The sequence below is a fragment of the Micrasema longulum genome, unplaced genomic scaffold, assembly GCF_059751315.1.
Source record: "Micrasema longulum isolate JH-2025_06_02 unplaced genomic scaffold, ASM5975131v1 h1tg000127l, whole genome shotgun sequence".
In the NCBI taxonomy this organism is placed as follows: domain Eukaryota; kingdom Metazoa; phylum Arthropoda; class Insecta; order Trichoptera; family Brachycentridae; genus Micrasema; species Micrasema longulum.
Window position 1 is genome coordinate 18663 of NW_028277333.1, and position 288358 is coordinate 307020.

Genomic DNA, 288358 nt, shown 5'->3' on the forward strand with positions numbered 1-288358 from the left:
TTAACATTGAGGGGGATCTGTAGGTCAACCATTCACCCGCAGCTGTTAAAGAGTCCCGGGGGACTCCCCGTCAGCTACACATTAGATAATATAAATATTCCTCAGGAATACAAACTCTATGCAGATTAAGAAGGGGGGGAGGAGGATGTAATGGCAGAGGCCAACACGTCGTCCCCACCCCTTAGGATACTCTCAAACTTGACAAAAGTCAACAGATGGAATATTTGGGAAAATGTGGATGTTTAAACAAAGGTAGAATTGTGAATGTTTCATAGTGTGTTTCACTTAAACCAGCTGATTTAAGTAACCAATGATTTCTTGATTTACATTTATCTATATTCAAATATTTGAGTTGTTCTTCTATCCTCCTTCTTTCCTCACCAACCCCTCTCCGCCCTTCAGAGAATAGGGTGTATTTTATTTAATTTTTGTTTTAAATTTTGTATAAAATTGTGTATGGAATATATCCATGTACAAGTAATTTTCTCAAACTGAATGGTTTGGGTAGGTAGGATAAAATTGCCTTTAGGCAATATTCTCGCTCTTAAATGTATACAAATTGTAAATATAAATATATAAAAATGTAAGGTCATTAACCCTTCAAATGCCCTCCATACTCCCTTCTCAAAATGTTTTCCCTCTCGGTTGGAACAAATTTAGATCTAAATAACTCCCTAGGGAGAAAATCAAACAAACAAACATTTGGACACGCTCAAAAAATTGTTTACGTTATTTGTATTAACTTGAAACAATGACAATAATAACTTATGAAATAGCTGGACTTTCATTTTTCCTTCCAGAAGATTTTCTCCGTCATAGTACTCCTTAGTAGTAATGCTTATGTTTTTTTACATACCTCATATTCGATTATATGTATGCCCGTAACTCAAACTTCACGTATTTTTTCTTAAAGATTTTCATTTTTCCAGGAAGACGAATAGTAATTATTATAAAAGAAAAGGCCAGTCCCCAAGTACCCTTAGAGAAAATCCATGATATATTGTTACATATTCTATAAAAACCAAACGCCTTCTAATACCAAAGCCGTGTATGGGTGATTTCATTTCAGATTTAGAGAATGGAAAACTCTTTGACGTATTTTTTCTAGTTCAAAGTAAAGAGTCGAAGGAAATTTAAGGAGATGGAAAACACGATTTGGGCATAAAATATAAGACCTTCATCCTACGATTCGAAAGAAAATAGGATATTATAAAATATTGTTTATTTCACCAGAAGAGACGGAAAGCTTTTTTGATTTGGATGGCAGTTGTTAATATTTGAAATTAACCAAGTGCCATGAAGTTGTTGCAGAAGCAAAATTAGCAGCTCAGAATTGTATGATTTTTACAAAATCATCAATAATGTTCCTTAGTTAAGTTTTACTTTATTAGTAGGCAACATCAGGACAAGTGAATTGCTTACAACATATTTAATTTTTATGTAAACAATTTACCAGTCCTGCAGATCCCTACTTGGGTGAAAGCGCTTGTTGGTCAAATTTTTTTATTTTATTTTATCGGAAATATGTAACCATAAATATATAAATAAATAACTGAGCAAGTGATATGGAATTTTACTGTGTAAAACTGCTCTTCAAATTAATATTAATGACCAACTTATCCCCACTCAATTTTCTTTTTTGGAATTTCTGCCTGAGAGTAGCCATTGAGTCGAAAACTTTTGTTTTGACTTTATTTTACACGCAAACAAAACGAAAAAAATATAGTTTCATCAAAACACATACTCAAACATTGTTGAATTAACTACCTGGTAAAAGAAGAAGTATAAAAAATGGAAAATTGTTTTCAAGCGTTGCCTAGTAGGTGAATTTTTCAGCCGGATGAATCTTACCCACGTGATAAAGGTTTCAGCTCTTTTACTTCACAAAAGTCAACAGATGGAAGAGTTGAGGAAATGTGAATGTTCAAACATAGGCAGAATGGTGAATGTTACACAGTGTGTGAAGTTACCACTTAAACCAGCCAATGACAGATCATAAGCCCTGTAAATGCCTAGACTTTCATATTCCCTTCTCGAAAATGTTTTCCCTCTCTGTTGAAATAAATTTAAAAAAAAAAATTTAATTGTATAAGATGACAATATCTAGGTAGGTAGGCAAATGTTACACGGTGTGTAAAGCAATCACTCAAATCAACCAATGACTGGTACTACAACTTATATACCTAGACTTCTATGTTCCCCTCTTGAAAACATTCTCCAACTCCATTGATATATCTAAATATTTAAAAAAATATTTTCTGAAACAATATCGTCCTTAATTATTATGAACCTATTTTATTAGTTTGACTCATGATAGGATATTGATAACTGACAGCGGAGTATTTATTTGCGAAGTCACTGACGTTATAAAGCTGAAAGGTTTCAAAAGCCATTTTTATAAGGGTTATTGTTTGGTGCTAAACGCTCAATTTCTGAAGATTATTGATGGTAGCGAAGGCTGTCATTTTAAACATTTTTACACAAATGAAAACCCGACGACTTTAGGGAACAATGATTCTGTCTATTTTTTCAGTCGATAATAAAAAAGGAGATTTCGTACATCCTACGAAGAATTTTTTTGTGCTAGTCGTTACGCATGAATGTTTACTGCCAAGTGTATATTTGAGTTGTCAGCTTTACCTTGAGAAGTAGGAACCTAAGCAGCCTAAAAGTACCCACCGCATTGTAATAATTTACAAATTCCATATTCAAAAATAAAACTGACAGCCAAAATTGGAATATACTCGTACCTAGCCAAATAGGTTCAATTCTTGGCACACAACTATTCCCATATATTTAATTGTATGGTCGTATAAATGCACCATATACCACTCCACCGTTGTAAGAGACAATTTTTTTTAAACCAACCAACAGGTTTATGAGAGCCTTAATAGATTGGCATTGATGGTATGGATTAACTAAACCTTAACAATCTGGAGCAATGATTGGAGCGTAGAATCATATTTGAATACATCGAATTTTGACCAAAAATCCCCCACTTTGCCCCACTTTCTGTTTCAAAAATGCTGCCAGATGGCGAAGAATTAAATTATAACACAAATGTAACATAATTATATTAAAAAAACAATGTGTTAATTTATCTAGAATATTATTGTACACGCGTAAACATTGATTGATACAACAGCGTAGATAAGTAAAGGGCCATTTAATAAGAATAATTGAATTAATGTAGTATGAACTTTGACACATTGTATTTGACACAAAACGGATATTTTTATGTCACGATAAATAATAATTGATGTTTTAAAGATAATGTCGGTCAAATGTACAACAGGGCGTTGTTTGATCCGAGAGGTCAAATTTTCGTTAGTTCTCTCATTAGATGAGCAAAGTGCTAGTCCATGATTGGAAAGTTAAGCTTAATTCACAGATAAATAACAAGGTGCCGGGTTTCGAAAAATGTTGTAAATGAGCAAGAAATTGAAAGTTTATGCCCTGTCCAAAAGAAAATATTTTAAGAAAGACATCAACGATTTTTTTCGAATAAAGAGTTTAGTAAAACTTTTTACCAATTTCCTCATTCCTAGAAATAATGCCTTTTTAATAAGAACATATAAATAGTCTACCCGATGGTTTCAGTTTCCTCTTTGTTGAATGAGCTTTTTGTAATATTGCCTTTTAGAAACTGAACTAATCATTAGAGTTTTACATTTAGATAAATGACCTTTTGTGTCGTAAAAACATTAGAGCATTGAGCGAATTATGCTTCGCTTTGTTGGTTTCCAAAACTCATCTCGTCGTTTTCTTTCTTTTATTAGCAGGGAAACTGAAATTCCACTAAATCAATTAAAACCGATGTTCTTATTAATAAAATGAAGCGTATATAAATTGACTACCCTGGCAATAATAACAAAATGTTCATTTTGTTTTTATTGACAATGTGACAGGTGGAAAAATAATACAATTTTTAAGTAATACATTTGCTAATTACATGTGTAATTAGCAAATTAGCATTTCATATGTAAATAGCAAATGCATGTGCATTTGCTATTTACATATGAAATGTGATCCCATCCTGTTTTTTATTGATCCCAGTAGCATTTCTACACTTTAAAACGACACAACACGGCTTAGTTGAATTCAAATCGGGATTTGTGTACTGACAGACGTCTACAAAGAAACTAATGGGTCAAACCGTAAAACTACTCGTTTAAGAGTAGTTTAGTCGCCTTCTGTTTGATGCGCGTATGCGGTTTCCGGACAATTCTAAATTATATGCCTCTATGATAGTCATGGCATGATTTAGGCAGACATGGAAAGTATGTCATCTCTAGTCAGGAGTGACAAAACCGCTTGCTTCTTGAATCGTCGCCTTTGATGTAGGAACATATCGACAGTTGTGTTCAGTGAGATTTTATTTATTGTTCTGAGGATCCTTGGCAGAGGGGAAAATATTTTTTTGTTGGTTCTATAATTTCCCACAGCGAAGAAAGCATTCGTTGAGGTACATTCAAGTTAATCTGAGCGAGGATATCCTCGGCAACTATTTAGTTAGATATTATCGTGGGTATGCTAGCAAAAAACGTTAACTCGAAAATATGCAGGTTTGACTTAATGATTCAGTTTTGTCAAGTTTTTAACGTTCTACAAACTGGAAAAATACACTAAGTTGTAATAAATTTTGTTTATCTGTCAATTTAAGGTTAAGTTCTATACCGGGTCTTATATTCAGGCAAAGTTTTAAAAACTTAACATGAAACTATATTTTAATAAGATATAAAAGAGTAAAATTGAAACAAAACTCAATAGTTAAATTCTCAAAACAGGGTATAACTCTAAACTAATAACGTAAAAGTATTCCAGACAACCATAATAGTTAATTGTAAGAGTATCCATTTTTAAATATGAACTATTGTAAAATATAACGTGGAACCGATTACTTCCGCATTATATGAATCTTATAATTAAGATACCATATTATATAATTAAATTCATTAAATGTTTTTTTTAAAACTTTTTTTTATTTTTTTTTTAAATTTATTTTTATTTATTGGGGATATCAACAGTAGTACATGTAACAGAAATATAACAAATAAAATATACAGAAAATAAAACCAATGACAGATATCCACAGAAATACATTAAATACACGTACAATACATACTTGTGTGTTTGTGTGAGTGTAAGTGAGTGAGAGGGTGGGTGAGTGGGTGTTATTTGGGAATGAGGGTGGACATGTGTGTAAATATTGCACAAGTGTCAAGTGTCAAAAATATAAATATATATAAAATATTAAGAATTAGAGATAAAACATAATAAAATAAAATAAAATAAGATACTATAAGACTTTATTATTCAAACTAAGTATAAGACAAAAAAGTACGTTTTAAGACACGAATTTTAAATGTTATTTTTTTACAATCAAATGGATCAATAAGGGGAAAGTTCAAATTATATTCACTAGAAAAACGTATAAATGAAAAGTTCTGGGAATAGTTCGTACGAACTGCTGGCACACGAAATAGAGAGCTCGATGTGTGACGGGTGCTGTAGCCGGGGACATTCAATGATAACTCCGACAAAAGGGCCGGACTATCAAGGCGTCCACTAAGTATGTCATAAAGCACCCCCATGTCCAACAGTAGACGGCGATATATTCAGTGTATTTGTAATTTTTGGGGAATTCAATGGTTTAAATATTCGCAAAATAAGTCCATAGATTTTGGATGCAGTTTTGGAGATGTAATCAATGAAATGGTTGAATTTAAGTTTGATATAAAAAGTTATCCCAAGATATTTGACTATCTCGACGTTCAACAATTAAACTAATGCATTAATTACAATAACATTTCATTTAGTCAAGGTTGTTGAAGTTGTTTGCTCAGTTAATTAAATTTATGTCTGAGTTTCTTTTATCATTATCTGCTTTAAAAAAGTTAGCTCATGTTATTTTGGTGTGAGAAATATTATAACTTAATTCAAAATTGATAATAACTTCCTTGAAAGGGTGATAATTATCGTCCTGTGTTAAAGGTTCAGAGCATTCAATAACATTTACATTAGAATCATCGTCATGTCCGCTACCTAGTTGGAGCGTTGGTATCCACAAAGAACTTTTGTGCATCTCTATCAGCTGCCAGCTCCTGTGCATTCTCCCAAGTAAGGTTCGCGTCCCGTAGTTCTGACATAAACTGCCGACGAACAGTCAGCAGTGGACGTACAGGATGTCGAGAACCTGATGCCTTAAAACGTAGGCAAGCATAGTTAAAGTTCTGAGGAGGCATTCGCAGTATATGGCCCAGCCAACCGTATCGCCTCCGTTTGATGACATTTGATGACATTTTTGTCACTGGAATTTGCTGCGTCGTTCTCTTATTACTTGATTCCTCACAAAATCAAACCACCGCACACCCAAAATTCTTATGAGACACCTATTTACAAAACTCAGTATTTTGCTATTTTCGCATCCGTATGGGAGAATTGGTATTATGCAGGCGTTATATATGCGGCATTTGGTTTTCACTGAGTAAATATTTCATCTCCTGATAGTCTTCATACTGTTAAATGTGGTGACTGATACTCTTAGCCGCACTTCCAGCTCTTTTTAAAAGCTGCCATTTTCTATAACATTTATTCCCAGGTATTTAAAATTCTTGACCCTTTCGATGATTTGGTTTAACAGTCTGAGCAACAGCATCAAGGCACACACAGTACATTGGTTTGGGAAATATTTATTTTTAAACCCATGCATGGGGAATACCTATTTAGTTTTTCTCCAATAACCTGAAGAATATAACCGCATCACCGGCTCATTCAAGATCTCAAAGTTTTTGGGAGGGGGGGATTAATATTCCACGCACTGGCGGAATTGTCTTTTTTTAGAATGAAGTCCAGAAGGATTATAAAAAGGAACGATTCAAGGACGCAACCTTGACGCACTCCGGTTGTGACTTTTGGTGGTTTGCGTAGAGGAATTGCGCCTTTGGAGCGTTTGTCATCATACTTGGAAAAATCACCGGGCGATTTTAACAGAGCGAACTTTTTTATTGAGCCTGCGCGAGATGGAAAAGATGTTGCCAGATGCTTCAGGGGACCGATCTTGCTATGGTCTTCACAAATCATCATGCGCTCTACAATTCGGCATAAAATAGCACACTTTTCGAATTTTTAATTTTCCATACATTTCGAACGAGCCGTATCAAAATGCACCTAACTCAGATATCTCGACTTTGAACGGCCGTAAATTCTGCGTTAATCCAGTGCCTCAAGCCAGCCCTTTAAGAAAAAAATTCTCTCCGATAGTTGGCTGGAGACAGGATCTTATGGACGTTTTAAAAAAATTATTATGTTTTCAAATATTTAGATTTTTAAACTTGCATGGAAAGAAGCGTCCCAAAAACTAAAAGACTTCTAAAACATTTTTTTTATTTGCGCCCTGACCGACTGCGGCCAGGTTTAAATTCAGTTCTTCTGTACTGTTTCATTTAATAGGTAAAACTGTCGTGACCTTCACTTCGCCCCGTTCACGCTCCTCTTTAGGCTCCGAAAACCGTCGAGTGGACCGCTTTGCAGGCGTATTTAACCACGTCCAGAGCCTGACCGAAGGTTCCGCCTGCTTGCAAACCACTGTGTATTTAACGTACTAACCACTAGGTTCTACGCTGCCAGCCTCCGAGCTGAAACAGGACACGGACGATCGACTTTCAACAGGGACGGCAGCGCCTGCGCGCCTGTGCGACAGCCCCTGACACCGCGACCTTTCTCTGACAACGCTGGTACCCCTTTTGCGGGGCAAAGGCCGCGGAAGGGTAGGTCGTAGCCAGGTGTACGGTCTGTGTATTCATCTTACGATGGTTTACAGGGTTCAGCTGTCGCTAGCGGCGCGCGGTCTTGGTTCGGATGTACAACCCGGAACCAGGAACTGGAGCAGTAGTCGGAACGGCAGTTTTTCTGTTTGCCAAGTGGCCGCCCGTCACCACTCTGTAGCCGGCGCACACGCTTGTCGGTAACATGCACAGTGTTTAACTTGTATGTGCAGTTAATTTTCCACCTTCTCATCTTGTTCCCGTCAAAGAATTAACCGGAAAAGGACCGCATCAATATATTTTTTGATCAAATCTCCTACAAGAGGATAGGATTAGACCGTACCCATCTTGTCAACCATGTTATTAACACCGGAGAATATACGCCAGTTAAATAGAAAACTTTTCCGCAATACCGCGTTTACCGCCAACAACTAATTGAAGAACTAGATCGAATGAACTCCTTTGGACGTAGTTGAACCGCGTAGGAGCCCATGGCCGAACAACGTATTTATTGTTAATAAAAGGACGGCTCACCACGTTTTGTTTTAGTCAGCATTATCTAATAACCCTAATACCACAAAAATATTAAAAGTTATAACATTCATAATGAGTTGTAAAAATTAGTGCTTAATGTATTTTCTTCTTTCTTTATAATTTTACTTAATTAAAAATTAGTTATATGACCACACTTTACTCAAACTAAACATTGAACTTAAAATACTTATGCTATGAATAATATTCTCTCATATAGTAAATTGAATTTCGTTATGAAACATGTATTCGTCTAGCCATATAACATTTGGTATATCCGTTTGTAACTATCCCTTTGCATGCCATAGTGGACCTGTAAATAGCCAGTCATACTATTTTCTGCATTGATTTAACATTGTACGTTTTACGCTTCTTATTTATAACTGAATTAAAATGTCTCTTTCTAATGTGTACAAGTATGTGTTATCAACAACGTAGGATAAATAAACCTGTATACCCAAAGTCTTCTTGTCATTTGTACCTGTGGAAGTGATTCTTGATTATTTTGATAATTAACACTCTAAGAGGACAAAGTTGGATACACGCATTACAACCAAATAGGGAGCATATAGCGCTTGCTCCATATTATCCAACTGAAACCGAGGATTGGTGTGCATACGGAGGTAGATCCTATTCAATGTAGAGGTTCCGTATGAACATACAACAACTAATATATCTCTCCTTACACATTAAAAACACTCTTTTTACACCAAAATAATATTATAGTTAAATTACGTTTATTTATGTTTAAATATATTTAAAAGTAGACATGTATAATATATATATATATATCTGATTAACACTTCAAACTAAAAAGTTTAATTTTCGTAATTCGAAATTCTAAAAAAATCAGCGGCTTTGAGAATTGTTTTTGCTTCATTTGAAAACTTCCTTTTATTCATTAACAAAGTTTGAGCATAATTTTAGCAGTCAGGGTCTCCAAAGATTTGGTAAACTTTAAAGATGAACCGTATAATAAATAATTTTGGTCGGTAATAATAATTTATTTTTAAGTTTATTCACTGATTTATAGAACAAGATTCATTGTGAACCGAAAACAATTACTAAGTAATTTCAAATACCTACACTACACATCTACTCCTGAAAACTATTTATTCTATTAGGTTCGAATAGAAAGACATAAAGCATTTTTTTTTGTATTGAAGGTGGTGATACCCATCCACATGCACACCTTACAAACGTTGCGTACGGGTATTTATTATTAGAGTAATTAACATACTTAGATCCTTGTGACTTTTATTAAAATAAAAATGAAAAACATTTAATAGATCGAATTTAAAGTAACATTTTTATGAATATAAAATATTTTTAACGTTAAAAATACTACTTGTCTTAAAACATTTGGAATGACTGAAAATATTGTTTGCACGATCGGTGGTCCCGTGGTAGTGTCCCGAACTTATATATGTATTAAATGAATACTACGACATTTTCATAATACTGTTGTGTAGAGATGCAGTTTGTGGTTGATGTAAAAATATGATAAAATGAATTTAACCTCAAGGAATAAATAAATAAGTGATTTGATATTATTGACAATTCAGGTGTATTGGACACACGGAAATGTAACGGTTTTACGAATCAAACAATGAATACCATGTAGTAGATCTGTGAAGGCAGATAAGGGCGAGTGACGTGCTGCGCGCCCTTAAATAGGTCTATTAGGCACTGCGCGCATAGACAACAACACATTCTCGTTCTTCACTCTCTGGTCCCCTCAATACTATTAAGTTTTTTTAAATCTCAATAATACTCATAGTTCAAATCAAAACTCATAGTTCCTACTGTATTATCACCCCGTGTCAGCAAACACCATTAAAATATTGCGGTTCGTTTGTAATCATTAATTTGTTAATTTCAATACAAATGAGTTAGTAATTAAAATTTGCAAATATTACGATATTTATACGAACACTTTTCGCTCTATGACATTTTCACTTGACACAAATATTGGTTCAGCAATATGAATACAGTGGTTTAAAACGACTTAGGCTAACGACTGATACATTGAAAGTGTACTCCTCCTAGGTAAATTTGTTCAGATGTTGAATGAGGTTCTTAAGAAGATTTATAAATAGGGTAGATCAAGTAGGTTCAATTCGTGAGTAATCATAATGGCCCGAAGAATTAATGCGTCGTCACTAATAAACCCATCGGCAGCCGTTCGGCGTTCGTTTTGATCAATGTTTTAGAGATAATAAATATCATATTTAATAGAATTGGAGACAGTATTTATCAAAGATCTAACGTATGAATATTATGCTTCTGAATAATTTAATTTTCTAATGCCAAAAATAAAATTTTCTCAAATGTCTTTATCAAAATTTTTACTAAGTTAGTAAAAAAATGCCATGAACCGTGTCGCCAGAAATCAAATTTTACTATTTATTAAATGTTCTAATAATAAGTTGTATTTTTATATCCCAATGTCCAGAATGTGTAGATTAGTCGATTCGTGACACAACTTGGAATTCTTTGGGATCGATCTTTCGAATTTTCTTATATATCTTCGCCACTTAAACAGTGTGCTAAATCGGTATGGGTTAGCTCGAAGTCTTATATGTTGATCGTGATTTCAAATATGCCATTATTTTATTGCCCTTGTTTGTCTCTGCTACAATGTTTTACGTTTTTTTGTTCTGTTTCTTGTACATTTGTTTTTTAATATAACTATTATAACTAATGTAATCATTTATATGATAAATTAATCAAATTAACGAACTAATTATGTTATCGTCGCTATCCTCCTATCCTTAAAGTTAAGTGCAGTGGTTTCAATCACTCGTTACACGAAAGTGAGATGATCAGTCTTGAAAAATTCAAATGCCAGTCCAGGTACTGTTATATTGCTGTGTACAACAAACCTTAGCCATGAACCTGAAAAAGAAGAAAAAAATGATTTGACACAATTTTAATTGAAACACGAAAGTTGAGCATCGAGAAATACAGGAAAAAGTTAATACATGAATTTGGATTGTTAGTGGCTCCAGTATATTTCCTACATACATTAAACGATGGCAACCTTTTTTATGTTTTCTTTTTTCTAGGTCTAATAGCTGACAATATGGAGATACATTTGATTTGATGTTAAATAAAAGTTCCTAGGATTGATTTCATTGACCCATGTCACATTAGGCAGGTCCTACATCTTTCTTTTAGAAATTTCTCCCAACGGAATGTGATACAGGCGATTGTCCCTTTGTAAGAATTTGGCCTTTGTGTGATTTTCATTCAGAATGTGACATACGGGAATCTGTCGCAAGAAATTTATTGTGATGCGTTAATATACAATCTGTTGAAAGTGACACGAACCGATTTAATATATTCGCGAAAGAAAATGCTTAAGTTTAAAAAGGGCTTTTGAATATCTAAAATAAACCAAATCTTAATAAATTCAGCCATTCAGGTGGTGTTGCAGTTGTTGTGTTGATGCAGTCTTCAAAGTTATAAAAATATGTAAAATAGAGCAGCTGTTGAAAATAATTCCACATATATGTTTGTATGTACGAATGAACAAACAAACCATCACGCCGCTTCCCCGTAGGGATAGACAGTGAGAATAGAACGCCACATCGCTCTATCTTTGCATGCAGATCTCGATTCCTCTAAATTCATACATCTTTTCATACACGCGCGCCGATTATTCCGACCTTCAACATGCCATGTCTTTTTCGGTCTTTTTCTATTTTTGCATCCATCAACATTAAATACATTAAAAAATTTAATTAATTTAGCCGTTCTTTCGTATGCATAGGTTTAAATAAGATAGTAAATTTTGTTATTCAATTGGCATATATTGGTGGAGCCATATTTTATTTATGGTATAACAGGTTTTTAATTTTTGCCGCAATTCATTTAGAGTTTTTCACCAGTAACCGTGGGACCAGTCACGACAAAACCCAGCCGCTGTTAAAATTTTTAAAATCAAACGTGGTCCTAACTAAAAGTACGTTATTTACTCATTATAAGTATAAAATATTGGAAATTAAAACATTAAACGATATTTACGCTGAAAACCAAATGCACAATTTTAATAATTTAATTTAGGTATTCATACAATTATTAAAAATTTTCTCGAAAAATACATTTTAATTTTAACTTATTTGAATATTTTAAAATATTCAAAAACATTGATAATATTAAGTTCTTTATATTACATAAAAAAAAATAAAAAAAATGGCGTCTCTCTATAATAAGGTAACATGATTTCATTTTTACTTTATTAATGGCAGAGTCAGAAGATTTATGCTACTTAAAACTGTTTTAAGAACGTATTATAGATTTTATTCCATTAGTGAGTACAGAAGATGGCCCCATAAATTGCCTGGTATAGAGGCCTCGAGGGTGATAATCCAACACCGAATAGCATCTACATAAAACGAACAACCCTTAGTTTGTTAAAGAATATGCAAAAAAGCTTGAGTGCCATTTATTTGCATCTTTTTAAAACTTGACGCTTTGTCAATATACTGTATTAGTATTTTCATTTACAGTTTAAATTTAAAATAAAAGTTTTGAAAATATTTGTACGAGTAATAAAATTATTATAAAATTAAGATTTTTATAACAAGAAAATTTATAAGATGTTCAACTTACTTGACATATCAGAAAAAAAAGCATATTTTAATCTTAGTAGACAAGTATTGGATTGAACAATCTGGATAAAATACAAAATAATAATTGTTATAATCATGACCTGTCATGTCAACTGGTCACCTGTCAACTGGTTTAAGTTATCACATTATGCCTTGTGTTATATTTCCCATTTAGTTTATGTTAAAAAAAATCGTTTGATCTGAAAAATATGTAATAGAAAAAAAAATTACGTCGCATTTCAAGATTGTAAACCATTACGCATTGATATTTTATGTCAGCCTCAGAGTAATAGTATTTGCCTACGATGCAAGGGGTCTCAGGTTTTACTCTCGACATGGTTTATATGAAATATTTATTTAACAGGGTGTTTTCACACTAGAATATTTGAAAAAAAGATCAAGATACGCCGTGGTTCTGTGTTCCAATGCAGTGCCCTATGCACCATTAGGGTTGGAAAGGGAATGACGATGATAAAATGTGTTCGAATTTGATATTAGCAAAAGTCATGTAGATCATAAATAAAACAAAAAGTTTTGAATTATTTTAATTAATGAAAAATAGTATGATGTTTTCTTGAAAATCACATATTAATAGGTGCCAGGTGGATAAAAATACAGTTTTGTTTGTGAAATAGAACTAGAACCCTTGATGAGTGTTTTCGACCGAATAATTCAGAATAAAGAAATCGAGTGGAGATAACCCGTCTCGTTTTGTAGTGATTGATGCGCTCGCTTACTAGTCTTGAAGTCTTGGATTCAATTCCTGGCAGAGAGAAAGTGAAGAATTTATGTTTTGAAGTTTTTTGAACTTTAATATTTCATCGTTCCTCGACTGGCATCTGAAGGATAAGACTGATCACCTTACCTTCATGTAACATGTGATAAAACTGCCTTCCATTTAGTTTACCAATGCAATGCCCTAAGCACCATTGGGTGCGAAAATATGGATGAAGATCATTTGAAATAATAAAAGTAGTAATGGCAATTTTAAGAAATCATTTTTTCAACAGTTTATTTAATCCTCGTTGATTGTTATTATTCAATTGATTAATTAATTCAAAAAGTTAATTTCGAATAAATATTTGAGATAAAGCTGAGATTAAAATAAGGTACAGGGGAGGTATATAGCAAGAACCTTAAATATGTCCCTTCATTGTTTTGTTCTGAAACAATGACATTAATTATAAATTTAAATATTTTGATGTCTATTCATTCCAGGTTTGCTATATTAAAACGAATGAAGATTAAAGATTACGAACATTATTTGATACCAATGACTTTCTGCAGATAATTTCGTATTATATTCTGTAAAATTGGCCTTTGAAGAACGTCGATTAAAGAGAAATGAATGAACATAAAAATGTGTTTAAGATTATCCCTCTTAGAAAATAATGATAACGTAGTAGGTATTGTTAAAGATGGAAAATTTGATATGTCTTAAACTCTTTCTTGGGAGAACAAAAAAAGTTTTCTTTACACATTTAATGTTAAATGATCCCAAACAACAATATTTTTTTGTTTAAATCAAAGTTCATGATAATGCAGTTATGAATAAAAAATACGGTAAAGCGGTTTTAACTTAATGCTGTTTTACTAGTGTTTTTGTTCATTGACTCATTGTGAAGAAAATTGTTAACAATACAATTGTTTCTGGTTGTATTTTATATTTCTGATTAAGATATGCACTAGAAAAAATATTTTATATTCAATATCAAAAGTAAAATTCAAATGATCAATTAAAACACATCTCGTTATTTATAACAAAAAATAACTCTCTGACACTTTTGCAATATTGTTTATTTTAACCAAATAACTTTTTTTTTTAGTGTTCACATGATAAAATATGAATAAAACTTTAAACAGTCAATAACAGGCCATGAGTCCTGTAAACGCTTAGACTTCCAAATTTCCTCTTCTGAAATGTTTTATAATATCAATCTGTATCACGTGAACTTTTTAATTTTGATGTCAAGTTCCTTCATTGAAATTCGTTAGTACTGTTGATGATGATTTATGGAAAAAAATCCACGCTTTCAATGTTTTAATTAAGAGTACTAAAAATGAATTTTATAACGCTATCAATCACAAACAATGGAAGGTACGTAATTATAGGAGAGAAACTCAACCATAATTCCGGAAATCCCTATTAATCCACCCCTACACTCCATACAAATCGGTTTTATCGGGTTTAACCCGTTAAGGCAGTAATTGAAGGGGAATCTTTCACAGATTAACCCTTCAGACCTTATTTATGTTTACTGGCAGATTTTTAGTCATGTCGCTAAATAAGTACTTTTGTGGTTGGCTACTAATTTTCGAACACATTAAAACGTTATTAAATTACAACAGAAAACTACTACGCGCAAAAATCAAGTGTTTTAATATGATACAGTTTTATCCTTAATCTCGGTTTTTACAAGATAACAAGATCAGTGAAACATCACAAAAGTTTCGACGATCAACACAAATGTATACGCAAATAGTAGTAGCATGGGAAATGAACATTGGACGGTTGTTTGATTTCAATTTCCCGTTCCCATGAGACGACCATCCGCTTTGAAATTAAATATCAAACTAACAACGAAGAACTCTTTTTTTTTATGCTTTGTAATTTTGCATTATGGGTAAACTTAAATTTACGCGTTGGCTATAAAAACCATTCATCTTTAAAACGTAATTTTTTTACGATTAAAAACGATTACCTTACCTCGAATAAGGCCAAAGTATTTATGAAACAGGGTCTTTGTGACATAAAGTCATAGTGCTTCATCGATATAAACTGAATATTTATACGCCTTTTGTACTAAAATATGATCGATAAATAATATTTTATGACATTTGGAAGATGAAAACACATAACACGTTTAACTGCTTGCAAGGGCCGGGTGAGCTTCAATAACGCTCCACTTTACAACATCCTCTTTTACAATATTTGTACAGGACACTCTTAAGAAAGTCATTTTCTTTTAGTATCTTGCAATTTCAATGCGTTCTAATGGGGAACATAAAAATTTTCTACTCACGTGCTCGTTCCAGAAACAGAGAGTAGGAACAATCACCTTTCTAGAGAGCTTAAAGGATTATATTCGTTACGTGGTATTACTCCTCTTCCATTCCCCAAAAGGGCAGAATCACGGTGGTATGTTTTTTAAACGTAGTGTTAATACTTTTTCCCTGTAGTAAGAGCACCGAATGTCACCTTTTCGCAAAAATTTGTGATAAAATAGAGATCCCAACATACTAAGGAACTCCGTCTACCAGTGGCGAACGGTGATTATTTATAGGTAAGCTATAAAAAAATATCATTTATTTATACCTACATAGAAGGTACATTATTCAATGCAAATATATTTTTAATTTAAATTTTTTGTGTAGTTCTGTGTGATACAACTCTCATCTATTAAAGCAACTCAAACGACGGAACTACGTGATATAGTATATTATGTGCTATATTATCCATTAATTTAACACATAACTTCACAATTAGGTATTGTCATCACGATTGAAATGTCACCTGGGCAATTTGTTCTAGAAAAGATTAATGCTAAAAACGGCCACGTCGAGCGCCACATGTGTCGTATGTCAAAAGTATCATCTAAAAGAAAAATAGTCCTTGAGAAATAATGTTTGAAATACCGTTTTTCAAATCGAGAATCTTCAAATAATTTGTGTAATCTGCAAGTTAATTCTAGGAGAAAAATCCCGTCACTGCCACTGGGTTTATAGTACAATTATTTGTATAAAAAAATAAGCTGGAGTAATCGGCTAGTTTTTTGGCTCGTTGCTGGCGCTAGGCGCGCTTTATTAATATTTTTATTTATATTTGGTGAAGCATACAAATGGTGGCAATGATTTATTAGAAATAGTAATGATTTGTTTGTTTTTTTGTAAATAAAGTCACCATAAAACATTATTATGGATTATCAAATATAATGGTAAGCTGCGCATAATAGCTTCAATACACTTAAAAAATTTATATCTCTTAATAATATGCTCACGAGTTTTTATTGATCAATTCAGTTACTAAAACAATGTGTGAGAGCTTATAAAGTATTCTCTAAAAGTTTAACATGTGGTGTTAGTGAAACATAACATGCTGCTGAAGGCTGATACTGACAATTTTACCAGGAATCTCAGTTGGAGCCTAAATAACAGAAAGCAACGTGTTATGGACATTGTACTCGTTCGTACCTACTATGGGAGTTTACGCCGCGGCGGCGGCGGCGGCGCGGCGGTTGCTTAATTTTTTGAAATTTAAATATTTATTTTTTTAAATATTAAGTTAAATAAAAACAATTCAGGTTGAACTTGCCATAAAAAAGTATTATAACTTTCCGAAAATATTCTCCACATTTAAACATTAAACTCCCCGAAAAGTTGGGTAGTTAAGAAGAAGTATGGTTTATATTATTTTATTTAAATTTATTGCAACTGAGAGGAAAAACATTTTTGAGAAGGGAATATGGAAATCTAGGCATTTACAGAGCTTATGACCTGTAATTGGTTGGTTTAAGTGGCTCCGTTACACACAGTGTAACACTCACCATTCTGCCTATGTTTGAAAATCCATATTTCCACAACTCTTCCATTTGTTGACTTTTGTGAAGTAAAAGAGTTGAAACCTTTATTATGTGGGTGAGATTCATCCGGCAGGACCAATCCACCTACTAGGTAACGCCTGAAAACAATTTTCCAATGTTTATACTTCTTCTTTTACCAGGTTTCAACAATGTTCTGAGTATGGTGAATGTTACGCAGTATGTAAAGTGGCCACTTAAACCAGCCAATGACAGGTCATAAGCCCGGTAAATGTCTAGACTCCCATATTCCCTTCTCCAATAGGTTTTTCCTCTCCGTTACGACAAATTTAAATATGTTTAACTTCCTAAGAAGGAAATCCAGCCAGTCAGGACTGGAAGCATTTGGACATACTCAAAACACTGTTATTTTATTCATTACTCTTTTTATTAAACATTAAGCGGTCTAAGATGAGCGTTGAAAGTCAAGCAACTATTGCATATTGAATAATTGACTAATAAAGCATAGTAAACTGTCATCTATTGATCCGTCAATAAGATACCTCCAAGCTTTAAAAACATCTGGAATAATTTCATTAGTCTTTTGCACATTTAATCAATTTGTTTCCTTCATTTAATATTTTGACCAATTACAATCACAAGATATTTCATCTTAAATTTTTCCTTAGAATATGTTTCAAATAAAATATTATCTAGAACATTTATGTTTGTGAGTGAAAAGTCTTGATGGAAGTTCATTGTAATGTATTATATAAATAAAAGACGAGTCATATTTTAATCCATAAATTTGGAATATCCAGTGACCGGTTTCATCGCTTTTACGATGTCCTTGAGACTGGTATCTTTATTAAGGAGTTCAATGTATTTATACAAAACAGAGATAAGGATAGATAATTTAAAATCACATGAAAGTAAATTAAATAAAGTTATTTTTATCTTAAGGATCATTATCAACATTTTTTTTTTTTTGTGTTTACTAATGAGTTGATATAATGCTATTTTAATGAGTAAAAGTATTTTATATTTATTGTCCCATCCTTTGTAAGTTCGATTTTTGTCAATTATGATTTCTGAAAAACAAAAGGTAAAAGGTCATTAGTAATAACATATTACAATGGGTAAAGTAATGGAAAATGTACGAGTGTCATCTGTTCATTAAGTAATTCTACTTAGGGTTTATTTTTTAATCTATTAATTTCGAGAATTTCTAGTTTGTCAAGTTTATGGCCTTTAGGTGCAATATGAATTATTTTTACATTATTTTTTAATTCAAAAGAATGTTTATTTTCTATTAAATGATTGTAAAAATTTAAACTATCTTTATTATTAGACCATGATTGAATGTGCTCTTTTATGCGTGTTTTAAAGGCTCTACCCATTGGCCTACATAGCATGCATTTTTACAGTAGTTACAATTAAGAAGGTAAGTACTTGAGTTTAAAAAATCATCATTTTTGCCTTTATTATTCACCAACAAATTAGCTAAGGAATTATTATTGTAAAAGGCTGCTGTGCTTTTATTTTTATTCCCTAGTTCACTAGATATTCCAAATTTTTGGATTAAAGTATAACTCGTCTTTTATTTATATAATAAATAAAAATATTATCATTAACAAATTACAACAGGGATGGAGAATACCTTAAATAAGGGAATATGGAAGTCAAGGCATTTACATTGCTTATGACCTGTCATTGGCTGGTTTAAGTGGCCACTTTACACACTGTGTAACATTCACCATTTTGCCTATGTTTGAACATCCATATTTCTTCAATATTTCCATTTGTTGATTTAAGTGAAGTCAAAGAGCTGAAACCTTTATTGTTGTGAAGAGATTCATCTGACTGAATTATTTCACATACCAGGCAACGCCTGAAAACAATTTTTCTATTTTTAAACTTCTTCTTGGACCTTTTACATTTGGACAAACTTGGAACATTTGGACAAACTCAAATATTGTAAAAATATTATCCTTAAGTTTTCAAATATTAATACAGTGTTAATCCTTAATTCTTGAAATATTAACACAATACTTGAATTACAGTATTTTAGGGTAAGAATTTAAGAAGAAGAATGTTAGAATTTTTACTTATATCTCTTATCTCCTATTCTATAATAACTTACATCTTCTAGAGTAATCTAATCGCAATTACACAAAAATTTCTATAAAACCTTTTGATTGGTGGATCACAAAGGGCTGAAGGGATCTCATTCACTCATTCACTCGATTGTCCGAGGCTTGTAGGCACTTATCGACACTCCATACGCCACCATTGTTATTGAATTTCGCTTTCACGGATTCGTATTTTGTCCAATATCGTTTTCTGTTCGGAAGCTATCGTAGAATGGATCCCAATCTCGTTGCAGACCGAGGCGAGTGTAGATTGGAGATTGCCCATCGTCTACACGTATTACTTTATCACAATAACAAAGCAGATCTAGACGGAAAATATTGAAGAACCACAAAATGCGAAGGGATTCCAAGAATTTGTCCGCATTATCGATTAATCCATCGAAGTGAAGAACGGGTGCTCACTTTAGCGCAGCGCCAGCGTAACCATCCAAAAAATAAATGTTAATCAAAATATATTTAACATGTTATTTTTAATAGTTTTAAATGTAAACCATAAGGACATCACCGTTTTCGTTCCCTTTTTGCACCTAATGGCGCATAGAGCACTGCATTGGTACACCAATCGGAGCGTATCTCAATCATTTTTGTTTCATGAAGATGAGATGATCTGACTTTGAAATATTTTAGTGTGAAAACAACCTTTTAAATTCAAATTTCATATCAACCATGTCAGGAATCCAAAGATGCATAAGCATAAGGATATAATAAAAGAAAAAAAATCTTATTCTAAATATCATTCAATATTTTTTTATTATAAATACATATATAATATATATTAACATATAATTTCCCTCCTCACAAATTGATTATTTTTATTCATTTTGTTCGTGTACTTCAGTTAATTTTTTTCAGGAAGTATAATACGTTTGTAAATTTTATAAAAATGTTTCAATAATATTATGTAAGCTATCTCTAAATTTATATTCTACATTCAAATTCAATGTGTTTTGTTTAATATGGAAGAATTGACTCTTCACTATAAAGTCATTTTACTGGAATTAAATTTATTATTATGCATATTCAAAAATGCGTTTCAAATCAAATTAGTTTCGAAGCGAGAGTTCATATAGTTTATGTCACAATATTTAAGTAATTCAAATTATGAAAACACAAGTCTCAACTCCATAGAATAAAATTTCTATGTTGAGTTTGGACGAAAAAACATAGTTGATATTAGTATAACAATAGAGTAATAATGCGCTCCACTCCTACTTAAAGAGAAGCCCTTTAGCTCTATTGCATAGAAAAGCGTTTAAAATTATGTATTTTGTTTTTCGTTTAACAACAAACGTGAAACGGACGGTTTTGTCCCGCGCTTGCTAATCTCGATCTGAGTACACACGACCCGTTGTATTGCTGCAAACTGTAGATAATTTCGTAATTGAGTTGATAAATATCAAACGCCGGTATGTCCACCCAATATAAAAAAATATTTGTTTCACAAAATATAGAGAAAAAAAATATGATCATTTCAGTACTGTTTAAATTAAAACATGTCCTCATTATAACAATAAAACACCGACAAAAAACTTTATTCAGAAGAAATTTCATGTATTATATTTTAATTCAGAAGCTAGTAGGTCCACATCGACACTGCGGTGGATCGTTGTAGACATACCCGTGTATAATATTTATCAACTGCAATGATAATGATATAATGGTTTTTGTTCTTATAGGCGAATGTTAGCCGGTGGCGTATTATTACTCTAAGAGTACAACAAAACCTAATAAATAAGTATAAGTGAGTTGTACTCGTATGTTAGCTTGTAACAATTTGATTATTGTAAAAAATAAAATAACGTTGAAAAAAATATTATAACGAACGATATCTGTACCTTAAAAGATAATCACGGGATTGACATTGACATAATTGTTCAGGAAATAAGATTTTGTGATTGTGCGATTCCAAAACAGCAATATTTAAACAAACGAGATAATTTCAATCTATAAAGAACTTTCAATGTAAAAAATATTGTTTTTATAATATTAGTAAATATTTAAAAAAAACACATCGAAAATTAGCGATGTTTTTCGCTTTAAAACACAGTGAAATTATTATTTGAACGTAAAAAAAGCACTTTTATGACGGAAATGGACTTATGTCTATTTTTCACGTATGAAGTAGCTTATTGAGAAAATTTCATCATTTTTAACTTCAAAACGTCAAAAAGTGTACTTCCGCGTTTTATCCTCTAAGGAACAAATACTGTATATGTAAAAATGAATGTGACAGAAGACATAATTATTTTGATGTTGGACCTGTCAAAGTCCCGAATGTTCAAAATAGCAAAATATTGGTACGTATTAGGTCGGTATTTGTTATTAATTTCTATAAGTCGGCCACGTGGCGCAAAGGTCAGCGCGTTTGCCTATTATGCAAGAGGACTCGGGTTCGATTCCTTACATTATTGAAATGAAATGTTTATTTAAAAAGGTGTTTTCACACACGAATATTTCATATTTCCTTGAACTTGCGTTCTTATTTCCAATACTTAAAGCGAATGACTGATCATCTTACCCTATTTGGAACAAAAAAAATTAAGATGCGCTGCGATTGGTGTACTAATGCAGTATCCTATGCATCATAAGGTGCGGAGAGGAAATGATGATGATGATGATGATGATGACGTAATAGGTACCTACCTACGAGTATTATTATGTAGGTATATAAAATTATTTTCATTTTCCTTGCTATTTATGTTTTGCAATAGTGTATGTTTTCTAGTTATAAAGAGACAAAAAACTTCTTGACAGAAAACATTATTTTGAAGAAATGAAAATGTAGAAAATAAAGGATTTTTATTTAAATAATTTACTGTTGGCGCATACGGAACGCGGAGTTAGTGAAAGAAATTAACCAACTAGATGAACAAATTACATTTGCATACCAGTAATGTATCTTTGTCCACATTTTACGTTTCCCGGGATATTTATTTTTTCTGGGGAAAGACATTTTATATTTAAAATTACAAATGCAGTTTTTTTGAAATTACAAAAACGAAATACTCGCTCGGTTTGATGCTGTTTTAAATTATAATTATCTTAACCCATTCACATTCTTTCACTTCCTCACGATGTTTTAAATATTCCCACTTCGCCTGTTTGTCTGATAGAGCTCTTCCAACACACGGAATATCTCTTCATTCTAGTAACGAGAGAACCCTTTTAATACCAATTCACCGCTCTAATTTTACCTCCTGTTCCACAGCAAAAACTGCTTGATTGTGGAATAATCTATCCACTAATCTCAGAGAAGCTCTAAAGATTAAATTGTCGCTATTTGGATATTTGAGTTTTTCCTTTCTCCTCTTTTTTCCTTTTCCACCTCATTTCTTCATAAAATAGTGTGGATTCCATGTCAAGTATTGTTTCTGAAAAAAAGGGTATGTATTTATTATTTTTATTCATTTATTTTTTTGATATTATGTGTACGTTTATGTATAAATTAATATATTGTGTAAATTCATATGTTTTAAAGATTCTATATTAACATACCTAGAATACGTCCATACACCTCATCATTATTATCATCACCCCCTTTCTGCCCCTAATGGTGCATAGGACACTGCATTGGTAAACCAATCGCAGCGAATCTTGATCATTTTTTGTAATATGAAAGAAAAAATTTTAATGATCAGTTTTACGCTTAAGGTTCTATTTTTGTTTGAAAACACCTATTTTAAATAAATATTTCATATCAGTCTTGTCGAGAATTGAGCCCGAGACCTCTTGCATGGTAGGCAAATGCGCTGACCGTTACATCACGAGGCCGACATATCCATATACCTTTTTTGGTTTATTTTCTCAAACTGAACAGTTTGGGTAGGTAGAAAGAAATTGATTTTAGGCAATAAAGTGTATTATAAATAAATAAATAATTTGAATATCTATAACTATCATCCATATAAAAAACCAAAATTGTGATTCGGTCAAATAAGTTTTCAATGGTAAAAAAACGTAACTTAAGATAGATAGGTTAAATAAAAATGTGTACAAATTTTGAAATCCGTTTTTTATTGTGCGCCTTATAGCGAGTGAAATATTTTTTTCCATCTAAACTCAACTTTGGATAATGTGTTTCTCTTCGTTTTCTAGGAATAAAACAAAGAGATCTTTTGCAAACATTTTTAATTTTAGATTATTTAAATGGTTATATTGTATTAAAAATTAAAAATGTTAATTCCGGAATCCTTGAATGCTGAATAAACACGCAAATTTCATTAAGGCATTTATAACAGATTAATGGCAAAATAACAGATTGTTCAAAAGAATTTCAAAACATGGTTAGCAAATATATTCTGGCTAAACAAAATAATGTATCAAAGGAACAAATTTGTAAACAAAATTTAATATCTGTTAAATTCAGTAAAAAATTAAAGTTTTTGCTCGTTATTAGAATGAAATGTTATTCTTGAGGGCCATAAAAAAGTAAAAGTAATTTTGGTCCATCCAAATATATATATTGTACATCTATTCTTAATCCAGCATAAGATCGACCTGCGTCTGCGCATTATTATTAGAATATAAACATTGCATTTTATGCGGCATCAGATTTATCAAATCGGTTAAGGAATTGATCCATAGTTAAAAATATCACCATAACCAATAAAAAAAACTAATCCTTCTCAAATGACCCACTTGAAACATCAAAAGCCAATGAATTATCATTATTGTCTTCGATTTCATCAACAATATGATCGACATTTCAATTTTTTTGCTCAATACCAATAGTATATCTAACGAAACTATCCCAAGGGTCTAGTGTAACTCTTTCAATACCTTCTTCCATTAGTGTTCTCACATAACTCATATTGAAAAGGTATTGTTAACTTTAACACGGTGTTTTACTATTGAGTACACCAATGCCATCAGTATGATTCGCAGTAATAGGGGGGGTTTTCGAAGCACAGTTTTATTTGCTTCGCTTGCAGTGACATCTACTACATACTTGTCATATGTCCCCCTGTACGAGCTGAAAACCCGCAACAACTCCGTTTTGGTCATTTTGGTTGACGAACAGCATGGATTAAGGTCTGGAAGATCAACTTAATTTAATCTTGTAGTATTCACTGAATACGTTTTTAGAGCCTTGAATAGAGGTCATCAAGTGAACTGCTCATATAATGATTTGGCCAAGGCTTTTGACAAAGTGAGTTACGATGTGTTGCTTAGCAAATTATTTTAAAATAGGAGTCAATTTGTCACTTATGGACTTTTGACCTCAAAACCATTTCTAACATTTTCAAAAGTCCCCCACAAGGCTTTTATTTAGACCATTTTAATAAATGACATTACTAGCGTGGTATCGCATTCACGAGTTTTGTTGTTTGCTGATGATCTAAAATTGTTCTTGGGGTTTTGAAATGTTATTAGATATTTGTATATAACCAATTACTGATTTTTATATGTCTACCGGTTTCGAGACGGACCCGTCTCTTTGTCAGGACACTAAATAAACCAACACGCAAATCAACATGCAAAACCCACTATATATAATATAGGGAACTCAGAAACAACTAAATTTTAAGGTTTCTAAATGTTAAGTTTTGTCATAAACAAGGGTATTTCTGATCTGGGCGCCCTACGAATTGAAGTACTCTGTTATGCTGGAGATGGTTCAGAAGACATTTCTAAGGTATCTTTACTTAAGGGAGTGCGGATACTATCCGTGGTTGTATCCGTCTAATTTCATACTGGGAATGCTTGGATACAATATTTAAAAAAAAAGAAGAAATGCATATTTGATTATGTTTTTTTACCGACTAATCAGTGGTATTACGATCAAATAACGAGTAATGGAGGGTATTTTTCTTTATGTTTCTAATGACTACCTTAGACACAGGCAGCTAAAGCTGTGTTATCTTCCGGCTTGCAAAACCAACCTGCTGATGATAATGCCGGTAGGAAGAGCAATGTCTTTACTCAACTATATTTCTTCGGATATTGACAACATTCATATTAGTGATAAAAAGTTCAAAAAGGATAGCATCCTTTTTCTATAACTGCTGGGTATTTTTATTTTACCATCTTTGTCTATTTAAATTTTAGTATTAATTTTTACATGTTATGTATGCCTTGAAGTTTTTGTGTAATTTTTTTATTTATTAAACATTCGGCCTAAGCCAATTACAACAGTAACATGAAGAAACATAAGTGCAAGAAACTGAACAAAAATAACATAAAACCATGTAGCAAAGACAAACAAAGGCAAAACAATAATGGTATACAATATATTCATAAAAACGAAAGACAAGACTTCGAGCTAAACCATGCCAATCCAACTTCATCCCACACTATTTAGTCGCGAAGAAATCTACGAAAAGCCGGATGATCTATCCCAAAGAATTCCAAGTCGTGTGATGAATTGACTAATCTACACATTCTGGACATTGGGGCATAAAAACAAAAGTTGCTCTTAGAAGATTTTATAAATAGCAGATTTTGACTTCTGGTGACACGGTTGGGAACATGAAAAGAAATTGATTGCAACGGAGATGGGACATCACTTAAAGCATTAAGTATTTTGAAAATGCATATAAGGTGCATCTCAGTTCTACGTCTCTCCAATGAAGACAGATTAAGAGATTGCTTCATTTTAAAATATGAATAATTACCTCTTTGTAATACGATGTGTAATGTACATAAACAGAAATAAAATAAATAAATGTAAATACTTTTTCACTTAAGTCTTATCATTTGAACACATCTTTAGTACCTTAGAGTATTTTGTAGTTTTTTTTTTAAGACCGAATTTGTGAGAATATTGGTGACGAACTGGAAATATGTTCTGAAATTTAAACCGCCAATACCAATGCTGCAAAACGTATTGTAGTTTAGCTCATAGCTGTGAACGATTCCTTATTTCTAACCGTCCATGCGCTCCGTAGCAGCAAGAGGTATAAAAATATAAACTGTAGATTTACGACTTAACAAATTATACAAATACGTATACTTTTAACGTGTTTACGAATAGTTAAATGTAGATGCTGAGGGTATACATTTATCCAAATGCAAAACATATGTGCGATATAAAAAAAATCACACCTGCTTGTAAAAGAATTTTTTCTGCTTTCTGACACACACGAGACCGTGAAACATATACACTAGAAAAACAGCGATCCAAGTCCATAGTATAATAAAAATATTAAAAAAAAAAAACAATAATATTATCATTAATCAATAAATTATATTATCCGGTAAAATAAAATTTTTAATTGTTTTTTGACAAATAAATTAAAATCGTCAACTTAAATAAAAAACTTACAATAATCATGATACGGGAAGAAGAATCAATATAATTTTTATTAGAGGTACAAATGATAGCATGTTTTTATATGTGTCTGGTGTATTGTAAGCTGCAGTTCTAAAAAATACACAATTATGGGTAAATAAATTTATATTAAGATATTATTACCTTGTTTGCGACAGTGTATATATCTCAAAAGGCTTAACAACGTTTCAAACGAAAACATTTAAAAAATCATCGATTGAATGGAAAATGAATAAATCTTTACATTAAAAGATAAAAGAAGAATTTTACAAAAAAGATAAAGATTATTTTTATAAGGGGATTATATTTATAGTCAAGGCGTTTACATGACTCATAACCATATTATTGGTTAGTTTGAGTAAATATGATTTATTTATTTATTTATCATTTACAAGTGCCCTTACCCGGATTTTTTAGCAGGTCGGAGCAAGTTCATAGGCATGGTTCGTTTCCGCGGTGTCACTTTAAATGTACGTACAATGTTGTTAAAAAAAAAAAAACATTCTCCAGACATTTAACATACTCACTTCATGAATTCTTTTATTTGTAGTTTTTTTTGTTTAGTAAAAGAGCTGAAATTTTAATTGATTCATCCAAATTATTTCACTTACAAGACAACGCCTTCCATTTTCAATTCTAAATAAAAAAAATCTCATCCCTGTTGAATTTCAATAAGCGTAAAAGTCAAAATTTGGAGCTAAGAATAGCTGAGTCACATACTGCGAATGTTGCCTTATATCAACCGTGCTTACCTCGTTTACCAGGCTCTCTTGGGAAAACCACTTGGATTTTTTAGGACAAAGCAAAGGAGCTGGCGTAGAACAGGTTGAATTGAGACAATTGGTGGTGGCTATATGCTCTCCGCGCCGCAGTGAAAACAAAAAGAATAAGGGGCGTCATTTTAATTTACTCTCCAGAGTCTAATATTACTAGTGCACAAACGTTATATCATTATGATAAAGGCATTACAAATCGGTGAACGTAAATTTTTAAACGAAACAAAGAATATTTGAAAAAAAAGGTTATAATCCGTTCACTTAAGCTAAAAAGTAGTTTTTGTAATGAATGGATCTGAAAATTGACCACGAGACCTCTAGAACGAATCCAGGTGGGTAGGTATATTTTTAAATATATTGTGGTAAAACATTTTATTAAGTGTTTGAAAAGAATTGTACATAACCACTTATCGACTTTTCTCTTACTGCCGGTTTCGAGATGTACCCATCTCTTTGTCAGGACACTAATGACACTGACATGCAAAACCTACTACACGTTAATAATTTTTAAAAATATGGTATAAACGTGCTAATAGAACACGTGCGTTTAGTAACTAAAACTTAAGACATGTCCATAGTAACTAGCCTGATGCGACAACGGGTGTTTGCGCGACTGTTGGCGCGATTATATGGCAATGTTGCGCAGCGAGCCTATCTATAGCAAAAAGGCGTTTACGCGTAGGGGTTGTATACCATAGAAGAGTATTTATTATTGCATTAGACAGTCAGCTACTGCAATGGCAGAAGTTAAAAAAACGAGATGGCTTTCTTGAAATTAACGCAAATATAGAATAAGTGGTAAATTCTTGACGTTGGCGTTGTTTGAGACACAGCGAGTGTACCTTGAGGAAATTTTCAAGTAAACATTATCTAGTATCAAACATTTAAATTTCCATTCGACGGGCTAACTGTCTGAATCCCCCTTTTTGTATTTGGCGCGGTATGATGGATCGTTTGTTTGTTATGTAAAATAGTATGTATGTGTAGGTATCTTCATTTATACCTAATATCAACAAACGCGTACTGTCACACGTACCGCGATTATTGCATCTTGTAATAAAATTTGATTTTTAGAATTAGTTTTTGGTATTCGAAATATTTTTTAATTAGTAAAATCAAAGCACCGTATCTCCATTTCATTAAATGTTGGTAAACAAATATTATTGAATAGATAAATGAAATAATCCTGTCATTAATAATAATCATAATATTTATTTATTGTCATAAACACACCCTTTTGTTTCAAAACGCAATTTAATAATATGTATGATTCTTATTTATAAAATTCGCTGGTCTGTCTTTAAACCGTATTTTTTTTAATGTTATAATATTACTGTCGACTGTTTGTTTCTTTGAAATAAATAAATAAATATCATAACCATTAAATTATACATTTATACAAAGTTTCATTGACTCTCTAACTAGGGTTGTTAACCTCTTTTAAGACAATAAAAATATGAAAACAGTAATTAATTCATGGAAAAAACAAATTAAAAACAACATTTTTAGAAAAAAGTGGATTAAACGAAAAAAAAAACTTAGCGAAAACAACAAAGTAAGAAACCTAGTGAAAAACGTAGTAAAAAACAAAGTTAAAACATAGTAAAAATGAAGCAAAAATAAAAAAACAGCAAAAAAACATAATCGAATACGCGGTAAAAAAAAACATAGTAAAAAACAGTGTAAAAGGCAGTAAAAAAATGTAGCAAAAACTTATTTGTAAAAAATGTATTTATGAACATGATAAAAAACAATGTAAAAAGTTGAGTTATAACTATTATTCAATATAACAATTACTGTTGGTATAAAACCCCATACCTTCTTTTAAATGTTTACTGGTTTAGAGGTGTACTTATTTCTTCGTCAGGATACTATTTTAAACCAATATGCAAACCTTTCTAAACATTTTCACTGTAGTAGTAGTTGCAGAAAAATATATAACCAACGCGCTGACACGACACATGCTATTAACAGCCAACACCAATGTGGACTAAACATATTTTTATAAAGGGGTGAAGGAATTTATGTTTTCAACTATTTCTCACGAACAATCTAACATTTTTAGTGTCCTGATAAAGGAACGGAAAAAAATCTAAAGTTAATGCTTTAACATTATTCAACGACTTTTTTTTATATTTGGATGTTTCATTGTTTTTAAACAAACAAACTCTAAATTTAAACTTAACCCTATAAATATATTTTTCAATGCGCCACAATTTTCTCACTTACTTTTTATTAAAAATTTTAAAATGTCTATTTGTATTTTTATTAAACTGTACAATCACATCATCATTATTCGTTTTAAGTGCTGGAGATTTTCGCTTTTCCATATCGATTTTTTTTTATTCTTTAGTGATGGTAGATTGCATTTTATTGGTAGACAATTTTGTAAGAGTCGCGCAATAGACTAGGCGGTAAGACCAAACTGGTTGCCTGGCGTTCGGACGACCATACAAAGGTAGCTTATTTTTGACTCGCTAGCTAGGCGTGTGTGCGTGGCTGCAACAAGCTGATATAAATGTTTGGCAACATTGCTTGCTTAAGCCTCGGACAATCGCTTGTCAAGCCCGCCACGGGCCTGGCACTATGGCCACCAGCGGTATTTTCAGACGCTTGGAATTTCGAGCCCGCTGTCGCATGTCGCTCCTGCGCTAGGCCCGCACCCTGGACGAGCCCTTGCGATTATTAATCAGTGCCCTTACGTGCACTGATTTTTTTATATTTTTTTTATTGTACGGCGAGTTTGCTTGTTAGTGTAATTAGAATCCAGACGAAGAGGCTAGTACGTCTCAAAACCAATAGACATAGAAAAGTCGGCAAGTGGTTATATGCTACAATTATTTAGCAACATTCAACAAAATATTATTGTTGAAAATAGTAAGGTCTTTATACTTTTTATACAATTTCAACAAAGTTATTTTACATACATACCCGGCGTGGCGTCACCGTTGGCGTTACGACGATTTTAAAAAATATATTGAAGAAAATCATATTCTTCTTCTTCTTTCTTCTGGCTGTATGTCCCATTTATTTATTTTCAAATAAAAAAAAGGAAAAACATAAATATACACAAACATATTTTAAGGGATTCAAAGAAACGATGATACGAACCTTTAAAGAATCTTTAAATAAGAAAATAAATTTAAGTCAATTTAAAAACATCTTCAAAATTAATGACACATAGTAAGATCAGTAAACTATTGATTTTATATACATATACAATTTAAGTAATTAAAAGTAGTTTAAAAGTATAAAAACATGTCAATGCAACAGAGAAAAAGAAAGAATAACAGGTATGGCAAGTATGGCAAGTAATATTTAAAATTTGAAAAAGCAATATAAGGAGAAGATTTTTAACCAAAGGTAGTTGATGAAATTTCAGTCAAGCAATTTTCACAGTTATACAAATTTCAGTAGAAAGAATTGATTAAAATTAACAATATTAATGTATGTAATGTGAAATGATGTAAGAGAAAAAGGGATCATACTTGCGGTATTCTTTAAAAAGCTCAAGCCTTCCTATTAATTTAAAAAAATATAAATATTGAACTTGACAGTGTATTCCTCTACATACCTGAAACCATTTTAAAGCACGTGGGTCTTCCTATCTGTTTCACTCATACAAAATGCAAGGTTTTTTTTGTCAATAAAGGAGATACTCTTTTAACATTTTCCATTTCATATATCTTGCCTTAGTCAGATATTGTCATTAAACCTCATAACCAAATTGCAAACGCGAATGAAAGCAAAAACTGGTTTTACTTGTATCACAGTAAATACAATTACTGGCTATGTCCATTATTGTTATTTTATACATTTAATAACATCGGATTGGATTTTTAGAATTTGGAGTTGGACCCGTGCTGTTTTACGCGACCAAATAAATCCTACCATCCCAATATTAACTATCCTTTTCCACGTCCTCTCCCTCTCGCCAAGTAGGGTTTGGTAATTTTGTCGACATATGCGTCCCATCCTCGCCGGGTTCATTTACATAGAGGCGCCGCAAACAGGCCCCCCCAGAGATGTGTGGCCTAGCACAGGACACGGGGTGATGAGGCTCTGACCGAGATATAAATGGGATAGAGCTCCAGCAGTATCTGTTTCAACTTTCACCCGTATTCATATATCGCCAAATTTGTCGTACACACTTAGTGCGACTCTCATTAAATAAACCACTGTACATACATATATTTTGCAGCGAAAATACGTCATTAACTCTTAAAAACTGTGCTACAAAATTCGTTTACACGTGGTGATGTAATATCGTGTTACCACAAGCAAAAGACAAAATATTCTGAAGTTCAGACATTTAAAAAAAACAGAGACACAATAGACTAAATTAAAAAAACGTAAATACGCTAGTCATATAACTAGCGTGCACTTTTATCTTCTGCCAATAACCTACTGATTGAACGTTTTTTTTTTTTTTTTTTTTTTGTTTCTTTCACACAAACACTGGCCACAGTACAGCGTACCAGTCTTTTTTGTTTTAAGTTCCATTCTCGTGCTCTTTCTTATACACTTAAACAGATTTATTATGGTATTGGCATTACTTTCATTCGTATAATTATTTTTTTGCGTAGCAAGGATAAAAAGGTTTGGTTTTAAAATACAGCATATTTATACAAATTTAACTTTCTAAATTCGATGAAAAAATGTCAATTTGAAGATAACAAAAAATACAACTTCATAATTTAAATAAATAAGATATATATATAAAGTTTTGTATCTATGTAGACTCGTGTTATATCATAGCCACACAAGAGTTTGGGATTAAATTTTGATTTTGAAACTGGTACATATTGACAAATGAAAACGTAAAATATTCGTGTTTCTGGGCAGAACTATGACTAACGGTTACACAGTGTGTAAGGTAGCCACTTAAAAGTGCTAATGATTGAACATAGGCCTTTTTAATGCCTGAACTTATTTCACATATTTATATTTTAAAATTGTTTTCTATTTTTGTCGTAATAAATTTCATAAATATAATATTATATATTGCACTAATTAGCAATACACAATAAACTTAATATACAAAATTCCTGTTTATGTAAACTTTATTAGGATAAACAGTAAATATAAGGTTATATAGGTCAATGCTTGTGATACAAAAAAAAAGTGACGGATTTTTACTAATTAAAATATCGTATTTTCGTACAAAAATGAGTTACATTAAAAACCAGGGCTGACACAAATTGTTGGCTATCTAAATTTTGTGTGTTTAAAAAAAATTAAGGCTCCTACCATCGTGAATCAGGAGATTTACAATTAAATTTGCGAAGAGAAAGACGCATGCTAAATATAAGAAAAAATATGCATCCAATATATTAAAAGTTTTTGAAGAAAAGTGAGGATGAATTTTTTTTGTAGAATAACAATTTTTTTTGTGAATGTAGAATAACGTGAGTGACGATGTTGTATAAAAATTTAAATGGTTAGGAACACAGTTCAAAATTAACATGAATTGTGACGTATTAGGGTGTCACTAATGCAATGACCGTTTTTGCTGGAATTCAAAATTACAAGATAAAAAATATTTTTTGTTCTATTGATAAGTGGCAAAATTTTTTTTTTACTCGACAATAGTTTATAGACCCTTATTACCTTAAAAACGAATAAAAAGTAATATTTCTCTATAGCACATGCTACAGATGACATTTAAAAAAATATAATTAAAAATATTTGGGCCATGTTAATATCCTCTGAGATTTAATTTACCATTTCACTGAGCATGTAAAATACAAACCTTTAACATTTATTTGAGCAGACAGTTTTTGAATAAATAATTTTTAATATGCAGGTATATTTTTTTCTCAATTCTGCCACATTTGTAGCTTTTTTCTACACGTGAAATTATTTTCCGAGTTTAATTATGTTTTTATTTAAGTCAATCAAACTACTGTGACGACGTGTTTTGGTGCTCGGCGATTAACTTAATTAAAATGAAGCGTGCATGTTTTAAACTCCACTTAATTTACTAAAAAATCTCAATATTTATTGGATTAAATATAGTTTATTGCGTTATTGTTTTATACTGAAATTTTATTTAGACAGTAGAACTCCAACTATCCGAATCAGTTGGGACCGGACACTATTCCAAAAATAGAACATTCGGATAATTGTATTTTTTCAGGAAAATGGGTATATTTTAATTCATTACTGTTTGTATGTTAAAAATGAAAATAAATTATTGAAAATGTAAAACCAGCTTTTAATTAAATAAATTAAAAGACAATTTTTTTACTGTAAATGAAAGTCATTGATGGCTGAACATCTCGGTCAAAATAAGCTGTTTGACTCATCATACGTTTTGGAGTTCTACTGTACTCTAATGTGGATACATATTAACAAGATAGCTAAGCAGTATTTTTAAATATATTTATAATTAATAACTGCCAATAAACAATGTTTTATAGCACCGTTTAAATGATCCATCATCTTAAGAGCAATATAATCATCAGTTTTTGAATAACGATAATCTATAATATCGGGTTTACTATATTATATAGCGCTAAGTCAGGGTATATTATTTCCTAATTTCTTAATACCAAGGAAAAGAAGAATGTAATAGAAAAATAAATTGGCTTTACGAGCATAATCGGTTGAATGGGGATCACTTGTAGGAAATTGTTTGTTAAAGTGCTATTATTGTGGGTCACCAGTATTTTTGGCTTATGTAGGCACAATCCAAGATACATTGATTCAGCCATTTTTTTAATGGTCCATTTTCTAGAACATTAGATGTACCTATCTGAATTTTGTTAAGAAATAACAATAACAGAATCAATTCCATTATCTTGATACAACCTTACTCAAGGAATCCATTATCCGGATGAAAATGTTTAAAAAAAACTCAAATTGATTCATTCTAATGGTTCGTCGACATTTTGTACTTCACAAAAGCGGTTCAAAATATATCTCATGAATTTAAAAAATGATAGTGATGTGAGTTATTATTATTTTTAAAATAAATAATTAAAGTTAAAGAAAACGCCAACCTTGAGACTTAATGTAAAAAAATATCAAAACACTGGTGGTATAATTTATGACAATAAATATAATTGACATGATTTTTTATTTTTCTACCATTTACTTGCCGTTTAGAATAAAACTAAATCATTACGACTATAAAGTACCTACTGATGATTCTATTCAAATTTATAATATCTTAATGTCATGAAATAAATGTCATCACTAACATAAGGATATTATAAATATGAAAGGAATCATCAGTAGGTACTTTATACTCGTAATGATATTTGTTTCATTCGAAACGGCAAATAAATGGTGGAAAAAAATAAAAATAAGTATAAGTATCTGGACTGGTAGATGTATGTGGACATCTCTTGATGGTACGAACAATAATGTAGTCAGAAACCAAATGGACTATTTGGTGATAAACGAGATATTCAATAACTGTCTGAAGGCAGTAAACACATATCCTGGTACAGATGTGACTTCAAATCGTAATCCTGTAGCCGCAAAAAATATTTTTAGGTTTAAGAATGCCAAAAAGAGGAATAATAAACTAAATGCTGGCAATTAGAAAATCCTTAAGTATACAACAAAGTAAAATGAAAACTGCTGAAAGGTTTAAAAAACGTAAAATTTAATTTTGATGAAATAGAGGAAACTAATACAAAAGTATGTAAAATACTAACCAACATTATTAGGACAAAATTTAAAAGAGAAAAAGAAACAAAAACACAAGTGTAGATGATTGATGTCATTCATTAGCTGATGGAAGAACGAAAAATCTGGAAACACAGAGATAAAAATGCGAATAAACAAAAACCAGATGTAGAAAAATGTCTGAGAAGCTAAAGAAAACTGAAAGATAAAAAGGTGCAAAGATATCGAAAATGTACAGCAAAAACACGACTAATTGAATTTTTACAAAATTTCAAAGAATCAGTTAGTATTCACGAAAATTAAAATATTTCTATATTTATTGAAATGACATTAGATATCCAATATATATTCACTATAGTGAATACATGAAAAACACTCTTTGATGATCGAAGACCACAACAATCAAACATACCTTACGGAGAAAATAGATCTAAAATATTCAAATCGGATGTGATAAATGCAATTAACCAAATGATAAATGGCAGAGCACCTGGACCTGATGAAGTGTTCACAAAGTTAGTAACAATGATATTATTTTATTTGTAAAGTTATTTAATCAAGTATATGCTACCGGGGTAATACCAAAAAATGCTTTAAATCGACGTTTATTACCTTACCAAAAAAAGTTAATGAAAAAAGACGCGGTAAATAAAGAACAATAAGCTTTATAAGCCACATTTTAAAATCTAAAAATCACACACATAAAATATACTAAAAGTGCAAAGAAAATTTGAGCCAAACAAAATTCGGATTTAAGAATGGATATTGGACAAAAGCAGTTGTAATCAATGGCTTGATGAAAAAGGCTGCAACATGAATGTGGATGTGTATGCATATTTTAAAGACAATGCTAATGCATTTGATAAATTACAGCACTAAGAACTTCTTGAAATTTTAAAAAGAAACAATCTGAATCCTAGAGATAGAATAAGAATAACTGGTAACCTCTACTGGCATCAAAAAGCTGCAGCAAAAATGGAAGACGAATTGACATCGAATATAGACATAGGTCGTGGAGTCCGGTAAAGATGCGTTTTGTCTCCTGTCCTTTTAAATATGTACTTTACTCAAAAGCCATTTTTAGAGATGCACTAAGTGAACTAACCAACGGCATTAGCATAAATTGACAAACTATAAACAATATCCGATACGTGGATGATACTGTCCATCTAGCAGATAGTATGAAAGGCCTGCAGCTATTATTGGACAAAGTACACATGACTAGTTTGAATAAAGGGCTGGAAATTAATATTTCCAAGACCAAATGTATAATTAATCGGAAAAGCCACACACTTTCCCGCTGACTTGAAAATTGAAACGCAGGTTATTGACCAAGTCTATTAGTATAAATATAAAGGATGCTGACTGAGTGATAAATGGGATCACCCACAACATATCAATGTCAGAATAAAGATGGCACAAGACTGCTTTTTTAGGATGCGTGATCTCTTTTGCAGTAGATACTTTAATTTAGACCTCCAAATGTGCATTCTACGATGTTACGTTTTCTTAGTACTTTTTTACGGCGTGCTCACCCAAGCCACTTTAAAACTGATCAAATTCTTTAAAATGTGCTGTTGCAGGATGATATTTAAAATCCCCTAGGTAGACATATTCCGAAACAGCGACGTTCTCCGACGGATGAAAAAAGATTAAAAGGTACTGAAGACCATAAAGAAAAGGAAATTTGCGTACATTGGGCATGTGATAAGAGGCAAAAATATAACATTTTACTAGTCATTTTACAGTGAAGGATTGAAGAAAATCGCAGTACAGGTAGAAGGCGCATCTTTTAGCTGAAGAACTTGCGTGACTAATTCCATTGCAACTCTGTCCTTGTTCAGGACAGTTGCCAACAAAGTAAGAATGGCTGCAATGATTTGCAACCTCCATTGAGGAGAGAAAATATAAGAATAAAAAGATACGTGTTACTCAACAACCGGTATTTAATGTAAATGAAAGCCTGCATAAAAATATTTAACTAAGAAGTGACGAGCAAAAAATATCAAAAATATACGTTTTTTAGACAATAATTATTAAATTGAATAGTGAAGATAAGGTTGAAGGACAGACCAGCGAAGTTTCTAAATGAAAATCATACATATTTATAACATTATGGTACAGTTTTAAACGTGTGCGTGCGTATTTATAAATAAGTAAAATGGTGTGTATTTGTATGAGAGTAAGTGTACAGATGTGTTTGTAAGTATTTGCGTGAGAGAGGGTGTTCAAGTGGATGTAAGCGTTTGCATAACTAAAAAGCAAGTAGGAGTGTATCGCAGCCGGATAGAATAAGTCTAAATTTATTTTAAAATAAATTAAGGGGCACGTTAAATGTACCAATAGATGAAAAAATAATAATAATTTGTACAAAAACGACTGAAAAAAGAGTGATGTGCATAGTTAGTGCTACAGACAGGCAGAAGTAATAAATATTAATTTATTTTCACTTGAGAGGGGACATTAATTTTGGAAAATAGGTTTGAAGAGTCTATTTTATTACTTAATAAATTATATAAATAGCATAATTCAGATATAGGGCGCCTGTTTTCAAGGGTATTTTTAAAATTTATTTAGTAGATTGGATATAAGTGCAAAACGTTTAATTTTTTTTATAATCTAGATATTTAATAATTTCTATTTAACATTTTCAATCTTTTCAAAACAATAAATGTATTGTGCGCTTCACACACCTGATGCTAACTCCAAGTTATTGGGTACAAACGTATTGTTATAAAGTTTTCAATGAACAGTAGAGCTCCAATTATCTGGACTAATTAAGACTGGACCTAATTCGGATAATCAAACATTCGGATAACTGGTTTTTTTCCGAAAAAAAGTATTAACTGATTAATTACTGTATTGACCGTATGTATGTTGAAAATGAAAATGAATGATTGAAAATGAAAAATGAGCTTTTAATTCATTAAATTAAATGCCAACACTATTATATAGTAAGGGCACATCACCCGCGCGAGGGAAAAAAAATTCGTCAAAATGGTTCCAGACTACTAACTCATACAATTGCATTTTTTGAACAAACACTGTTTCACGTTGCACCAAGGGTCAAATAGATTCTTACTTGGCAAATTAATTATTTTCAGCTCAGAATGAAATTGGATTACCCTAATCATTTAAATACTTATACCTTTGAAATTTAAATTATGTGCTCGTTCCTTATCGAATTTTCACATTTAATTACAAAATACGTATATATTTTTTAAAATAAAATTTTACAATGATTCAGTTAAAAATGGACTCGTTTTCAATTTTCCTATTACAAAATCCTTTAAGCACATAGACATTTTTAAGTAAGAACGCATTTTTCATTTTATTGCATAATTAATTAACATTATTCATTTTACGATTACACAGGTATATGTAGATAATTACGGTCACCGATTCCAAGAAAACACACAACAATAGATATGGATGTATTTATGTATTCAATTGACACTTTTGCGGAAACGAAACAAAAATAAGAAAACATCGCTTCATTTAGAATTATTTATCACAATAATGTTAAAAAAATATTATTGTTTACAGGGGATTTTTTTAAAACAATGAAATAATAAAAAAAACACATATTTGATGTTATCATTCATGCAAAAATAACAGAAGGATCATTCTGTCACAATTTCGTTTCGTAAGTTCGTTCGTTCGTCATACATCCATCTCACTCTAACGCAATAAAAATAGTATTTCGCTCTCGTCCTCTCAAATGATACTCAAATTCCCCATTGTGCGATTTGTTGTATCTGTATATAAAAAAACCGTATTTTTCTGTTTGAAAAAAGTTCCGTGGACTCAGCGTCAGAGACGTCCACCGTCCTCGGCGAGTGGTACGTGAATAAATCGACATTTGTAATCTGGCTTTTTTGTACAAGATTTGTATAATATTTTTACACCCTTAAAACGGCGACAGTTTATACGATATAATGACCGAAAAAAACTTATTATAAAGAAATACGAGATATTGAGACTTAGAAGAAGATTTGAGCATTACGATAAACTAAAAAATAAGGTCGTACCATATTTACAACTATGTTAAATACCTATTCGAAAAATTACTGTTTTTAGTTATTTTATAATCTTTGAGATTTTTTTTACTAATTTACAAGATAAAAATAAAAAAAACAAAAGGTATTGAGCCCTAGAAAAAATGTCAAATTTTTACAAAGTATTTTTAAAATTTGGCTAAGACTACTACAAGAACTTTAAATATCCCATCAAAATATCACATTTTAGCATTTTTCAGGCCACTCTCCTTTAAGCGTCGTTACAAGTGCTGCACATTAGTAAAGTTTATACATACCGTACTGTAAATGAAAGTCATTGCTTGCTCAACGTTTCGGTAAAAGTAAGCTGTTTGAATGTCATCATCCGTTTTCGGGCAGCCAAGTTGTTATTTTGCGAACAACAGTACGTTTCCGTCTAAATTTTTATTTTCTGAAATTCTGAAAATGATTCGGATAATCAGAGTTTCGGATAATCGGAGTTTGGATATTTGGGGTTCTACTGTATAAAGTTTTTTTATTGGGTTTGGAAATTCTTAAAATGAAGCCCAGCATTTGGTTAGCTTTATGAATGATAAAATTTATGTGAGATATTACATGTGTATTATATATAAAATATGTTGCATGATAATATAATATAGTACCCACTTTTACATCATACAGCTATAGAGTGATTACATCGTTTTCGACAGGGATAAAAAAACATACACATTAAGAAACAAATATTTAAAAAAATCACAACAAACACAAAATTTCTCTAGAAAGAGAAGTACAGGAACTAATTTCCTCTGTAATGAGCCACTCAAATATATGTCCGATGATGTAACTTAGGTATATTATATTACGAAGTGTATATTTCTATGTCTAGTGCCTTTCATTGGTTACAAACCTTTCGTAAGAATATTTCCGCTAGTTTAATCTGTAGTTTTTGGGCCTGTACGTTTCAGTAAAGCAAAGATAATCAATGGAGGAAAGACTCTCGGTTGGTAGAAAGTACCCGCCTGAGAAATATGTGTCCATGCTCGAAATAAAGGTGAGTCCAGTGTGATGAGTAACTGATGGAGCCTGGCATGAGAGCCTTTTAGATACCTTTTACAGTCAGTCCGAAAGGTGCCTTACCTGGAGCATGTGCATAGAGTAGAGAAATGCGAAACACTTTTTATTGTCAGTCAGCCAGGAATAAAATATATTTAAGAAATAAGTGAAAAATGACATATTTAATTCTTCTTTATGTAACACTGATTGAAAACATTGTTAATATCTTTTTTGTAATATATTTATATTTTCCTAAAAATATTATTAATTAAAATAAAATAATCTATTGTAAGACGTCACTCCATATTATGTACACAAGAATTGTTTATTTCTTTTACGTAATGGGAAACGTTAATGTAAATATATGTATTTGATTAATGTAAACAATTGAATTGAGTTGTAATATTGTATTTTTCTTTGTTATTAATAAATAAAAATAATTTAAAAAAATATTGTAATTTTTTATATGGGAATTGCATTATTTACCTCGCATATTATGTACAAAATTTATAATGAATAAAAGTGCATTTTTTTCTCATAATTAGCTTCTATTTTTTTTGACATATTGAGATCAGGAGGAATATTTAATAGTGAGCAAATCTGGAACTGCTCTATCATTTGTTCTAGTGAAGAGGAAACCACTTAAACTCTTCAGGAGAAGTCGACCTGGTGACTCATTGACAGGCTTTCCGTTCTAAAAGAGTGTTCGGCATTTTAAATCCTTGTTTAGTTTATTACCAATGTCCTGCGCTAACTTGACAATGTAAGAAGCAACATCTTGTGTGAGTTCTTTATGAAGTAGGTAACACCGATCCGATGTCGCATAAGTCCTCTCGCAAACTTCTGCATCGTGCCACCAGCTGTTGTCTCTGAAAGCTAAAAAGGGGGATTTCCCCCAGACAGATGAAGAATAAACCACTGCACTTTAATATAAAAGGCAAAATAGAGGGTTGACGAGGTGTGGGCAGATGGCAGACCTCCTGGCTCCAGAACATACGAGACTGCTTGGGGATTAGAACAGTCGAGGCGCTGCACGGTTTAGGACTGATGGTCGATCATACTCAAAGAAGAAGAAGAATAGCACTAATAACAATGTTTAAAAAATATGAAAAAATATTTTAAAATATTTTCTCAAATCCTTTTATTTTCATAAAATAGCATAAAGATAAAGCTTATTTTCCTTTTTGAGGATCACTTATTTTATTTTCGTACACATAATACCATGTTGTACTGGATAAATAAAACATACAATAATAAACGCAAAATGTCAACAATTTAAAACTTCTAGATTTCGTAACTCCATCCACGTATGTTTTTTATTATCTATAACGAGGTTCAACCCATTATGAAAATACTATCAGTAGTTGTTGTTTGTATTATGAAACTCGTTTCTGGTTTTATATTTCCCTGTTTACTTAAATATTATTCTCGCATTTCTTTCTTCTAGGGTTCTAACGTACGATATTAAATGTGTTGATTTCTAAAAATAAAATAAAATATCAAACTCTAGCGACATTCTCCTGAATGTTAAATATACAAACATATCTCGACAACGATGGATTTTGACTTATATTAGAGAATATGGATTCTAGGTAGTTACAGGACTTATAACTGGTCGTAGGTCGGTTTCTTTTCTTTATTGTATCGTCCTGTTACTGGCAAAAAGCTTGAAGGCAATAATCCTCGTTCATTATAACTGTGTCATTTGGGTACCTACCATTACTTTTGGCTTGATTTGGTATGACAACCACATTTACAGACAGAAATAAAATTTTGAATCAAGTTTAAAACATGTTTGTATTTTTAGGAATATGACATGTCATTGGATTGTTTAAAATGTAATCCTTTTACACATTATTTAAAAATACCCGTTCAAAGTTAATGATTCATTAAATAATAAACGACATTTATTTCACACTAAAAAATATTTGTGCAGATAACGCAAGATTAAAATGTAAATATTTTTTCCTAAATTCCAATTAGTATCACTTGTCATTTATTTTCAATAATAAATTAAAATGAACTTCCATCAAGAATGTTCACTTCCAAACTTAAACGTTTATTAGTTATAATGAAATAATATGATTAATAATAATGATCGCGCCACTTGCTTGTTAGCAGATGAACGCTCAAAACTCTGGTTCGCGGAATGCGTTATCGTTTATTTGCTTTGCTACGGAACCCAAATACAATGAAAGCAATTACCTACCTTATTCTGAGTTCCAACACCTTTATAGTCTGAAAATTCTGTCATGGCAGTCAGGATTAGATCAGATCTTGTGGTGAAGAAGAAGGGGCATTTAACGATTACACGTCACAGTGGATTTAATGAGTAATTGATTGCCAAATAACTTATTTGCGATCTCGGTGAGAATATAAAAAGCAAATGCACACATGATGAGGCTGGAACAATAATTGGTATCCATGGTAGGCAATTGCAACATCTTAACCAGAGCCCAGTAGGTAGCAAATAAATTTGAAAGCCTCATTCTAGTAAATATGCAATGTATATATGTGTGTACATATAGAGTAAATGTGGCGTACCCAAATAATGTTTGAAAATATGTTTTTCAAAATTTTAATTCCAGTTTAAATGGGTGGGTAGTGCAATACCCAACCAGTTATGATAAGAAGATACAAAGTACTGTAGTATTCATGAGAAAAATAAAAACATAATTATGAATGTACTCATTTATTTTATTGACAGAGCAATAAAAATTCAATTAGTCAAACTAATAATTATCGTAAAATAAAAAAAGTATTAATGAAATTCCTACAAAAAATCATTCCAAAGGTATCGAAAACTTTTAGAAGGAAGTATAAGGGTGTGTTTCTAACGGAACCCGCATTTCACGGTCCAATGAACAAATTTTACGCAAATTCATAAATAGGTTTTACGCAACATTATGAAATGTAGAAAACATTGTGGAAATAGAAACAAAGTATATCTTTATTTGCGTTTGCAATCTCCGCCAGGAGTAAATTCCATCCTGACGACTTCACTTTAGATCACACGCCCGAATGGATTCTGACGCGTTTATACAAAATAAATATCTGTTTTTTCGTGCCTCATGCTCTCCTCACGATTTCTACAAATACGGATTGAAAATTTTTCCTTCTCGGTCCATTATTTATTCAAGAAACGATATTTCACTCTCAAATAATGGTCCTTCTGTGCCGTGTTATTTATAATATACCGATGTGAAACGAAATAGAAAAAATAAATCGTTACTCAACCTGTTGGTGATAGTTGAATTTGTTGATTTACCGCGATATTTGCTTTCGCAGAATCAATACTACACTTTATCCTCATTTCTTTATTTCTTTCAAGGCAGTAATAACTGTTGAAATGTAATTTTTTGAACGTTTTAATTTTTAGTTTTTATAAATAATCTTAACTCTTTCTTAAAATAAAATTTTTTGCTTTATGTTGACGATCTAAATATATACTGTAAAATTGAAACATTAACTGACTAACCAATGCTCCAAAAACATCTCGATACTTTAAGTATTTGGTGTAATCTGAATGATATGCATCTAAATGTACAAAAATATTACAAGATTACATTTACAAGGAAAATAACAACAAAATATATCTGTTGCAGTATTAATAATATGAGAATTCATTCAGTTAACACGATTCGAGATCTAGGAATAACTTTTGACTTACGTTTTACATTTTCCAATCATTTTGATTATATCGAAGAAAAAACCCTAAAGATGTTAGGATTTATACTCAGAATATGTAAATCTTTTAAATCTTTTTCATCGATAATTTGTTTATACAATTCATTAGTTCGTATTAATTTGGAATTTGGATCTGTAGTCTGGTCACTGCACGACATAACTCGAATTCATTTAATTAAATCTGTGCAAAAAAAATTCTTCGTATTCTAACATTTAAATGTAATCTGGGCAGAACTCTTCAGTCTTATGATGAGCGCCTAGAAAATTTTGGTCTAGATAAGTAGAAATTGACACAGATTTAAGACTTAATATATCTTTATAAAATAATTAATCGTAATGTTGATTCTACATTTTGTTTAGAGAATGTACCCCTGAATGTCCCCGTCGGCGATTGTGATCGCACACAACATTTTATCTTCCAACCTTCAATAATAATATGGCGCACTTTAATGCATTATCACGTTTGTTAAAATTCTATAATAATATAGAAAGCAATGCTGATATTGATATCTTTAACGATACATGAAATAATTATAGGAAAACTGTAACGCAATTTATAAAATCAAATACCTAGTCACTTATGTTAGTTAGGTAAAATAATTTGTAATAATCTGTTAGAAATAATTTATGGTAACAACTTTTATAATAATTATAGAATTCAATTGAACTAGCCAATTAAAAAAAACAATTACAAACCTCTCTTTTTTTTTTTGTGCATGCTGTGTTTACATATAATTGTTGAAAATGTCTAAAATAACAATTTTTGATTATTATACCAATGTCATATGTATTGTTTATTGTTTGTGAACCATATATCACACACTTGCCAAGTCCTAATAGTTAATTGTTGAGAAATATTCTCAAACAGGACGTTTATTTTTTAAATAAAATAATAAGAGGAAAAATTAAATAAACATAAATAAAAGGTCATCGTCCGCAAGTCACCTAGAGATGCGATTGTCTGGAATGATAAATGTATTTAAATATATAAATCTTAATTATGATATTTTCTTTACTAAAACTGTCATGTACTAGGTGTGCGGTGGTGGGGTGTGTATGTACAAATAACCAATCTCACGATGTTGCGAGAGCGATAAAACCGACTAATTGTCTTTAAATATAAAATTGAGAGTTGAAAATACTCACATATTTAACCTTATTTCAGTATTTATATATCAATGTGTAGGTGTTATCAAGTATCGGACCCGATGTTGTCGGTATGGGACACTGCATGGGCCCAAAAAATGCAGCGTTTATTTATTATTTTTTACATAAAGAAATGGCGATCAGCTTTACGCTCTAGTGCCAGTCCAAAGACAATGAAATTTTGCAGTGCAAAACGTTACTCCTCATATTAGGGTTTGAAAATGCTTCAGTTGTGACCAGAAAGTCTCAGGGAAGATGGAAGCGTCTTAATTTTTAGATGAAAATACTTTGTGTACACATCATCATCATCATTTCCTTTCCGCACCTAATGGCGCATAGCGCCCTGCATTGGTACACCAAACGCAGTATATCCTGATCATTTTTGTTACATTAAGGTAAGATGATCAGTCTTACACTTTAGGTACCAGTCCGGGGACTATGGAATGTTTTAATGTGAAAACTCATTTTTAAATAAATATTTCATGTCAACCATGTCGGAAATCGAACTCAAGACCTCAAGCATACTAGGCAAACGCGCTGACCACTGCGCCACGAGGCCGACTGCGTTGTGTACACACGGGATTAGTAAAACGTATTTTATGTGGAATTATAAATACAATTTAGTTAGGTATATAAATATGTTAAAGTGCCATACTAGGAAGCAAATTTATGTAACTTTGTAAATTATAAATAAATAAAAACAGGTATATAATAATATATATATCTGCTGCACAAGACACGCATGGTAATGATTCATTTGTGTCAGCTAAGAAATTTTTATATAAATTATTAAGGTTGTATGTTATGTAGGCATCTTTTAATTAGCAAACTTCCGGGATAAAATAATAAAAGGGTTCTTAAGTTTGGTTATAATTATCTGTAAACGGGGGTTGTGGCGTTGGAGTTTAAACAGAAGCTGAATATTAATGGTGAAAATTTCTGACAAAAGTTATTGCACTAACTTTACAAAGCTCCATAGATAATTGCTTTATATCATATCTGTGAGCTTTTTCAAAGAAACGTGAAAACCATTAATATATTTATGAACTTTAATAGAGTTTGACTGATGAATGTATCAGTAGAATAAGTTATGTGTTTCATCACGTATTATTCGCGAAAATTTCACTTTATATCGCTTAACTTAAGTAGCTCTTCGTATTCTTTGATGTTTGAAGGTAATTAGAAATATGAACAAGTCTAATTTTGTTTACTGTATTGACTAAGTTTTTCAAAAGCAAGTTAAGAAAACTTAAATAATATATGAGATATCAAATAAGGAGATTGAATTAAAAAATACACATAAATTCTTCAAAATTTTCAATTAAATATTATCGAATAATTTATTTTTTTTCTCTTCATTGAATTGACTTTTTGTTGCTATTTTTCGAATAAATAAAATATCCGACATATCTTTGTCTTAGGAGTAAAATTTAATAAAAAAATAACGAATTAGAAAATTTCGGCTATTACGAGTGTATTTAATTAATCTGATTACATGACTTGAGTCTAATATCACTTTGACATGTCTTGTAAAAAGAATCACTTGATCCGATAAAAATAGAACAAATACAAATAATTGTTCTGTAAACGATCTTTTTTTACTCAGGCCACTTCAAAAAATCACTCTTTAACTAGTAATTAACAACACTGTTCTGGCATCGAGACAACACTATTATGTAGGCAAAAAGGTCCATAACCTTTTGCCAGAATCGTGGAAAGACGGGGGTGTTGTCAAGTTGCGGAAGGTGTTGACCTCGCTCTTTCATGACATTGGTCGTAGGGAGTCAGAAAAGTTGATGCATGCCACGGATTGGAGATTCTTACTGGATGTCGAAAATAAAATATGAAAATAAGGAATAATTAAAAAAAATATATTTATAGATGGCAACCATGAAGTTTCACATAAATAAATTGACTATGTTTTTATGAATGTATGTATGTGTATGCGCATGAGTGTATGTATGTGTGTGTGTATATATGTGAATTTATATATATATATATATATATATATATATATATATATGTGTATATATGTGTATGTGTGTATGTACATGTATCAAAATGTGTATACGAATAAGTTTATATTTTATTCATTTGTTAACTATTATTATATATTAGAATGTAATTGCCTAGCTTGGAACGGGGTATGTACCCTTGTTAGCTGGGCAAAGTGAACGTAAAATTGTATTTTGATAAAAGGTGTAAATAAATAAATAAATTATATCGTCACAATTGGTCTAAAATATTATATTTCAAGAATGTTTAAATTTGAAAAATGTATTTTGTATTGCGTTTTGTGTTAAAAATGTATCATATAAGCACTAAACATTGTTATTATAGGGAGCTAGGTAATGATAAGTGAAAAAAAAGGGTTTTCTACGTAGTCGTAATAGTTAATTACTAATAGTTAATTACTAATAGTTAATTACTAATATGTTCGTTTTTTCGTAAACTAACTACAACACTTCACAAATCTTACTCGTAACTTTATTTGAGTTCCGATTTTCAATTTGACGTTTCCGTGCATATACTATGTAGGTAAGTAAATGTGTATTGTAGTCGCCTTCAGCAATAGTTAGCCAATTTGTACTGAGTTTCACGATGCCGCGCCCCCGGCTTTAATTTCATCGTAGTTAACAAAATAGTCAGCATGTACAACATTTATCATAACGATAACAAGATATAGCATCGGTGAACAATTAAACTAACCGTTTTACAAGATTGATTTATATTTCAATAGAGCTTAAAATGAATATACTTCAGGTAAAACAACGGTTTAAATATTAACCAGGCTTGTTTTAACCAGACTTTACACAACGGATAACATTTGCCATATATTATTATATTTTCCTTTAAATTTATTTCAACAGAGAGGGTAAACATTTTTGAGAAGGGAATATGGAAGTCAAGGCATTTACAGGGCTTATGACCTGTCATTGGCTGGTTTAAGTGGCCACTTTACACACAGTGTAACATTCACCATTCTGCCCATGAATCTCAACCACGTGATAAAGGTTTAAGCTCTTTTACTTCAAAAAAGTCAACAAATGGAATTGTTGAGGAAATGTGGATGTTCAAATATGGGTAGGATGGTGAATGTTACACAGTCTGTAAAGTGGCCACTTAACCTAGCCAATGACAAGTCATAAGCCCTGTAAATGCCTAGACTTTCATATTCCCTTTTCAATTTTTTTTCCATCTCTGTTGAAATAAATTTAATTATAAATAACTCCCTATGGAGGAAATCCAGCCAGTCTGCAAGCATTTGGACATACTGAAACATTGTTGTATTATATTTTCTGCCTATTTCCAGATATGTACATATATGTATTAGTTTGATTCTTCTGTTTCGTGAAAAAAAAGAGTGGACACATTTACTTCGTGACGTGGGTAAGAACACTTTAATTGTTTCACATATTTAGTAGACAATATTTGAGTTTGTCCAAATGTTCGTAGACAAAAGACTGGGTTTCACCCCCTCGGGAGTCATTAAGGTTAACAAATTCAGTCAGATGAATCTATTCACAACAATAAAGGTTTCAGCTCTTTAACTTCACTAAAATCAACAAATGGAAGAATTGAAGAAATATGGATGTTCAAATATAGGCAAAATGGTGAATGTTACACAGTGTGTAAAGTGACCACTTAAACCAGCCAATAACAGGTCATAAGCCCTGTTAATGCCTAGACTTCCATATCCCCTTATTGAAGGTTTTCTCCATCCCTGTTGTAATTTGTTATTTAGTAGACACCTAAAAATATATTTTATCGATGTGTCCACCAGGTGGATGAAAAATAAAGCTCTGTGTGTGCAATACAACCAGAATTCTGGACGAATGCTTAAATCGGGCTGTGGTCCCGTGATTAGTGTCACGGGCTCACGGATCAGAAGTCCGAGTTCAAATTTTACTCTATCCCAACTTGATTTCCATGTTCTATTAATAAAAAAATGAAAATAAAAAACTCAACGTATATTTTCAGTAAAATATTCTGAAAAAATAAATCGACTGTAAAAAAGTCCGCCACGTGGTGTAGTGGTTGTCGTGTTCGTCTGTCTTGCTTGAGTTGAGATCCTGAGTTTGATTCCCGGGAAGATTGATATATACATTCATTTTTTAATGGTAAAACTTACACCCGATTGTAAATACTGCATTGTTAAATAAAGTGTAGCGTATCTCAATTATCTGTTACAGGAAGATAAGGTGATCGTATTTGCGCGCAAGGTGCTGGTTCAGGGAAAATGAAATACTTCAGTGTAAAACCGCATTTAAAAATAGATACTTCATTTCAACCCTCTTAGGAATCGAACCCAGGACCTCAAAATTGGTAAACAAATGATTTGACCACTATACTACAATTCCTCACTCTATTTCCATTTATAGAATTTTTACCTGAGAGCAAAAAAACGAGTAAAAAACACTCGTCTAGGATTTTGATTATATTTCAGACACAATTTTCTTCATTCGCCCATACACACAAAATTAAAAATTAAAATCTTTTAATCAAAATTTAAAATACAAAAAGAAAACGCTGTTTCGGCAAACAATATTTATTTCATGAAAACAAGCCATAAATATTTTATTTGATAAAATGCATATTAAATGTTACGTGAAATTGTCAGGTAAATTTAAGCTTGTATGATTGATTTATCCTAATTGAGTGGCTTAAATAAACTAATTAGTTTTATTGTGTTTTGTAATAAAACAGTGATTAATTATTTTATTGATTTAATCATACGAGGTTATCCGTACAAATGAATTCCAGTTATGAAAACAAAACGACTTTGTTAAAACAGATTTTTTTAAATTTGGAAACTTTATTTTGAAAACGCGCGCTTTGTTCACTATAAATATAATTATTCACTTTCTTGTAGAAATAGAAGTAATATAAATATATCACAGTAGAGATGAAGAAGATCAAGAAAATATGATAGTCTAGGCATTTACAGGGCTAATGGGCTAATCTTTGGATGGTTTATGTGGCCATTTTGCGCACTGTGTAACGGGATAACAGTTATGTATCTCCAATTCATCAGCAATGCTCAGTCAAAAGACAAGATATTTAAATAATGTATTAAATAAAGGCTAGTTTCTTTTGTAAAATAATTATTCCAAATAAAATGGAAGCGGTTACTATGAATTTGCTTGGGAACTGGGAATAGTTAAATTAAATAGACTGAACGCTGAATACAAATTTACATAAATCCTTAAACATTAACATATTATTATGTTTCTTTTGGGGTGCAGTAAGAGCACTCTTTTCATCGACGCGGCGGTTGATATAAAACTTCCGTCGATGGGAGGACTGCTCTCCCGAAACTATAGTTGTGTTCTTCTAAGAGAACAAAACGCGTAACACCATAAATACCAACGTTTGTTTTATATATAAATTTATAATGAAGTGTTACAAAGTTAATGCGATTCAATTGTGTTGTGGTCTCGTGGCTAGTGTTGCGGACTTACGGATGAGAGGTTTGAAATTCGAACCCCACTCTGCTTCAACTTGATTTTCATTTTCTAATAGTGACTTATTTACAAGTCGTTGAAAATTGTAACAAAAAATTGAAATATTTGGGTAATTTATAAGAACGCTAATCTTTCCGTTTAAAAAATATGTGTTTGAACAACTTATATAAATTGTGTTGGAGAAATTTAGGGGCAAAACATCCACCCGAGTTTTTCTTTATACACCGACTAGATATGTCAGGTAAAGCAAGAAACAAAACCAACCTTCGACAAAACATACTCTCTCACCACATACGAAATTGCAAACATGACCAAATTTCAAATAAAATAAGATTTTTTCGAGTAACGTTTATTTCATAGAAAATCATTTATCATCTAACATGAACTTGTATGAATATTTCAACCTTCTCAGAAAACATAAAAAAATAATGCACAATATTTTAATTAAAAAAATCAAATAAAAGTAAGTGTAAACTGGCGTCTTATCCAAATAATTTAAGATACAAAATAATCCACGTGGCGTCAAAACAAATAAAAACAATATGGTTGAGGTAAAAAAGAGCCCTGAATAAACAGCTTTGAAACTGGTCGATGGAAAAAAAAATGTGGTTAAAAATAAAGTTGTTTAATTTATTTTATTACAGTGAATAACCACCGAGTTCAATATAAAATATAAAATTTATAAAAAAAGAACACTTTATAAACACAAATCCAATAAGCAATATGTCGCAATATGACCTTCAATAGCCGATATTTGGATTCAAACAAACTCACCCTTAATCGGGTTCCATGGAACTACAAGTTTCTGGGCAGATATCCGATGACTGTCCCCGTTTTCAACCAGTTTCCTGCACCGAGCCAAGCGTCGACCGCCCGCTGCGTTATCAAAAGCCGCAGACCAAAAAGATGATTCGCTATGACTAATCCCTCACACCCCGTATCATAGAGAAATGGCGGATGCTGCCAGTGCGAAAACCATGTGACGAAGCACCCATTTAAATTTATTCGTCACAACACAAAAGTTCGGGTCGCTGCCAAAAGTGAAAAAATATATAAATAACGTATGTAAAACATATAACTGTTTAAATGGTTTCTAGATGCTAATCAATATGGGATGTAAATTAAGAAGTGCAAATACATGTATTTTGAATATCTGTAGTGGTTTGCCCGTTTGTTTTCCATTATTCGCTCCCATGTGTCAGGTTTTGAGTTCGATTTCTTTTAAAAATAATTAGTTTAAAATACCCCTTTACTAGATAGTTTCATGTTCTTTTTGTTCAGTTTCTTATACATATTTATAATAACAAAAATACTCTATAGTTTTATTGCACTTTTATTTTTTATTTTTTAAATAATATTTTTTTCCAGTGACCTGGTTTCGTCGTGACATCGTCAGACGGGTCGGTCAATGTTGGTCACGACGAAACCCGGTCACTGGTAAAAAAATATAAAAAAATTATAAATAAAAGTGGAATAAAACTATAAAGTATTTTTATTATTATAATTGAAATGCAGTTCCACCAAGAAATGTCAGTAGAAAAACTCTTATACATATGTTTTTTCATATAACTGTTGAAATTGGCTTAAATCGTATATACTATAGTTAATAAAATAATCTGAAATTAAAGTTTTTTTTCGGTACAATGTTTTCAAGTTTAATTAGTGGAATGAAAAAAGTAACATTCTCCATTACGTGTTCATATAATTAAGCGTATGCACTAATTAGGTGAACTCATCTCAACTTAATTTAAGTTCAAACCCGAGAGGAAGTCGTTAGGTTATAAACCAGGTGAATCTAGGCAGTGAGGCATAAATTCTTTGTTTATTTATTTAGATGTAATTTTTTTTTAAGAAAGGCATATAAATTCGTAAGACCTGTAAATGATTGCATTTACATATCATCTCTTTAAAAATAGATGCTGGAAATTTTCAAGAAAAGTTCTCCTTTATAACGGTAAGTATTCTATAAAAAAGTAAACATACAACAAAGTAGGAATAAATTAATAGTGTTTGAATATTTTTTTGTGTACGAGTATTTTTATTTTGTACCCAAACTAACATTTTGATATTAGGTACGACCGAATACCGTGCAAAGGAAGCAATCTTGTATGAATGATTCATATAAAGTGTCTCAATTTGTAAAGGATACACTGCAAAATCTTCCACTTGAATGCACATCTGCAACGTTATATGCACATAATAAATATTTTCTTTGGTAATGCATGAATGAATGAATTTACTTTTTTCAAAAATAGCACCTGTTTCTTGTTTTGCTTATTTCAAGGTTTTTTTTGTTGAAATGTTTATATTCTTACGATTTACAGTGTTCTTATTTAAGAACGTCTTCCTTTTCGTCGTAAATAACCGTGTTTGGAAATGGAAAATAATTGTAGCAGAGCGGGGTTTGAACACCGAACCTCCTGATTCGGAGTTCACGATATTACCCACGTGCCCATAAACCAACTCTTAATTTACTAAAGGTACATTAACAAGGTTTCAGTTGCTTAGTGCATACTTTGAAATAAAATAAATAATCACTTGTTAAATTATTCAACCCCTATCTTGGCAGAACGAAAAATACTTTTTACACATTTGATGGTTGAAAAAATTTCTGAATTCAAAAGGTTTTTTTTTTTTTTAATCAAATTTGGTTATAAATTTTGATAAAACCGTTCAAATTAAAAAAATATGGTGAAGCAGTTTTAAATTAATACTGTGTTAATCGCGTTTTAGTTCATGATAAAAATGAGATCATATATGTATCCTATAGGATATATTGTCAAGAAAAGGGTTTACTTTGTATTTATTTTGTATAAAATCACTAAGTAAACACGGGTAGGATTGAGCTATGAGAAAGAGTGAATCATTGACCATATGACTGAAATACAATCCTAAACGTGTGAAATATGATTCGTAACGTGCCGTGTTTATCCAGTACATTCAGTTTTCTCCAAAATCTTGACATAGGTGCATGTGGTGACAATGTCGTCCGCGTTTATCGATGCTGTACAATGCAAGAAGAACCTCAAATAAAATTATAAATGCACCAAATTAAATGAAGACAGTGTAAAGTATTAAAGAAACAGAAAATATATCTTATATTCTAAATTTGTTGTTACTGACAAAAGATAATTTAGTGATAATAACATACTTGGTTCTGGATAACATACACATTACTTAGTTTAATCCTAATGTACAAAGGTAGGAGTGAGCCAGAAGGTATTTGGTTATATTTACTAAAATAATCAATAATTAATACATAATATAAAATAAGTTTGATTTTTTTTACAGATGCAACAAATTTAGCTAACATAAGCAATTCACTCTGCTGATTTATCTTGTTCGCTTTCCCCAGGACAACTATTTTAAAAAGCAGTAGTTCACTCCTACCCTAGCCTAGCTTAACCAAGCCGAATAATTTTACAGACTGGTAAGATTATATTTATCAATTCTATTTTTACACCCTAACCAATTTAAACTCTACTCAGTGTTTTTTGAGCCATTTTTTCTAATTAATATATGTGTTTACTAATTAATATAAATGTCAATGCATAAAATTAGAAACGATTCAAAAGACCTTAAAATATAAAATCAACGGTGATATTCCAAACGCTCTCGCAGCCGTAGTTTTTTTGCCATTTTGAATGTAAATACACGAGATAAGAGTGTTTTCTACGGCAGCGAGAGCGGTTCAGAATAGCACCGCTGATACGTATACAGGCACAAATAAAAACGATCTATTCGATAATACAATAATAAAAATGCAGTTCCACAAAAAACCGTTAGTAAAAAAACTCCCATCTATTTGAAGTTCAATATTATTAAACAATAATCAACATGTGGTTAAAAATCCAGACTGTTTTTTTTTCAGTAAATCTTACAAAAAAAAAATCTTCTTTTGGAGCACTTTATCATATTTTTTTCTTAACGGTATTCTCTCGCTTTCTGTATTGTAAATACAGGTAGCCTGAAAACAAATATTCAAGATATTATGGTGAAAATAATCGTTATTTTATGTCAATGTATTGACATTCCGGTACAGAAGGCATAACGTTATGGAAGGCCATTTAGCAAATCACCGCTAATCCCAATAGACTTCACCAAATGCAGATTCCCGTTGTTTGTGATCTTGACCTACCGATCTGGAACATAATATAAGCCATTTTGGGTTTAATGGAACAACATGCAACTACTCTCCGTTCCATATGAATTCATAATAATCGGTTTGCAGGAAGTACGAAAAACGTTGAAAAGAAAATTAAAGATCGAACAAATTCTTAAAAAACTCTTGTATTAATGTATTTATTAACTGTTAAAATTTGAACGGCAGAATTAAATAAATGGTCTGCTTTTTTAAATAAAAAAACGCGTTTTTTATTTACATCTCCTCTATCATATGAACAAATTGAATCAATGTTTATTTTTTTATTATCTCAGCATTTACTTTATGAAATCACTTGTAAATAAAACGCTGTGTATTTTACGATGTACACGATATTAATATTGACAAAAACACTTCTAGTTTAAGGTATTCAGAATAACACATCATAAGGCGTAAAACCTTAGAACTTGTGTTCTTACCAATATTAAGTTTGTGTTTGGCGTAGAATACAAATTGTTAAAGAGCGGATGAGGTGTGTAGAATACCTCGTTCTAGGAGGAGGAAAATTTAGATAGTGGACTGTAATTGTGGGGAAAGAAAGCTGCGCAACTCTACTAACCTGCTGATAATGAGGCGTGACGTGTACTGGAACCTGGCTGCTGACGCTGGCGCTCGTGAGACGGTGGCACAGCTTGTATGGATCTGGCGGCCTGAAATGCACGCTTGCACAGCTCGCTCGATGAATGATTTGTTAAGCCTTCACTTGATTGATGTGAGATTAGTACTGCAATTTGAATGTTGTTACCGGCACTCACACGTAGAATTATTGTTAGATAGAGTGCGTTAGGAAATGTAATATAATGTTATTTTAGATAGTTGTACAAATAAAACTTGAACACTTAATAATACATAAATTAACTGAAGTTTTATAATGAAAATGTATTTGAATTACACATATTTAAATTTAATTAAAACTATAACAGGGGCCGCTGGTTGGTAGTTCCATCGACAGCTATGTCTCCGGGTCCGGGGGGTAATTAAGTGATTCTCTGAAAGTAAAATTAGTAGAATTTAGAAACTTCATAAAATTATATATTTTACACCAGTTTTTATTATATACATTCAAACAAAACTTATATTCTTAAAATTGTTATTACCTTATACTTAAATGATTTTATTTAAATTCTTTTATTTACATAATTATATAAAATCATGATTTGCAACCCCTGCTTGCCCTTGTATATAACATAGAAATTTGTTTAGTCTCCCACCAGTCTGATGATGTCAGTCACGACGAAACCCGGTCACTGGTAAAAAAATTATAAAATAATTATAAATAAAAGTGGAATAAAACTATAAAGTATTTTTATTATTATAATTAAAATGCAGTTCCACCAAGAAATGTCAGTAGAAAAACTCAATATATTAATTAATAAAATAGATGAAATACATCAACTTTATAATTCGACCCCTACATAGTGGTAAGCGTTTCATGATCACTAATAAATCAGTTATATCTTCTATCCAAACGTCAATCGATTTATTTAGTAATTAAAACATAATTGGTAAATTTTACACCATACAATAAAAGGTAAGATATTCATGAATATTATAGTATTGAAAATTTAACATGTTGACGTTTTACGTACTATCATGGTATCCGCTAAGCAGGTACCATGTCTAACCATTTTGTATACCTGTAAAGTAAACTTACACCTAGCGATACCGCCGGGCAAAATTACTACGGAAACCGACGCGTTGACAGAAGAAAGAAAAAAATGGTAAAATTACCGGAGCATGTGCTGTTTTGCTGACGCCGAGGGAAACAAAACTTGGCGAAGACTCTCATGAGATCTATATGCAACCAAAGTCATGAGTGAAATAGTTTTTATATCGCAAAGTTGATTTAGATCTGGCACAAAAACTGATTATCTTCTTTATTTTCTAACAGGGTTCTTTTTGGTTAACCAACCCACCTAAATAATGTCATAACCTTCATTTCTTTCTTTTGGACTAAAATAATGAATCATCATAGATGATCATAATACGTAATAGTACTCTATACGGGGAGTATTTCTCTTACTCTAGACGAACATCCATGCTAGAGTCTATAAATTGCAAGTTTCACGCGGTCCAAATAAAATATTCCAATTTCTTAAAATTAATTTATTATTTTATTTTAAATTTTATATCACGAAATTGCGAAAAAGTATGAGAAATATTTATAGAAGAAGACTATAAAAGTTACCATTGTTTTGTTTTTATGAAAATTTTATGTAGTTTTAGAATGGGGAAGCCTAAACAAATTTGTGGTATGCAGAACAATAAAGTTAAGAAAGTGAAACACCTCACAAATCAGTATTTTTCTCAAGACATGGACCTTGTTGTTTGTTAATGACGTAACGCCGCGCATTGAAAACTTAGCGGCCTTTACTAGGGACTCTGGTATGTGTATGTAAGATACTCCTGCACAATAAAGACTAGCATTCGTCACTTTTGGGAGTGGTTATCGCCATACCGAAGCACATATAATAAAAATTATAAGAGAGATAAAATAAAAAAAATATTATTTACTGTGTATACATATTCTACCTGTCTGAATGTTAACTGGACCTTGGCTATCCCCCAAAACTCACGCCGATCCCGCCGATGGAGTGATACCAGCCTGACAAACCGGTTTCCTGCTTCAGGTTGCAGCCGCCAGTGCTACTTACTAGCGAACCTGCAAGGGGTCTCTAAGCAGCGATAAGCTCTCTAGGAACTTATCGTATGCCTGCCGCGGCGACCTCTGCGGGACACCTGCGCCTACAAATTGCAGCTCCTTGTGACAAACGCAGTCACCAAAAGAGAAAAAATGACTGTTACACTGTTTATATGGTTGATAATGGTAATCGTACTGCCTAAAAGTAGCTATGCTGTAAAATATCGCTTAGAGTGCACTCAAGGACTACTTAAAATGATTTAAGGAGAAACCTTCCGTAACAACCCTTCAAAAAGTTATGAGCAATTTGCTCTCCAATCTAATTTAGAAATAATGTTAGGTGCCTTTCAATACAGCATACCACTGAAAAATGCTTGGTCCAAGGAATTGGATTTTGTGTATTTATATTTTGGCAAAAAGCCAGATAGTTACCACATGTTTAACAGAAACTTAGAAAGCAGCATTTCGGCCAACAATATACATGGCAACATTTGCTAGATGTGGCATCAGCCTTCTCAATAAAGCAGCTGAACTAAAAACCACACTGGTACCATCTAAATGAGTTCTTGTAGCTGCGACAGCTACTGAGAGAAAATACTCGAAAACCCATAACTGAAATCTGTGAACGAAAACATAGAAATTACAAACCCATTGAAAGTTTTGTCGAACAATGGCCACCAAGATTACTTCTCAAAAGAAATCTCTGGAAAACTGCAACACGTATGGTAAAGGATTTAAGAAAGTCGTCAAGAAAAAAAAGGTTGAGTGGATTCAATGCCGGTTTTGAGATAACTGGTCTCACGTAAAGTGTCAAAATGTTTTGGACCCCAAATATTTTATATGCAGCTACTGTGAAAAGTCTGCCTAAACTTAATTTCCCACAGAACAGACATTTTTCAGGAAATAATGTGAATATATCATTTTTGGAACTTTATCACGAAGTTGTGCGTCACGGGGTTAGCTCGTCACGAAGTAAGTTCAGTTTTTATAAGAAATTTCAAACAACGGATTTTTTTCATTATATTTGTGTTTTAAGAATATATATATTTTGAATTCCAAAAATAAATTTATCAATTAATATTATAATTTCTGTTATTTTTTTCATAAATAATCCTAAGTACTACGAAGTGAGCTTAGTTTACCAAATCTACATTTATACTCATTTTGGAAATCGTAAATTTTTATTTTTCTACCTTATTAGGAAAAATCTAATAAATAAACAACATGTATCACTCGAATTCGGATGCTTTGCTGCAAAAAGGATAAAAATAGAAACAATGTGCTAGTGATATCTAAAATTTTCATTTAGAAAGATGTAAAAATATTTTATCCACCGTAAAAGGTACACAAAAACATATTTTATAGAAATCGTCCCTTAAAATAACTTTTTACTATATTATAAATATGTCAATCATGTAAATGCATTAATGTACTCGTACTTGAATGTGTTGGTTTAAAACTTTGAAATACAAACGTGTGAAAATTTAAACCCTAGGGAAATAATGTTGTCTTAAGGTGTCCACATAAAAAAAATTGCCATAGTATAAACACTATTCAAAGTTTTGAAATATTCATAAAAAGAAAAAATGCCGTAAAAAAGTTTTACGTAATACGCATTTCGCTCCAAACCTCGCCTTAAATAGCGCGATAATTTTGGTCAACGCTTATTACGGGTATGTTAATAAAATCGAGAGGGACCTTTTTATGACGTGAGAATATATTTTTATGAAAGCGTAAAACAGTGCGTTTGGTTAGGTTTGGCCAGCTTAAACAACAGCTGGGGGTGAATGATATATGTACCGAATTCCCGAACCAACATACTATGGCGTATGTGTAATGTATGTAATGTTGAGATAAACGTATGGCAAAAACAGATTTATGAAGCCACGTTGACAATATTACAAATGCTGACTTAAAACAACTCCTAAATAATAGTCGTTTATTATTTGAACCGTGAAAAACACGATTCTTGAAAATTTAAAGATATTAAGTTGGTAAAAATGGTTTGCTTCGCTAAATTATATTTTGGAGATGAAATTAACAAAACTGTATATTTATCTAAATTGGAAACGAATTGAATTTACATTATAAATTATCGCGGTGAAAAAATATAGAATTTAAAAATAAAAGTAATTTATAAATAAATTGGGTATTTAATTATTTTCCATAAAGAAAAGAAGGGAAAAGCATGTCTTTATCCACACCAATGGTGCATATGGCACTGCATTGGTACACTAAATGCAGCGTATGTTAATCATCGGTTACAGTGAGGCAAAGAGATCAGCTTTGTGCCCAACTTTTCAATAGATTCCCGGGAATAGAACTAGGAACCTCAAGCATGGTAGGCGAACAACCACTACAATTCGAGGTGTGTCTCCCCAATTAATTAAGTATTACCCTGCTTAAAAAACTATTTTTCCCATTTTATATTTTCAGGTACGTTTGTCTATTATGCTTGAGGTCCCGGGATCGATTCCTGACTAAGAAGACATGAAATATTAGTTTAAAACGTGGTTTTACATTTCAATATTTCATTGACCATTGTATTGGCAATACGCTATTATAGAAGTATAAGACTGATTATTTTACCTTTATACAGGTATAACAGATTATCGAGATACACTGCAGTTGGAGTAACAACTCATTGCCCTATGAACCACTGGGTGCGAAAACGGACATGATGATAATTATAAAGTTAAAATAATTCAATAAAGTGATGAAAATAAATGCAAAAAATATTCATCATTTTGTGAAAAATATTCAGTTTCAAATGAAAAAAGTTAAAAAATCAATTTGAAAATCACGTGAAAGATGACGTAAAAAATGATCATATATGGCCAACGTTAGTCAAGTAGAAATATTTATAAAAATAATTGTATTTTATAAAATAATATTTGTTTATTCTCACCATTCAATTGATCACAGTGGCGTATAAAATAATGTCAGAAAATTTTTAAAAATGGAAGGAAATTCGTTTTTTTTTGCCAACCAAACATCGAAAAGTTGGAAAGCAAACGCTGAGAATACTTTTGACTGAACTCCCACAAAGCGTTTTAGTGCAATCAGCAATTACCCACAATGACGTAAGTTTTTTTTGTTTTATTATTAATAAATTTCTCCCAAGTGCAATAAAAACGAACACCATAGGAATAAGTCACTAACTTTAAATAGGGTGGGTGCAGGGGCGAATCGTTCAAATGCACATCTTACCGTTTTATTTGAATTTCGATTATAATGTTTTATAGCAACTATGTTTATAGAAAAATATATATAATTAATAAATAACCACAAAGTTAGTGCTTCAAATATAATCTTTATATAAATTAAATGTTATTTATTATAAATTACCACCACCGTTTATATTTTCCTTTCCTTAAAAAAAACTATAAAGTGCGCCCAGCCCGTTCTCAGTGAACGATGCAATTAGCCGATTACCTAAGCTTACATATAAAACAGTACACTTAACTACATCTTTAACCCAGTTGCGGTTTATAAGTATTACATTATTTCCGAAGGAATATTTTTCTTTGATAGTGTACCGTAAACATGATTTTGTATCACATAAGACATGTGGCGTTCGAGGTAGCCGTTTTTGGCATTATTCATCCTAAAAGGAATCTGCCAGTGCTAGGTGTTGACATTTCAATCATAATGGAAATATCTGCTGAATGTCATTGTGGTATTTTTTTTACATGTTTTGTATTAAAAAAGTGTAGAATAAAGCTACGATCTCGAAGTTCATAATGATTGTTGTTTGAGTTGATTTTCACAGAATTGCATACAAAATATCCATTTACAATTATATTACTTATACATTATGTATATAAGTATAAATTAATGATAATTTTTTTGTAGATTATATATTTAAAAAATTCACCGCTCGCACTGGGTGGTTGCTATAGTAATATGACATACTAACTTTAGTTATTGGAAACTCTAAATCTATTTGTCAAAAAAAAGTAATCGTAAGAAGTTACCTCCGCCATAAAAAAGTCACTTTATAATGTTTTTTTCTTAAAATGATCGTATTACATTTATTTATTTTTAAACATTAGATTTTGGATGCTCATTTACTATAGCACCCACGTTATTTAGTAAAAGTAGTATGCATTTATTTTCTTATTTGTCACTTACTAATACATTTAAAGCCTCATCGACTGATTTCAAAAATTAGAAAGAACAAACATTACAAACATTAGAGTGCACAAGATAGAAACATTATAAAATTAGGAAATCAAGACGTTGTAAGAAAATTTGTTAAATAGAGTTGAGTACGTAAACGAACATAAACAATGTGAAATATCACCATAGCATGAAGTATTAATTTTGGAGCTCGCATTTTGAAAGTCATTTTATTACAATCGAAATGGTCGATAAAATGAAAGTTAGAATTATACTTTTCTAAACGCTCAAGTATAAAGTTCTGGGAATAGTTTGTACAAACGGATGGTGCATAGAATAAACAGTTAGATGTGTGACGATAAATGTAGCTCGAATTGTTAATGGTTAATTTTTAGACTAGACTTGTAGAAAGAATAATAAATATAATGTTTTAACTACCAATTTAAACTAAATGAATAAACCAAATTGAACTTAATAATTTGGCAATAAACTATATTATTTCATGATTTTTAAAATACTTGGTACGCTTTTTCTTATTTATTTGACCAATAAGCGTTTCATTCTCTATCGGAATTTTTCAAGCTGGTGTCATGATCATCAAACGAAAAAATGTTATCTTAAGTAATAATATTAGAGTGTAAAAAAGAGAGGCAACGTTATAGGATAAGTAATAATTGTAATGATAAAAATACGTTTATAGTTTTATTCCACTTTTGTTTATAATATTTAGCGGTGTTTTTCGGGTTTCTTCGTGACCTGACATCGTCAGACTAGTCTGTCTAAAATGCAGTTCCATCAATAAATGTCAGAAGAAAAGCTCAGAGATGTAAAATATATGCTGGCAGTCTACAGTAAGGAAAAACTGATACATTGAAAACCAATGCAATAACCACTTACTGCGGATTATATATTTTTGTGGTTTTACCCTTTTAAAGTAATAATTAGCGAATTATGAGGCGAGCGAAATTTCTGAACAAAAATTCTTATAATGTTGGAGAAATGAGGAAATTTTTTATACCAGCTAAAGTGTGACTTAAATACCCTCTTCTCATATCTTTGTTATTTTCTGGAAAAAAAATAAACACGTCTCTCTATTTTTGCATGGATAGTAATATTAATTGACTACTAAAGCACCACAAAAGCCAAATAAAATATAAACTCACAATGTTTACTAAAAACTAAAAAGTACCCAGGGAAACATTCCCCTCCGAATCAAAGAAATTCAAATGATATCGTAAAACTGGCTGGAGTATTAAGTTGTATTTTTTTATTTGAATCAATAAATACTCTCACCCGTGGCATGCAAATGGTATAACGTCCGATGAAGTGGATTTCTCGTGTAGCCATTTTGGAGTATTGAACAACCTCAGCCAACCACATGGTTCTCGATGTTCATTGCTAGCTAACTGCCAAACATACATAAATCGCTTTCTTTATTGGTCAATCGGCAGAGTTGTAATCGTAGCAAAGCCACGCCATGTCATTCCTAAAATTTTACGATCTAATATAAAACCAGAGACATTTAAAAATTTACGACTTCGGTGAAATATGCTATTTATAGTTCCCATGCAGATGGCTAGTGATGGGATATTAAGGTTTATCTTTGGATTCATCTTTTTAATCGTACGTACATAAACTGATTATTTAATTAAACACAAAATTTATCGTAATACACAAAAATATAAACCTGCAATCAAATGTTTTTTTTGCTGTGTTTTTTGTGAAAAACTAAACGGAAGACAAGAACAATATACACTATTGAAATTGTTTTTTTAACTGCCAAATAACTAATCATTTTTATTTTTTCTCATAAAAAAAACTCTATGGCAAAACCGTATATTTTGTTGATTAATTAGTGCTTTTCTTCTTCTCATTAAATGTAAAGATTTTCTAATCATTCCTTAAAAGTTTATATTATTGTTAAATATGAGTACCTCTAGACTTTCTTTATCTTACTTACGGTACTTATTATCATGATGTTTTTGTGTTGTGGATATATAACAACCTTATTTTTTAAAAGCACGCGACAACTACCTCCACTAACTTTAGAAGATCGCCGTCTACTGTTAGACATGGGGGTGCTTCGTGACATACTCAGTGGACGCCTTGATAGTCCGGCTCTTTTGTCGGAGTTATCATTAAATGTCCCCGGCTACCGCACCCATCACACGTCGAGCTCTCTATTTCATGTGCCAGCAGTTCGTACGAACTATGGCCAGAACTCTCCGCTTATACGTTTTACTAGTGAATATAATTTGAACTTTCCCCTTATTGATCCATTTGATTGTAAAAAAATAACATTTAAAATGCGCGTCTTAAAACATACTTTTTTGTCTTATACTTAGTTTCAATAATAAAGTCTTATTTTATCTTATTTTATTTTATTTTATTACATTTTATCTCTTATTCTAAATATTTTAAATATATTTATATTTTCGACACTTGACACCCTCATTCCAATATAACACCCACTCACCCACCCTCTCACTCACTTACACTCACACAAACACACTAGTATGTATTGTACGTCTATTTAATGTATTTCTGTGGATATTTGTCATTGGTTTTATTCTCTGTATATCCCCAATAAATAAAAAAAAAAAAAAAAAACCGGACGAGACTTAATATTACTTGATCTTTTGTGTTTATATAACTCTAGAGGGTTAAAAAAAAACGTAAATGAATACATTAAAAATATGTATGCATTGTTTGTGCTAATGAATTATAGGTGTTGAAAATTATTTTTTTTTAGTTAATTTTTTTTTTAATTTCGGGAATGTGAGTTATCCAGATCCGACATAATAGTGGAGTCACAGGAGTTTCCAAACCAGGCGGTATTTTCAAATTCAGCCTGCAAGACTATTTCAGTAAAAACCAGATTTGCATTTCGCTCTTGTACTAATGAATATTCAACTTTAATATCGCCGCCAACAGTCAGCATTTTATACGCCACGTACCTATCATAGTTGCAGGATTAACTCTCTACGTCACTCTAGAAACTTGTTCACCTGTCTTATTCTGAGTGAAAAACTATTTTTTTTAAACTCCCTTTCACACTCCTGTCAAGCGCCGGCCGAGGCAGAATACTGCAGCGTTAAGACGCTAGCGGAGGAAATCTCAACCACTTTATTTAATATGCGCTTAACTGAAAACTGGTAGTAAAACTTTGAATTTTCAATAACGTAATGTGTTAAGTTGAACGAAAGTTTAGGAACTAGTCTTTAGGCGACGTATATTGTTTAACCTTGTATCAGAGTTAGGCGTATTAAGTTGCGGAAGACGGTTTAATCGGTTGTAGCTGCAATAAGGGCAACAGGTGTGTTTATGTTGCCTTTTTACCGTTCGCAAACACTTGCCACTAAAATAATAAGAAATGCTAATTGCAAGGGATGCAGTTTGTCAACATTCAACTAGTTTCAAATATTAAGAAGGTACATATTTACGGAGGGTGGTCAGTGTAGTCATATTATTTTTATCTTTACGATTTTAAATGATGTAATTTAATAACAACTTTTAGGAGCGTAAATACGAGAAACATAAATTATACGGTTTTGTATATTTGCAAACCCTACGCGTAGTTTTGTATGACATTACTTGAATATAATATTAATTATAACACCAACTATTCAATACACTGTCGTGTAAAAAACAAAACTCTAAAAGATCATTTGATAATGCGTTTCGACGTTTCCGATTATTTTCTTGTGTTACACAAAATATTTATTTTTTTGAAAAATCAGTAATTATTATTACTAATATAATTCTTATCACTTTTAATGTTACCATTTTTTTTTCTTCAAAAATACTATGATTTTTTTTCATTTTCAGTAGTAATGTAGACGGATTGTAATCACACACTAGGAAAAAACTAAAATATTCGTTACGAAGAAGTAATTAGTACATTAAACAATGAAATTGCAAAAATAATATTTTCGTATAATTAAGAAAGCACCCTACGTTTACACAATAAAATATAAATTTTAATTAGGAACAAGGTACTGACTACTTATTTTGTACTTTGCAAAGAGGTTTTTCTAGTCAATTTAGTACATTTAAATGATTTTGATAAATATCAACATAACTTCTTGGATTAGTTTTAATTTTTTTGTTTAAACCAACAAGTAGACATATTTAGGACTGGTACGTTTTTTTCATTGACTGATACTTAAATAAGCTAAAGTACCAATATCCTTACCGTTACCAAAAAAAGCTGTTTGATAAATTATTTACTAAAAAACAAAAAACAATTTCATTAAAAACTATAATAGTTGATGTTTTTTTACGAAAATATAACAAAATTAAATTAGATAATTAAATTAAATGAATAGAAAAAAAATGAAATGGAAAAAAGTTTGAAAGGAATACGTAAATTAAAATGATTTTTTTTTATCTGTAAAAAAACTGTTAAGATAAAATCGTACAATGTCAGGACCATAAAGTTAAGCAAACCATAAACTAAATAAGTTTAGTAGCTAAAAATACAATTTTATGTATTTAAAAAATATTACCATCCTTTTTTCATACATTTTTCGTCAAAATAGAGTTAAGTGCCTTATTAAAATGAGTAATTATTTCTCAGAGTTAAAACGAAACGACGAGAGTGTCAGCTTGAGTGCTCAGAATCAAGTGGTGAAACTATTAATTATTCTTTTGATAAATTTCATGTCTCCTAAATAATTAAAACGTCGAAACTTAACATATTTTTTTAAAGTTACACAACGGTACTAATTGCGGTTATTTTAATAACCGATCGTTCGTAAAATAATAATAACATTTTTGATAATAGAATGTTATTAAGGGCGGTTTTACGATCAAACGTGTTCATAATTTTAATTTTAATTTACAATGTATCTTATTATTATTTTACTAGTAAGAATCACAACGATGATTTCCAACCTCCATCGGGGAGAGGATCCATAAGAAAAAGAATTATTTTACTTTTTATATTTATGAATAAATACGAGATCTTTATGTGGTAACGTTATATTTCAATGATAAGTAATAAAAAAACATACCTTCGTGATATTATGTGATAAGGTTAAAAAAAATGTGCAAAAAAAGTTTATTTGACGCGGAAAAAGTATTCGCAGCATTAAAAATATTAATTACCGCCATTAAGTAGATCATCTAAGTGCATTTGCTAGATCTGTTTTAGTTAGAGAATATAATGTATTATGAGCTGAAAAGTTCATAGGCTGTCACATGCGAGATGGCGTTACAATAATTAAATCCATATTATTTTTAGTTAGTATCAACCTTGAAGAGATGTGTATAAATTTTATATCTGTCGGACAATTGGTTCGTGAAATATTGCATTGTGGGTGAAAATACTTTTGTCATTGTGAAAAAAATTAATCAAAAAGAAATTTGTGTGTGAATTCAGCATTGTTTTTTGGCTTGATAAACATTATTCGGACTCTACACTAGGAAAATCAACCGTTGAAAAGTGGTTCGCAAAATTTTAACGAGGCCAAATGAGCATCTAAGACGATATACACAGTGGATGCTTGAAAGAGGCTGTTACTGATGAAAACATAAAAAAAGTCCACAAAATAATTTTGAGTTATCGTAAAGTGAAGTTGATCGAGATAGGTAAGACTTTGAAAATAACATGTTGGACATATGTCGTGTATGAATATTTGGACATGCAAAAGCTGTGTGCAAAGTGGATTCCGCGTGTGCTTACAATCGATCAAAAGCAACAACGTATTGATGATTCCTAGAAATGTTTAACAATATTCAACCGTAATGAAGACAAATTTTACCCCCAATATATTATAATGGATGAAACATGGCTCCAGCACTATATTCCAGAGTCCAATTGACAGTCAACCGAGTGGACTGCACGCGATGAACCGAATCCAAAGCGTGGAAAGACGCAAGTCGGCCGGCAAGGTTATGGCATCAGTATTCTGGGATGCGCATGGTTTAATATTCATTTATTACCTCGAAAAGGGCTAGACTATCAACGGCAATTATAACAAGGTAATGTTGGAGCGTTTGAAGGATGAAATCATGAAAAATCGTCTCCATTTGAAGAAGAAAAAAGTGCTGTTTCATCAAGACAATGCTCCGTGTCACAAATCAATAAAAACTATGGCAAAATTTCATGAATTATGCTACAAATTACTTCTTCATCCACTGAATTTTCTAGATCTGCTTCCCAGTGACTTTTTTCTGTTTGCAAACCTCGAAAAAGTGCTCCTCGGGAAAAAAAATCAGCCCTGATGAAGAGGTGATCACCGAAACTGAGGTTTATTTTAAGGTTTATGTTGGCCAACGAATTTTTCAGCCCAGCTACCGTATAAAATTTGAAAATTAAAGCAAAATAACAAATCGCAATCCGCTAATTAAATAAAATTACCAGAATTTATGTTACAGAATAAAACGTTGTGAATTACATATTGTTATGTCAACTGATTTTATGTATCATACATCACCTCACAATATAATGAAAAAAAAAATTGCAATGCATTATCCATTACAACGAATTCCCCACAAAACGACGCAGACGAAAAGTAAATGCAAACATATATTAATGTAGTTTTTTTATAAAAGCTCCCAAAATTTTCACACCAAATATATTGGCTAAATGCGAATAGATATATTCCACGTCAATATGCTCAAACATGAACATTGTACTAAAGGAATAGGTACTCATATCATGTTGAGTTCCTCAGATTGTCTAAAATAAGAAAACTAATATATGGTCAGTATTATTAAGTCTGCGTACATAAAAAAAATACAAAAACTGTTTATACGATTAAAAACATGATGTAAATTGACATTTCATGCGGTAACAGAGAGAGAAAAAATGATTGATGATTCATAATGAAAGGTGACAGATACACTCAGAAACCACTCATAGTTTTGCACTTGCTCCAACTCTTCCGATATGAGAAAAACCGTTATAAATAAGAGCAATTGGATGATTATAACTCGATAAAATTATTTTAAAAAGTAGGAATTTAAAAATTATATTTTAATGTAAAATAGTTCTTATCCAAAAAAACAAACAAAAAAATACGAACGATTATAATTTTAAACTATTACTCAATCAAATAATAATTTAGATAAAATCGGGTGTGAATCGGGTTGTGGTCCCGTGGCTAGAGCCTCGGATTCACGGCTCAAAGGTCCACGGTTCAAATACCACTCTACCCTAACGTGATTCCCATATTCTAAAAGTGAGTTATTTACAAATCGTTGAAAATGGCCCTCAAAATGAAATAATTGGGTAAATCATAAGAACGCAAATATTTATTTTTAACAAAAAAAAAAAAACAATCAAATTAGTTGTAAAGACCGATCCAATGTTATGTATTGGGTTGGGTATTTTAAAAACATTTTTTTTTCGTTTCCATGAATTTTGTCAATTTAAAGTCGTACAAAGCGAATAGTTAACATAAATGCAAATGATAGATACTTCCTAAGCACTTCACGTTAGTTTCGCTCTTTGGAAATGAACTAATGAATATCTCAATTAGGTTTCTAAAGTTTACTTGTACATGTACGAAATCGTAGATTTTGCTTAAAGCAAAGCGTATGTTTAATTGCTTATCAATAATATTACTTGTACATCAACATGTTTCGTGGTTACACCGACCATGATTATTATTTGTATCTTTCACCGCAGGTACCATAATGTAGTGGTGGTTGTACCTAACCATAATGTATATGTTATACCTTTAATCTTCTTGAGTATGTTGTAAAAGTCTAAGTAAGAATAAATAATTTTAAAGACATTTGAAATAAATACTCGCATGAAATACATGTTTGTAAAAATATGTAAACTTTCATCAATTAGATTGAATTAATGTTTGTTAATATATATTTCCAACGGTAGTATTCAACCTTTCTTTTTCTTCTTTATCAGACTGTTTCTCTCCACTGCTGGTAGGGTCTCCAATTTAGTATTCTGGGGGTCCACCTATCGACTTCTTGTCTCGCCACTTGACCCACCCACTGCCATTTTTGTCTTCCCACTCTTTCTGCAATATCGGTCACCTTTGTGCGGCGTCTTATCTCCTCATTCCTTATTCGGTCTCTTAAGGAGACGCCCAACATATTGTCTTTCCATAGACCGCTGAGTGCACTTAATTTTGTGAACACTTCTAGCAGTGAGTGACATGGTTTCAAGACCGTATGTTGCCACCGGCAGAACACAAGAGTTGGAGACTTTGGCTTTCAGATTATTTGGGATTTTCTTATTTCTGAAAATGTGTTTCAGCTTTCCAAACGCAGCCCAACATAACACGATTCATCGAGGCAGTTCCGCAGTTTGAATTTCCCAATTTGATTTTGTGTCCAAAGTAAATGTATTCATCAACAGAACCAATAGTTTGACTCCCGGTACATATGTTGCTAGGTATTGGACTCAACATTTTGGTATTGTCTGTATTTATTTCCAGACCAATCTTTCTAGAGGCTTCGAATAATTCTTTTACAATATATTCCAGTAAATTTACCTCTTAACTTATTTTTCCATATATGTTTATATATATTCAACCTTTAGGTTCAAATATTTCTAAATAAAAAATAAAATATTTTTTTGAAGTGACGGGTACGTCTTGAAACCGGTAAACATATAAAAGTCGGTAATTTATTATCTATGAATATTTACTAACTAGAACGTGTGACCACAATTCATAATTTCACGGTTCCTAATTAGCATTTAAAAATCTTACGTTTAAACAATGATTAAAATGATAGAACTATGATACATTTTACCTTCCAATTTTTACAAACAATCTGGCACATTTTAACCCTTTTGCAAGTATTCTAAAACAAAATTGAAAAAAAAGTTAACATTGGCATTTTTCATGATAGAGCAAATGATTATAAAAAAAATTACTATGTGTCTTAAATCAAATGTCCAATCCTTATTTTTGAGTATGTTAATTAATTTTAGTCTATCTTATTACATCTTATATGTTTTTATTTTCTCTTTTCTATTCTTAAAAAAAATGTAGTTTCTTATATTTAACTCAATTTCATTTCTTTAACTCAATCTTTATTCTTATTTTTCACTAATCCTAATCTTTATTATTACTTAAATTGATTTTACACACTTATTTTATATAATTTATGAAAGATGGTGGAGTTCTATAATTGAGAATATTTATAAAGAACGTTAGTAATGCTTACTTAAAAATTGTATGTATTTTATGTATTCCTGTTAAACTTCCAAATAAATACAAATAAAAATAAAATCCCGATTAATTAACAGAAAGGCGTATTAAACTTAGATCAGTTACGTCTTGGGTGCAACGCTACCAGCGCTCTAAATTCGGTGAGGGCGTATTTGCGGTCACAGATCCCGATGTCACTGAAATGATGCAGAACGCTTTCCTAGCAGAGAAGTGCGAGACTGTGAGAGTGAAGTGATGATTGGGAAAAAATACTTAAAACCGAATAATTCCTCAGTATATGATAACAAGATAAATAGTTTTCCTTAAATTTCGAGTTTAATTAAAATTAATATTCATAGCTCTTGAGGTATTATATCACAAAAATGGTGCAGTATATGTTGTCAAAAATATTAAAAACAATTTTCGCTAACTTCTTGACATATATATTTATTAACAATGTCAACGAATGGTCCATTATACAAAATTCACAGAAGATGAATATTTTGCTCCTACTTTACTTGACATAATGGGATGGTATACAAAGGAAACATGTAAACGTTACATGTACATTTTAAAATATATTTTGCTATTTCGAAGAGATGATGTGTCAACGTGGACAGTAAATTACTATAACACGTCCGTCCAATATGTTTTGAAAGAGTCCTCGGCCCCGATCAACTCTGGATATTGGATTTAAGCATTTTGCTCTCCAATGCACGCCGCAGTTACAGTATGCAATACTTCTGCAAACATGGTTCGCGAATCAAACGATCCATTAATGCAATTGAATATATTTTATGTTGAAAATTATTTTTACGTCAATTAAAAAAGCGACTAATAATAACAAAAAAAATAATCAAAAAGTAATATTTTTCATAGATCACTTATGTGTTATTTGCTGAAAACAATTGGTGCGAATAATCAAATCTATACTCCTCCCCCCTTTTAATTATACTTAAAATATATTTGTTATAAAAAGTACTTTTTATTTTGTTTTTTTTTAACAATTCAAAGAAAAGCGTTTGGACTTTTCGTGGAATCATTAGATTGGATTCACGACAGGCGCCGCGTTGTGGCGTAATTGGTAGACGGCCAACTGCGAAACTGGCGTCACGAGTTCCAAGAAAGAGAAAGAGAAATCCAAGAAAGGTTTTTTCCAATTAATCTGTATGTTTTGGTTTATTTTTTATAATTTCTTTCTATTTCCTCTCTTTCACACTTGTTGACAAGCCTCTAAAATAGAGGCTCTTTGGGTTATTCCTTAAAAAAAAAAAATTCCATCAAATTGTTGAATTTTTAACTTTAGTTTAAAGATGAATACATTGTGGAACGTCAAAGATTTTGATTATAGAATGCAACAAAATAAAATAAAGTCGTACATATTTCAAAACCTTGCAAGATAATTGAAATGAGCGCTTCTCAGGACTTGTCAACCAAATATAACTGTTGCTTGAACGTATTGATTAAACCCCCTTAAAAGTTTATCAATGAATACTTTTTGACTTTTTAACTAACAAATATACTTTTGACTTGAAAAAATTAACAATCGGAAGAAGTGAAGAAATTAAAAATCCTTATGGTCAATGTTATTCAATGTCTGAATTACGATATGCGAACTGAACTAAGAAGAACGCACATAAGTTAGCAGCCAATCGAGAGGCCATAATAAGATCTAACTTGAAAAACTGCATGGTTAAAGTATAATTGCCACATAGACCTTTTAAGCTTACCATGCTTGGGGGCCCAGGTGCGTCCCAGCAAAGAAAACGTGAAATATTTACTGCGATATTTTTAAATCCTTGGACTGGCCGTTTGAAGCTAATGACTGATCATCTTACTTTCATGTAATACATAATCGAAATACGGATGTGCCATTATGTATGGATTAGGAAACAGTTATTTATTTATTTACACATTATCCATTTATACCATTCATAGGGTATTATATTACAATATACGAATAGTTAAAAACATTTAAAAAAAGAAACATTGACAAACAAAAGGAACATCGAGACAAGATCTGAACTATTTATGTAGTGCTCGTTTAAATCATCGTAAACCTAAACCAAAAAAGTCCAGATCTTGTCTGAAGTTAAAAATACGACAAAGATTGCTCATTGGAGAATTGAGGCCATAGTTTGTTCTATGCTGATTGATGAACAGTACTTGATTTTTTCTCAACCTTGAGTCGGAATATGGAATTTTACTTGTCCCAGTAATGATGACACATCGATTATACCATTTATCATGCCGAACATAATGACAAACCTACATAATGTCACCCACATTAATAAAGGTTTCAGATGGGGGGGGGGGAGGTATTGGAAGCAAAGTTAGAAATCTCTATTAAGGGAGTAATTGAGATATTTGCAAAAATTTTGAAACAAGAAAAATGAGATTTCTAGTTATGCTTTACAAACTCAATGGATAATGCTAAGTTTGCGGTGTCAAGTGGTAGGTAGAATTGAATTTTTTTTTGCAAAATTTAGTGACGGTTTTAAATTACGCTATAATTTAGGTAAGTGGGTTTAAATGTACAGTTTATTTTGGCATCAATAACTAATTCTCCGTTTTTGGTGGAGATGTCTAAGTTTGCATCTAACACCCTCAGTTTTTTTACTACACAAAAATAAATAGATAAAATCATTTACGAAAATATGTTCAGTAGAGAGAATGGAGTGGAAAGTAGCCACTTAAACTAGCCAATGACAAGTTATGAGTACTATTATTGCCTAGACTTTTCTTTCTCAATGAATGTTTCCGATCGCCATAAAATTATTTATCAATCAATAGAAGTTAATGCCGATAGCGATAGAATAAAGAAATGTATCTCGAGCCAGAATTGAGAATGTCTGGAATAAAGGATAAACATAGTCTCCGTTCCCGCCATTGGGCGAGTTGAGAGTCCAATTTCCGCCGGGGTGGCAATAAGAACCTTTCGGGAACAACTTTTGAGAGCAAATATTGCGAAGCGCTGTCCGACACTTCGTCGAAAAATGATTTATTCAATTACGGAATTTTCAATAAAGTCGTTAGTGGGAAATTTGTTTTCTTCTCAAATGAAACAACGTTGTTTTCACGCATTTAGGCATAATTTAAATCGATGATTGTAACAAATAACATCTTTCGGGTTTTTAAATTTTGCACGACTTTTTTAGCAATATATTTTAAATAAAATATATTGCTAAAAAATAAAAAATAAAAAATCTTGAAATTTCCATCTTGATCTTCTGTGTTTTCAGTGATTTCCGTTTACTACTTAAAAGAATTTTATTTCATGGTGACCTCAACATAGTACATTAACACGTGAACAAAGTTAGTACTTCAAATATGAGAGTTTGTTTTAGCTCTTGAGATGTCATGAACTAAGTTGTTTATTTATTTATTATTCATTGTGTGTCATTCGTTTCTGGTCCCGACAAACTGTAAAAACTAATACTTACCCAATAACTTGGTGATTTTTAAGTAACATTAGACATGGATTGCATGTACAATCTGCCCGTAATAATTCCGTGCCAGTAAGCATTCGGCACCATGGGTCTGATAATCCAGTAGCCAAATTGTTGCACGCCGTCTACTATCGTCCACAAAAAATTTTCCTTTAAAATGTTTTTTCCAGATCATCTGAGTTTTGTAGAATATTATATATCAAGGACATCACTGTGATCGCAGCAGATAACAAAATAATGAAAGGCGAGTTTCTGGAGTCCTCACGCGAGTCCCCACACCAGAACCAGAATTAACGGCGCGAAAAAAATGTCTGGAACTTCGCCAGACACAAAACTACCAGCATTATGAGACATTGTCCTTAATTGGGTATCTTTCCAAAAATCTGGAAAGAAGGGTTACTGAGAATTATCCCGAAGTGAAACGGTAAGCCAGCTTCAGATCCCAAAGCATATCGCCCAATCACTCTCTTGCCTGCTTTAAGTAAAGTACTAGACAAACTAATCAGGAATAGGATGGAGAGATGCTTTTCGTCTTCATGTGCGAGGCAATTTGGCTTTACTAGAGCTCGATCCACGAAGGATGCCATCCACCTGGCTTATAACTGAGGCAGAGATGCTCGGGAAAAATATGCCTGTGGGATATTTTTAGACATTTCTTGGGCCTTTGATAACGTCTGGTGACCCATGGTTTTGGTTAAACTAAAGGCTAGGGGCTGCCTAAGAGAGTTTTTTGAGATACTTTGAAGTTACCTTGAAAATTGCTCTTTATCGGTGATCCACGAGTCTGAGTCAAGAAATCAACATCGATGGGAAGCCCACAAGGTTTCATCCTAGGGCCGTCTTTCTGGAACGTGGTTTTTAATGACTTGCTGCAACTGCCTTTCCCTGATAAATGTGACTGCATCGCATACGCAGATGATGCCTTTTTTTTCTGTCAGCTGACAATAGAAAAAGACTTGAGATTAAAGACACAGCGGACTGTCAATGGTGTTCGAATGAGGGTGTAGAAATAAACTAACATTTTCAGCGCAGAAGACGATGGGTCTAATAGTAAAGGGTAATTTTGACGGAGCAAGGAATCCAAACATCAGGATGACTGGCCAAGAGGCTTGGTTTTTTAAGAGATAAAATACCTTAGCGTGCAGCTGGACACAACAGGTTTGTTCCTGGCGCACCCATCGATTGACACAAAAATTTGCTACATTTTTATTAAAGATAGAAGGATAAACATATTAAATTGGAGTGTTGGAGACTGCCGGGGGTGCCGGAGTCCAAATGTTCTACAGGAAAACCTACATAGCGTAGCTAACACATGCTGCAGTAGTGTGGGTGCACCGAGTCTCTTCGGAGAATGTGCAAAAAACCCTTTTGAGTGGGCAAAGGCTACCTCTGTTAGCCATAACGGGTGCCTGCAGAACCGTATCTACTGCTGCCTTGCCTGTTTTAGCTGGAGAACTTCCCGCAGATTTCAAAGTCATGGAGTCATTGGCGGTAAAAATACTAAAAAAGGAGGAGATGGTGGATTATTTTGACACAACTTTACAGTTCCAAGAAGGAGAAAAACTAACACCCTTGATTCAACGAATCAAAAGGAGGGCGATAGAGGTCTACTATATAGGACGCTACGATTACGGAAAGGTTGACATATTTGTTTTTCCCGGATATTTCGATGAGATTGAAGTTAGGTACGAGTTGCTTGAACCACAACAATGTTCAGATGCTATCAGGACAAGGCAAGTTTGGCGCAAAACTTTTTAATTTGGGTCAAGTGCATTGTGCAGCGTGTGCTTAAGGTGAACTCCATCGAATAGCGTCCCATATTCTGTGGGACTGCCCACTTTTGGACACGGAGAGGAACATAATAGTTTGTAGTCTGAGCGATGTGCCAAGATCTATTTGGTGCACCGATCTAGTGGCAAATAGGAGCAACTCGAAGGGATTTTTAACGGAGGAGTGGGTTTAAAAGTGGGACCTGTTGGGGGCCCCTCGATCTTGACTGAGATAACCCACGAGCCTACTGCACCAGTAGATTACACAAGTTTGGGAAGAATGGATCCATGCTGATCAAGGTGTGGAACTTAGTCTGCGCCATCTTTGTCCCGATCTAAGGAAAGGTAGGGGTTTTTGATTGCGGATGCCCTCTGTGAGTAGACATCTTTTGCTGAGGACTTCCTTGAGCACGGAATATACGTTTTCTGTATTGCTTTTGCTTGATAAGGTAAAATTCTTCAATAATTACAGTTTGAGTAGGTATGAGTTGTAGCAAAAGTAGGTTTGCAACAAATAGTCTTTGGGTAAGTCTACTGATATTGGGTGCGCTGCCGATGATTGGGCCTAAGTGTCACCTGGGGGCGTTCTAGTGCTCCAGAGAGTAGTTACTAACGCTTCCTATCACTGTTGACATAAAAGGGTTTGAAATGGGTGAAGGATTTATTTATTTATTTTATTTATACTTCCCCTTGTCCCCACCTTGTAGACGATGAAGGGTGGTTTTAAAGCGACATTGAAAGGGATATTGAAAATTATAAATGTAAATATTTGTTCGCGCCTTTCCTTACTGAATTTGGTTAGTAAAAGATCAAATATAATCGATCCGTAATGAAAAAAAATTTTCTTGCTTGTATGAGTGAATCTAAAGAAAGACATTTAGTCTTAAAAACGGATTCAGGTATGTGGTGGATGCTTTCGATGCCCTAGTTCTTGTGTGTTCAATAGACCATTTTGCAAATTTTCGAAAATAAATTTCACTAGTTTTTTAAATCAAATAAGGAAAATCAGTAAAGGGAGATTGTCTCTCTAAAATGTTAAAAAAATATTTACTAACAAAAATAATAATTTTTTTCTTGCTACATGGACCCATAATAAGATAATGAACATATTGGCACTCATAACTCAATTTTCTAAAAATGGTATATTAAACATAAACTAACTAGGGTCCACTCTGGTCATTTTTCCCTGGAATCACGATGGTTAGAACGTCAATAAGCATTCGTCTTGGATGCGTAATAAAACGAAGTTGGATCGCCAATTTCGGGAAACCGACAACGCATCGGAAGAAGAATAACCTCATCAATTAAGTAACCTTCTCACTAAGATGGATAGGAACCTCTTTTGAAAGTTCAATTCCTGGAGTAGAAATGTGATGAGTGCGTTTGAAAAAAAAATGCGTTGCTAACACCTACGCAAAATACTAGCACCAGAATACGTGATTTTAAAGTATTTTTTTCATTTATCGTTGGTCTCTATAGAAAGAATTTAGAGCAAAATATTAATTATTTTTATTGCGGCTATTATTTTTGGGTTAGGTACTTTTAATTAGTATCTACTGTCATTCGAAAAGTATTAATTAGAAAAAATAACATTTTGGACTTGTTAGTAAAATTTACATAAGCTGACGTATAAATAACTGACGTATAATAAACAGATTTGTCATTATTATACTTGATACAATAAGAACAGAAACTATTTTCAAGAAAGTAGTTAAGAACTGGATGTTTCTTAGTGGGAGGGATTTGAGTAAGAAACTCCTTGATTATTTCCGAATGTTTGAGTTTACTCTTTACCACATTGATGTGCCATATAATAATAAAAATAATAATAATAATAATAATTGTTTATTAACAAAAATTACGGTTTCCTTATCTACTACATACATACTTAGGTAATGAATTTCTCTGGATTATGTCTAGTCTGCCTAACTAGGTACAACCTGTGAAGTTATATGTATATATATATGTATTAAAAAAAAAAAAAAACATGTTTTTGATTCTATATTTGTGGTGATATACTCATGTGTCTGTGTCAACTAATTGCAAGTCCCATCTCAACACAGGACTTTTAGTCCGATGGAGTTGGGACTTGTGTATCAAATAATGTACAGTAAACTTATGTATGTAAATAAATAAATAAATTTAGTAAATGTTACGTTGCCCTCGACAATTTGAAAAAAAAGAGATACCAACTCTTGATACACAAGAATTCATTAATGTAAGGAAGAGATATACCTATTTCTGTCGATCTGTTGTTTTATTGGATGTTTCTTAATTTTATTTTATTTGGAGGTTCAACAAGGATACAAAAAATACATGCAATTTGCAAGTAAGCATTGGTACAATTCTTCATTTATATCCTCAGTTATAGAACTCCACCATCTTTCATAAATGATATAAAATAAAAGTGTAGCTTACTTAAATAAGTTTGAGTAATAATAAAGATGGAATTAAAGATAAAACTTATTACACAATATTATTTTTGGTACGTGTATATATATTTACATATTTATACACACACAATTCTGAACCCAGAATTGTGTGTGTATAAATATGTAAATATATACACACATACCAAAAATAATATTGTGTAAAACAAGATCTGGTCAAAAATTAAGGAAAAATAAATTTTCATTTTTTTTTTTTTTTCATTTATTTTTGCACCACTACAGGCCAGTAGGCCCAATTACAGTGGTGAATTACATCACAGAACACCCAGGCTTGAGAAAAATTCATTTTGAGTCATCTGCAGGCGATTACTAGTAATTAATTTAACTCGGATAGAGTCTTAGCTACATAAATAAAGTAATTTGCTTTAATACTTAACCTCAATATCAAATACAAAGATGGCGCTCCAAACGCGCTAGCGAAAGCTTTCCTTGTTTCATGACATATATACAAAAACCAAAAATGTCACCGATATGGATATTCGCTAATAAGCGGAATGGGGAATGTTGTAGAATTCTACATAAAAGTGGCCACTTGAACCCAACCTATGACAGGTCATAAGCCCTGTAAACGCTTGAATATCCATAATCTTGAAACAAAAATTCTACCCATCTCTGTAGTGATATAAATAATAATAAAACTTATTGTTTAAAAAAAAACATAACAGAAAATAAGAAGAAATAAAAGAAATTAAAATTAATTTACGTACACAATAATAAAAATGAGACATTTAGTTTTAAAATCACAGTTTTTTGTTATAACTATGAAAAGTGTCAATATTATATTTTTTTCTATTTTGTAATATTCAAGCGAACGGGTTTAAATGTACCAATTGCTTGTAAAAGTTAAAAGGTAAAAGGTATCAGGTGATCTCAAAAGCCTATGGGAACGTACAATGACACATTTTCAACACAAAACACTGAATCAACATTATTGTGATTTACGTTATTTAAGTATAATTCATCATATCATATAATACAGACTACCTATAGTGACAGATAGTGAAGTTGCATCGACATATTACACTCTAAATTCTATAGTTTTATCACATCTGTTAAAGACATTTAAATTTATGTCCCGCTTAACTTTTAATTTTTACTTTTACATACATCTTCTATCTGTACCCGATGAATTATTGTTGCTGGTGAATTTTTAGTAATAAATATAAATGTTATTGTTTCATTTGGAGTTTATTTTATAAAACTCCATATTCAAACTTATAATGAAAAAAATCAACACAGATTTAAGTCTACTGAACACTTTATTTTATTATAAAGAACATAATAAACGTTTTATTATACAATTATAAAGAACATCAATTTGTAATAATATTATTGATATATTTTCCACAATCTTAAGATATAAAACTATAAAGTTTCATTTATTATCTTACAACACAAACATGTATGTTAATAAATACTTACTATGTTATAAATTTTTCAGAAATTCAAATATAAATGCCTAAATTCCCCATTACCAATTAAACACTTTGCCTTGCCCTTAACTATTGGTTTTCCCCGAAATTGTAATTACTTAATGCACATGCTATAGTTCGTAAGATTATTTTTATTTGTTACTTACCTAACCTTGAATTATGTAACCATATATGGACATTAAATTCATCTAATTTTCACATTCGTTTGAAAATGCCCTAACAAGGTGTGACAATTGTCACGAAGTTTTTGTTTTCATATTTGTAAAAATAAAATAAAGTGTTCAGTAGACTTAAATCAGTGTTTGATTTCTTATATTATAAGTATAAATAAAAAATTGCATGGTAGCAGTGAGGGAAGGAGAGTTGGAACTATACCATGTCTTCTCTCTTTTATGTACTTTTTATTCAATTTTTAAATTTCTTTTTTGAGAATTTAATTTTTATCACCTATTCTTCAGTATTCGTAATAATTTAATGTCAAATCTGTAATAAGTCGTATTTTTTTTTATTGTTTTTTTGCACTTTGAGTTTATTCAAAAGACTGTATGATTTCTATAAAAATTAATAACTGAATATCTGCGATTTGTCCCCTATTTTCTAACTTTTCAATTTAAAAAATTTCCAAGCGTTTTTCATAACATTCATAACATTCCCATAACATGCCCATATTACACTAAAATGACAAGGAACGAAAGATTTTTTTCTGTTCTGATTCAATTATATTTTTATAAATCACTGATATAACAATCACATAATCATACAATATACGTGGGATCTAGAAGGCGAGCTTCATAAATAAGAACATTACCGCGGATCGAAGTAAATAATGTGTTAGATTTGATTTTAAGAAAAGTTTTTTCTATCTCTTGGAAAACATTGATTTAGTAGATTGGCGGTAATGCACGCCCACCGACGATATGGAACAATATAAATATATTTTTTCACAGCTGCAGTACAATTAAAGATTTTTTTTATCACACACGACATATTTATGCGTAGCATCACGTCTGATCATGATGAAAGTTTGTTAGAGAATGAAGGCACAGAAGGCAATTGAAATGTTTTTTATTTGCCCTTATAACATGTCTGTTTAATTAAAATTGTACCGTTATGATACTTTCCCATGATTTGGTAAAGGTGTTTGATTAAACATTAATGAGCACTTTCTTCGGTGCATTGCAATGTCTTCACGAAGTTCAAAGTTTCTAAGACGGTTTGTTGAAGAGATCATTAAATATCTGCCGAAGACTTTAAAGAACTAAGTTTTTAGTGATAACGATGCTCATCCCTGCAAATACACTTAGAACTTTAAAATAGGAACGCTTCGAGATTCTTCAATATTGAATAATGTTTCCTTCGCGAGAAACTATGGAGATCGAATTATATCAACAACGAATGCTTATCGGAGATGGAATTTTTATTTGTTTACTACTATTCCGATTTTTTAATCATCATCACACAGGCACAAACAGTAGAAAAACCATTATTTTTTCAATTTTTTAATATGAGATACAATATATATGATCTAAACAAGATAAAGTATTGTAAATTATAATTTAAAGTTTTTTTGAAAATGAATAGGTTGCTGTGAAACCAAAAAATGTAACAACATTTATAGTTTAGAGGTAAAGAGTTATTTTTCTTTTGAAATACTGACTTAGAGTGTCCAGTTGGATTATATCCTACCACTTCAATATGCAGCGACAGATATCGTCTTGTCGTTTGTCACAATTAGGTCCCCAGGAGTGCAGCCTTCTTCCATGGACTGGCATGTCAATAGATTACTGTCGCCCTGGGTTGCGCCGCAATCACACAATATATCATCACCAGAAAAGTACCCCCCACCTTCTGATTTTTTTTTACATCGTGTAATACCTACCCGTAGTCTATTGAGAGCAATCCATAGGGAGTATGGTAGGTGTTCACCTCCTTGAATAACCTCATTTGGATCCATCCACGGTCTCGCTCCAAGATCCTGTTGCCACTGTTCTTATTTCTGCTGTTGTAATGATTCAACAAGGCAGGTGGCTTTGATAAAACTGTTTCTAGATCTCAGACGCAAGGCCGTCGGTTAGTGGTAGTGTACGGCATGTCTAGGAACTGGGGTTTGTTTGTACCTCTCTGCTTTTGCGGCTGTCCTTTTTTGAATGTGTGGGGGGGCGATTCCGATGATTGGGTATATTTTATCACTCGGTGTTGGCTTGAGGCATCCTGCTACTATTCGTGCCATTTCATTCTCAGTCATATCCACCTGTTTGGAGTTGGCAGATTTTTGCCACACCGAACACGCATATTCCGCAGCTGATATGCATAAGCCTTGCGCCGAAGTTTTAAGTACTAATGGCGTTATACCCCATGTGGTTTCCGTGAGTTTACGTATTATATTGTTTCTTGCACATGCTTTTTGCATAGTTTGCATGTAGTGCTCCTTATACGTTAGCATTCTACCAAAGGCGACTCCAAGGTATTTTGGTGTTTTGCAATACTCTATGATTTCTCCCATCCATTCTAAGTTCAGCTCTCTGGCAGCCTCTTTATTCCTCAGGTAAAAGGCAAAAAGTTATGGTTTCCTTGGATTTGGTTTCAGGTTATTTACCATTTAGTAGTCTCCAAGTATCTGCAGAGATTTAGAAATATTTTCTTCAACCATCTGGAATGTGTCTTCTTGGGCAGCTACGTTTGTGTTATCGGCATAAATAAATTGTTTGCTTTTTAAGCCAGTAGTGAGTTGGTCATTAGTTTAAATATTGTAGAGAATAAACCCAAGAACACTTCCCTGATGTAGTCCATTTTTTTAGTTCTCCATGTGCTGTTTTTGCCTTGGAGGGTGACATAGAACCTCCTATTGGAAAAAAGCAAACTGATAGTCTGGGCAAGCCTTTAGTCCTTTGTTAGGGTTTAGATTTTTTTGTGGAGCTTATTGTGGTTGACGGTGTCATACACTGCTGTAAAGTCCTCCACGAAGGCTACGCCATTCACTTTTTCCTTCCCAAAACCATTCTCTATATGCTGTATAAAACTTAACATCTGACCCACACATGATTTACCTGGTTGAAGTCCGGCTTGCTAATTTATTATCTTTATAGAATGATATTCAATTTAGGGTAAGTCGTTTAAATACCTTACTTAGTTGGCATCTGAGATAGAGCGGTTGAAAGTTTTTTAGGTCAGCAAGATTCTTTCCAGGTTTTAAAAGTGCCACGATTCATATATCATCCAGTCCAACCGCTTTTTTTGGCTTCAGTATTTCCAAGGCTGCTCTCATTTTAGTCAGAGTAAATTTTTCCTCCAGCAAGTTATTTTCATTTGTTTCTGCTGGTCTGTTCCCTTGGAATTCTTCTTTCTGATTTTTTATTCATCAGTAATTGGTGCGCCATTTAATAAGAGTAACTATGTAAGCGCTAGGTGCGATTAAGGCCGGGTCATGCTTTTCTGCTATTCTGTTTCATATCGAGTCTTTTTTTTAGTTTGCACCACTTTTTCGTTCTAGAGTTCAATATGGCGGTCATCAATTGTTCACCTGCTTGTATTGTGTCTTCGGAAAATGAATCTTCCTCATTGAGTTCTCTATACTTTGCATAGAGAACCTTGGATACAGTTGTTAGTCCAGGTATATTTTCCGTTCTGCATCCGCGTGGTATGCATTTCCTAGATATTTTGTGCACGGTATTTACAAATATATCCGATGCCTCTTGTTTAGCTGTAATGTTATCAATTACACTCTCCATTTTCTCTCTGAATAAGTAAGCCTTTGTGAAATTTAATTTCTTCTTGAATGGGTCTTTAAGTGGTTGTATCGTTGGAACTATATGACATGTAATTTGTAATAGGCCTATGTTGGGTTCTCGGTAAGGGTTCTTCTACCGTCTTTTTGCTCTGAGAGATAAGTTATTCGCTCAGAAATATGTAATCTGAGTTAGAGCCTTTCTTCCATCTAGCGCTGCTAAAAGATTAGGGAAATTTTGGGTGGTGCAACGATTGCAATTTTTAAGTTCTGCCCATCGCTTTTGGTTATTTTTGTCTTCATTAATCTCTTTATATCCTCACGTTGTACTTTAACAATAAAAATCTACCATCATAATCGTATTTCTGCTGTTATTGAAGTAAAAAGAGGCAGTGAAATAAAAATCCGTTAATGGCGGTTTGTAGATTGACACTACCAAACCAGTACTAAGTTCACATAACAATTCCGTACTTACCATGTGTTTGCTCGACTATCAGTTTCATACCCTGTATGTAAAGTCTTGGTACTAGTAGTCCTTTGTGTGTTTCTTGTATCATTAAGATGTAACAGTCCATTGATTTCATCAGGCTTGATATAATTAATTCCTTGTATGCGCTAACTCCCTGTATGTTTATCCAGGTCACCTTGAATAGTCCTAACAAGGACCTTTTTTGGAATTTTGAAGTAGCTGTCCGGTGGTGAAAGGATTGGCCAACTATTGTCGTTTCCAGGGGGCGCCAGATTTCTTATTTAAGTCATTTCGATTTATTTCGGGTTTCTTGGTTGCTTGGTATTATATTATTAATATTTTGTTGTGTGTTTTTTATTACTTTGCATGCAATCATTCGAGGAGGCTCTTTTCTTGCCCTACGTTAAAATTATTACCCGTTTTTAAAATTACCCAATTCAAAGTTTAGTGTGTATACAAAATATACGAAAAAATTCCAAAGCACTTTTAATTCATGTAGAATAAATGTTTTACTTGTAAACTATTCAATACATTGCATACTCTTATTTAAAGTTTATAAATGTATATGAAATGTGGAAAAAATATCCATTTACTTATAATAACGATGTGGTGATAATAATAATTAAAATTCTTGATGACAAAAAAATGTTATAATTTTAATTTCGTTTGTTTTGAAATCTGGCGGCTAATATGACAGACGTAAAGCGCAGCGAGCAGGTCATGAATAATTCCCCGCAATCATAATAAACTGCACATTCTATCATACATATTATGCTTCCATGTTCATACTGTGATATCACGTTGAGATAAATGTATTATATGATGACTTTTGCGTGTTTTAATCATAGTATTCTGTTGACTAAATTGTAATAATGTTCACATTCTGATACAGTATTTATATTATTTAGATGTAGAAAATGTATTTCTTAGTTTAAAATATTTCTATCAACACCACCAAAATAAAAAACCACACTTTTATCCTTTATACTTTACCTTTGTCTAGTACATGAGGCATAGGTTATAATTTATAATTGTAAAAAATCATTTAAAAAAAAAGGAATTTCACTAAAAACTTAATCCGTTACAGCATTAATAATAAAATAATAGTTTATTAACAAAAATAACAATTATTTTATCTACTACACTTAGGTGATAGATTTTTTTAGATGATGTCTAGTCTGCCTAACTAGGTACAACCTGTTTTAAGACAGACTTTTTCATGCAAAAATAAACAATTAAATTACTACTTACTAGATAATTAACTATAAAGTTATACGGTATTGATTTATACCATTTATTATTTAAGAATGTTTTTTTAGTAAATTTTTCGATTTTTCCCGACCTAAACCCTGTAACCAATTTTTTACAAATTTATTATATTGAATAAATATTTGTACATATTTTAACACATGTAAAAGAAAAAATTTTTCAATGTAAAATTATGTATACAACAATTGAAAGATAATAAATAAATATGATAAATATATGAGTTTGCATTGGCATAATTTTTTTCTTGGAACCAAATTTAAATTATAATTATAACCGGTCACGTGTGAACAATTCTAAATTAAAAGTGGTGAAAAACAGACATAAAGCCAGACAGGCACTGACAGCTTTCCTGTCTTCGAAACATCCGAGCATGGACCAGGATTAGAACTGTGGAGGAGCTGTTTCGCACTGCTCAGGATAGGGTAGCTTTCTCCCAAGTGATCGTCAACGTCAGGAGGACCCGACATGACACGTGAAGAAGAAGAAGAAATATCAATTTCACCCAAATAATAAATTTTCCCATTCCATTAAAAATTACTGATCAAACTAATTGTCATTGAACGTTGTCTTCTCCCTAAATTAAAATACTAACCCGATGTCTTATTTTCTTAAAACTCATGAAAAACAGTATTAATGTTAAAATTGCAATGGCGTTCTCGTCTTCTGTCTCGACGAATCCTTATAACACTAAATACTAAATAGTTAGTCTCCATTGTTATATTTTTACCAATGTAATTAATAGTAATTAAGTAAAGTTGCATAGTAAAAAAGCATACAATAAGCTACAAAATTTTCAAATGGAAAGTCAGCATTTTTATTCTAGTCAGTTAAACATACAGTCCACATTCTAACAAATTATTTGCATGTATTCATTGTTTTATTTTTTAATATGTGATTTTTTCGTAAATCCGAAACTTATATTGATGTATCTACACATGCAGGTGACCTTCAAAATACTGATTCTTTCACCTACAAACATTTGAAAATACTTAGATTTCATGTTTCTTCCATGGACCAGTTATAAAAAATATTGTGTTATCCATCCATTGTAAACAGAAATAAAATATATATCGAGCGAGTCTCGAGTGGTTTCGATTACACGTTTAAATTAATTAGGTTCTATGAAATATTGAAATCGAAAAATTGTAATTATTAGTAGCTTAAAAAATATTTTTCAATTGATAATTTTAAATTCCCGCGAAAACGGTTCATCGCATTGGCCCTGCCTCTTATACGTCGCAAATCGGTTAATTTTCAAACTTGTTTATGAGCGTTTAAATTTAAATAGAACATCGTCACGAATCTTGACGTCACAACTGTCAAGGTCAAACATGTCGATTTTTAGGAGAGGTTTTTTTTTATCAGTTCGGTTTTAAAAGTTATGTACGAAAAAATTTAGCTAAATCTATTTCACATATTTTTATCGGTATTCGTTGTATGTATGTGATATTATGTGTTTATTTAAAACAAATACTAACATCACAGCTATTTTTTGTTCAAAAACTCTGGTAAAAAGTACCACTGAAATTATAACTAAAAAGTAAATATTTAAAAAATGCGCACCCAATTCACAACGACGTAAAAATAGAAAAAAGTATCGTATAAAAAAATGCCAAAGTAAATTTAATTTTAAATAAAATGCTTTAAATATGTGGAATTTAAAAGATTTTACATGATATAGATAAAAGAATAAAAATTTAAAAAATAAATTAAGGGATTAATATCATTGTTTTTGAGAAGACCAACTAAATCAGTAACGAAAATACTATTTTTTTTTAAAGTTCAACTAGCAGGCAAACATGTGACAAACAGAGAATTTGGCCCTTCAGGCCTCTGGTTTCTGATTCTGGTCCTGGTTTGTTGGTCTTCCCAAGAACAGTGATCACGGACAGTAGTGGTTTTGCTTTTAACCCCCTCCCCTCCCTTATACGTAAAGTAAATGAAACAAAAAAATATATACACAAGTAAGCATAAACGTTATAACTGTTTTTGTCGAAAAAATATGTAAAATGTATTCGTCGGGATCTGATTTATTAAAAGGAAAGCATTAAAAGCAAATATATTTGTAAAATAAATAAATTTAATATTTTTACACAAATGTTAATTAGTGTATGTAATATATGTATTTATTTGTGCATTACTTAACGTATTATAAAATATTAAGAATAATGTGTTCTCACTAGTCGGAGTAATCCGTGCCAAGAACACTTTACAATAAACATTTTATTGGTTTTTCATATGAGAATACACTTACACGTGTAAACATAAAATACATTGTTTATAACAAAGAATAAAAATACGTCGTAGCTTTTTTTTAAAATTCAGTTTGTTCACTATAAATCAATAACCTTTTTGAAAATAAAACGCCAAACCTCGTGATTCATTTAGAATGCTTTTAGTACCCAAGTCAAGGATTACGCTTTAAACTTTAAGAGAAAGGTTATTTTCAGTATGGGTTGCGTAATCATGTAAACCTTTTTCCGATTCCTAAAACATTTTATTTAAGTTAAGTGTATTTGAAGAGATCCAACTTGTTAAATTAATAATTAATGTTTATGTTTTATTCTTCAGGAAACCATTCCGATATATCAATACCAACTAAATATTTTATGTTCTGTGTGTTTATTGGTAGACTTTTATTGAATCTTAAGAATAAAGCGCTTTCGCTAAAATTAGTTTAAACAGAATTGAATAAGTGGTTTACTAAATAAATCTTTATTTTCCCGAAAATCACGGTATTCGATAAAAGCATTTTGTAAATAAATTTGGTTCCGGGAAATATGGTCAAACTATTTATAGGTTTATATATTTTCAATACAATTGAATAGAAAATATAATATCAATCACTTATATTTTATCACGATTTAGTTGTAAGTGTATAAAAAACAAAGCGTTTAAAACATTCAAGCATTTAACACCTTTACTCAAAAGATTAATAGTCATTCTTAACGCCATTAGATTCATCGATAAAGCTTTTCCGTACACAAAAAAATATAATTTAGTATGAAAACAAGTACTTTGGTTGAACAACTTTTAATATCAATAGATTTACATACGCTCCCTTAAAAAGGTGAGGTTATGGAGCAATTTCGAACAAACAATTTTCACGAACCTTCTTTTATTTGCCCTTAAGGGAAAACAAAAAGTTTGCGGAAACACTGCACGAATCTTAAATATGTTTTTTATTTTACGTTAAATTTAAACATTAATTAACACATTAAAGGCTATGAAATGTTTAAAAAGTTTATTGTTTTTATTTTACGCCGGTTTCAAGTTCCGTTTAAGGACTGTAGAATTATAAATCTCGGGAGACAAAAGAGCCACTTAACTTTTAAGTGTTATTTGTATGTAGGTTTTAACTCTCTTATGAGTATTTATTTGAGAATAATAGAATGGTAAAAAAAGAAATTAGGGTTAAAAATGAAACGATTTTACTTACCCTATAATTTATTAATTTAAAACATTCATTCATTATTATCTAGCCATTATTATAGGAGACGACTTTAATGCGAGGTCTCAGGTTTGGTTCAATGACGGCTCGTACTGCCGGACTCCGAGGACGCGGTAAGGAGTTTATGGCTGAATATAGGTTGGTGTTGCTCAATACGGAGGGTCAACCCAAAATTTTCTCAAGTCCCTGTGAGGAGAGCAATATCGATTTTACTTTAGTATCGAACTGCATGGTATCTGTCAAGGAATGGACGATGCATTACAGTACTATTTTAAGTGACCACAAGCTCGTGTCCTTTGATATTTTCTGCGTTTTAGTAAAGAGACCTAGAGCTAATATGTGTGCCTTCAGGACAAGAACGTTGGACTGGAGACGCTTTGACCAGAGTTTAAAAAAAACCGTTTTTAAAATATTGAAGCCAAAATTTCCAGATGTGACCCGCAGGTAAGTTATTATTTCAATAACTGTGTAGTGAGAACGGCAGACAAATGCTTAGACTGATCTAAACCTAGCAGCAAATCCAACACCACCTAGTAGATCGAAAAGCTGAAGGAGCTCAAAGGTTCCTGGAAGAGATTCCAACCCGTAGATTGAGTACCTCCCGCACACAGGTAAGATTGGCCTTTAGAGCCTATAGATCGAGTATTCTGAAAACCAAATCTCTAAGTTGGGAACATTGGATCACCGATATGAGAAACTTGGATCCCTGTACGTTAAATGTTGCCCTATGTCGCGAAGGAAAGGGTTCCAACAGGATTCGGCTGATTGCCCAGGTCAAGGCAATCAGCCGAGTTGACCCAAATCTTAGTGACCGCGATATAACAAATGTCACTGATAAAGAAATTGAGTGGATTATAAAATAATTAGGCCCAAAAATAGCTCTTGGTCTTGACAGAATTAACGACGCAATAGTCAAAAACGTCTGGCACTAGCCAGACATTAAACTACCAGCATTATGAGACATTATTTTGAATTGATTATCTTTCAAGAAATTCAGAAATCTGGAGAGAAGGGTAACCGAGAATTATCCCGAAGGGAAACGGCAAGCCAGCCTCAGATCCCAAGGCGTATCGCCCAATCATTTCCTTGCCTGCCTTTGGTAAGATACAAAAAAAAACTAATCAGAAAAAGGATAGAGAGATGATTTTCATCCCCATGTGCCGGGCAATTTGGCTTTACTAGAGCTTGATCCATGGAAGATGCTATCCATCCGGCTTGTAACTGGGGCAGAAATGATCGGGCAAATATAATTGTGGGATATTTTCGGAAATTTTTGGGGCCTTTGATAGCGCCTAGTGGCCAATGGTTAAGGTTAAACTTAAGGCTAAGGACTGTCCTAAAGAGCTTTTTGGAACTGCCCTTCCCTGATGAATGTGACTGCATCGTAAACGCAGATGACACATTTTTCCTTCTGTCAGCCAACAGTAGAAAGGAATTTGAGATTAAAGGCTCCAAAGAATCCAAACATCAGGATGGGTAGCCAGCAGTAGCTGGAAAACTTCCTTCAGATCTCGAGGCGATGGAGTCGACGGTGCTTAAACGACTAAAAAACGGTGAAGTGGTGGATTACTTTGACATAACTTTACAGTTCCTAGAGAGAGAAAAACTAACACCCTTGATTGAATGAATCAAGACGAGGGCGATGGAGATCTGGCAGAATAGATGGGACATACTTGTTTTTCCTAGACATCTCGAAGAAACTGAAGTTGAGTGCGAGTTCTTTGAATCACTATATGGTTCAGATGCTACCAGGACATGGCAAGTTTGGCGCAAAACTTTTTGATTTGGGTCTAAGACATTGTGCAGCGTGTGCTTGCGGTAAACTCCATAAAACAGCGTCCCATATTATATGGGACTACCCACTCCTGGATACGAAGAGGAACATAATAGTCTGTGGTCTAAGCAATGTGCCGAAACCTGTTTGTTGTGCCGAATTTGTGGCAAATAAGAACAATTTGAGGGCAATTTATGGAGGGGTGGGTTCAAAGGTGGGACTTGTTGAGGGCCCCTCAATCTCAACCGAGATAACCAATTTTTCCAAGAAGCTAAACTTTTAGATATTGTTTTCAATGTTTAAAACATACATTTAAGAACCAAAATTTATTTACAAGTAATTCAAATAGATCAAGTCAAAGAAGGAATCGTGTGTCAGAAATACCACATTGTAAAACGAGGCTCACACAGAGACATGCATATTTTATGGGCCCAAAAATTTTTTATTATTTTTTTACTGATAATATTTCATTGATTCCAAACTTTCAAAATTTTAATTCTTTTAAAAAACATGCACTATCCTAGATTCAAACTAAAGATATGAAATCTTTTTTCTATGATTTATTTTGTTGCCCTTTAATAATAAGGAATATTTTTGTGTTTTTTAAAAATATTTTCTATTTCCTTTTTTAATAACTATAAAAAAATATCGTATTCAATTTTACAGAAAATTTTATTTTTTCTTTCTTATGTTATACAAAAATATTATAACTGTCCATTGTTTATTATAGGAGCAAAAATTCATTTACATTTTCTTGTATACCCACGAACAGGCCATGCCTTTGTGGGATTTTTTGTTTACTATTTTTCTTTTAATATGTATTTCGTTGATATGTAATTATGCTTTATTTTTTTATACTCTGTTAAATTATTATGTTGATTGTAGGAAAACAAAAAAATTTAAATAAAAAATATAATAAAAAATAATAAAAAATAAAATATAAAAAATAACCCCCTGGCCTACTGCACCTGTAGATAACAGATATACGGGAAGAATGGATCTATGCTGGTCGAGGTGCGGAACTTATTGTGACGTCATCTTCATCCCGAACTAAGAGAAGGTGAGGGTTATTAATCATTTACTTAACAGGAGTCACCGGATGTGCTCGGGGCCTGAAGTTTTTGATTGTGGATGCCCCTGTCAGTGTAACCCAGAGTAACCCCACCTCTGCCTCTCCTCCCTCTCAAGTCTCCTACCAATTCTAAATAATTTTTAATTGATCTTAGTGCATGTTGAGACATGGTGGTGTTCGCATCTTTATAAATCTGCATGTGATTTATTATTTCTGGAAAAAACGAGTATGGAGAAGGTGGAGGTGTATTTGAGTATTTGCATGTTCTTGTAGTGAGTATCCTGATGAAAAGACGGGCACGTACCTAAACCGGTTGACTAAAAAAGTCGGTAAGTGGATATGTACTTAAATATTTTGACATTAGTTAGAATGTTTGACCACAAAGTTACTGCTTTAAACATAAATAAATAAATCTGTACCTCAGAGGCAGAAGGATGCAAATCCAAACCTCAAATGTTCAACAATAGCCTAAAGAATTTGCTTTCTCTAAGTGATTTATAATAATCCATAATATTGTTTTGTATGTTTAGTATTTTAATAATAATAATACTAATAATTATTATAGTTTATTATAAAAAAAATATATATTTTTCTACTACATACATAATCAACTTGATCCTCTTCAATCTGGTTTTCGGTCCGGAAACAGCACTACTACCGTTTTAGTTAAAATAACTGACGATATTAGACAAGCAATAAATGATAAACGTCTAACGCTTTTGATCCTACTTGATTTTAGTAGTGCTTTTAACTCTGTTGATTTTCCTTAAGAAGTCCTTAAATCTAACTTCATCCGCGATAAATTAGTTTTCAACGTATTTACGTGGCCGTCGTCAATGCGTTAAAATGGCAGATGTCTTTTCAGATTGGATTGATCTTATCGCCGGTGTGCCACAAGAGGGGTACTTTCTCTACTTTTATTTTCCCCTTTTATTTATCCAATTACAAAAAACCTTCCCTGTTTGTACCATTTATATGACGATGATTTGCAATTGTACATTCATTTCGAGCCCGTAGACATTGTTGAAACACATAGAGTAATGTCACTTGTACTCGAGCATATCTCTTTATGGACAAAAAAACATGGTCTTCTCATAAATCCAACAAAAACTCAAATTATACTTGTTGGTAGTAAACAAATGTATCCAAAAGTGAACCTTTCCATACTTCCTCTTTTCAAAATAGATAGTATAGAAATTCCATTCATGACTTCAGTCAAAAACGTAGGTATTATCATTTATAAGCATTTAGGGTGGCACAATCAGGTTAACGAAGTTAGTCGTAAACTTTATAGCAGTTTGCACTCACTTAAAAGATAACATAATTTCTTTCCAATTAAGGTTAAGCAAACATTGGTCCAGAGTTTACTTCATCCACTCCTTGACAATGTGGATGTATGTTATCCAGATGCTAACTCTGAATTACTTAATAAGTTAGAACGATTGCAGAATATTTGTATTCGTTATATCTTTGATCTTCGCAAATTTGACCACCTTCGGATTCATCTTAAATTATGTAAAACAAAAAAACCGTCCAAATTAAAAACGGCCAAAATTTAAATATGCGCGAATTTAAAGTCGCTAGTAATACTATATAAAAGTAATGCTAACCAAAGACGTGCAACCCCTTGAAGGCGTGCTAGCAACTGATTGACCGGCGCTATTCCCCCCGTAGTAACAATCCACAAGACACCTATTGTGAAATATGAGGCAAATAAATATTTGTCTTCAGTTCAAATTTCTTGTTTGGATGTGTGTGTATTGGAAGAAATTGCCATTTAGCAATAAGCCCGCCAATGTTCAAATAACAATTTGAACAAAAAGTTAATTAAATAAAACAAAAAAATATATATAGGCAAAACTTACGCACACAATGATAAATGTAACGCCATAGAGTAATAATTACAGTTACACTGCAAGCTCTCGGAAACATCGGTTCAGTTCAGTTAATATTTACGTATTTAGCTTAATTCAAAAACTGAAATAAAGTATTTCGTGTTATTTTATCTTATGTTCGTTATTTTCAAGCAAAACTAAACCATAGAGCTAATTAAAATAATGATGTTTTTACTTGCGGCACTTAGCACGTTTTTACAATACGACGAGTGATGTTGATCTTTAAGGACCCTTTATACATGTTCTTGTTTAATATGCGTAAATGAAAAGTAGGTACGTACAATGAATAACACAGTACGGGCCTGTTTGTAGGCATTTTAAAGCATTTTTTTCATTGGCTGCTAGTTTTTTATCTTCATAATGTGTTGATATAGTGAAAATTAAAATACATATTAGGAACTGGTGAATAACAATGATTTTTAAGCGAGGCTCAGCCTTACTTGCTTCATATGCTTCTTCGTCCCTGAATCAAAAGTGTACTTAGTACAAAAACTATTCGTTTGTGTCTCTTCATAAACTTCAACCTTCATTTACAAACAAACAAGACTTCAGACTTAGAGAGTTTCCCTTGTATGCTCACGATATTTTACTAAATGCAAATCCAAAAAACAGGATTAATTTTTATTATTATTATACCAACAAAGAACAATTGTTGCAGCCGAATTGTACAAATATTAATCGACTCAAGGAGTTGAACGCAATCTTAGTAATTATCGACTATTTTGTAAAGGAATACGGTATCAGTGATGGTTCTTCTAGATTGCGAGGTATCGATTTTGTGATGTTGTACAGCTTCTTCATAATAATTAAATGCACATTTGTCGATAGTTTAAACGCTTCCAATTTTTAACCTTTATTAATAACTTCTGATTCTGACAAAAATCTGTGATTCGTGTGAATATTTATAGAATTGTATTGTTATTAAGTAAATTCTGTATTGTTATTGAGTTATCAAGAAAACAAGTTGTTACCATGATCATTCGCTTTCCGCACCTGATAATGAAAAGGGTATCTTTTGCTTGGTTCTCAAGTTTTAACAAAAAAGATTGACAATCGAAACTAGTTATGCAGAAATTTTGAAAAAATTAGATGTTCGTGTTATTGGGTGCAGTAAGGTCAATTCAATGGTCTGCTAAAAATAGCCAGACAGCTTTCATACAAAAAACTGTAATAATCACCTTCTAAAAATAGTGACGATCACAAAAACGGCATTTCTCAATTTGCAAAAAATACTTAAAGAACTAAAAAAATCTGACGGTAATTTAAAATTCATTTAATTCAAAATCAGATTTTAGTTTGTAATATAAAAAAAAACTAATGTATTCATACAAAAAAATTCCAACAGTTGTGAAGATTTTATTATTCACTCGTTTCTTAAGGTGCTATTATTTCAGTTTCACTTTTCTATGTCTGGCGGCTTTCTGCATAGCTACGTTAAATTTATGAATCAAAAAGTTTCATCAATAAAGTGATGTCATCGCTATAAAACTCCATTATATGTTTAATTTTACGTAAAATGCGCAAATGCAAACAAAAAATTTAAAATCTGTGTCTGGGCGGATTTAGATAAAAGTTCTGGATTTTAAATAAAACCAGAACCCTGGACGAGTGTATTCGACTCGACGGCTACTTTAAGGTAAAAGTACTTAAAAAGATAAATCGAACGGAAATAAGTCCGCCTCGTTGTTTATTGAATGGTGCATTCGACTATCATCCTTCAGGTCCTAGGTTCGATTCCCGGTAAGGTGAATATAAAATATTCTATAGGTGGTTCTACAATGCAATGTTTTATAAATCCTTTACTGGTACCGTAAACGTAAGACTGATCACAATACATTCTATGAACCTAACAGAAATGATCAAGATACGCTACGATTGGAACACTTATTCAGTGTTCTTAGCACCACTGAGTATAGGGAAGTTGTGAAATGTGTTGGCTGTAATGAAATCAAATACGCGTTTATTCACACAACATAACTGCTAAAATAATAACATTTTTAACTTGCCCACGAACTTTTTAATGTCACTCATAAAAAATCCCACAAAAACAGAAAATGCCTTCAAAAAGATGGCCCGAAGTAATTCAAAATATTTCATGTTATTTAAAAAAAATGAAAAAATGTACGAAACATTCTGACAAACGTTGACAAGGCATTCCTCTGGGAAATCGAAAAGGAAGACGCATCTGTACAACAGCAACCGGGTTTTGTGTGTAACTAAAAGGGGGAAAAGAGTATGTCGAATAAAATATATTATGTATTTGAAGCAGTAAAACCATGATGAAATACCCAAAATAACGTTCTTTCAATCATTTGAAAATAAATAACAAACGGGTTGAAACAGTCGGAAATTATTCTTAAATATATTGTAACGGCATTGAGTACCTATACACAATCTACATATATATTGTTGCCTTTAGAGATGAGATACTTTAAATACATGGTTATTTCAAACTGGCTTGTGGCCCCGTGGTACTATTATGGACTCACGGACCAAAGATTCAAGGTTCAGATTCTACTCTACCACATCTCGATTTCCAATTTTCCAGCACAATATATTTTATACTTTTGGGAATCTGTCTAAGAATTTTAATATTTGAGAATAAGAATTTAAATATTTATCCTTTTTATTAAATAAAATAAAAATGTAAGTATAAACTACATTACAATATTTGAGTTTGTCCAAATGTTCGTAGACAAACTCAAATATTGTAATAAAACCAACTGGTCCAAGAAGAAGTTTCAAAATTGGAAAATTGTTTTCAGGCGTTGCCTAGTATGTGAAATAATTCAGTCAGATGAATCTCTTCACAACAATAAAGGTTTCAGCTCTTTAACTTCACTAAAATAAACAGATGGAAGAATTGAAGAAATAGGGATGTTCAAACATAGGCAAGTTCAAACATAGGCAAAATGGTGAATGTTACACAGTGTGTAAAGTGGCCATTTAAACCAGCCAATGACAGGTCATAAGCCCTGTAAATGCCTAGAATGCCATATTCTCTTATTTAAGGTATTTTCCATACCTGTTGTAGTTTGTTAATATAAACTACATTATTATAAGATCCACAATGTGTACACTTATTCGTTTATTATAAACTAAACCGATAAATCATCGTCATTCCATTTCCGCTTCCTAGTTGGAGCATATGGTGTCCACGAAGATCCTCCTGCCATAGCTCCTGTTCATCCTCCCATGTCAGGTTGGCGTCCCGTATTTTTGTAACGAACTGCTGATGAACAGTCAGCAGTGGACGCCCAGGACGTCGAGATGATGTCTTGTAAAGTAGGCAAGCGTGGTTAAGGCTCTCAGAAGGTATCCGCAGTTCATAGCCAAGCCAACCGTATCGAATCCGCTTGGTGACAGTTGTCGCCGGAATTTGCTTTGTCCGTTCTCTTATTACTTCTTGGGTGTGCGATGGATACCCAAGATTCTTCTGAGACACCTGTTCCAAAAACTCAGTATTTTGCTGTTTTAGGCCCAATTGAGGTTCCAAATGTCCAATCTTCAGACAACCATCATACTGTTGAATGTGGCACTTGCAATTCCTAGCCGCAGTCTCAGATATTTTTAAAACCTGCTATTATCCGTAACAAATACTCGTAGGTATTTTTTATAATTTTTTTTATGGTTTTCTAAGTTAGTTCATTACCTACACCCTAAAAACTAAAGTACATTTTTAACAACATAAGATATTTTTATCGAAATTTCTCGAGAAAATAAAATTAATTTTCAATATTTCAATACTTTCTATTTCTTTTATTTCTTCGGCTAACTCATTGTACAGCTTCAATTCCTTGTACAGTAAGTTTTGAGACTGTGTTTTATTTCTCATTGGTACCGTTATCTTTTTTTATTCCTTATTTTATATGCATGACATGGTGATTAAATTTTATGAAACTCTTGACTCTCACGACGACTCAATTTGATAGTCAGGAGATTTTGAGCGTCAAAACATGAAGTGGATGGGTTTTCGTTATGTCAATATTTAAACCCATGTAGGCTGAGTACCTACCTATTTAGACTACCTACAGTGACTTGAAGAACCCAGACTGAATCGTCAATTATAACAAAATTGACTTCCTTAGGAAGAAGTCCATAAAGATTATAAAAAAGAACGTGCAAGGACGCAACCTTGGCAAACTCCGGTGGAGACTTCAAACCAATCTGTGACAGCATCGTCGATTCTAATTTGAAATTCGCTACTTGATAATGTTATAAACCGCTACAAAGATATGTTAAAAATCTGTTAGTGCTAACATTAATAGTGCTAACATAACTTCTGTTTTTAATGAAATAAGTATATTGCTTGTCACGAAAAAAATATCCTATCAACGAACAAACTCGAAAATAAGTAATTTTTGTATTTAGTCATGGTAAACTGCAATATGTTTTTTTTAATAAAATCTTTACTCAACGTTTTTTTGTCCGTATTTTACGGTATTTTCATTTTGATAAATAAATAAATACCCACATGCGTAAAGGCTTAAGCCCCTTTGTCAAAAAGTTAACAGATGGAAGAATTGATGAAATGTGGATGCTTAAACATAGTCAGAATGGTAAATGTTGCACAGTGTGTAATGTGGCTACTTATACCAGCCAAGGACTGGTCGTAAGCCAGCCTACACTTCCGTATTCCCTTCTCAATTGTTTTTTCCTCCGTTGCAAAAAAAATAGATCTGAATAACTCCCTAGGAAGGAAATCTACCCAATCTGCAAACGTTTGGATATACTTAGGAGATTCATATAAAAAAATATATTTTTACAACAATGTTTGCCACGAGGCTGTTGAAGTTGAGGCCTTTTAGCATTTTCATAGTAGTATTGAAAATGTTTTTTTTTGGGTAAGCAAATTTTATATATATTTTTTTAGTATTTATTACAAGTACGATAAAACATAAGTAAAACGGAGACACTAAAAAAATATTAATGTTATTGAACAGTTTTAGAATAACATTTTTTTATGCTGAAAAACACATCTAAATTACGGTTGACGGTTGTTACTAGTGTTACACACTGGAACTTATTTAATTTATTTTTGCTGTTTCTTTATATACCTGTTTTTTTTTGGTTTCTACAGACAAAAACTGACGCTTTCTTTACTATTTTTACAATTCCTCTGGCCCACATTAATATAACCCTCCTGATCCCAATAGTTTAGACAAATTTTAAGATATTTAATAGCAGAAAAATCCACTTTTTGAAATATAAACCTTGTATATTATAAGCAAGGTAAATAATAAAGCAACTCCCATATAAAAAAATATAAAAAAAATTCCTCTGGCTTGACCACAGTGACAGAAAAACCACTTGATGGAAGGCGGAGTGGCCTCCTGAATAATTAATGTGTCTCCGATTACTTCCGATCTCATATGTAAATTGTTCAGTCATTCGAGGCTCTGTCAGATTGTCTCTCTTAATCAAATCCACATAATCTGTTGCACAAATATTACTAAACATAACACCTCTCCGTGCAAATAGTTGAACTGCAGATAGGGTTGGCTCTGAAGCTGCTATTCCCGCTATCTCGGTTGAGATAGACTTCTCTGGCTGGGTTGGCGGTAATATCCTCTAAAAAGGGCAGGCGGCGGAGTCAAAGGCGGAGAGGGCGTAATTCAAATAAAACACGCTTATTCTTGATTTATACACAATTTATTATTTAAAAAACAAACAGGTTTTATTTAACTATTTGTACCGTGTCGCTGTCGGGCACGGTACGAAACAGCATAAATAAGCCGCAGGAGAGAGCGAGATAGGGTTAGGCTGTCCCCGATAAAATCGCAGCACGCTCTCTCTTATTGGCGAAACATTTTTACATTTTGTTTCTTCATTACAATTTTGAAACTGAATAACTCTCTTGGTATAAAAATAACATATAAATTGAGTATGTAACATCATCCTCATGTCTCAATTGACGTACAAATAACAAAGGAAATGGTCCTACATACTTGGTAAAAAGGTACCAAAAGTAGCTGAAAATTTGGTCACTTTAACTGTGAGGTCTTTGAGATTTGGAATGCGCTTGTAACAATCAGACTGTATTAAAAAGTCAGTACTCTCACTCACACGCTGCTTCCGTTTGCTCATATTTTCTCAAAATGATCTTGTGCTTAGTTATTGGGGTTGATGCTTGTTTTTAGATATCTTTGAGAGGAACAAAGCTGAGAAATTGTTAAGAAGTTAGCTTCTTAACAATTTCTTTACGCGGTGTAAAAATGTCTTCCTTATGTCACATGTTGGTTTAAATTCCAAAGTATGTACCAGATTACGTGTTTATAGGTAGAAAGCATATATGGTGGCATATCACCACTAAACCCAAAAATAGGGCAAGTGATGTATTTTCTTAGTATCCGTTATAGTGCAAAACTAGTTCAAGTACATAGACTCACAAAGTTCACCATATAAAATAGTAATTTTTCTATCGGGAACAGCGGTCGCGCATGCTTTTCTGACGGCCGCTCGCTCAGTTTGATGCAGTTTTACAAACTAATTCAATAGGATGCGGGAAATGGGTTGGTTATCAAAGCCATTGAAATATGTCATTTAATTAATGATTATAATTTATGCATATTTAAATTGCGGAAAAACCGTCATTTAGTATCCGAAATCATCTTACCAAAATATGGCTTTTGTAAAAAAAAAACAAATATTTAACCCCCTCGTGGAAAACCTTACCCTTCAAAAATATTTTTTAGTTTATTTTTCCCTTATTGTACATACTATGGAACATCTTTTCCTTACAAGGCCAATATGATTTTTTTTTTCTCCACACAAGGTCGACCCACTCTAATATGCAATAAATTTACGAAAAAAAAAAAAAACCAGCGGCTGGTAATAAGTTTTGTGTTTAAATGCCAAGACTTTAAGAGAATTTAAAAAAAAAGTTTATAAAGCAAAGAAATAATTACTTGCTATTAAAGTGACATTATTTTATTTTTTCAAAACATAAATTGTGAAATGCCAAACATTTTTTTCTTTAAAATGTAATTATAATTAAACGTAGTTATGCAGAAAGCAGCCAGCCATAGAAAAGTAAAACTGAGATAATAGCACTTTTATGAAAAGAGTGAATAATCAAATCTACACAATGGTATGAAATGTTTTGGTCTTTAGCAAATGTTAAACAATGAATACATAAGTTATTTTTTAATATCACAAACAAGAATTTATTTATTTATTTGACGAGTAATATTGATTTTTAAAGTACCGTAAGGTAGCAGATCCTTTAAGTCGTTCTTTCGCTGTCCATTCGCTTGACATGTCCAAACCAACGCTGCACCCCTTTCATTATTCTATTGATAACGCATGTCTCAGCATTACACAGTTTACGGATCTCAAGATGTGTGCACCTATCATACATCGTTTTACAACACATTTGCCTGAGGGATCGCATTTTGACAGAATTTATCCTAATTTCATCATAATTTTTCCAATTTCATACTTCGCTCCCGTACATCAGAGTTGGTCCAAGAATTCCATTGTAAACTGCTAGTTTTGCCTCCTGGAATAAACATTGGTTTTCTAAATTAGATTTCAATGCACCGTTCACCCTGTTCCCTGCACTCACTCTCCTTTCAATATCTTTCTCAGTGTTTCTATCCCTAGTAAACATACTTCCCAGATACACAAATTCTTCTACCTGATTAAGAATATCTCTTTTTACACTAATCTCGCATTAAATTATATTTTCATCCATTTCAAAAACTATCACTTTCGATTTATCAACATTCATAAGCAAGTCGCTTTTCTTGCATACATTGTAGACTTTTGTTACCAAGAATTGCAGATGTTCTTTGCTGCTAAAAAGAAGCAATGGGTATTGTTTTCTTGAAATACAAAAAATATCAATATGATCATAACACTTCGAATTTCATTCTTAAATACTATTCAATAATTGTAATTTTAATGGCAAAACTTCTCATTATAAGATAAAAACAATCCGCTTTTGAAAGCTTTCCCGAAATGCGTTATATTCTGTTCGTTCCGTTGTTAGTTATATAAAATAAGTAGAGTTTATTGTACCCAGATGAATAGTACTAACTCGTACCCTCCATAAGAGAGTACCTCTACGGTCTCATTATATTTAACAGGGGATGCATTACCGCGGTGCTGATAAGGTGTAAGTACTCCCAGGAATAAACTCTTATTTGCATGTTTTGGGAAATTTTGGGCAATGAGCGTAATCAAAGTATAGTACTTAGTTAATGTAGCGGCTTAAAGTTACCTTTAAATGAATATATCGGGCTATCTCTATCTTTATGCCCGAGACGCCGTCTTCCAGTAAAGCACTTGTTTTTTCTTCCGAAATGGTCTTATTACTTTACATTACCTATATACTAATGGACAATCATTTGGCTTTACCGCAAACTTTAAATAAATAGACAAAAATATCAAAGTAACAAATCAGAGGACTGTTCATAAACGCTTTGCCAAAAAATTCTTCATGTTTACATATATTTTTTTAATATAATATGTTTGGACCCCTGTATTTAGTAGTTTTACGTGTCACGTACAAGGCAAGGGTACTCGGAAAAATTCAATTTCTTTTATTTTGGAAATGGGATTTTTGATTGATCACTTATTTTGGTTTATTACCTTTATGAATCCAATTACTATTGTTGCAAAGTCTAAGAACAATGGCGCATGATAACAACTACTTTTAACGACTATGTGAATATCTGTTAAGGATATTTCATCTTTCCTGCATTCTGTTTCACGATTATAGCGTTGTAAACTGAAAAATGGACACTGAAATAACTTATGTTTGATACTCTGTGAAGAAATATCATTTTATGGACAATAGTCGTCATTCCTTAATTTAAACCTAAATAGGTAAATTCTCATAGCTCCTCATATTTCAAAGCACAGTTACATATTTTTTTAAACTTTAAAATAACAAAATTTGATAAAAACCTTTCAAGATTATAAACAATGTCTACTTTATATGAGAGCAAAATATTTTGATTTATTTTATTTATTTATCTATTTATTAACGGACTTATTACGTCCAGTTATCAACAAAAAATACATTTTTTTTTAATATTATAATAAACAGGTTCAACTTTAATAAACAAAATGAAAGGTAGAACAAAAAATTGAATAATAATTACTACCCTAAGATAAAATGTAATCTTTCCAAGTGATTGTTTAAACCTAGAAAAACTTGCACCAAAAAAGTCCAGATGTTGTCTCGAGTTTACAATGCCACACAATCGGGACATTGATGCACGCAAGTCATAGTCGAACAAAATGTTAGCAAAAAGCAGACTGTAGCGAAATAACGAATTTCATTCAGTTTGAAAAACGACTGAAAATATTTGAAGAAAGAAAAGAATCATGGAAATGAACCTACCATACGATTAGATTGTTCTTTTGTTTTGACCACTGGATAATGGAAGTTCACTATGAATTGTGATATTAAACGATTTTAACTTTCACAACGACGCGTGATGATTTCAAGATATTAAAAAAAAAAGTAAATTTTGGAGCGGGAAAATAGATTTTCCTGTGTAAAAAGTCACACTAAATGTTTGCCAATATCAAAACTCATATTCTGGGTAAGTACTTACCGAGTCACAATTTATTAAAAGAAAACGTATACTGGATATGTAAAATTTGTCAAGAGGATATGCGGAAGGTAAGAAATTTTACGACCAGGTATTTAAACTTTGACTCTCTTGCAGATGTCTCCTCGATACAGCGCGAAAATGACAGCTGCACCAAGTACTAATTTTTTTCATAAACAAAATCGACTTTTCGGTGTTCCATTTTAAGCACCTCAAAACTGAAACGGCTTTTTAGTATTTTTTTAGAAAAAATATGAAGACCAAAATTTTTGTGCCAGTACTTTTCCCGCTTTTCAAAATTATTTATTATATTTGTATACCGTACGATCGAAGACGGCAAATGGGACTGGACGCTTTTTTTCGGTTTTTGGATGGTCTTCGCTCCCATAAAAACAATTTATCAAAAAAGCAAAACGATAGAGACGGTAATGTCTATGGAATGTAAAAAAAGCATTGCTCTACTGCCATAATCTGAGGAGAAAAAATGGGAGACTGCGTTCCCTCTTAATAGATGTTACAAAAAAGATGGAGATCATTTTCCATAAGATAAAACCTAACAAACTTGTTACCAATCACTGACTGATTAAAGTCTGGGCATTTACTGGGCTTATGATTGACCTTTTTATACCAGATTTAGTTCATTCAACAATATTTTGAGTATATCCAAATATCTTTGGTACAAGGTAGAATTTCAATCCCTTAGGAGTTATCAGGATTGAAATTTATTGCAACATAGAGGAAAATTATTTTAAAATTTAAATGTATTTTTAAGCGTTTACTAGTAGTATGAAATAATTCAATCAGACGAATCTCACGCCCATTTAAAAAGGTTTAGCTCTTTTTTCTAAGTCAATAGATGGAAGAGTTGAGAAAATACGGACCTTTAAACATAAGCAAAATGGTCAATATTTTATCGTGTGTTAAGTGGCCACTTGAACTAGCCAATGGCAGGTCTTGTAAATGCCTTTTCTTTCATATTTCCTTTAACAAAATGTTTTCTCTCTATTCCTATTGCAAACAAATTTCATTCTTGATTATAGAAATCAGCAATGTCTACAAAAATAAGCAACGTACCTAATATATTGTTGAATCATTTAATTGTTTTATGGCAATTTTGTGGAAAAAAACGGATTGACAGGTCACGAACCCGGTAAAAAGTCAATAATTAATATTTGAACATAATAAAAACATCCAAAGAATGGTGAATGTTACACAGTACGTAAATAAGTCACATCTTCTATCCCACGATAGGGGCATAAGCCATGTAAATTCCTCTACATCCACAATCCCTTAATGCTTAGAAATCTGTGTTAAAAAAAATATCACCCATTTGGACGAACTCAGAATACGGTGAATTTCATTACAATTTAGATAGTTCATAGGTTTTCTTGTTGATTTAAGATTATTTTTCTAGATTCAAGTTAAACAATCTTCATGTTATTCAATTACGTAAGTAAACTATGCGATGTTCTCGGTACACAAATAGATCCTCTTAATACACCCCGAGAAAGGAAAATGAACACTCTGTAGTGTTTTTAGTACTCCTTGAGATCTTATATCCGCCATTGTAATTAAGAAAACTATTCTACTATTTTAATGTATGCAAACCGTATGCTAATTGCATCGTTAGCTACACTTTGTAATACTGCTCAAATTTTAGCTGCAGTACGGCGCGCTATAATCTTATACCAAATAAGCTACCGTTTAAAAACATGCTATTTTTGCGGTCTGGTAACTGAAACTAAAATTTTATGCATAGATTAAATCTTTACTAGGAAATGCTTTTTTATTTATTTGATTATGCACCTTGAGTACAAATAATATGTACACTGGCTGGCTGATTGCTATAAGAAATATCTTTTGACCTATGGAAGACAGACTGGTGAAGGTGAAAGTAACAACACATTTTAACTGCTGTTTGTGTGTGAACCGTTTATTCAACAATTTTATATCGGTTAAAGAGCTATAATGTGATATCGGTTAAAGAGCTTGGAAGAGAATGAAGAGAAGATCCAGGAAACGAGAGGCCTTAACAACATTTCCAGCGTTTATTAAAGATGTTCAAATAAATATTTTTAAAAATCATGCATTGCATTATTTATGGAGCGAAACATCCCTTGAATATGGATAATCTTGGTATCATCATTATTTGCTTCTTCTATCAAAAACATCTCATTCAATAATATTTGGTTCTATTGTTTTTTTATTAATGTGAAAAAGTAGGGTATACACCGACGTAGTTTTAATAAAATATTTTAATTGTGTGATTATCCTTTCATAAAGAAAAAATATCCTTTTAATGGGATTCCACTGAATGAAACATTATTTTACCAACTAGGAAACGCCTGAAAAGAGGTACTCTGTAGGTACTGTTGAAATATATATTATTTATACTAAACTAACTCTCTACGGAGGTAAATTCAGAACTCGATTATACAAATTTGGCCATACTTAAAAAAATGTTAACATACTATGCAACGAAGAGTTTACTGTTGTATTTAAAATATATAAACATCTATTTATTAGGTGTTAACATAAGTTATGTTCGTTTTTTTCCAAATATAAAAATTAGCAACAACAGTTTTAAAAAAATGATAAGGGTTTTTCCGTCATCCGAAAGTTGATTTTCAGCTCAATAAGACAATGTAATTTTTTAATGTCATGTACATAATTTTTATATAATAAGAACCCTTAAAAATGGAATGTCAAGTAGACGAAAGTTAGAATTTTCGACACCTCTTTTGTTCGCGTTCAACCGAGGGAATAAAGCTGCCAAAGATCTTCGCGATATTTGCGGAGTGTACGGTGAAGATGTTGTGAATTATTGATTAATTTGTTGTAAAATAATGAAGGACATTAACCTAACATAACATTATTCACTAATTTCTTGTATTTTTTTTGTTGTGTTCTCTTATTTTATTCATTTGGAAAAAAAAACAGGTACAACTCTTGTTAACCCTAATAAATAAAATTTTCAATATCCGAAATAAATAATAAATAATATTAATTATCTTCAATATCCGAAAATCTTGAGTAAAGCGTCAACACATTTAACCAAGCTTCTTGCTCTTTTAAACATAGATATTATGTAATCTGCCAAAGGGAAATTGTTTAAAGCAACGTAAAACTTGTGAAAGGTAACGAGTTACGTAATACGCTTGGCTTGCTGTTAAACCAAAAACGAACCAGACCACAGAATATGTTCAGAAGTTTGATATAATGAATGACCACAGCGGCGCGAAGGGGTCTTGACTTGAATTGAATTTTAACAATTCGCTGCAATCCACTGTGGTCGAGCTAAAAGGACACATTAAACTATCTACATAAATACTATAATATGTTGTAGAATATTTACTTTCTCGTGTACTTGTATATTTAAGCACCGAGTGAAATGGCGGAGTTCTACATACTTGTTAACAAATTAATGTATATCGTAATATAGAATACGCAGAGTTATAAATTGAACAATTAGGATTTTATTCACCCAGTGTTATCTGAGCATGTGGTCCAGGGTTCGATTCCTGGCAAGGTGTAGTGAAATAATATTAGTAACATTAACACACTTTGTAATTTGTGTCATAATTTACATATATATTTTTTATTTATATTTCCAGAGTATAGTACATAACAAAAATTTCTACAATATAATACTTGTAATATCAACAAAAGAAAAATACATCTTAAAAATAATGAAGATACCGCAATTTGAAAAAAAACATCCACAAAGACTTTAACGTCTGAGCGTAGGGCATTATTTTTTTATATTTTATTACTCTGTAGTTATAAAACATATATAATTTACTCGTACAACGCATACATACATAAGAAAGAATTTTATTCAATTATAAATTTAATTATTTATTGAAACTAAATAAATCGCCTTTCATTAAGAGTGATACAATAAAAACATTTTTAAAAAACACATAAATTATTCAGCGAGGCACATTTAAAAAAAATATTTAAAAGGTTACATTATGCCAGTAAGTACTAAAAATACTATCGTTCATGTGAGCACCACGGCTTCTCTGTACATACCGCATTCTGTCAACCCAACTTTCCATCACTTTTCACATAAATTTGGTGTTATTTCACCAATAACACGATTCTCCGAATTCTGCAATTCTGTTTGTTTGTCTAAAAATGAGCTTCATCACTTAACATCAATGATCGGTAAAAAATAGATCTGCATTGATTTGTTCTAAAGCAAAATCAGCAAATAATCGACGTTGGTGGTGGTCTGCTGGCTTTAATTCTTGAACTTATTGAACTTTTTTAGGGTGTAAACTCAAATGATTTTAAAATTTTCCATGTTGTTGTTTGAGAAAGATTTAATTCTTGAGGATGACGTTCAATTGATATATTCTGATTATTTTTTACACTTGCTGCTACTACATCAATATTCTCTTGTGTACTTGCATTTTTTTGTCGTACTGGTACTCTTGTATCGTGTAAAGAAAATTTATTTTCAAATTTGTCCACAGTACGACAAATAGAGGGTCAATTAACTAAATAATGTCGTCCATGAATTATTCTTAAGTTTTTTTCAGTATTCACAACAGAAAAAATGCAGTGTTGCCATGAAGACCCTTTACAAGTAAACAAATGTTAAACAACGTTTTGAGTAGGTATGTCAAAACGTTTGTACATAGAAGGAATGTGGAAGTTAAGGCATTTACAGAGCTTATTTATTTATTTATTAATTATAAATATGGCCTAAGCCAATTACAACAGTAACATGAGGAAACATAAATGCAAGAAACTGAACAAAAATAACATAAAACTATTTAGCAAAGACAAACAAGGGCAAAACAATAATTGTATAAAATATATTAAAAAAAACGAAAGACCTAAAACTTTAGCTAAACCATGCTAATCCAACTTCATCCCACACTGTTTAGTCGCGAAGAGATCTACGAAAAGCCGGAAAATCTATCCCAAAAAATTCCAAGTCGTGTGATAAATTGACTAATCTACACATTCTGGACATTGGGGCATAAAAACCAAAGTTGCTCTTAGAAGATTTTATAAATAGCAGATTTTGACTTCTGGTGACACGGTTGGGAACATGAAAAGAAATTAATTGCAACAGAGATGAGACATCACTTAAAGCATTAAGTATTTTGAAAATGCATATAAGGTCCATCTCAGTTCTACGTCTCTTATGACCTGTAATTGCCTTATTTAATCGACCACTTTATAAACTGAGACATTTACCATTCTGCCGATATTTAAACTTCCACATTTCCTCAAATATACTACTACTTCTAAGAGTACTAAGAAAGTTCTTGGAATAAATGTTTTCCTTAAATAAAAATTATATTATAATAAAGAGGAAAAAGTTATGGTACAATGAAGAAAAAAAAGTTTACGTTCATATAAGAAAAAAAAGATTTATCAATTATTCAATAGAATTGCACAATATTTGGATTACTATCCTTAACAGTTGTTATCTGATTCCTTACTTTCAATGTCCGTCTACCAAAACGCAATTATCAATACTGTTTGTTTATCAGATTTTAAAATACACGGTATCGGGTTAAATTGTTTAGGTCCGTTTTATAAGTTAATTTGAGCTAGGGAAAAAAATGACTATGGAAATAGGTGAAAAAAGTAACCAGACGATGGTAAGTTTCCTTAGAAAATCTATTAATAATCCAAATAACTTCCATTTATGCATCGTAATATCTTCTAGATACTACCGTAGATGTACTGCGCGACGTTAAAATAATTTTACCCTAGAAAAGGTTTTCTGGGAATACAAAGAGAAAGCAAATGTATCACTTAAATATCGATTTTTTTAAAACGGATTATGATTATTATTCAACATACGTATTTAAAATAAATCTTAATTTTTGTCAAACCAAAAATTGAGGTTTTCAAATATAAATAAATTTTAATTTAGAAGTTTTTAATTTTGAAGTTAGATGGAGAATATCATACACAGAGAACACTCCGTTTTCATTTTACATAAATTTGTTTTATGTAGATTCCCTGTTATTAAGCATGTTTATTATTTTTTTTGCAATAAATTTATAAATTAAAAAAAAATAATAAAAAAAATAATTGTGTTCAAGTTCATTATGAAGACTCTTTTGTTTCGATTTTTTATTGTGTATTGTGAAGAATTTTAGTTTTGTTATGGTTATAATTTTAACAACTAAATTTAATCACGATTTCCAATAACAGTTTATTTTTTTATCGTTCTTCTATCGAATTGAAAATAAGGCATAAATAATAAAGGGTTCACTATTTAAAAAAATTGCTTTTTAAAAATTTTAATGGAATAATTCAGTTTATTTTGGTCTGATCTGCTATAACCTTATGGTTGGGTAACCGTAAATCATTACTTTAAAAAAAAATACAATGGTAAGCCGAAGAAGGCTTCGAATTTAAAGATAAACTTCGAAGCCACGAAGATTTTAAACAAAGTAACCCACTGTACTTACGTAGCAATCCAGAAATTTATACAATTAATATCAATAGGATATACTTATAATATATATATATATATTTAATATTAATAGGATAGTCTCAGAAAAGTAAATTTTTATACATAAAACTATCTTTAAAATTGGAGAATATTAACATTTAATAAGTAATAATATAAAGCTTTCGGAGTTTCAATTGTTTGAACTGAACAAACTCCTTTTGTTAGCTTGGAATCTTACAATTTCAACATTATTTTATACGTTGCTATCAAATATAATTCCTAGAATCTCCCTAGAGTTCATATCTTAGATCTTCGCTTATTGTCAATAAAAACCGTTGTTTGCAAAAAATGAAAAATTTAAATGGTTTTTTTATGATTACCCGAAATATGTGTAAAGCTTAACCAGAAAAAAGCACTTTTTAAGAACTGTTTTAAAAAAATCAAATATTAAATCAAATATTTTTTTCATGATATTTTGCTCAGATAAAATGTTTCAAAAAATCAATCTAAAGCCTGAATTTTGATCGAATCAAAATATTTAGATTAAATTAAAATATTTTTAAAGGGAAATTTGTCAAAAAAAAATCTTCTGTCAATATTTTTTTCTCATTTTTATTATTAACATGAAAAACTCGTTATTTTATTTATTATTATTTTTTTTAATTTTAATTTTTATAATTTTAAAATGGTGCTTTATACGTTATACTAAAAGCAATATTATATATCTAGAAAGTAATCAAATTTAGTTCTTCATGTTTACTATAATCGGCCCACCGGGTCATGTATCAGTGGTCCTACGGGCATTATTTAATCAATCCTTCGGGCCTTGGTCGATAGGATTTCGAGCACCTAAAAATATCTTATCTTTGTGTCACACAGTTTTTTTTTGTTTTAAGAAACAATAAACCTAAATGTAATAAAATATAATTTGTCACTTAAAATAATGTTAATTATCTTCACAAAAAGTTCAGTTAGTACACAATCAATATTTTCTATTAAAAAAAATGTTCTCTAAAATAATAACAGCCAGATATTGGCGACTGTTACATGCTAGTATAATTGGCCCTAAGGGCCCAATGAATCTGTCCTATTAGCCTCATGAAATTGGCCCTATAGCCTGAATGCATTTGACCTCTTGGCCTTATTAAATCGGCTCTACGGGCCTCAGTTGGGATCTCGGATGCGGTATATAAGTTATCTATAGCGCAAATAAAAATAAAAATTCTTGAATAACTTTATTAAGCGTCTTTTAGTTATTTATTTAATTTTATGAATATGTATATTTTTTTTACACATAATAAACAACGATTAAAAATAAAAAAAGTGACCTCACTGGGGTTACCCGTGCCGAGAACACTAAACAATATACTTTTTTTTAAATATTCTTACCTGTCAGAAAAAAGACTTAATTTATAATACACTGACTAAGCAAAAAATAATTGCACAAAAAGCTTTAATAAAAATTATCTTAAGAGAATCTTATCTTAATCAGAACTAGCTCCCTCGGTATATTTGAAAATCTTAATGTAAAATCTATAAAACAACTTTATGTAAAAGCTTTGTTACTATACGCACGTAAACATTCTTTTTTACCTTCCGTACAATACAAGAGTTACTAGATACTCCGCCCTGATGTTGCAAAAAAATAAATACAACCTTCGGTCAAAGAGGATCGGCCTTCTTCTCGGTTAAAGTGTACAATCTACTTCCATTATCCATAAGAACAATTAGTAAGTTCTCTCAATATAAAAATGATATTAAGAAATGGATAGTAGAGGTGGGTTGCATACGGATCTATGAGTGGATGAAGCCAAATAGGTTAAATGTGTGTACTGTTTATAAAATTTGTTCCATTGGTCTATATAAATTGGTTATGTTTTTGATGATTATTTTAGTTTTTTACTTATTGTGTTAATAGTAATTAGGTTATTTGTATTAATTACGTTTTTTTATTGTTATTATTATGTTAACTTCATTGAATAGCTAATTTAAGGCATGTTTCACATTTTGTCAAATGTTTCCCTCGGCATGGGACAACCCAGTGAAAGAACATTATTCTGTATAAAAAAAAGAATACAAACAACGTAAAAGTATAAAATAATACAGAGATAATCAACAAAATGTTCAGACAGTTTTATGCACTACGTATTTATGTTTATATTAGATTTATTTATACCGATATTATTGATATTAAAAACGCGCAATAGAGGAACAAAAACATAACATAAACTAGACATTTGTAGGGCAGTTGATTTAATTCTGGTTTGGGCGAATGAGAAAATATATTTTTCACGTTACTTATTGTTTTAATCGCCAGTGGAAGTAGGTTATAGATTTTAAATGCATAATACTCATGTTTGAGTTGCTTAAACAATTTTAACCAATAAAGATAATGAAAAAAAATAATTTAAAAAAAATAATTTAAAAACACACTGGTTAAAATAAAAATTGGAACATAAATGAATGAATTAGAAAATATTAATTATTGTAAAATAAAACATCAATGTAAATACGAATAATAATAAGACAATTTAAACAAATGTTAATTAAAAAACATAAAAAAATACATATTTACAATATTCTAGTCACTGATTTTAAAATCTCGTTAGAGATAATATTATTATTTTTAAAGTTCCAACACTGAATAACTAACACCTGCGTGGGCAAATATTTACATAAAAAATGAAGAATTATTTAAAAAGGTCAACACATTCCGCAAGGAAAATTTAACGACTTTTAAACTTTTTGACTGGTCGTTTTGCATTACCATCATTTAAGCTTAGCGGCGTCAAATAAGAGAGAAAAAATACGCCACGAATCAGCGAATTAAAGCTTATACTGGAAGATACTGGAAGAAATCATACAAAAAATGGAAAGTTCATTTGCATTATTTGTGTAAAACAGCAACACCAGATGGTCCTCAAGTTCTCGCATTTTAGGAGAAATAATAGTTCTATTTAGAGAAATAATAGAGAAAAAAAAAATATTTTTGAGAAGAAGGTATGGAAGTTTAGGCATTTACAGAGGGCTTCTGTCATTGGAGCCTTTTGTCTACAAATATTTGGACAAACTCAAAAATTGTAATAAAACCGACTGGTCCAAGAAGAAGATTGAAAATTGGAAATTTATTTTCAGGCGTTGACTAGTATGTGAAATAATTCAGTCAGATGAATCTCTTCACAACAATAAAGGTTTCAACTCTTTAACTTCATTAAAATCAACAAATGGAAGAATTGAAGAAATAGGGATGTTCAAACATAGGAAAAATGGTGAATGTTACACAGTGTGTAAAAAGGCCACTTAAACCAGCCAATGACAGGTCATAAGCTCTGTAAATACCAGACTTCCATATTCCTTTATTTAAGGTATTCTCCATCCCTGTTGTAATTTTTTAATCCTAATGACTCCCGAGGGGGTGTACAAACATTTGGACTATTTCAAATATTGTAACAGTTAATCAGTTTGTAAAGTGGGCGTTTAAACCAGTCAATAACAAGCCATAAGCTCTGTTAATGCCTGGACTTTTATATTCTCTTCTAAAAAATGTTGTTCTTCTCTGATGCAACAAATTTGGAGAAATTAAAGCATTTTGAGGGTGGGAAGATTATAGCCTGCATCGGCGTCCGACACCTAGATTAACCTTTCTGAGCCTGAAGGAGAAAGACATTCATGTACCACGAATACCCCAGATAAAATGCTGTAAAAAGTACTGATAAAAAATATCAGTATTATTTTCATTGTAGTGTTTATAAAACTGATTCATAATATTTCCAGTTTTCTGCGAAATTTATACTTTTTTTTATAAAATACTGTTGCTATAGTATTTTATGGAAGCGCTCTCCTTTTGCTGCTACCTTTTGAATAACACTGATTTGTCACGCCACCAATTAGCGGAGAGGGGCGGCGGGAGGTGAGAGTAAAGAAGAGCACGTGCAAACTAACCGAAGTATCGAAAATTACTAAACTGTGGAGTATGGGAGTTGTAATGCTTGCTATTTGCGCGTGGGGAAAACAAAGAAAAGTGTGAATTATTTTTGAAAGCATTCGGCCAAAAAATATTTGTGATACATTTCATAACGTTATGTGGTAAGATTGTGCAAAAAATAAATAAATAAGATGATTTAAAAAAAGGTATTGAATAAATATACTACCTGGGGGGCCCAAGATACTGGTAGCGAACGGTGACTTTTTTTTTATGGGTAAGCTTTGATTTTTTTCATAATTTGTACCTGCACGTACAAACCTACATATAAGTAATAAAGTATATACAGGTACACGGATTCTTTTTTTATGGTTTTGTGTAAAAACAATTTCATATATCCAGCTGCAGTTTCACCTACTGGCAACAGAAGACGCTATACCTACTTATTTTTAGTTGAAATAATTATTACCAATAACCCAACAAAAATACAACAATTAATAACTTCGCGAAATACGTAGGTGTATTCTGCATTATTTTAATACAGTACATGTATGCAAAAGTTAAAAAAAAAAAAATTGTTAAAAAAATATGTATAATAAAATAAGTTAATTCATAATTCCTTTTTGTTTAGCACTGATTGAAAACGCCGCATATTTTTTTGTAATTTACATTTTGTGCTGCAAATATTTACTAATTAAAAATAATGTAAACATTTTATTGTAAGACGTCACTCCCTATTATGTAAACATTTTTTTTTCTTTTATCTAATGAGAAACGTTAATGTACATATTTTTATGAAAAACTAAAAAAAAAACAATAAGATTAGATTAACCTTTTTTTAATTATGCTGAAATATATAGTTTTAACTTAACATATTACATTACATAACATAATATTACAAAAACATTTTTAAAAAAAATATATGCAATAATATTGCAACAAAATGTCACGTAACCGTCGTGACCGCCGCACCGCGCCGTCAGCTTCGTTTCCTTCTAAACTGAGAATGAATAATGCAAGAAATTGATGACACCTAGCGAGGCGCCACTAGCTAAAACGCGCGGACAAAAAAACTGGCGTCATATGTCAACAGAATACTATCAAACGAAAACGGTCTTTAGGAAATGATGCTCGATATGCTACTCTCCATATAGAGAAGCTTTAAATAATATCTGTATTCTGCGAGTGAACTCAGCAAGGAAAATACATGTACTGGGTTTTTGGATGTTAAAATATAGTATACATTTTGTATTGAAAAATAATCTGCAAAAATCGGGAACGGGCAATGCGCTGGGTGTGCATTTAAATGCTTATATTTATTTTTTGAGGAAAATGTTAACATTGACGTTAATTTATCATGAAAAAAGATTATTTTATTTATTATTCTGAAATTAAAACAACTGTTGAACAGGGTATATTAAAAAAAAAAAACATTGCGTTGTACGTAATTACATGAAAAAAAAAAGATATTTATTACAGGTAAAGTTGCTTCAAATAAAACCAGCTAATGACCAAATCTAATAACCTTCTCTAAAATGTTCCTCATCTTTGTTGTAATATGTTCATCTTAATTTTTCTTCAAACTTTTGGGAAAATTGAGAATATTGTTGATGAAACCGGTTAAATTGGCCCACGAAGACAAAAAATAATAATGGTTTTCATTTGTTGTCTAGAAGGTTAAATAATTTATTCAGATAAATCTCACTCGGATCAGAAAAATCAAATAGCGAATGTTATTCAGTGCTTAAAGTGGCAACTTAAACAAGTGAACCCTGTAAATGTCTTGAAGTTCGTGTTAACTTCTCTTAAATGTTATTCATATCTGTGGTGATATGTCAACAATAATACAGATATTATTAGATTACTGTTTGATGCAGCAAAATTTTTATTTAAAACACTTATTTAGAAAATTTGTTAAAGTTAACCTAGTTGGCCTGTCTGGTAGTTAGTAGTATTTTTATAAATTCAACACTAAAATTTATTTTTCTTGCACTTCTTTCTCATTATTTCTTAAAGAAATAAAACAGCTTATTAAATAATTGATAAGCTCTTAAAATACTGTGGTTAGTTATCATTTAGCGCGCAGTAATGTAACATCATGTTGCCACAATTTAAAGACGGAATATTCTAAATTACAGACATTTAAGAAATAAAACAAGGAGACATACTGTTACATAATTCGTTTACCATAATTCATAAAAATAAACAAGCAATTTAAATCTGTTAAAGCAAAATAAATAAAAAAATATAAATACGCCGGTACTTTTACCTGCGTGCGTGCATCCTCGATTACCATCAGTAACTGACTAAGTATTTAACCATCTGCCAGTCTGTAGCACTAACTTTGCACAACACTCTTTCCTCTATCGTTTTTGCTCAAACTATATATTTTTTTCAATCTATTAATATATTTAACAAGCCCCTTAATTTATTTTAAAATAAACTGAGACTCAGTTTTTCTGACTATAAGCTCCCACTTGCTATTTAATGATACTCTCGCTTATACACACCTGGACACTTACTTCTACACAAATACAAACCCTCACAACTCTACACTTACTCTCATACAAATACACACAAACACACCCTTTTGTCGTACCATAATTTTATATGTACGATTTTTATTTAGAAACTTCGCTGGTCTGTCTTTAAACCGTTTTTTTTTTAATGTTATTATACCATTGTCGACTGTTTATTTCTGTATAATAAACGAATAAATAATAATAACCACATATTTTTTCTCACAAAAACCAGCCACAGAACATCATCTCTGTCTTTCTTGATATGAGTGCTATCTTCGTACTCTCTCTTATATATATTTATTGCCGTATTGGCGTCACATTTATTCTTCACGTAGCAAGGATAAATATTTATTGTATACAAATCCAGCATAGTTGTACCAATTTTACTTTACAAATCCGATGTGAAAATGTCCATTTGAAGATTACAAAAAAAAACTTCAGCATATAAAAAATATGAAAGATATATCAAGTCTTGTATCGTATATAAACTAGTGTGACATCATAGCCACACAAGAGTTGAGATATATTTAATCCTTATAAACTTTATAAGAGAAAAAAACGATAACCTCGATTAACAATTTTTACTTATGTAAAAATGTATACATATTTTTTGATTTTTCTTACTGTTCGTTTCTTAGGTTCTAGATTACTGTGAAAGGTTTTACAAAATTACGAAATTTATCACCATTAGAACCGTTTTCTCACCCGCATTAATAAGAAAACTGGATTCAAACTGCAAGGTGTAGCAATTTTTTTTTTTCAAAAACATAAAGTTCGGAGGCTTCGATATATTCATATTTGTATTTCACTTCAAGTTTGCCAAGAAGAAAAACAGAGGATTTTTACAATGTAGATAAATCTTTTAATCTTTAAACAAATCTTTCCTTTTCTTTTCTTTTCATGGTCATGTCATACCATATATATGTGCTTTAAACTTTTTAATAATTAAAAAAAGGAATGGCCCATGCTCAGACGCTGTAGTTTTTGTGAGCATTTTTTCTGATTCATGTTATAGCTTAATTTTAAGATGTTTTTTTTTAAAGTGTATTTTTGTAATTATATTTCTGTGTAAATAATATATGTATGGAAAAATTAACAAATTAAAAAAAAAATGCACCTTCCATTTGACCACAAAGAGGCAAAGCATGTATATTTTTCTGTTTCAATTACAGAACTAGAACTATTCTAGTATTTATTCGTAGCAAACACAACTATCTTCTCTATTCATTTGTAGAGGATCGTGATGATTTTGAGATGAACAACTTAAATAATTGATTTTTGAAGACAATAAAGTATGACTTAACAATGAATGCCCTATGGAACGTACCAGTAATAAAGTATTTGGTAAAGAACAAAACCTTCGTTACTTTCTACCTTTACTCATGTAAGTTGGTAGTAAACCGTACGTGCTGTCCCAACTAATCTATTTGAATCCCCTTCCCCTGACCGCTAAGTAATTTCTGTACACGGGATTTCTCCAGTTGGGTGCTGACACTCCTCTGATGACTGACAGCTACACGCCACACCCACCCTCACTCAGCCACACACGTGGAGAAACTACGCACTTCGACTAAAACCTTTTTTATTTTGCTCTGACGTCTCACGTGACCGTGGTTGCTTCGTGGAAATACGAAATCATTAGGTCCTAATACTTCTTTCGCTCCACGTGTATATTTTATTATTGTGGTGTATAACTTTTGAGATAAAACTGCAAGTCATTTTTATTACTTTCGTCTTAGATCACTCTTTCTCGTTTCAGAGTTTTCTTTGAAAATTACTTCGTTTTTGATAATTACTATGAAATAAAAAAATATGCTCATTTGCGATGTTTTCTTTGAAATATCCAACATTATTACATAAATCCAGTAGGTAGGCGATATTTTGTGTAAATCATTTGCCTTTTAAAATAGGTACTGAAGCATTCAAATAAAAAGTAAGTATTTACGAAGAAAGTTTTTTGTTTTAATTGAAAGTTTGAATAAATATTTCTCTTCTACGCCCTCGCTTTAAGGAAATCATTTGCTACAGTCTTAAAGCAGAGTTTTTAGCTTTTTTTTAATTACATGCCTTTGTTTCTTCTTTTTAATGAAAAATAGGAAACAACTACCTAACTTTTGTAAAGAATAGATAATTTTCCTGAATTCACTCACGCCATAGTATTGAAAAACATACTTCAAGAGTTTATTTAATCATAAAGCAAAGATTATTTTTTAGTTTTCAACAATATTTTTTTTTTAAAAACCATAATAAGTAGGTTTATAAATGATTGTTTTTAAAGCATCAATTACAATAGAGAATTAACGCACAGAATACCGAGGCTTGAGAAAAATTCAATTGATATTTTTTTGTTCTCACCGGGAATCGAGCCCGGAACCTTCCGGGCGAGGTCAAGTATGTTAGCCATTACACCACGGAGGTCGCCAATAAACTGTACATTAGTCGTTTTTTGTTTATATTTAAAGAATAAACATTTTTAACTATTTGATTAAATGTTAGTAAATAATTGTACTTAACCACTTACTGACTTTTTAAAGGCTACCGTATTCGAGACGTACCCGTCTCTTCGTCAGGACACTAATTAAACCTACATACAATTTACACTTAAGTTATAATCGCTACTATGGTGAAGGCGAATAGTGGGAATTGCACGTTGGTGTCATTTGTATCCTGACGAAGAGACGGATACATCTCGAATACGGTAGACTTAAAAAAGTAAATAAGTGGTTACATACATTATTTTGCGAACATGTTATTTTTGTATAACACATCACAACTTTCTTTAAAGTCATACATAAAACGACTGTAACACAAATTAGAGACTTTCCTGTTTTAATTTAAAATCGCAATTCTATAATTTAAGTACGGAGATTTCGGATCTTTAATTTTTTTAAATTTATTGTTTTACTTTTAAGGATTGAGAATGAAAGTATCAAATACTGGCGCAATATTCATCATAAGACAGATCAAGGAAAAATCTACAGAGTATCACAAGCCGGCTTAGAAATACACATGTGCTTCGTCGATTTGACCAAGGCCATCGATAGAGCGTTGCTGAAGAACATTGATGATGTTCCGATAGAAAGAGGTGTATAACCATCTGTTACGAAGATAAGTAAAGACTTGAACACTCATAGTAAAACCAGAATGAAAATGAACAAATAAATGTAATAGGAATTAGAAACGGTGACAGTCTCAGCCCGTTTCTTTTTGATCAGACCATAAACAAGATCATTGGATACATCCTAGTTACATATTTTGGTACAGAATGGGCGAAAAGCTCATTATTATGGTATATTATGCTGACGATGCAACGATACTGGCAAAAAGTGAAGACAACCTATAACGAAAGCTATAAAGAGACCATCTTACGTCTAAGGGGTTCAACCATAGAATTAAGATTTGTCCAGAAACCGCATATGCGTATCAAATAGAAGACAACTTAACTTCTCGTAAAGGAGTAGTTTTACGTATTAACCCATTAGTTTCTTTATAGACGTTACTCAGTACGCAACTCCCGATCTGAATTCAACTATGCCGTGTTGTGTCGTTTTAAAGTGTAGAAATACTGCTGGGGTAAAAAAAACAGGATGAGATCACATTTTATGTGTAAGTAACAAATGCATGTATAAGTAGCAAATGCATTACTTCAAAAGTTAATTATTTTTCCATCTGTCAGATTATCAAGGAAAACAAAATGGAAATTTTGCTAGTTTTGCCAGGGTAGTAAATTTTTTTACGCTACTTTGCCATCATATTTGACAAAAAATGTATGTAAAATAAAATTTGTTGCATTTTTCAAATTCAAATTCTATAAATTCCATTACTTTTTTTTTTAGAAAAAATAAATATTTGCGTTTTTATGATTTACTCAAATATTTCATTTTTAGGGCGATTTTCAACGAGTTGTAAATAACTCACTATTAGGACATGGAAATAAAGTTGGAGTAGAGTGGGAATCGAACCACGGACCATTGGTCCGTGAGTCCGAGACACTAGCCACAGGACCACAACCCAATTTTAACTGAATTTTGACTCTTATTAAATAACCCTTTTCTTATTACTCTGTTGTGTCATAAACGTTTGCGTGTGTACAATAAAATTTTAGAGAATTTAAATAAAGAAAATATCTTTAATTTGTGTAATGAATATATTTTTAGCGATCTCTCAAACATAACACGGCGACTTCACGCATGCGCGTGGCGAAAGTGGAGCAAAGCGGGTTTTTTTTTGGACATAGCCCAAAGTATTCAAATGTGATTCTTCTATTCTAGCTTCTGGACTATTTTTAATTCCATGGGTACAACATAACAAAATGTCTATGAATATCAAGACACTCTCTTAACTTTGTCCAAAATTCTGGTTCTATTTTACACACAGAACTGTATTTATCATCCACTCGGGCACCGGCTGATGTATTTATCCATGTAAAAGCATTATAGGCATTAATGACAATGTAAGTAAATAAATAGATCACTTTATTGTATTGTGGTGTATTTTGGTACAAAGTAGTCGGTACATTTTTTCATTTGACTATTCCCCCTGTTGAGTCGCTCTTACGCAGCTTGATTTTTTTTAACAAAACACAATGTTCCTACTTAAATTATACGTATAATATAATGTTTTACTCAAAAGATAAATTCTTTGTAATCAGCGTGTTGAATTACTTAAAACCAATTCCATTACAAACGGGGATGATTAACGACTGTAGGGGGTTGGGAATGTGTTACCAAATGATATACCCTACATATTATAGTAAATAAATTATTAACGTTAACAATCGTGAAATTAAACCACCAAACAATATTACGATCAAGGGGGCGCGATGTGTTGTTAAGAATATCTTGTGAATCTAAATATAAAAAAAAAACTTGTAAAATATTTGGTAGTTATTTTATAAAAAAACACAATGATTCCATATTAACATTATTAAAGTTTTTTTTATTTGGGGCACTAGGCAAAAGCATTATTATTTTACAAAGCTCACAATATTTGTAGATATAGACTGACGAATATCAATATAAATCCCTCCCCTTAGAAGATCATCAAAGTTGAGAATATAATATGCAAGAAAAGGAATTCGAATTTAGGAATTTACATGACTTATAAATTATTATTGGCTGGATTAAGTAATATTTTTTTATTTTTTATTTATATTTTTTTCTTATGATTTGCCAAAATCACAATCCAATATTTTTTTTATTTTTTTATTTTTATTTATTAATAAAACATATAAGACATGAATATCATGATATTATATTCCCAGGAGTTGTACGAGAAAACTCATTTGGGACGGTACATAAAAAAAATAGTACATTTCTTGTAACAATACATAGTATACATTTAAGCAATAAAAATTTTAACAAATTTTAACAATCTATGAACTTAATATTAAAAAAGGAAAGAAAACATTTAAACAATCTGTGAACTTAATATTAAAGAAGAAAATAAAAACATTCAAACAATCTGTGAACTTAATATTAAAAAAGAAAGGAAAAACATTTAAACATTCTGTGAAATTAATATTAAAAAAGAAAATAAAAACATTTAAACATTCTGTGAACTTAATATTAAAAAAAGAAAAGAAAAACATTTAAACCTAAAACACAATATATAGACTATTCACAGAAACTGAGCTAAAAACTATCACTTTCAAAAAGATTCAAGAAATAGGTCTTCATTTCTGGTCTTTGAGATTTACCACTCGACATTTCATTTTTAAGGTCATCAGGCAGTTTATTAAATTGTATACGACCAATGTATTCCAGAGACCTTTTGCCGAACTTCGTGGAACAAAATTTAGAAATGTGAAGATTTTTTGCATGTCGTGTATTATAGTTGTGAATTTCATGATTAAATGTAAGTTTTAAATTTGTGTGAGCAGAAAAGTTTATGATGTTTGAAATAGTGTTAGTGATGTCATACAGTGCCATTACCTTGAAAGGAAGTATTTTTGTGTATTTATTTATTTGTCTTTTTGTACAACTTTATTCGTACATCCGGAGGCTTATTGCCAGATGGCAATTTTTTCAAACCAACCAACCAGTAATATAAAATTGTAATTTTTTTGTTTAAATACGTACCTACGTGAAATAAAAAGTAAAAAAAATAGATACAAGGAAAAAAACTAATTTTCTTCATGTAAATGAAAAAGTAAAGTCAATTTTTGTCTTCAAGATACAAAACAGGAAAAAAAATGAAAGAAAGAAACGTGATTACGAAAAATATAAGAAATATTTATTCAGACGCGATAACAAAGTTGCTGTTGTCTTTCAAATATTTGATAGTAAATGGGATAGGCTTTCATAGTTGAGCAGCATAGACAGTAAAATATAATTATAATTTGGAGAAATAAATTACGGATAGGAATACGAGCGTTCTTTGAGAATGTAAATGTTACACACTGTGTTACATTCACCATAGATCGCAGTGACGTCAAGAGCTTGCACATCACCGACTCCTACTTCTAAGAATAAGAAAATTCACCATTTGGCACAATGTTTGGTATCCATCGATTCTTTCCACGATTCATGTATATGTTGACATTCCTTTTCCTCTCCCTTTTAAATGTGAAACATCACATACTACGAATACCGCTAAAAATATATGAAATGGATTTAGAATAATTCATTGTATATTCAGAATCAATTTATTATCAAAATATTTTCATACATAAATGCTAGAAAAACGCAACATGTTTGGCCTTGGCAGCTGTGACGTCAAGACTCGTGACAATGTTCTAAACAAGTTTGAATGGGCAGGAAAAAATAAACATGAATCGTGACATATTAGGGGCGTGGCCAATAGAATTACTTTTTGCGGGTATTTAAAATTATAAATTTAAAAATATGGGTTTTGCTACTAATAATAAGCAAAAAAAAATTTTACATTTTTCATAGACTTATATTACTTTGAAAATGTTTTTAAAAAGTGATGTTTCCCTATTATGCATACAAGTAGGGCACTGCATTGGTGTATCAACCTCAGGGTTAATTGTTTTATTTGCAAAAAAGGTTGGATGATCAGTATGACGTTTGAGTTCAAGAAACTACGAAATATTGCATTGTAAAAACACATTTGATAATAAATATTTCATTTCATTTCATTAGATGAAAGGCAAACGCGCTGACCATTTGACCACCAGGCAGACTAAGTATTTAGGTTTAATCTCACAAGCATCAATAAAGGTCTCATCTCTTTTGTTTTTTCTTATTTTAACATAAAAAAGAAAAATAGTTGAGTTACGGATATTAAATTATTTGTGGCACTTTGCAGCACGGTTAAGTGGTCATTCAAACCAGTCAATGACAAGACATTTTTAAATCGTACATAATTTATTTTAAATATCTATCGATTCTATAGTGAGCATAAACTTTTTATTGTTGTAACTTGGACTGTTTTAGTATCATCTTAAACATTCACGCAATGGATCCACCCGAAAACACAAAGTTCCTATTTTACGCTGTCACATCTTTACAAAATGTCACATGTCTTGTTTATTATTCATTAAAGTGCGCCCTTGTTTAAATTACTGAAATTAAACACCAATAAACGCATGGCTAGAGGCGCTCTGGCTCGAGATATGAGGGACAACTTCTTCCCCTTTCGCAGCGAAAAGTGTAAATGTCAGGTTACGAGGGTAGATTCTGGAATCTAGCCCTCAATGTCTTTACGATCGTAGCAAGAGAAGGAACATCCTTTACACAATTATAACAGAAGCAATATGGAGAACGTAATATAGGCGTGTTAATTATAAACAATAGCTATCGCACATACTAAATACAATAAATAATACTTATTGATTAATTATTTTATTTAAATATTTTTTTATTTGATAAAATAATACCATTACAGAACGTATAAACGTATTAAATAACAACACAGATAAATTATTTCTAGAAACTAGGTTCTTAACAAAAAATATGAAAATCGAAATAAAAACATTGGTTTGCATATTCAAGGTTCATATGTATTTTAGTGAGCATATAATCTGTGAGTAAAAAAGTTACTTTACAAAACAAGTTACTTAAAAATTTTGGAAAATATATATTGTATGAGACAAAAGTTAAAAATGAAATGTTTGTTCTTTTTCTAAAATAAAATAATAGTATATTCTTCGAAAGTCAGATACATTCAACCATTGAAAATTCGTATGAAATATGTTATTTTATTGTATTATATACACATTTTACAACGGAGAGACATTATTTGAATATTTGCGCGCATTAAAAATGATCACTTTGAAACATTATCACTTTGAGGGATGTATAGCATTCTAAAAAAATAATTATAGGTTATATTATATTTACCATAGAAAATAAAACTTGGGAGTCCATTTTTTGTCGTTTCGAAGTTAAAAATGCATAAATTATCGCAATGACCTTGTGTTTGGGGCGCAAGATAAGTCCTCGCTAGGGACCCCGGTATCTAAAACTAAGTGCTGTATACCCAAATAATACAAATGTTTGCTTTCGAGTCGATTTCAATACCGGGGGAGGTGTGGAGTTAGTAGAGTATTTTAGGAAAATTGTCGTATTTGTATGTGTAATGAATGGATGTAAAATGTTGTTTGTTATGTCGCGATCCTCAAAAGGGTTGCCATAATGTTGTTCATTTTTATATAATATTCATTATATTGGGTTTGATATGATGTGCATGTTACAGTTATCAATGAATTAACCCGTACAGGCAGGGCGCGCCACTATTTACGAGACCTGCGGCTGGCGGTGTACTGCGAGTGGTGAAGATAAGCTCTACCCCTGCCGCTCTTGGCAAGCCGGCGCAGCGTTATGGCTAGCTCCGCTGAGCTCAACGAGCGCCGCTTAACAAGACGTGTAATGTTTATGAATAAATCACCTCAAAACATAAAATTGACTTCTTCTTCATCAACGAAACTCATCTCAAACCATCACCCTTATTCAACATCACACCGTCTGTAATGACAGTCTCTCAAAAAGAAGCGGTGCCATGGATGTTCTGGTACGGTGTAACATCGCCTTTTCCATCAACCCCACCCCTTATCCCGTCAACACCGAATCCACTTCAATCATCATCCAAACTCACAACTCAGACTTTCTCAAAAAATATTTACATCTCCTCTTCAAAACTTCATATCCCAGATACCACCTCTCTGATTTTAGACATTTTTCCCACATTTATCACCGGTGATAACTTGAAGCACAAATTATAGAACAGCCGGTGCAACAACACAAACAGTATCTCCCTCAGACAATTAATAGATGGCTGAACCAACCATTTTCTACACCGACGTACTCTAAATTGCTATCATATTCAACTTCCACCATTAACATTTTCTTTTCACAACCAATCAACTCAACTCTGACTACGAACCCGTTTCTTTCATGTCAAACGACCTCACTAGCTCCATCTCACCCAAAAATCTCCCAAAAACAAATTCGATTAAAATCATATCCAATATAAAACATATCAAATATAAAATAAAAAACTCTCTTTCCAACTAATTTTCCCTCCTCTCTCCATCACAGCAACAAACTAGACCTTCAAATCAATAAATTCAATTTCTAACACCAACGCCATATTTGAAGCATCTTCCTTTTGCAAGAATCATTATTAACCCCCTCTCCTTATTGATAAACTGATCTTATTAAAAAAAAAAAAACACAAAAAGCTCATTAACTATCTTTAGAGTAAGGTTAGAGCGGCGGTTTTCTAAGAATTTATGAATAAACTCTAGAAAGATAAACTCGACAACGTTAATCCCCAAAATACCACCCCTTGGAAAATCTGCAAAACTCTACGAAACTCCACCTCCCTTAACAACTCCATTCACGCGCCAAACGATCTCTTCTTCGAGGACATAGACAAAACCGAACCCTCTGCAGATAGTCTCAAGCTCTAATTCAGCCCAAACTACTCTAACATCAACATCCCTTTCATAGAAAAGTTAACCCAATCCCTAGGTCTTCTTCGAAAAACAACACATTCTTTGCCAAACCTGTCGAAATACTAAAAATATTTAAAACCGCCCTCACAGAAAAGCTCCGGGACTCAATGGAATCCTAAACATTGCCCTAAAGTATCTTCCCTGTAAAGATGTATTTCACCCAACATACCCATTAACAACTCCTTAAGATTTAAGTACTTTCCAAAAATCTGGAAAGACGCCAATTTAGTATTTTTCACCGAACCGTGAAAAGATCCACAATTCTGTTAAAACTGCAGACGTATAAGCCTAATTTCAAACTGTAGCAAAATTTTCGAGAAATTCATTCTAGCCAGACTTTTAAAACACATCCAGACCAAAAACATTCTCAACTACAAACAACATAGCTTCAGAGCCAAACATTCGATCCTTCATCAAAGAGTTGTCGAAAGCATTATGGAAAGGTTTCAGAAAAATCTGACTACAGGCATAATTTTTTTGGATGTCGCTAAAGTTTTCGACAATGTCTGGCACAACAAACTTTTCTACAAGTTTAATTAAACCGACATTGACCCTCAACTGTACAAATTTCCGAAATCTTTTTAAAACACAGATCATTGAAAGTTAAAATAAAAAACGCCTCATCCATCATCAGACGAATAACAGCCGGGGTTCCCAAAGGCTCCATAGTCTCCCCTCTTCTATAAACATTTACACGCACAACTTTCTTATTCCCGACGATCGCCATTCCTTCATAGCATTCTACGCCGATGACAACCATTCTCACCCGATTAGCCAGTATAAAAACCATTGCTCATAGACTACAGACGCACATCGACAAACTCCAAAGATGGTTCGACCGTTGGAGGATCGCTTTCAACCCGACAATAAAATATTGTCACCCTCTTCTCTGCACAAAAGACCGCAAAGCAATATTAACATGTCTGGAAAGAAGATATCTTGGCACCTAACGTTTAAAAATAAATTAATATGTTATTTTAAAAATGTAAATAAAAAGGCTTTTTACTTTCATAATATTTTTTACAACAATCCAAATAAACAAACAAGTATTTCAAAAAAATATACACCAGCCCACCATCAAAAGACCTATTAGGCGTCCGTATTTTGGAGACAATACAATCTTCCCAAAGCCACGACTCACCATTGACCAAGAAGGTGAGAGGGCAACCCTTGGAACTGCATCACGCCACTTTAAGATAAATAAGAATAAATCAGTTGAATTCTTAACTCTGAACAGTAAACCAGTGTTTTACTTCGTTTCTCCGCTCTGTGTGCTTCCGTACATCGCTCTTAGTTTCACCATGCCAGCTGACTGCTTTCGCCTTTCTGTACCACTTGGACCGGGTGGAAAGCCCTTCTCAGGCAATTGAGGTTGACTTGCAGTCGGCGCAGTCTTTTGATTTTGCTTGTGAGGGCGGCTTCGGAAAGTCTGACTGCAGCAGACGCGGGTGACGAACCCGCTTGCTGGTAACACGTACGTTACAGAGCAGTGTGATAGGTAAATAAAACACCAGAGTCCATTTTCGTCATAAACATACTTTTTTGTGATAAAATAAAAATCAGATGTTTACTCTGTTTTATTAAAAAAAACTTCAGTTAGTAGTCCTAGAAACGCTATATTAATGTAATGTGTACTTTTATTATCAAAATAATTGTTATTTTACGTGGAAAGTTCTTTATACATAGAAATGATCTTATTTGGTTAAAAAATTATGATATTTTGGAAATCGCACAGTCACAAATACTCGTTTCTTGAACATTTCGTTCAATGCGACTACCATGATTTATTCTTCAAGGTACAAATATACAGATATAATATTAAATATTGTTAAATTCTTGTTAATTTTTTTTGCTTAATGTTGGACCGTGTTATTGCAAAATCACGTAAAATAATCGTATAAAACAAGGTCCCAGTGTATCTGTGTTTTTTTTCTAATATAAAAGATTAATTATAGGTTTTTGAACATTATATTCTGATACTCATGTAAGAAAAAGTGCTGAAAAGAATGACGAGAACCGGAGCGAGATTGGAGTAGTAACGTGAATAAAACACATTTTCCAAAACTTTTCTATGTAAACATTTATTTATTTAAATTTTTATTTATTTCTTTTATTTCATATTTTTATAACGTACAGGGGTTCTTTGCTTTAGGTCTCGACTAGCTAGAAAATTCCTGTGTATAGGAAAGACTTTATCTGTTACACGTGTTTTCCCATTAAATGATGCTTGAACAATTCAAATGATTAAAAGTACTAAAAACTGAAAAATTAATATCATTAGAAAATATAATTATAATAACAATTTAACTATACAACAAATTACAAAATATATCATTAATATTTAAAAAATAAACATAGATATAAATACACACTTACGAAAGTAAAAAAAGGAAAACGTGCATACATTTCAAAACATAATTAAAAAGAATAAGGAGATATTTGAAAATAAAAACATACACAATTTTTAGTTAAAAAAAATAAGTTGCATGACATAAAAAGGTCCACAAAAGCTCAAACAATTAATCGACTCCAGTATTTTATATCGTTGGCTTCATCCTCCACTGCTTTTTAGCTCCAGTCAATAATCTTTGGAAGCTTTGCCTCGCAGACCAGATCCTCGCCCCGTGTGGACCTGGCCGAATGTGCCCTACTGCTTGGCAGACCGCTGGTTAAGTCGGGTCCTAGATGGAGTTCTGAGACGATCTAGGAGAGTAGTTACTGCGCTGCAGACCTTTCACAGATGTGGGGTACGGAGCGCCCGACCTTATTCAACGGTGACACTTGCATAAGGTAGTTGGCGCCGACCTTCCCTGTCAACGAATAACTGTCAGCGCCAAGTTGGGTGCCGAGCCGGCTCCAGATTTACGACCCGGGATTGGGGACAGGACCGATATCCGGTCAGGGTTTTTTCTGTAGTGTACGCTTGGATCTTTAGAAGGACAGTAGAATTAATATTTCATATTAGTTTTAAAGATGTTATGAATCTAAAGGATCAAATGTTTTTTTCAAGTAACGAGAGAGTGCCTACAGACTACTAACATAATATTGTATACAAATAAAGGAATAAACACACAATATAAATTTTATTTGAACAATGACAGACAGCCCGTTAATTAAAAATATAACAGAAAATTGTTGAAAATCGTCATCCTCACCGTGTCCGCGCTCAGTGATCCATAGGGCAATACATTAGTACTTTAATTACAGCGTATTAGAATCATTTTATTTCACGGAATGTATATTACGCTGCAGGTACCAGCCTCAGACCATAATATGGCAGTGTTGAATCACCCACAAAAACAATATTTAATGTCCACCCTGTCAAGAAACGGAACGAGGATCTCAATCACGGTTACACTACCAGGCGGAGCCATCTCCACTCGATTTATTCTTTTAGGATTTTTACCTAAGAGTAGCAATTAAGTCGAAAACACTCGTATTGGTTCATTTCATACTCCAATCATTATTGACTTATTTTATAAAATGTTGTTAAACTTTTGAATAATTATGCATATTTTTTTCTTTCTGTAGATACTGATTGTAACATAACGAATTCTTTAACTCATGTAAATACAATAAATAAAATATAAAACACATTACAATTTTTATTATAGCGTTCATGATTGAGGTACGTCGTAGTTGTTTTAACAGTGTAGTGCTCTATGCACCATTCGCTGCAGAAAACGGAATTATTTTGTAGTTTTTACAAACACATAACTGAATGATGATGATCACCTGTAAATGGCGTACGTTTTTGAGTTTAATAAAACAGTAAAGATGTAACTGAATTATTTGATATTTAATGCCGTAATCTAATGATGTTATTAAACAAACCATGAATTTTATAAAATAGTCGCAAAATAAAAATAACATTACGTACATAAACAAAATTTCACTAATTTTTTAATCAATTGTAGGTACGTATGAATAAGGAACAAAGTGGCTTTTCTTTCTTTATTTATTTTAATAACTTATTTTTACATACACGGTATAAATAGCCTTTAACTTTGAACATTAATATGAAGAAGAAAAAATACGTCTGCACATATGTACGAGTATATACATATATTTATTTTATTTATTTATTTTTTGAATTTACTGCATAAAATCAGTAAACATATTCAAAAACAACAATCTTAATAAAACTAGTGAATAGTAAATGAAAACGGAGTGTTCTTGTTTAGGATAATCTCCATCTTACATAGCTCCGCCTGTTCTAAGATGGAGATTTTTATTTTTAAAGCATAAGTAGTTCTATATTAATATAATAGTAACAAAATAAAACTAAAATTCCTTTATTATTAATGCATAGCTAATCAAATATAAGATATTAATAATCGATATTTTACAAATATAAAGTATATATGTAATAAATAAATTAATAAACAATAAATACACATATTTTGTATTTTATTCATCTTTTATCTAATTATTGTTCGTAACACATTACATATTGCAAGCAATCATAAGAGATGACATCCAGTTGTATGTCATTGTTCCTTAATAAAATTAACTTAAAATAATTCGTGTTAAAAAATAGTTAGGATTATTTTTTTTAGTTATAAAAATAAAAAAAACGAGTGAAACAGAAATTCACATTTTCATCGTTTTTGCGACATCTTCGAGATTGGTATCTTTATTGTGAAATTCAATTAACAATAATTACAACAAAAGAAAAAAGTAAGGATTTTGAAACCGTTTACTTTTCTGACGTCGTAATTGACAGTCATTTGCCTCACCGAGATGAATTTAAACAATTTTTCAACTCATTAGAAGATCATTGTATCAATTCTCGTATTTACCTAGAAACATTTTGTTAAAAAGTCCTTCTGACAAAAAGTTACTTTTAATTTACTTTAAGACAATTTGGACTTCTCTATCCTTACTGTTTTGTACAAATACATTGCATTTCATACTTAAGATACCAGCCTCGAAGATGTTGCGAAATCAATAAAACCGGCCACAAGTTTATGTAAATTTGTGTATTTAAATATCACTTGTCTTTTATTTCTATAATATATTATAATAAACTTGTACCGATAGTTTTTACTAACAAACTTAAATGTTTTAGTCAGCATTGTTATCCTATTTCTTTCTTTATCTACATTTGTTTGGTGTAATTCATTTGTTGCTTAACGTTAATCAAAAGCTGATGTATACAGACTCGTACGACAAATCTAATGGGTAAGGTACGTCTGGGAAAAGTTCCTAATTAAATCTGGGTTTATACGTCATTGTTTGTAGAAATAGTTACCAACAAAATGTTCTAACTTTGTAGGAACATTCCTGTTTGTTTTAGTACATTCTGGGGTGAGATGCTCAATATGCGGGAGAATGTTTTTTTACCTTTAACGCGAACCCGCCTACAATACCTACGTAAATTCACACACGACAAAGAGGTTGGATATTGCCACAAATCTCAACCCGAACATAGTGGGGAAATTTTCATGTTTTTGGAGTACGGACTTTCTCATATAACAATAAAGCCTTATATTTTCCAAATGAATTTTTGAAATGTTTCTTATAACATGTAATTCTTTTATATTAATATGTTCTTTTCAAATAAAGTTATGAAAACTATTATTTTTAATTCCTTTTAAAAAAGTGTATAATTCGGTTCTAATATCATTATCATACAATGTTTTGTACTTTATTCTCTTCGCTTTTTTTATTTTTATAATAAACAATCAGGTTGTTTTATTTTTCAACCGCTAAGTTATCGACGCATAGTGTATAAAATGTCACTATTAATTTTTTTATTCGTAATTTTTTTTCTCACTTCAATTTTTGTACCCAATTAAACATTCGTTAATTTAATGTGAGTGAATAGAATATGTTTTTTGCTAGAAAGGACTATTCTCGTAAATGCTGTAAGGTCAGGTTTGAAGTGTTACAAATACAATAAAAAAATACAGATGTGGAAATTTTAAAAACGAATCTCTTTCGATTAACAAGTTAATATTGTATTTTTTCTTAAGTTAAGGACAAAATTATTATTTCTGATTACATACATTACATTTATTTGCATTTGCGAAACGATAATTTCAAGTTTATTATACGTTAATAGGAAGAAATAAATAAAATGTATTAAATTTAAGCTTATTAGCATGAATTGTTAAAATGAATTTCAATAGTCTTTAAATAATCCGAAAAGGTTTTCTTTTGGTCTTTCAAAATAAGAATAGTACATTATATTTTTAATCATATTGTGATACGAGATAAAAAACTCAAGGAAATCGCTAATGGCTGACAGCTAAGGTTAACAAAGACTTATCTACCTACTCATTTTTCCCACAATCCCATCTTCTTTTAAAATTAAATTACAAGATGCCAAAGCCAGAGACATTCAGGCATTGTTGGAGCGACGTGAACCGAAAAAATCTCTTTAAAATGTCGACGTATTGGTAAGGAAATCAACTCAATTATGGTCGATGACAACGCCCCAACATTCAAACCAATCATTGTGAAAATCTAGCAGAAGGATTTATATATTTTAGGGATGTTTCTTTATTTGCAAGAACTGCTGCAATGAAAAATATCCAAAATGTTGTCATTTAACAGCACAAACTAATTTCTGCAAAATAAACAATATGTTTGTATTACGCATAATAATTGTTTTTAAATGATTTATATTTCCTGTAATTTATTAAGCATATAATGGCAGTAAATAAAACATGAAAATGAGAAAAACAGAATAAAAAAATGTGGGTATATTTATAGTATCTAGGATAGTCAGATATTTTATCGATACAGGAACCGTAGTCAGGAAGTCCGCCATATCATCAGAGTAGCGTCTTTGCTGGGCAATCCTCAACGTAGTGGTTGTTGATGGTTTGCCCTTTGGCACTACAGTCACAAACCGGTGAGGGTATCTTCTTCCATTTGTGCATCACGTCAGCATATCTCCTAGTGCGGCACCTGACCCTCTTAAGTCTGAACTATGTTCTCTTGAGAAGGTCCGGTATCTAGTTGATGAGTAGCAAGGAGTGTAGGTGAGGCTCTGGGCTCAACCTCCGTTCTCTTAGCCATGAGTTGTTTAGCTTAAGCTCATCGATGCGCAGCTGCCTAGCTGTTTTGGCAGAAGGCTTCCTGGATGGTAGTCTTTATCAAATATAAAAAACCATTAAATTTTAAGAAAAAATAAACATTCAGATTTTTTTTTAAATAACATTATTAAATTTGTTCATAGCAAATTACGAATCGATTTTGATTTACAAGTGATTTTTATTAGCCTTTTGCTAAAACTAAATGGTTTTTTTCTTTGCTACTTCCTGAAAAACTAATTTATGGCACAATTCATAATTATATAGGTACATAATGTTTTTGTATATTCAAGATTAAACGAAAAAAGTAAGTCTTCGAAAACTTAAAAACATGCTTTCCATTTAATGATGGGCAATCGCATTGTCAATTTGATATAAATATTATAATATTAACATGCTATTTGGTGTTGCTAAATTTAATTAAAAAAATTGAATTGAATTTTAATGCAGGTACGGAAATGCTAGTAGTTATATTGTACTAGTAGTTAGCATATTGAGCAACAAACCGTCAGTATAAAAAAAAACAAATTAATAAATTTTCAGCAAAAAAATATTATTATATGAATGAAGAGACCGGAAAACTCCTTTTTTAGGGGAAGCGTTCCAAAAAAAATATTTACAAATGCATTAAATATACTGCGCTATCAAAATTAAAAACATCAAAAAGTTTCTCTATCTCAATTGTTATTTATTTACCACAGAAAGGTAATCGAATTTCAATAAATTAATATAGATATTTGCTTTTGAAACTACCTACTGTCCTAATTAAAAAAATCATTTTTTAAATTTCAAGTTTATTTTTATAACATTTAAAAAAATCAAATAGATGAAGCGCCATTACCTTTTAATCGAAAAAAAACTACCTTTATTTAGTTTCCGTAATAACATTCCCTTTTTGAGACCACAAATCAGTGTTTTTTTTTGGTGGTAACTATTGACAATGAAAATAACTCCTTTTTGTTTTTTAATACTGATTAAACAAAAAAGATAAATAAATAAAACACCTGTGTTAATATTTTGGCTTTCCGATAAAAAAGAAAATAGTCCTTCTCTAGCAATTTATTTTCCGTCACTAGTAAAGCAGTTTGAAGACAAAAGTTGCTGAAATTACCAGATATTGTTTTTTTTACTATAAAACACGCTCATACGTGTACTTTTTTCAGGACAAAATACACATAAGGACATTTTTTCAGGACATAATGTAATGGATACATTAGTGCTGGTACTGGTACTACAAGAACCTCTTTTTTGCCCCCAGCATCGGGTTCTTGATGCCATTGACGCATTTGACTTTCACCGGAATCAATCTGATACAAAAATAAAACTGTAGGTTTGTGGTGGTTGAGGGTTGAAGCTTCTAACCCAGTTTCTAATCTCTGATTGACATAAATCTTGATACTGGTGTTCAAAGGTGTATTTGTATCATGCAAATAAATATTCGGAACTTTGTTTGTGAAGCGCGATAGTAACGGCGATGAGAAGTTAAACTTGCTGCCCTTGGATGACATACTGGAACTGAGTGACTACGTTAAGCTGACATGTTTGGGCTGACTTTTTGAGCTGACTTGCTTGTGCTGACTTGTTGAGCTGACCGGACGTTATCACGCCCTGGGGTCTCTTTTTGCGACATTTCTGTATTTTTCATGTATTTAAGGTACTCCAGGACGTTTTTCTTATGTATAAGACGATTTTATGTGTAATACTAGTAGCCTTGCAGAATATAATGTTTGTATTCAATATAACATGATAACTTGCTTCATTGGTGGTTGATACATATCTATGGTGGTGCAATCATTGCACGTGTGTGTGTCATCGATCAATGGACTATGACCTCCCAATTTTTTTTGCGTACCCACTCAAATACTTTTACACAAAAAAAGCATGATATCCCAGGTCATATAGAGTTCGCCAAAAAGCAACTTTAAATAAAAGAAGTAGAGAGAAAATAAATTGATCAGCTTAAGATTTATACCAAAATGTTTAAAAAACCAATACTAATAATACAATTCTAAAAGGAACCCATAATGGATCACAGGATTCAATAATGCCCTGAAAAGTGGCATAATAGGTGCACGGGGTACATTGGCATCGGGAAATTGAAACTTGGTACCCGCAATTGCTTGGTATAGTGCATACTGTTGCCGAACCACCGAGCATGCTTTTGCAACATGGGTCTGCAAGAGATTGCAAAATTATTGATTTTGTATTTAAATTTAGTTTTTTTTCTTATTATTCAACGATGTTTTTTTAAATCACAAACGTAGTTTAATTATGCATCTACTAAAAATGTTTCAAAAAATATTTTTACTACTACATATTTATAGATACAAAACCAAAAAAAGCGCAGTCTTAGAGCACTCTGCCCTACAAAAATGAATCCTTCTCAAAAATCTGTATTTTTTCTATCTACTGTTAAATGTACAAATGTATACTGTTACATTTGTATTTAACAATCAATTTTGTACGTACGTATGTTTAAATTATGAATAGCTGTAAGATATGGTAGCTGGAAGATGTGTAAGATGTGGTTCCAAAATAAGCTTCTTTCGTAAAAACTTAATAGTGATAAATATTTATATGAGTATGTATATATATTGATGTGTATTTTTAACATAAATTAATTACATTCCTTATCTATGTTGTATTAGCTTATTCAACTTTAAGGTGTCTACTGGAGTACCCCAAGGATCAGTACTCGGACCACTCTTCTATCTTCTGTACACTAAAAATATAGAGAATATTATCAAAGAATGTGGATTGTGGTCTCACTGCTATGCAGGTGATACGCAGATTTGTTTTTATTGTAAACCGAGCGAGAGAAATGTGCTTGTTGATTTGATTAATGGATGCATTGAGAAAATAGGAAACTGGATGGTTGAAAATAGACTAATACTTAACCCATTTAAAACGGAACAACTATGGATCGCTTCAGCCAGACGACATAATTTGATTCAGGATACGGCACTACCCGATGTAAAGAGTACCGCTTCACCCACCGTTCAACTACTGGGAGTCATCCTTAATTCTGACCTTTCTCTTGACGCTAAAATTGGTAGAACGATAAGTTCATGCTTCTACCAGCTGAGACAGATTAAATGCATACGCAAAAATTTGCCAGTTTATGCCGCCCGCCAATTAATAAATGCATTTGTAGTGTCCAGAGTCGATTATTGTAATGGTATCTACGTAGGTCTACCAATGAATAAAATGACTTGCTTACAGTCTGTATTGAATGCCGCAGCGAGACTTATTTTTAGATTCTCTAAGTTCAGTCATATCACTCCACTACTTCGGGAATTGCACAGGCTACGTTTTCCACAGAGGGTGGAATATAAACTCTGTTGACTTATGTATAAGGCACTGCACAATTCTGCTCCAGAATATCTAAGGGAACTCTGCATTCCAGATGAACTAGCTGACATACGTCTTTCGCTTAGATCAGCCACATCTATGTCGAAAAGAAAAGTTATTATACCTCTACGCAAACAGCGCACTAAATTCGGCGAACGTGCATTTGCGGTCGCAGGCCCTACGCCATGGAATGCTCTCCCAGCAGAAATCCGAAACTGTGAGAGTGAAGTGATGTTTCGGAAAAAACTTCAAACCCACTTGTTCTTTAAATCATTAGAATAAATTCTTAGCATGTGGCGACAAAGTACATTATTTTTCCTTAATTAAAAAGTTGAAATTAAATTTATATCTTTATATAATGATTTTGTAAAGCGCCCTTGAGGTATTATATTACAAAAATGGCGCCATATAAGTTATCCATAATTATTATTATTTGTCAGAAAGACTCTCTACGAATAAAACATTTGTCTACAAAAATTTCGAAATATTCATATTGTGATCAAAAGAAAGAATTTTTATGTCACGCATTAAGCAAAAAAAAAAAGTTTCGATGATAAAACAGTATCGGTGATTCCAAGTCAAATATTTTCGTAGATAATATTTTTCCACAATAAATAACGTAATAAAAAATCACATCCGTGAATTTTGGATGAATTCTTTGAAAAGTATTTTATTAAAACAAGCCAAGCGTATGATAATACAGAATGACCTTTACCGCTTCGGTTCTTATTGACAGCTCGACTTTGATAGGGGTTTTTTCAACCCTTGTATGGTTTGATATTTCTAGTCAACCACTCACAATTTACAAAAAAACATTACGGTTCGAGAATAAATAAAAACGTTTTTAATTCTGCAACAAAAAATATTCTTGAAGGTAGGGGAAATTTACCATCATCATACCATCCGCACTCAATGGTGCATAGGGCAATGCATTGACGAACCAAATGCAGCATAATTCAATAATCTGTTTCATTATAGTAGATATAGTAATAAGCTTTATGTTTTAGGTGCCAGTAAACCTTGCCAGGGTTCGAGCCCAGGACCTTTATAATGGTAGGTGAACGCGCCAACCACTTAATTAGCTGGTTTAAGTAGCCATTTTACACAATATATAATATTTACCATTCTGCCACTGTTTAAATATCTTCGTTCGCTCAATTCTTCCATCTGATGATCTTTGGGAGTTGAGTAGCTGAAACCTTTATTGATACTAGTGATAAATCCAGTTCTTGTTTACAAAAAATCGGACACACTCAAAATACTGTTGATAAAATAATATTCGTTCAAATTATGCTCTTTCTTTTTACCTTAGTATTATCTTGAGCATGAATATTATTGTTTGTTGTTATTTTATTTAGGTAAAATAGTGGTACGGAGGTAGTAAAACAATTTTTTGCATTCAGTTTAGTGCCAAAAATCGGCTCGGTTGCAAAACTGAAAAAAAATAAAAAATTAAGTCAATTTATCTATGTGAAATTCAATTATAAGCAAACATATAAGACACTGTCTTCTCTCAATAGCAGGGGCAAATGCTCCTTATAATCGATTACATGCAGCTTACCATATTTTTTTGACATCGTAAGTAATGTTTTATAATACTGTAGTATTATTAGGAAAAAACACATCACCAAAAAAATATATTACTTTTCTTGGGTAAGTAAATTTATATATTCCTTTATTCCATACAGCGACCAGTTGCGCCTCTATTGGCCAAAATTATTACCACTGGATTACACGAGATTACTCTGCTCATTTTAAAATCACTAATTCAAATACGTCTTTAACCTAAAACTTTGGAATCTCGTTCGAAAAATTACACTTGCGATTGCAGTAAAATCTTGCAGCTTACATTAATGCAATTTAGTCTTTCAATACTTTGTCATAAGGGCAAGTATTCTTTAAAATACATTTGATTTACGACAGTCTAAGGGAGGTGACAATATACGCACTCGTTATGTGTGAGAAAGAGATAACGAATATATTTTGTATGTCTTAACACGAAAGTTACAATAATAAGTAAGTAATTCATACTTATGTTTCGGTGGTTTGAAAGTAAATTTGCTTTAAAATAAATTAATATTCTGAAATTTTGATAAAAAAGAATTAATATTTTAATCGAAACGAATTGATATTTTAGTCCATAATATAGTATAAATCCTTCAGTGGGTTTTAAAAAAACAAAGATTCGTTAATTGTTTTTTATTGTAATTCGTTTTTGTGCATACGATGACAGTTGAATATTGTAGGTTATTCTTCAGTATCCATTTAAACTTTTAAAATTTAGTTAGAGTTATGATAAAAACGTTACGAGTGTATAGTGTTAAGAATAAATATATATGAAGAATTATAATATGTATAACTTATGTCGTTTTGTGAATAATAATGTGATATAAAAATCGATGAAACAATGATTCTTAAAACGTAATTTATGTTTTGTTTGGTGAACTATCGTACTCGGTAAGGAATACTTTAAAATAATTCAATTATTATCATTTATTAAAAAATAATTTTTTATTTCAAGAAAAGTTATAATAGTCTGACTTAACCAAAAATGCACTGCTGCGCTAATGAATTAAACATTTTATTAATGACTTTTTCGACACTTAGCCCAAAACGCGAAATAGCTGCGCGGTTGGGTCGTTGTTTTCTAATGATGAAGGCGGGGGTTTTCGAGTCCACAGGGGTTCCAATGTTTTTTGCAATTATGTTTTTTTAAATTGTATTTTCAAATCAAATGTTAGTGCTACATTAGAAAATATTTTTACTGAAACTATTAGCCGCTGGAGCCATTTGTTAGGAATTATTTATTAAATATAAAATAAACTTGTTTTTTATATGCCATACTACAGCTATGGACATTTTATCAGAATTTTTAAAGCTTACCAATTTAAAAACTCACCGCTCGCTACTGCTCAATAGGTATAGTAAATTTCTGCTCTGGAGAAAGCAGAATTTATTTAGATTTAATACAGCATATTTAGTCTTATCAACGTCGATAAAATGATAAAAGTATGCAAATAATTTAAAAACGAAAAAATATTTAAAATGTGAAAATCTTATAAAAATGATAGGACTAAATAAAATCAAAACTGGCAAAGTGTATGAAACTGATTAAAATATACACAAAAATCTGTGTAGAAAAAACTCTAAGAAGGTAATTATTATATTTATACATGATTTATTTATTGTTTAGTCCTTGTTTTTCTGTATTGTTATTCTTCTGCATTATATCACACATCAGATTTAATACGTGTTTTTTATTATTTATTATTATGACTCAACACGGGCACAGCCTAAAAATATTATGCCTTAATAAATGCATTCATGAATATTAAACGAGTGTAATTTTGAATGAATAAAAAAAATATAGACAAAAATTTATTATAATAAATGTATTATTTGCTTGGGTTATCAATTTGTGGCAAAGGTTTCTAAAACAGTTTGAAGCTGTGCTTAAGTTTTCCATTATCTGAATTGTTATTTAGTCTTATACGCGTTTTGTTTCTCTTGTTAATGCAATTTACTAAACCTGAAGTAATCCATGGTTTAATATGTAAATTTTCGTATTTTCATTTTTAGTACTTCGGCGTAAGAGTGAAGCTTGAAGTACGAGTATTTTTAATTATTTTTATGAATATCTTCATTGATACATTTGGTTTTAATACCAACTGCAGTGGTGTAATCGGCCATGGAGGTGTTAAGTATAACATATAATGTGGAGTTTACTCTTTTTGCAAATACGTGGTTGATACAAGTTTGATCCTTTTGTTGGTGCATTAATCAATGATATGAATCCAAAGTTTATACATGACAATCAGTACCGTGGTTAACACAAATAGTAATCGTATATTATGTTGGCAGAATGGAGAATATCTTTTTTCCAGTCGTACGTAGAAAATATTTCAAATGGTCAAAAAAAGTAGTAATACACAACATGCGTTGAAAATGAGTTTGTTACTTTTTAAAACCGTATATTTGTGACTAGTGAATTTTTAATCATTCAAATGTGACTATGATTCAACAATTATAGAAATGCCATCTAAATCCATAGTTTTTAAACTAAAGAGATGCATAGTAGCCGGCAGCCGACAAAGAGAACTGAAACTCTCTGTGGATTTCATATGCTCCAATTAGGAAGCGGGCGTAGATTGATGATGATTGTCATCGATATAGTATAATATCATATGGTAGAAAGATACGCATTTACTTTTTCAAACCTGAAATTTGTCATCAACATTTGTCAATATGCATAAAAAATGATCAATCAATAATTTATCAGTATGAAAACACAAAAGTACGTCAAATATTTTATTTTTTTGAAATTAATGCATAAACCAATATGATTTGATTTTATACTACAGAGCAATTGAGGCAACGTTTTTTCTTAACTTTTGATAACGAGAAAAATACGTTTGTGTATAAAGAAAATCGAAAATATGTTTTTCGTAATAAACAACTAAAATTTATCTGTCGTTTATAATTTAAAGGTTTCCTTTTGATATTTTGAGCCCTAAATCATTGTAATAATGTTTCTATTAAGAACGTTTTGACGAAAATTATCGGTGCGAAACGTCACGGAGTAATTTATTGAATAATTATTACATTATAAGGGACCGGTAACATTAATTAGGCCGGCGGAACAAAAAGTCCCCTGTTTCCTTTTTCAATATTTCTGGCTGAATAACAGCCTAAGTTCAGCCCAGGAGAGTCTTAATCGAAACTGTCTCCTCCACGGATTGTTTGTGTCGGCAAAATGAAAGATCAATTCTTTAACTTTATCCAAATTACATTTTGTTAGGTATTGAATAATTTTACTTAAAAGCGTTATATTCATATTATTTATTTGGTTATATATTATTAACTATCAAACTATTGTCCATGTAAAATAGGAAACCATAAAGTTAAAATTACAAATATAAGAGACATAAAAAATTGAAATCTTCCTGGACCAAAATTTTGAGAACACCAAGTCAAAATCTGGACACTTGTTTTAGTAATCGTTTAAATCTGGTTATACAAAAAAAGTAATAATATAATTATTAATATATACGTACTCGGATATTATAAAGTTTGTTTCTCACATAAAGGTTTCGAGTTCAATACGTGATATGATTCAAACAATAATATCATATTTGGCAAGCCAAGATACGTTTTATTAAACAAAAATGTAAAATAGATAAACACGGCTTTTTTTATTAAGGAGTGACCGAATTATCAATTAAACAAACAAAAAAAACAAAGTTAAGTTATTATTTTATATAAATTTAATTTTGAAAGACATAAAAGATACATTTTCCACGCAGGCATATCTGGAAAAGTAAGAATTTTCCTCGGATACCAAGCATCCTAAGACTAGTTGCCTTGTAAAAGTCAACCGTAACCAGATTATACAAAGGAAATAACAAAAATCTAATAGTTAACAGCAAAGTATAATTATGATTACGAAACGAATGAGCTTTAATGGGTCGCTGGCAAATTAAAAATTGTTTTGCAAAATTTTCTATTTTTATTTGAGATTAAAAGATAAACCAATCCCAATTTACAAATTTTAATTTTTGAGTCATAAATATGAAAAGTAGATACATGAAAAGCATAGCAACACTAATAAATAAATTATTCACTTACTAGCAGGCAAGTAAAATTTTTATTAAAAAATTCAACTTAAATTTCCTAACATGTAGCATACCTTTCGGGCCTCAGTTGATTTATAAAAATCTCAGTCACTGAAATTCACCTCTTTGAGCCTCACAATATATTTTTTGCTGTAACGAGCCATCTAAATATAATAATGAATCGAGTTGTGATCTTGTGGTTAGTTACTTACTTATGGGGTCCGGACTTCGGAGCTTGCCACTCCAGTGTGCAGCGACAGATATCGCCTTGTTAGTGGCCATCTTTTAATAATTCTTATCACAAGTTAACTGCATATGTGGACATTGCAACAGGTGAGGATCACCCTGCACATCTCCACAGTCGCAGTTTATGTCATCTGCCTCCAGAAAACCCCACCTCTGTTGATTGTATTTGCACTTAGACACCCCTACCCTCAGTCTGTTGAGAACTTTCCACGTATTGAAATCCAAATTGTGGGTGGTGTTTGTGCTTTCAGATGGCATTATTTATAGTCTATCGCCGAGTTTTTCTCTCCATAGATCCTCTTAATGTTTTTCTGCAGAGGTATCCATGCCATTTGTGACTTTGAGGAAACTCTTTTTAAATTTCAGCCTCGGAGGAGCCATTCGATGGTCGTAAAGAGAGAGTCTATGGTCATGGATTTGTATGTGTCTTTTTGTGTCCACTGGTACACTTTTCCTGATGTTGAGTGGAGCGATACCTATTATAGGATAAAGTTTGTTCACCGATGTTGGCTTAAAGCAGCTGGACTCTAGTCGCGCCATATCATTTAGAGCACTATCCACGAGTTTGGCTTGTGCTGACTTCTGACAAGCTGGACAAGCGTAATTTGCTGCAGAGACACACAAACCCAAGGCAAAAGTGCGGAGTATGTGAAAATACTTCCCAAGATGAACCGGTGAGCTTTTGTAATATGTTATTCCAGGCGGAGACTTTCTGTTTGGTATTGGCGCAATGCTGCATACAGGTAAGTGTACTATCCAGAGTAACACCAAGATATTTGAGTGTTTGGCAGTGCTAGATTCTCTCTCTCTTCCATGTAACCTTCAGTTCTCTTTTCGTCTGCTTATTTTTTAGGTGGAAGGCACACAGTTGAGATTTTTTTGGATTTGGCTTTAACATATTTTTTTCATAGTATTCCACAAGTATATAAAGAGTCCAGGCAAGTCTTTCCTCCAGCAGCTGGAAAGAGTCCTTTTGACTAGCTACTGCCGTGTCATCACCGTAGATAAATTGTCTGGTCTTCTCTGGGATGGGTTGATCGTTAGTATACATGTTATATCGGATTGGCGCCACGATCGTTAGTATATATGACAGTGGCTAGTGTCACGGACCCAAGGAACAGTGGTCCGAGCTTCGCACCTCGCTGTACCACGATTTCGTTCCCTTTGTCTAAAAATGAGTTTTTTACAACTCGTTGAAAATTGTTCCTACAAATTTAAATATTTGTGTAAATCATAAAAACACAAATATTTATTTTTAAAAATAATGAAAATACGAATAATCTGTGAATCAGAATAACGCTACTAAAACCACACAGTTATTACATATACAATATCCCGACAGCCTCCGAGGTATAGTGGTAAAGACGCTTGACTCACGCACGGATAGTTCCGAGTTCGATTTCTGGTGAGAACACAAATTTTTAGTTTGATTTTTCTCAAAAAACTGAACAATCGGAAGGGTGCTAACAGATCTAACGATTTTTCCAAATACTTTTTTTTTACTATTTAGATGTCCCAAAAATAGGCAATCTACATCTTAATGAACAAACCAAATTCTCACTTTTTTTCTGTTAGATCAGAAAGCTACCTTTTCTGCCATCTGCTTATTTTGTTTTTTTTTTGTTTTTTTTAAGTACACCACAACAGGCCAGAAGACCAAATTACACTGGTAAATTGTAAAGCACAGAACACTTAGGCTTGAGAAAAATCACAATTCGAATTTTCGTACTCTCACCGGGAATCGAACCCGAACCTTCCGTTTGTGAGCCCGTCTATTATGTGGTGTTTATTATGAATACTATTAATTCCTCGGTCGTCCACAATACGTACGTTGATAAGTTAGTATTAGTTGATTCCCGGGTATTTTAAAAGTTGATGAAATGAAATTATGTCATCTCTCTACATAATGTCTTATTTAAATGGAATGTCGGCAGATCACTTAATAATAAAAAAAAGTTTTCAATGTTAGTATTTTCTGCGCAAATCTAGTACCCTATTTCAACGATTAGTAATTTTTATTTTATCATCATACAATCACACAATATCCGATACGCGGATGATACTGTCCTTCTAGCAGATAGTATGGAAAGCCTGCAACTATTATTGGACAAAGTTTACACGGTAAGTTTGAATAAAAGGCTAAAGATGAATATTTTCAAGACTAAATGTATGGTTATTCGGAAAAAGTCACAAACTTTCCCAATGACTTTAAAACTTGGAACGCAATTTATTGAGCAAGTTCATCAATATAAATATTAAGGATGCTAGCTGAATGATAAATGGGATCACTCGCAAGAGTTCAAAGTCAGAATAGAGGTGGCGCGAGACTGCTTTTTCAGGATGCGTGACCTTTTTTGCATTAGAGACTTTAATTTAGACCACCGAATGCGCATTACTCGATGTTACGTCTTCTCAGTACTTTTTTATGGCGTCGAAACGTAGACACTCACCCAAAACACTTCAAAAAAGATCGAAACCTTTGAAATGTGGTGCTACAGGAGGATATTAAAAATCTCCTGGGTCGATAGAGTCCGAAACGATGATGTTCTCCGACGGATGGAAAAAGATAAAGAGGTACTGAAGACCATAAAGAAAAGAAAACTTGATTACTTTGGGCATGTGATGAGAGGTGAAAAATATTTAAAAAATTGTCATTCTATAGGGAAGGATTGAAGGGAGACGCAGTGCAGGTAGAAGGCGCATCTCTTGGCTTAAGAATTTGCGCGACTGGTTCCATATCAGCACTCAGTCCTTGTTCAGGGTAGCTGCCAATAAAGTAAGAACTGCAATGATGATTTTCAAACTTCATCGGAGAGAAGAACCATAAGGAGAAGAAGAAGAAGAAGAAGAAGAAGAAGAAGAAGAAAAATTTATCATCCAGCTGAAAATTACGATAAACGTAAAAAATCACATAAATTATCGTGATCTCACTGGAAATTGAGTCCGGAACTCTCCATGTTGTCATTGAAGTTAAGTATGAAAATCAAAGGAAGAGATTTAACAATCAACCTTATTCACAACAAATAATGCAATTGCAAAGTCAAATACTTTTTATGTTTAAATTGGAACACAGTTAACTTTTTTTTTACAGAATGTGTTCTTGTTAGTTAATAACAAATACAAAGTAAACGGGGAACTACAGCGCGCTTTTGAATTGTTTTTATTTCATACTAATTAGAACCCGATTGAATAATATAAAATTTAATTTCAACCATTATTTTAGGCGCATAAATATACCGTAAAAATATTTGAAAGCGTGTTCCGGTTGTGTACGCATCGACAGTTTTTAAATTAGATGAGAAACAATAGAGACTGCTTACCGTCCGGTATAAAATAATTAATAAATTACTGAGAGAGACAGCGCTATAAGACGCATGTGTATTCCTATAGTTTCGGATCACTTCAACCCAAGCTTTAAAGGTTGAATTGTAACAGATGAAAAATATTCTTTTTTATTTAGAGAATAGAGCTTAAATTCCTATCCGTCCATTTAGTCAAACGTGCAACCTAGCACTACACAATGAAATAACACTGGGTGAATTTATTAATAATTAATTATTTCATTTATCAATAGGTACGTCAACACACGAAACATTACACCATGAGGCCAGCTAATTTTCTCTCGGTTTCTTTAAGCAAAATAAACTAAACCAAACAAACAAAATATATATATATTTGTAAGTATTCATCCACTTTTATTTTAACGAACCGAGTGGATTGGCACGATACGTGTGAAACGGGTCCGTACATGACAGACAATCAAGCATTTTTAGAATAATAATATTAATCCGTATTTTTTTGTCTAGGAAACGATTCGCTAAAAATGATGCGCACAGTGTTTTTAGTTTAGTTTCATATTTTAAAATAAAAATTATCAGGAGAAAATGCGGTGGGAGAGAAAGAGCACTTTGATGAATAGGTTTTTGAAGATAGTTTATACTGTCACTCTCTTGCAGATACCTCCTCGATGCTTAGTAAAATAGACAACTGCAAAGATTATGCCTTCATAAAAACGTCAAAATCAACGTTTCGCGGTCCTGTTATCCGCACCCCGAAAAATCAACAGATTTTATTAATAGTTTTTGAGATAAAGTAACAGATTTTTTTTTTTGTGTCGGTAACTTTGCGATTTTCAAAAATAGTTATTATACCATACATCCAAAGACGGCGTATAAAACTAGGCATTTTATGGGTTTTTGGAAGGTCCTGGCTCCTATAAGAAAGAATCCTTCAAAAAAACAAAACGGTAAGGACTAATAAACGATAAACGGTAAGGAAAATGCTAGAATGCATCTGTATAAAGAAAAGTCGAACCGCGTTTTTTCTTAATCTTTATATCATACAATAAAAAATTAAACATTTTCTAGGCTTTTTTGTCAACAGTATTAAATACAGATATATGTGTATCATTCCTATCCGCATACCATGGTGCATAGGGCTCTGTATTTTTCGCCATATACAGTATATCTCTAACATTTTTGAAGATACTTTTTAACATTATTTTACTATCATCATTATTTCCCTATCCTCAAAAAAATTCAATTTGAAATGATGATAAAACTAATAATTTTCGTTACACAAAAGGTCCAGTGATCAATCTTAAGCTTCAGGTCCTAGTCCAGAGACAGTAATATATTGCAGTATAAAGCCATTTTCAAAACAAGTATTTCTCGTTTACTTTACAAGGAAGTGAACCCTGGACCTCAATTACAAGAAATAATTCCGTCAACCACAGCACTATGAGTGGGACTTTTCTAAACGATATATGTATTTTTTTGATTTTTATCTGAGAGTAGCCATCTAGTCAAATCATTCGTGGCTTTAAGAAGCCACTAAAGCGATTTTTACAATGTTTTCTCACTGGTAAGATTATGTTAAGTGGTAACTTTACACACTTTGTACACTAACCATTCTGCCTTATTCCAGGCATTTATAAAATTCAGTTCTATACAGGATTTTGACTCCATGGCTATTTCCTGGTAAAAAAAACATTATGTTTCAAAGATATAAATAAAATGACTTTGTTTTATAAACCCCTTTTTTATTGTTACAACCGACTAGTTTCGGCAACTCACGTTGCCCCTTTCAGCGTTATACACTAATTAAATATTCATACGTAAAAAAAACAGTGAACAGTGGAAGTCGATAAAGATAGAAGACGGGGTAATTGTGTTAATGGCGGGGTAGGAATTTGAAAAAATTCTACCTCATCTCTGTAGGAATATTGATAAAAAATATATATACCTACTCCCCCTCGGGAGAAATCCAGATTTGTGTATGTACAAAAAATACACACACCAAAAAATAATGTTGTGTAATAAGATCTGGTCAAAAATATAAGTATAAATAAATTGCAGAATCATCTGCAGGCGATTACTAGTACTTAATTTAACTCGGAAGAGTCTTAAATACATAAAATAAAGTAATATGCTAATTAAAAATACTTAACTTCAATATCAATACATAGATGGTGCTCCAACACGCTAGTGAATGCTTTCTCGTTGAATAGGATATATACAGGAATCAAAATGATGCCAATGTCGATATTCGCTAATAAGCGGAATGGGGAATGTTGTTAAAACGTAAAGTGGCCACTCAACCCAGCCAATGACAGGTCATAAGCCCTGTAAACGCTCGAATATCGATAATCCTGAATTTGAAAAAATTCTACCTCATCTCTGTAGGAATATTGATAAAAAAGTGTTTATGGTAGTTAAAATATAACAAATAACTACAAAGTTAGTTTTACAAACATAAAAAAAAATGTATTTCATATGTAAAATTAATCTTTATAATTCTTTTGTACGTGTGATGTCACGAACTCCTCCTAAATGGCTTGACCGATTTACGTGCGGTTTTCATTGAAATGTAGATCTTTCCGCTGCGCGTGTTCGTAGATATTAAAATTTTCTATCGAATAAGTTTAAAAATATTTAGAAGCATAAATCTTTTTTTCATCGACCTACCAGGGTTGCATTTGACGAGAATGCATACCATACAAAAAAATGGAAGGATGTTGTTTTTTTTTGTATTTGTAAACAGTTTTTAAATGTTTACAAACAACATTCGCTTTTTATGGATCCCAATCAAATTCTTTCTTTACATTCCTTTTAATTTCTTCCCATTTATTTCTTTTAACCAGATTTTTGGTAATACTAAAATATATTAACTGACTGAATACATTTTTGAAAATCGTATGGATGAATAAAGTGCACTCTTGTTGGTTAGAAAAGCCGAGTTTGACATTTGCAAAAAGAATTTCATATTTGAAAAATGAATTATTTTATGTTTTGGAATTCAACCATAAACTTACCTAGGTACCTATTTTAATTCAATATTTGAATATGAATAATTTGTAGTTTTAGAACTCAATTATAAACAAGAACCTAGGTACCTACTTATCAATAAAAAGTATTTTTTAAGGTAATAGAAGGCAATTCTGGCAGAACAACGTGTGTCGGGACCGCTAGTTACCTATATATATTATACTCGTATATAATTATTTTGTAATGTATCATTTTAAAGTATTGAATAAAAAAAAAAATAATAATAATAAACCGGCAAATGGCAGGTAAAGAGTCTTGTAAATGACGAGACTTCCATTTTTTTTTTTTAAATTGTTTTCCCTCTCTGTTGCAATAAATTGAGGCATAAAATTGATTGCTACCAAAGTTAAGCTACGGAACATAGAACGTTTGCGTGTTTGTTAAAGCTGTTAATAGTGAAGTCGATGAGTCATGATTTTTTTACCCCTCCTTAATTCTTGAACAATATGGCCTCTACTTGATCGGTGACTTGCGCTGTGATTTTGAGAGCCCAAAGTGTTTAACAGTTTGACGATATTATTATTTGTGACGTAGATTTTGTGATAAAAACTCATATCAACACCTTGAAGTCCATTTATATTATGGTTAAAATATTCACGTCATATCGAAATAACTCAATTATATTTTGAAGTAGTTAGTTAGGACTGAATTTATTAATTCATTTCACAAACAAAATTGTTTCTTTTACGATAAAACTATCTGTAAGGTATTAAAAAAATCAAAGAACGTGAATTAAACTTTTTATTTATTTTTATAATAAAGAGTATACGGCATAACGCCTTATGAAATTCTAATATTATTTTATTGTAAATCTGTGATATATACAATGTTTTGAGTTTATATAATTTTTTGTAAACAAGGACTGGATTCAAGCCCTCAGGGGGCTGATAATATAAACATATTACAACAGAGATGAAGTAATTTTTCGAGAAGGGAATATAAAAGTCATCCACAGGGCTTATAACCTGTCATTGGTTGGTTTAAGTTGCCTCTTTGCACACTGTGTAACATTCAACATTCTGCCTTCATTTGAACATCTGTATTTCTTAGATTTTCTAAATATAGACAGAATGGTGAATGTTACACGGTGAGTAAAGTGGACTCTTAAACCAGCTAATGACAGGTTGATGTATGCCCCAGATAGAAGATTCTTACTGGATGGTGAAATTGAAATGTAAAAATAAATAATAATAAAAAAAAAACAAAAATGAAGTTTCGCCTATTTTAATTAAATTATGTATACTTAGTGTATGTATGTATGAGTATGCGCATAAATATATCGTTGCATTAGGAAAACGAGGTTCTATGTAGAATTATAATTTTTTTGGGACATGAAAGTTTAAAATGAAGACATTATTTAGCATGACATTTTTCATTAATATTGCCTTAAAAAAACTTAATAATAATTAAGGATTAATTTCATTTATCTTTTAAATTTGTATGCAGATATTAAGAATCAGGTTGTGGTCTCACAAATCAGAGGTCCGAGATTCAACCCCACTCTACTCCAACTTGTTTTCCATTTTCTCATATTGAGTTATTTACAACTTGTTGAAATGAGTCACCAAAATTTAAATATTTCGCTAAATTATAAGGACGCTAATATTTATTTTCTAAAAAAAATTAAAAAATAGTGAATGTAAATGTACATATATATGTATACTAGTAATTTTATATTTTATTATTCTAATCAACATGTAAATTGTTTATCATATTAGAAATCAGACACTGATTTGAGTCTACTGAACATTTTATTTTATTTTTACTTTGGAGGCGTATAAAAAAAAAAAAAAAAAAAAAATGTAAAAAATATAAAAACAAAAATTTCGTGACAATTGTTTCGCCTTGTTAGGGTATTTTAAAACGAATGTGAAGATTAGATGGATTGAATGTCCTTATATAGTTTTATAATTCAAGGTACTTAAGAATAAAATAAAAATAATATAATCAATCTATAGCATGTACATTAATCATAATTGAGGGCATAATTCCCCGTAATTCAAATATAAATACCTGAATTCCCCATTACCTATTAAACACTTAGCCTCATCCTTAACCAGTGGTTTTTCCCTCAATTATGATTAATTTACATGCTGTAGTTCATAAGATTATTTTTATTTTCTACTTAAGTACCTTGAATTATATAACTATATAAGGACATTCAATCCATATAATCTTCACATTCGTTTGAAAATGCCCTAACAAGGCGAAACAAATGTCACGAAATTTTCGTTTTAATATTTGTAAAAATAAAATAAAGTATTCAGTTGACTCAAATCAGTGTTTGATTTCTAATATTGTAAGTTTAAATATGGAGTTCTACAAAATAAACACCCAATCAATCAACGTAAGTTGTTAGCTGGACAAAGTTCTTATCAACAATATATGTCTGAAATCTTTGTGGGCATTTTTTTCAATTTAATTTTAAAAAATTGTTAATATATGTATGGAAAAACAAACAAAAAAATAGTTTTATTTATATATATATATATATGTGTAATAAATAAACAAAATCGTTGAAATTTTTTTAAGGTAATTCCAGAATTTTAGCAGGTATGTTTAACGATTTAACTGGCCTAACTGAATTTTATACAAAAACCGAATGACTTATTAGCGAATAACCAAGCTTGATTTTAAACCCGACCATTCAAATACATTACTACAATATACATTCAAATACATCAAAAACATCACCAATTATCATTACCTCTGCAAAAATGTCACGAAATAGCTGATAAAATGTATTTATCAAGAACTGCTTCTGGTTCAATTGACTGTCCTGAATTGCAATCTAAACTTTCTATTGATGCTTCTTTAAAAGTTCTCAAGAAAAACCTTATTCTTCATTCTCCTTTTATCTCAGCTAATTACAGGCACTCATATTGAGGGTGAACTCTTAATAATTTTAGTGTAATAACAAAATCATTGAACATAGACTTATTTGCAAATAATCATAATAACGTGCGGCGTTTGCTTTCGAAATATTTTTTTTTGTGTTTTTTTCATTCTTTTCTTTTGGATTTAGATCATTGTTTATTTTATGTTTGAAAATATATTTTACCATACTGTGGTACTATTTGTGAGAATCTGTAATTGGCTTATTACTTTTTTTCTTCTTATTTATGTATAACTAGTGGACCGGATAGACGTTGTCCTACCCGAACGTTGAACAAACGTTTTTTCGTAAATAAGGACACACGTTATTTATTTGGGACTTTTTGGATCTAAATCTACATTCGTAATAAGCGTTTGTTTTTCATTTTATTTCCTCATGTGATAGACTAAGAGTCCTTGTTATGCTTAAATCAAAATTATTCAGAAATCACTGCTCTAGTGCCATAAAATACGGAAACACATATTAATGAAAAAAAGGATACAGAAGTCCTCTTAAATTATGACGCCAGCCTTGTTTTGACGTGATCTTGACATTTGATTCAAAACCAAAATAAATGAATAATAAATACCTGATGGTGTCTTGAAAGCGTGCAAAAAATAGACTTTTCATTGATAAGTAGGTACCTAGGTACTTGTTCATGATTGAATTCTAAAAGTTAAAATAATTCATTTTCAAATATTGAATTCAAGTAGGTACCTAGGTACTTGTATATGGTTCAATTTCAAAACTGAAAATAATCCATTTTCAAATATATAATTATTTTTGTAAAACGCTTTCCTCCTTACCAACAGCGGTACATTTTGAGTGAGAATCCGTTATTCTAAAATATCAGCTAAAATTATTTAAGCATTACTAAAAATCCATTAAAAATAAGTTTATATGTAGAAATTAAGAAAGTGTAAGGAAATTAAACAATTTAGTACCCAGTAAAAATAATTGTTGCCAGTAAACGTTAAAATACAAACTTCTTTCAACAACACCCTGAGAATTTTTTAATATGTACATTTTAGTCGAATGTAACCCTGGTAAATCAATGAAAAACATAAATATGCTTTTGATTGTATTATTTTACTCTATTTTCAAAAAAATATTTCCTTTAATCATTTTTATCTGGTTTGTTGAGTTTTTTTCTTCTTAATAATATTTTTCAAAGCATCAAAAACAAAATAATAAATGTTCATTATTTTATACGTATACAGTATTATGTATGTATTCTTATATTTGATTATTAATTAAAACTAATGTCTGAGCACCCGATGACAAACTATTACTGTATAGTTTATTGGGACAAAATGTATTTTAATACTTTGTTTTCTTTTAAATGTATTAATATTGAAGTAATGTGTATATTTTATTGAATAAAGACTCTATGAAAAAAAAAAAGTTTTTTTTTCTCTCAACATATTGACGTAAATCTGTCAAGTTATTTTCGAGTTTTTTCTTATAACTGCAATTCATTTATATATTTATTTATATTAACATATAGATAAATATAGATATATAAAGATAATTGTAGCTTTTGTTTATCCGAATAATGAATAAAAAAGAACCATAAATATTGATGAGTTTACATGTTTTCTCATTACTTTTTTACGAAGTCGCTACCCTATAGATTATAAATATATTTTAGAAATCAATCTATTTCTACTGTTCGTGATCTAGGTAGATATAATATTAAATAAAAACTTTCTCTTGTGAAATACTTAACAGAGCATACTGAAATTTGGATTTCGTTCTCCGAACTTGAAAAGTATTTGAAAATATCGGATGTATTAAAATGGTCTACTTTGCATATGTCCGTAGTCTACTCAAGTACGGCTCCTTTATTTGGTCTCCACAATATATTACAGTCATAGAAAGATTTGGAAAAATCCAATGGACATTTCTTCGGAATCTGAAATGAAGATGTAAATTTACTTACCTAAATTATACGTCTTCTTGTAAAAAATCTGGATATGGGCGTTCTTCACAATATATTGACTGGACGTCTAGATAGCCCAACTTAAGTTGATAATTAGACTTAAACACCGCTACCGTTCTCGTCTCACATCCAACTGTTTATTTCATGTACCATCCGTTCATTTAAACTATACCTCAAACTCTCCACTTTTGCGCTACTCTAAAGTATAATTCAACTTTCATTCTATTGACCATTCTATTGCAATGACTTTCAAAATGCGAGATCTAAAATTTATACTTAATGCTAGTCTTTAAGTCTTTGTTGATATTTCACGTTGTTTATGTTCGTTAACGTGACTTTCAAAATGCGAGTTCTAAAGTGAATACATAATGCTCCCTCACTTTCACTTTCACACCCTAATACATACCTTCATGCACATACACAGACCCTTACCCACTTCACCCCCCTCTCTTTCTCATACACACACATGAATAATTTTTCTGTACCTAATATTCGCTGTTGTTATTGTAATAATTTAAAAAATGCTAAAATGTTTGCAGGCCAGAACTGGATTTCTGTTTTCTATATCTGTTAATCTCGATAACATCCTAGATGGTGAAACCTTGTTCTTTTCTACAAACATTTAGTCAAACTCTAAATATTGATTAAACTGGTCCAAAAACAAATAAATATAATCAAAAATATTTTTAGGAGTTGCTTTCTGGGTGAAATAATTAAATCAGAATAATTTTACCACATTACTAAAGATTTCAGCTAAAGGATAGAAGCATTGAAAAAATATGCAACATTACTATACTACTAATATGCATATTTTTAAACACCATTACCTAAATTCCCTAATATATAAATGATTTACATTTCTGTTGTATACTCTTGAGTAATAATGCACCAAACAATAGAGGAGTCCAAACGTAGGAAAACCATTCTATGACTATTGGGTATTAAGGTAGCTACAGCTTGCAGCAAAACAATGGGCCGTACTCAGGTCAAGAATTGTCAAATATATATTAATTTGTATTGTAAATCCTCTTAAATATGTACCTGTGTATTTATTATTGAAGGGTTATTAAAATTTGTTTTTCTGCCTGTATTTATTTTATAAAATTAAAAATACGTATGTGTGTTTATTTTTCTTTACTTATTCATTCCATTCACCATACACTTTTGTTACATTTATTGAGACATAAATCCCAACTCCATGGAATCAAAGTCCCGTGTTGAGTTTGTTTGTTTGTCCGTCACATCTCTGAAACAGTGAGTCGTAGCGGCCTGAAATTTAGACACGTCATTTTAAATGCAATTTTAAGGTAAACGTTGCTTTTTTCACGTAAAATTTGAATCGACCTCTATTTGATAAAAACTCAAACTTTATATGGATGCCTAGTGCAGTCCCGACATATTGCCCATAATCAACTGTCATTATTAACAGTAAACATACCAGAATTCACAAATTTGTCCTTTTAATTGAGAAAAAATAATACCTGATGGAAAAATGTTGATATAAGGAAAGTTTCTAAGCAACATAATACACGTGTCGGGACAATAAATGCCAAAAATCAATGTCAATCACGGGAAAATATTCGAAATCAATTACCTGTGAAAACCGACTCTTTTGATGCTCCTACTGCTGCATTATCTATTCCGTGTCTGCAACCGAACAAACTGCAATTCACCATAGTTGATTTTTATTTATTATAACGTAAATATCTAAGTTATTTACAAACAAAGCCAAGCACAGCGACAAAAGCATCTGATAGAACCTTTATGCCTATGTTCTTACGTCCCAACAGTATGGATTTCGAAAGTTTTCAAATACTAAATGTGCTGCTTATGACTTTGTCTTAAATCTACAAAAAAAAATAGATGTTGGTGAATTTGCTGCAGCTATATTTATAGACTTAAAAAAAGCTTTCGACACTGTGGACCATGAGATTCTATTGGATAAGTTGAAACACTTAGGCATAGTTGGCATACCTTTGAAAATATTTCGAAGCTATCTCACTGACAGATACTGTGCGGTTCAAATCGGAAAAGAATCTAGTGATCTAGGTAGGAAAACTTGTGGAGTTCCGCAGGGGTCAATCCTTGGTCCACTCTTGTTCCTTATTTATATTAATGATATCACTAAGTGGGGGTTAAAGGGGACTCTTCAATTGTATGCCGATGATACTGTCATTTTTTATCATAATAGTAACCTAAAAGAACTAGAAAAAATAATGAAGACAGATTTCGATAGTCTTGCCGACTGGATGCGATTAAACAAATTAAGTTTGAATATGAAAAAAACATCATATATGATTTTTGGGAACAAACAGGATTTGAAAATTAATATTTCTCTAGGAACTGGCTATATTGAAAAGACCAATGTTACTAAATACTTAGGACTATATATTGACTCTCAACTTTCATGGAAATACCAATATGAACATATTAAATCAAAAATAGTACCCGTAACTGGCGTTTTGCATAGACTTCGTGGTCTGCTTCCTCACTCTGTTTTGTTTGCCGTCTATTACGCTATGATACATTCTCACCTATCCTATTTATGCTGTATTTGGGGTTTCGCTAACAAAAACCAGATTTCTGAGATTCAAGTTCTTCAAAACCGAGCACTGAGAAGCATTCTTGGTTTGAAATGGGATTCCCATGTCAAGGATATTTATCGTAACACAAAAATACTTCCTTTCAAGGTAATGGCACTGTGTGACATCACTAACACTATTTCAAACATCATAAACTTTTCTGCTCACACAAATTTAAAACTTACATTTAATCATAATATTCACAACTATAATACACGACATGCAAAAAATCTTCACATTTCTAAATTTTGTTCCACGAAGTTCGGCAAAAGGTCTCTGGAATACATTGGTCGTATACAATTTAATAAACTGCCTGATGACCTTAAAAATGAAATGTCGAGTGGTAAATCTCAAAGACCAGAAATGAAGACCTATTTCTTGAATCTTTTTGAAAGTGATAGTTTTTAGCTCAGTTTCTGTGAATGGTCTATATATTGTGTTTTAGGTTTAAATGTTTTTCTTTTCTTTTTTTAATATTAAGTTTACAGAATGTTTAAATGTTTTTATTTTCTTTTTTAATATTAATTTCACAGAATGTTTAAATGTTTTTCTTTTCTTTTTTAATATTAAGTTCACAGATTGTTTGAATGTTTTTATTTTCTTCTTTAATATTAAGTTCACAGATTGTTTAAATGTTTTCTTTCCTTTTTTAATATTAAGTTCATAGATTGTTAAAATTTGTTAAAATTTTTATTGTTTAAATGTATACTATGTATTGTTACAAGAAATGTACTATTTTTTTTATGTACCGTCCCAAATGAGTTTTCTCGTACAACTCCTGGGAATATAATATCATGATATTCATGTCTTATATGTTTTATTAATAAATAAAAAAAAAAAAAAAAAAAAAAAAACAAAGTGGCCGCCAATCTGTTGCTAACCAACATCGCTTGCGTTCTAGGAAACATAGTGATATGGCTTCTCTTTAGGTTGACGCATTGTTACTCTGAGGTTGTATAATTTTACTTAGAAAATGATATAGTTGCATGTTAAGTAAAAGGTTATCTTAACAGAGAAAGAAATTATTTAATAATTAAATCTGGAAATAGGTAATTTTTGTTTTAGTGAGTATTATAAATAGCTGGTTTTTAATATATCTGGGCTGGTATTTTGGTAAAATTTATTTCAACAGAGAGGGAAAACATTTTTGAGAAGGGAATATGGAAGTCTAGGCATTTACAGGGCTTATGACCTGTCATTGGCTGGTTTAAGTGGCCACTTTACACACTGTGTAACATTCACCATTCTGCCCATGTTTGAACATCCACATTTTCTCAAATGTTCCATCTGTTGACTTTTGTGAAGTAAAAGAGCTGAAACCTTTATCACGTGGGTGAAATTCATCCGGCTGAACCAAATCACCTACTAAGCAACGTCTGAAAACAATTTTCCAATTTTTATACTTCTTCTTTTACCAGGTAGTAATTCAACAATGTTTGATTATGTCCAAATGCTTGCAGACTGACTGGATTTCCTCCCTAGGGAGTTGTTCATATTAATCCAGCCAGTCTGCAAGCATTTGGACATAGTCAAACATTGTTGGTATTATGGTTATTATATGAGTATTTACATACGTATCATATCAGCGCGTATCAAAATACTAAATACGCGTTAAAATTGCGTAAAACATAAAACCATGCCTGGACTGACACACCTGAAGTAAAAGACTGACGACTTTACCTTCATGTAACATACGATTGCGAATCGCTGCATTTGGTTTACCAATGAGGTGTCCTATGTATCATGGGGGGCAGAAAACAGGAATGATGATGATGAATTTATTGACAATAATTTTAATAAACACATTACACCAGAGATAAATAATATTTAAGAGAAGGTTATATAGAAGTCTAGGCATCTACAGGGCTTATGACCTGTCAATGGCTGGTTTAAGTGGCCACTTTACACACTGTGTAACATTCACCATTCTGCCCATATTTGAACATCTATATTCCGTCAATTCTTTCATCTGTTGACGTTTGTGAAGTTAAAGAGCTGAAACCTTTATTTATGCGGGTGAGATTCATCTAATTGAATTATTTCACCCACAAACTAGGCAACGCCTGAAAATATATTTTTTTTTCAATTTCTATACTTCTTCATCGACAAGGTGGATTTATATATCTCTATGGCTATATCTTCCATCTCTATATCTTCATCTCTGTTGTAATGCGTTAATATAAGCAGCTCCCCAGGGAGTTAAATCCAGCCCTTGTCTACAAAAGTTTGGACAAACTCAAAATAATGTTAATAATTTTAATGTTATTATTCTTTTAATCTCAAATGGTGAAAATCATAATTTAATTCATGCAAGATTATCTTCTTTCAACGCATAGATCCCAAGAGTATCGGTAGTAAAAAGGTTTTCCGGAAGCTTTTTTTGTTCGGCAACGAGCAATTTTTAGTTTTGCGCAAGCACCGCCAATGAAACTATTTTTATCCGTAGCTAATTCATCACTGAAATGCTTTGCTCTGTTTAGAACTAAAATAATATATTACTAAAATAAAACATATTACAATAGAGATGAAGAACATTTAAGAAAAGGTAATATAGAAGTCTAGGCATCTACAGGACTTGTGCCTGTCAATGGCTGGTTTAAGTGGCCACTTTACACACTGTGTAACATTCACCATTTTACCTATATTTGAACATCTATATTCCTTCAATTCTTTCATTTGTTGATGTTTGTGAAGTTAAAGAGCTGAAACCTTTATTTAACCAGCCATTGACAGGTCATAAGTCCTGTAGATGCCTAGACTTCTATATTACCTTTTCTTAAATGTTCTTCATCTTTGTTGTTATATGTTAATATAAACAGCTCCCCAGGGAGTTGAATCCAGTCCATGTTTACAAAGATTTGGACAAACTCAAAATATTGTTGATAAATTACCTGGTCCATGAAGAAGTATAGAAATTGAAAAAATAAAATTTTCAGGCGTTGCCTAGTATGCAGGTGAAATAGTTCAATTAGATGAATCTCACCTGCATAAATAAAGGTTTCAGCTCTTTAACTTCACAAAAATCAACAGATGAAAGAATTGAAGGAATATAGATGTTCAAATATAGGTAGAATGGTGAATGTTACACAGTGTGTAAAGTGGCCACTTAAACCAGCCTTTGACAGGTCATAAGTCCTGTAGATGTCTAGACTTCTATATTACCTTTTCTTAAATGTTCTTCATCTTTATTGTAATATGTTAATATATACAACTCTCCAGGGAGTTGAATCCAGTCCTTGTCTACAAAAATTTGGACAAACTCAAAATGTTGTTACTAAAATAAAATATATTTTTTTTATTTAATACAAAATCAATCAAACAAACAACTTAACCATCACGACGCCGTTTCCCCGTTGGGGCAGGCAGAGAGGATAGAACGCCACATCACTCGATCTTGGCATACAGACCTCGCTTCCTCTACATTCATACATCTTCTCATGCACGCACGCTGATTATTCCTACTTTTAACATGTCCATCTTTAAGTATTTGATAGACTTGATCGTGCCATGTCTTTCTCGGTCTTCCTCGTTTTCTGCATCCATCAACATTCGCATCGTAGATCCTTTTAGCCGTTCTTTTGCTATCCATTTGCTCTACATGTCCAAACCAACGCAGCACCCCTTTCTTGATTCTGTCGATAATGCATGTCTCAGTCTTACACACTTCACGGATCTTGACATTAATGCACCTATCATACATCGTTTTACCACACATTCGCCTATGGGATCGCATTTCGACAGCATTTAACCTACTTTCATCATCATTTTTCCAATTCCATACTTCACCTCCATTAATTAGAGTTGGCACTAGAGCTCCGTTGTGAACTGCTAGTTTAGCCTCTTGCGATAAACATTTGTTTGCCAAAGTAGATATCAGTGCACCGTTCACCCTGTTTCCGGCACTCACCTTCCTTTTAATATCTCGGTCTTTTCATCCCTAGTAAACATACTTCCCAGATACACAAATTCTTCTACCTGATTCAGAATATCTCCGTTCACATTCATCTCACATGTTCTACTTATTCAGTTTATCGCAAGTACATAAAATACAAGAAAAAAAAAAACCTTTGGAATTCGGAACTTTTATAAAGTTTCAAATCATTATATAAGTTAACAGTAATATGTTACTTAAAAAGGTTTTAAAATGTTTTATTGTGCTATTTTTCAATTAAGTTTCACTACCTTTGTCGATGTTAGAACATTGTACACTGTTTCAAAGCATTTTTAATGAAAAAATTCCCGCTTCAGAAATTTCCATATCGGCTCTAAAGTCCTAGGAAATGTTTCAGGTGTATACTCGTACCTATATTGAAAGTGAATTGGATGATGAATTTAGTGCAAATCTAGCTTAAACAATAAACAAGGTAAACCCAGCAATACTTTGCTGTTGCTAGATTTGAGTACAAAGCCGTATATATATTAAATAAACACAATCGGATGTTTGATATCAATTATTGTATTTAGTTAAAATTATTTATGTACATTTGTAAATATACATTATAATTTTTGTGTTTCGGATTACATAAATTATGTGGATATGCGATGACATTGAATTTTGATGTAAAAAAAGTTATAATATTTGTGTACCGTGCGCTAAAAACTGCAGATAAAAGTAGGCACTTTTATGGGTTTTTGTGAGGTTTTAGTTTCTACGAGTATAATAAACATTTTATCAAAAAATACAAAACAATAAAGACACGCTAATGGTAAATATCTATAAAATGAAAAAAAAGCAGTGCTTTAGTGCCATAATCCAGGTAGAAAATAAGGTTATACGTTTGTATGAAAAAAAATCAGACTGTGTTTTCTCTTAAAATATAATATTATTAAGTATATTTACAAATTTTGCTTTACCATGCTTTTACATAACCATAGAAATAGGTGTGTTTTTCTACAAAAAAAATCATTGGCTTTCGGTACCTCTTGAGCCCTCTAAAATGATGATATTTCACTCATGTTCAAACGATTAGTCATGCCCAACGCGTATTTAGTCGTTCTTTAACCACCTGCCGGGTTTTGGATTGTGTCTTGAAAGCGTGTAAAAACTGTTCGGGTAAATGTGAAAAAGAAGACGTAACTTTATATTTGTACGTACTTACCAAGGTACTTAAACATTTAAGTTTGTAAGTGAAAATTCTTGATGGAAGTTCATTGTAATTTATTATATAAATAAAACACGAGTGATACTTTAATCCACAAATTTGGAATATCCAGTGACCGGTTTCATCGCTTTCGCGACATCTTCGAGACTGGTATATTTATTAAAAAGTTAAATGTATTTATACAGAACAGAGGTAAGGATACATAACTTTATACATAACATATACTTTACCCATTGTAATATAATTTTACTAATGACTTTTTACCCCTTGTTTTTCAGAAATCATTACAAAACCACACTCACGAAGGATGGGACACCAACAATAAAATAAAATACTTAAACTTATTAAAATAACATTATATCCATTCATTTGTTAACCCATAGAAAATTTGTCGATAATGATCCTTAAGATAAAAATAACTTTATTTAATTTACTTACATATAACTTTGAATTATGTATCCTTACCTCTGTTCTGTATAAATGCATTTAACTTTTTAATAAATATACCAGTCTCGAAGATGTCGCGAAAGCGATGAAACCGGTCACTGGATATTCCAAATTTGTGGATTAAAGTATCACTCGTGTTTTATTTATATAATAAAATACCAAGGTACTTGTTTATGTTTTTTTTTTTCATAGTACGTAATTGTAATTTTATTTATTCATATTTTTTGTCTTACAAACTATATTTAATAATAAAAATCATGTGACCTCACTGGAGTTACCCGTGCCGAGGACACTTAACAATATACTTTTTTTTAAAAATATTTTTATATTTGAGAATAAACAAAGAAGACCAACTTAATAGACAGAAATAATTCAAAAAATGTTTAGACCGTTTTAAACACAACATATTTATTTTTATAAAAAATAAATGTACATCTTTATTATTTGTATTACAAAACGCACAATGAAAGAACAAAAACCTAACATTAGCTATACAATTGTGGAGCAGTTGATTCAATATTGGTTTGAGCGAATGAGACAATCCATTTTACTTCTACCTAGCTCCATTATCCATTTTTTATAGCCTTTTTGAACATTTTCTCGTTACTAATTGTTTTAATAGATAGTGGAAGTATGTTACAGATTTTTATTGAATAATACTCAAAATCCCTTTGATTTCCATAACCCAAAATAACAAATATTTTAATTAAGAATTATTTTTATAAATGTTAAACTATGATTTTTTGCCAACAGGGTTGCACTTGATGTTAGAATACTATTTTAGAAAATGAAACTTGACGTTTTTCAATTAATATTATTTTTTTTATTCCCAATAATCCAGTAAAAAGAAATAAATGTGTAGAAGTAAAAATGAATTTAAGGGAATTGGGATCCAAAAAAAACAAGTGGTGTTTATAAACATTCCAATACATTATACACTACAAATAATTCAAGATTTTTTAAATATATGTGCATTCTCGCCGAATGCAACCTTGTGGATAGATGAAAAAAACATTTACGGTTTTACCTTTTTTTTACTTAAAAAAGTTTTTATGTCTATAAATATGCCCAGGTTACAGCTTGTCATTTTCAAAAAAACAGCACGCAAATTGGTCCAGTAGTTATTAGTCTATACAGGACACACATACGGACATTGCTTTTAATGTATATAGATATTGAAAATATATCAATTGTGATCAAAAAAATTTCCTTATTTAAGCATATAAAGCCTAAAAAATAAATGTTAGTTGACAATACTGGTGCATAAATACACGTGTATATTTTGTAGAAGAAATAAATGTTAAAAAACAAAATAACGTAATTTTATCTATTTTTTGTTATTCTGTAATCATTGAAGATATATATGCATGTGGAATTGTATGAACAAATACGCCAAATAAGCTTACCAAGAGGGGTTAATCTTTTCTATGCTGGGATTACCAGAGGCTTAAGCCTCTTCCTCTCTAACCATGTATCATAATGTGTATTAGTGACTTATTCATCTTTGTTTACAATTGTTTTTATGGACCAAATGTTAAACCTTAATATTCTTTTGCGCTTTTTTTCAAAACATGGTTTTATAATTAAGTACTAAATAATTTAATATATGTACATTGTAATTCGCAGTAGTGCATGTAGTACATTTAAATAAATAAATATAAATTGCATGTTTTAAAAAAAAGTATCTTTTGTAGCGGTCACAAAAGTAACATCACTTATATTTTGTGGTTTTTCAGAAATCGCATCAAGCGTAAATTTTATTTAATTGTTTTATTTTTTTAAATAAATTAAATTAGTCCCAACATATTTTGAGAAGATGAGTTTTCCCTACATTAGTTTTCCTTTTCACTTGTTAGAAATTTTTATTTTAAATTAGTAAATATTAGAAAAATGGGATAACCGATTAAAAATATATATATAAACAAAAACAACCTTGAAAACATTTATTTTTTGCAATAATTCAATTAATATTATCACAATATACCAAATAAAATATTTTTTTATATTTTGCGGCCCCTCTTTTTGCCCTAATGACGGCAGCAATTCGAGACAGTATTCGTTAAATTAAATTTCCAAAATCTCTTTATACCACGTATTTTCTAGTTTTTTTTAGCTTTTTACTGTCTAGGATTTGAATATTTGTATTTTAACCCCAGTTAACCAATTGCAAAAAAAAATTCCAAGAAATATTGTTATCAATTGGTCTGGGTTGTTGTGGTGTTTTTTTTTATTACCTCCTTCCATATCTCCCCTATCCCCACTGCTAACAACCCTCAAAATAGAGGCTTAGCGGGTTATTCCTTTTAAAAAAAAGTCATATTCTTTTAGAAATCACTATTTTATACTGGATATACGGAGTTATTTTATATATAAATAAAAAAAAGTAAATCTTTTTTGGACTCTGGCAACAAATTCATAAAAATTGGAATAATATTAGGCTCATTTGGTATCTATGGTCAAAATCTACAAAATACGGTAAAATTACTGGAGATCGATTTATATAATATAATAGGTATACCAGATTTATATTATATTAAGGTCTAATAAATCATCCAATCTCAAATCTCAAATTCCTTATATGCATTGTAGCGTATCAGCAATAATTTGTAATAAATTAATTCATAAATACTATTATGAAAGTTATGTTTTCGTAATTTAAAGATTTTAAGGAGACTACATAATTTATTCCCCGCTCTCGATGCCTGGGTGGCAAAGATCCTGAGGGTCAGTTCAACACGAATTATGTCGGGGTTTTCCTTTGGAAACCTTAACAAGTGGAGTTTGGTTTTGAGGCACAAAAGATTTACGTTCACCCCCTACTCTTTGCTACGTCCACGACGATCGTGTAGAAATGAGGGATGCGGGATTAACGTAAGAGGAGGCGAAGGCGCTGGCTGGCGATAAGGTCCCTTGGACGCATCTGGTGATATCCACATGCTCCTCATACAATAGGACTGAGATAAAAAAGCAGAGAAGAATGTGAGAAAGGTGAGATTATCAGTCTTCAGGCGTCAGTCCAGGGACTATGTAATACTGTAGTAATAATCACCTATGCTGGAGAAAACTCACATTTAATTTTTGTGATTTCTCCGTGAATCAAAACCGGAACCCTTTGCGCTTGAGGCAAGCATTATTTGAGCTATAATACTAAGGAATCCGCTAGTATTTCTGCAGCTTTATCTCTTTACTTTACAAAAGTCAACATGTGGAATAGTTCTGAGAATACGAATGTTTAAATAATAAAGAGTATTAAGTGCTTCTAATGACAATCCCTGTAAATGCTTAGGCTTCCATATTGTACCTTATCAAAAGTATCGAAATAATTATCGTCGTGAGTGTATGATTAGATATATGAATTTAGAGAAAACGAGGTATGTATGCAAAGACATAGTAAAGTGGCGTTTTATCCTATCTGAATATCGCTTTTTTTGTTTATTATTATTGATTGACTACAACGTTTGTTCTCATTTGGTTAGTTATTGGAAATTGATAAGAACTAGCGATGTACAAACTAGTTTATTTTGCAAAAATGGTGAGCCGGAAACTGCATCAATATATCAAACGCAGCGTATCAATATTTTCAAAAGGGCGTATGATTTATCTTGGCTTAAACATATTGCTTACACTGCTTGTCTCTCAACAACTTTACATAATACCAGCTGAGTTGAATCATCATTTTGATTGCTTAATCGTGTCAGGCGCAACGAACCTTATTTACTGTTTGCTTTTGATAATACGACATGCATGGCAAGTCTTGCTTTGCATTGCGTCTAAAGGATATTAATATGCTTACGATGATGCCAGGATTGTTTTGATGCTATGAGTGCAGCTTAATATATTATAAGTTTTGTAAGATCCTTACATTGCAGTAGGTAGACTAAAATATCTCATTTTAGGTCAATTTCAATTTTAATTTATAAAAATGAGAAACCATCAATCCTAAATGGTTTATCTCTAAAACCGTATATTTTGCTATATCTAGAGAGTGGACATGGATTTTGTTAAGTTGATTTTTTTTTTTTTTTTTTTTTTAATATATGAGTTGCATTTATATTTATCTGAATCATAATTAATATACAATGTTACTTACTTATACTTACTTTCAAGGGATAATTATTCAATATATTACAACAGATATGAAGAACATATTATTCTAGAGAATATAGATGCCAACGCATTTACAAGGCATATAACCTGTCATTGGCTGGTTTGAGTGGCCACTTTCCACACTGTGTTACATTTATTATTCTGTTTATGTTTTAACGTATATATTTCTTTAATTTTTCGATCTGTTGATCTTTGTGAAGTTAAAGAGCTGAAACCATTATTGATGCGGGTGATATTCTGACCGATTGTTTTCACCTGCATACCAGGCAACGTCTGAAATTATTTTTTAATATTTGTACTTATTCTTAGACCAACTAGTTTTATGAACAATATTTTGAGTAAATCCAAATTTTTACAGACAAAAACTGGATTCAACCCCCTTGGAAGCTATTAATATTAATTTATGGTATACATTATACTATTACAACAAACATGGAGTACAACACTTTAGAGTAGCTAATAAATTATAGAAGTTTAAGCATTTACAGGACTTATAGCCTGTCTTCAGTTGGTTTTGATATTAGTAACTACCAAGTGGATTAAATTAAGTTATTATCAACAAAAATTTGGATGGACTTATTATTTTTATTTATTTTATGTTTTTTTTTATTTATACAAATACATATGTGTTGCAAAAAAAATCGTATCCCAAATTACTCAATTAAATAAATAATACCTACTTACAACACTCGCTGGTAATGATAGTAAAAGTTTCGTGAATTTCAAGATATTTATAATTATAATAACAATGGATTAACTTTTCAATTTAGTCAACCTCGTAGTGTAATGGTCAGCGCGTTTGCCTATCACGAAAGAGGTCTCGGACTCGATTCATTCCGGCATGGTTGATATAAAATATTTATTTAAAAGGGTTCACCCTAAAAATATTTCATAGTCCCTGGACTAGTGTACCTGAAGCGTGAGACTCATCATCTTACCTTCATGATATAAAAATAATCAAGAAGCGCTGCTATTGGTGTGCCAATGCAGTGCCCTGTGCACCATTAGGTGCGGAAAAGGAATGATGAGGATGAGTTTCAAGAAAATTCCTAACTCCACATTCTTATATTACTATACCATAAAATAATTTACATTATATAATTCACACAAAAGGTATTTAGTATCTGATAGTCAAACCGCACGGCAAAAACATTATCACAAAAGAGTTTAAAGTTATCCCTTGTTCCTTGTCCCAAACGAGAGTTTGGTCTGTATGGTTATTTCCTACTGTACAACATGCCAACATAGTTAGGGAGTTGGCAGGTAACAAAACAAAATTTCACAAAATGTTTTGCCGTAAATGAAAACTGGACTAAAAATTTGTGTAATAAATATAGCTTTATGTTTACGAGCCAACCACACTACACCACACCACTAAGAAACCACTTGAAGTGTTTGGTGCAAGTGTCCAGGACAAGCTAGAGTATCGAAAAAAATTGAAGAACGGTTTTCAAACAGCCCCGAGTCAAAGCTTATCAATTTTAAAAAAAGAAAGCAATTCTTTTCACAATTATTTATAAACTGTGTAACCAGCTAAAAAAATAGTTGACTAACTGTAACTTAATCCGATACTAAAATATAAAGCTTCAAACTTTTTTCTTCTTAAAATGCCCCTAAAAGCATTTTGATGATTGCAAATTACCAATAAGTATTTAATTGACTTGATTGCTTTGCTCTAGTATAAATAACTTTGACAAGGCACAAAAAAAAATTGTATCTGATGAAAACCGATAAAACACAAATAACTGTTTTTTTTCTAAACAATATTTTTTGGACTCAGGTTGCATGGAAAACCACTCTTCAATTTCAACGACATAAACACCTTTATAATATTGCAACTTACTGCGACGTGAAGGAAAAACCGTTTTGAAAAGCGAATATGGAGGTTTAGGGAATAGAATTAGAATTAGAATTTACAGGGTTTGTGACCTGTCATCTACTGGTTTTTGTGGCCACTGTACACACTGTGTAGCATTTATTATTCTTCCCATGTTCAAACATCCACATTTATCAATTCTTTTATCTGTCAAAGAGCAGAAATGTGGGTTAAATTCATCTTCATAATTTACCTACTACGTAATACCTGAAAACACTTTTCAAATCGTATACTTCTTTTTTAGTAGTTAATTTAATTAATAATGTTTTGGTATGTTCAAATGGCCGTAGACATGGCTGAATTGCACTCCTTAGGGAGTTTCTAAAAAATTAATTTGTCGTAACAGAAAGAAAATTCGGTTTTTGAAGCGGAATACGGAAGTCTAAGCACTAACTGAAATGTGAATTTTAAAACATAGGCATAATGGTGAATGTTACAAAATCGCCACTTCAACCAGGTATATTCACTATTTTGCTTCTCTACATCATAAAGGTCAACATGTAGAATAGTTATGGAAATATTGATGTTTGATCATAGGCCGAGTGGTGAACGTTATCCATTAATTCAGTGATCACTTGATCCAATGATATTTCATAAATGCTTAGACTTACGTATTTCCCAATCAGAAATGTTAATAACTCCTTTCTTTAAGTGCAAATATTTGGATGCAATCAAAATATTGTTGAGATGGTTGCCATCCATATTCAAGTATGGCATCATTCGATTTTCCATATACACAACAGTCCCGTTATACCGAATTTAATGGGACCGACAAGGTTTCGTTTATTTAAGAATTGGATCAAACCAGAAAATATGAACACAACGAAAATGTACGGCATAGAATGAATAAATGTATGAAATTTCCAAAAATACATAAAAACGTTCCTGTATGATGGGATACAAAACTAAATCGAGTAAGTAAAAAATTGTTATAGAAGAAGAACGTTTCTTTGCAGCTCGGTCTCTGAAGCGTTTGCTGAGAAGCAGCTCAGCAGGAAATATTTCCTCTCATTGTCCAAGATATACCATGAGATTTTCGAACATTCTGGTGGCTTCTGAATTATTTGACCCTTTTTTTTCTTGAAGGGATGGAATATCATCATCACCGGAGCTGAACTCACCTGCCTGCTGACATAAACATGCGACAAAGATGTGATCTGTCTTAAAATCGAATGTGGTTCTTCATCGCCTTGTATCCATTCCGCTAAATCGTTTATGTTAATCTCTTATCCACCTATCAGACTGCTTGGCAGTAATTTGAAGTATTTGTTACTACATTTCACGGGAACTTCATGTTCATTTTCATTCTGCGACACTGTTGTAGGCGCGTTTGGCCGGAGTTTCCTTCAAATTTATCAAAAACAACAGCCCGCTCCTACCTCTCCCCATGCTGCAGCTGTCATGTAGATCACATCCATGTTCGTTATTTGTTTCAACATAGATGTGATGTTATTAGCTTTTCCATCTTCATCATTATCAATGATTTTACCGAGCAATTTTGCCCTGCATAGTTTCTTCAAAGTTTTTATTGCCCACGCGATCAATCGGCTGTATAAGCGCTGTGACGTTTGCATGTGAAAACTGCACTCGTATGTCACCATATTTCAACTCATCTGCTCCAGGGGAGGTGCCGATGTTATCTACGACAAGAATGGTTTTAAGAAGCAATCCTTATTTTGTCAAGAAAAAAAAATACCGCAGAAACGAAGTGTTGAAAAAACCAGTCCTGCAAAATATTTTATGACATCCAGGTGGATTTTTGAGACACATAATGTAAAGACAATGCAGTGAAAATGCAGTACGCTTGACACTCTTTAAAGTCCATGGGTTTCTATAAAGCCAACAGCGTCAGAAAGACTTTCCTCAGTTGTCGTCAGCTGCCCTCACCCGTGACGATTTTTTCACCTACTGAGCCATTCAATACTGGCAGTGACGGTTGGATCTCTACTCAATTTTTGGTCTAAACTCAATCCCTTTTCCTTAAGTATCGGTCCGGATATAGGTACAACGCGCTTACGTTGTTGTTCAAACCACATTAAAAGTGCTAAGTCTAAGGATTTATTGTGAGGTTTCTTTATAGTGGACCAATTCCCTTTTGAGTCTTAACTAACCACTTAAGCATAAAAATCTTCAATAAGACTCGTATTCTTTTTCCAGTCAATAACTGTTACTCCAATCCCATATTAAATAGAAATGCTTTTTTCTGATTTACCCATATCCAGATTTCCATGTTTTTTTTGCGTTATCAGAAATCCTTTTTCTTTTCTGTCATAATTACTGCAGACCACTGCAAGCCGGTATAGAATATGTTAGTACAAAAAGTATTTCTGTGATTTGATTTTTTATGGTAATGGATGACAAATGTATCCCGAGCAACATTTGCAGAGTGAAGAAATAACCAATAAATTGTAATTTGGCGTGTATTTATGTAGGTTAGAGAGAGATTAAGGAACTTAAAATGCTTTAATATGCGTCAAGAAACGTTTAATTTTATTTTTGAATAAACTTTTTGTTTCAGTTGTTCTACGGAGGAAATTCAGGAAACTGATGTGCTGCAATGTAATGCGATTGTTTAACACGCGGAAAGTAACTATTTTAGCTCGGCAAGATACTTTACATCTGGATTAAGTACTTTAAAACTAATTTTAGGGTTTATCGTCCGAGCGTTAAAAGTTAAAATTAATCCATCAATTTGTGAAACAGACTCGGCTTATAGAAAATATTACGAATGTTAGTTGGATGGTCGCATATATCTTATTCTAATTACTGCTTTCGGGAAGTGCCATAATCACATGAATATTACATAATTATTTAGTACGTTACCTTACCATATCAAATTGAAATGATTTTTTTTTAAATTGGAAAAAAGTTATGTTCTTTTAAAATATTTTTTCACATAAAAAAATTGAAAAAAATCACAAAAACAACATTCCAACTCCATGCTATCTGAAAAGCAAGCAATGCCATTTTTACTATTATTTAAAGTTTCATTTTCAATAAAAATCAAGTAGTGTTCAGTAATGATATCTTGACTCTTTACTATCGTATAATCGAGGGTTTATTAAAAAGTCTTGTTACGTTTTTAAGGAATAATGTAAAAAGAATTTGTTCTTTCGGATGGAGTTGAAAGGATTTTTTACAATGGGTAAAAGCTTTTTCGTTAACGCTGTCGAATCAATCAACAAAATTAACTTAAGGTTGTACTCGTATACCTACCGCTTCTATTCAGATTCCTAATATCAATAATTAATTTGTCTTTCTCTCATTCACTCATCACTTAATTTAATTATTAATTCTCCGTTCATGAAATGGTGACAAAATTCAATTAAGCAGCAATATAGTTAAAAAATACATTTGTTAAATAATATTATTATTGAAAACATATTTACTAACTGAAAAGGAATATTTTATGTAAACATTCATTTTAATATATGTAAATAGGCTTTTATAATAATAATAATAAATTTGTATTCGATGAAAATGACCTCATAAAGCAGAGCCAATTCTACTTTATATAAAAAAAAAAAATATTCAATTTTAGTATAACAATGTAGAGATAACTTACAAAATATGTTTGTTAAAAAAAAATAATATAAAAGCTTCCTTAAAAATTTAAATTAAAGTACGAAACAAAAATGAATAAAAAAAGTCATCTTGTAAGAAAAGAAAGGCAAAAAATAAAATAATAATTAAATAATTGTTTGCATAAGTGAGATAAAATAAAATAAATTATCTCACATTATGTCCTTATGGTGGTCTCAGCATTTCGAACAGGGGTAAATGGATCCACTCTGCAATGGCTTGAAAAAGCGTGTTCTTGAAGCTTTTCAGGAGTTCCCATAGGCTCCAGGCTCTTTGGCAAAGTAGGGCAGCGAAGGTGTTTTCAAGTCCAGCTGTAAATGTTTTGGAGTCACTGCGGCACTTAGGCAGTCCAAACAATTACATTTATGCATTGTTATAAGTGACCCTTAATTTATTCCACGCCGCTTGCGTATAATTGTTCCATAGTTCCGCTATATACATGAACGTCGTAAAAAGGATTTCCTCCACTTCTTCACTGCACTAAAATAAGCGTCTCGCTAACATAAAGGCCCTGACGTCAATGGTTCTTCTCTGTATCTCTATGTCCCGATCATCTTTACAATCATCAGTCAGTATGAGCCCTAGATAATCGACTTTTGAAATTACATTTAAACTGTTTGTGTCCAGGAATATAAGTGGTGATGGGTGTACGAGTTCAGAAAATGACCTCTTGTGTTTTAATAATAAGTCTAGTAGATTTTTCTGCATTGCATATTATATTTTGGTCGTTTGCATAATTTTTGCAAATATAGAACAACAATCGAATACTTTTAATATATGTGGTCAGTAAAACAATATCACCTGCTTAACTATAATCGTTAGCACAGTCGCCGTTTACATAACATCCGACTTCGGTTGAATGAGGAAGTTCAGTGTCTTATTTTCTTTTTTTCCTTTGTTAATAGAATATTAAACTAAGCCAAATTATCATTATTTTTTTTTTACATATTGTATTATCAGCGATATGATTTTTTTAAAGTTTTGTATTTCTGAAATAACTCCGCGTGTGACAAAAGAGGTTGTTCCATGACAGTTCTTTCGATTGGTTCTTATATCATTGGATGGTTCATATGAACCAATGACGTCATTCAAAGCAGTGCGTTTTTATTAAAATAATAATCATATTTTTTTTCGTACATTTGAAGAAATTTTACCTGACAATTTAATGCTCTAATTTTTAGCGCGCGCAAGAAAACATTTTTTGTGTCCAATTTCCCGTAGAGCTGAAGTTTCTCATCAAGGAACACGGTAAGATTATCCATATATATTAAAAAGCACCCAAGACAGACAACCTCCTTGTCTGACTTCACATTTCACATGAAAAGGCGAAGACGTGGTATCTCCCATTTTTTTTCCTGCTGTGTGTGCCAAGCTGCCAGAGTATTGATAATACAGGATAAAATCCCTGTCTTCTTCATTTTATTCCACAATATTTTATAATTAACACGGTCGAACGCTTTACCAAATTCAGAAAGCACAGGTACGTACTTGTGTTTTTATATTTATTTTACAGCAAATGCGACTGTTTGTTTTACAGCAAATAATGCCATATTTATTGATAGAGCTGCTTTAAATCTGAATTGGTTTCCCCAAGCATTTAATTTCTCCGAAATAATTCTTAACACTAATTTTCCGAATATTCTGGATATCATGGTTGCTAGCGATATTAGCCTGTAGTTTTGTTTTTCCGACAAGTTAAGCTGTCTAGATTTAATTAAAAGTATCACCGTTGTTTTTGTCATATCTCTGGGTAGGTGAGAATGTTTTAGTATTGCCGTAAAAAGAACACATATATTGTGATATGTTTGGAATGGCGTAAAGTATATGTTCTATATTGATACCATCGTGTCCAGCAGTTTTTTCCGTTGAAATTTACTTGATGGCAACATCAATGTTTTCTATATTAATAATTACGTGTCCGCTAAACTTAGCTGATAGATATAATTGGCCTGGTTTTGCATTTTATTTATGGCCGGAAATATAAACCTTTTAAACATTTAATTAAATGAAAATGGAAGTTAGTGTCAGCAAGCAGTACATGTCCTATCAGCACGTTGGTTTTATGTTTATGTACTAATAATAATATTATGAAGATGTTATAGTACGAGGGCGGGCTGAAAAGTAATGCACACATGCTTGTGGAACACAAACAAAAACAGATAGCAAGATCGGTAAAAAACTATACTAAAGTAAAATTCTTAAGCTTTAAAACCAAACATCAACATGATCAAAGTCAAACCTAACACATCTCTCCCAACGTGTAACAAGTTTTTTTTGTGTAACAAGTTTTTTTTTTATTCCGACACTGAAAAATTCTTCGATTTTTTAAAAATCTAGGTAGCTGCCCACACCTCATCGTCCAAGGTGTAAATATTATCCTTGAAGTCTCTCTCGAGAAGACGAAAAAATTAAAATCGCAAAGCGCATGATCTAGGGTCTAAGGAGAGTGAAATTAGTTCAAACTTGAGATTTCACAGAGCCTCTTCAGTTGAGCAAGGTGTGTGGACGAGCGTTGTCATGATGTATAATTATTGGCACTAGGCTACCTCTAGCACCACAAACTCGACGTCAGAGGTATTTTAGAGTCTGTATGCATAGATACAAATTTACTGTTGCCCCCTTTTCTAGATAATCGGTCATTTCATCCCCGTAAGCATCCCAAAATTCAAAAATTTAATATTTTTGGCGTATGGTTGTGTGTTGAACTTTTTCGCTTAGGAAATAACGAATACCGATATTTAGCGATATATACGAGTATTTTCTCTTCTGAATCGGAATGATGGACCCATGACTCTTCTCCAGTCACAATATTCAAGACCAAGTCGTCTTCTTAGTTGCATTAGCGTAACAAAAGCAGCTCACAGCATTGCAATCGACGCTGTTTTTTCTTGTCTGTAGGATGGCTACTAGTACCCATTTTTCGTTTAATAATGAAGTCAACACGTTTCTTGAATACTCCAATATGGTTTGCAATACGCTTTTGAGTGATTTGCTTGTTATTTTAAATCAAATCGCCGACGAGTTTGCAATATTAATTTATCGTCTGTGGTAGTGATCGGATGTCCGCTGCGTGTTTCATAAACAATTATAGTTTTTCCTCGAATTTATGAAATTTTACTACCCATCAATTGACCTGACCTATCAACAGCTTTGTTATTTTTTTTGTTGATAAAGTATAAGAAATTTTCAATAGCTTCAAAGCATTGTTGGGTTTAGCTCGTTGAATAAAAAAAACATAAATTAAACGTTTGAAGTTACAAACTCCAATGACAATTGCTATCAAGCGGAGGCGATACGGTTGGCTGGGTTATATACTGCAGATGCCTCCTAAGAGCTTTAACCACGCTTGCCTACTTAACAAAGCATAAGATTCTCCACGTCCTGGACGTCCGTTGCTGACTGTTCATCGGCAGTTTGACTTGGGAGGACACACAAGAGCTGGCAGCCGATAGAGATGCGTGAAGACTCTTTGTGGACATCATATGCCACAACTTGGGAGCGGACGTGGAATGATGATGAGTTATAAACACAATTTAATATACCGAATAATATCGACGGTGTGAATGCAAAATTTACTAATCGACATAAAGCCAACATTATAGACGAGCCAATTAATTAAATTCCAACCTTTATCACAACATGTTCTATTTCTTTGGTTTTACTAGAGAACCATCTTAATATCGATTCATCCCTTTTTTTTACCTCCCTTTTCACCGCAGAAGCTGCTCGACATATAACATTTAAATCAAGATTGAAATGTATTGAATATTATATCGGAAAATTTGAGTTTTATTTTTCTTCCTTCTTTTCTGGCCATTTCTCCTCCGCTCTTCGTAGTAAAGTGTAGATTTTTGGTTAAAACATTTTTTCCATAAAAAAGTTTTTATATAATTTGTAAAATATGTCCATACCTACTATCTATTTTTCTAAACTGAACAGTAGGTAGAAAAAAGTTCCCTTAAGTCAATATGCACGCCAAATGTGTGTATAATGTATAAAATAAATAAATATATTAGTTTTTATTTTAATTCATAAAATATCTCGTATTTTTTAATATATATGAATCACGTCAATAAATACGAGTTTTTTTTATTATTTATTTAAAAAATAGCTTTTCTGCAAAGTTGGTACGTGTCGTTTAGTAAATTTTGCCTTTCGATGTAATACTTAAAATTAATAGAAAATAAGACAGTTCCTTTAAACAGATAACATGGAAAATCTCACTATTATAATTATTGCTATCATCATAATCTGACTGCAATGTAATCTGTTCGTTATGCAGGCATCCAATTTGGAATTTCTGTGAAATTGGATTCTGTTATTTGGGAACAAACATGCCTCATCACAATGTTGGCAATTACGACAAAATTGCAAACTTTAAAAATAGTGTGCTAGAAGTATCTCCTGATATGGTGAAAATATTTTCTATTTTGTGACACGATTTCCACTTTGCACGTGTATTAGTTGCAATGTCGAAATGTTATCAAAGCAAAAGTATTTTGAATTAAAAATATTGAATAAAATTTTAGTAAATATTTGGAATCACTAGTCGATTATTTTATGTCTACCGGTTTTGGGACGGTCTTCAGGTCACCAATTATACATTTATGCAAATACCACTATACACCTTAGCTAAATAGTAAAACAAAAATAGTAAAAAAAAGTTTTAAAAAAGTCAACAAAAGTTTTTTTTTTTATAATTTATTGCCAAAAAAAAAAATGTTAAAAACTCGTTTATTTATCGTAGCTGCTCCAAATTTAATTTACTTTGTCCCCATTTAGATATTTTTAATACAAAGTTTTGTGACTCCAAAAAAAAACTTTTTGAAACACTGTAAAATAAAACATTTGTCAATGTGTAATAAGTGTTCCTTTAATTATTTTTATTTTTTAATAATATCAAAATGTTGAATTGTTCAACCATATTATGAAAATCCCTCTCCTCCACTCCTCCACTCTATTTCCTCATCCCTTAACTTTCTTAAGAGCTCTTTTATTTTCTCATGTCATATATAATATATTATTTTTCTCTTTACTGTGTAACATGTTCTCTCAATTTAATTGTGAAAAACTTTAACTGGATGTATGTACTATTTTTATATTTTGTATTCTTATATAACAACTGTTGTTTTTACCTTAATAAATAAAAATAAAATAAAAAAATAAAATAAAATATAACATCAACTTGATTATAGGAAACATACTATTAAAAGCTCACACTAGAGTGCACTAATTTTCACCCTACAATGGTCGCGCTTCAATATATGACGCGAGTGCTAGAGTGAGATTCATAATATGTTTTCCAATTGAATTTGAAAATGAAACGCTGGTGCTTATTTACTTTTTTATTGAAATTATTACAAAATTTTATTCGTATCTTGAAATGTTACCCCTTAAGTCTAGTTGGTATAAATACAAAGTGATGCTGGCGAGTTTTTCTTCTGTTTGATGGTGAGTTTTTTGATTTAAGGTTCTGTCAACGCCCTTATAAAAAAATATCCTATTGATAGATCACCCACTAAGAATTCGGGATTAGCTGAAGGTACCTCACTTGCGTCATTTGCTTCTTACTCCGATTTGGATAGATAATCTTGTTCCTCGAATAAGTCTTTGAAAATCAAATCCTCTGAAAGTTCCTCGTTTTCCGGATTTACGCTTCTTGTCTTTTATCCACAGTTTTGCTAACCGTAAAAAACAATTTATTAATAATAATTCGTCTATATTTCGTTCATTATGTAAACAAAATATATTATGACATAATATATTATGACTTTTAAAGTCAAACAATAAATGTAGAGAACATAAAATTTTGTATAAGATAAAAAAAAATGTGAGTAAAAGCTTACATGACAGGTAAGTAACAACATAGATTTAAAAAAAAAACACAATATAAAGAAATAAAATAAAGGAACAAAATAAAGGAACAGTGTTAAGAAGTATAGTTGGTATATAAATAAAAAGATGAGTGTATTAACAACATAAATTTAAAAAAAATACAATGTACTGTAATAAAATATAGAACTGTGTTTAAAAGTTAAGTTGGTTTAAAAAAAATTAAAGCAATATATATATATTTCAATTTTTTTTTTTAATAAGCTAAGGAAATACAATTAAAGTTTTAAAGCAGCTAGGTACATAATGTTATAAAATACAATATGAACAGAATATTAAGTTCTATTTGATAAGGAACATATACAATGATATTTAAAATTTACAAGACTCACGCTAAAGACATCGATGTTGTTAGCATATTGGTTCGCGAGTACATGCATCCGCATTACTGGCGAATTCGCGCTGTAATTGGTCGATGATGGACCGCAGTAGAACAAAGTATTACATCGGGTAACTCGACCAGGCACTCGCACATTAATCAAACTGATAAGTTCACAACAATCGAACATCGACATTATTATTTTAAACAAAAAAAGCAAGTCATTTAATTTTCGTCTGTTTTCTAATGTTTGGATGTTTAAATAATCATTTAGGTATGAGTAATTTATGTGTTCAATCGGTATACTTAATTTAAAATTGATAAAACGCAAAAATTTATGCTGAACTCTTTCGATGTCCTTAACATGAACCCTGTAATGCGGTGACCATATAACTGAGTTATACTCGAGTTGACTTCGCACTAGAGCAATATACAATGTTTTCATTATGTTTATAGACTCAAAATCCCGTATCGTTTGCAGCAAAAATCCCAAGGTTCTCATGCTCTTATTTGTAATGTTTTGTATATGTTTAATAAAACTCAGTTTTTCGTCAAAAAGAATACCTAAGTCTGTCATCTCTGTAACTTTTTCTAATGGTGAAGAATTTATTTTATACGTGAAAACGATGGGATTACTGTTGCGGTAGAATGTCATAATTTTGCATTTTTGAATATTAAGAAATAAATTATTTTTTTTACACCAATTATACAAATTATTAATATTTGATTGCAGAGTTTCACAATGATTAATGTCCGATATTTTTTTAAATATTTTAATATCGTCCGCAAAAAGCAAAACTTTGACATCATGGAAGCAGGATGTAATGTCATTTACGAACATTAGAAAAAGAACAGGCCCTAGGTGACTGCCTTGTGGAAGACCACTAGAGGCAGAAAAACAGTCTGATTTTACATTTTTGATTTTTACATATAGAGACCTGTCAGATAGATAGGCGCGAAACCAATCAAGGATAGCTCCACGAAAACCCAAACCATACAGCTTACTTAGTAATATTTTGTGAGTGACTTTCTCAAACGCCTTAGTAAAATCGGTGTATATACTATCAACTTGATTTTTATCATTAAAGGCTTCCGATATGTAATTATGATAAAGCATTAGGTTTGTGGCAGTTGACCGCGCCTTTATAAAACCGTTTGTTTAGTGTCTATTATATTTGAGACATCATGTTGAATTTGGTCAAGTATGAGTGACTCAAAAAGTTTGGGTATGACTGATTGGATGCATATAGGACGGTAGTTTTTAATATCTGAGTCGTCCCCCTTTTTAAAAATTGGAGTTATATAGCTAGATTTCCATTTGGAGGGAAAACATCCCATTGATAATAGTTTATTGATAAACGTGGTGAGAGGTTCAGCTATAACTGAGGCACATTTTTTGAGAAAAATAGGCGGAACATTATCAGGACCTGCTGATTTATTTTCATCTAAAGAGAGTAGTCTCTTCTTACAAGACAACATATTAATTTGACAGTTTGAAAGCGTAATTGTTTTATCAAAAGTAAAGGTTGGAATCTTATCATCTGGAATAGGTTCATCATACACTTCCTTAAAGAAAGAATGGTATTCTTATTATTTTAATTATACATCATATTATTCAAGGTTTTTTTCTGTCAGGCTTTCAGACATAAGGGTTTCTAAATTTCACTTTTTATTTTTGCACCGAGATTTAACCCATCTGTTGAGGAGTAAACAAGGTGTGACGAAAAACACATCCCAGTAGGAGAATTTTTTAAGTCCGTCGTCATTCTGTTGATAAAACCGAGAAGTTTCAGAGATTTATTTACAATATTATCATTGTGTTCACGATAAGAGAGTTTATCATCTAAAATAATGCATAATAATTATAATTTATAAATCTCGATACAGATTGATAAGTTTTTGGGGAAATATGATACTTTGAGCATTAGAGAGCTTATGGTGTTTAATTTTGATTACTTTAAACACAGCGACATTAACCACTCTGCCTTTGTTTCAAACTTTTACTTCTCTAAAATTTTTCAGTTAATACGCGCATAGTAATATAATTTTTTTTCCAGCTTGAATGGGCGTTAGTGGAATACCGAACCATCCATTTAACTACTTAAGCCATTATATTTGGAAAAAAAATAAGAAATATATTCTTCGCGTAAAAATTAAACAAAAAAAAAATTATAAAACTAATGCATTTTTACGTAAAAAAAAAGCAAAAAGTAAATAAGAATAATCTGAATTAAAAAGTATTCCACTTAGAGGGAAATAGAAAAAAATGAAGTACTGAATATCGATTAAAACTATATAATAATGATAATCAACTTAGCATGAACATTGAACGTATCGTTAAATTTGTCCATTCTTTTAAGAGCATGTAGTAACGCCGGGGTTTCCATCTATTGATTATGCTGCTGTTTTGTGTTTTATTTGTTTATTTAAATCACAGTTTTTATGAATGATTATCAAAATTATTACGGATTGCACACCTTGATAAGAAAATCAACTTTACCAAAGAATATAATGATTACAAAATTAAGTACCTAGGTTATTTTTAATACGATGTTAAAATTTCAACTGAGAAATTGCAAAATAATTATTTCAGGTTCATATTTATATGGACGCATAACTCGTCAAGTACCTCTTCAATTAGTTGAAACAATTTGCTAACAATATGCTCTTATGGTGTTATTTTTACGTACTCTATGTACTCAGTAATAACTGATCTTATGTTGCCGATATTTTTTACCTAAAGTTTATTAACTCAATTCTATTAAATAATTTTAAATATATTCACTGGTAATTTACATTTGTAAGGTAAGTGTGCTTTGTATGCTTACTTTTTGTATACTGTGGTGCATTAAGATGTTATTTGGATTGTCATTTTTCAACAAAAAAAAAACAAAATTATATTTTGAACCTTTTAAATAAAAGTAAAATTCTATCTACTTATGCATGTACTTGTATGTTAAAACATATATTTCTTCTATTCTTTTTTTTATTTTACAATCTATGAACATGCTTTTTATATGAAGCTGTTGTAATACAATATTCTTGGGTTGGCTTTTGAAGCGTAAAACTGATCATCTTACCTTTACGAACCAAAAAAAAAAAAAAATAAGCTGCGTTTGGTGTACATCTGCCGTTCCCTATGCAAACAGTACATTGACTCCTAATTCGGAGATCTAAATTCGATTCTCGATTCATCCGCAGTTTATTTATTTAATTGTCGGACTTATGCAGTCCATTCTGACGATGGTAAATACAATATCTCATAATTAATACAGGTACTTATAAAATAGAATAAAACTTAATAAAATTAAAGCTAGGATAAAAAAAATCATTTAATAAAAAAATAAAAATTCTACCTTAAGACAAGATCCTGTCTATCTTAGTGATTTTTTAAATATAAAAAGACTCACACCAAAAAGTCCAGATCTTGTCTCGAGTTTACAATACGACACAATCGGGACATTGGTACATGCAAGTTATAGTTTGTGCCGTGTTGATCAAAACACAGCACTTTATTATTTCGCAACTGGCAGATTGGAACATTGAATGACACTTATTCCAGTAACGATGATGCATCAATTTAGTACTATATAATATTTGAAAACTTTGTACTTATCTTACGTTTCCAACATATTTCTTGTAATCATGGTGGTGGCGTAATGTAATTGTATTTGAAATATCAATTGGTTTCGGTCTGTACATTTTCAGAACGTTACCCTTATCATCATAGATCGTTTCTGCCAATTGGTTTTACTTAACCAACCGTTGAACCACAAACCATAATATTTTTTTCATTCTCAACTACCGAAATTGTGTTATTCATAAAAATTTTATAGTCAAGTGCTCAAACTACTCGAAAAACAAAAAAAACGTAGGTTACGTATTTTTAATGAACTAATTCAGTACATCATATTGACGAGCTAACACGAATATAGAGAATCTGCATTCTGCCAGTTTTTCGACTAACTTTCATGGTTAGTTTCAAACCAAATGCTACTTAAACTAGCACTTACTATAATATTTTCCCTTTCCGCAAAAAGTGCTATGTAGGGCACTGTGTTGGTGCTCAACTTGCATTGTACATCGATATTTGTTTAAATATTTAAGGTAAGGATATCGGGCAAACGCTTCAGGAGCCAGTCCAGGATCTATGAAATATTACAGTGCAATGGCATTTGAAACCAAAACCCTCAAAACTTAAAATACCCACATAAACTATTAGTGCTATTATGCACCTGTATCAAAACAGCAATTGTTGTTAGTGTGTAAATTTTTAAGTTAGTTTGATAATTCATATTCTGTCACTTCTTCACAATATCTTAAATAATCCCACTTCGCCTGTTTATCTGAGGGAGCTCTTCAAACCTCTTTCACAACACGGACTTTATCTTCGTTTTAGTAACGAGAGAACCCTTTTAATACCCTGTTACCGCTCTAATTTTCTTGCCACCTCTTTCACAGTAGTAGCCGCTCGATTGTGGAATAATCTACCCGGTAATGTTGGAGACGCCCCTTCATATTTACATTTTAGTCAAGATTGAAATGTCACTATCTTAATATTTAAATTGTTCCTTTATCCTTATTCTTTTCTTCCCATCCCCTCTCCTCTCTTCACAGTATGGTGTTATTTTTTTTTGTATTTTTATTTTGTTAATTTTCGTTTTTAATTTTTGTATAAAATCGTAAGATTCAATATGTCCATGTATTTGTAATTTTCTCAAACTGAACGGTTTGGGTAGGTAGGAAAAAATTGCCTTAAGGCATGTAAACATGTAAACACTTATGTTTAAAATTTTGGTACTCCGGTTCTGTATTTATTTAATTTTTATCTTAAAATTATTCACTTGTTTTTTTTTGCTTTTTTTTTTTGCATCTTCTAAATATTTTTTCTTTGAAAGCATCAATTACATGTACTTTTTTTTCGCTCCCTATATCTAAGTTAGTAGTAATTATTATTATAAAACCATGTAGGACTATCATATGATTAATTGTAAAGGATCTTTACCGACAAGCCATATTCATTGGCTTGGTGAGTCCTGTAAAAAAAAAAAAATGTCAAAAATGTCTTAAAATAACTAAAATGTAATATTGTATGTACATAATAAATAAATAAATAAATAAGGCAATATGCCTGCCCTTATATGTATATATATTGTATATGTAAAGTGTTAAATTAAAAAAAATAGACCATGTCCTAGGAAGACAAAACGCGTCACATTATAACTCTCATATATTTAAAAAATAAAAGTACTTTTTAATCCAATGAAAGTATTTTATTTTGGATACCTTACCAAATTTCAATATTTTGTGTCTAATCTGCCGGGAATCGAATTTAAGCGTGGCATGCGAACGCGCTAACCACCACACTACGTGGAGGACTACCTGAAAGAAGTATCGAATGAAAAACACTCATTCAGCGCTCTGGTTCTATTTCTCACACATAATTGTAATCCTCCTCCCTCCAGATAGAGATAATTAAGTAATAACTCAAACTAGCTTAAATTTTTTTTTTTTTTTACATTTTTACATTTTTTTAATTTTTTTTTTGCACCACAACAGGCCAGGAGGCCTAATTACAGTGGTGAATTACATCACAGAGCACCCAGGCTTGAGAAAAATCACATTTTTTTAATTTTTGTGTTCTCACCGGGAATCGAACCCGGAGCCTCCCGTGCGTAAGTCAAGCGTCTTGACCACTACACCACGGAGGCCGCCAATTTTCCAAAATTCCACTTTTACTTCTCAAAAATGTTCTTTGTATGTGTGCACGTGAAAATTTTTAATAGATAGCTCGTATTTTATTTTTGGTCATTTAATCATCAATAAATAAGGATATTCTAGAGTATTCAAGAGTCCGTAAGATCTCCTATCTGGGTCATATCCTTGGACGAATATAAAATCTTCCAACTTATACTGATGGGCAGCATTACGGGACAACGTAGACCTGGCAGAAGGAAAACGTCTCGGCTGCGCAACAAGAGTCTGAACCGGAATGAGATGTGTGGGAGAGTTGTTCCGGGCAGTGCAAGATAGAAAGGCCTTTTTAGACGTGATTGCCAACGACAGGGATACCTGATATGGCACTAGAAGATGAAGAAGAAGAGTATTAGGGTTAAAAAGATTCAAGTATATTTTTTTGGCGTTAAGCACTCATTGGATATTATACAACATATATTTTTATTAAACTTAATTTATCTTTTTGACCCAACAAAGGTGAAAGACAAGTCTGAAAGCGGAACGAAAGCACTAGCGTTTATCATCCAAATGCGATAATATATCATACGCACCAGACTAAAACATTAGTTACCTCCTATCCCTTCCTCCTCGCCTACAGCTGTGGGGAATTTAAAATTGAGCTTGTAAACCAGCGAGTTCTAACAAATTAAAATACCTATCAAAAAGCATAATATATAAAGAAAAAAAATACAATTTGGGCAGAAACCGGGCGAATGAAGATTATTAAGTGTTTTTATGTCAGGTGTTTTTTAAGGCGAGATTTAATTTAAATTTGAAATTGGAGAATTAAAAATTCTTGCTAATCATTGGTATATATGTGTGCACAAAATGGAGCACTAAGCACATGTGTTCCATTCAACTCAGGCTCCGGAACTTAACTTGTAGTCAAATAATGTAAAGCATCGTAAAAAGGCGCGACATTCAGAGATTTTGTATTTTTTACTCTACAACACGTTTTGCATGACAATGTTGACGCGACAACACTTATTTTTCAGAACATATTTATTTTTTATTTTTCATAAGAAACTATTGTTCTAAAAAGCATCATATTTATTTATTATTCCTCAGTGTGTTGGAATAAGTTTTTTTATTGCGTGCGAATATCACCGTATTGCTTTAAAAAATATTTTCAAAAGTAGTGACACGAAAACGTACCCATAGTTACTAAGTTTGCTTATTTATACCAGGACTGTATATATTTACCACCAAAATTTGGAGGATACTCATTTTTGGTGGATCCCAATTCTTTGCTTAAATTCCATATAATTTTGACCCATTTATTACTTTCCATTAGATTTTGAGTAAGCAAAAGCAATATTTACTCATATTTATTATTTATAAAAACGTATTCCTGTCAATACATTCTTGTTGGTAGGAAAAGCTTCGCGAATGGGGCCCTACGCGTAGTTTGACGTTTACACAAAATAACATTTAAATTTGAATTTTTATTATTTCAAGCTTTGTTAAGCACTCATTAAAAATATGTAGAGTGAAAAGTTACATAACCCTTTTTACAATCTTTATCTGAAAGGTTTCTACACGCTTTCAAGCCACAAGCAGGCATTTTGGTTTCGATTCTAGATGTCACGCCTGGCGGTCAAAGAACGATTAAATATGCGTTGGGCATGACTGAGGTTTTGGGCGTGAATAAAGTGTCAATTTTTTTGTGGGATCTTGGCATTCTATGTGTATAAATATATAGATACATGGAATGAATGAAAACAAATATATATTTTTTGAAAACGATATCCTACAAACGTCCTCTGCGACTAGCAGTCACTGAGCGCATTCTGTGGGTCCAATTTTTGGAAAATCCGGCGTTTATTCCGAAATCATTCAGTTATCCAATGATTAAATAATCAATTTTTGGTTTGTTTCCAAAGGGATGGATTTGATATAAATCCATAAGAAATAATCAAATGGCGTCAAATCACAGGATCGTTGAGGACAATTATTGACATGACCATTTCTGAAAATAATGTTGTTGCCTGTCACGCAGTAAATTCATGGTTTTACGATAAGCTCTATAGGTTTGACGATCTGTGAACACTGATTTGTTAAGTAAATTTACACAAATTGCAAACGTTGTTCAAATATAAAGCGGTAAAAAAAACTTATATTTGTTAAGAGACAGAATTACCAATCGAACATTCTATCGTTAAAAACACCCGTTAATACATTTTTGAGTACCTACGCGTATAAATTCTTCTACAATTTTTAAGTAAGCAATTTTTTTTTTTTATCATATCTATGGAATGCATCTACTTATAAACTGCAAATGACCAGTACACTGGCAGACTTATGAATTATTGTTATATGTGCTTATAAGGATTGAATAAATGGAATTATGGAAAACAATTGGAAATTAGTACGTATGCAAATTGTATGAAACTCGATTCACAATGCTCTGCAATGCCGCTGACGGGTAAATTAATATATTCTGTATTCGACTCTAAAGTTGCGTTTCAAAATGGGCATGAAGTCAATGGAACAAAAGGCATCATCTTTCGGTGCACATGTGCAAAGTTTCAACCAGGAATTAACCAAAAAGTGGCTGTGTTTACGGTTACCGGACAGACCCCTCAGACATCGATAGTCGCTTTCATCTTGTGAACAATAAAGTAATATGTGAAAACAGTGCTTTTTGATTATTTAGTTTATTGTTTATTTTTTATGTTTATTTTTTTCAATTTATTGAAAACAAAACACTTGTAAATTTACCACACAAGAGTTTAATACATTAAAACACGACTAGTTTTGTTTAGTTTAGTTTGCCACAAAGTAAATGCTGAAACAATAAATAATACTTTTTTCTTTAAATTATTTTTTGGGTTTCTAGAATACCATTTGTTAAGGCGCTTTGTAGCTGCAAGACGTTCGTTAAAGAAAATTTCATAAACTTTCAAATTGTGTAAACATTAAAATTCATAAATAGGGTTTCGAATTCAAATCGTTTATGCGCCTATGTAGCTGCAGGATGAAAAAAATAATTAGAAAAAACAAAATTAATTTTTCAAATTATGAATAATAAATGAACCTACATTTTATACCGTCCGGTCCGTGCGCTCTATTGCTCCAAGAGATGCTGTAATCTAGCTACTATCTGTTAACTGTTATTAAATTAAATTATAATTGGAAACGAGAAACTAGATTTCCAACCGTCTATAAGCTATGTAGCAGCAATACGTGTTGGGATATTTACAGTACGACATCTTTGAGGTGATTTTTACAAAAATGTCGCTACATAAATAATCCACAACAATAACATTAAAAAAAAACTACTAAAAATGAGGAGAAATTGCAACAACATATTTTTTCTTCGTTTTTAGTTAAATTTAGATTTTAATTATTTACATTCTCTACAGTGGTATTAAGTACATTATAGGTAATTAACCCCGTTATAAAATAAAGTCAATTAAAACATTATTAAAATGTTCAATAAAGAATTTGGAAAAAAAATACTAACATGTGTTAAAAAAAGATTTAAAAAAAGAGAACGGACGCAGCAAACTCCGGTGACTACTATCATTAAGCGATGGCGATACGGTTGGCTGGGCCATATACTGCGGATGCCTCTTGAGAGCCATAACTATGCTTGCCTACTTTATAAGGCCTTAGGTTCTCGACGGACTGGACGTCCACTGCTGACTGTTCGTCAGCCGTTTATGTCAGAACTGTGGGACGAGAACCTAACTTGAGAGGACGCACAGAAGCTGGTAGCCGACAAAGATGCATGGAGGCTCCTTGTGAAAACAATATGCTGCAACTAAGAAGCGGACATGGAATTATGATAAAAAATAATAATTAACTAAATAAAGGTAAAAAAAGAATATATAAATAAATAAGATACATTTTTTGACCACTAATTTCTTTCATTCATCCTCCACCACTCCTCATCAATTTTCTTTTTTTTCCTTCCTACTGCTCCTTTTTTTGTCCGTTTTATTTTATATGAATGACATTGTTTTAATTTCTTATAACTTTTTTTATGTAGTTTAAACCATCGTCGCTTTATTTTAGTAGAATGAAAAGAATATATGTTATTGGATGGCAGGCCCTACTATTTTTTTTATATAAATCAATTTTTTAGTTTCTATTTATAATCATTATACCTGTACATCTGTTTATATTCTAAATAAAAAAAATAAATTACAATCAATTGAATAAAATTAATAAATAAAAAAAATTTTTGAGCATCTTTAGAATAATTGACGGTTGCCATTATTATTATTTTGTTTGCTGATCTAAAGTTCAAACGAATTTCTTAATTAAATAAGCAATAAAAAAGCAACTCTTTGATGCTCAAAATTTGAAATGTTTATTGAAGTCAAGTGTTTAACAATCCTTAATACCTAAAAGTAAGATTTTGTTCTATTTAATTCTCCTTTGTCGATTAATTAAAATCAAAATGAGGTTACGAGTTTTTTTTAATAATGGAAAAATTCCAATAATGTCTATCCGTTTATTATTTCAATGATTTATTAATATCCACAGTTTTATGTCTTGATATCTTTATTTAAAAAATTTAGTTTTCTAATTTAAAATATAATTTAAAAACCACGAAGAGCTGGAAAGGAAACTAGTTTTGTAATGTTAAAATATCGAAAATCATAAAATGAGCAAAAGCCTCACCACACCAAAAAACTGTTAAATAATATCTTACATCATCGCATTATCCGTTTACGCATTTAGTGGTGCATAGGGCATCGAATTGGTACACCAATCGTAGCATTTCTTGTAATTCATTTCATTCTTGCCGGCAAGAATATTCTTGCATGGTAGGCAAATGCGCTAACCACTTAACCACGAGGCAGAATAATATATAAAGGTTTAAAAAATAACGTGATTTTTTTATGGCTTCAGATCGAAAGTACTGAATATTACATATGTTATTTTTTATATTTCAATAGAGCCTAACTAATTCATACATCTACAATATTTGGAGCTTGTCCAAATGATTGAAGACAAGGACAGATTTTCACCCTAGGGAATTATAAAGGTTAACATGTTGGTTGGAACTTGAGGGTGTTTGAACATAGGCAGTGTGGTGAATGTTACGCATTGTGTAAAGTGGCCAAAGGTATATTATAAGTCCTGTTAATGTCCAGACTCCAATTAACCTAAGCTTTGAGCTTGGTACACGTTAGTTCGAAGAACAAATTAACGTTTGTTAGACTGTATTATTTTTGGTTAAATATGGATACCAACGTAGTACTTTACATTTCACCAATGCAGTGGTTGATTTATTAACATTTTTTTTTTAAATACAGGAATTGATGCTAAGCAGTTTTATATTTTATATTGAAATAATATTAAATCAGTACCATCAAGATATCATTTTTTTACAAATTGTACAATTCAAACAATACTTAAAACTTTACTAAAAAAGCTTAAAAAACTTTTTTAATTATTAAATTTGTTTTTTTTATATATTGCCATCATCATTTCTTTTCTGCACCTAGTGATGCATAGAGCACTGTATTTTTACACCAATCGCTGTGTATCTTGATCATTTTTGTTACATGAAAGTAAGATGATCAGTCTTACGCTTCAGGTACCAATCTAGGGACCGTTAAATATTCTAGTGTAAAAACACCTATTCAAATAAACTTTTCACATCAATCACGTCTAGAATCGAACCCGAGACCTCTTTCATGGCATTTTATAATTTCTTTTTTTTTTTAATTTTCATTGATAAACTCTTAGGGTTATATACATTTAACAGAATATTTTTACTTTTAAAATTCACATTGTACTGTTAATGATAATATTTTTTACATCTTTTTTAAAAATGGTTTTCAGGCGTTGCCTAGTATGTGAAATAATTCAGTCAGATGAATCTCTTCACAACAATAAGGGTTTCAGCTCTTTAACTTCACTAAAATCAACAAATGGAAGAATTGAAGAAATATGGATGTTCAAACATAGGCAAAATGGTGAATGTAACACAGTGTGTAAAGTGGCCACTTAAACCAGCCAATGACAGATCATAAGCCCTGTAAATACCTAGACTTCCATAATTCCTTATTTAAGGTATACTTAATTACAAATCTTATCATCTTTATATTTGTATACAGATAGGTATATATATTTATATATATTTTAAAAATAAGTTATATATGGGAATATGTATTTGAGTGAACAAAACACCAAATATTTTATTCCTTACTTTATATCTTTTATCTATGTACTATATTTGTAAACACCCTCCGGGCGTTTACGAGAATTAAATTAACAAAAACATACTTTATTTAAGAGATAAGCACTATCGACGAAATAAAAAAATGAGTTCCGGGTTAGTTTTGACACGTATGTAGAGCGACCGGACGACGAAAGAATGGCTATAAAGATTTGCGATGCGAATGTCGATGGAAGCAGAAAACGAAGAAGATTGAGAAAGACAGCATGCTCTAATCCAACACGTACTTGAATGTGGACTTGTCAAAAGTCAAAAGTGCGTTATATCTTCTTTGTATACCCCTATCGGAGAAACAGCGTTCCAATTAGTTTATTTTGATTGTTTTTATTTTTAAAATACCTTTTTCTACATGAGAGAAGTCAACTACAGTATAGTAAATTCAAAAACCCAACATTTCAGGATAGACAAACTAGTGATTTTTGTACTTTAAACATGTTGCATTCTTCAATGAAAGGCTTAAAATAATTTTTTTTTGAAATATATTGATACAAATTAGATAACACACATTTTTAAAGTCTTTGAGAGTACTGTATATTTTCCTAATTTCCTTAACCTCTAATCTGGTGTGGAGTTACAATAAAAAATAAATCTACTAATTGAAGAAATATGGATGTTGAAACAAAGGCAAAATGGTGAATGTTACACAGTATGTAAAGTGGCCACTTAAACCAACCAATGACAGGTTATAAGCCCTGTAAATGCCTAGACTTCCATATTCCCTTATTTAAGGTATTCTTCATCCCTGTTGTAATTTGTTAATCTTAGTGACTCCCGAGGGGGTGAAACCCAGTCTTTTGTCTACGAACATTTGAACAAACTCACATATTGTAAATCTATCTTTGTTATTACAGAAATCAGGACTTAATGTTATTTACCATTTAATGGAATACAAAAGATTTGATTTTTAAATACTAGTTAAGCAATTTCATCATATTTTGCTTAACCTTAAGAGTAGTTTACCTCACGCATACATACATATATATATATATTTTGTATTTAAGTAGCTTTTGACGAATACTTTTCTTTTAATAACCTTTGAAAATAATGACGCATTGTTAAGATAATGGTTTTGGTAGCACAAACTGTTCTTCAAGCTTTAAACTACAAATTAAAAAAGTTTGGACTGCTTAATCTGATAAATAATTTAAAAACTGAGCTGTTGTTTTTCTTGTAATTTTCGACTAAAAAAAGATAGAAGTAAAAAGAAATACAATGAAATTCGTGGCGTTGTATTACGTATGTATGGATTTATCATTAAGGTTCTGTAATGAAAACATTTTATGTTGTGTTCTCATGAAGGTTAACACTAATGGAAGGCATAACGCAATCCATCTAAAGAAAAGAGTTATAATTTGTGATAAATTTGTTATTTCGTTACTCAAGGTGTTACTTTACCGACGCTGTACACTTTTTTGTATTACAATTTGCGAATTTTTAAGCTCAGACGTTGAAATATTACAAATCGAAATTATTTTATTGTTTACTAATGTTACTAAATATAAGTATATAACAACTGACCGGATTTTATGTATACCGGTTTCGAGACGTAGCTGTATCTTCGTAAGGATACTCACTAGACCAACATGCAAATACTTTGAGGTGAAAGTGAAACCAGTAGACGTAAAAAGCTGGTAAGTTGATAACATTTATATAAATACCCATATTAAGTAACATTAGTTTAAATGTTTTACCGCCAAGTTGATACTTTGAATATAAATAATATTTTATTATTATTCAAATAAGATTGAATTTGTGTTCAAATGAATGAAGTTCAAATCAGTTTAGTGCAAAAATATTATGCTGAGTTAGGTATAAGGTATTTTTTAAATGCGTCAAACATAGAAGTATACAAAACAAGTTTAACGTAAAAGAAAAATTTGAAATGTGAAAAAAAAATATTTTGTGTAAAATTTATTGCACCAGAATGGGTAAACAGTTTTGAGAATGCAATATGGAAGTCTTTGCATTTACAAAGCTTATGATCAGTGATTGGCTGGTTTAAGTTGCCACTTTACATACTGTAACTTTCACCTTTCTGACTAATTTCAAATATTCGCATTACTTTTCTATTGAATTTTGTGAAGTAAAAGAGCTGAAACCTTCATCGATGTGGGTGATATTTAGCTGGCTGAATTAGTTCACCTTCTAGGAAAATTTAAACATAAACAGAACGGTGTCGGCCTCGTGATGTAATGGTCAATGTGTTTGCCTACCATGTGAGAGGTCTTGGGTTCAGTTCCCGACATGGTTGATATGAAATATTTATTTAAAAGGGTGTTTTCACACCAGAATGTTTCAAAGTCCCTGGACTGGTACCTGAAGCGTCTTACTTTCATGTAACAAAAACGATTAAGATATCCTGTGATTAGTGTACCAATGTAGTGCCTTATGCACCATTAGGTGTGGAAAGGGAATGATAATGATGAATGGTAAATGTTACACCGTGTGTTACAAATGTTATAAAGTGGCCACTCAAACCAGCCAATTACAGATCATCCCTGTAAGTGCCTAGACTTTCATATAGCCCTTTTAAGAAAGTATTAAATTTTAATCAAAAAACTCCCTAGGGAGTCTAAACTCAAGCCTTATCTACAAATATTTGAACATACTCAAAATGTTGTTATTGTATTTTTTTTTGCAGATAATACTCGTGTAATACTTATTTATTGTTAAAAGGTTTAGAAACGTTGTTTGGAAGTTTCTGCCTAAAAAAATGACACTTAAAAAGTTCCATAAAGCTTTTAAATACATATTTTACTTAAAAGCTCTTTTATTTTGTTGATGTATAAATAAAAACAAATCTGAATCGGTAATTTTACAAATTATACCAAATAAAAAATCTGCAATGTCAGACCAAAAAAGACATTAGTAACTATAAGTATTGCCTTTAAAATACTAATTGAATCTTGCCTTGACCATATCAATACTCGAAACGTCCATAATTGTTTTTTTTTTATACAAAACTCATAACTGATCATTACACTACCGGCATAAGCATCTAAATAAACACGCCAAAAAATAAAATTATTAAACTTACAACATCAATAACCTAATCGAATATTTTGAAGGAACTTGAATCCGAGTTGTGGGAAGACATTCTTCAACAAACTGACACTGACGAAGTGATGAATATTTCAATAAAAAAAATAGAGCATTATGTTGATAAAAATACTTTCAGCAAGTCGATGGCCTCCAAATTTTTCATCTGACTCCTTAAATTACGGATAGTATTGCAAAATCAATTTATAAGAGAAATCACTAACATAGAATAGCAAAAAAAGATCCAATAAATGAAAATAAACAAAGATATTATGTAAAATACAGAAACATCTGTAAATTTGTTATGCGAAGAGCAGAAAAGATATATGTATCATAAAAACCTCCCAAGTTACAATAATTCTCCGGGTAAAATCAGGGAAACAATTTGTGAAATTACGAAAACGAAATAAAAAAAAGGGCCAGAAATTACATGTTTACTTTTGTCAGACTTTACAAATACAAATGATCCCCCAAAAAATGCCCATATTGCCAATGAATATTTTACAACGATAGGTTTTCAATTATCTAAAACTATTTTATGTGAATTCAAATTTAATGAAAGTAATCTAGCTTTATTTATTAATTTCAAGAACATAATGCCATCGTTGTAACTAAAAATATATCAGAAGACAAAATCATAAAATTATTACTAGTTTAAAAAAACACTGATATTATCAATATTTTTATGCTAAAACGTATACATCTTTTATCAGGAATTTTTCCAACACAGCTTAAACAATTAATTGTACAAACGATCTTCAAATCAGCCGATCAAGGGAATATAGAAAATTACAGATCGATATCGTTAGTAAGTGCATACTGTTGTGTTGAATAAAGCATACAAAATTGTAGTAGTGCTTTCTTGGATACTTACAATTGCTTATTATATTTCCCTCTTGGTCATCAGTCATCAGACAAAATACTGCGTGAGAACACTTAATAAACTTTTTGGTAAGGATGTCAATCCAGACCTATTCCTACCTTCAAACAGTATCTCAATATCCTCAGCCAGCTTAGTATTGCGAGTATGGGCCCTTTTGTCCCAGTTAGATGGGTGGATTTCTAACGACAATAACTCCGCTAAGATGTCAAGTTATTGTGTAAGAATTATAACGGATGCATCGACTCCCTCGCTCAACAAATAAAACACATTTATTACATTTAAACAAATCTTTAATCAACATACACGTATACGTAACAATTGATCATCATAAAAAACACAAAGTTATAAACATAGCGATAATTCAGTTTAAAAAAACAACCATAAAGCATGTCAATTCAAAATTATCAATATCAACATTATTCGTATTATCCATTTTGCCCAATCGCAGATAGCGTCCAATCCTTTACTTTGATACAAATGCGCATAAGTTCTGTGCGCATAAGTGAATCACTTATACGATCCCAACCAACATCTTACGTGACGCGGAGTTACCACTAGAACTGGCTTGCACGAACAACTTGTCTTTTTTACAAGAAAAACGGTAGATTCTAGAAGCGTTATCATCATAACACGTAAATACTGCTTGGGCAACTATGAGTAACTACGAGTACGTAGAAGCAAAACTGTAAATTGCAACAAAATAAAAAAGGTGGGAGCTTTTTGCGCAGATACAAATCTAATTTTGATCGTGGGCGAACGTCGATTTGTCTTCGGGCGACTCACGCAACTGAGGAGACGAAGGAATTGTACTTGTAGGTGAGCAAGAGAAGGCGGGGCGAAGTGAGATGAAAGGATCGCGATGTCATTGACAACGGAAGACAAATTAGCACATAGTTCAAAGCTTTTAAACGCGTTATTTGAAATTAATTTTCTTAAAATGGATACGGTTAAATTGCGATAATAGACAGAGTGTAGAAAATTTATGTCTAGCAGAGTTAAGAATGATAAAACCAGACAAGGATGCACAGATTCGAGAAATGTAATTAAAATAAATTTAGGAAAAGATCACTAAGATGGTTTAAACGTGTGGTACGCAAGGACGATAAAATAACGGTCAAATAGTTCATGTACGAGTATGTGGCCAAAACAATCCAAAGTGTATAATCGCCATTTTTGCCAACATTTAACAACAGAATTTAATCGTGATCACACGTAACGATACGAGAAAAAAATGCTGCTAGGAATGATAAAAAAATATTATAATTATACAGTAAATACATATCGTATCATTCGTTAATACAATTCAATTTATGGAATTAGTTGATAAATAGTTATTTTCGAGTATATTTTTCACGGTTTAAAAGTACAAAAATAACAACACGGCTATCACCTAATATTGTATCTATGGTAACGAATTACTCGGAAATAAATTTTAACTGAGGAAATATGCATGGTAAAGTGCGAATAGTTGCCCCACATTTCGTCAAATGAATATAAAATATGTTTGTGATCAAATTTATTGAAAATAAATTATTGCAATTCTTTGTGTTATATTCAAAGATATATTCTTATATATACAATGCACTGAAATAACTGCATCCCAAAACAGAATGCAATTTATGTAAGTCCGAAGTTTGGACATTTATCCTCCTGGGTAATGTTTGACGACCTACTCTAGTATGGATAGATGACCATAGGCAAAAGGGTTATTTTTAGGACAGACTGTTAGTAATCATGTCACGATACTGACAATAAGACATTGAAATGAAACTCCAAAGAACATGACTTAATTTGTATTTATTACAATTATTAAATGTACTTTTTTTTACACTGCCTTAGCCAAAGTTTTTTCAAGCTATGTTCTTCGTTCCAGCACTCCAGTTTTTTGTTTATAACAAAATGGTATCATTTACGATTAAAATGTTTATTTATTTTTAATGAAGCATCTATCCGTGTAAAGGCATCTATCCACACCTCAATGCGTCTGTCGTTTTTATTATGATAAATACCACACGCAGTTGGGTTGTGGATCTGTGGCTAGTGTTTCGGACTCACGAATCAAAGGTCCATGGTTCAAATCCCACTCTACTCAAAATTGATTTCCATTTTTTAATAGTTTCTACTTAACAATTCTTTAAAAATGGCCCTCAGAATGAAATATTTGGGTAAATAATAGAAACGCAAATATTTATTTTTCACAATTTTTTTTTTAGTAGAAAATATTATCATTCGTATTTATTAATCGCATTATAAATTGTAAACATAAGTAAGAAATAATGTTAAAACATAAAATATAACACTCGTGATAGTTTCTAATAACTACAGCAAATGATGAAACCTAATACCATAACATTTTGGCCAGCAAAAAACAAGTTTGTCTGTTTGTATAGTCACATTCACCATACACGTAAGGGTTGTTGATACTAACGTGGGTTTTAATAAGTAAAATACACCCACAGAGTGACTATCCTCTTTAGCTGTAGATTTTTGAATAATTGAACATAGGGCATCTATCTCACTGGGCGTCTATCCGCACTTTATCCCATTTATTGTATATACGTATGTCATTTTTACACAAATGTCTGAATTCTTTTGTTTTCCAAATTGTTGGGGCAAAGTTATTTTCATATATTTTAAACGTACTGGTTATAAGAACAACATGTCTTATAATTACACGTCAGTGATTTTAACGCAATAAGTTGAGCGTGTAATTTATTTAATGAAATTCTTAATAATTGAAGTAAGAATATTATAGAGATGAAAATAGTTTGCAATTAAATCAGAAATATAAATTGCCGTTATTCTCTTTTTGTAGCTAGAAGTGAACAGGGTACTACGCCATCAACCATTAGCTGCGATAAGACAGAAATATATATATGGCACGACCAAATTAAATCAAAAAGGAAAAATGGAAAAATCGTCGTGCGTGTATAAGACGTATAGGAGAAGAAAAGGCAAAGGCCTGTATGCAAAAACAGAGTGATTTGACGTTCTATCTTCTCTGCCAATCCTTACAGGGAAACGGTTTGGTTTGTTATGTATAATTTAGAATTGTTATTTTGTAATTTGTTTACGTTTAAGCGTGGGTATTTTACATATCATACAAATGTCACCGATGTTAATTAAGGGAAGGTTTCAGAGAATAATATTTTGAATTAAATGTAATTAAATGTAATTAAATGTATGTGGAAACTATAGTTAATAGCCCAGTGAGAATTCGAAAATCTCTTATGAACTGAGATTGCATCCAGAACGTATGACAGTGGTATGCGATGTTCGCTAACTACATTTGTCGCTTTAAACGTTTGACACGAATGAAACAGTACTAATTAAACGTAGAATGAAGTGCCAGTCTTTTGTAAGTATTGCATATGAACTTTCATTCTAGCCTTAAAGCTGATCATACGGAAGAGAAAAATCCGTTGAAATCTCAAAAGCAATTGCCAAATTTTAGAACGCGTTTTAATTTTGACACAGTCTTTCAACATACTCGTATTCAACGCGCATACAAAAGACTACTTTACATTTTTAAGACGATAGAATTCAATCAAATATTCGTGTAATAATTTTCCAATTAAATAATACATTTGTTTTTATGCATTTGTGCACGTAAAATGCGTGTTTATCGATTAAAATTTTCAATCGGAAAATGAATATTTATTGGCCACTCTACAGTAAAAATCATACAAAATGTAATTGAGTAGAGATAACTTGGCCTCATGGTATACTAGTTAGTGCGTTTGTATACCATGTGATAAATAAACATAAAAATAATAAAATATTTAAAAAAGCAATCCTACCTGTGTACTTTTATCTTGCAGTGGGGATTTTTACGATAGTCCAAAACGGGTCAATTTGATTAACATTTTATTTTAAACTATGAAAAATCAACAGTATTCTCCTTAATCAAGATGATTGTGAAATACGTGTATGTTCAATTGACTTGATTGATGCATATATACAAAATAATAAAAAGTCAAATATACTACTACTCCATTACGCCATTTCTCCGTAGGGGTAAACAGTGAGAATGGACCACCACACACGTTTATCCTGGCATACATTTCTAGCTTCTTCGACATTCATGCCCTTCGATTATGCTTGCTTTTGACATGACCAGACATAAGATTTTGGTTTATCTGATCATGCTACTTTTTCCTTGGTCGTCTTTGTCTCACGTTGCCGTTTTTTTGCCATATATACTTGTTTTACCATTATTTCTTCATCCATTCGTTATTTCTTTTTTAAATGTACTAATAAACAAATATTTCTCATTTTATTAAATAACTTATGTACTTGTTTATTGTTGTTTTTGGATTATTTGATGGTGAATCAACATCGAATCGTTTGGCAACACATTGCAGCATTTCAAGACATTTCCAAGTAAGAAAATGCTTAAAGGCATGATATAAAATGCCACAAGATATGTAGCTACGCAGTCATTTGAATCCAAGTTTGCGTTTCTATTAAATCGCTTTAGTGATTTTCCATCATAATTGTTCGTAACGTAATTAATCACTCGTTACAAAAGGTGTTTTGTTGCGCGAGAATGAAAGTGATAAGCGCGGTCATACAATCTGTCCGCCGACTTTTTCGCGACGTTATTTAACAACGTTAAAAGTATTCTGTGACGTCAGCAGCTTTCTAAAAAGCTCATTTTATGGACTTGAATTATTACTTAGCGCGCTAAACATGATATTACCATTAGGCAACGGCCAACCCATTGTAATATACCGTTGATGGCACCTATTTATATACAATTTATTACATTTAATGAGATAATTTTAATAAAGACCCCCCCACCTAAAATAAATTCGAGAAAGCGGTTTTTATTAAACTTGTTATTTATATCTTAAGTGAATTTGATAGCTTGATTATAAACAATTCATCACTAAAATGCTACAGGCATACAAATACCTAAGGGTCAGGTACTTAAAACATCATTTTGTATCATTTTGTATGCAAAAAAATGTTAATTCTAAATGAAAAGGAAAATATTCAAGTGTTAACAAGTGTAAACAAGTGAAAATACTTGAGACATTTTACTAAAAAATCCCTTTATTATCCCAGATAAAATACCCAAGTAAATAAAACTCGACATGCATTAAAAGTACTTCAAATATAATCATATTTTCAAAGTCATTCAATCAAACTTTGGGGATATATATAATCTCTTTTGAAACTTTAACGATTTTTTATAAAACAATTTACTTAGGCATCATGTGTTATGCAGTTGGCTGTTGAGCACGCCGCGCCGATGTTAATTACAATAGTTTAAGTGAATTATTTTAAATAGACAAAGGCAGACTCTTCTGGCTCGTTACGCATATGTGACACGCTCAATGGAAGCATTCCGGTTTTGACGGCCTTCTTCTCTTTGAATTAGGAGGTCCAGCGACGATCTAAGAATTTCAAGTAAAAAAGAAGGCGTTTATCTGTCACTGGTGGCGTCCGTTCACAATCGATTGAATTACCGTCAGTTGAAGTGTATATCATGTTCTTTGGGATAACATGATTACAGCACAAAGATGCCAAGAGCACCAGCTTATAGAGAGCTCCCCCAGGCAGCTTTACTCGTTCAGGAATGAGCTATTTTCTTTGTATGTAGGCACCGCAGAAGAGACTAATGTCCTTGGATGCAGTGTGCGGTATGTGGTGGGTGAGTTTTCTCCATAGAAATTGATATTGCAAAATGCAAGTCATCGAAAATTTGACTCACGGTGCGACGTGGCGTTTTAAAATAATTCTAAAATTATATTAATTTATTTGTCAGCTCGGAGAGATACTTTTAGCTGAACGCACGTCGGTTTGAATTGTATCAAAAAAATAACGGCGAGATGTGAGACTATAGACGTACATTAAATACCTAGCATCGGCGGCCGGTTAGTTTGTGACTTGGGCCTTAAAATCTTGTAAACATTATAATTTGCAAAAAATATGATATTCCTAAAAGTTTTGGTTAGTAATTTATTCGATATCAGATTTGGGTTCCTTCTGTTGTATTGTTTGGACTGCGGACCGAAGATAGGGCAAAGGTTTTATGGTATTCTACAACAAATTGATTACAATTCAATTGTTGTATTTTCTCCCACAAAAGTTTATTTTCGAATGAAATTGGTTAGATGGGGTATTTTTTTATCAATAGACAAAATAAACATGAAGGGTGTAGTCTGTATTCACATTTTGCAACTAGTTCTTTATTAATAGATTTTTCAATAGAGATGGATGACTTTTTTGAGAAGTAAGTAGAGAAGTCTAGGCATTTACATTATGATATATGTCTTTGTACCCTGCAATTTTAATGCCGATGCGGTTATATTTTAAACCGGTTAATTTAAATACCGATAGGGAGATGATGTTAATTAGTTAAAACGGAAATATTTCTCTCTGTATTTGAAAAAAAAAAAACACAAGTTTTCATCCGTTGATTTTCGTGAAAGTGTGACAAACTGGTCACTTAAACATGCTACTGATAACCCTTGTAAAAGTTTTCTACCCTTATTGATACATGTATCTTGAAATATGGTGATAAACTCCGTAGAGCCTAAAAATGTAGTACTTGTCTATAAAAATTTGGACAAATGCAAATTATTGTTAATACGAGTACTGTGTTCTTGCTCCCCTGTCCACATCAACATATTATAAACAAAGAAAAACACACAAAATGAAATATTATAAACAATTAATCACAATAATACCTGTACCGTAGAAGACAAAACACGGGAGTCCATTTTTTGCCGTTTTGCTATTAGCTATTTTATACGTGAATAAAACAGCGAAGTCCACTTTCGTCATATTTTTATGTTGAAATAAAATTTTACGTCTACTTTGTTTTAGTACAAAAAACATCAGTAGTCAAAGATAAAATATTTTAATATCTAGTATTTTTGTCAAAATCAACATTATTTTACTTTAAAAGTTCTGTTTAGATTGAAATCATCTATTTTTTTTAGTATGTCCAGATGAATGTTACACAGTGGATTTATAGGGCAGTAGTCATAAGCCCGATAAATGCCTACACTTTCATAAACCCTTCTCAATAATGTTTTCCCTCTATGTTGCAACAAATTTAAAGTAAATAGAGACTTAATTTGTAAAAGTAGGTACTCACAGATATTATTATATTTTAATATTTCAGAATAAACAGAAATGCTGTTATACAGTTATCGGCAAAAAATTGGAAAACTAATAATGTTTGTTGATTATTTTAAAATTGTAGTTTTGATAATTCAGCTTGTTTTCAGTTATTAGAATTTTTAATTTGAGCATTTCTTGCCTAAATATCGAACTCAGGTCCTCAAAGATGGTAGGCGAACTCGCAACCAGTACAATACAATTTTCTCAACTAGATTCCCATTTTCAGTATTTCTACCTGAGAGTAGTCATCGAGTCAAAAACACTCGTCTAGGGTTCTGATTCTATTTGACAGACAAAATTGTATTCATCATCCGCCTGGACTCGAATCTTTATACTTTAATACGCTCATATAATTAATTTTACATAAAAATGGTATACTGAATTTTATATAAGCAATTTATGTTTTTTTCGTTGGTCTTTGGAATAAACTCGTTACAAAACTTATTTTTTATACTTGAAGATTACAATAAATATATACTTTGTAACTATTTTCATTCCTTTTATTATTTCGGTGTATTTTGTAAGCTGTTTTTTCTAATATTTATATTTACGGCAAATTATTGAAGTGTTTTGGTTATCGCTACTAAACGTTGTACTTTCTAATTATTATTTGTACAAAGATATGACAACAAAGAAAGGATCATTTCAGAGAAAGAACATGGTAAAAAATACTATCAAGGCATTAACAGAGCTTATAATCTGTCATTAGCTGGTATCAAATATACTGCACTGTCTGAATAAGTATGATTTACTTACTTATTTACTCGTCATGTTTTTTAGAAGCACCTTAGGCGTATGCTTTAAAAAGCTTAAATAATTATATCTAAAAAAAAAATAAAAAAAATGGAATAAAGATATGAGTACAAAATATGTGATTATGCATTTAAATCTAAGGGGTATTTGGCTTGATTTTTCTTTTCATTGATATAAGTTACATAAAGTTATGATTGGTATTATTAAACATAGCATTACCTGATTTGAAGTGAATACATTTTTTTAAGTAACACATTTTGTACCTCAATTAATGTGGTGGAGTCTTATGATTATTGGCCTAAGTAAGTAACTTAATTGGCAGACATTTATCACGCGGTAGGCTTGCGGTCAACACGTAGTTAGCAGTCCAGTCTCGATGAACAGGGTATAACTGAAAATTATTTATTCAAATGATTTTAACCACTGAATAAACTTAATGAATAAAAATAATTTGTCAATAATATTGTAATAAGCACTTTCCCACAATTATCATTGAACTATCTCTGGTTTTTAGGTATCCAGGTCAGATTGGTATGACTTTAAATTATTTTAAACCATGATTATTATGGCGTCAAATTGGGCCTTTGTGTTAAATGGCATAACAAATAGTATAGTCATAATATTACGTACCTTTTTCTTGAAATTAAAAATATGTAAAAAAAAATTAAACTAGACATATTCAACAAAGTGTTTTTTCAAATTATTATGTATTAAAAACACCATTAGGTACAATGAAAATATAAAAATTCTGAAAGTAATATGGAATTCATACTGACAAGTTGCTGGCGTATTATCGTTTATTTTCCAAACAATGTGACCTCTGAGGTATAACGTAGAGATTTTGTAATTTAATGCTCTTCCATATTATATTTTACCCGAATTAACTGTGAGAGGCTTTGTGTTACGTAGATATATTTTACTTGTTGATTTATTCAACCCTTTCTTTGATAGATATCAGATTTCTCAGGAAGAATTTTCGCGACCCTTAGTTTTATGCGTGAGTCGATAAGGAGTAAAAGTGAACACTGTATGGGTTGCAATTATCGAATGAGTCATTTAGTAAAAAAAACTCAAAAGTTTTGTTATCTTTTGTAATGATCAACATAAATCTTACAATTGCCATTTTTTTATAGTAACCTTCCCAAAAAAAAAAAAAACACGAAATGAGCGCAAAAGCTGATAAACCTCACAAGATATATTATGGGACATGAATTTATTGCAACATATGTAAGCTCTAGAATGTATATTGAGAAAGTTGTAATTAGCTAACATTAAGGTATGCAAAGTTTGGCATGGGTTGCGGCTGAAAATATACGTTTGTTCATCTATAATTGTACGCGTATTTAAGATGTTTTCGCTCTTAATTACATTGGGTAAAAGGCTCTAGTTCATGTCAAAAGACCTATGGAAATAAATAAAACACATCGCTTAAAGACTGAGCTGGAAGTCAAATAGACAGCAACATTTTACCAGAAAAATGTTGATTATTTTTTAAACTCTGTTAAGTTGGTTTTTGTAAAGTGAACCTTAGCTAGCAATAATATATTAAAAAAACAATTTATTTCACATTCTAAATTTTGATTTGGCGAGAAATATTTAATGATTTCATCATATATTTTTTGGAAATTCAGTCACATACGATTTTCTCTAATTACGCCTTAAAAATACATTACAATGTTCCTATAAGCAATGTTTTGTTTTAATAGACCAATTGTTTTTTCAAAAGGCACAGCGTTAACAAAATATGCTTAAATAAATTAATTTAAATAAAGTCAGTTACGAATTGTAACATAACTGTTAAATTAAATGAACAAAAATTTTAATAATAACTTTTTGTTGCGTACTTTCATTCATTAATCTAAGTTATTCACATTTTTATCCATTTGGTCTAATATGATTTCTTGTTCGTCTTATGTTATGATTATTTGATTACTTACTTTTGTTTTTTTATTTTATTTTTATTTTGTTTGTTAGGGATATCAACAGTAATACATGTAACAAAAATACAACAAATAAAATATACAGAGAATAAAACCAATGACAGATATCCACAGAAATACATTAAATACACGTACAATACATACTAGTGTATCTGTGTGAGTGTAAGTGAGTGAGAGGGAGGGTGTCATATTGGAATGAGGGTGGACATGTGTGTAAATATTGCACAAGTGTCAAGTGTCGAAAATATAAATTAATTAAAAATATTAAGAATTAGAGATAAAATATAATAAAATAAAATAAAATAAGATAAAATAAGACTTTATTATTGAAACTAAGTATAAGACAAAAAAGTATGTTTTAAGACGCGCATTTTAAATGTTATTTTTTTACAATCAAATGGATCAATAAGGGGAAAGTTCAAATTATATTCACTAACAAAACTTATAAGTGGAGAGTTCTGGGCATAGTTCGCACGAACTGCTGGCAGATGAAATAGAGAGCTCGACGTGTGACGGGTGCGGTAGCCGGGGACATTGTTGTTGACAAGTTTGCTCTCATTCGTATTATTTAAAGTGATGGTTCTTTTATATTCATTAATTTTATAACTATAACCAACTATTCCTACGAATAATTGATTGATAGTAATTCAAAACAGAAAATGAGTTTACCCGATTGGCTGGTTAATAAGTTACGGTCAAAGTAATTAGATAATCGCAAACGCTTACTGTATTGGTCATAACCACCATAACCGATTAACTATCAGTAAAACAGATATTCTCACAATCAGCTTGAAATATAATTTAATAATTCGTATTTTCATTCAGTAGGCGTATAGAAACGAGCGAGGGGAAGGGTGAGTTTTGTCATATAAATTTTAAGGCAAAAAATAAAGAACATTGTTTTATATTACAAATGAATATTTTTTCGAAAAATAACATGAATTGTAGATAGATAACCGTTTATTTTTACTTGTATTTTTAAATGTTAAAAATGAGCGTTATGTAAAAATAAAATCTCGAAATTTAAATCGGGTAATATGAACTGAACAAAAATTAATATGTTGGAACAGCAGAAACAATATTTTTTTGAACATGTTTATTATTCTTGATCGTAAAGAAACGAATAACTGGCATACAAATATACCAAAGCGTAAATTTAACAATCCTTCAAATAAACAAAAAAAATAGTTTATTTTGTGGTTCTTTTTTTCAGATAAAAAATGTTATGGCTGTAGTAAACACATACCTACTTAGGTAATACGTAGGTAGTACGATATAAGTTTTAATTTGTGTGAAAAACAAGATCAATCACCAAAAATCAATTGAAACAGTTGGAACTAGCAGCTAAATAGTTAACCAAAGTTCAGAGAGACCGCAAATACTTTCCTAGTATACATATGTTTGCTGACTGCAAACTAAAGTTTTCTTCTCTATATAATGTACGTTCATAGAGTAAACGATACGGTGATCGGACAATTAAGAAATTGCTCCAGTTCATCAGTGAACTACTTCAACGGAATGGGTATTTCCATAATACTAAAAAAAATGTTTTCAGATATATTTATTAAAAAATACTATATAGAAATTATTATATTGAAAAATAGATAGAAAAATTATCAAACCTAAGAAAGGCATTAAAAAAACATAGTTGTCTGACACGTTTGTTCCGTTATGGACAGGTTAAAATTACAGTGTTCGGTTATTGACCGCGTTAAATAACAATATGTTTAACCCTTTCAGACTTGGCTAACACGAACGTGCGGGTCGACAAAAAAATTAAAATCTCGAAAGCCCTTTGAAATTTTCGCCATTATATGCTGGCCGACATTTACCGTGCAGGCCTACAGCAATACTTAAAAGTCATACGTTAAAACAAATATATAACTAGGGGCGTCAGTGTCAACTCTCAAAATGTCAGGCCGCGTTGGAGGTCGAACTTTGTCACGTAAGTATTATATAAAAAAGATAAACATACATTATTTGAGTAATGTGCTATCTAATAAGGGTAGTTTACATATGTATTTAAGTGATTACTAAAGTTGTTTTTTTTTTATTGTGGCAAATATAAACGATAGCATTTACTTCAGCACAAGCGTGTGGGCTGGGACGTACCTCTGTCATTACAATATTTATAGATTAATGACATATTTCGATGTTTTAACGTGTGTTTGTAGTTTTTTTTATAAATTCCGTTTTTAAAATAATTTTAATGCCTTTTACTTTGTCTGAGTGCAGAAAAATTTGGAAAAAAGCTAACTTTACGAAATTCGAGCATTCTTCAGTAAATCTTCTGGAAACCAACTTTCAGGTACGTTTCCGTTGGAGTATTATAATGATTATTCCTAAAAGCGGTGGATTTATCCGGCCGATACCATTTATCGACAAAAGGAGTTCCACTAAATACGTAGGTACCAGAGTCAAAAAATCTTTTTGGAATCCATGTTATTATGGGAAGCATTCCATACCCAAGTTTCATATGTACTGATAAAATTCATATGCACTGTCAAAATAAGTACAGATTAGAATCAATGGCATCAACACTGTCAAAGGAAAAATAAAATTATACTGCGTTCCTCTCTCCACTTTGTTGATACAATGATTCTCCTTTCTACACGTGTTACTCATAAACTATGGAAGGTAAAATCCCTGATTAACGCAATGCGAAATACGCACCTTAAACTTTAGCTACTTGACGGTGCGTCTTTTATCGTCTCTATTGACGAAAAAATGATACCCTTTAAAGGTAGATATCCTGTTTGGCAGTTTGTGCGGAATAAGCCCAGGTCTACAGGTTAAAAATACTTTGTGGTAACAACGTCAAGTGGGCTTAAGATAGACTTTGAAATCTACCAAGGTTCTTCTACTCCACTCTCCCAAAGAAAGAAAATAAAAAAAACCTCAGATTTATTGGCTTACCGTTTGTAAGTTGGAGAAGTCCATACGAAAACCCAAGAACAAAAGCGCAGGGCTCATGAGATGAGTGAATATATTTAGAATGATGAGATTATCGCATTCAATCATGAAAAAATTTAAACACCTTTTAATCTGCCTATTTTAGGTCTAAGGTATGAAGGCGATGGTAACTTGGCAGTGTTTGATAATGAAATAACTTTCCCAAGAATTTGTCGTTTAAAAAACTGTAAACAGAACGAAAATAAAATGCCAAAAGTTTAAAATATAAAAATAATTAGAAAATGAGGATACTTGTGTACGTTCTATGAATTCCATTGTACTACAAAAATCTAACGAATTATTTATTGCCTTACCATCGCAGTCAAACTATGTAATTATTATTTTAATTTTTTTTTTCAGAATATCTTTCAAGACAAAACACCCGTTACGAAAGATTTTTTTAATTAAATTATCTGAAATATGTTATAATGGCTTGTTGGTTGCTTGTTAATACTTATTGAATACTTGCTCGTTAATACTTATTGAATTAAGAAAACTGTAATTTTGAGTCTGTTTGATGGATAAAAGACAACAATGAAGAACGAAGAAGTTTAGTGCTACGGAAAATTAGATATAAAAAACGTTTCCTTGTATGTGTTATAAATAAGAGCATTTAATTGTACGGTGAGGTTTCTCTAAAATGTTTGAAATAAATAATAAAAATTAACTGCTTTTATGACTTCACAAGATATTCTAAATCAACCAATGGTAGAGTGTTGTAACAGATTTCCGGTTTTCGAGAAGCCAACCCATGAATTAGGATAACTCACCGAAAAGAACTAATACGGCGCGAATGGAGTAATTTAACAATCAGCAAACTAATGATTATGTTAAAATTATAAATAAACTTATCAATGAAACTTCTTGTTTATGTTTTAATTTTTATTATTTTCACCAACGAGCGCTTTCGCCTTGAAGACCAGTCTTGAAGATGCCAACTTGGTAATAATATTAAAAGGTAAAACTAAATGAAGAAGTTTCATTGATAAGTTTATTTATAATTTTATCATATCATTAACTATGGAGTTTTATCAAGTTATATCAACAAAAAACATAAATTAGAATACTTTCGAAAATCGTAGCGATGACAAGGCGATACATAATAAAAAACGGGTCGGCTTTATAATCTATTAATAAATTAAATAAAATCACCGAGTTTCTACATAGCCCTTACTTTTTTCTTAAAATTATTCAACTTATTTATTTTGTCTGTTTTTTTTTTATTTTACTTCTTTATTCTGCTATTTTTTTTTCGCAAATTGCCCTGTATTTTTTTAATGTAATAACAAACTATTATTTTGTCGTTTTCCCTTCCTCTTAAGGGTATCAGACTACAGGAAAACACCTTCGTGCCTGATGGATGACCAATAATAATTTTCTGTTTCGGTTTTTGACAGACTTGGTTGATTCGATTGATGAAATTTAGTAATCAAAAACAAAAAAAACCAAAAGCATTCCATTTAATCCAGCAAACAAAGATGACCATTTAGTAGTGTCAACTATGTCATATGTTGGTGTTTTAAATTTTTATACTTTATCACTCGAGGCATCTTTTAATTATGTATGTAAATAAACGTTCATATTCTCTTTTCTTATTTTTTTTTATTATATAAAAATATATATATTGCTGGGTGGTAGCCAATCACTATATCGTTTACCCTAGTACATAGGTAGGTCGCTATTTGTAACTACTGCCCCGGATAATACTCTCTCGAACGAGACGAGAAGCTTTCCCACAAATATGTACTAAGGCAAACATAACCTGTAAAGATGTGCTTAATTTGATAACAAATAGGCACGTAAGTACATAATGTAATAACCCGTGTTTTGTGGTAATTTTGAAAAAAATCGTATTTGTCAATGCTTGGCATGTAAAAATTTTTATGGTGATTTTTGAAGGTTTACTGTTTAATTTTTTATCAATACAATATATAATAATACGTTTATTGTAAGTTTGTAGGTTTGTAAAAGTTATGATTTTTTCAATAATAAACTGTATTCATGTAATTTTATTCTTATTTATAAAGCCTTATTGTGTTTAATGCTTAAGTTATTCAGAGGTGTTATTTAAATTAGACCGGAACGAAAAATTAATAACCGAGAAAAGCATCAGGGTTTCAGACGAAATCGATTCACTACCGATGCGATCTTCATTCTAAGACAACTAAAAGAGAAATCAATTGAGTTTAACGAAAAAACGTTCTGTGATGTACATAAATAAATAAACTGTAAGGCAACAGTCAAACCTAGTAATGAATTATTTAAGGAAATACCATCAAGCAGTGAGTGGTATCAAGCAGGGAGATAAATTGGGTCTCTTTCTTTTTAACCTCATAATATATGAAATTATGGAAAAAGTAGCCGGCTTGGGACTGGGTCAAAAATAGGCTACAAAGTCATGAATTTAATATGTTATGCATATGATGCGGCAATCGTGGATGAATCTAAAGACGACTTGCAACGCATGTTATCCAAATTTCATCTTATATTACAAAAATTCAATTTGTCTATTTCAATTTCACTAAAATTTTAGTTTTAGGAAGACAACCAAAAAGGTGTAAACTAATTATTGACAATGAATCAATAGAACAAGTCGCTAGTTTTGGATATTTAGGAATTGATATATCCAGCCATAACGATTTGTACTACGAAGTCCGAGATCATGTCTAAAGCCTCTCAAGTGTCAGAATGCCTAAAAGAGATAATATAGAAAAATAAAAATATGCGAATTGATAGCAAAATTAAAATATAAAAGACATGTGTGAGATCCGTCTTGACATATTCCATAGAAACACGAGCAAATACCACGAAAACAAAGAACCTGCTAAGAACGTCAGAGATGAGGGTCCTCAGATCGATTACCGGAAACACTATGTGCAACCAGGTTAGAAATTAGTTTATATGGAAAACGTGTGAAATCAAAGATATAGTGCATTGGAACAGATCGTAGAAGATTCTGGAGATACCACATAAACAGAGCGACCGGCGATAGGCTGGTGTCCATAGCTGCCAAAAAATTGCCTTCCGGACGGCGGCGGCGCCCATCTGGAAGACCCCCTAAGCGATCGAAGGATAGTTCTGCTTTATTGTGAGAGACTGAGTAGTCTGAGTAAAACAGATAGTCAGATCTCCAAGAAAATAAACAAAAAACAGAAGAAATATTACATTGATAAATATTTTGAGCATTGTACATTGTTAAAGAATATTTTTATTTTGATTATCTACATAATATACATTATTATCATTATCATCATACCCAAAACCAAAAAAGCATTGTTTTATAAAATAAAATGCAGTTTATCTCGATCATCTGTTACATGAACGTAATTCGATTAGTTTTACGCTTCAGGCACCATTCCAGGAACAATAAAATATTGCGTTTAAAAATCTTCAAAATCAATATTTCACACCCATACTTTTAGAAATCGAACCCAGTACCTTGAGCATGGTAGGCAAACACGTCAACTATTTCACAACGAGGTGGATTTTACATTTTTTGTCATGATTTTTACCTGAGAGCAGCCATCGAGTCGAAAGAGCTCGTCCATGGTTCTAGTTGTATTTCTCACACAGATATACTTTCTTCGTCCACCCCAATACCGAAAAAGTATAATACAGCTTTGATTTATAAAAAAGTAAATATGCTATTACTTTTCACAATTTATTTCTATTATTATTCTACACAAAAATTTATTTATTTATTTATTCAAAATTACAAAATTAAATATGTATGAACTTATTAAGGCTTTTAGGCTATGCCCGTGTAAATAATTAACAATAAAAATACAAAGTAAAATTAAATAGATCAAATTATTGACATAGAATAACAATCAAGAAAAAAAATGTAAATGTAATAAAGAATCAAATTCCAAAGAATACAATGCAAAAAAGATAATCGGAAATAATTTCTAAAATATAAATCATACAAATTAAGAATCACACATAATCAAATATACAAAATAGTAGTATCATTAAAATCAACAAAATTATAGTAAAATATAGTAGTATTAAAAAAAAAACAAAATAAGAGAATCATTTAAATCAACTGAAAAAGAATATATAAAAGCATAATTGAAATGATAATTGAGATTTGTATTCTAGAAACTCAATCAATACTATATTAAGAATGTAGACGTATATAAAAAAATATCCCATGACAAAAGTCTTTCTAATATTTAAAATGCAGTTTTAAGTGTTCGTGTCTTTCCATTGGGCGAATATTAAAAAATGTATGAGCGTTCGTATGTACGTAGGTTATAAAATCGCAGTCTTAAGGTGCCAGTGGCTGATTACACGGATCGTTAATTCCTTATGAATATGTATGGCCCGGTGCAGGGGCGTCCATAACTTTTACATTCGCCGCTAATAGCGACTAAAAGGGGGAAGGGCGAAAGGCGTAAGGTGTTTGGAAAGTTTTTCTCCGTTTAAAACATCCCCTATCCTTTCTTTTATGGCTACATGACCCTTACATACTTGTAATACTGGTTGACATTTGCGTTAATGAAATGCCATTTCGCGTTATGTATAAATAAAATTGTGAACTGACAAAGAGTCGGGGCGAAATAACAAACAGCCCGCGTACGAAAGTATGGTATTTACATATTTATTCAAGGTACGTGTACTTGACTAAACGTTTTTATTATTGCTGTGGAAACGTAATAAATACAGTAAATAATGTTTACTTTACTTTTAAATCCTAGCATTTTGCGTAATGAACAAAAAACATTTTGTGCAATAATCATACCAGATTCTATGTGTATTATGTATTGTATATTATGATTAATATATATATTTTTATTTTATTATTTCGTAGGCCTCGAGGTGTGGTAGTCAGCGCGTTTTCCTACCATGAAATAAGTCTTAGGTTCGATTTCCGCATTGGTTGACAAGAAATGTTTTAAAAAAGCAAATTTAAAAATGCGTTTTTATATTAGAATATTTCATATTTTTTTTCAGGTTCCAGTCTACAGACTAAGCAAGACTGATCATCTTACCTTCACGTAAAAAAATTATCAAGATCCGTTAAATTGGTGAACTAACGTAGTACCCTATGCACCAATAGGTGCGGAAGAGAATGATGGTGATTATTGATGTTAATGTTTTTTGTTAATATTTCTTGATAAAACTTCATAGTTAATAATTTTAATAAAATTATTAAAATTATTACCACTTAGTTGAAAATGCTCGTTAGTCAAAATAATAAAAAAGTCAAACTTAACCAAAACGTTTCATTTATAACTTTATTAATAGCTTTATCAAAATCATGATGATTATTAATATTGTTGCGCATCCTCTTAAGTCAGATTTTCATTGAACAGCTAGCAGTGGACGTCCAGGGGTGCTATTTTAAACCACTCTCCCGGCACGAGAAAACAGTTTTTCTCGTGTATTTTGTATAATGCGGTCGCGAGAACGTTTAGAATATCAGCCCAGGACGTCTAAAATTTGATGCCTTGTAAAATAGACAAGCGTGGTTAAGGCTATCAGGGAGATACGCAGTATATAATCCATCTAACCGTATAAGAAGATACAAATTGTACATAAAATTGCACAGGGAAACAGGATATATTAAACTCTTTTTATAGATAACATATACATTTTATATGCATAAAAAGACGGACATATTTAAAGCAATTTTTTCCTACATACCAAAACCGTTCAGTTTGAAGAAATAAGTAATTTGGCAATGTACAAATAGACATATTATAGGTAAAGCATCTTATAATTGTTTTGCTGCAGAATATCCGTGATCAGAGAAAATAGATTTTTGCACTTGACTTTGGTGGAACATTCTGATTTGATGGAAATGTTAAGAGAGTGTAATATAAACAACAAAAATCAAATGTTTATCCAAAACCTATACTGACGCCAAACAGATAAAATCAGACTGTTGGTAAATACCATTACCGATCTTCAGGAGTTGTTAAATAGTGTGAATGCATTTGGCGAACAACTGGGTTTAACAATCAATGTTGGTAAAACAAAATGGATAACATTTGGCCGACTTGATTACTCCGTATTTTCTCTCCAATTAAAAGGTAGTGACATCAAAAAGGTGAACAAGTTTAAGTACCGGGGCAGCGTTTTAACAGAGACCCTTGACTCAGATTTAAAAATATAATGCAAAATTGAGGCAGAAAAAGCTGATTTTAATAAAATGATATCCGTCTTATCTAATAATAACTTGAAAATAAGACAAAGATCGGTTAAGTGTTATGTGTGGCCTGTATTGTTGTATAGCTTAACGACTTGGACTCTGAAAGTGAACACCATAAACAAGCAAGAGGCTTTTAAGATGTGGTTACTTCAGAGAATCCTTAAAATATTTTGGACAGACCTGATAACGAACTCAAAAGTTTTAAGTCGAGGTTGAAGAAACAGAGAACTCTTAACCACCGTAAAAGCTCGTAATTTAAAAAAAAAGGAATAACCCGCTTAGTCTTTCTTTTGAGGCTCCTCAGCAGGTGGGATAGATGATAGATGAGATATGGATGGAAGTAATAAAAAATACACCACAACACCCAGACCAATTGGGAAAAAACCTTTATCGGATTTTTTCTTGCAACTGGCCGGAATTGAACCCACGGCGTCAGTTTCACAGTTAGCCGTTCTAACCAATTGCGCCATGGCGCCTGTCTATGATCTAGGGTATATAATATGTGCAAAAAAGTATCACTTGATTCATTTTATTTTGAATGGCCAGATTGAGGGTTACTAAGGAGCTGAAAAAAGCCAGATGTTCCGCGTAATATGCGAGACTGGACTGTTTTTAAGAAAATCCTATATTTAAAAATGAATTATTTTTAGTTTTGAAATTCAACTATCAACAAGTACCTAGGTACCAACTAAAGTTCCATATTTGAATATTAATAATTTTTAGTTTTGGAATGCAATCATAAACAAGTACCTACTTATCAATGAAATGTATTTTTCCAAGCTTATAGCAGGCAAGCCAACGTTCGAGCAGGCAACGTCTGTCGGGTCCGCTAGTATCTTATATATTTTATCACAAATCTATTTGACATATTAAAACAGAGATGAAGAACATTTCAGAGAAGTTAAAATAGAAGTCAAGGAATCTACAGAGCTTATGACTTGTCATTTTCAGGTTTAAGTGGCCACTTTACAAACTGTATAATATTCACCATTCTGCCCATATTTGAACATCTATATTCTTTCAGTTTCTTCATTTGTTGATGTTTGCGAAGTTAAAAAACAGAAACCTTTATTTATGCGGGCGAGATTCATCTAATTGAATTATTCCACCTACATATTAGGCAACGCCTGAATTAAAAAATAAATAAATTATACTTCTTTATGAACCAGGTGGATTTATCAACAATATTTTGAGTTTGTCCAAATTTTTGTAGACAAGAACACCCGCATAAATAAAGGTTTCAGTTATTTAACTTCACAAACATCAACAGATAAAAGAACTGAAGGAATATACTCGTAGATGTTCAAATATTGGCAAAATGGTAAATGTTACACAGTGTAGTAAGTGGCCACTCAAACCAGCCAATAACATGTCATAAGCCCTATAGATGCCTAGGCTTCTATATTTTTTTCTCCAAAATTTTCTCCATCTCTGTTGTAATATGTTAATATTAACAGCTCCCCAGGGAGTTGAATCCAGTCCTTGTCAATAAAAGTTTAGACAAACTTAAGATATTGTAGACAGATCTCTTTGTTAACTTCGCAGTCATAAAAATGAATGTTTTGTCCTCAATTAATATGTTTCAATTTGTATTTCCAACTATGTTACCCTTTTGTATTTTTCATGTGTTATTTCGCAACATTCAAAATAATCAACAATACTTCATCCTAATTTCGTTCCATCAACAAACTTTTCTAACAAAAAAATAAACTAAAATACAATGTTTTGAGTATGTTTAAATGTTTGTACACATACCGAGTTTCACTCCCCTGGGAGTTCCAATATTGAGATCTACATTGAATGCAACAGAGAGCGAAAATATTTTTGAGAAACTCTAGTCAGAACTAATTAGGTTCGATGACCAGCCAGACTTCTATATTACCTTCTCAAAAATGTTTTTCCTCTCAGTTGCAATAAATTAATAAACAAACTGTTAGCAAACAAATTGTAATTATATTTATGTCTGTTCCTTAATTAAATACTTACCAGACCTCCATATCTGGTAAAAATCTTGTAAAAAAAAGTACGAAAGTTGTTAATGTTGTTACAATTTAAAAGTTCTGAAGACTAGTCCATCTCGACGAAATCGTCAAATTAAAAAATAAAACTTATCCAACAAATTTCGCTAGCATATTTTATTCAAAATTAATTACTAGATTAATTAAATCAATATCGATAATTAGGTTTTTTTAACTATCTACAAATAAAAATCAATATTATTTGTATAAAACATTTGGAAAAAAAGATGCAAAATCATGAACGTATGATTTGACTATTGCTCTAAAAGCTCCAGGACAACATTGAAAGCGTCCTTTAAAAATTCATTTCCATTTGGATGACGATATGCTAAAATAATATTTGTTTAATCAGAAATTATTCAGATTCGGAAAGTTGAGTGAAAAGTCCACATTAGCACCAACGCAACGTCTGTGGATCTGATATTCGATGCAAAGTGTTTTTGATTTTTTAAATTCAAACGTGGGTGTGTCATAAATTTTTATTTAAACTAAGCATTATAACCAAGGTAAACGTGAGTTAATTACTCAACAAATATTATTCTAACGATATAATTTGCTTTCAATATAAGCTAAATAGCTGTACCTACAAGATATGAATCTAGCACTGTCAGATGTATTCACAATTAAGAAGGATAGTAACTAAACGGTCCCAGAGAGTTCAATCGATTCTTTTAGAGTCCTCGGCTGGGCAATCACCCCTTTTACTCAGTGGCTTGTATTTTATTGGTATTTTGACTTGTAAATCCTGAGCAGGTGTTTTGCTTAGCAGGCTCTTCAGTCGAATAGTGTAAATACTGGTGCAGAGGAAGGATTAGCCCTGTTAACAAGAAAAGGCTTTGTTATTTATACTCAAATTTAAATTTATTTTCCGCTGCGGCTTTACTCCAGACAAGAAATATTATTTTAAGGATTATGATAAAAAGGTTCTTACGTATGTTGTTACTTAAGTTTGATGTACAAAAGTAGAACTATACATCGCAGACATGGTTAACTTTATCTTAGAAATAAGCCGCTGTACAAATAACGATATTTAAAAAGAAAAAACTTTTGATTAAGGTAAAAACACATAATCTTCACCTTACTTTTATCTTCATCCGATTGTGCATAGAAAACTGCGTGCGTGAGCCAAATACAGCATGTCTCGAACATCTGTTACGTAAAGGTAAGATGCTTAGATTTACGCTTCCAGGTTCCAGTCCAGGGAAAGCGATTTACTGAAAACCGCCTTTATTACATTCAGTACTACATCATCATCATCCCTTTTCCGCACCTAATGGTGCACAGGACACTGCATTAGTATATCTGGATCATTTTTGTTGCATGAAGGATTGATTATTAGTCTTACGTTTTAGGTGCCATTCCAGGGACTATGAAATATTCTAGTGTAAAGCCAACTTTTTAAATCAATATTTTGCGGCAAACATGTCGGGAATCGAACTTGCACGGCTGACGACGTAGTGTTGTTTATTTCTAATCAAATTTTAAAAGGCCATTTTTACGCAAAGATTCTACTAATCATAGTTATTGTTTTCAGTAAATTTCTGGAGTTGTATGTAATTACAGTCCAAATAAACTGTTTCTAATTAAAATATTTTGTTTCTATGTCTAAGCGGACAAGAATACTTGCCAACAGTTTTTGACTCTATGGATGCTTTAAGGTAACAATCCTAATTAAAGATATCGAGTGGAGATATGTAAGCCTCGTAATATAGTAAGTAAGATAAGTAAGTCTAAAAATAGAACTAGAGACAAAATATAATACTATTTTAGTAGGCAATTAAATTATGAAACAACTACAATAGCAGAGGAAAAGTTCACCGGGAAAAGAAATCATTGACAAATACTTGTGACCCAGTTTATAAATAAATAATTAGAATAAGAGGTGCTTAATTTATCATTCTCTGTCACGTCACTAAAGTAGGAGTTATAAAGTTTGGGGGCAAAGATGCCCTTGTCCCAGTGTTGATTTACAGAATGGAATCTTCAACACTTAATTTCTTCAACAATGTTTGAGTATGTCCAAATGCTAGCAAACTGTCTGTATTTCCTCCCTAGGGAGTTATTCATATTTAAATTTATTTCAACAGAGAGGGAAAACATTGTAAGGGAATATGGAAGTATAAGCATTAACAGGGCTTATGACCTGTCATTAGCTGGTTTAAGTGACCACTTTACACACATAGAGGAGAATAGCGATTATGCAGGAATTATATAGGCATTTGGTTTTTATCTTCAGACAGCCTTCATACTATTGAATGTGGCACTTGGTATTCCTAGCCGTTCTCTGACTTCTTTCTGAAACCTGCCGTTTTACGTAACATGTACTCCCAGGTATTTGAAACTGTAAACCCTTTCGGTGACTTGGTTTGATAGAGTCAAGGGATTTTAGACATCAAGTCACAAAAACACGGGTTTTGGCAATGTTGAAAATTTACTTTCGAGAAATATACATAATTTTTGCCAACCTTACCAGGATGCTACCCTGAAACCTCAAGCATCGTAGACGAATGCGCTATCACTAGATTTTCTAGATCTTATTTTTCATAAGACAGTTAAATATAGATACACTTAATAAAATAAATATAATAAAAACTTTACTAAAACTACCGACCGGCTTCATTTGTCTACGATTCTGCTTAATTTTCTGACAAGTTTAACGTCAACGATAGATATTATTGAAACCACAATTGAAAAAAAACAGATATTGGTGTTATCGGGTGCAGTAACGTCAATTCTATGTTTTGCTTAAAACAACCAGACTATTTTGATACAAAAAACTACCAAAACCATCTTCTTAAAATAGTGTCAATCACAAAAACGTCATTTTTTAATTTGTAGAAAGCATCCACAACACTAGAAAAATCTTACGGTACTTTAAAAATCAATCAAACCGGTCAAACACATAATAAGATTCTTGTTTGTAATATAAATAAACTGATGAATTATTTGTTAATCATTTGTCAAAGTCAAAAACATTCCAACTGTTGTGTAGATTTGAATGTTCACTCTTTTCATAAAAGTGCTATTATCTCAGTTTCGCTTTTCTATGGCTGGCTGCTTTCTGCACAACTACGTTCAATTCTTCTGGCTGTACGTCCCATTTACTCGGGGTCAACCCTTTTTGTCTTCAGTCTACACGTCGGACTGGGAGATTCATTGTTTGGTTTCTGTTTTATGGCCGGTTGCCACCTGACGCTAAGGCGGTTACTTTTCTTGCTAACCGGGGCTTAGAATGACACCATTGACTAGTGTTCCTCCGCTGCTTTCTCGACATTACGTTCTGCCAGTTGCTGCTGTCTTCCAACAGCCCATGACCCGAAATATGTCCGGGTGGCCTGAGAAAAGATTTGTGCCCATTTCACCTGTCCCGCCTTACTGATGCATTTCATTTCCACCATCATAGCTGTTGGGGTCTTAACCCGTGGCCCGGGGCAATCGATTGCGTTATATCCTGCAGTACTGGGTCCTCTCATCCAAACTTCGCCACCTAAACACCCTGGTTTACTGAAGTGAAAGATGCCCATTCCCGTGACGTTGACGCGCTTAATGAGAATTACTTCAGTGAAAACTGAGAAGGTGATTCAGTCTCCCTGAAACCGGGTCAATGGTCTCGTTTAGGAATGAGAGTCAAAATTTATAGATCTACAAATTTTCGCCACAGACTAAGGGCCAACGATAAACATCAATAATAAATTTTCTATCGCTTCTTATGTTATCGTTGTTAAGACGATCGATTCGGAGCTACACAAACATTAGAACGGAAAACATGTTAAATGTTGACCTAAAGGGGAAGGAATTCTTAAATCTCTCAAGCATTATGAAAGTTTGAACTTGTGTATGTGTTACGTTTGAAAGTATAATACTACCTGAGTGTAAACCCTAACATAATTTATTCTCGTTTATTCAGTTCCCACAATATGAGAGGAGTTGCTTTTGCCAAAACCCTCTTCAACGCAAAAAGATTTAAGTGCTCTTATACATATCGGAATCTATACACATACCTAAAACATATTTGTATTATTTTTTACATGAAATATGTTAGGTTTATTTTGAAGAACAAACATTCACTTATTTAGTAAACAGTTCGAACCAGAGAATTTTAATAGTCCAGAAGCCGCGTTTGCACATCAAACTAAAGCCAACAAAACTACTCATACATGAGTAATTTTACGATATGACCATCAGTTACTCTGTAATGGTTGCTTAAATTCAATTGTGCCGTGTTGTGTCGTTTTTAAGAGTCAAAATACTGCTGGGATTAAAAAAGAATAGGGTTGGATCACATTTCTTGTGTAAGTAGTGAATTCATACATAATATTATTTAAGAAGAAGTCAGATTGTTAAATAAAACAAGGCAGAGGTTTTGTTAGTATTGCCAGAGAAGTCAATTTTTTTATCCGGCTTTCTTTTAATAAGCCTAAGTATAAAAAAAAAATCCATGATTTTACTTAATTACTAAATGATTGTTAAATGTTTTTTTTTACCATTAAAAATATTTTTATTAGTAAAATCTAACATAACGTAACACAAAATTATCTTATATTTGTGTTTTGCTAATATATTGTTCGCGGTTTGGCAACATTACGCAAACACTTAACGCATGCGTGCAGGTGGGATATCGTGCAAGGAGCATTTGGCGATTTTTGGAAACAGTGCGACGAATCCAAACTTCATTATACGCGCCTTCTGATAAACCTATTATAATTCTATCGTTCGAACTATATGAATTTAAAAATCAATTGCAACTGTGGACGTTTCTTCGGTAGATTTCCTTTTTTAGAATTTTTACTTGAGAGTAGCCACCGAGTCGAAAGCACTCGTGCAAGATTTTTGTTCTATTTCACATCCACCAGAACACAAACAGAAGCATGGATGAATTTTATGGAAGACAAAGAGAAACAACTTAGTCGGATGCGCTTGCGTTCAGAACGGTAACATAAAATAATAAAACTCTAAACCAGAAAAAGGTTTCGAAGATAAGAAGATGAATACTAAGAAGATTGATGATGAATAAGTCAATACGATTACTCTGTACTGTTTAGAAACTAAGACTTAGGAACAGTATGTTTAAATTATAATAAAAGCATAATAATTTAGTTTGTATTCCTTATTTAATACATTCATATTATGTTTTTAAAAGGGGAAAAAAATAAAACTTACAGTCGAATCGTGAAAATAATGTTTTTATTCAAATTTGTTTTTCTTATGCATTTATTATTCTCATCTCATGTACACGTAAAAAAATGATCAAGATACACTGCGATTGGTGCACCAATGTATTGTCCTATGTGCCATCGAGTGCGGAAAGGGAATGGTGATGATGATTATTATTTTTATGCATAATTATTGTTAAAATGTAGGTACCGAGTTTTGTTTTGAGGCAAAAAGTTTTTTTATTTTGATGACAACAATTTCGATTTTTATTTGATTCAGTTTTTTTAATTTTTTTTTTATAAAGTTTTATTCATTTTAACAAGTAAATAACAAACAAAATTGTATTTTTGTTCCCGCAAAGCCGAAGCTTGTCTGCGGGTTACATTACATTTTTTTTTTTAAATTTATAAGTAAGTACATAGTTTAATAATAATTAAAGAATAAGATATATTTATACACTTAAGTTTCTCTTGCTGTTTAATAATTTTTTGACTATTTTTTTTAATGAAATTAGGTTTTTTTCTTCGCGATTTTTGGCTGGTATTAAATTGTACAGTTAAAAATATATATCTTCTGACGGTCAAATCTTAGGGTTTCCGGTTAGATTATTAATAACAATTTATTTTCGGGATAATTTTTAAGTGTGTTTTGATATTTCAATTGATTTGATTTGATGTAATGTTTGGATAATTTATACAGCGCCATTTTTGTGAAAATCACCTCAAAGGCGCTGTACAATAAATAAATATCCCGACACGTCTTGCTGTTACAGAGCGCATGGACGGTTGGGATTCTAGTTCCTCGTCTCCAATTATGATATATTACAATTATGATATATATGTGCTAGATAACCAAACGTCTTGCAACTACAGAGCGCATGGACAATAAGAAATCTAGCCACTATTTACATTTTTATTTTCAATTTTTTTATTTGACAATGAAGTTTAGAGTTTAAGTGATATTTTAAGAACGAAATAAAAAGCAAATTTATAAAATTAGAAGTTAGATAACAACAAGTCTTGGACGGTTGAAATTCTAGACCCCATTTACTCAATTGAGATATTTGATAGTCGATAACATTTCATTTACATAATATGATAAAAATAATATGATAGCTAACATCACAAAAAGTCTTGCAGCTTCAAAACGCATCGACAAATGGAATTTCAACAACATATGAATGATATAATTTAATACAATAATGAATGACTGAATCTACTCGTTTAAAAAAATAATAGGCTATCTATAAAGCTAAGCCTAAACGTGTTAATTTTATTTTTATTTATTGAATTGGGTATCATGGTTTATATAGTTTAGCATTTTTGAAACTATTCTGCGAGTGACGTCGCTAGTTATCTACGGACAACCATACGGAGAACTAGTGACGTAGTTTAAAGTAGTTTATTTTGATTAAATTTTTCGTATATTTTCGAGAAACATTTTTTACATCCAATTTCCCGTAGCTCTGAACTTCCTCATTGCCAAAATGAATTGATTAAAAAAAAAAGCAAGTACATAATACAAATTTGATTAAGAATTAAAATACAATTTGTTATGTAGATTTTGTATGTTACTGACGAAATTACAAACAACGGTTTTCGAATCAGTAAAATGAAATTAACACTTATAAATCAGTATAACATAACGTATTTAAAAACGTCAAAAAGTAATCTGTTTCTTCAAATGAAAGCTTTGCTCATTTCTTTTTTTATCTTCTTTTTTTCTGAATAAACGTCAAACAGGCGAATAAAATTTGAAATTGTAATGCGGTATTTCGTATTTTACGCAACATCATAGAATCAATTTGAATAATTTAGATTTTGGTTAAACTTACTACACAGCTTATAAGTGGAACTCTTTGTACGAATTAAAGAGTTTTTTTGCAAAGCTGTCACGTCTACAGTTCGAATCGCTGGCTTGAAAAGCAATTAAAAATTCTTTGATTTTCTCGATTAGAATCACGTAAAACTAATTTGAATCATGGACGAAGCGGGTTATGCTCGATTCACAGAAGGAATCTAAACGTTGATTAATTTTTATGTTAGACTTTTATCTTAACTTTGAAGATAATCATATCCTCTGAAAAAAATTTGGTTTCGGGTTTTTTTTTGTATTGAAAAGAGCAAGTTACAAGCATTTTTGTCGGCAATCTCGTCCCTGAGTCTATAATCAGAAGATATATCTTCGATTAAATGGTTCCATAAATATATTATCTTTTTTAAATATTAATATGGCTCTCCACGGAGAAGGTTGGACCTTACATTGATAATTTTTACTTTGTTCGCAGCCGTTTGAAATAATATTTTGTAGTTAGTGGAAAAACTCTATCTTTAATTTTTGTACCAGGAGGTAAGTCTTATTTTTTTAACTTTTTCATGCAAAACGGTACGGATTTTGTACTTTTCTCCCCGCATAAAATGCCTAAAGTACTTTAACCTTTTTTCCCTTATTGTATTGATTATTTATCTTTCTTTTTTCATACGCCTTAATACTTATTTGTTACAAATTCTGTCCATCCATTATACCAGTATTTTAGGTATTCTTCTATAACATCATATTTTGAGTCCTTCATATTTCTTTGTGGTAGCTTGGGTGAGAGTCTTAAGGTGCCATTTTTTTTATTTCCTCCATTCCCATTATCAGATACCAACTTGCTACTTGTTTGGTTTTGCTGACAACCATACAATATATTAAAAATTAACACTTGTGTTAATTATTGTTCGTTTTTTTCCAAACTTAAAAATAAGTTCCAAAAGTTAAAAAAAACGTTAAAGGAAATTTGTTGGTGTTAACACAAGTTGTGTATGCTTTTTTTATCAAAGGAAGAGATACAACAAATTATTCAATACAGTATTCTAATTTAGTATCAACAATATATTGAGTTTGTCCAAATTTTGTAGACAAGGAGTGGATTCAACTCCCTGGGGAGCTGTTTATATTAACATAGTACAACAGATGAACGAATTGAAGGAATAGAGATGTTCGAATATGGGCAGAATAGTGAATATTACAGTGTTTAAAGTCGTAACTTAAACCAGCCATTGACAGGTCATAAGCCTTGTATATGCCTAGACTTCCATATAACCTTCTATTAAATGTTTTACTTCACTATTTTACAACAAATGATTTAAAAATGTATTCTCCTTCATTACTTTACAAGAGATTAGTCAATATTCATATTGTCTTCACCGTGCTCTGCGCAAATATCGCAAGTAAAATTGGCAGCTTTATTCCTTCAATTGAACGCGAACAGAATGAGGTGCCAAAAATGCTCAAATTTGTGAAGTTGACATTCCATTTTAAAGGCTAGTAATCAAATAAAATAAAATATGTAAAGTAAAAGCAAACACAATGTCCTGTAGAGAAGAAATTTTTTCTTTCAAATGACGTATAACTATTAACATTTATTTTTACCTCTGGTGTGTATTTTTAAATTTAGAAAAAAAACGTACACAATTTAAGGTAGCATCGGTAGCATCGGTAGCATCTAATGAGAAAGTTCAGTGTCGTTTTGAAATGTTTTATTTGTTAATACACAATTAAACTAAGCCAGAAAAAAATATATTTTTGCATTTCGTATTATCAGCCCTTTGATTTTTTTAAATAATGTATTTCTGAAATAACTCCGCTTGTGACGTCAGAGGTTGTTATATGTTAGTTCTTCCCATTGATTCGTTTACGGTAAGCCAACTGGATATCCTGACAGCTCTCACATCATTTGTTGGTTTATATGAAACGGTGACGTCAATCAAAGTAGTGCGTCATAATTACAATATTTATTTTTTTTGTACATTTTCAAGAAACTTTGCCGTCCAATTTAATGCTCTATTTTTTACCGCGCACAAGTAAACATTTTTTCCCGTAGGGCTGAAGTTCCTCATTCTTAATTTTAGACACATTGATTTTTTATCAACATCATTTTTCCCTTTCCGCACCGTTTGGTGCATACTTGGTACACCAATTGCTACAAATCTTAATCATTTTTGTTACATGAAGGTAAGATAATCAGTCTTACACTTCAGGTACCAGTCCAGGGACTATGAAATATTCTAGTGTGAATACACCCTTTTAAATAAACCATGTCGGGAATCAAACCTGAGACCTCTCGCATGGAGGCTAACGCGCTGACTATCACGAGGCTGACTGCCGAGGCCATCGACTTTTAGTTCATTTGTTTTATGCGCCATGCGCGTTTATAAGCCATATTAATTTTAATAAAATAAAATAAATTTGGTTTTTAACCACTAATTTTTATTTTCCACTGACCGGTTTCAAAGCAAACAAGCTTCTTCGTCAAGGTTTACGTAACTAATAAATTATTTCCTTTTTTTATTTTTATCATGTTCACTAAATACTACACGTGGACCCAATAAATCAAGTCGTTTTTTCCTTCTACGAGTGGTAATTTGATGTCATTATTTTCGAAGTAAGACAGGATTTTAATTTTATTCATAAGCCTTTTACATTATTCGTTAAAATTATCTGTATCGGACAAAATTATCGGCATAACGAATATTATTGATAATATGCCCGTTGACTTCTATAATAACGGATGTTTTCTATAGACTCGTAAATATACATGCTTTGGAAATGAATTATTGAAGTACATTTTAGTAAAATATTCCAAGTAATTCAAGAAAAAACAAAAGATTTAATTTTTAAATTCAACGAAATCAAATAAATGTTTTCTCTTCTTTATCTAGTCAATATTACAACTGACACGTGTTTCACAACTTCTGAATAATTGTTCGTTTTTGTGAAATTTATTAGAAAATTATATTTAAATATGAATGTAGAATAGAAATGAGATACCGTACACACGTCCTTTTGCATTTTTCTTTTTCTTTAATTCTTGCTCTACATGCTGTGAAAAGTTATTTAAAAGTTATTAATAGTTTGAATGGAAAAAAATCAAATGCAGGTATTTACTAAAAGTTCGTTTCTAGAAACTAAATGATAAAATGGAAAGCAGTGAATACGCGCAGGTACTATTTTAACGTTTGTTATTTCCGTTTTCAAAAAAATCTAATATCTTTTGCAATAGGTACGCGTCTCTTGACGTTTGCTCAGTGAATTACAGTATCCGGTAATCTATATCGTACGCTGGCATTCAGAAAGAGACCTTCAGCTTTATTTGGCTTAGTGGAGCTTCGTCTTTGTCATACACGAGTCACGTGTAATGTCCGCCAGTGGTTGTTAAGCGTTATTAAGGAAGATTGGAACAATTGTAAATTAACTATCAATAAAATAAAATATCAAACTTTAATATAAACTTTCAAACTAAAAATAAAATGAACTCTAAGGCCCTGGTTGTTTGATCGTTAGTAATAGTAAAAAATCTGTAGTAATAGTAGAAATTGGACAAAATGGGTTGTTTCATCTATGGTAACTAACGATGGATAGTAAAAGTCTTTAACCATTAGTTAAAAATTCTACCCGTTAATGTTGGCGAGTAATACGTTTTACTATAGTAGAATAATCAAGATGGCGTCATTTTTTGACGTTTACCGGTTTTCGTTATTTGCTCACGTCTCTCAGTATTGCTTTTATTTACGAATGAGGAATGGATTACGCTTAATATGATCAATATAACTTGGAGGGTTCTTTTAATGATCAAATTGTGTACTTATTGTCAAGAAAATGAAAACATTTTGTCAGTATTATTCCGGTAAAAACGGTTTTTTTTTAAAAAATATGTTCAAGATGTTTTGGATCAACTAACATTATTTATTCGAAGTACTTCTGAAAAAAATAATTGTTCGATTCGCACGTCCTGTTTCTGTGTTTTGAAATAAGGACTAGTAAATTTTTGTGACAATTTATTAAATTCCTCGAAACCTATGTCTTATGAAAATCTAGAACCAAACTTCGTAGACTTCACAGATCTAATTTAATATTATTTTTTGATCGAGTACTGTACTAATGAATGTCTCTATTGAAAGCGGACTTTGTGTTACTGTGCATTGAGTCGAGAGAGGTATCAATGATAGTTCTAGTTATTTTGAAATAAGAAAGCATACTAAAGAGCATTATTTTTGTTTCGAAATAAATGTCCCTTACATGAGTACCGTACGGTAGGTGAAACACATTTCTTATCGCTCTATTCTGAATAACCTGCAATTCCGAAATTTCGCGCATAGTTGCAAAATCACATCGGTATGATAAATGTGAATGGACCATAGAAAAATAGAACGTTCAAAGCAGCGAAACTGGAAGCATTCTCTGAGATCTGTACAGTATTCCAGCTACCGGGACAATCTTTCCCTTCACGTAATCAACATGTTTCCTTTATTAGGGCCTTGTACCAAAACTTGGTAACATCGGCAAAAAACAAGTAACATTAATAAACATAAGAAAAACATAAACAGAAAGAAATATCAATATAGATACAAACAATAGACAACAAAAATATAATTACGAGAATTACATCAAAATACCAATTGTAATAATAAACACATATCCAAACCAACAAAAATTACGTGACTTTGCAAACGTCCAAAAGGCGAATAAATTAAACCACGTGACAACATGGCATATTTAAATGCAATCAAATAATATCATCGGTCAACAGAGTCTTAAAATAATAATAAAATTGGACAATTTCATTTAATGAAAATTAAAAAACATTAACAATATTTTAATATCCTTTTTGAAAACAAGAATGATAAAAAAATAAAAGACAACAAAAATACGGTTTTCCAACAAGCTCTAAAAAATTATAATTTAGGCAAAATATAATCATAGAATTAAGAATAGTCAAGAAGGAGCGTAAAATTATATTTGAATACATCAGACTGTGTCCAAAAAACCACCTACTTTGCCCACTTTCGCCGCACGCATGCGCGAGTCGCAAGTCGCCGCGTAGTGTCAGATCACGAAAAATATAGTAAAAAAACAATTGTATTAATAAATGTTATATCATAAAAAATAAAAACCAAAATAAACTATTTTTAATTTCTCTAAAATTTCATTGTTGTCGCGGAAACATTGATTGTCACAGCAGAGTAGATAAGTAAAGGGTGATTTTATAAGGGGTTTTTTCAGAAGTACTTCGAATAAATAATGTTAGTTGATCCAGAACATCTTGAACATATTTAAAAAAAAAAAATTACCGTTTTTACTTGTATATGTAGTTTTCAATAGTAAAAATTATTTTTTATTGTTTTTAATTTCACATATCTTTTTAGCCTGTATTATGGATATGTAATTTAAATACACTTTTGATACTTTTTAAACCTGTATTGGGTACATATATTTTGTTAATTTTAAGAAATTTTTTATTCTTGAATTTTGTTTACATTTGCACTCTCATACTCGTTCAGCTTGCATATTTTTATTTTTTGATTTTTTTTTATTTAATATAATATAAAGTTACAACATGTTAACAAAAAGAAATACATAATGAAGCAATATTACAAAAACAAAAAACGAAACGGAATACCACACCAAAATAAATACAATTATACAATACACGTGGTCTTGAAATTTTTAATATTTCTAAATTTTTATTTTAAATAATGTATTGTGTAAATAAAAGCTGTCATTTTCTGTAACATATACTCCCAGAAAACTCTCAACCCTTTCAATAGTTTGGTTTGACAGAGTCAGGGGATTTGATTTTGTTTTGCATATCAACATATAAAGGACAGTATATCTTTTTAGTACATGGTAAGGTGTAGTGAAATTCTATTTAATCGTTATGTCAATAACTTTGTTTTTCACGTTCATAGGTGAGTACTGCCACAAGAGCTGTCATAAAAGCCTCGCGGCTAAAAAAATACAAACAAAATTCTTGTCAATTTTGCGTCTACGTACATGTAGCAGAAAAGTGTGAAAAAACCGAGAAGAGAAAGCTGCATTATGTTGATTATAACTTTCATCCAAATAAACACCACAAGGGAAGAAACTGTCGCCCAGCCGAGTCAGAATGAAACACTTCAATTCGAATGTAAAAAATGTTTAATGCAAACTTCATAGTCTAGGTTTGGGGTACCTCATGAACTATAAAGTGGGAAAATGACATAAATTTTGAATTTTCATTCATCAGCTCTAATTTAATAATAACTTATATTTAAATGTATAGAATCGGGGTACCCCATGTACTTTAAAGTGGAAAAATTACATAAATTTTGAATTTCCATTCATCAGCTCTAATTTAATAATAACATAAGGCAAAACGCATAGAATTAAACTTCTTTAATTCTTTGGCTAGCCGTTTTTATTTTATTAATCAACAAATAAAAATATTTTTCGAAATATTTAAAATTAATGAATTTTTTGTCTGTGAAAATTATAAGATTCATACAAATATTAAAACGTTTATTGATTTTTATTTCATTGAAATATAAGTTGTCACAATTTTGATTTTTGGTATTGTTTATATTTATGCATGCTTCCACTACGATACGTTATTATTTTTTTGTATGATATTAATTAATTTCAATTGATTTACTAATAAAATACTTTTGCTGCTCTGTAAATAACAGTTTTATTTTATCAGTTTTACATCTCAAAACAAACTAAACGAACACATTTTTTATCAACACTCCTACCTGTAAAAATAAAAAAAACGACAGCTTAGCTTATTAGCCACTCTTTTTTATTTATTTTGAATGATTTAATCCAACAATCTATATTCTTTATTTACTTTGGCCATATAAAGACCTGACGTAATGTTGTCATCTAGGTTTTATTTGTTTTACCTTCTAACTGTGAAGCGCTGCTTTATCGACAACGCGGAACGCGGCAAAATTTTAAGGGAATACATTTCCTTTGCATTTGTATAAATAAATAAATACAGAGTGACCATTTAGTAAATCAACAATGTTTTGAGTTTGTCCAAATTTTTGTAGACAAGATGTTGATTGCCGATTAGGGAGCTGTTAAAATACGCATATTACAACTAGATGGAGAACATTTTAGAGAAGTGAATGTAGAAGTCTGGGCATTTATAAGATGTCAGTGGTTGACTTAAGTGACCACTTTACACACTGTGTAACATTTACCATTCTGCCTTTATTTGATCATCTTTATTCCTTCAATTCTTCCATCTGCTGATATTTGTGAAATTAAAGAGCTGAAACTTTTATTTATATGGGTGAGATTGTGTAAAGTGGCCACTTAAAGTAGCCAATGGATTATTGCTTTACGACACTATCTATGTTGTATTTGGCCAACGAAGGAGACCTTCGTAATTTTAACGTAAGTTCGAAATTTTCCAAAATAGAAAAATGAGAGTAATCCTGGAAAAAAGCAATTACAATAAACTTACTCAAATGAAAAAAGATTTGAACTGGATCGAAATAAATAAAACAGTATCGTATAATGTATTTGTATTTATAAAGAAAATGCCTTATTATCTAAGGCCAAAGTATGTTAAAAATGACAAAATTATTATATTAAATGTACATAACACGAGACCCCTAGGTCCTAAATAAAAAAAGGCCAAGGTTTCCTAAGATGATCCGTGTAGTTTAAAAGCAGCGCAAGAATCACTTGAGCTGCCCTTAAACGACAGGCGGATCATCCGACAGGCTAACAGATCTTTCCAGCTTTTCAAGCAGCAATAGATGCGAATATTTGTACATCTGATTATGGTCAGTAGACTAATAACTAATATAAACAAATCAATCTTGGTCGGTAATGGGCTGCCATCCTCGAGGTGCACCGTGTTATGCGGGATATCATATTTATTCAGGAACGACTTAACCAGCACTTCTTAGTGGAAAGAGAGTTCCTCTGCTAGCACTAAAACAGACATACCATGGAATCATTTCTCTACAATACCGCAGAGTGTGTGCGGACCAACTCCTGCTTTACAAAATTGTGACAGGAATGGTTGACTGTACAGAGCTGCTTGGTTTAATAACAATACATGTGCCAGCCAGGATTTGTAGACGGTACCACCTGTTTCATGTACCAATAAGTAAAACATCGTATGTTAAAAATGCTTTTAATCGTAGGACTTTTTCAATGTACAATACAAAATTTAAAAATATAGATTATACAAACATCACTCTGTCAGATTTAAAATTTACACTAAAAATGCATTATGTAACTTAGTAGAAATTATAATAATAAATATGTACATCTCCTCCCCCCCCCCTCCTTATCCTCTCTTCAAGCTTTTTTGTCCTTATCCCGCCCAATTTACAGTAACTTAATGTCCTTAAAATTAATATTCAAAAAATCTTTGATTATTGAGTACTTGAAAATAACATTTTTATATGTATAAATTGTATGTATTTATTTGATATGTAATATATATTTTCTCCACTAACTTTGTATACTATGTGGAAATCTGTTATTAGTTCTGAGTTTATACACTATATCTGTTTGTTTACTAAAAATATGTATGTAGAACTGTTGATTTCCCTAATAAAATAAAATAAAATACAGGACTTGCAAGAGTTCTCCTGATTGATTTTGATACCAGAGAGACAGTAGTAAAACGCTCTGTGAGGAGAAGACAGAAAATGGAATACTTTGCTATTGAGCTGCGCCCGTCCAAGTCAAGATTTAGCAAATTATGTGATATTATACGAGGCGTAACTCTCAATCAATGTCAGAATAGATGAGACATGACACGTACAAGGAGATGGACATGACACGTACAGGGAGATGGACGTGGTATTTTTTACCTTCCATTAAACACAGGATGTGTAGATTGTGTAGTAAGTTATTGGTGTTTGACCATCATACCGCACAAATGGCTTCGAAACACGAGGAGTTTAAAGCCAAGTTTCATAATCTTGGACTTGCCCCTGTCTCGAACTGTGCTTGTGGAGATGACCATCAATTGGCCGAACATATCCTGTGGCATTGTGTGCTATTAGATAACACCAGAGATGAGATGCTGAATGGTTTAACAGGGGTCATGCTACCAGCGTGGAATGTGGATCTGATGGACAACAGTACAAATTTTGAACTCTTCCATCAGTTTGACTGGACTTGGCCATCGCGTTGGAAACTTCTTCGATGCGCGGATGCAGAGGTGGGTTAAGTATGATAGGACAGGCAACTGCTCCTGTGGGATGCTGATCAAGTTGAAACTATGCTTCCTTCCGAGTGGAACGCACTCGTTCTTTTGTTCTGTCCTCCCCTTTCGGGGGTGGTCTTGGAATCCTCTGCCTCTGATCATCTGGGGAGTCCTTCTTTATTCATGGCCGTTCTCTCATTATTAATACCCGTGCTTTGATTCATGTTTTTTTAGTTACTATGTTTTTAGTCATTATATTTGTACACGTTAATTTATGTAAATAGTATGTAGAAATATATATTTTTGAATGAAATAAACAGAAGCATATAGGGGATTCTGGAGGGTGGGGACGACGTATTGGCCTCTGTTTTGACATCCTCCACCTTCCCCCCCATTGATCTGCATAGAATTTTTATTCCTAAGGAATATTTATTTTATTTATTTTATTTTATTTTATTTTTCAAGAATTAACGGTACAAGTACCTTTTACATTACATACATACATAAGTATTTACTGTGAAGTATATACAGTAACAATTTTTATACTAACTTTCCTCTTTGCGCAGCTAACAGAGAGTCCTAAGGGACTCTAAGGGGTGGATGGTGGGCATAAGGATTTTCCCTCAATATGACCTACGATGAAATGATTTACTGTAACCCAATGACAGTTTTTGTAAACTATCAAAATATTTAAAAAATATTAAACTCCTTTCTCAACAAACTCAAATAGTGTACATAAATATTAAACATTGACCAGCTATAGAAAAATATGAAATTTTCAACCCACATTAGAACAAATCACTTTTTGAAAATGCCTTTTTTTTCAATTGTGATTAAATAAACGTATGAAAATTGTTTTGCCCTAACATATTGACAGAAGAAGCATGTCTGTTTTTAAATTATTATTTTTTTAAAGAAATATTTGCGTTCTTATAATTTACAAAATATTTATTTTTGAGGGCCATTTTCAACGAGTAGTAAATAACTCACTATTAGAAAATGGAAATCAAGTTGGGGTAGAGTGGAATTCGAACCACGGATCTTTGATCCGTGAGTCCGAGACACTAGCCACGGGACCACAACCCGATTCTTCTTTTTCTTATGTCGTAAAGGCAACCAGCGTGGCAGAAGGTGGAATGAAAAAGTGTTGACTAAAAAGTGCGTGTGTGTGCGTGCAATACACACTAAGTACTAAGGGTTAAGATTCACTGTAACCCGTGATTCACTATTACCCATGCTCCCCTCTACATTTCATGTTTGTAATACCTCGATCGATTAGTTTACTTGTAAACTCATAAATAAATACAAAATTCTTGCTCAAAATATATTATTAAACTTGAGGTAAACATATTTAAAAGGGAAAAAGAAGTAGGGATTTTTTCCAAAATAATTTAAACTTTTAAGAGAAAACAGAATGATTTAATAAAATCTATCTTAGCGTGATTTTAAGAATATTTTCTTTGAAAAAGTCTATACTGCGAGTGATTTTTGAATAGGTAATTTATTAAGTCCAAATCATTCATTATTTTTTTCAAGTTCAAAATTATAAACTAAAATTACTTCAAAAAATGAAATTATCTTCCCAGTATTATTGGGTGTTTTTAAAAATGAATGTTAAAAAAAGCAATTAAAACATACTATTTTTCCCTTTCCGCACCTAATCTTTCTCATAAGACACTGCGTGTGTGTACTATCTAAATGCAGTGTATTTTAAAATTATACTTTATTTGACAAATAATATAATACTAATATGAAATCAATGTTCGACATGTGCGTCCATCATGCTAGAAAGTCCATAAGACAGATTCAAAAGTAATATTATTGAAAATATAACAGTTTGTCAGCAACCATCTAATAACTTTTCTGTGTTTGAGTCAGAATGAATAAGGAAATAAAAGAATACAAGAAATTGGAAGCGACACATCGTCTGGCTGACAGTAGCACACTTTGAAGGACAAACTTGGATGCATCTTGCTTACCTTAATAACCAGAGTTAAACAAGATGGTGATCAACAATTAAACTAACTTGAGTTTTCAAAATATAATGTTGGTTTATAACATTGCTTTATTTCGTAAATGATTGTTCTCTAAAAAATGAAGTGCATATTTTATAAACATATTTTTTTCACGCTTTCGACTTCGGTCTAAATAGAGGAATTGAGGTCGAAATGTGGAAAAAAATTCATCGCAGATTGACCCAAAAATTACAAGATAAAATTGTATTTATTTGTTCAGAGCAAATGGATTTATTGGATTTTATCCTTTGCTCAAGAAATCTTTCATATTTGAAATTATTTGTATGTGTAATGGAATATTTATTTGGTTTTCATATTAAATTCAAACGCTTCCGTTCCGTAGTGTAAATATAAATCGACGCTCGTAAGAAAAAAGTTACAAAGCGACATGCAGCAATTTTACGGCAAAGCGAATTGAAGATTTTAATAAATTAATGTAGTTTATCGTGTTTAGTTTTTAAATTTATATTGTCTCGGAATCATAGCAAAACAATATGTTTTTTTGAGATTTTTGGATTAATAAAAAAAAAAAACTTTAATTGGCTCTTACGTAAAGTAGCCACGTCCCTGGGTAACTTTTCCACAGTTGAAATGCAAAACATGCCGTTAAAAATGTATCCTGTGCCGCTAATAGCTTTCATTATTTAAAAAAATATTAAATGCCTTAAATTATTCTTAATCTTATCGCTTAATATTAATAGAATTTCATCAAGCTAGTCAATTATAAAATAAATAAATCCATTATTTGTGCATGTTTATATAATATAATTGATGAATACGACTAAAAATAACAAATTGTTCATTTGATACCAATGTTGTATGTATTATTTATTGCTTATGAACCATAATAAATAAAATAATATTAAAAAAAAAAAAAAAAAATATATATTTTATTTCATTAGGTAATTCAACAAAGATACATACTAGAAAACATACAATTTTAAAGCATTCGTCAATACAACTTTACAGGAATTATAGAATTACACAAAATAGATTTATTTATTTAGATGTAATACATATTTTAGAATATTTTGTACAATGCAATAAAAAATAAGATGTACGTTTGAACTTATTATATAAGATTTATTCCTGAAATTTTATTCGCAAAAGCTAAGAGAGTTTCATGAAAAATGGCAATTTTATTGTTTCGGCAGTATATATTATATTCCCGACACATGCAAGCCATAGGTGTGTGGTATGTAGCATTATTTGAAAACAAAGGCAGTTTAGTTATTTCTCGATGCCTGAGTGTTTTCAATCCCCCATTTATTTGAATTTTATTAAACAGGTTAGTATCTACTTTGTATGTGGATATTTTATGTTAATAATTTTCAATTTTTTATATATGCACATGAATCCGTTTTCATTTTTAAAATAACAGCATTTAGCAATTTTATGATAATTTTTGCGAATAAAATATTTTAATGGAGAGCTTGCATAATTATCATACTTGCGTTTTCTTAACGTCCGTGTCCAAATTAAATAAAACTCCTTTTAAAAATGAAAATTAAAAAAAAAACTTTATTTTTATCCCACTAAAAAAGAAAACGATGGTATTAAAGTATTGTATAATTATAATTACAAGTATCAAAACGCCATCCGTAGCCGTGGGATGCTAAAAATAATTAACGTCATGTATGGATTCCAAAGATTCTGTGTTAATAATTTTTTGATAAAACGCAAAGGTGAATTCAACGTATTAAAAATGAAAAATCTTTTATTTTATAGTTTACAGTTTGTTACTTAGTTGTTGGAGACCCCTGAGAAAATAATTCACGAACCCAGGGGGGCGCACGATTCCCAGTTTTAGAACTCTGCTCTGAAGTCTACAGCAGTATTATGCAACAATTTATGCATAAGCCAACAAGGTTTGCATTCTAACTTCACGGAAAAACGTAGCCATGTATTCAAGTTCTTGAAGTAATGGAGTGATGTGACTGAATTTAGAAATTATACATTGAGAGTATAAATATAGCTTGCAAATAGTTGGAATAATATAAATTGCGCATCTTTTTAATTAAAATAAATTTAAAAAAAAACTTAAATATTGATAGATCTAAACAATGGCTGGGAAAATTTATTTGAGAAGAGAAACTTTAAACTTAAAATTTATCAATTTCACCTAAATCCTACAAATGCTACCCAAAACAATAGTTTTTTGATGATTTTTTAAGCAATGCCAGCGTTGAATCGTATGACTTAACTATTTCATCTAAAATGCCCGTAAAAAAATACTTGTTGAAAACTTAATTCAATTTAAGTATACGTACCTTTGTCGTTGTAATTGACGAAAATATCTTCTTCTTTTTTTTCGATGGTGCTATGGCCCGAATTAAGCTATGGCCTCCTTCAACTTTTGCCTCCAACTGTACCACTCTTCTCTATCTTTTACGAGACCACAGATTCGGCAAAGAACTACCCTTTCAAATTTGTTCAGTACATCAGCAGACCTTTTTGTCAATGTCATAACCTCCTTATCACCAGAATGTCCTTATAAAGGTCTTGAACTGGATAATCTTTCTTTTCCTGTGGACGTTTCGGGACTTAGCAGCAAGAAGAAATATATTAGTGTTGGCTGCTGATATTCTTTTTTTTTTATTTTTGTTGCCTTTTTATTGAATTCCGTGTGAAAAGAGTCCAAGTACGTGAACTGGTCGACTTAATCAAAAGGGTATTTATCTGTTAACTGCACATCAACTCTTACTCCGTTGGGTGGGTTTCAGCTTTGAGTCATTAACTTTGTTTTACCTTTGTATAGTCTTAAGCCTACCTCACCTACAGCGGTTTTTAGAGGGTTGCAGAATTTTTTAATAGCTGCTAAGGATCTTCCGACTATATTTAGATCATCTGCATAAACAACTATCTGAGTACAAAAAAAAAAAAAATAGGAGAACCAGTATCAATTAATGTTCTGCAAATGACAAGCTTCAGCACTAAGTAAAAAGAGTAGGACCCAAGCTTTACCCTTGCTTTACCCTCAGTGCCTGAGTAATTTTAAACGCTTTTGTTAGTTTTCCTCCTACCATTAGTGATCTGTTTATTACTTAACATTATTTTTTTTGATTGCTTAAATTGTTTTATAATATTTTCTAAGAATTTCATCCAACATTAGAATGTTATAAATAACAACAAAAATACTGATGCGACGGTAGGAAAAAGAAAATATATACACCCTTATTCTAATCATATCAAAATTCTGTGAAATTAAAAAAAAAATAGAAAGCAAATAGATCATCAAAACCATCGAATAACTTATCAAGATAATAACGTTTTCCATTTCCACAATCAGTCGTGCTTAGTGTATTGCAATGGTAGTAATTAGAGCGTATCTGGATTATTTTTTTAATATCTGAATTGGGTTGTGGTCCCGTAGTCTATCTATACATGTACATCTAGTGTCGCGGACTTACAGATCTAAGGTTAGCATCCCGCTCTACCATAACTTGATTCCCATTTTCTAATAGTGAATAATTTACAATTCGTTGAAAATGGCCCCCGAAATTAAAATATTCGTGTTAACAAACGAACGCAAATGTTTCTTTTTTATATAAAAAAAAACATCGAAGATGAGGTAATCAGTTTTAGGTTTTAGGTCCTTCTTCAGAAATGATGAAATATGAAAGATTACCATGAAAAACCTTTGAAGCCAATATTTCACATCCACTTTGTCAGGAATCGGATCTAGGACCCTGAGCATGCTAGCAAACTCACCAACCACTACATTACGAGGCGGGTTCTTCACTCCAATTTAATATTTTTACCTGTAGCCATTGAGCCAAAAACACTCGTCCTGGTTTCTGGATTTATTTCAGACTCAGAACTGTAAGTATTCTTCATCCGCCTGGACAAATAACAGGATGACGGATCATTATGGCTGAAAGTACATTTCTCCATATACTCGGACCATTTTCAAGACCATGGGTCTTACCGTTAGTTTGACTCGCACAAAAAAGCGATGTTTTTTGGTCAATAAACGAGTCACTGTTTAAAAATTTAAAATTTCATAAACCGCGATTTTAATTGAATTAAACTCTACTTCTTTTACTGTGAGTTTGGAAAATTTTGTGGAGGACCTTTATCGGGGGTATCATACATATATCATCCTCATGACCATATTGCAAACACGAATGATACCAAAACTATATTTACTTGTTTCAATGTCCATTAGAGTAACTGTAAACATTTAATAACGTTAGATAGGTTGTAAATATCGTTATTTAAAAAATTTCCAACACCGACGCCATTTATATAAGTGTTTAAAAGATAAATCCCATAATCATGAATGTAGCAACGCTTGCTTAAAGGTTATTAACCATATTATTTGTATCAAGTGTGGAAGGATTGTTAACGGGTTGGTTTTACGTTTGACAAAATCGACACCAAGGGTTGGTAACACTTTTTTAATTTTTTGGGAAAGGGCGTAACGTCTGATCATAGCTTCCGTAAATGCTTAGACTTCCATAGTTCCCGACAATTGTCTTTTTTGAGATATCTGTTTTAGTCTAAGAACATTGAATGAGATTGATTAACTGGCAACCGCGAGAATTTCCACTCCATTTTTCCACTCTATGCATGAATCTATGTAGCTCGGGGTACAACGAATATTTATGAGTCTAACTCGTGCAGCTCTCGGTATAATATGTAAATGTTAGTTATATGAATGATAGTATATAATAAGATTCGAAAAAATACCGTTTGGTTTGGCAAAATGGCAGTTGTATAAAATGCAGGGTACTTAAGGAAACAAATGCTACTTCGCTGTGTCTTCCATTGTTCCATATGCCTGATGCACATCCGCCCCACTAACGTAAATGTGACTGTTAAATGTTCTATAAGAGAATACAGACCTCGATCAAACTTACCGTTAAAAATATTTGTAAAAAAGATACATGTTTCACAAATAAGCCAAGTGTGAAAAGCTAGTTTTTTTAGGAGAGAGTTTTTTTTTTCTATAATAATAATGATGTTATAATAAGCATACTCTTATCCATACGCATGGTGTAAAGGGCAGTGTATTAGTAGAATTGCTATACCAAATACAACATAATATCTCGATCACTACTGGTTACAAGACGGCAAGGTGACTAGTCTGACAATCTACATGCCAAAAGTCTGACTCCTGAATATTTCTATAGTATTTAGCGTGAAAAAGAACCATAACCCCGGGTGGACGTTTTTGACTCTCAGGTAAAAATCCCGAAAAAGTAAATTGAGTGAAGATAAATCCACTTCGTTTTGTAGTGATTGAAGCATTCGTATACCGTTTTTAAAGTCCTGGATCTAATTTCTGGCCGTTATTCCTGATAATATTGATTTTCTAAGTTGTCTATCCTGCAATATTTCATTGTTTCTGTACTGGCGCATGAATTGTAGGACTGGTCAAGTTACCTTCACATGAAGGTAACTTGGTCAGTCCTACAATTCTTTCTATAAATAAAGAATGATCGAAATACGTTGCGTTTGGTTTAAATATGCAGTGCCCAATGCACCGCTGCGTACAAAAAAGGAATGACGATGAAAAATATTTGAATTCTCATTATTTACCCGTGATTCGTGCCCAGGTATCATTATTACCATACCAGTAAATTTTGTACTGTATAGATTCATCATCATTATTCCCTTTCCCTCCCTAATGGTGATTAGGGCACAGTATTGGTTCACCAATTGCGGCATATCCTGATAATATTTTTTTCTTCATATTAAGTCAGGATGATGAGTCTTACGCCTCAAGTGCTAGTCCAGGGACTATGAAATATTCAAGTGTAAAAACTTTGAAAATAAATAAACCGTTTCAACCATGTCGTTAATCGAACCTGAAACCTCTTGAATACGTAAATGCCTTGACCACTATACCACGAAACTGACCATCTAGATTCACAGCATTAAAAAAATGGCATTTTACCCTTATCTTTCGTGATGTAAAATGAAAACTGTTTGTTTTCTTGAGGATGTTTGTTTGATCATTATGAAAATATCGATAAAAAAACAATTTTATTCACAATACATCTGATTACAAATATTGATTTGAATTCTTATAAATATTGAGGCTGATAAATAAAGGTTGTGTTATTATGGCCAGATGCGGTACGTTCACTGTATCTTCCTGTTCTTTACACAAGGTTAAATGCATGTTTAATCGAATTTTTCGACTAGTGCAAGGATTTGGGATTTAGGGAGAATGGCATTTATTCAATTTTTTATTCATTTATGTAGTTACATAATTGATATATGTTCTTTTTTCCTATTTAATAATCATTTTTTAAATAATTACTTAATGTTATAACTGTAACTTTCCAAAAAAGAAAATAATTAAGTAATAACATTTACATTAGAATAACTTTTAGTTACCTTATCAAAATTATTTGTCAATTCGCACACAGTGGTGTCACTAAAATTAACACTCAAAATTCAGCAAAACTCGGTATTTTTCGTTACACATAACATATGGTTAGGTGATCAAACTTGCGCTTTAGTTACTAGTCCAGTGTAGAATCTGCTTTTCACCCAATACCGTGGACCGCGCATGATTGGTATATTATATGCAGAAGATATATGGATCTCGATTCCAATAAATTCTAAATCAAAACTAAACATTTGCTGTATATATTTACCAGGAGGACCCAAACATGCTAACCTACTTCATAACTTTCTTCAAAAACTAAATATTATTATTCAGAATAGTACATCAAACGACACTTTTTTAATTTTGGGAGATTTTAATCTTCCTGAAATCTCCTGGGTAAAGACTAATAACAATTTATTCCTTCATCCAATTGATTACCGTACACCTTCTAGTTTAGAATTTGCTGATTCCATTAGCTTTCTGGGATTAAATCAATTCAATCATGCCTCTAATCGATTAGGAAGAATTTTGGACCTGGCACTTTGCAATCAAAATATTAGTACTTTATCTGTATGTGATAGTCCACTGGTGACTGAGGATTCGCATCATAAAGCAATTAACATATCTCTTTCTATAGCTTCTAATAAACCTCTTAACACATCGTCAAAGAAAAAAAATAAAAAAATTCGTAATGGTGATTACCAATCTATAAATGAAAAACTTATAACCTACGATTGGAAAACTTTATTTGCTCTCAACAATGTGGATGTTGCACTTACTGTCTTTTATAATATTATTAATGACCTGATTAATAATTATATTCCCGTGAAGGATGTCTGGGTAAACAAATACCCACCTTGGTATAATCCTGCTATTATTAAAATAAGCAAAGAAAAATTTAAATACCACAAAAAATATAAATTACATAAAAACCCACTTGATTACAAAGCATTCTCATTATTACGATCAAGATTAAAACATTTATCTTATATTAGTTATATAAATTATAATAAAAAAATTGAGAGCGAAATTCTTACAGATCCTAAACGTTTTTGGTCATATGTAAAATCTAAAAATACCTCTCATGTTATTCCTAATAAAATTATCTACCTAAACCAAACTGCAAATAATGGAATAGACATATGCAATTTATTTTCCGACTACTTTAAATCCGTTTTTACTCCAAAAACAATACCTATTCTGTTCAATCAAAATAACTCTAATTATGGATCAGCTGATATCCAATATGCGGATATAACCCAAGCAATCGTAAAAAAATTCATTAAGGAACTTGACATAAATAAAAATAGTGGACCAGACGGGATCCCTCCTATTTTTATTAAAGCGTGCTACCAAAATTTATCTCTCCCACTTTTTATATTATTTAAAAGTCTCTCCAGGAATGTGTTTTTCCATCTCAATGGAAGAAAGCAAACATCACACCCATATTTAAATCTGGATCAAAAAATGACGCAAACAACTATAGGCCAATTTCAATACTATCGACATTCGCTAAATTATTTGAAAAAATTATTTATGAAAAATTATTCCATGCAGTAAAATCCTATATCTGTCCTCAACAACATGGCCTTTTCTCCGGACGCTCGACCGTAACAAACCTTACTTTATTTACAAATGATATTTTAAACACAATGGAAACTGGTTTCCAAACTGATGCTATATATACTGACTACAGTAAAGCCTTTGACAAAGTTGATCATTCAGTTATAACACGCAAACTTTTGGCTATAGGTATACATGGTGATCTTCTGCGCTGACTGATATCATATATTAGTAATCGATGTCAATCGGTAGTAATTGGTGGGTATAAATCTGACTGGGCAGAAATCTCCTCTGGTGTTCCCCAGGGAAGTCTACTCGGTCCCCTATTATTTCTTATATATACGTATATGTATAAATGACATTGATGTTTGCTTTCGTTATTCAAAATTTCTTCTTTATGCCGATGATATGAAAATATACGCTAAAGTTAAATCTCAAGAAGATTGCCTTATGATTCAAGACGATCTTAATCGTCTAACTGACTATTGTATTGAAAATGAACTGTTTTTGAATATAAATAAATGTGTCTGTATTACATTCACAAGGAAAAGAAAAATTCTTAATTTTGATTACAAACTAAACAATAATGTACTAATGAGAAAGCACGAAATTAAAGATCTTGGGATTGTTTTAGACTCAAAACTACCTTTTGAATCGCATATCAAAAAAATTACCTCCAAAGCATTGAGCATGTAAGGTTTCATAATTCGAATGAGTAAACACTTTGATAATCCAAAGGCCCTTATTTCATTATATTATACATTTGTCAGAAGCCATTTGGAATACGCCTCTCAGATATGGAATCCCCAGTATGCCATATATATAAGTAGAATAGAAAATATTCAAAACAAATTTATAAAGTACCTTAAATTAAAATTTCCCAAATTATTTAGCTTCATTAAAATTTTATAACCTTGTTTCATTAGCACACAGAAGAGATATGTTTGATCAGATCCTGCTTTATAAAATTGTCAATAATAAATTCGATTCCCCGGAACTCATTAATCTACTTGCTTACCGTGTCCCCTCCAGGCCAACTAGACTCTCTGATATTTTCTATATTCGTAAATTTAAAACTAATCATCGGAAACATTCTACAATCCCTCGTATATGTGAAACATTTAACAAAAAATTTAATAGTCTTGATATATTTAACACTCCATACAATATGTACAGAAGAGAATTAATAGGCTTGATTCATGCTCTTCATTCATAATTCGTTTAATCATTAAATCAAATGCAATTTTCCACTCTCACTTTCCTTCAATCATCCTTTACCACTCCTTATCAATTTCCTTCTTTTCCTTTCCACTATCTCCTTGTTTTGTCCATATTTATCTTATTTTAATATATAGTATATTTATTATTTATATAGTTTAAACTTCAAGCCGTCGTCGCTTTATTACAGTAGTATTTAGTGAATACATATAATTGGATGGCAGGCCCTACTATGTATACATTTTATATAATTTTTTTTTTTTTTAAATATTCATTTAACCTGTACATCTGTTTGTATTCGAAATAAATAAAATAAAAAAAAAATTAAATACAAAACCGGTATTTCTTATGTATCTACTCTCACTGCCTCCACCTTCCATGGAATCATTTCTCTACAATACCGCAGAGTGTGTGCGGACCAACTACTGCTTTACAAAATTGTGACAGGAATGGTTGACTGTACAGAGCTGCTTGGTTTAATAACAATACATTTGCCAGCCAGGATTTGTAGACGGTACCACCTGTTTCATGTACCAATAAGTAAAACATCGTATGTTAAAAATGCTTTTTTTCGTAGGACTTTTTCAATGTACAATACAAAATTTAAAAATATAGATTATACAAACATCACTCTGTCAGATTTAAAATTTACACTAAAAATGTATTATGTAACTTAGTAGACATTATAATAATAAATATGTACATCTCCCCCCCCCCTCCTTATCCTCTCTTCAAGCATTTTTGTCCTTATCCCGCCCAATTTACAGTAACTTAATGTTCTTAAAATTAATATTTAAAAAATCTTTGATTATTGAGTACATGAAAATAACATTTTTATATGTATAAATTGTATGTATTTATTTGATATGTAATATATATTTTCTTTACTAACTTTGTATACTATGTGGAAATCTGTTATTAGTTCTGAGTTTATACACTATATCTGTTTATTTACAAAAATATGTATGTAGAACTGTTGATTTTCCTAATAAAATAAAATATGCTGCAACAAAAAGGCAATATGACCAGTCTTATACTCGTATTCAGAGACAAATCTCAAGATGAGGAAAGTACATTCTTATCTCATGTGCAGAGACTTAAAGATAATGTTTGTTGAACGCAGTTTCCTCACCTTTCGTTTTGTCTATGAATAGAAGAATTTTTAGGCTTACTATTATCTAAGAAATCATAAAATTTTTCAGTTATTTTTATTCAACACTTTACATACATATACAATTTGTACACATATAAGGGTGGTCATATTGCCTTAAGGCAATTTCTTCCTACCTACCCAAACCATTCAGTTTGAGAAAATCACAAGTACATGGATATATTGAATCTTACGATTTTATACAAAATTTAAAAAAAAAATGCAAAACATAAAAAAAAAAAATTAACACTTTATTATGAAGAGAGGAGAGAGGGTATGGGAAGGAAAGAAAAATAATTAAGAAACAACTTAAATATTTAGAAAGGACATTTCCATATTTACTTAAATACAAATAAAGAAGAGGGGGCGTCTCTAACATTAGTGGGTAGATTATTCCACAATCGAGCGGGTACTACTGTGAAAGAGGAGGCAAGACAATTAGAGCGATGATAGGGTATTAAAAGGGTTCTGTCGTTACTAGAACGAAGAGATAGTCCGTGTTGTGAAAGAGGTTGGATGAGCTCTTTGAGATAAACAAGCGAAGTGGGATTATCTAAAATATTGTGAAGACGTGATAGAATGTGAATGTTTCGTCTTAGTCTGAGCTAGTGTAGTTATTTACTTTTTTATTTTTTTTATTTTATTTTTTGCACCACAACTGTGGTGAATGACATCACAGAACACCCAGGCTTGAGAAAAATCACATTTTTAAACTTTTTGTGTTCTCACCGGGAATCGAACCCCGAACCCTCCGTCTGTGAGTCGAGCGTCTTGACCACTACACCACGGAGGCTAGTTGCGTGCGATATTCGGTTATGTGATCAAATTTGCGAAAATCAAATATATAATGTATGCAAACATTCTGCAATCGTTCCAACTTATCAAGTAATTCAGAGTTAACATCTTGATAACATACATCCGCATAGTCAATGAGAGGAAGATATAAGCTCTAGACTAATGTTGACATAACATTGACAAATTCATTTATTTTAACATAAACGGCATATATTGCCCTTAAGATATTACATCGAATATAAATATAAATATGTAAATATATATGAACCAATATATAATAAAAATTACACAATTGCATAACTATAACAATAGTAACTAGTTAATACACATAATTAAATAAAAGTTTAAACTTAATACGAAAAAGCAAAAAAACCCTATTTTAAAACATAGAGAAAAGTTTAGATATATTACCGACGCCGACGTAACTACAAAAACCGATAAAAAAAATATGAAATCTGTTCAGAATAATTAATTGTTTTTCCAAAATGGATATTGTGTAGAAATGCTTTTATACAAAACTTTAAAAAAAAAACTATATTAATACAAATGTCACTATAAAAATACCTTTTTATTATATTTAGTAATAAACGTCTATAAACTTAGAGTCAAAAATTGTAATGTCAAGATTCGTAATAATGTTTTAAACAGATTTTAATGACCAGGAACAAATAAACATGAATCATGACGTATTAGGGGCGTGGCCAATGGAATGGCCGTTTTAGCGGGAGTTAAAAATTAAAAAAATATTTTTTATGCGCTATGGCAAAAAAAAAATTACTCGATAGTATTTTGAAGACCCTTATTACTTTAAAAATGTTTAAAAAAGTGATATTTCCCTATTATTTTGCGAGAAAACAAAGAAATTAGACTCGTTTTATAACTATCAAGTTCAGAACCAAATAATATATCAGCCTAATCCTTATACTGATTACCGTATCTGTGGAGCCTAAGGATAAGCGAGTGCATGTGATGGTCGGTCCTAGAACTTAAGGAACAAAAATATATCTGGGGCGGGTATGTCGACCAAGTAACGGAAACTCACCAATTCCAGCAAATCTGGACAGTCAATGAATGAATTGTTTTATTTTTAAAGTAATAAACTGTTAGAATTGTTCTTTAGGAAAGTTTCAAAAGATTTTCCAAAGATAACAATTGATTGTCATTAAATAAAGCTGTTGGAATATTAAATAAAAAAATAATGTATTTTAGAAATCTCGTCTGAACGCGCTCAAGTGAATCAGAATGTACACTTTAATGGGACGACCCGATTAGAGAAATATGTTTTAGACTATTTTTTACTGGAGAGAAATAAAATTACTTGATTGGTGTGGTATTTTTCAATTTGGTAGTAACCCTACAGATAAATCTCAAGGTACTTAGCGCTTCATTTCAGATCTTGTCAATATGTTTGGTGAATTTAACTTTATCATCAAAAACTATGCAAAGTTTCCTAATAAAATCAACTCTTTCAATTGTTGCGTGGTTCAAAAAATAGTTCAAAATTAAAGGTTTCTTACTTTTAGAAAAATAATAGGCCTGTAATTTAAATATATTGAGAAAACGTATTTTTTTTACTGCGTCACTCGTCAATTTTGTAAAGATTCATCTGTATTAATGGATAAGATTTTAAATTTATATATCTATATGTGTGTAAACTTTTCTCCCCAGCGGAAGTATTTCATACGAACAGTAAATAAATTCATCATCATTCCCCTTTCCGTACCCAGTAGTGCATAGGGAACTGCATAAGTACCTACACCAATTTCAGAAGGTTAGATGATCTGTATCACGCTTTAGGTCCTTTAAAATGAATATTTACTAGCAATGTTTTGAAAATATCTAAATGATTGTAGACAGGCTTGATTTCCTCCCGAGGTAGATGTTTAGACCTAAATTTGTTGCAACAGAGAGAGAAAACTTCTTTGAGCAGGTAATATGGAAGTCTAGGCATTTACAGGGCTAATGATCTCTCATTAGCTGGTTTGAAGGACCGCTTTAGACACCGTATAACATTTATCATTTTGCCTACGTTTTAACATCACTATAAGTGTGGACCTTTATGGGCCACTTAAACCAGCTAATGACAGGATGCCTAGGATTAATATTTAAACTTATATATTCTCTCTCAAAAATTTTTTCCATTTCTGTTGCAATACCTTAAAATCAAATACTTAACGTTCACCTTGCCAAGAGTCGAATCCAGAACCTTAAGAACCACTACACAACGAATCATACTAATCTCTGCTGGATTCCCTTTTTCAGGATTTCAACTGAAATCGGTGTGCCAGCAAATGAAATCGAAATTCCTATAAAATCTTTGATTTCCCATTCACTTCGCAAATACGTTCTTTGCGTCTGATTAATATTCTGGATCTCCTGTTACCGTTTATTTGAAAAGATATAATGTTATTCTGTTGTTTTTTGTGGAGTTAAAGTAAATACTGTGCCCTTATTTACCAACAGTTTAGTGTGTAAAATAGTATCAGATCTGGACGAGTGATTAAGACTTGACAAGTGAAACATTGTCTCCTAGCGCACAGTGATAAATTTTTAACATTTGACTGGATTTTTTTTTCCACTTAACGCTAGTAGAAAATACTTATAAATTGTTATATTTGCACCTGTAGTGTTTTTAAATATTAAAAAAAAAATTAACAACTAAAAAAAATAATAAGTGAATCTCATTCACAACAAAAATAAAAGTAAATTTATAAAATTGATAAAAGTGTTTTATTACATAACAGAATATTATAAAAAAACATATAGATAAATATTTTTTTAATTTGTTTATTTTTCCATACATATATTACTAACCAAGAAATATAATAACAAAATTACAGTTTAGAAAAATGCATCTTAAAATTAATCTATAACATAAATTTGAAAAAATGCCCACAAAGACATTAGCGTCTGAGCGTGGGCCATTCCTTTTTTAATTATTTAAAAGTTTATCGCATATAAATATGGTATGGCATGAAAAGAAAAGAAAAATAAAAGAAAAACCAGATTAACATATGCTGATATTACGAAAACATGATTTATTTACAATATGCATTTATGTTTAATATCATTTTTTTTTAAGAATGTGTATCTGTTCCAATATAATCAAGTACAAACATTAATGAATAAAACAATTAAAAGAAAATGGTATTTTTACTGAACAAAATATTACTAAATAAATATATAAATCAATCACTATCAGTACAATTTAAAACAATGTCACAATGCGCTATGTTTCTGTTAAGATTTTTTGTCAGTTCTGGAATTTTTAGTAATGAAAGTACGTCCTTAGGCAGAATGCTCGTTTTCTTTACTGGAAGCTTTCTAATTGTTGGAATAATTAAATTCGATGAAATCAAAAGATGGTGGAGTAAATCCTCGTTGGTATTGATTCTGGATATTTTTCTGGAGTGATGCTCTCTATATTTTCGATACTCCTTATGTCGTGCTTCCTGCGCATCTTCTAATAATTGATCAATAGGTAGAAGCAGTGTATCAATAACACCAGTACCGTAAATTCGTATCTTGTGAGCCGATGCTGGCATAAAATACCACTTATACAGGCTACATAACTTTTTGCAGTCTCAAATGGGAAGTTTTTAAATGACGCAGGATCAATCGCATAACCGCATGATAATGTGGTTAAAATTACTAAAAACCGAAGAATTAAGTCAATATCTATTCCAGTAATGTCAGCAGCCTTTTCAGGATTTGAAAATAAATGACGAAAAGTATTACCATCATTCGGTGATTCAGATCCTTGTTTTGGTAAATCTACAAGTAAATTCATTTCTGAACGAAATCTTGCGATTAAATGATTTTTTCGAGTTTGAACAATATTTTTTCTTCTTTTCCTTAAGCCTGCCATTTCTTTGTATTAATCTTTTATCAAATATTCAATAAGCACTCGAAAAACGAATTTATTTTGAATATTAACAAAAATGTAAAATACTATATTCTAGACAACACATTTTATAGTACCCAAAACATAATAAACATATTTTAATTCACGTATTTTTTGATGTAATAATGTATATCATACCTTTTTCAAAGTCTTCCATATTCAACACTTTACGTAAGATTCACCATTCTGCCCAAATTTGAACATCCATATTCCTTCAATTATTTTATCTGTTGATGTTTGTCAAGTTAAAGGAGCTGAAACCTTTATTTATGCGGGTAAGATTCATCTAATTGAATTATTTCACCTACATACTAGGCAACGCCTGAAAATGTTATTTTTTCAATTTCTATGCTTCTCCATGGACCAGGTGGATTTATCAAAAATATTTTGAGTTTGTCCAAATTTTTGTAGACAAGGACTGGATTCAACTCCCTGGGGAGCTGTTTAGATTAACATATTACAACAGAGATTAAGAACATTTTAGAGAAGGTATTACAGAATTCATCTCTGTTGTAATATGTTAGTATAAACAGCTCCCTAGGGAGATGAATCAAGTCCTTGACTACAAAAAATTAGACGAACTCAAAATATTGTTGACTTTACATAAGGTTTACATTAGAACAGAAAAACGCAACCTCGCACCGCACTGTTTTTAACGATACTGATTGAACTTGACACTCGAAAGAATTTGTAAGCACTTTCCGACGTTGCCTTATCTATGCGTCAGGTAATTATTAAAAAAAAAGTATTTCTATAAAGCGTGATATGTTTTAATGCCATTTGTGCAAAATTAGATTTTTTTGGGGATCATGAAATTTATTCAAGTTTCCAGTTAACGTTCATACATATTGATCACTGTGTAGCGTAATGCAGTATTTTCAACCCGTGGGTCGCAAAGCTTTGCTTGGGAAATCACGGTCACAAAAGTTTTTTAAAAAAAGTTTTAGGTTTAACATTACAATGAAAATACAATCATTTTAGTAATTAATGAAAACTGCGCTTGTTTGTTTTAAGATTATTTGTCAAATCATCGCGTCACGTCGTTCTATTTTTCATACGCAGAACAAAATAGTTCAAATAGGAGAAAAAAATAGAAATCACCTACGTTGCAAATGGCACTAATAATCGCATAGCTCCCTTTGCAATCTCTGGATATTCTTTAGTTTTCCCTTCTTTCTAGAAGATGTTAATCTTATGCGAAATCAATTCCATTTCAAGCATTCCATATAAATCTTAAAGGCCATTACTCGTGGATAATAAAATTTCGTTTTGTCTCAGGACTCAATTATAGTCCACGTGTAAACTGCAACTTTCAGGATACAACATACAACATTGTTCAGACATCGTGAGATAGACGGGGAAAACTCTCATCTTAAATCTTATCGCTCTTTGTTCCAACAGATTTGGATCTAAATTAAACTCCCTTGGGTGGAAATCCAGCCAGTCTACAAACATTTGGACATACTCAAAACATTCTTAATTAAACTAACTGGTATAATTACAAGTTTAAAAAAAAAGTATACAGTTTTCATTCATATAAGTAGCAGGTGAATTAGTTCAGCCGAATAAATCTCCACCACATGATAAAGGTTTCAGCACTTTTACATCACAAAAGTCAACAGTAGGAAGAGTTGAGGAAATTTTCAAACATAGGCAGAATAGTAAATGTTACGCAGTGTATAAAGTAGCCACTTAAACCAGTCAATGATAGGTCGAAAGCCCTGTAAATGCCAAGGCTTCCATATCCTCTCCTAAAAGATGTTTTATCTCTCTGTTGCAACAAATTAAGAGGTAAAATATTAGTTTAAGGTGCGGTTCTTTAATGATAGATTTTATCGTTCTTGGATAGGTACCTGAAGCAAAGTACTGATCATCTTACCTTTTGCGTAGCAGATAATCAAAAAACAATGCAATTGGTATACCAATGCAGGGCCCTTTTCACAAATGGGTTTTGAAAGAGGAATGAATTTATTCACCGTTTTTACGAAATATTTACGCTAAGGTGAGAGTTGTGTATGCAAATATGGATTTCAACTGATATATATCACAATATTTTAAAATGATAATGGATTTGTGCATAAGGTTTTTATACTAAATACGCCTGTATTCAGACACAAAAGGTGAGGAAAGTACATTCTATTGTCCTCACCTTCGAGTTATTCTTTAGAGGTCTCGGGTTTGATTCCCGACATGGTTGATATGAAATATTATTTAAAAGGGTAGTTTTACATCAGAATATTTCATAGTCCCAGGACTAGTACCTGAAGCGTGAAATTGATCACCTTACTTTTATGTAACAAAAATGATTAAGATGCGCTGCGATTGGTGTACCAATGCAGTACTCTATGAACCATTAGGTGCGGAAAGGGAATGATGATGATGTTTAATAATTAACTAAAAACAACAATTATTTTGCTGACAACAATTATATGTGCTTGTTCAAATTTTTTTATTTTTTTAAATTTTTTTTTATTTGAATCTTAAAGTAGGGCACACATATCATACAAATTGTTATGTGTGTTCTAAAAATAACATTGCAAATATATTTAATTTATAAATTGTCTATCACATATGTCTTGACCATTATTTTAAATTTTGATATGTTTTTTTCTTCATAAATATTTTTTTTCCATTTTGTAACACTTTTTAATTGCGTTAAATAAAATTGAATTTTGTGACTTTGCCTTTTTCCTAAATGGAAGTCTACTTTTGTTCTTTTCTCTAGTATTGTGATCGTGTTCATGTTGGTTCCGATCAATTTTTTTCCAAAATTCTGTTGTTTTATTAGAGTTTATAATTTTATGAACAAATATCATTGTATTTTAAAATATTCTTTGTTTATATGTTAATAATTTCATTTCATTTACCATCGACTTTACCCTCGTGTATCTGTTTTTTTTCAAAATGATTCTAAAGGCTTTATTATTTTATTTTTTTTTTATTAAGAAAAACAACAGCAATACATAAAAATATAAACAACATTATAAAAAAAACATCAAATAAAGCCAAATCAGTTTTCCATATAAATACAATTATAAAAATCCAGTTCAGTTGGATATAATTCTTAGAAGTTCATGTGTGCGAGTTTTTTTTTGTGTGAAGATGCGTGTGTAAAAAAGTGGAGTGTGGTTTTGGTAGGTATGTGAATATGTGTGTGATTGTATATTGGTGTGAGGGTAGGTTTAAGGACAGGGTAAGTGTGTATTTGATATGAGTGAATAGAAACAATTTAAAATTATAATGTAAAAATATAAATATTTTTTTTTTATAACGAAACATAATTTTTTTCAAATAATAGTTTTTTAATTTTGGTTTTGAAAGTGAGTTAACTGCAGTTAAATATGTCTATGCTATTGAAAAATAAATTATAATTACGCGTCAAGCGAATCAGAGGAGAGTTCTGTGCATAGTTGGTGCGAACTGTGGGTTCATGGAAAGGAGATAGATTCGTGTGACGGGTGCGGTAGCCAGGTACGTTAAGGGCCAACTCAGAAACCGTTAGTTTATCTATGTTTTCTACAGTTTAATACAGTTAGTTTATCTATGTTTTCTTTGTTTGATAAAAATAAACTGCTACTACAGTAGTTAACGTGTGGTTCAATAATTGCTTTGTAAATAGTTTTGCAAGAGTCCTTATCAATAAATCTTCTGATCCTTCCCAAAATTGATATTTTTTTTGCAATCTTATTTATTACCATCTTAGCGTTTTGGTGAAATGTAAGTTTTGAATCCAACATTACACCTAAATATTTAATTTCAGTGACTTCATTAAGTTTTTCATTTTCTATTACAATTGATGGTGTAATTTCTATTCTTTTGTTTCCTATATTTATATATTTAGTTTTGTTAACATTTAATTTTAATTTATTAATTTTTATTCACAAAAACTGGATTTAACTCCCTTTAGAGCTGTTTATATTAACAAATTACAACAGAGACGAAGAACATTTCAGAAAAGGTAATATTAAAACAAATTTTCAGGTGTTGCTTAGTATGTACGTGAAATAATTCAATCACATGAATCTCACCCGCATAAATAAAAGATTCGGCTCTTTGACTTCACAAACATCGACAGATAAAAAAACTGAAGGGATATAGATGTTTAAATATGGACAAAAGAATGAATACTATACGGTGTGTAAAATGGCCAATTAAACCAGCCAATGACAGGTCATTAGCCCTGTAGATACCTAGACTTCAATAATACCTTCTCTGAAATGTTCTTCGTCTCTGTTGTAATTTGTTAAGTATTTTGCCATTTATTTATCGTTGAAATCTGCGACAAGTTCAATTTCCATTTATTTATATCTTTTAAAAAAATGCAATTAACTGGAGACTGAAGCAAAAATCGCCATGCTCCGTCTGATTTTGGAAAAGGAAACTGCATATCGTCGGCGCGGCGTTTGTCGTTTTTGTTATTTTCACACGACGCACACTGAAGCCGAATCACGAATAGTTGGAATAAACCCTTTTTTGAAAAATAATATTAGTTCACAAATAATTCCTGGAATCGATAGTTGAATATACCTGGCATACAGCTCAGTGGTCTAAAGTCACGGTGCAAGTCAACTTTTATCCCTGTTCCAGTCGAAACTTGTCCGTCATTGGTGAAACTTGGGCCGTCTGCGATTTTAATAGGAAAAGTCTCCTTGTGTTAATTGTAATTACTTTATGGTGCTTCCAAATTTTTTTATTACTTTAATATGGCGTTATTACTCACAGGTTAGACTATTGTTTTTTTGAAAATTTTGTTCGTATATTTTGAATTGAAATATTTTAAAGGGGTTTTTAAATTACTGGGGAATATATTTGCTTTTTTTTAGTTTATTGATTTTATATGTAAAGTTTTAGTTGATATCAGTTCATATCATGTCTATAGTTTTTAGCTTATTTGTTTACGTATTCACTGTTCTTACGGAAATACAAAAAACATCTTGCGCATGTTTGCGCTTTTTCACATAAAGCGTCACTTTTGTCAAGGATGTGGAAACATAGTAAAAAGTAAGCATTTATTCATTAATTTCCATCATAATTTTTTGTTTCAGGATCAGGTACAACTAATATTTTTATAAGTAGACGTACCTTATTTGATCAAATGAAACAATCTGGCCACGTTAAATTGGCTGATCAAGTATTATGCCTGAAAAAAATTGTCGAAACACGTACTAAATGTCCAAAAGACCAATTACTAAGCCTTCATAAAAAAATTTCACTTTTTGTGTCTGATTTTAAAGTGCATTTTGCATTTCTGTATGTGGCAGCTCTTGTGGGTGAAGTTGTCGTAACTTCCTTCAAAACTTTGGATGCATCTACTTGACCAGCAGCTCGCAAACTTACCTGTGCTGCGAATGACAATTTCTTAGGAGAGTGCTTTGATCTCAAAGATTTAGTCTTTTGGCGTCTAGCTCTATCACAAGATTCTTCAAAATTTGTTTGAGGGCGACCCACTTTTTTACTTAGGACAACATAATAGTTATGAAAACCTATTGAAGTATCTAGCCAGTCATTATTACAAACCGAGAATCTGTTTTCTCTTCTATTGGCCTTTTGCCACCTCTTCTTTGCATTTGCATTTGCATAAGTAAAAAAGTGGGTCGCCCTCAAACAAATTTTGAAGAATCTTGTGATAGAGCTAGACGCCAAAAGACTAAATCTTTGAGATCAAAGCACTCTCCTAAGAAATTGTCATTCGCAGCACAGGTAAGTTTGCGAGCTGCTGGTCAAGTAGATGCATCCAAAGTTTTGAAGGAAGTTACGACAACTTCACCCACAAGATCTGCCACATACAGAAATGCATACAAGAAATTCAACATCTCTAAAAAAAGCAGCTCACAGGAAGAGAAGCTCTTTCAATGTTTATTGAAGCAAAACTCACCACACATCAATATAATATAATTCGAGAACATGACAAATTCCTATTTCCATCTTACAAAAAAATACAACAGGCGAAAAAGGAATGTTACCCTCTAAAGGAAAGCATTGTAGTCACAGATACTTTTGCTGAAATTAAACTGCAAAGTTTACTTGACCATACTGCCATTCGTCTTTTAGAAGCTCATAAAGAAATTTTAGAAGGTCAGAAATCTGAAAATATAAAAAATATGACCCTTATATGCAAATGAGGCTTAGACGGATCTGCATAGTCAGAATACAAACAGATGTTTAGTAACGATCCAAATTCTAGAGATAATAATATTTTATATCGTCTTTAGTACCTTTAATGAATGAATGTTTGTTACCTCTTAGTTATAAAATACCTCTTAAGAAGGGGTAAGCGCGTGGAGATGATGACAAGAAAATGGTTGCGGTAACAAAAAAAAATATTCAAGATAAATTTAAGACCGAAATGGGTTTGCCTGTCGACAAACCAAAACCCGGTTTTGGAAATAAAAATGATGGCAATACATCCAGGCGTTTTTTCAGTAATCCGATAGTTGCTGCTTGTATTACTGAAATAGACAAAGAAATAATTAGGAGATTCAAAATTGTCTTACAAAAAATTTCCAGTGGCCATGAAATAAACGTGAATAAGTTTCGGATATACGCCATGGAAACTGCAAAACTCTTTGCTGAAAAATATGCGTGGTACCCGATGCCTCCACCTGTTCACAAAGTTTTAATTCACGGACCAGAAATAATAAAACATGCTTTATTACCTATAGGCCAGCTAAGTGAAGAGGCACAAGAAGCAAGGAACAAAGAGTTCAAAAGATACAGAGAATGCTTCTCGCGAAAAATGTCTCGTATCAAAACTAATGAAGATGTTTTAAATTTACTTTTAATATCTTCGGACCCTCTTATTACCAGTTTGCGAAAAGTACCTGTAAAGAAAGACGTAAATTTTGAAAAGGATACTTTGGATTTATTGGCTCCACCTAATAATATAACGTCCGACGCTTCCACGCAATCCACGGTCGGTGAAAACGAAGCCGAAAATTCTTCAGATAGTGAATAAAGTTTAAAAAAATCATGTTTTTCTTATTAAAACTACTTTATAACAATTTATATACATTGTTTTATTTATTTCATATTTAAAATACCACTAAAATAATTTATTCCGACAATTCGTAATTCGGCTCCAGTGTGCGACGGCGCGACGATTAAAACTTCTTATTTTATTGAATTGACGAGAAATACTACTGGTTTTTTTAATGGGCGACATTTTATGTATAAGCGTTTTATTTGAATAAATTTTAAGGCGTAATTTAGTTCAGTTTATTTTCGTCCTGTAAAAAAAATAAACCAAATGACTTACGCGGTGTTGTTACTAAAAGGACGATATGGCGGGCGCTTAGTACTGAATTCAAAGTCCTTACATGAAAAAAAATAGATTTTCAAAAGCCTTACGGAAACAGTTCTAGCAAACAAATCAAAACGTTTATTTTTCATTTTAATATACTGTGCCTATTTTAAAATAAATAAAGGACTAAGAGCGGTTAACAAAATCGTATTTTGGGATTGAACATCAAAATATATATTTTTTTGCCGATATTATTAAATGTTATCGCTTATTTGCTAACATAAATATATTGAATTATGTAAGTAGTAGGTACTTATTTACCTATGTACCTAGTATCTAATCACTGCTTCCCTAATTGTAAATTTAAGCCCACGCCCCTGAGAATATCTCAAAATTACGATATTAAACTGTAGAGTTTGTGCTTTAGACAATTATAAATAGTTTTAAATAATAAGCCAAAAATTTAATAGATCGGAGATTTAAGTAAACTATTTAAATTTCTGTTAATTTAAAATCGGTTTAGTATTCGACTGGTCGTATCAGAGGTTGAATTGATGACAGTTTTAAATAAATAATGAACTTTATGCAATTACTCTGGACACGGCTGGCATTTTCAAAAAAATACTTGAATTTCCAGAAAATAAATCGTTTATGCATATCGACGAAATCAATTAGTAAAAATGTTCTATTCTACTATGCCAAACGCTGGACTTCACATGAATATTCATTTAGTTGTATGTACATGTATACTTATACATATACATATATGTATATACTATAAAGTGTGTAAAAAAACGGTTTTTATTGGAAATTTCAACACGTAGGTAAACCAATAATGGCTCGTGTTTAATTTTACGCTAGAAAAATCTGCTATCAGAGAATAGACGAAATATATGATGTTTTTGGTCCGAATGAGAAAGTTTGTTTTCAAACCATATACCTTCTCGTATGTACTTTTGAAAGTTTTATGGAAAGCCAAAAAAAAATTGACTGTATATTTCAACGCCAAGAACACGATATTAATTGATTTTTCATATCCTCCCTAAAGTTTTGTTCCATACACATAATTGACTCAAAGTATTTTAAATTGTAATGGCGTGTGATTTGTGGCGATTGAGATTTTTTTGTACTAGTCCCGTGCACCCATTTTGTAGTAATCCACTTGGATGAATCCACGTTTTTAAGCTGTTCGTAGTTTTCAAGTAACTATGTCCATCTGACTATGCACTCTCGACGCAATAACACCCTATTGCTTTAAGCGAAGCTTGTTTTTGCAGTAAAGATTAAATAATTTTTCGCTAAAAAACATCTCGGGTAAATGTTTTACTGAGTTCTTCATCACAAGTTTTTGTTATTTGAAACAGGCAACGAGCTGAATTTAAAAACAACTGTTTGACTTACAATACGTTTTCTTCTGCAAAAAGAAGAGAAGTAGGCTACAGAAGAGGGCGTCGGCGTCAGTTCATTATTTTCAAAACATATTTTTGCACCACCATTGAAACTTAAACTCGGGTTTTGACAATTCTTCCCCAGCTTAATATTCCTAATGTTTATGTGGACTGTGCAAGAGCAAAATCAATTCATTTTAGTGTCCTGTAGTCAATTACATTTCGTAATTTCTTGAAAATTTAACCCAGCATTCTAATTTTCTTTGAGACGTATTCGATATAATCAGGTCAATTAAGTCTGCTAACAATAATTACACCTTAATATTTAAACAATTTAATCTTTTCCAAAGGTGGGCAGCTACAATAAATAATTTTGTTATATCAATGGATTTCTATAATAATTTGTTCATTGTTAAGGCCAGTTTTAGATTTTAAAAAGGCATGATTTTAGTTTTAGTGGCATTAACTGTCAGCAAACTTAGTTTAAACATATCAATTGTTTTTGCAGTTTGAAGTTGGCTTTTGGGAAATGTTTTATTCCAGGTTTTTCGTTTAAATGTGACAGTAGTATTATCTGTAAATCATACGGTTTTTCCGTCTAGTTCTAATGTAAAAAGGTTGTTTATGTACAGCAAAAACAGTACTGGTCCCAAAACGCTTCCTTGTGGTACACTATGTTTTGGGGTGTAGGGAGTTTATTGTCAAAAGAAAGAGATTGAGTTCTTCCATTAAGGTTGGTTTCAAACTAATAAAGTGAAACGCTATCACTTCGATATTTGAAAGTCTTTTACACATTAGTTTATGGGATACAGGGTCGAAAGCTTTTGCTTTTAGCTGATCTCTTAAATTGCTAAACAATTTTTTCTGTGGTTAATACTGGCGACAATGTTGTTGGTAAGTTCACTTATAGCATGGTTTGTACCTATACCTGTTTTGAACCAAAATTGGTTTTGTGAGATTTAGGAGTATATTTTAAAGTAACTTACTAATCCTTTTGTAACTATTTCTTCGAAAAAAATTCGAAGTAACATAATAAGGAGATAGGTGTGTAATTCAATATGATAAATTGGGTATTGATGTGTTATTAAACAGTTTTTCTGTTATTTTCAAATAGAAGTGTATCACTATTATTTTATTTTTTGAGTTGAAGCAAGATTAGATCCCATGTTGGTTAATTGGGTATTCATTTGTTTTTAAATAGTTCCGCTGTTATTTTCAAATGGTGAAAATTATTACATATAATGGTTTCATATAAATTATTATTTAACTCATATTTAATGCTTCCTTTGTAATATTTCATATTCATTTGGGATCATTATAAAAGTTCATTACTTTATTTCTGTAGTATTCTTATTTGGTGTTTTAATAAGCTCATTTATTCATTTATTTTATTTATTTATTCATTCAAAATTACAAAATTGAATATTTATGCGCTTATTAAGGCTTTTACGGCTATGCCCGTGTCAATCCACAATAAACGACAATAAAAATACAAAGTAAAATTAAATAGATCAAATTATTATGACATAAAATAAAAATCTAGAAAAAATGGTAAATGTAATAAATAATCAAATTCAAAAGAATACAATGCAAAAAAGATAATCAGAAATAATTTTTAAAATATAATTTATACAAATTAAGCATCACACATAATCAAATATACAAAATAGTGGTATCAATAAAATCGACAAAATAATAGTAAAATATAGTCATATTAAAAAAAATAAAACAAAATAAGAGTATCATTAAAATCAACAGAAAAATAATATATATATAAAAACATACTTGAAATGATAATTGAGATATGTTTTCTAGAAACTCACTCAATACCATAGTAAGAAATATAAGAAATAGGAGCAATAAATCATATGCCAAATAATGTAATAATGTTAAGTACGTACTAAATTACATAAAACAAAAATACATAATGAAAAAAAAACATAAAAATTATCAATATATATAAAAAGCAAATAAAAGTAAGAAGTATGGAAGGAAAGTAGATTTGTAAATTTTTGCTAATCTCGAGCTTTAAAAAAATTGACAACCTCGTCCCTATCAACATTAAAAATATTTTTTAATTTTCCGTAATTATTTTTAAGAACTAGATCATCTGAATTATTTTACGAGCCTTGTTTTAGCGATCCTGTTAAGTAACGAGATCAGAAGTTAAATAAGGTGTAAGTTTTCGGAACTTATGTAAAATCCTTCTTATTTTTGTAATAGAACTAGATTCAATGTGCAACTTCAGTATTGATACAAATTCACTTGTGGAGTAGTTTGCATCTATGAATGTAATAATATTATTTCAGCATTCATTTTCAAGTCTGGGCCAAAGGCAAAAGAAATTCATGCGTCAAATCGAGTGTTGTGATGAACTTTTTCTAGAACCAATTTTAGTGGAAACTTGGAGAGTTTAAAAAAGAGTATGGTGATCTGTTATGGAATTCTAATAAACAGCAACTTTAGATTGAAGTTGCGTTTTGCACATTATGTAGTCATGCCTGTTTGATGCCGTTTCTTTTGTGACTACACACACCAAAACACGCAGGCCATAGTAAATCATGAGATTAAGGTAAGCCTGAGAGTTTTGAGCTCGAATATTTTCTAAAATGTTAATATAATATCTCCCAAAACTATGGAAGTCTCTTTGTTGACAATGGGAATCAGAATGGAGTCAAGCAAATCAAAAAAATAACTTACATGCGTCTTAAATGGTGATCTAAAAATTACTATAAGGCTCGTATGTGAGTTTATATGTACTTACAAGCAATTAGAACTCATTATTGTATGCTCATTAACAAAACAGTCAATATGCTCATGTTTATATGCGAGTATTACAACACCATCGTTTGATAAATAATTTCAATTTGAACTAAAATGTGAATACCCTATTCGGATCTTACGTTAATAATAATTTTTCACCTACAATTGAGTCAATACTATAACATCAAGTTCAATATTCAATTCCAAAAGCATAATGATAAGTTCATTAAAGTATATAGAAGTACTCCTTACGTTCAAAGTCAATAATCTTGGCATAAAATGTAGAGTTAATCTTGCCTTACGTATGTCTATATCTACAGTATGAATAATGTCACGTTCAATCGTTTCTTCTTCAAAATCTGTTAAGTAATTCACAATACCTGTATTCTGTATATTATTTACAACTCGTTGAAAATGGCCATCAAAATCAAATATTTGGGTAAATCACAAGAACGCAAATATTTATTTTTTCTTAAAAAAAAAAAAATGATGTAAGATTAAAGATGACTATATTTGTTGGCAGTAAATTAACTTTATGACCTAGATGTATATTCCGTTTGTTCTCTTGATCGTTCATCATAAAGTTTACGGGTAGGACGTCCATGACTTGTAGCCAGGTGATTGTTTGACTTTTTATCACCACAATTAGCACACTTTGGACAAATGTTCTCAGATTTTTTGGGCAATTCTTGAATAAGTGATAATCTAAACGGTAGACGCACTTTTAGGTTCCAAAACAGTATTTTTGAATATGACCAAAGAACAAGCACTTATACCACTGAACATCAGGACTTTCATTTTCAACCACAACACGTTAGTATCCTTTGTTTACTTTACCAGTTTCAGTAAGGGTGCTTCACAAGTCTGGTTTAATCTGGCATAGGTACATTTGTCAAAAATTCATTCCTGTTCCTCGCACGATATTTTATATTAACTAGTGTTTTTATATTGATACTTTTGTTTTTTGTAGTTAAGAACCCATAAATCTTTTTCAGATTTCCCCTTAATCAACCCTTTAAAGATAATCAAAGGGTATTTTTTCTTTGATTTGTGAACTTGAAGATTAGTTTATTTCTCCAATTCCTCTTTCGATTGTATTTTATCCATAGAATCAGCCAAGTCAATCAGAAACTAGCTATTATCTGCATTTTTAGCCCAAACAGTTATAATGTCCCATGTCTTGACACTGTAATTTTTTTCCAATGCCCTCTATTTCGCTGCTTGTTTTCTTTGCATCATTGCAGCTGATAATGAGTGTACTTTTAGATTTTTGGGTGCTAGAAGTAGCTACAGCGTATGTTTCAGGTTTAACTGAATTGATAATTAGACATAATTTTCCAGTTTTTAGATGGCTGAAATTTGCTTGGAGTTATCTTGAAAATGTATCTGTGAGAGAAGACAATAAATCTTACAAACATATTATGATGTACTCATATGTACATTATGTATGTTTTACGCGTTAGTATAATTAAATTTACTTGTTATTATTAGAGTTTAGTAAATAGAAAATTAAAAAGTAAATTTATGTCATATTAAAAATTTACATGCTAAATAATAAGTACTTACCGACTATTTAAATGTCTATCGGTTTCGAGACGTACCAGTCTCTTCGTCACGATTCAATTGTAATACTTAAATACACCCCCACCTTTACTGTCAATTATGTAAACTGTGGTAGCACTCACTCACACGAATACACCCTCTTCCTCACCACGTACTTACATTATACATATTTGATGATGTCTGTCATTGGTGGCGTTCATTGTTTGCATAATGTTGATATCGCTATAAATAAAATAAAAACATGATACATTTAAATGATTTTATATTATTCATGGATATGATTAATGATTTACAAAATTGGCCTATTTAAATATCTGTCAACAATTTGGGTTAATTTGACTTATTTTAATTTATGCACTGTGAAGCGTAAAATTTGTTTCGTATTGGTTATTGTTTGCCTAAACGTAATATTCGGAACCATCCCGAGTATTCTGATCATTTGCGATTGGCACGATTATTGAATGCAGCTACTACATATTATAACATAGGTACTAATGAATGATCCTAGTTGGCGGTACAGCTATGCAAATGAAATTAATCTAACACACAAGAGGATAAATTTATTCTATTGATAAGTTATCTAATGGAAATAATAATTATCGAGGCACAGTTTTGAAAACCCATTCAATTTACAAACTAATATCAACATGCAAGTCAATTTGAATTTAGAATTAAGTAGATAAAATTAAAATATAAACACCTTGTTTCTAAGTACAAACATTATTTTTTTATTTAATAACGGAGATCTTACGTGCTTTGTCAAAAATGTATAATTTAGAAATTGATTAGAAATTGATAGAGTGTCTACATAAATCTAATCTCCCTCTACGAGGGTCATCCGGAAAATAGTACCCGTTTGGGAATATAAAAAAAAATGTACATATAAACAAATGTACACGTTTTATTTGTAAAGGACATACCTGAAACTACTTTTTTACATAGCCACAAAACAAAATTAAGCATATGTCGTAACGTATGACGAGTTTTTGTAAACCAGCGTCATATTTCTCCGCCGCCAGTGTATTGAGATACGTAGTCACAGCTGCTATCAGCTCTTGACCACTTTCAAATTTCTTCCTTACCAAAAAATCCTTGAATTTCCCAAACGGATGGTAATCTGAAGGAGCCAAGTCTGGTCTATAGGGTGGATGGTTAAAAGTTTCCCATTCGAATTGTTGCACAAGTTGTTGTGTTATGCCAGCCGTATAAGACCTGGCATTATTGTGGATGGAAAACTTTCAACCATCCACCTTATTGTCCAGACTTGACTCCTTCAGTGAACCATTGTGTTTCCAAAACAAAAACACTTTTTTTTAAAGTGGTAAAGAGCTAAAAGCAGCTGTGACTACGTATTTAATACACTGAAACTCTCAACCCTTTCGATGATTAGACTTAGTAAATAACAAAAATTATGACAATACCGAATATAATTACAATAAGCTATTTTTAACACCGAAAGTAAACAAATAAAACCTTGTAGATACTGATAGTAAAATTATTTTATTATGTCATACTAGTATTGAAAGACACTCAAATGTTCACAGTTTTAAAAAAAATCGTCAATTACCTTCAAAGTTAAAGTACATTGAAATTTGCAATGTTCGAATTTGTATAGTATTTACTTATTTTTTCAATAAAAAAATCAATTTATAATAAAAATTAGATTTGGGAACTTTTTTTAAGTATCACTATTCCGCCAAAATGAGGTTTCATGCAAACCTTTATTCACAATGAACGAGCATAGTTTTTTCTTTTTGAAAACAAAACCTTTAATCAGTACGTGCATTGGGAAATAATTATTTTAAGTAAATTGAAAAAACCTTTTTTATTTTTTATAGTATTACAAACATTATCCTCATGAAATCTTCATTAATATACATATTTGTGTCTCAGGTGGTTTAACTATTACAATACTGTGGTAAATAATCTCTTTGCACGCGGTCATGTAACATCGTGTTACCGCTAGTAAAAGACAGAATATTCTAAAGTTCAGACTTGTGAAAAAAAAAACATGGAAACTGGTTAATAGTTCCTTTTCCATCATTTATGCAAAAAAACATATGCTTTAGCCCTGTTAAACCAAAATAAATTTTAAATCATAAATACGCCGCTCATATTACGCACGTGTGTCCTCCATCACTGTCATCAACCAACTGAAGACTAAATCTGTTTTACCTAACACCCGCCGCAGAACAGCGTCTCTGTCTATTCGTGCTCTTTCATTCTTCTTGCTCTTTCATTATACAGATGTGTTGTTGAATTAGTTGACACTCATTTTTCGCGTACCAAGGATAGATATTTTTTGTATTTATATCCAGCATTTTTTTTACACAAATTTTACTTTCCAAATACGGTGTAAAAATGTATATTTGAAGATTAAAAAAAAAAGAGTTTATCTTTAAAAAAATAAGAGAGATATTTCAAGTCTTGTGTCCTATATCGACTAGTGTGACATCACAGACACACAAGAGTTAATCACTTTTGGTAAAGATCAAATATTATTATAAAATTTGATGATCAGAAATTTATATATCAGTAAAGTAATTTGCTATTTGTTTAAGAACCATAATGAATACGTTCACGTAAAACACAAAATGAACATTCGAAAACATTTCAACTTTGAATTGAGCATCTTTTGTACGTCAGTTCTATAAAATGGTAATACAATATTTCCTGTGCACTTGTAAACCGACTACAGTGCTCTTCACCTGTTTGCTGTGTGTTAGCTTTGTATCTTCTACAGAATAAACTACTTTTGAATAAATTTTATGAATAAATATACAACGAAGGAATAATACGCAGATTGAAAACCGTATTTCATAAACTTACTATTGTAAAAACGTGTTTCTTACACCTGTTCGAGGATTTTACGGTAATTTTGGCAATTTTAACAGAGCATTAAACTAAGCAAAAAATTTTTTTTTCATTTTTAATATATCGTATTATCAGCGTTATGATTTTTCGAATTGTTCTATTTCTGAAATAACTTCGCGTGTGACGTCAAAGATACTCTTCCACTTATTCTCGATCAGTTCTGCCCATTGGTCCATTGATGACAAGCGAACCGGAAATCCTCCATTATTCTCTTATTATTTGTTGATTCATATAAACTAGTAACGTCGTTTAAAGTAGTTCGTTTTTATTAAAATATTTTCAAGAAACTGCAGAACAATTTAATGCTCCGATTTTTACCGCGCGCAAGAATACATTTATTGTATCCGATTTCCCGTAAGGCTAAAGTTTCTCATTGCCTTGACTTTCGTATATCACTATAACGTTCTTCATCTCTGTAAACGATATTTTATCCACATGAAAATATCCTAATGCATATGAATAATAACACGATTACGTGTTATAATGCAAAAATAATTAGTGTCATTGGATTCAATAATTTTCTATATTTTTTTTTCAAAAGTGCCTTCTCACCTTGTCATATTCAATTTTTCAGAGATGAAGAATAAGTTTGACTCGGAATAATCCAGTTAAATCATATTATTTTTGATTTATCGTATTTTTTAATGTATTACAACACACAAAATAAAAATATTTACAACAATCAAAATTTCAGTTTCAGGAGAGCACTCCTTTCATTGACGGGTGATAAAAAACTCAGGTATTACACAAAGAATATTATTCTCAAAGTAATTTTCGAAACTTGAAATATATAAATTATACAAAAAACAAACAAATAAATCAGTGTCGGAACCTAAAGCCGGATAGGTGGATGGTTATTCCGAGAGAGAGAATAAAACGTGTAACACTAATAACATTTTTTTTGTTTTTATAATAATTTGTAAAGAAGTGTAACGACGTGAATGCCGATTCAAATAATAATAAAAATAATCATATTAAAAAACCGTTATTTTTTTACAGTTTAAAGCAGAGGTTCCCAAACTTTTTTGTGTCGTAGACCCATTGCCATATTTTTCGGTTTTTGGTAGACCCCCTACTTACCCGATATTGATTTTTCATAAATTTCTGACTGTAGTGAAGTTTAGTGTTACAAACTTAAAGTTAAAACAAATGTTAAGATTTATACCTTTTTTAATTGAATTTAAATTAAAACTACTCAAAATAAAACTTTGTATCTGTTATATAAAATAAACGTAACATAAAATAAACATAAAATAAACATAAAAAAAACTAAGCAATAAGTAATTTTTTTTAGTGGGAAGGATGGATCTGATGCTTTAATAATAAATTATCAACATTTGGGGTCAATTTTGTCAGGTTTAATCTTAAATCTCCTCGGCCAATGATGTCAAGTCTGTTTTTTTTTTTCATTAGCAGATTGGTAACAACGCTGAACCCCCTTTCCACTAGGTATGATGATGGAAAGGAAATTAAAAATTTCCTCGCTATATTGCCTACATCCTCAACTTACACAGTTTTATAAACGTATGTAATAATTTTATACTTCATAAGTACTTTTATAAATAATGTTCATGTCTTTATATCATAAGATAGTATAATGTAAGTAAATAGTTACTATCAGTGTATGTTGAGATCCTCTATCGTGGACCCCCGTTTTCATTTCTTAGACCCCCAATTTTTTTTTTCGTTGACGTAGACCCCTTGCAGGTTGTTATAGACCCCTGGGGGTCGATATAGACCACTTTGGGAATTACTGGTTTGAAGGTACATTTCATTGTTTTTATACACATGTTCCAACCTGATGTCGGGACTTACAGAACTTTTAGCCCAGAAAACACTTATGCAGGGTTCTGATTCTATTTTACAATTAGAACTGCATTCATCCGCCCGGACATGGCACAGTCAATTTGTAGGTATACAAAACTAAATCACAATAATTGTTTAAATTTTGAATAACGTTAGTGCTCTTAAACCGATCGTTAGCTGAACATCTTCAATTAATAATGAGAAAATTAATTTTAAGAAAGAATCAACTAAAATCCAATATCACTTTACTTGAAATAAAAATACAGCTGTTTTTTAAGCAGGTGTTTAATGATTGAATTATTTTTTTAATATTTAATGTATTTGAGCAAATTGTATATCCTTTTAATTCAGAAAAAGGTTCGGATGATTCGGTAAGGATATTCGGTATGACATTTTTTTGCGATATTTTGAAATTACACTTAATTCAATATGCATACAACTGCTGTTTTAACGGACTAATAAAATAGACGATCAATTTAACTAACCCTACAAATAAAAAAACTTTTTTACCTGTTTGGCCTGATTCACCTTTTGATCCGTTCGCCACCCACACCCAATTATAAATCATGATTGACAACCAGCGTTGCCAACCTCCATCAACCAAAAATTGATAGATTCAGAAAAATAAATCCGTAGGGAGTCAAAAAGGTTGATGCATAATGTGGATTGAAAATTCTTCTTCCATAATGACATGTTTTAAAATAAATTAAAAATAAGATCTATCCCAAAAAACTCCAAGTTGTTCGACGTATTGACTAATTTGCACATTCTGGACATTTGGGCATAAACACTTAAGTTTATGACAGGCGTTTTAACAATGTTCAATTTTTGACATATAATACTTCGTATAAATTATGGGAGGTAAAAAATTTTAACGAAACATCTATTTTTTTTCAAACAATTTAATCTCAGAATATTCGGTTTTTTTCTTGAGGTAACGCAATGTTACATCTCCGCTTGTGAAGGAATTTTCTAGCACAGCCTTTTAAGAGTAAGAATATAGTAGATCAGATTAGTTTTAAACTTACACGAACAAATTTTAAAGACCATCGTACCTGTAAAAATAAAGATAGAGGCAAAAGACAAAAATAAAATATTATTTGATTATGTTAACGTTTTGCGTATTAACAAACAGTGTCAGTATAAGATAATGACAGATCATTTACTCGATTTCAGTTTTAAATCCAAAGTAACCCACCAGATTGTGACCCGACAAGTATTGGCACAGCAGCTGACGGTGCCACGACAGAAGAACTACTATGGAGATAGAACGATGGGGAGTATAGTATCAAAACTGTTTAATTTTATAATTTATTTTTTTATTTTCTTTTATTTAGGAAACATACAGTACAGTTACAAAGTTTAATATTTTCCACAATTAGACTTAATTCTAATGGACCAGTGAAGTTTCTATATTATAATGCAATTATATGTAAGGTTAATTATGAAAGTATAAAAAAGAGAAGGAAAAAGAAAAACACACATGAAAGTTGTTTAAAAATTAAAATTGAAGTGAAAAAAAGATATTTTAAAGTTTGTAGTTTGTAGTATTTACAAATGGAAATAATATTAAAAATGAAGAAAATTTGTAAGAGTAATTAAAAATTAAGAATTGAAATAAAGAATGAAAAACATGCTTAGATGTAAGAATAAAATAAAATAGTAATAACATTTTTTAAAAAAAAGGAAAAACATAAATATACACATATTTATTTTAAGGGATTCAAAGAAACGATGAGAAGAATCTTTAAGTGAAATTTAAGACGATAAATTTAAGTCAATTTAAAAAACATCTTCAAAACTAATGACACATTATAGTAAGAGCAGCAATATATTGATTTTATTTTCATATATATTATAAGTAATTAAAAGTAGTTTAAAAGTATAAAAACATGCCAATGCAGCAGAGAAAAAATAAAAAATAAAGAAGGAATAATAAATATAGCAAATTAATTTAATACTTGTTGAAAATCACGAGGAAAAAACCTAAATACATTAATCAAAACAGTCAAAAACTTAAATGTGCACATAAATATATTAAATTCCATATATTTTATTAAACTGTGTAATTACCTTTTCTAAATATTTTTTTTTTATATAAAAAAATGGAATGTAACCCGCTAACAAGCCTTGGCTTTGCGGGAACAAAAATACAATGATGTTTGTTATTTTATTTGTTAAAATAAATAAATATTTTTAAAAAAAGATAACAGTGGGCATTCACTTCCGGGTTAGGTCTTATACACGTTATTATATTTAAAAAAAGTTATTACGCAACGATATGTAAAATAAAATACAATTAATAAATACTCGTCCGTAAAATTAAGCCTCTTAAATTGTTTCCTCAAATGAATGTAAACACATAGATAAAGTCCAAATATCATAACTAAGTGAATAACAAGCGGCATTGTTATGCATTCGGTATTCTGATGCTATGAATCATTGTATGAATTAGTGCACTCTCGTGAACTGGTCCCAGTAGGCAGATAGTGACGAAACTATTCGGATCCCCTACCCAAGAAAACAGCTGCTCTATAGCTATAATAGGTACTTACTACAGTGACTGTAGTAGGTACTCTAAAATTCATAATAGGAACGAACAATTTTCGAAATTATTATACCCGTTTATTCAACAGACCACTCAACGTTTATTAATTAAAAGACATATATTATTCACTCAATTTCAGGTTTAAGAAGATAGGCGGTGTCTGAGAATTTCAATTAATAGGTATTTGAGGATTGTTTTTTACTTTCATTTTGTCACTCTCTCGTAAATGCCACCCCGGTAATGTGCAAAAACAAAACAACCGTCGGACTGATTTTGCTTAACTAAAATCGACAAAATCGACGTTTCACCGTTCCGTTTTTCTTACTCCAAAACTAAACCATTTTTATGAGAAAGAGTACGAAAATAAAATTATCTGTTTTGATACCTTTCTCGTTTTTTTTAAATTATTTATTATCGTCCGAAAACGGCAGATAAAACTGGACGATTTTTAAGGCTTTTGCTAAATCCTCGCTCCCCATAAGGAACAATTTATCAATGGCAAAAAATGATGTAGATGTAAATATTTATAATGTGCAAAAAAAAATGTGTGCACTCCTTTATTGCCATAATAATGTAGGAAAAAAATACGTGAATACGTTTGTATGAAGAAAAATCAGACCGTTTTTTCTCTTAATCTGTGAAATAGATCCAGAACAACGGTCAAGTGTTTTTTTCTTGACGGCTAAACTCTTAGGTAAAAATCTCAACAAAAAAAAACCAGGAAGAGATAAATTCACCTCGTCGTATAGTGGTTGATGAATTCTACTACTATGCTTGAGGTCCTGGTTTCGATTTTTGGTAGGGTGGACGTGAAAAATTGGTTTTCAAGTAGGTTTAACAATGCAATATTTCACTGTACCTGGACTGGCAGTGGAAGAGTAAGACTGATATCCTTACCTTCAATGATCTTAATACGCCGCAATTGAAGTTCTAATGTAATGCCCTAAGCACCACTGTGATTGGCTAGGGAAACAATGAAGACGTTTTTTTTATTAATCAGAATATTTTTGTAAGATATTTCTCTCTCGTCTTGACCCTCATGACTGAGGATGGCAGCTGCATTTGATGATTCTTTTTGTGGTCTTCCTCCGGATAGTCCTGTTCTAGGTAGAGCAAAAAGCATCCGTCACTGAAAATTCCAGCGTGGATTTAACGAAATCGCTCCATCGGGTAGGTGAGTGACCTCTCTGTCTTCTTCTCTCCACTCAATCCACCACAATGTTTGCTCATGCTTTAATTGTACTTATTTGTATATATTTTTCCATCTTTATTGTTTTGCATATTATAAATATACTACGCTTTACAATAAACGCCGATTTATTCGGCACTGAAATAAACTGAACTAAATATGTTAATTAAATCATTTAACTGTACGGGAATTAGATATTAAATCATTTTTTATTACAATCACCGTCGTTATTTAATTTTTTCAGTGTAAAATATTGGGTTTCTAAAGATGCAACTGCCGTGACTTATGCTTGAAATGAGCCAAGTATTTTCACTTTTGTGTCATTTCGAGGGAAAATCTCAAGGGAGTTCGCAAAACTACGCTCTAGAACATTCGCCAGTGTTGTTGCCAACGAGTGAACGCAATATAATATGTAGATATAAATATAAACTTCAACATAAATGTAACCTTACACATTGAGAATGATAGAAATCAGTATATTTTTTTTTTTTTCTATGTTACGAATTCTTCTTTTTCTTATTAATATGGTGTATGTAAAATTTTCTGTAATATCTTGAGTATGTCCAAGTGCTTGTATAAAAGTATAAAAGGCTGGATGTCACTCCCTAGGAATTATTTATATTAAAATTTATTGCAATATAAAGGAAAATTATTTTTGAAAAGGGAATATAGAAGTCCCTATAGGCATTTGAAAGGCTTATAACATGGGCTGGTTTAAGTGGAATCCTACATATGGAATGAAGAAAATGTGGATATTTATCCATATGCGGAATAATGAATGTTGAAGTTGCAATTTGTAAAAAGTGACCACTTAAACAAGGCAATGACGGATCGTAAGTCCCGTAAACGCCTTGAATTTCAACATGTTTTTAATAAACTTCTCAAAATGACTTAAATAAGCAAGGTTAATGAAAATTGAGACTAACATTCTCGCCGTTTTCTTTCTTGGAAACCAATCTTTAATTTATATTAAAAAAATATATACATAATTATTAATCATTTGTATGTCAATTCGTAAAAGAATGTTATATACCAACCTATCATTTATTGACTCGTAATTATACGAGTGCAGAATCGAAAAATGTAAAACAAGAATATTTATTTATTTTACGTAAGTCATCTTCCCATAGACAGAATGGTGAATGTTGTACAGAGTGTAAGGTTAAACCTTAACTCAACCGATTATGTTGTGACTCGATAGTGTTCATAGTTCTACTACTTAGAGCTATTATAATAATTGAAGACTGATTTTTGTGGCTTGGGTAAGATAAAGATCAATTAGAGAAAAACATTTATTAATTTGCGTTTGGTCCGTTATCAGATCAAGCGATTTTTTTGTGAGACATGTTAAAGTGATTTAAAATTCATTCAAGACACCCAAAACGATCCATTATTTAAGATTTAGTAATAATCCCAACAGATATTTATTGAGTCAGCTTACAATAAATAAGATAACGATTTAGATAATTTAAAATACGAGGGCTCTACTGACTGACTTCTGTGTGAAATTTTATGTCAATATTTGCATTTGTCCAATAGTTATGCACGTGTTTTGAAAGCGTCAAAAAAAAATAGAACGATTTTTACAATGTCTGATTTTGTTGAGCCAAGAAATTGTATTTAATTTTGTTTGAGGAATGAAATTTCTACTGCAGAAACATTGAAAATGTTGTAGAAGGCCCGGCCCGGCCCATCTAGTGTTTCATTCAACTGAGGTTTGGAAACTTATATTTTATTTGGTAAAAAAAGTCATATATGCGCAGCGCAGCGGTCAGTCAATGTGAAACAACGTTAAAAGAGGCGAAGTACAGCTTTAAATTTACAGTAAACTGGCATTGGCAGACTTTTCTACTCTACTACGCGTTTTGTACGACGATTTCGATGTTATACGCTATTATAACTTAATTTGAACCTATCGTTCTATTTACAACGCTGCATTTCTATTTAATCAAACGTCAGTAGATTAGAGCGGTACCCTAAACTTAAAATTCATAAATTTTGACTTAGAACTGTTATAAATGACTATTCAATTGAACGTAGCTATTCAAAAGCAGCCAGTCCACAATTTCTGAAAAAAAAGTTATCGGTGTTATCGGGTGCAGTAAGGTCAATTCTATGTTTTGCTAAAAACAGTCAGGCTGCTTTCATACAAAAAACTGCAATAATCGCCTTTTGAAAATAGTGTTGATCACAAAAATGACATTTCTGAATTTGCATAAATCACCCACAGCCCAAGAATAATCGAACGGTATAGATGCTAAAGGGAAGGTTAATGCCTACAAAAATTTAATTCTCTTAAATAAATGAAAATGGATAAATACAAAAGCTTTGTAAACTTTCATTAATTTCATAATTCCTGTGTTGAAAAAACATGTTTTCAAACAGAATGTCACCTCATACCTTTATTTTATTTTATTTTAATTTTATTTTTTCAAGAATTAACGGTACAAGTACCTTTTACATTACATACATACATAAGTATTTACAGTGGAGTAAATACAGTAACAACTTTTTCAACGCTTACTCAGAAAGAACATAATTAAAATTATGATTTCACACTAAAATGTTTTACAAGTAATTGTTTACAAGATGGAAACTTCAATAAAAATATGTCACCTAAATCCGAATTTTTATTACCCAGTGCATGTAGACGATTCAGTACTGAATTGCTAGAATATGTTGATATATGATTGTTGCAGTGATAAAGTTGAACTAGCCTAGTCACTCTAACTGGTACTTTAAAACCAATGAGGGCCAAAATTTCAGGGCTGTTCAATACTGAATTAACGATTTTAAATAGAACTAATAAATTATTAATAGTTTTCCTGTCCCTTAATTTAATCAAATTTAATATATTTAATAAATAATCATAATAACGAAATTCATGACGTATTCCTAATTTAAAATTAACATATCTCAAAAACTTATTCTGAACTCTTTCTTTGGTAATTTGGTGAGAGGCATAATAAGGGCTCCATATTGTAGAATTATACTCCAAGATGCTTCTCACCAAGGAGGTGTATAAAATTTTTAAAGTGTTTATATTTTTTAAATCCTTAGTGATGCGCAAAATAAACCCAAGCGTCTTCAAAGATCTACTACTAATATCATTAATGTGACTGATAAAAGACAAATTCTGATCAAAAATCACACCCAAATCCCGCATTTCAGTAACTGGATCCAATGCAGTGTTACCAATTGAGTAGTCAAATAAAATAGGATTTTTTATCCTGAAAAATCTCATGATATGGCATTTTTTTTACATGCAATTGAAGGTTGTTAATAGAACACCATACAGATAACTTATTTAAATTAATTTGCAATACATTCAATATTTAAACGAGGTATCGTTCAATATTAGATCCAGCTGTTTTCTGTTAAATGCATATTTTAGGTTGTGACTGAAAATCCCCATATTTTTTTTTTAAGACGTAATGAAATTATTTTTTGCAGTTCTTATATCAAATGAATCAACTGATTCTTAACAATCTAAAACCCATTTTATACAAATATTAAATAATAAGTTTTATGCATAATGGCAAAACATATAAACATAAAAGTTTTACTAGGGCTGTTTGTTTTGAGCAAAATTGACATCTTACGTTAAACGGTCAACTAGATACAAATAAAAAATAAAACTGGTCGCAAATATTTTAATTTTATTCTTTTTTTGTATTGATTATTCACTCTTTATCCCAAAAGTGCTACAGGGCTTATTATTTGTCATTTTAAGGTTACAGCTCTTTAACTTCACAAACATCAACAGGTGGAAGAATTTAAGGAATATAGATGTTAACATATAAATTTCATTAATTAAAATATTACAACAGAGATTAATAACTTTTTAGAGAAGGGAATATAAAAGTCCAGGCATCCACAAGGCTTATGACCTATCATTGGCTGGTTTAAGTAGCCACTTTATATACTGAGCAACATTTACCATTTTGCCTATATTTGAACTTACATAGTCCTTCGATTCTTCCATCTGTTGACGTTTGTGTTGAAGTTAAAGAGATGGAAAATCGAAGGAATACAGAAGTTCAAATATAGGCCGAATGGTGAATGTTAAGCAGTGTGGTCACTTAAACCATCCAATGGCAGGTCATAGCCCTGTAGATATCTTGACTTCCATATTTCGTTCTCTAAAATGTTCTCCATCTTTGTTGTAGTATGTAAATGTTAAAAGCTCCCTTGGGGGTTGAATACAGTTCATGTTAACAAAAAAATTTGGACGATCTCAAAACATTGTTGATTTCAGTTTCTCTTTTCTGTGGCTGGCTGCTTTCTACAAAACTTCGTTCGATTGTAGCAAAACGTATCGTTTGATTTTCGCAGTTATAAGCGTACATTGAAAATACATACAACGTAAATATTGATCCAAATATGGATATGGAAATCCATTAATGCGCCTATGAATGGAGATTGAATATTATGATGGTTTTACTATTTACCCACGTCAAAGTCATATTGGGAATTGATTCCGTAAGTACAGAAAATTACCACTAATTAATGCGCTGTTTTCTCCACAATAGGGAAATATCACATACTACGAATACCGATAACAGTAAATAAAATAGATTTAGAAAAATTAATTGTATTTTCAAAATCAATATGAATATTGTGGAGATTTTCTTACAAAACTTTTTTTAAATGTCCCTGCAAAAATGCGACATGTTTGGCCGTTATGATTGTAACGTCAAGATTCGTGACGTTGTTCTATTTCTATTTAAAAGGTCACAATCAAAGTTCAAAATTTACCAGCATCGTGACGTAATATGGGCGTAGCCAATGCAATGGACTATTTTCGCGGGAATTTAAAATGAATTTTTTTTTTTTATGTTTCTAATAAGTAGTTAAAACAATATTTTTGACTCAACAATTTTTCATCAAACTTTATAAAATTAAAAAAAACAAAGAAAAAGGACATTTTTCGATGCAAATTAATCTGTTAAATCGCAACTCATACTAAATCAACAAATATAAAAATATATCGATTTTGGAGAATGTGTGATTCAGCCCTTCCGTGGTCCAAGGTCTGGAGACGACTGCGTTGTTAACTATATGGTCGACTCGACCTGAGACCACGTGAATTAGTCACATATTATCTTGTGTTAAATACGAATCAACGCATTTTTTTTATTAATTCAATGACATTGTCCATTTATAAAGGTGAACTAGTCATGTAACAACTTTAGTCGTAATTAAAAATTTATGAAAAAACAAAAAAGCTTTTAAAAAACCATTAATCGACATGAAGTAAATATTAAAAATATTTATTTATTGCCTGCGTATACAGTATTTTTCATTTGTTCTTATGCTTGTTACTGAAGTCCATTTCGTTTGGAGGCATCACGATCGAAATTTCATCGAAAACAGAAGGGAGTCATAAGCCATATCTGTTGCAGCAAATTTCTAATTGTTATTTAATTAAATATATTTTTTAAATTAACTTAAAATATTTTATTTATGAAAACCGTTATAACTTCTGCCATATTAAGGGAATTGAATTTGTCCAGGAAACTTGTCCCCTCTGGCTCCAGCCGTCTCTCTCCAGTTCTTGATAAAAAAATGAAATATAGTGAAGATTTATCAGCCTTTTAGTGTGCTTATTAGCATGTTACGTCTCATCTTGAGGTGCCTGATTTAATTAACATTAATCTCAATGTAAAATGTTTAGTTAAAAAGTGTTTTTTTAAGGCAATATTTTATAATCTCAGGCTACATACAGGTACATTTAAAGTAAACAATGCAGTGCCTTATGTCACTAGGTGGGAATAAGTTTATGTTTTTATTATTGTTGTAAAAGATTCATGATAGAGTTTTCAAGCTTGTGGTTACATATTTTTATTTATTTATTGTTTTAGGAATTTTCAGATTATTTTTTAATCAAAATAATTTTCCCTAACTGGTGGCGTCCTGTGCATAGAAAACCAAAGTTCACCTCTTCGTTTATCCTATAACTTTTGTAACACTACACGTTTACAAGCTATTAAAAAAATATTGTTTTCCAAATATTAAACCAATTACGAAAAATGTAAGAAAAGTTAAATGTACAAATATCTTATTCAATTAAATTCATTTATTTTAATTCATTAATTTGAAAAAAATTACATTCAAATAACAAACTTAAATTTAAGGCGTACATAATATAACAAGAAAAAAATACATTCAATAGGCTTTTGTCATAGTAGTAGGAGAATCCAGCTCTGGAAAACCCCTTCGGATACATGGAATAGATCAACATCCAGAGAGATATTGTTCAGCATAGCTGTAGCCCCTCCAACAGGCATAACCATCAGCAGGTTGGTCCTGTTTATCGGAATATGAAAAAATCTGTGCTGATGCTGTCTTGAGTAATTATCAGGAGCATACAAACCAATGCTCATCATAATCTCAGAATTATCGATTATACCGTAGTCAAACACACATTCCTTCTAGTCTCTTAACTGTTTTAGCCAAACATACCCTGGAGAAACTCGGTTGGGTAGAGCCGAGGATAATATCTGCACTCTCTCATGTAGAGACATCTCAGAAACTTCTTTTGTATTTTCTCTATCATAAGAGAGTACTTTAGTTCATGTGGCCCCCAAACCATCGAGATGGGTATATAATGCAAAATAATCTCATTTCACAGAACAAAACAACCGATTTCCTTCGAGTAGAAAAAAAACTCCGAAATTGATAAAGTTAAGTCCATCAGAGATTTAGGAGTTGTTTTGGGCTACAAACTGACATACAGCGAGCGTAAAGATAAAACAGTAAATAAATTACTGAAATTACTTGGCTTCATTGACAGAATATCCTATGATTTTACTAATGTCCGTACAATCGAAACTCTTTTATTGCTCAACTGTTCGCCCTCTAAGCCTAAGCCTCCATGGTCTGGTTTCTATTCTATGTGAATTGCATAAATCACATTAAATCAGTTCAACATTGCTTGTTTTGAAAATAATCGTGGAAACTTGGACTAGAGACAGGTAATTATTCTTATGCTGATATACAGTCAATGTTAAATATTTCTAGTCTACAAAAACGTAGAACTCATATTGATTCCATATATGTGTTCGGCATACTAAATGGTATAATCAATATTTCATCATTACTGGGACAAGTATAACTCCATATTCTGACTGGTAGGTTAAGAAACAATGAAGTACTGTTTATCGAACAGTAAAGAACCAACTATGGCCTTAATTTTTCAAGCACCAAATAAATAGTCCAGATCTTGTCTTAATGTCTATTATATTTGTCAATGCTCCAATTCTCTTTTTTTAAATGTTTTTAACTAATCTTTTTTTGTTATATTTAAACCCTTTAAATTGTATACAATAAAAGCATCCAGCCCTTTCCCAAAACTGTTCATAAAGACTTGAGTCTTTCTTCAGTTTCGCATATCAATATCATTTTTTTTTTTTTAAACTAATTATTCGAAAATTTAATATTTCTTTACAATCGAACCGTGAAAATAACAAAACAAATAAACTTTAAAAACTTTCATTTTACCCCTCACTGCAGTATTGTCAGTTTGTGATCAATCAAATACACATGGTCAGCACAATCACCTTTTTCTAATTTCCCAGTATGACAGAGGAGGAATAAAGTGTTAGTTCCAAATTGAGACCGCGGCCGCACGCTTCAGATCCCGTATCGGAAAGGAAGAAGAACGTAGTAATACAAACAAATCAATCAAACGACACGAAACCCAAATACATATAAGAAAAATTAGAATAATTATATAAATTCTAATAAAATATAAATTGTATAAATGGACAACGTCCGTTAATAAATAATATACATAACGCCTGCATAGCACCTATTCTCTTCTACGGATGCAAATCGTGGCACCTCACTAGGGCCCAAAATAGCAAAATACTGAGTTTTGAGAAAAAAAAATAATTTTGGGGTTGCGGTGGTTTGACTTTGTAAGGGATAAAGTAAAAAAAGAACTGACGCAGCAAACTTCGGTAGCAACTCGCCTACAATCTGTATTGAATGCCGCAGCGAGACTTATTTTCGGAATCTCTAAGTTCAGTCATATCACTCCACTACTTCGGGAACTACACTGGCTACGTTTTCCACAGAGGGTCGAATACAAACTCTGTTGGCTTATGTATAAGTCACTGCACAACTCGGCTCCGGAATATCTAAGGGAACTATGCATTCCAGATGAACTAGCTGACAGGCGTCTCACGCTTAGATCAACTACGTCTACGGCGAGAGGAAAAGTTTTTATACCTCTACGCAAACAGCGCACTAAATTTGGTGAACGCGCATTTGCGATCGCAGGCCCTATGGCGTGGAATGCTCTCCCAGCAGAGGTGCGAGGCTGTGAAAGTGAAGTGATGTTTCGGAAAAAACTTAAAACCCACTTGTTCTCTAAATCATTTGAATAAATCCGTAGCACGTGACAACAAAATAAATTATTTTAATTAAATTACAAATTTAAAAGCTTCAATTAAATTAACTTAACAATATAATCACCATGTAAAGCGCCCTTGAGGTATTTTATTACGAAAATGGCGCTGTATAAGTTATCCATAATTAATTGAATTAATTAACTGTCCTCAAGCGGAGGTGATACGGTTGGCTGGGCCATATACTGCGGATGCCTCCTGAGGGCCTTAACCACGCTTGCCTACTTTAAAAAGGATCAGGTCCTTGACGTCCTGGGCACCCACTGCCAACTGGTTGTCGGCTGTTTATGTCAAAACTTCTGGACGCAAACCTGACTTAGGACGACGCACAGGATCCGTCAGCCGATAGAGATGCACGGAGGCCCTTTATGGCCACCACATTCTCCAACTTAGGAGTAGACATGGAATAATAATGATGATGATGATGAATATTAGGTGTCCAAGCGGATGAATAATACAGTACAGTGTGTGAAATAGAACCAAAACCCAGTCGACTGTTTTTGACTCGATCACTGCTCTTAGGTAAAAATTCTAAATGACAAGTGAGTGAAGATTAGTCCGCTTCGTTACGTCATATTTAGCGCTTTTACCAAATGTTTGATGTCTCGTAGAGTAGTTATGAAATATTCGTTTTAAAAGTTGTTTAAGCCGCAACATTTCCTTGTTTCTGTGCTAGCATCTGAAGTGTGGGACTGATCTTCTCACCTTCGAATGACAGATGATTTAAAATACGCTGCTTTTGGTTGACAAATGCAATGCCCTATGCAATACTTGGTGTAAAAAGGGGTATGAAATCATAATACATATATTTAATATACGTATTTTAATAAAAAAATAAATTTTAATTGAAAAATACTTCATTAAATTCCAGATTTCTCACAAGTCACCCTTCATATATTTAAAAAAAACTAACTAGGGTTTGCAATCGGAAGCAATCGGGAAGTAGGGAGGTGGTTTGGGTATACCTTCCCGGCAGTCATAGTAGCGAATGCACGTGCGTCAGATGGCTTACCTGCGCCTTTATAGCGTGTCATACATCACCCCTAAAATCGTTCCCTCATGCAACTTATTTTTATGCCTAATGACTCATTGCATTCCGTAATGATGCGTCATCGGATCTAATAACAGTTTTATAAAAACAACACATGGTTTCTATAATATCGTGCCGTTTATAATTGACACAAAATAACTGGTTTCTATTTGATTAATGAAAAAAACATTAAATTGTTATAAACATCTTACATAACAACATTTTAACGGGAATTGGGATTACAGAAACAGAACTTCTGTTTAACTGTTACACAATAAATGATAATATACAAGATAAAATATGTTTTGTGTGCTTTTGCTTTGTTTTTATACTAAACTTGTATATATAATTTACAACTTTAAATGAAACGGTTATTTCAATTAAGCTTTATTTATACATATTAAGATACATATTACAAAAACAAATAATACTTACGTATCTTAAACTCTATGAGACCAAGAGCCCTGTGTTGAGTTTGGATACAACAAAAAAATGAAAGCATGCATATAAGTAAAGGATTCTACAAAAAAAAAATAGATAAACATAAATTTCAATTTAAATCTGGACAACACGCTTAATAGTACTATATATAAATCTTTGCAATGTCTCGCAGCAGTCTCCTGCAATGGTCTCTTTCCTTAGACAGAATCTAAACGTGTACGTTTTTCGACTTTCATTTTGCTAAACTTAATATGTTCATCCAGGACATTGAACACTCTTGGGGCCACAGAAAAAATGTTTTTCTGAGCGAAAGTCGTACGCATTTTTGGTATTAAATAATTCAAATAACAGGATAACCTCGTACGAGCATATAATTTATGGTAAACATAACTATCGACGTAAAAAAATTCTCCGTCTTTGTTGAAATATCCATTTATTTCGATAACCTTCCTAGACGGTTAAATTTCTACAAGGGTTTGATAATGATGAAAAACGATATTAATTTTAAATTATTGATTCTTTTTATCATGTTGTCAGATTCAATAAATGCTTTGATTTTTTTTAAGTTTTCATTAGTTACAGTAACTTCCGGTTTATCGAAGCTTTATTTAATAGACCCTCTCTTAATGAAAACCCGGAACTTACCTTTAACAATAAATAATTACGATGACTTACACTTTTTTCAAAACGTTTATATTTCTTTGAAGTGAATTACTTTCACGCTTATCGCTAGAAATTTGATTAAAGGGTGTTTGTCGATATTTTCTAAATGGAACTTCAATGCTTCGTTTTGAGGTTTGGGAATCTGCAAATATTTTTTATTTTATACGCCTCCACTCGTTTGCGAGTGATTTTGGAATCCGCAAATAATAAAAATTATAATACGGTTAATTACAATAATTAAAAAAATCTAGTAAGCAAACATATTTCAAATATATTAATATTATTTCTTTTCACTAATGATAATTTAACAAAAAAAACATGCATGGTAATTTAAAAATTACGATAATTCCAATATTTTTTTAAGTCATTATTTACAGAAATATTTCATAATTTACGTGTTTTTTTGTTTTTTTAGTCGAAAATAAATTGAGTTGTAAATTTGTTGCAACGGAGAGGAAAAACATTTTTAAGAAGGAAATATGGAAGTCTTGGCACTTACAGGGCTTATGATCTGTCATTGACCGGTTTAAGTGGCCAATTTACTCGTTTTATAACATTCATCATTCTGTCTTTGTTTAAACATCCACATTCACTCAATTCTTTCCTCTGTTGACTTTTGTGAAGTAAAAGAGCTGCAAAAACTTTATCATATGGGTAAGATTCATCGGGCTGAGACAATTAATTTACAAAGCCACGCCTAGTAAGCGACCCGTTACAGTTGGGGGTGGGTGGCGGTTTTGTCTCCCTGGTTCTTTCCTACGGTTTACCCGGCGTTAATAGGAGGCCTAGGAGCCTGGCGTGCCGATTAAGCACTGACCGCTCAGTCAACCTTAATATTCCCGAATAGGACTTTCCAACAGACCGTGTTGGTGCAGAGTTGTGATCGTAGTCGGGACGATCAAGGCGGCAACCAGCAGCGAAGAGCAAAGTCCGGTGCGGGAAGCGGAGAAGGCGCAAGGCAACAAGAGAAACACACAACTCAAGTGTCTGGAGCGAACTCACTGTTAAACGTATTTATATATCTTTAAACAGCGTAATGGAGTTCCAAAGGTTGCTCTCTCACCTCCACGGTCTATGGTTAGTCGTGTCTTTGGGATGGGTTGTATTGTCCTTGATATAAAGATGCCCAATATATCTTTTGATGGTGGGCTGGGGCATATTTTTTTTATATACTTGTTTGATAATCGTTAAAAAAATTATGAAAGAAAAAGTCGTATGTCAGGGGATGGGACAGGTAGAGTGAATACAGCTCATGGATTAAAGGAGTCAGTTATGGGATCTACCAGGCCGAGGCCTGCAATTGAAGGTTTGGAATTTTGGTAAAGAAATTCATAAAACTTTGTAGCTAGTTCTTTTTATGTAGTTGTCAAGTGTTTGTGTATTTTTGTCCCGTTGTGTGATTTTGTTTCGGAAAAACCACGAGACTAGTAGAATAATGGGTAGCGTTTTGTTTTAGAAAGACTGTAGTTTGTGCACAAAATTTGCAGTACCCAAGATGAGACAGGCGTAGGTGATGATAGGACAGAGAGATGCTGTGTATTGAGTAGTTTTGTTTAAATGTTTAGTGCGCTATTATTGTATATGAGGGGGCCAAGTGACGATCTGATGGAGGTGGCTTTGCGAATAATAAGTGTAAATCCAAGATATTTCGCCGTTGGGTACCAAACTATCCTTTCTTAAGCCAAGATTTTTGTGGGATTTATGGTGATCCTCTAGCAGTCGAACTACTTTTGGAGTTTATCGATGTGGGTCTGTAGTCTATGAGTAATAGTTTTTGAACTGATCGATCGAGTAAGGATGGCTGTGTTGTCAACGTAGAGTTTTATGAAGGAATAGCAATCACCGGAGATAGAAAAATCATGCGTGTAAATAAAATATAGAAGGAAAGAGAGTATGGAGCCTTGGAGAACCCCGGTCCTCATTCGTCTGATGTTAGATGAAGCGTTATTTAATTTGAATTTTAATGATCTTTATCTTAAAATAATTTTAGAAGTTGTAAGGGTCAATGGTGGTTTGATAAAGTTCGTAAAGAAGTTTGTTGTGCTAGATTCTGTCGAAAACTTTAGCGACGTAAATATTTTTTTTGCCGGTGGTCAGACTTTTCTAGAATCCTTCCGTGATGCTTTCGACAACTCTGAGTAATTGATGTAAGGTTAAATGGTTGGCTTTGAAGCCGTGCTGTTTATCGGGTAGGAGCATTTTGGTCAGGAAGAATTAGGAAGTTCCGTCTAGAATGGATGGTGTTTATATAATACAACCCATCCCAAAGCCATGACTCACCATAGACTATGGAGGTGTGAGGGCAATCCTCCGAACTCCATTTCGCCACTTAAAGATATATATATACGTAGAAAGATCTTCAATTGAAAAAAAAGAAACCAAAGAAATATCTGCCAAATACTTGATAGTGTCTATTTTAAAGTTATTAATAAATATATATAATATAAAAGTATGTAAAATAAACCTATCTTTAATAAAACGTGTCCCACTGAAAAGTCTTTGGACTTAGTAGATAACTAATTGTAATATATGTTTAAAAATACCAAATAAACGCTGTTCTGCAGCAATAAAAACAAAGTGCAAGAGGTATAAAAAATTAAAAATTGTTTTCAAGCGTTACCAAGTACGTAAAATAACTTAATCAGATGAATGCTGAAACCTTTATTGTTGTAAAGATTCACAAAAATAAAGGTTTCAACACCTCTACTCTCTTCGCCTTCACCAAAATCAAAAGTTGGAAGAATAGAAGAAGTATAGGTGTTTAAATTTGGGCAAAATTGTGGATATTAAACAGTGTATAATGTGGCCACCTCAACCAGCTAATGACGGGTCATAAGTCTTGTAAATGCCTAGACTATATTTCCTCCTCTAAGATGTTCCTTATATCTGATGTAGTATGTTAACCTTTTTTAAGATATTTTTTCCCGAATGTTGGTTAGGTATTTATTATACGTATGCACATAAAAAAAACGTATTAAGTAAAAAGCTTTCTCACGTTTGGGGTTTCAGGGCTCATTTCCAGGAAAAACACATACTTGGAAACTCACATTATTGAGTGACATTATACTGTTTCTTAAGTACGGGTGTTGTTACGTAATCTAATCAAAACTGTTGAGATTTACTGTAGTGGTTAGAAATAAGGTAAATGACAACATTTTTCATGTGTACAAATAATATAATAATAACGTAGGGAAGTACTTTGTAGCAAATAAAAAACTATGTTTAAAAAAGTAAATGTTTATAATAGGGAAATATTACATATAACGAATACCGATAAAAATATACGAAATGGATTTAGAATAATTTATTGTATTTTATAAATCGATATGAATATTGTGGAGAAATATTTTCATACATACATGTAAAAGAGAAATGTAATAAAAATACGTTACTAGAAAAACGCGACGTGTTTGGCCTTGGTTGTTGTAACGTCAAGATAAGTGATTTTGATCTTAAGAAATTTCAATGGCCAGAAACAAATACACATGAGTTGTGACGTATTAGAGGCGTGGCCAATAGAATAACCGTTTTTGCAGGAATCCAAAATTACAAATTCAAAAATATTTTGAATGCTCCTAATAATTAGCAAAAAATTTTTTTTTTACTATCCAGTATTTCATAGACCTTTATTACTCTAAAAATGTATTTAAAAAACGCGTTTTTTCCTTATTTTACTCCTTTTCAGTTTTGTTTGTCCTTAATGACAATAATGCGTGCAATAATTTTAATAATTGTAATGTAATAAATAAATCATTTAACATAGATTTATTTGCAAATAATCTTAATAACGTACGGCGTTTGCTTTCGAAATAACTCGTAGTATTTTTTCTTTTAAATTTACATTTAATTACTATTCATTTTATGTTCGAGAATCTTTTTTAACTTACTGCGATGCTACTTGTGAAAACCTGTAATCGGCTTATTTGTTATTTGTTTTGTTCTATAAATATGAGATAATTATAGCTATTGGTTATCCAAATAAATAAAATAAAATAAAATAAATAAATATATGGGAATTTTAATTTTAAAAGCCAAACTAGCATTTGTGTTAACACTCATTTATTTTGCACAGCAAATAACAGAAGGGAGTTGTTAGGTATTTGATTCCTTAATTACAAGCTGTTTCAAGAAGTGCTGATCCAACATTCAGTTTGGTTCCCATTTGGTTTGGAGCGCCCGGCTTTTATAAGCGGTTCAGCAAACAGATTACACCAAAAGATACATAAGAGTGATCAATCTCACACTAAATCGGTTTCTTGCAAACTAAATATGCCAACCCACACTTTAACTGTACTAACCCACCCTAGAGATACTCCAGATCTCCATACTCTTTATTTAATTATTCCTTTCAATTCAGACCTAAAACGTATGTTAACAAAATTACGCAATGTAAGTTAAATGTTTTAACAACTAGGTATTCATTCCCACAAAGTATTTGAAAAATTTAAGTTTTTGTACCTGCCTCGACTTCATACAAAAAGCTTCGTTGAGTACGATCTTCCATGATGTTTTTTTAATACTGTAAAACAACACAATGCCTTACAAAAAAAAACTGAAAAAGAATTGTTCAAACATAAAGTTTGTTGTTATTATGCATTCTCAAAATATAGTAAAGGCATCAAAGAGTATTTTTTTTCAATATATACGTGGTAAAATTCAATGTTAATAAATGATATATGTTATATTATTATTTTGTTAATATATAATTGTTGTGTTTAGAAAAGTCGAGTAGCGTTTTATATATCAACAACGAATCCGAATTTCTTTCAACTGTAAATTGAGTGAATTAGGACCTATAACAAAAAATTACCGTTAAGAAATGTTTTCTTGATACTAATTTCATCTGTAAATAGGTGTGAAACTGAATTATTTAAAACTGTCTTCAATGTACAGCCAAATTATAAATGGTTGCTTAAATTCTTATATTTGATTTTACGATAGTAAACTATGAAATATTATCAAAATTATGCGCATAAACTACATTTGTATTCACTAGCATCCTCCCGTGGATGCCAAATTTATTAAATCACATATCTTTCTGTGTAAATTATGCAAAACAAATCGATTTGTAACCGATAAATTTGCCATTTCGACTGAAAATTATAAATTCATTGGGTTTTCCTTGTAAATAGTTCAGGAATTTATTAAATGTATTATTTAAAAGCTATGTATTAAAGAGATACTGCGATGTGCAACATACCAAATGTTGCACGTTTCAAATTGAAATGAACAATGAACATATTTTAATCACAGGTATGGAAATCAACAATGAACATCTATAGGTAGCCGGAATGCGTGGTTTTTTAATCATTACGATTCCTGACAAGAGAACACGCAGTGCCAGACAATTTTGTTGAATAAGTATTTGAACATTGCTTCCCCGATGCTGCACAAAAAAGCCAACTGCACGTCGGGCTCATTATGCGTAACTAAAATCGAGAAAATCGGCGTTTTGTTCTCCGTTTTCCGCATATCGAAACTGAACTGATTTGGTTGGATATTTTAATGAAAGAGTATTAAAAATAAAAATTTCTGTATCGGTACCTTTTCTGTTTTTCAATATTATTTATCATATTTGTATACCGCACGTCCAAAGACGGCAGATTAAACTAGGAGCTTTTTTTTTTTTTTTTGACTGGTCCTAGCTCCTATAAGAAACAATTTATCGGAAAAGCAATACCGTGAAGACACGCAAACAGTAAAGATCTATAATGTGCAAAAAACACTGCCCCAATGCCAATTCAAGGAGAAAATACGGAATACGTTTGTTTGACGAAAAGTCAGATCGCGTTTTTTCTTAATATTTAAATCAAATACTGATTTAAGTCTACAAGTAATTTCAAATCGGCGTTTCATTTAAATATTAAAATAATAATATGGAGTTTCAGAAATCAAATGATTTTTTAATCAAAAATTATTTCAACAATAGTTGTACGAGTATTATGGCTTTTTTGGCATGACCAATAGAAAAAAAATAATTAATTGGAGCATATCAGCTGATAACTGCCTACCTCTAAATAATAATATTTGTTATTATTAATAAAATATATAACCATATGACTAAATTTGAATAAAAAAATTAAATTGGTTTTTAGAGTAAATATTTATTAATAAATAATGGAAACATCCTGCAGATAACCCATGTTCTTAATTAAATTAATATTGCTTTAATGTCATTAATACATTCTCGCTTTTCTCAAACGCATTATAAATATCATGCTAAAATTTACCTTGCAAAAGGTGTAAATCGAAGACAGTTTACCCTGAGGTAAACTTTTGAAAATTCGTGTAAAGAAAGAGTTTCCAAACTCCTTCGAGTCCTAACACCAAGTTTGCAGTTTGTGCTTTTGCAGTAACCAACTTCCTCGAGAGAAACTGCTGTACTTGAAAATTCCCAAAATTCAGACTAGTTGCGGTTTCAAGTAACTCTTTCTACACCTTCTCAAGATGTTTTTCTTAAAAACATCACATTTGAGATACATAAAAAAAACCAAAGGTGATAGATATACGACAAAGAGCTCAAAAATGCATACGAACATTTAATTATTATGCTTTTTTGAACTAGTTACAATTCATCAAATAAATAAAATTAATATAATAAAGATGTACTTTTTTAAACAGAGGCAAAAAAAATAATTATGTTATATACTGTTTTAAATAATTCCCAAAATATCATAATCAATGTTTGTTTATGCACTGATTTCTACATTATTTTGTCATAGTTTCTCCTTGTTAGGATATCAAGATAAATAAAAGGTTTAGGTAAACAAAATCAGAACGTTTCAAAGTCTATATAATTTAATAGTACTTAAAATAATGCTCCAATGAAAGCATTTGAAATGTATCTTTTGATATTTATTTTCAAGTCCATATCCGAATCTATGTCACGGGGTAATCAATTAATTAAGTCATGGGGGCTTTTTATTTTGTTTATTTGTAAGGAATACAAAACAAAAGTAATTCTGGATTAAATTTTAAATGTAAAAAAGTATACAAATGAAGCGTTACGTCTTGTTAGGACCTTATCAAACAAGATAAATAATTATATAGTTTCCTTATACGAGGCATATTAAAAAAGTAAGTGTACTAGATTTTTTAATTTTTTTTTAGAAAAAGTGAACTTAAAAAAAATACAGGGTATTATTGCTTTACTTGTTGACTAATTTCGATTGTCGAAATTAGAGCAGAATGCAAGGCTGAGTTAAGCATTATCGACAAAATAAAGAAAGGTCTTTTGCGATGTTTCGGTCATGTGGAGCGAATGAATGATGAAAGAACGGCTTAAAAGATTTATGATGCGAATGTGTCTGGTTGTAGAAGTCGAGGAAGGCCGAGAAAGACATGACATGATCAAGTACAACAAATTCTTGAAAGTAGTCATGTGAAAAGTCGGAATAATCGACGTGCGTGCATGAGAAGATGTATGAATGTGAAGGAAGCAAAGGAAGTGTGCCAGGACAGAGTGGTGTGGCGTTCTATCCTCTCTGCCTACCCCTCCGGGGAAATGGCGTGATGGTTAGTTAGTTAGTTAGTTGTTGACTATTTTCACACATAATCGCCACCCCGTTCAATGTACGTGGTGAGCCGTGGCACAAGCTTGTTTATGCTTTCATCGAGGAACTTTTTCACCAGCTCTTTCCCGCATTGTAAAATCCCTTTCTGCACCCAAAGAAGGTAAAAAAAATGATGATCTGAAGGCGCCAAGTCAGGTAAATATGGAGGTTGGTTCAAAATATCCCAACCAAATGGAGTCCAAGAGCGCCTTGGTGGCTGAAACTTTGTGGGGATGGGCTCATTTGGTTGGGGTGTTATGAACCACCTCCCGTATTTCCTTGATTGGCGATAATTTTATCACCATTTCAAAGGCACACATGAGTGGAATTAAATTTTCAACCGACGAGCAGGTGCAGAAAGAGGTTCAGAAGTGAGGGAAGGACCTTATGTTAGATTTATTCAAATAGGGCACAAAGAAGCTTGTGCCACGTCACAACCCCATGCATTGAACGGGATGACGGTTATGTGCAAAAATAATCAATAAGTATATTAAGAATATCCTGTAATTTTTTTTTAAATACACTTTTCCTAAAAAAATATAAAAATCCAGTACCCTTTCTTTTTGAACATGCCTCGTATACTAACAATACTAACTAGCGGTTTAATAAAATAGGTGCATAATAGTAATAATAGTTTATGAGGGTATTTAAGCAAGTTATGAGTATTTCTATAAAACTCAAACATTATTAAATTAACTACCTGGTAAAATAAATAGTATAAAATTAGAAAATTGTTTTCGGGCGTTGCCTAGTAGGTGATTTGGTTCAGCCGGATGAATCTCACCCACGCGATAAAGGTTTCGGCTCTTCTACTTTACAAAAGTCAACAGACGGAAAAGTTGAGGAAATGTGGGTGTTTCAACATGGGCAGAATGTTGAGTGTTACACAGTGTATAAAGTGGCCACTTTAACCAGCCAATGACAGGTCATAAGCTCTGTAAATGCCTAGACGTCCACATTGCCTTCTCAAAAATGTTTTCCCTCTCTGTTGAAATAAATTTTATACAAAGCTAGAGTTCAAAATCTATTAAGGTATACAGAGTTAATTATATTAAGTACTTTATTGATATCTTAGTAAGGCTTTTCATCATTAGAAAATAAATGTAGGGAAATAGCTCCTTATTTCGGTTTGCGGCAAACTTCCGCATCTCTTTAACAATCATATCGGTCCTTCAACTAACCACACGATGGGTGGTTCTTTTCTTCTGCTGTACGATCAAGGTATCTAAATACTCTCAGCCGACCTTTTGATCCAGGTACAGAAAGAACCACATACAATCGCGTCAAGTCATTTCGACGTCACGCGTTATTTATTTATTTTAAAGAAACAAACAGTCGACAATAATATAGTGACATTTAAAAAATATACAGTTTAAAGACAGACCAGCAATGTTTCTAAAAAAGAATCATACCTATTATTAAATTGTGTTACAACAAAAGGGTGTGTTTATGTGTATTTGTATGAGAGTAAGTCTTCAGGTGTGTGTAAGTGTGAGCATCATTAAATAGTAAATGGGATTGTATCGCAGCCAGAAATAATGTGTCTTAATTTATTAAATAAATAAATTAAGGGGCATGTAAAATATATCAATAGATGAAAAAAAAGCATTATAGTTAGAGCAAAAACGATAGAGGAAAGGGCGTTGTGCATAGTTAGTGCTACAGACTGGCAGATGGAACAAATACTTATTTCTTGTCACGTGAAAGACGACATTTAGATTAATTTTGGAGAGTTCGTTAAAAGAGTCTGCTGTATTATTTAATAATGTATGTAAAAAGCATTATTCAGATACAGTGCGTCTATTTTCAAGGGTCAAAACTCCATTTTGTTTGGCAGATTGGCTGTAAGTACAAAGCGTTT